At 39.6% G+C, this 288,358-nt stretch overlaps 2 pseudogenes; both read right to left on the bottom strand.

The window, feature by feature from the left end:
• Positions 1 to 16,051: 16,051 nt before the first annotated feature.
• On the bottom strand, positions 16,052 to 17,310 carry LOC149144825 (glycylpeptide N-tetradecanoyltransferase 1 pseudogene; annotated as a pseudogene).
• Positions 17,311 to 60,163: 42,853 nt separating this feature from the next.
• LOC149144826 (glycylpeptide N-tetradecanoyltransferase 1 pseudogene) lies at positions 60,164 to 61,918 on the bottom strand (annotated as a pseudogene).
• Positions 61,919 to 288,358: the final 226,440 nt, after the last annotated feature.

Consider the following 288,358-nt stretch of genomic DNA (forward strand, 5'->3'; position numbering starts at 1 on the left):
GGTGAACTTCCCAGATGTGGGCTTGATATCCTCCAACTCCCATCCCAACATGAGGTCTTCAACCCATTCTCTGGTTGGATCCCTGACCGGGGAGCCTCCCTTTTTCTCATTTACAGCAAGAGTGACATTCATATCACCAGCTATGATAATGTTTTCAGGATTGTGCAGCGGATGGTAGGACAAAATCGAGTCCCAACAGTATTTTTTCTCAGAAGGAAGAACAAGAGCATATATATTGAACATACTTACTTGTTGGCCGGAGTATTTATGGAGGAGCTTCGTGAGAAGCCAATGGAAGGAGCTATCTTTTTGAATCAGGTCATAGATAGAGCTATCCCAGAAGGTAGCGATTCCACCAGAGGCACCTCTTGCACTGACAGCACATCCAATACCTTTATGCCAGAAGGTTTTGCTAGCATGGAGGAGGGAAGTTTCCTCCAACTTTTTCTCTTGGATGAGGAGGATTTCAGGCGAATACATTCTCACTATATCTTTCAGGGCATCTTCTTTTAGCTTGCTTCCTAATCCTCTGCAATTCCAGGAGACGTACTTCATTATTTATTGGCTTGGGAGATTGTGGCTCCTTTTGGAGCCTAGCCATGCTTGCGACCTGACCTAGTATTCATCATTCCCTTGAGAGTTTTTTGAGAGCCTTGGAGAACATCCAGATAGGTTTTCTCCTCTCTCTGTTTCTTCTTGGATTTTCGACCCCTGGCTGATTTGATAGGGGTGACTTGTGAGCTCTCTGATTCATAGGTTCTTCCTTCTGAGCCTTCATCAGATTCGGAGGCCAAGCTTATATGTTATTCTTTATCTATATTTCCTTCATTGCCTCCTGAGGCTGGGGGGGTGATTATTTCAGTACCAGTTTCTTTTACTTCCTTCATCAAGTCTTCAGGTTCTTCTTGAGCCCCGATGGTTTCTGCGTTCCCACCTGAGGAGGATCCAACTTTTGGGTCTTCATTGGCCTTCGGATTGGTCTGAGGCTTCCCCAGTGTTCCAGAATTTTTCTTCTCTGTTGGTCTAGGGATAGCCTTGCCTCTTTTGATTTCTTTCCATCCTTCCTCGTCCCCCTTGGTCCTGGCCGGGGATTTGGGGCAATTCCGTTGGAAGTGTCCGTGTTCATGACACGTTCTGCATTTGAAAGGTAGTTTCTCGTAGTCCAACTTTTGATAGTGATGCCATTCTCCCACTGTAAGTTTAATCGCTTCGGGGAGACCAGCCTCTAAGTCAACTTCCACACAGATTCTTGCACAGGTGTATTGGCCTTTATTGTCTGCTTTGTCGATGAATCTGCCCGGACCGTTCTCAATCCTTTGCAATGATTGATAGCTCCAGCAGTGGATCGGAAGGTTAGGGAACCAAACCCAGACTGGTACTTCCTTAGGAACATCCACTGAGGGATCAAAGTCTGGGGTCCATTTATTGAGATACAGACCCTGATTTCCCATGAAATACGGTCCATTTCTGAAAACCAGATCTCGGTCTTCTTTGGTGGTGAACTCGAAAATGAAGAAACCTCTACCAACCGCATAACAGATCACACTGTTTTTCAGCTGAGGCCTCCAGTTGCGTTGAATCCAATCATCCGTGGTTTTTGTAGATGGCCAACACCCCATAAATTGCCCGACTAGTCCTCTATCAGCTAGGGCAAGGGCAATTTTGATCGGCTGATCTTCTTGCAGGGCTATCTCAGGAACTTCCTCAAGTTTTTTAATGAATTTTGGAACCTCAGGGGCAGGACGTTTCTTCCCTTTTTGTGATAATAAGCGATGGAAGGTTTCTTCAGACGAAAGCGGAGGGGTGGGAGAGGTTTCCCCACCCCCGGGTTCACCCATGGCTGCAGCAATGGAACGAAGCAAGGGAGAAACTCAATCCATTCCCACAACACCCCTGCAAATCCAAGAAACCAAATCCCAAGGCCAAAACGCAGCGCAGATGAACTCTTTTCGCCCAGCCAGGGAGGCGCAGCGCAGCAATGAAGAGATCTGATCACGGGAAGGGGGCAGCAAAGCCCACCCAGACGCCCAGAGGGCTGAGGCCGCCGTCACACACTCTGGAAACCTAGCAGAGCGTAACAGGCAGTGCACGATTTTTCTGATACTTTTTCAAATGTTATTTCTTATCTTAGTAGAAGTCTAATATTTTAATAAAATATAAAATGTCAATAAAAAACATATTTATATTTAAAATATATTTTATTATATATATCTATATATATATTTTTTTATTTGCTAAGTTGTGTAAGTTTTTAGATGTTGTTTGAAAAATTATCACTCAGGGGTATTTAAGCTATCAGGTGGGCCACATCAGCTTTTAACATGACTGAATTTTTGCCCATAGATTTTCCAACTTGTAACCTTCACATCATGGAGTTCCTTAACATACACCCATCACTTTTTATTCTAAAGCCCATGAACATATACCATATACACTTAAATTATATAAATTCATACATTTATAAATAATTATAATAAAAACATAATATTTCAATAAAAATTAAATATATAAAAAGAATATATATATTAAAAAAAAATTAATTGTTCAATTTTTGTTTTATTATATATATACTTGTCATTTATTATTTATTATATTATAAATAGTTAAATTATATATACTTGTTATTTGTTATTTTTTATATTGTACCTGGTTAAATTATATATACTTATTATTTTTTATTTTTTATATTATATATAATTAAATGGTATATATTATAATTTTCAAATATTTTTATGTGTAAAATTTAACATATAATTTTATTTTGTGAATTTTAATCGGCAAATTTTTTGTCATATTTTAAGGCTGTCAAACTAGATTATGATGATGATGATGATGATGGTTAACGTCCACTAAAGACCAAATTGGTCTATCGGACCTACAATTTTCTTAATTTTTACTTGTCTGGCTCCTCGTCCTTCTTGGCGAGATTGGTGTTGTAGCTTTCTTTCTTTTCTCTACGGTCTTCCAACTTCCTTTGTCTTGTATCTCCTTCATCTCTTCTGGTTCTTGGGACATTGGTGTCTTAGCTTCGCGATCTATAGTCGGAGAAGTTTGGTTTAGGAGATCTGTTTTGCTGTTAAATGAAGATTTATTTTCTGCGGTATTCAAATCCTCATAACTGTTGATTTGTTGGGGCGGGCTTTCTCCTTGCTTGCTTTGAGAGTTGTTTCCTTCTTCCTTGATTTCTTGTGACTCAGAGTTTTCTCTAGAATATTCTTCTTTGATGACAGTGTAGTGTTCTTTTTGTGCTCCTTCCCACCATGTAGATCTGTGGTGGTTTTTTCTAGCAAAATTTTTCCAGAGGCTTTTGGGCAATTTTTGGCTAGATGCCCCGTCTCAAAGCACGATCGACATCTGAAGAGGACACTTTCATAATCAAGCTTCTGGTTCCACACATAGTCTTTACTTGTTAGGTTTATTTCAGCTGGGAATCCGACGCTGAAATCCATTTCCACACAGATGCGTGCATAGGTGGTTCTGGCATATTCCTCTGTTTCTGGGCACCTGCAGTAAAATTTCCCAATTGCATTTCCGATGGCTTTTAGCGAGGAGAGATTCCAGAGATGCAAGGGTAGGCTTGGCAATCTCACCCAAACTGGTGCTGAGGTTATCACTGCTGTAGAGGGATCGAATGATGGGTTCCATGGCTTCATGAATAGGCCTGATTTTTCCCAAAACCAAGGGCCGGAATCTAGAATACATTGTCTGCTTTCAGGATTTTCAAAATCTACTATAAAGAAACCTCTAGCACAGGGGTAGATATTAATTTCATCAGAAATGATAGGCTTCCATACCTCCGAGATCCAATTGTGGAGTGCTATCAGCCGCGGCCAAAAACCATTGAACCGGCAAATTAGGGCACTTTCGGAGAACTTCAAAGCTTCATCGAGTGAGTCCTGGACCACTTGGATAGTGGGAGCTGAGGCTTCACTCACGATATGGGCAGGAGATTGCCCTCCAGAGGCGGATGAGCCACCAGTTATTTTTGCGAAGCTCGGAGCCATAGTTTACGCAGATCTGCACCAGATCGAGAGCTAAACCGCGGATCTGAAGATACTAGACCTGCGAGACCTGCGAGATCTGCGAGATTATAACTGATTATTTAGACCTGCGAGACCTGCGAGATCTTCTAAACTGCGAGATCTGCGAGAATACTAGACCCACTTGAACCGAAGAACCGCAGAGAACCGCTATCAAAACATATCAATCGTGTTATAATGGACCGCAGACGATCACCGAAGAACCGCAGAGATCCGCAGACGATCACCGAAGAACCCCAGCGAAGAACCCCAGTGTGGAAGGGAACCGCAGCGAAGAACCGCAGCGAAGAACCGCAGACGATCACCGAAGAATACAATAGCTCATAGCGAAGAACCGCAGCGAAGAACTGCAGCGAAGAACCCCACTGTGGAAGGGAACCGCAACGAAGAACCGGTTACCCAAGACCTTGATCGGAGCCGCGAATGACCTTGATCGGAGCCGCAGAAGACCTTGAAGAGACTTAAATTATAATAATATATTATATTTTTAATTTATTATTATTATTATTATTTAATATTATTATGATTATTTAATATTTTTTAATTTATATTATTATGTTTATAGACAAAATTGAACACTGCGAAGATGTTATTTATTTTTTGAACACTTACATAGGTTTTTGAGGGATTTGGAATGTAAAATGGAAAAATAGAACATCTTGGGATATCCTTTATGGTGAAAAAAAAAAACCAAACTATAAAATTTTAGAATGCAAAACTTAAAAAGAAAAAACAAAAAACAAAACCTTGAAAAAGTTGTAGTCCCAAAATTAATATTTCATGCAAAACATCTGTTCCTCCTTCTCCCCAAAATATTTCATGCAAAACATCACAGACCAATACTCCAGTTATATTTAAGATAATGTTATCTCTTTTAGTTTTCAAATATCACTATCTTCTATAACGAGAGTGCTTTTCTAGATCCAATCTCGGCTCCTAATGAGAGACCAGCAAGACTATTCATATAATGTAAATCCCAATTTTCGTTTGAACGAAACATAGTTAAACTTTTATATATACAATATTTATTAAAATTTTATTTATAATAATATTTAAATTTGAAAAATAACAGATTTTTGTTATTAAATGGAAATTCTTATTATTACTTAACTAAAATTTCATTTCTTAAAAAAATATTATCAAATTATATTGTATCGAAATTTTAAATAGCGACGACACAATACAATTTTAACCCATATAGAGATTCAAAGTTTATGATTATTCTCTTAGACTAATATGATATTTAATAAAATTTGGAAAAAAATCATAAAGGCTTTGTGGCGGTAGCCAATTGAATTGAATTTATATATAAATACTTATTACCTAAAGAATAAGGATTTAATTTCTATAGAATATTTTAAAATATTTTTAATATTAGTTAAGAATTAAAAGTTGAAATTTATTTCTAGAACAATTATATTTTTTTGTTATTTTAATTAAATTGATTAATTAAAAATTATGTCATATGAACAAGTGTGATAAGAAATTAGCTATGGTATTTTGGGCATGAAGTATTGATAAGCTATGGAATTGGTCCATCATATTATAACAAAGTGCATTTACAAATTAAGAATCGTTATCACAAAATTGGGTGAATCTACATGATTATGAATTTGGCTACATGTTTTTCTAAATATATACATGTCTAGCTTATATATTTTCTTTTTATTATTAATAATAGCAATAATAACTTAAAATTAAGTTATAATTTAGTTAATTTTTATGATTTTTTTTAATTTTAACAAGATGAAATGTATTATAGAGTAAGTATTTGACTATCATGAAATTGATACTTATTGGTGTTTACTAGATATTTAATTTTCATAGTTGCGCTGGCTTTATGTTTAGTTTTAAAATTTAAAATAAACTTATAGCATCAAGAGGACGAAAACCCTAGGGTTGAGCTATGCCATAACAACCAACTCAACCTTCAACTTAGTGAGGACACTAAATCTGTTTTAGCCCACACCTTAATTTGATGGATTTAGGATCATAAATACAACATTTTTGTCAAAGGCTAATAGACCCTCATCCGTTTGGAGTGAAACATGGAGTGAGAAGTAACAACAAGGTTTTGGCGATTGCGTTAACCAAGGATATTTTGTTTAATCAAGATGCATGTGCATCAGTATAGGGGGCATTGATAAATTTGTAGATGTTGTAAAGGAGCCGTCTATGGTTCAATTAGGGGATAACCTACATGATCTCATCAATGAGGAAAGATTGCTTACAGAGAAGGATTTGAAGGAACCTACCCTACCACAAGATCTTGTAAATCAGGGTGATTTCTTATATCACAGGGTTCTTCCTACATCCAAGATAAGGTCATTGACTCAATTCCTATGAACTTTACTATCTTTGTGAGACCAATCTCAATGGGTTCCTTCGGTATGTAGGTCAAAGTCACAAATTTGGTCTCTTCACTCACTACTAGAATTCTGGGTTGAATGGGAATCCCCTTTGGCCATATTAATCTCCTACACGGAGGTAGGTAGCTTAAAGATCTAAATTTCCTCAATGAGTATGGCCAAGGATACCTCAATTTATCTAGTCTCATGATTAAGAGGTGGAGCTAAAGGCTAGGGTGCTTCCTCTTCATACCAATCCAAATCCTTTAAAGATTCCTAAAGCCAAGTGTTTCACCTTTGAATTCCAAAGATATCTTAGGGCTAACATTTGCTATGGATCACATCGTAGATTTTCCATCTCTTGAAGTGGATAATCTCGTCGCCAACTTTACTTCTGCATATTTTGAATGGAAAGTGATTATTAACCATTTCAATGGATTTTTGTCATTGAAATTTGTTCTTTAGGAATGGGTGCATCAAAATTGGTCCCCAAATATGAAGTTCATTTTTTTTAAAGGATTCTTTACAGTACTCTTCAAAAATTTAGAGGATTGACTCAAGGTTTTTAATCAAGGACATTGGTTATGGGGTCATTATGGACTCTCATTTCAACATGGCTTCCTTATTTTAACCTCTTTCCATGTCAACTTTGGGCACTCTAGTATGGGCAAGGATTCCTAACATGTCCATTCATTTGATACAATTAGACATCTTAGTTGATGTGGGAAATTTAGTAGGTCGCTTCATTATAATAGACACTAAAATGCCTGTTAATGGAATTGTCACATTTGTAAACTTCAACAAAGGGCTTCCTGATAAAATTATTCTCAAGTGGAGTAACAAGGCTTATTCACATTCGATGGACTATGAAAATGAATTTCCAATGCTAGAGTTTTCAACATCCTGGTCAACTATAGAATGCCTTCCCTTTTTCCCAAGGGCCCTATCCCCACCCAAATGCTAAAAAGAAAATTGTGAATAGTAAGATCTGAAGGTGTAGGAATTTACGAGGTAAGTTCCTCAGACAGAACACCAAAGGACACCGCTCACAAACAGATCATAGATCAATACACCAGTATTATTGACGTGGTTAAAACCCTCAAAGAGGGAAACAGTCCATAGTCTAAGCCAATGCGGGGACTTCAGGCAATTTATTAGTAAAATAATGGAAATTTACATAAGCTTCTCTCATGAACGGTTACCCTACAAATGACCCTCCATGCTATTTAAATAGAGATCATGGACCAATCGGGTGTTAAGCCACGAATCAAGTGTCAGAAATATTGAGGAGAGAATGAACCATCGGATCACTACTTATCGTGTCCGTCGGATTGTAAGTTACAAAAGCACATAGTAAATAAACAAACTTTACCTAACTCTACACTAGACCAAGTTATACTTAACTATTTCCTACGTGTCAGAATATCCTAACATCCTCCCTTAAGAACAACTTGGGATAGGATTGAAGGATGTACAAATATGACATAATAGGAGAAGGAAGGAGGCATTAGAGCCTATCCCACCTTAGTGACAACTTCCTGAACTCCAACTATAAATCGAAGTTTAGTAAACTTTGCCTCTGTGAGAGCCTTTGTAAATATGTCTGTAACTTGATCATCTGTTGAACAATATTGCACTTCAAGAACATGGTCGTGAATGAGCTTTCTGATGAAGTGCATGTGTAGTTCAATGTGTTTTCTATGCTGATGTTGGACTGGATCTTTGCATAGTTGAATGACACTTTGATTATCACACCATAGTGTAGTCGGATGCTGCTGCTGAAAGCCAAACTCTGACAGGATCTGACAAAGCCACATGGCTTCCTCACTAGCTTCTACAACACCACGATACTCTGCTTCTGATGAAGAAAGAGAAATGGCACTTTGTTTCTTGCAAGCCCATGTAATGGGTCCTGAACCAAGAGTGAACACATAACCTACAGTAGACTTCTGATCATCAGGGTCACCAGCCCAATCAGAATCAGTGAAACCAACCAATAGAGGAGATGCTTTTGCACTGTAATGAATCCCAAATTGAACTGTACCTCGAACATAACAAAATATTATTTTAGCTTCTTTCTAATGATTTTCATGTGGGTTTTGCATAAACCTAGCAATAAGGGCAACAAGAAAGGAAAGGTCAGGATGAGTATGGGTCAGATACAAAAGTTTTCCTACAAGTTGACGGTAAAAGGTAGCATCAACTTCAGGGGAAGTACAAGTGACTGAAAGTTTGGCTCCAGACTGAAAGGGAGAAGGGGTTGGCTTACATTCTTCCATGTGAAAATGGCGTAGAAGATCACATGCATACTTGGACTAGGAAAGGGAAATACCTTCCTTGGATTGCAAGACTTGAAGACGAAGAAAATAATGCAAGTGTCCTAAGTCTGTCATTTCGAACTTCTTTTTAAGGTTAGACTTCACATGGTTTATAAGGTTGGGATCACTACCAGTAATGATAAGATCATCAACAAGAACAAGAATGATAAGAGACTTGCCCACTTTCTTGGTGTAGATAGTATTGTCAGAATGACACCTAGAAAAGCTAGTTTCTAAAAGAAAGCTATCCATTTTGGCATTCCAAGCCCGAGGAGCTTGCTTGAGACCATAAACGGATTTCTTAAGCCGACATACAAGGCTGGAGTTTGTTTTTATAAAGCCAGTAGGTTGTTCCATATAGATTTCTTCATGCAAGTCCCCATTCATGAAGGTAGATTTAACATCCATCTGATGGACTTACCATTTGAAAGAGGCGACAAGGGAAAGAACAAGGCGGATAGAGTTCATTTTGGCAACAGGGGAGAAGGTTTCAGTATAGTCAATTCCTTAAACTTGTGAAAAAACCTTAGCAAGAAGACGAGCTTTATGTTTATCAACTTTTCCATCTGGTCCATACTTGGTTCTATAAACCCATTTGCATCTGACAAGTTTTCGTCCCTTTGGTAGAGGAACAAGATCCCATGTATCATTTGCCAATAATGAACGATATTCTTCATTCATAGCTGCGTCCCAATCTAGATGGCCTGAAGCTTCTCCAAAGGTGTCAAGATCATAATTCAATGAAGCTTGAGCCAGTAAAGAAGAAGCCCTATTGAACTGAGAACGTGTACATCGCTGATCTGTACAATCACTGACAAGAGCGCTTGTTGCATTCCGAGTAGCACGGACCCATTTTGGAAGTTGAGGAGCTGAAGGAGGATCCTGAGAAGGTGGGGGAGGATTGTCATCCTCATTTTCATCATTTGAAGAAGAAAAATTTTCAAAAGTAGAAGATATAGAGAGAGGTGGCACATCCCCCGAACTAGGCTCGTAGGCCGATAGATTTTCAGCAAACTTTACATCTCTTCTAATGATAACATTTTTGGACTTAAGTGGAATAAGTCTATATCCTTTGAAATCTTCAGAATATCCAACAAAAATACATTTTTCACTCTTAGGTTCTAAAGCTTTATGTTTCTCATCTAGAATATGGGCCCATGCTTCACTTCCAAAAACACAAAAGTGACTTACATCTGGTTTAATTGAGCTCCATGCTTCTTTTGGAGTGATATTCTTTAAAACCTTAGTAGGAGTGCGATTTATTATGTATTTTGCACAGTTAATTGCTTCTGCCCAAAAATTAAGACTGAGTCCTTTAGATTGAAACATACAATTAGCCATTTCCTTTAAGGTGCGATTCTTTCCTTCAGCTACACCATTTTGTTGTGGAGTATATGGAACAGTATGTTGCATTTGAATTCCATTCTAAGTGCAAAATTTGATGAATTTGTTGTTAACATATTCTCTGCCATTATCAGATCTTAGCTTAAGAATTTGATGTCCAGATTGCTTTTCAACAAATGCCTTAAAGGCCAAGAACATGTTAAATACTTAACTCTTGAGTTTTAAGAAGCATACCCAAGTTCGTTTGGAGAAATCATCAATGAAAGTTAAAAAATACTTGTAGCCAGAGAATGAAACAACTGGAAGTGGACCACATAAATCACTAAAAAGGGGCTGAGGCATGCCAAGAGGCACGTTTTTCAAAACTATCCTAATGATATTTTCCGAGTACAGATCCGAAACAAACACCATCTCTGCAAGATACCATTGGAAGACCTATCACCATATTTTCTTTACATAGATTCTGAAGGGAGCGATAGTTTAAGTGACCAAATCACTCATGCCAAAGTTTGCTCACTTCATCATTATGAGCAACAAATACCGAGGGAAGACTTGATGACCCAAAGTTCTTAAGCTTATACAACCTTGTAGAATCATCAACAATGCCAGTAGCTGAAATCTGTCTAGGATCTCTTAGGTCCTTAATTACAACATCATGAGGTGAAAATTCAACGATTTTATCTTCACTTGAATGAGTTATCTAATATACAGATAGAAGGTTGTAGGATAAGATTGGAACACATAATACATCATTGAATTGACCATTGTCTATATGAACAGTTCCAATCCCTGCAACACTAAGAGATCTATCATCACCAACATATATATTTTTGGTGTTACAATCATTTAAAGAAGAAAACATGGATTTGTTTTTGGCCATGTGATAAGAAGCTCCAAAATCAATGAGTCACCCATGAGAATTAGAAGAAGAAGATACATTTAGTGCATATCCAGACTAAGATGTTTGACAACCACATGCAGAAAGTGTTATTCCTGAAGATGAAGATGAAGTTGAAGAGTGCTCCAAACGGATGTTATGCTTCTTCTTTGCTGCTTCCAAGGCTTCCATCTTCTTAAAGCATTTGGATTCTAAGTGGCCATCTTGATTACAAAAGTGGCAATGTCTATCAGTCTTCTTCCCTTTGTTTTTATTTTCCTTATCATTTTGTTGAAATGATTTTTCATTTTGAGGTTGAAATTGCTTAGGACCCTTGTTTGGTTTAGGACCATTCCTTTTAGGATACAACTTCTTAGGATTCTTTGAATTTGGTTGTTGTTGGGCGGCTAAGGCTTTCTTAGAAGAGTTTCCAAGATTAAGAAGACCAAGGTGTAAGAGTTTTTCTTGTTCTCTTACTAAAGAATCACAAAAGGAATCAAAGGAAGGGGACTTGTAATCTTGTCCTTGAGAAATGAAGGCTTCTCTTGTAGAATGGAAGGTGGAAACAAACACAGAGTAGGCTGGTCCCAACTTAGTAAGAATGGAATAGATAAGGTTACCATCTTCTTTCTTAACCTTAACACCTTCCAAGAGAAGTCTAAGGGTCTTGAACTTGGACAAAAAATCTTCAATGGAAGAAAAATTATTGGGGTCCAATGTAAGCAACTCATTTTCGACTTGATGGGCTCTAAGTTCATTTTTAATTCCAAAAACTTTAATGATCTATTTCATTGCTTCATTAGGAGTATCAAGTTTTGCGATATGGAATCTAAGGTCCAGAGAAATAGACATCCATATCAACCCACATGCTTGATCTTGCCTATTTTCCCATTTGGCTGCCTTATCTTCATCTTTCGGTTTGGTTTCTTGGCCTCAGGCTATTCTGTAAAGAGCTTTACTTCTAAGTAATTCCATAATGTAGGACAACCATTGGAAGTAGTTGGTGCTGTCAAGAATAACTTGGCATGTAATTTCCACTTTAACAGAAACTGAAGCTATAGATGCTGAAAATAAGTGTTCCAATGGAAAGATCTCGAAAAAATAGGCTGATTAAAAAAAGGGCTCTAAAAATGGCTTCCGAATGAAGAAGTTATGGCTTTTTGAAGAAAAGTTGTTGAAGATGCCGACGAAGTTCAGGAATGTGTGGAAATGAATGATAATGTTATATTTAAAAAAAATACACCCCCTTTCCAAACTTATCCTAATTAGCTCAAAAAAAAGAAAGACTTGAACTCAAGACCTCTATTCTCATAAAGTAGCTTTGGACCAAGTGAGCTAGATTAAAAGGTTAGTAATTTTTGGAAAAGAGGAAGGGGGGGTTTGTTTGTTTGTTTTGTTTTGTTTTGTTTTTTTCACTAAAGCTTTGGGGCATGTGCTTACTTGAGAAAGCTCTTTTTTGCCTACAAAACATAAAACACAAAACCCAACAAGGACATACAAAAAAAATAAACCTTACAGCTTGAAGTTAGCTTTAGCCAGAAACTAAATATTTTCCTCAATGTTTATGATTTTCTGAGATCACACTAAGGCACGGTGGAAAAGAGCATGCACATGAGAAAAATCCTTCCTTTCTATTTCTAATTTGCCCAGATTGCACAGAATCGCGGGGAAAAGAGCACACACAGGAATGAAAGGTATAGATCTGGTAATGAAAAAACAAGGAGCTAAATAAATCGAAATAAACAGAGAGAAAATAACTAAAAACTGCAAATAAAAACTGTATACCTCCAGATCTTAAAAATGACGTAGCTAGGGCTACCAGAAACCTTTTCGCGTGAAACGAAAGGGGTTCCTCACTGGAACAGATGCTCCTAACACGATAGAGTAGTCCTCTCGGCCCAAAAGTAGTCAGAAACAGTAGATCTAGGAAACGAGAGTCAGATGTTGTTCTACCGGCTTCAGATTTGGATCACCAACGGATGTGGCCCTCAACTTGGCTCTGATACCATGTAGGAATTTACAGGGTAATTTCCTCAGATATAACACCAAAGGACACCGCTCACAAATAGATCATAGATCAATACACCAATATTATGGATGCGGTTAAAACCCTCAAAGAGGGAAACAGTCCATGGCCTGAGCCAACGCGACCACTTCAGGCAATTTATTAGTAAAAGAATGGAAATTTACATAAGCTTCTCTCATGAATGGTTACCCTAAAAATGACCCTCCATGCTCTTTAAATGGAGATCAGGGACCAATCAGGTGTTAAGCCATGGATCAAGTGTCGGTAATACCGAGGAGAGAGTGAACCGTCGGATCACTACATATCGTGTCCGCCGAATTGTAAGTTACAAAAGTACATATTAAAGAAACACACTTTACCTAACTCTAAACTAGACCAAGTTATACTTAACTATTTCCTATGTGTTGGAATATCCTAACAAAAGGACACAAAAGGATCTTAGACTACTTTAGCTCAAAAGGAGGATAGCATTCAACAACAAAATACATCTACCACCAAATATAATCTTTCAAACTCAACTCAACCACATGTATGTCAGAATCCAAGACAATACTGAGAGGGAGGTGAATCAATATTTTGAGAAATTTAAAACTTTCTTTCACAAGTAAAGACTCCTAGGACACCAATAAACAATTTAGCAATCATTCGTATATGCATCATGAAAATCAACTCAACAATCACATATTTGACAAACATTATTCGAATATTTCTTCAATTACTTTAAAAAAGGAAAGCTTTTAGTTGTTGTTACAAAGTTCTCTGGATGCAACTAGAAGGAAGGTACTACCCCCTAATTTATTAGTTACTACTAAAAGGAGAAACTAGCCCTAGTTTATCAGCTATCACTGGAAGGAGCTACAACCACTAATTTATCTATTGCTACTAAAAGGAGCTCCAACCCCAAGTTGTTTACCAATCAATGCTGGAAGGAGCTACAACCCCTAATCTACAAGCTACCACTTGCTTGAACTCCATGATTCATCTTTCATTCTATTTTCAAACTCAAATCATGAAGGTCACTTACTTTCATAAAACAAATAAATTTCTCCTAAATCACATACCCCAAACACCATAAAATCACCTTCAATAATATTTGGTCATTGAATAGTTTTCCATAGACATAACAACAACAACAACATTAAGAACCTTCTTGCAAATTCAATTATTATTATATAGAGTAAGGACTGATATTCTTAGATCTAAACACTTTAGTTATCTTTAGTTCTTTTTAATGCATAACTCCATATTTTTTCTTATGTCCCACTTTTGTCAAGCCTTCTAGATGTGTTCAATTAGTCTTCAAACTACAAGCCTCTTTCTCTATGTGAAACTATCACTTAAACTGCCAATTTTATAATTATGAAAAATATCATATTTTAACAGTGATTTTATAAATTTCCCTAACTACCAAATTTGGCCAAACTACCATATAAATTGCTAAATATTTCCATGCCCCTAAATATACTACCAACTCAAAAATGCGCTTTAACTGGGCTTGCCAATTTACTGCTATAACGCTACATATAGCTCAAACTACAAAATATATAGTTGTCGACTTGTCCATATGTTTGAACTTATGCTCAAAGGAACTTTGTTCAAGCCCCAAGGCCTAACAAAAAGATCACACATATAACCAAAACTGGGCCCCTTTTTGCTATAACCCCAAGGGATTAGCCATCATTCATCAACCTTCCCTTCTCGTGGTCACAATGTGAAAAATAAACCAAGTCCTAGAGATTTTCTTTAGCCCCCAAATTTTATTTTCCTAGGAATAAACAATGGCATGCATTTTTTTTCCTCCAAGGTCAATCCTCTAGGCATACATGTCCTGGTGGGACCACTTGTCATGTTTTAGGGTGATGTGTTAGCACGTGAAGCTTCCATTCCTTTCCAATTGTCACCAAGTTGTCCCAGATCCTCATCATCCCAGAGAAAACACATGCAGACATTTAGAAACCCACGGGGTTCCAAGATTTCTGGGGTACGGGATGACATTTCCTTGTGGGACCTCATGCTTAATGACTTGTGTGCCTCCAATTCTTCCCCATGGATTTACTTGACAGCTTTACTCACCAACTCAAGGCCATCGTGTCGACATTATCTTCCTAGGTGCTTCACCATATGAAACATCCAAATATTATTGGGTCATTCTTTTGGGATGATCTGTTTTCCATGGAAATGCCACTTGTACTCCTCTTCCACATGTTACTCACTAACTGTTGCCACATGTCATATATTTTTGGCCAACTTAGGTACATGCCAAATATGCATGTCACATGTCACATTCGTATTGGTGCCACATCATGCTGATGTCTTGTTGACGTCATCATGCCATCATGTCTCCACATCACCTTTGTTATCCAATGACAATGCTCCATGTGGAGGAGGGTACATGTCATCGTACAATGGTGAGGGTACCAACCCTTTTGATTTGCACTTTATTTTATTCTTTCAGGGTGTAACATCCCCTGGTAAACCTCAAGTAAAAATACATAGGATTATAATTTTTTAACTGAATTTAGTAGCATGTAATGCTCCTAATGACTTATTCCATATTCCTTAACTAACCATTAGATAAAATAATTTTCATTAGACAAAGTAACTGTATAATTGGAATAGCAAGTCACATAAAGAAAAAACCACACCTTCTTTTAAAATTTTATAACATACACCACACCTTTTAACCTAAAGAAGACAAATACTTATTATAATGGTTTTCAACAAAAAGTTAAAAATATCACTGGAAGTAATTTATCTACTAAAAAATTGATTACAACAACAAAACTAAAATGACAGAACATGGTTAAAAGGGAATCTAGAAATATGGTAGGGTGGTTGACCGATTTCGAATTTTCCATACAATGAAATTACTTGTATACGAGCCCGTGCTGTGTGTATATTCAAAAATATATGAAATAGATACTAAAATATACGTAACTGGGTCAATATGACAGTGGATGACTATAGAAAGTGAAAATCATTATCAAACTTGGAGACAACTATAAATTCAACAAATAAACAAGATCTATAAGTACATCAAAATTATGCTATTTCCTTGACGTGCAACTATTTGCATCCAAGATCAACAAAGCACGTCACTATAAAAGAATCAATCCTAATTGAGAGGATTTAAGTGCACTCTTAATGTGATAATTGTAGAGATAATAATGAAGTTGTCCATTTCCAGGCCCAAACTTCAAGTCCTTTAAAAATGACTCATTCTACATGTTTTCTAGAGCATTAAACACATCATAATTTTTCTTCTTTGCTACAATGAGAATGTCATTCATCAGTTGTAGCAGAGGTGTCCTAGTTGACACGTTATAATAGGAGTAAGTAGCATTCAACATAGAGTAATTCGAATTTCCAAGAATAGAGGAGGGACGAGTGTAGAAACTATAGAATTTTGTAATCTCATGAGTCTTAGGGTTTTCAACCACATAGCTATCAATCACATCTTTAGTAGGAACCAACCAATGCTCCACATCATCTTCATTGAAATCTAGAACGACAACAAACTTGGACAAGTAACTTTGTAGAATACTTGTGACTATAGGGACATCATGCCTTTCCCTTACCGCGAAACCAGGAGTCACAATAGTCTCAGGCAAGCACTGTAATTTGATAGACCTACTCATAGTCATTCGAGCTCTAATCTTAGAGAATCCAATATTGATGAGCTTCTTAGGATTAAAGGACCTGTGCCAAAATTGGCAAGTGGCAAATAGAGTGGGGAGGAAAACCTCTGCAGTGTAGGTAGCTTGCCATATGTTCTCCAAATTCACTCTCATGGTAACCTCATTGATTAGAATAGGGGCAAGACTCTTCGACCAAAGATTCTTGTGGACACATAGAAAATCAATCTCTACCATCAGGACAAATCGATATGGAACCCTAATCTTCACATGGATCCCTGTGATGAAAGCCACCAGCTTGCTAGTGCTCTTAACCCGAACACTAATATGCCAATTCTTGACACTAAGAACTCCTTAGAGTAATCAAATCTAAACATCTTCTCATCATACTCCACATAGTTATTAGTAGGGAGGTTGTAAATCTTTGTAGAGGTCTCGTCCTTGTTGGTATCACAAGTACACCACTCATACTTTCTTGGTATATTATAAGGCTCCCACCTAACCTTAGACAAGGCAGTGGTATCCTCGATTGGGCCTTCAGGAAAATCGTGATTCGAGATGTCCTTGAATTGGCCTACTGGTTGTGTCTCCCAAAATGTGTGTTTTGTCCCCAAAGAAAGAACATTTTGTGCCTTCCTGCTAATATTTTCAATGGACTCATTAATCTCAATGGGAAAATTATCATTTGGGCTCTCCCCAGGAGAATATTTTCTCCATAGCATATCGATTAGTGACCCAAGAACTATTCAAATGGTTATTGAAAATAGAGAAAAAAATACCGATGTCATCACGCAAACATGAAAACATATATGAATTTATTACTGTCATAAGAGAACCCATCAATCAATTTTTTTTAAAAGCATAAGGATCCAATCAATAAAACCACACAAAAATGAAAATGGCAATCCAACAACAAAAATGTGAATAAAATCATCAAGCTATAGGATTTTTAGTGCTCGTTTTCGATGTTTCCCTTGGCTCGAGTTTGTGCCACTGAATTGTCTCCAACTGCTAATCCAAATCAGATCTTAGACACTCTCTAAGTTTTCATGAACTCTGTAAAATTCATGCCAAAGTTTCAAAGTCTTATTAAGATCGAGCTTATCAGAGATATCCTCTTAACAGCTGCAATTGGTGATCAACACGGAGCAACGAGGACCCTCGGTCAAGTGCGCAGACCATTGGCCCATGGTAACGCGCGTTGTCACGAATTAGCAGAATGAGAGGCCATTTCAAGAAATGCAGGCAGTTTCTAACAAGTCGCTAATCGCATGTTGCCAGGCAAACCCCTCAAAGAAGGAAAAGCCCCTAGCGCCCAGACCCGAAAAGTTATAAAATGTAATGGGTATAACGCCGATTCCATCAGAGGCGGGGTCCCACAAAGATCGAAAAAATATCGGAAGGGCTTCAAGTGGTAAGCAGTTTCAACCGAGTCCTGCCCGATGCCACACAATGGGTGCTACACGTCCGTCAAAAGAGAGAGAAAACTATTCACATCGGACGGGTAAACGTCATGTTACTTACCCACCTGATATGAATGATGACCATAGGATCTGGAGGCTCTAGATCGACGGCAGAGATGCAATCTGATGGATGACCAGATTCGATGGGGTAAATAGGCAAAGTTGTATAAGATTTGAAGTCCGACGTGGACGATGCATTGGCAGAAGGTCGTGTTCACGTGCATTCTTGGAGTTAACGATAAAAATGGTCGTTTCAAAGACGTCCAAGAGAACTGACACTCAGTTCATTATGAAATAGGTGGCCACCTCCCTGTGAGGCATTATACAGTGATGATGACGCAGAACAGAGGAATTCAAATGGACAGAGGCAAGGGAACCAGAAAGCCAGGAAGCGGAAACGAACAGTTAGAAATCAAATTGGCTTTAAAGCCACAAACTGACAAAGAAAGAAGCAAGAAGTTAGCAAGTAAGTTAGAAGCAGAAAGCTGAGAGCAGAGAACAGAGAGAAGAAATCGAGCTGACCTGCAGAAGCAAAAGGCAACATCAAGATAGAGACAGAGAGAGTCTGAGAGTCTGTGTACTCCAGAGAAGGCTTGAGAGGTTCAAGTGAACTCCTCTGTAAATACCTGTCATGTATTGAGTCTCAGATTGGACTCATACCATTGTGACCCATAGGAGGTCAAGAATCAGTAAAGAGAGTCTGTGTACTCCAGAGACTTCAGGAATCCAAGTACAGTCTTGTTGATTTCTATCTGTTGAGTGAAACTCAAATTGAGCTCACTGTTGTAAAAAATCTGCTTTGAAAACATAATAGAGAGGCCACCACTGAAGGCTGGACCAGGAGACGTAGCCCAAGAGTATTGGGTGAACTCCTTATTAAACTTGTTGTATTTATGTTTTTTGCCTATTGTGTTCTCTCTAACTGCAGTGTCTGTGTATTTCGCAATCTTATTGATCCGTTGCATAAAGTAACATAGGCACATCCATGCACATGAGTTTATAATACCTTATTGTTTGTCTTCGATAAATTTCATATCAAGTGGTATCAGAGCTCTAGGTTGTTAAGGTTAGACAAGCTTGTGCTAGATTTTGTTGTTGAATGCTAACTAAGACAAAGCTCAAATTAGGAGAAGGAGAATTGGTTGAAGCTAACCCAAAAATTGGAAGAGTCTACCCTAGGAGGAAAATGACCAAAGAAAGTCCCTTGGAATCAGACTCCCAGTTCATGGATAGTTTCATGACCATGAGAGCCATGGCGGAGGAAATGTATAGATAATTTAAGAAAGGTAGAGATGAAGATTCATTAAACTCCAAACAAGATAAAGGAGTAGAAGAATCTCTCCTCCATGACCATTCTAAAGGAAAAGGGAAAGAAGAAAAGTTTCCCACACCTCCTAATAGCCCTAAAAATAAAAAGAAAACATCGTTGATTAAATTAGATGTTAAATTTTTGATTTTCCAATATATGATGGAGAGATGAATACAGAGAAGCTGGATAATTGGATTAGATAGATTGATGTGTATTGTAGGGTGCCGAGCATTGATTCAGACAAAATTAAGATTCAGCTGGCCAGCCTATGCCTTGGAGGCACTGCCTTGGTATGGTGGGAAGGCAGGACACAAGCTGACATGAAGAAGCATGGTAAAATTCTTTCTGTCTGGAGTGAATTTGTTTTCACATTTAAAAGGAAATTTTATCCACTAGATTATATGCAGCAAGCCATGATGAGTTGGCAAACTCTTCGCCAATTAAAAGGGAAAAGTGTACAAGGCTACACTCAAGAATTTAGAAAAAGAGCTTTGATTCTAGGAATTTCTTTAGAGTCACCTGAAACTATGTTGAAGTATATAGGTGGTCTACACAACTATTTAAAACACACCATTCTCATGTTTAATCCCACTAGTATAGATGAGGTATCTGTTCAGGCTACACATCTAGAGGCTAGAAGCAAGAATATGAACCCAGAAGTTGGGGGATCATCAAAACCCACTGCAAGCAAGAATAAGGAAAAGAGAAAACAGAAATGGAAAGAGAGGAAGACAAATACTATAAAAAAGACCAAATCTTCATGCACTCACTGTAAGAAGGATGGGCATGATGATAAACACTGCTGGATTCTGTATCCGGAGATGAGACCCAAGAAGTTCGATGGAAAAAGAAGAAGACTGCTGCAGCTATTCAAAAGGATTTGGGGTCAGACTCAGGAGATGAAACAAAAATCGCAGCCATAGGTATAAAAGGTAAAAATTTTGAAGCATCTACTAGTAATTCTGCACAATCTACTGATAATGAAGAAAAAGAGAGGAAAAGACATGAGATTTTTCATATTCGAGTTATTTCCAAGCATCAAAAGATTGGTATTTTGTTTGATAGTGGCTCACAAATGAATTTAATCTCTAAAGAAATTGTAAAGAAGCTGGGATTATTAACCACACCTCATAACAAACCATATCCATTAGGTTGGTTATGTGATAAAGCAAAGCTACAAGTGACTAGGCAATGTAAACTTAAGTTTTCTTTTGGGTCAGCATTTGTAGATGGGGTTGAGTTAGATATAGTTCCTTTGGATATATGTGGAATTGTTTTAGGAAGTCCTTACTTGTATGATAGGAAAGCTATTTTCTATAGAGTTGAAAAAAAGTATCAACTCATTAAAGATGGAATCGAATATATTGTACGAGCTCATAAACTCAAGAATAATTATACTCTCATAAACTCAGCACTGATGAAAAGAATTATAAATTCATGCAAACAATTTTTACTTATGGTTGTAAAGGAAAAGAAACCTGATAAAACCATTATATTTGAGGGTTGTAATGCTAAACAACAAGCTGATTTAGAAAAAGTTGTTTCAAAATATGATATACTATTTCAAGAACCTAAAAGTCTGCCACCCCAAAAGGAAATACTGCATGATATTAATTTGCAATAAGATGCTCCATTGCCTAACATCAGAATGTACAGGTTGTCCGCTTTAGAGAATGTGGAAATCAAGAAGCAGGTATAGGAGCTACTCGAGAAAGGGTTCATAAGACCTAGCACATCACCATGTGGTTATCCAATTTTCTTGGTGAGAAAGAAAGATGGCTCATGGAGAATGTGCATTGATTACCGAGCACTGAATAAGATAATGATAAAAAATCGTTATCCCCTCCCTCACATAGATGATCTATTAGATCAATTAAAATAAGTTTTTTTACTTTTCGAAGTTGGACTTGCATAGTGGCTACCATCAGGTCAAAGTTGCAGAGCAAGATGCATGGAAGATTGCTTTCAAAACAAAGCAAGGATTGTATGAGTGGTTAGTTATGCCTTTTGGCTTAATTGATGCTCCTGCTACTTTCATGAGAGTAATGAATGATGTACTTAGGCCCTTTATTGATGATTTTGTGATTGTATATTTAGATGACATTCTTATATTTAGTAAAACATGGGAAGAACATTTGAAGCATGTCAAGCAGACTTTATATGTTTTGAAAAGAGAAAATCTCTATGTTAATCTCTCAAAATGTGAATTTGGAAAAACATCTTTGAATTATTTGGGTCATATTGTAGGGGGTGGTGAATTGAAGGTAGATCCATCTAAGGTTGCAGTCATTGTAAACTAGCATAAACCCAAATCTGCTACAGAGGTTAGAAGCTTCTTAGGAGCAGCACAGTATTGGAGAAAGTTTATTGCTAACTTTTCCTTGATTGCAGCTCCCTTACATGCTTTAACAGGAGTGAACAAGGTGTTTCAGTGGGGAGGAAAACAGAAGAAAGCCTTCGACACCTTAAAATAAAAGATTAGTACAACACCAGTATTAGCATTGCCTGATCTTCAAAGATCATTTGAGATCAAAACAGATGCCCGTGACTATGCCATGGGAGTAGTGTTGATGCAACACGGTAAACCCATATGTTATCATTCTGAGACATTTAATTCTGTAGTAGTTAATTATCCCACATATGATAAGGAATTGTATGCATTCGTACAGAGTGTGAAAAAGTGGAAGCATTATTTAATGGGCAAAGACAGTTATACATATTGATCATCAACCACTTCAATATTTACACTCCCAAACTAAGTTGCAGCAATCAAGACACTATAGGTGGATGGGTTTTCTACAACAGTTTCATCTTGTCATTAGATATAAAAAGGGCATACACAATAAAGTTGTAGATATGTTGTCAAGACCAATCATAAATGCATCTACTATACTTAAGCATAATTCAGTATTGCATGAAAGCCACATTGAACAGTATGCTCAAGATATAGATTTTAAAGATGTATATGCAACTTTAAGTCACGGCAAACAAGTATAAGAATTGGATTTTCATGTTAAGGACCAACTCTTGTATCATTTTGGAAAGTAATGCATTCCACAAACTGAAAGAGTAAATATAATTCGAGAAGCACACACCTCTCTAATATCAGGTCACTTTAGTGTAAGTAAAATAGTTGTACAGCTGCAAAGATTTTGTTATTAGCCAAAAATGAATGAGACAGTTTCTAGATATGTAAGAGGGTGTACTATGTGTGCTAAAAGCAAGCCCAATAATAGAAAACTAGGCTTGTACACTCCACTACCAGTTCCTTCTCATCCTTGGGAAGGTGTTTCCATGGACTTTGTTGGGAGATTGCCTAAATCTAGAAAAGGTCATGACTATTTATATGTTATTGTGGATAGGTTCGGCAAAATGTGTATTTTAGTACCTTGTAACAAATAGATTACAGCTAAACAAACAAAAAATTTGTTCTTTCATCATGTATGGGTTCATTTGGGATTACCCACTTCCATTGTATATGATCAAGATTCCCGATTTGTTGGGAAGTTTTGGTCAAGTTTGTGGGAATTTATGGACACCAGACTGAAGAAGAGCACAACCTTTCATCCACAAACAGATGGCCAAACAGAAGTGGTAAATAGGATAGTGATCCAGTTGCTCAGAGGCTATTGCAGCAAGAATCCCAAGCTTTGGGATGAACATTTATGTTATGTGCAACATGCTTACAACCGTGCTAAACATTCTTCTACATAGAGATCTCCTTTCGAGACCTATTTTGGTTTCACACCAAGGTCTCCCTTGGATTTTGTCTTTGGTAAAGACATAGCGGTTGATGGACATAGTGATGTGGACAAGGCAACCAAGTTCATTGAACAAATCCAAGAGATTCACTAGGCAGTACAGGAACAACTGGAAAAGAGCCAAGCCAAGTACAAGGCAAGGCATGACAAGCATCGGATTGAGCATAGTTTCCAAGTTGGTGATCAAGTCTGGCTGTATATCAGCAAGGACAGAATGCAAGGTGAAGGTAAGAAGTTGAAGCCAATAAGGTATGGACCTTTCAGGATACTTGAGAAAATTGGTGAGAATGCTTTTCGCCTTGATTTTCTAGCTTACATGCACATCTATTCGACAGTTAATGCAGAAATCTTGAGACTATTTGAACCTTCATTGATTGAAGATCCCAAAGAGTAGAGTCAATTGCCTTCTATTGATGATTTGTTGCCTGAATATCTCAATGAATTGTAGGAAGATACAGTCCTGGATAGGAAGGTAAGAACAATGCGTAGAGGGGATGTTGAGTACCTCAGGATTGGGCTCAAAGGTTCAAAACCAAGAAATGCAAGATGGATAGAAATTAGGCAAGCAAGGAATTTATACCCTCACTTGATTGATGCTTAAAACCCAACTTTTGGTGGTCCAAAAATATTTTTCAGTGAGAAGGCCGTGATTCGAATTGGATCCTAGAACACTCTCTAAGTTTTCATGAAATCTGTAAAATTCATGCCAAATTTTCAAAGTCTTATTAAGATAGAGCTTATTAGAGATATCCTCGTAACAGCTACAATTGGTGATCAGCGCAGAGCAAAGAGGACCCTCGGTCAAGCGCACAGCCTGTCGGCCCATGGTAATGCACGCTGTCACGAATTAGCAGAATAGGAGGTCATTTCAAGAAACGGGGGCAGTTTCTAATATGCGATTAGCGACAAGTCGCTAATCACATATCGCCAGGGAAACCCCTCAAAGAAGGAAAGGCGCTGAGCACCCGGACCCGAAAAGTTATAAAATGTAACAGATAGCGTGTCATTTCCGTTAGAGGCAGGGTCCCATAAAAACTGGCAGAATATTGGAAGGGCTTCGAGCGGTAAGTAGTTTCAACTGAGTCCCACCCGATGCCACACAATGGGTGCCACGCGTCCGACAAAAGAGAGAGAAAACCGCTCACATCGGATGGGTAAACGTCATGTTACTTACCCACCTGATATGAACGATGACCATAGGATCTGGAGGCTCTAGATCAACGACGGAGACGCAACCCGATGGATGACCGGATTCGACGGGGTAAACAGGCAGAGTTGTATAAGATTTGAAGTTCGACGTGGATGATGCATTGGCAGAAGGTTGTGCTCGTGGGCATTCTTGGAGTTAACGGTAAAAACGGTCGTTTCAAAGACGTCCAAGAGAAATGACACTTAGTTCATTACGAAATAGGTGACCACCTCCCTCTGAGGCATTATATAGTGATGATGACACACAGCAAAGGAATTCAAACGGACAGAGGCAAGGGAACCAGAAAGCCGGGAAGCGAAAACGAATAGTCAGAAAGCAGATTGGCTTTAAAGCCACAAATTGACAGAAAACAAAGCAAGTAGTTAGCAAGTAAGTTAGAAGTAGAAAGCTGAGAGCAGAGAATAGAGACAAGAAATCGAGCTGACCTGCCGAAGCAAAAGGCAGCATCAAGACAGAGACAGAGAGAGTTTGAGAGTTTGTGTACTCCACAAAAGGCTTGAGAGATTCAAGTGAACTCCTATGTAAATTCCTGTCATGTATTAAGTCTTAGATTGGGCTCATACCATTGTGACCCATAGGAGGTCGAGAATCAGTAAAGAGAGTCTATGTACTCCAGAGACTTCAGGAATACAAGTACAGTCTTGCTAATTTCTATCTGTTGAGTGAAACTCAAATTGAGCTCACTGTTGTAAAGCTTTGCTTTGAAAACATAATAGAGAGGCCACCAAAGGCTGGACCGGGAGACGTAGCCCAGGAGTAATGGGTGAACTCCTTATTAAACTTGTTGTGTTTATGTGTTTTTCCTATTGTGTTTTCTATAACTACTTCAGTTTCTATGTATTTGCAATCTTATTGATCCGTTGCATAAAGTAACATAGGCACATCCATGCACATGAGTCAGTAATACCTTATTGTTTGTCTTCAATCAATTTCGGATAAACTGCCCTACCAAAGCGAGGCCAACGAGTCTAGCTAATAGAAGCCGACCCATAAATAATGGCTCTATGCATTGATTTTCATGACAAATAAAAGTGATCTATTCCTTTCCTATTGTATGAAAACTAGAAGAATGTTCACATGATCTGTACGCAACAAATGAATGTTACAGTGAGAGTGTGCCAACCCCTTCAAAATGTAAAGGGTCAAAGGCATTCTCCCCTCTCTATGAAGAATTGAAATGAGTCTTGTGATCCTCACATTCTAAATGCCTAGAGAACTACCTTTGCATGGGCATCCATGGAATATAATGATTTTTTTTCAATTGAATAAATATTAGACATAGTTTAACTCTAGATTTATTAAACTTTGAGAGTGATCAATTCTCACAAGGTGAAAATCTGTTTTTTGAATACAAAATTCAAGAAAATATTTGCACCTTGAGAGATTTGAGCCCTCTTGACATATTATAGACCCAAATTTATGATGAATCTAGGTTGATTGATTGAAATTCAAAGAGGTTCCTAATAAGAAAAATAAAGCAACAATATAATTGTAAAGGCTAAAATCTACTAGCTTTTAAGAAAATAAAAAAAAATCAAGTTGTTTTCATTTCCATTTTATTATCTTTATATTCACAATTTTAATATGTTAATTTTTTATTTATATGCCACACACTTAAACCATATAAATTTGTATATTTGTAAACAATTATACCAGAATAGAAGTGCAATATTTTAATAAAATATAAAAGTTAAACATATGTATATTAAAAAATATTTTATGTTTTAATTTTTGTTATATATATATATATATATATATATATGTGCAACTTAAGCGACTTGCTAATGGGAGGTCATGGGACAATTCTCCTAGGTGCTTTTGGGGTTCTTGACAAGGTGGAGCAATCATCGATGTACCATATAATCTTTAAATTTTATTTTCATTTATTATTTTTGAATATATATGTGCCTATGAGAGAGTTAACTTTTATTTATATCTTACACATTTGAAATATATAAATTTATATATTTATAACATATATAAAAATTGAATATATAAAAAAAACCTATATAAATAAATAAATGCTTTAATAATTATTTTTAATATTATTTTAAAATTTTCTTTATATCATACCCACTTAAATTATATAATTTTATTATTATTAGTATTATAAATAATCATAGTAGAAGAAAAATATTTCACTAAAATATAAAAGTTATATATATATATATATATATAGTTTTATTTTAAGTGAGTAAAGAAAAATTGTATTAATATAAAAAGTTTTAAATTGATAGCATATCATGGTCATCTGATAGAACCAGCTTAAAGATGATCATAGATAGAACAAGCCTAAGGATGGCTATGAAATAAAGTACAAAACACATATAGAAAGCGAAGAAACAAAAATATTGGAATCACATAGCTTGGGGCTGATCACCAGTGCCTCCTTTCTCTCCATTCTTCTTTACTACGTCGGTTCAACCTTCTGGAGGTGTGGATACCAAAGCTACCTTAAGATTGTTCTGACAATCTAAGGAGGCATCCTTGTCAGAGTCTTAGGAGGCTAACTCATGGGCACACTTCATGGAACCCATTGGAGCATTATTACTGAGTTCTTCTCTTCTGGTTGAAAAAACTTGGATCTCTTTACTTCCTTCCCAAGGCTTTTGAAGATTTGAGTTATGGGCCTCATCCGATGGGAGCATGTCATGACTAGACTCATCATCTTCCTGGTTCGAGGAAGAAGAATCCTCCTCTTCTCGAGGAGGCGGGATGCATGGCTTCCATGATTTAGATATGGGATTCCATTTCACTAGTTTTTTAGAACAATTTTTTTGAAGATAACTTGTTTGATGGAAAATTCGACACTGAAAATAAGTGTTCTGGTAGTTCAACTGTTGGGTCCAGTCAAAATCACCTATTTTAAATTAATTTTACTAGGCAAGCCTTTGCTGATGTCGAGTTCTACAAAAATCATTCCATAGGTGAAGACTCCACACTGGCCTCGTGAGGGGTTTGCTATCAAAAAATGACCCAAGGTGTTTCCAATATCCATAAACACTAAATAATGCCATAGATTGGCCATCAAATTCAGGAACCTAACCCAAATGGGTATCTTTTTTATCACAACTATGGATGGGTCAAAATATGGGAACCAAGGGTCCAGGAAGAGCCCATATTTTCCCATAAACCAGGGCCCCTTAGAAAGATCATTATGATAATCTGCATCATTATAAAAAATGAAGATGAAGAAACCCTTAGAATAGAATAGGACCTTGCATGCCTTGGTTCAAGTTGAATGGATCCATTTGTAAAATGGTGTTAGACTCAACCTTCTCACCAGTGGCTTCCCCAACATCGATCTTCTTTTGAATCCCAGGAAACACATAGGATAAGGCGTTGCATCTTCCAGGGTTTTAAGAAAGGGCTCTTGCTCAACATATGTAGCTTCTCCATCAGAGGGTTCTTGTTTAGTGGTCGCAGCTTTACCGTTACAAGGCTCTTTCTCAACAATCGTGGCTTCTCCATTGTAAACACCATTCCCATTCATGAGTAAACCCTTGTGTTTGGATTCATTAACTTCTTTTGTTGTGGTTCCTTCCTTTGTGTAGTATGGGGTCCCACGTTTGACGAAACTAATATTAATATTTCCAATAGCGGGAACATATTCGCGCTAATTTTTTACTTTGACGAGAGCCCATCCCTCAATTGCAGTGGGCTCCTTTGTTAAAACAAGGATGGAATGTTCTAGGAAACCATATTTGGTAATAAGTATATTCTTCATCGGTGTCATGTTGCAACCCCTGTTGTAATGCCCACAGGTTGTTGCAATGGTCGAGCAACACGGGCACGTCCACCAGGTGTGCCTAAATGATGAAACGAACAAGTGAGCAAGGGCAAGACACGGGCGCAGGCGAAGAGCTGAGGGCGACTCGACAAGTTGGCGGTGCGAGGTGTGGACGACGAGTTGGCGAGAAAACTTATAGTGGGTGAGTGGTCCCACAAGGGTGCATCCCACCCACGAGCTAACTTAACAACATGGGCGAGCCGACATATTAATAGGTGAACCGATGCGAGTTTACAGTTTTGGTGGGTTGGCCAAATGCCCCCACACATCAGGAAAGACTATAAGAACTCGACGGATAGTTGGAGAGTGGAAAAAGGCAACAAGTACAAGCTCCGCACATGATATAGCTCTGTGGTGGACAAGAGTGAGGGTGGTGGATGAGCCTGCATGACGGGTAGACTAAATGTTGAACGGGCAGACAAACAATGTGCAGGGCGACAAGGGTGTGTGCACCTGCCGGGTGAGGTCGCAGTTATAAGAGGTCGTTCGAAGTCATGGTAGGGCGTTCGGGCGCACGCTGAGTGAACTGTAGTGTGAGGTCATGACAGGGCGTGGGCACCTAACATTTGGTGGATCGTTTGAAGTCACGGTAGGGCATTCGGGTGCACGCCGGTTGAGCTGTCATGTGAGGTCAAGGCAGGGCGTGGGCGCCCAACGTTCGAAAGGTTATTCGAAGGCACGGCAGGGCGACTCATGGAATGAGCACCCACCGAACGAAGTTTGACACGGTGAAGTGTTGCGATGGGTGAGGCTGCACGACGAGTCATGCAGGTCTGAACGAAGGCAGCGTTCAAGGTGTAAACAAAGGCATTCGACTGAACGGTGAAAACCTGTATAACGCCGGTTGAAGGCTTTCCTCCCGGTGAATGTAAAAACATATTTTATAATAAAAATCTCACTTGCATATGTTTTACATGTCTTCTGCTAGTGAATGTTATTTAATGTATTCCACACATTAAATGTTTAATTATGGTTAACGAAGTGAATGTTAGGTGTAGTTTGGGAAACATGTTAATGAATGAAAAATTTAAGTGTTTGGCCGATGCCGCATGAAAACCAATTTACGAAAAAAGAATTTGGGGCATGACAAGTGGTATCAGAGCTAATTGCAGAGACTAGGAATTTGGTCTATCCTCTTTTTCCACCACATCTTAGCATCCTTCGTCAAGAATTGAGCAGCTACTTTCACTTTGTTTTCCTCATCGGATAATCCCAAGCGTTCCAAGTACTGTTCCATATCCCATAAAAAGTTTCCAAGAGTTTTCACACTCCTGGTTCCATCATAAGAATACAGATCTTTGACTTTGGCATGAGCCACACCTCCACCTGAGTTGTGTCTCACAGCCTTCTTCAAAACCACAATCTCATCCAGAGCTTGCCACAATTTCAAGATTTCAGCCAAACCTTGATCTCTTGCTTCTCCAATCTTCCTGACTTCTTCTTTCACTTGTGTATACTCATATTCTATATACTCGTATCGGCTCTTAAGGTCTTCAAGTTCTTCCTTCACTTTTGCGTAGCCTTCATGTTCGACCTTCATTGAAGTTATGTCAGAACCCAAATCCTCTATTCGTTCCAATACCCGTTTAAGAAAAGATTCTCCCGCATTATGACTAGATTCACATGTCACAATCTGAGGTTCATCCACCATCTCTGCCATTTGCCTTCTTTGCGATCTTGTGTAGACCATAAACTTTCAATCTGAATCACCTTTTAGATTCCTTCGTGAGCCTGGTTCGACTAAATCAACCTATGATACCACTTGTCACGTTAGTGCAGTGGGATCAGCTCCTCGTCACGATTCTTTGAATCAAGATCTGATACCACTTTTCATGCCCCTACACTGGCATACTCTTCCAGCTGCACCCTTTTCTTTTTAACAATACTAACGGTCATGGACTACACCTACTTTCGATAGTCAGTTTATTTTCCAATTTCACCAAGTACATTCATTCATTATAACACAACAGAAACTTTCTTTAAACATTAATAGCCTTGAATCAACATTAACATAAAATGTAAAACAATATAAAGGGAGGGGCAACTCCCTACAATGAGCTTGCCCAATATAATATATCAAGTTACAATCTCTAGGTAAACCCGAGAATTTACACTTAGAATATTTCTTCTCTTCGGCACCTCGTTCAGCTTGTCTCGTCGAGTTGGGCGCGTCCAACTGGCCGCCTGAACGACTCGTCGACCAGCTCATCGTTTGCCCACACGTTGATCCGAACGCGTTCAACTATTCACCAACCAACATTCACACATCTCATTCACCCATCACCTTCGCACGCCCTCGGGCAACTCCTACGTTTCCACCAAACGCTCCGTTCAACTGGGTGCCCTCATACGCCCTACCATTTCACTCGTCGTACATTTCTACTTGAACGCTTCGTTCATCCAGATGCCCTGCCATGCCCTTCGTTCAACTGTCGTTCACCAGGATGCCCTTCCGCGTCCTCGCCCGACGTTCGACTAGATGCCCTGCCGCACCCTCGCCCAACATTCAACCCGTTGTTCACTCGGATTCCCTGTTGTTTCGTCGCTTGACGTTCGCCTAGACACCCTACCGCACCCTCACCTAAATTTCAACTGACCGTTTAGCTAGATGCCCTGCCACGCCCTCCGTTCGACTCATCGTTCACCTGGACACCCTGTCGTGCCCTCACTTGACGTTCGACCGAATGCCTTGCCGCGTCCTCACCCGACGTTCCACCGAATGCCCTACCACACCCTTGCTCGACGTTCGACCGAATGCCCTGCCATGCCCTTGGCTCGTTCAGCAACTCGTGTTCGTGTGCACCCACCCACGCCCTCGACCTGTGCCTTGGCTCACACTTCTCGTTTCGGCGTGAGTGCTTCAGCCCTCGACCACCTGCACTACGCCTTTGTGTTTCAGAAATCCTTTGCACTTCACCTTCGCCTCACACCTTGGATGCTTTTACTGTGTGGTTGTTTGATGATGCCTTGGCCAAATGCTAAGCTCACCCATATATATGGCTCACCCTCCATGAACTGTCACGTCCTCATGCCCGGCTGACCCACCATACTTCGCCATTTTAATTATTTCAACACGTCAACTCGCCCTTCAGCCGACCCAATGCTCAACCATTGTTCCCGTTCATTTGGTTGGATTTGCTTGTCTGTCGGCCCACTGGGACTGCACCTCGGCCTATAACCAAATGACCCAACACTTAATCACATTTCATGTTTTTCCTCCACTGCATTGTTGCTCCCTTGGCTCGTCGCCCTCGCATGCCCTCGCCGTGTTGCCTGCAGCTCATGGGCATTACATACTCCCCCACTTGAAACCATTGTCGTCCTCGATAATATTCCATCCCAACAACCATCCGTCACCAAGATATCATCCACACAACTGTGTATATGGGTAGTCTAGATGTCCACTACTCAACCTGCTCTCATGCCATAGATATGCCACTATGCTGCAAAGAATCATGTGCTGATACCCCTCATGTCGGTGATTAGTTGGGTAGCTAATCCAACCATGCATTTCCTCCACAATAACTCATTCCCCACATCATCATGACTATCCACTGCATGCTATCTGTTAGCCTATGTCATCTCACCCCTAGATGCCTGCTCAAAGTGTTTGGAGACTCACTGCCATGAGTAGCTAACAATGAGCCTCATGCTCTATGATAGTATAAGATGATGAGGAGGGAGTCAATCCTGAAGGCTCTCCCTCACATATCAACTCAATCCACCTATCCAGATCCTCCACTTCCATTCTTTGCAAGTATGCCTCCCGGTCTTCCACTTGAACATTTGGCCTCACATACACTTTGTCATCGTCATCCTCCACTACCTCTAGCCTCCTAGATAGATCCAGGATGCTATCCGACAATGCCCTGATAACCTATGACTGCTCCATAAGTTTTGTCTCTGCAACCAGGGAAAATTTTAAGAACCCCCCCTAAATTTATAAATATAATAAATGGGCGAATCTCCATGGTATATAGGAAAAATGGAAGGTGATTTTATCAATAATATAATATTTATATATAATTTTTTGGCGAATCTCTCACCAGGCATGGCGAATATTTTACTCAATTATAAAATCTTGTAAGATCTTGGCGAGTCTTTCACTAAATAATAAAACTTTGTAAAGTCCTAGTGAATCTTAGCATAGGCTACATGCTAGTTTAATTCCCCCATTTAAATAGGCTACATTCCAGGTGAATACCATGGGTCAATACCATGTGCCATTTTGGTGAATACCATGGGTCAATACCATGTGCCATCTTTATTTTTATTAATTCGGTTAATAATGGTTTTTTGCATGGTATTAATAACAATCTAGTCCATGGTATTTGTCCCATAGTATTTTGGCCATAGGTTTCACCTAAATATAACCCATTTTTTGAGTGTTCGTAAATATAAGGTGACTTATGGAGTAAATATAAAAAAATATTTTATTTGTTTACCATACCTCTATTTTTATTAATTTACCATACCTCTTTTACAAATATGGTATTTGGCCAATAGGATTCACTTAAATAAAACCTCTTTCTTGAGCCTTCATAAATAGAACGAGGGTTATGGACTAAATATAAAAAGAGGTTTTATTTATTTACGATACGTCTAGTTTATTTATATTTTTATTTATTTACCATACCTTTTGAGTAAGTATAAAAAGACGTTTTATTTATTTACCATACCTCCACTTTACTTATATTTTTATTTGTTTACACCCTTACATGTATATAAGGTGACTTATGGAGTAAATATAAAAAATGTTTTATTTATTTACCATACCTCTCATTTATTTATATTTTTATTAATTTACCATATCTCTTTTATAAATATGGTATTTGACCCATAGGATTCACTTAAATAAAACCTATTCTTGAAAATGGGCGAATGGATTCACTTAAATAAAACCTATTCTTGAAAATGGGCGAATAGAAGGTTGTAAGTCCTAATTTCAAGGGCTAAATTTACCTTTTTTACCCTCTCCCTTAAAATAAGGTGGGCTATTTGAGGTGATTTGTAAAAATGTACTATGATACAAAATATTCGCCCACTAAAAATTTAAAACCCCTTAATTTCGCCAAAGGGCGAACATTCGCCCCTAAAATTATCCTTGTCTGAAACAGACAAACAATTATAGATCTCTTCACATTTCTTTCCATCCTCCATACTCATTGTTGTCAGCTTACGCTCAGCCTTAGTTACTCCCACGGTCGGTACACCAATGGGTACATCCTCTCGTCCGTCGTAAATGTACAGTTTCCTCATATGGGGAACATTCATCACATCAAATTCCTTCATGAATTATATACCCAGTACAACTTCATAGTCATCTATCCACACCACAGTGAAATTGACTTTCCCTGTCCATTCACCAAGTGTCACATCCACCTTTTTAGCTACACCAATCATAGAATCTGGAGGAGAATTCATTGTCTTCATTTGTGCTTGCACCGGTACAAAATTCAGCCCAATCCTTCTCACAATATCCTCACTCATAAAGTTGTGAGTTTCTCCACTATCTACCATAGTAAGCACATCCACACTCCCAACTTTCATTTCAACATACTCCAATCTATTCCTCTCAGGATCTCTCCTAGAGACTGCTTCCATGGCCACTGCAGCTCCCAATATCTGCATAACCCCTACGAAAGTTTCTTCTTTCTTCGCATTGGACTATGTCATGGCAGCCACCTTTGGTCTAGAAGGATAATTCTTCACTATGTGTGGTTCCGCACATATCCAACACTTCAAGGGTTTCTTCGTCTTCGACTTGTCATTCGATCTCGAAGTCTCCTCTTTCGTAGTCTTCTCTTTTGGTTTGTCATACTTCTTCTTCTTCTCATCAGAACCTTCATCAAAGTGTTCTACCAAACGATCCATAGTAGCAAAAGCCTCCTCAAGTGTCTTAATTTTTTGTCTCTTCACTTCATTCCACGCCCAAGGTTTCAGACCTATGATAAAGTTGAATACCTTGTCCCTTTCTGCCATGTCTAGAAGTTCCAAAACTGCACTTGTGAACTCTCGCTGGTATGCCTGCAAAATTCCCATTTTCTTTATGTACTTTATCTTCATCATTGCATCCCATGTTTTGTCTTGTGGACTGAAGTGGGTTTGCAAATCCTTCTTCATTTCATCGCACGAAGTTATGTCCCCAGCATTGCCATTGGCAATTTGGTCTGTCCTTCTTCGCCACCACATATTAGCATCCTTCGTCAAGAATTGAGTAGCTACTTTCACTTTGTTTTCCCAATCAGATAATCCCAGGCACTCCAAGTACTATTCCATATCCCATAGAAAGTTGCCAAGAGTTTTCACACTCCTGGTTCCATCATAAGAATCTGGCTCTTTGACTTTGACATGAGCCACACCTCCACCTGAGTTGTGTCTCACAACCTTCTTCAAAACTACGATCTCATCCAGAGCTTCGTCAAGAGCTTGCCGCATTTTCAAGATTTCAGCCAAACCTTGATCTCTTGCTTCACCAATCTTCCTGACTTCTTCTTTCATTTCTGTATACTCATATTCCGTATACTCGTATCATCTCTTAAGGTCTTCAAGTTCTTCCTTCACTTTTACACAGCCTTCATGTTGGGCTTTCATCGAAGTTATGTTAGAACCCAATTCCTCCATTCGTTCCAATACCCTCTTCAGAAAAGCTTCTCCCTCATTATGACTAGATTCACCTGTCACAATCTGAGGTTCCTTTGCCATCTCTGCCATCTGCCTTCTTTGCAATCTTGCGTAGACCATAAACTGTCAATTTGAATCACCTTTCAGATTCCTTTCATGAGCCTGGTTCGACTGAATCAACCTTTGGTACCACTTGTCACATTAGTGCAGTGGGATCATCTCTTCATCACGATTCTCTGAATCAAGCTCTGATAGCACTTGTCACACCCCTACACTGGCGGTACTCTTTCAACCGCACTATAGGAGGTGCGGCACCATCGACCACTTTCTTTTCACCTATACTTGCAATCATGGACTATGCATACTTTCTATACTTAGTTAATTTTTCACTTTTACCAAGTACATTCCTTCATTATAACATAGCGGAAAACTTCTTTAAAAATTCATAACCATGAATCAACATTAACATGAAATGCACAACGGTATAAAGGGAGGGGCAACTCCCTGCAATGAGCTTGCCCAATATAATATATCAAGTTAAAATATCTAGGTAAACCCCAGAATTTACACTTATAATATTTCTTCCCTTCGTCACCTCGTTTAGCTTGGCTTGTTGAGTCGGGTGCGTCCACTTGACCACCTGAACGACTCGTCGACCATCTCATCATTTTCCCGCACGTTCACCTGAACGCGTTCAACTGTTCACCAACTAGCATTCACACATCTCATTCACCCGATGCCTTCGCATGCCCTCGGGAAACTCCTATGTTTCCACCGAACGCTCCGTTCAACCGGGTGCCCTCACACACCCTACCATTTCACCCGTCGCACGTTTCTACCTGAACGCTTCGTTCACCCAGACGCCTTGCTGCGCCCTCCGTTCAACCGTCGTTCACCCGGACACCCTGCCACGCCCTCGCCCAATGTTCGATCAGACACCCTATCGTGCCCTCACCCAATGTTCAACCCATCATTCACCTAAACGCCCTACCACATCCTTGCTCAACAATTGCCCGGATGCCCTGCCACATCCTGACCCGACATTCAACCGACCATTCAGCCGCACCATTCATTCGACTCGTCGTTCACCTGGATGCCCTGCCGCGCCCTTGCCTGACGTTCGACCAAATGCCTTTCCGCACCCTCGGCTCGTTTAGCAACTCGTGTCCGTATGCATCCACCCACGCCCTCGACCTACGCCTTGGCTCGCACTTCCTGTTTCGGTGTGAGTGCTTCGGCCCTCGATTTCCTACACTACGCCTTTGCATTTCAGAACTCCTTCGCACTTCACCTTCACCTCACGCCTTGGATGCTTTGACTGTGTGTTGATTTGATGATGGAATGACTCCCAATGCCATCCCACTTATACACATGCACTGCCATGGAGTGGCACATCGGCTCGCCAAACCGACCTCCCGTTCAGCTCTTCATTTCAACATTTTAACATGTCAGCTCACCCCTCTGCCGACCCATCGTTCAACTGTCATGCCCATTCGCTTGGTTGGCTTTTCCCGCCTGTCAGCCCACCAGGACCGCACATCAGCCTATAAACCAAACGATTGCAAAGACTAGGAAAGTATGCAGTCTGAAGTTATGGAGAAATCATGGATTCATAGTCTGGGTTTTGTAGACTTGGTGGTTCATGGCAAGACCATTCAGGCACTAGTGGACATGGGGGTCACACATAACTTCATGATGACACAGTTAGAAAGAGAGGTTTGACTGAAGATTTTCCCATCAAATGTGGAAGTCAAGGCAGTGAACTCAAGAGCTAAAGTGGCGGGTTTGGCACACGAAGTGCCTGTGCAGATTAAAGATTGGCAAGGTCAGTTGGACTTCATGGAGATGGAGATGAACGATTTTGATATGATATTGGGGTAGGATTTATTGAAGGTAAATAAGGAAATTATTGTCCCCTTCTGTGATGAGGTTATGCTGATTGGAAAATCATAGACTTGGACTTTGCCTACTCATAACCAAAGGAAGGAAGTCAAGGTGCAACATGTTTCTGCACTAAGTTTGGAGAAGGCTATGCGAGAGTTAGACGTGGAGACATATGTGGTTGTGATAAGAGAAGTCGAAGGCGATGATGGAGTGGGGACACTTGTTCTAGCTGAGAATTCCAAGGTGCTGGGTAAGTATGCACATCTGATGCCCAATGAGCTACCAAAGAAGCTTCCACTAAGCCGTGCAGTGGAACATAGCATTGAGCTTGAGCTAGGGAAACAACCTCCGGCTAAAGCTCCTTATCGATTGTTAGGACCTGAGTTGGAGGAGTTGAAATGACAGTTAAAGGAGTTAACTGATGTAGGTTTCATCAGACATTCAAGGTCTCCCTATGGAGCTCCAATATTGTTCCAGCAAAAGAAAGATACGAATGAGCTACGGATGTGTTGTGATTATTGTGCTCTCAACAAGTAGATGATAAAGAATAGGTATCCTTTTCCATTAGCTGCAGATTGCTTCTATAATCTTGTGAAATATTGAGTGTTTTCCAAACTAGACTTGAGGCATGGGTATTATCAGGTGCAGATAGCGGAAGGGGATGAGAGGAAGACCTCGATAGTAACAAGGTATGGAAGCTTTGAATTCCTTGTTATGCCATTCAGGTTGTGCAATGCTCCTGCTACATTTTTCGCTTTGATGAATGATGTCTACGTCCATAATTGGATTCATTCATAATAGTATACTTGGATGATATCGTGGTGTATAGTGATAACATGGAGGATCATAAGAATCACTTGGCACTAGTGTTTGAGGCGGTGAAGAAGAGTTAACTGTACTTGAAAAAGTCTAAGTGTGTGTTTGCTCAGACCGAGATTCTATTCCTTGGACACATTGTGGGGAAAGGGTACATATGCATGGAGCCGAACATGGTGAAGACGATCGAGGATTGGGTTGAACCAAAGAATGTCCATGATTTGAGGATGTTTTTGGGCATGAACAACTACCAACAGTAGTTTGTAGAGGGGTACTCCAAGGTGACATCATCACTGATAGACCTACTGAAGAAAGACAAGAGATGGAGTTGGGCGGACAAATGTCAAAGAGGCATTTGATGGTTTGAAGAAGAGGATGGTTACAAAACCAATACTGAAGTTTCCGGACTTCGAGCGACCATTTGAGGTACACACAGATGCTTCATATTTTTCCATAGGAAGGGTTCTTATGCAGGATGGGCATCTAGTGGCGTACGAGTGTTGGAAGTTGTGGGATAGAGAATGGAGGTATCTGATCCATGAGATAGAGATGATTGTGATCATTCACTGTTTACAAGTATGGAGGCATTACTTGATTTGGAAGCCTTTTGTTTTCAAGACTGACAATGTTGCAGCAAGTTATTTTGCATCACAACCAAAGCTGTCAGCGAAGCAAGCTTGTTGGCAGGACTTCTTGGCAGAATTTGACATGACTATTGCGTACAAGCTGGGTAGACTCAATGTGGTGGCACAGGCCCTTAGTAGGAAGGGACAACTAGTAGCAGTGGAGGGGGAAGAAGACTGAGAAGCACGAAGTCGGAGTTGAGTACAGATGTTAGAAGAGATGCAGAATAAGCTCAAGGAAAGCATTAGACTGATACTAAGGCACATAATATAGTGAAGAAGATAAAGGAGGGGAAGACATGAAAGTTCTTTCTCCGAGATGGATTCTTGTTGTTTGGAAACTGAATCTAGGTTCCAAAGTCATCTGGTCTTGGGAGGCACCTTTTGAAGGAATGCCACGATTCTCCGTGGGCTGGCCACCCAGGGCAGCATCGTTCTTTGGCATTATTGGAGAGAGCGTTCTTTTGGGAGAAGATGAGAGAGGATGTGGAGGAGTATGTACATACGTGCATCATTTTTCAACAGGACAAATCGAATACTCAGAGGCAAGGAGGTTTGTTGTAGACTTTACCGATTCCTGAGAGACCATGGATGAGTGTCTCGATGGTCTTCATCACTCAGTTACCGTAGGTACAGGGGTATAACGGGATCATGGTCGTGGTTGATCATTTTTCCAAGTATGTTGTCTTTGTTCCAACAAAGATACCTTATGGAGCCGAGAGGACTGCAAAGTTGTTCTTCAAGAACATAGTAAAGTATTGGGGAATGGAGTTGAGTATTGTATCGGACTGAGATCCGTGATTTACAAGAAAATTTTGGACCACATTGTTCAAGCTAGTCGGGACAGATTTGTTGATGAGTTCGAGTTACCATCCACAGATAGATGGGCACACTAAGAGGATCAACACATTGCTGGAGGATGACTTGAGAAATTATGTGACGGCTGATCAAAAGAATTGGCCTGAACTCTTGGATGTAGCTCAGTTAAGTTACAACATACAAAAGAGTTCTACTACATGGTACAATCCATTTGAGTTGGTGAATGGATAGATGCCAGTCACACCGCATACCATAGTGACATGAGGCTTGTTGAGGAGTCTTGATGCGAAGAAGTTCATTAAGGCTTGGGATGAGACCTTGGAGTTAGCATGGGTGCACTTGCACGAAGCTGCAAGGATAATGAAGAAATGGGCAGATAAGGACAGAAGGGATGCACACTTCAGTGTGGAAGACATGGTGTTCCTCAGGATTACTAAAGATCAGTTTCATCCACCTAAGGGGATTGCGATATCGTTGAAAAGGAAATATGAGGGACCATTATGGGTGAAGAAGCGAGTGCTGGAGGTTGCCTATGAGTTGGAGCTTCCACACCATATGCATATGAAGCATCCAGTTTTACATATCAGTAATTTGAAGAAATGCAGACTTGATGTAGAACATCCAGAGAGAGTGGAACCACCGAGGGGACCAGCCATGATTGTTGATAGGCCAAACCTTATGATGGAGAAGATTTTGAATATTCGGACAATAGAAATTGGGAGTCACATGAGAAAGCAATTTCTTGTCAGATGGAAGGATGCACTGGAGGAGGATAGCTAGGAAACAGAGGACTCACTTTGGAGATGGAAGAGAAAGATTGCGAAGTACGACAGGAAGCTACAGAGGATAGCCGGATTACCGAGGATGGCAATGACCTTAGGTGGGGGAGAATGTAACACCTGCAGGTTGTTGTGACGGTCGGGTGACACGTATGCGCCTACCAGCCATGCCTAAATGATGAAATGAACGAGCAAGTGAGGGCAAGACACGGGTGCAGGTGACGAACTGAGGGCGACTCGACAAGTTGGCGGAGTGAGGTGTGGACGATGAGATGGCAAGAAAACTTATAGTGGGTGAGCGGTCCCGCGAGGGCGTGCCCCACCCATGAACCGACTTAACAACATGGGCGAGCCGACATGTTAATAGGCGAACCGATGCGAGATTATTATTTTGGTGGGTCAGCCTAACGCCCCCACACATCGGGCAAGACTATAAGAACTCGACAGACAGTTGGAGAGGGGAAAAAGGCAACAAGTGCGAGCTCTGCACATTATATAGCTCTGCGGTGGACAAGAGTTAGAGTGGTAGATGAGCCCGCATGACGGGCAGACTAAACGTTGAACGGGCAGACAAGCAGTGGGCAAGGTGATACGGGAGTGTGAACCTGCCGGGTGAGGTCGTGGTTATGAGAGGCTGTTCGGAGTTGCGGTGGGGCAATTGGGCGCATGTTGGGTGAACTGTTGTGTGAGGTTGTGGTAGTACGTTGGCGCCCAACATTCGGTGGATCATTTAAAGTCATGGTAGGGTGTTCGGGTGCACGCCGGTTGAGCTGTCGTGTGAGTTTGTGGCAGGGTGTGGGCGCCCAATGTTCGAAGGGTCGTTTGAAGGCACGACAAGGTGACTCGTGGAATGAGCGCCTTCTGAACGAAGTTTGACACGGTGAAGTGTTGCGACGGGTGAGGCTGCATGGTGAGTCATGCAGGCCTGAATGAAGGCAGCGTTCAAGGTGTAAACAAAGGCATTCAGTTGAATGGTGAAAACCTTTATAACGCCAGTTGAAGGTTTTCCTCCCGGTGAATGTAAAAAAGATTTTATAATAAAAATCTTACTTGCATATGTTTTAAGTGTCTTCTGTTGGTGAATGTTATTTAACACATTCTACACATTAAATGTTTATTTATGGTTAACAAAGTGAATGTTAGGCGTAGTTCGGGCAACATGTTAATGAATGAAAAAGTAAAGTGTTTGGCCGATGCCGCATGAAAGCCAATTTATGAAAAAAGAATTGGGGGCGTGACACCTGTGCTCTTATTGCTTCCTTTTGTAACAAACCCCACACAAAACTATCCTCTGTTGGGGGTTGACAATTGTTATGGGGAAGAATATGGGATTTCCCATGTCCCACCACATTCTTTAATGCATGTATCAAGTGGGAAGGTTTCAAACCGTTGATCCCGCTACCATTAAAAGCTTAGAAATGAAAATTGTAGATTTCACATCTGATGGCCGCCTTCTCCAGTATTTGGAGATATAGAGGCGTTTGGAATTTAGGGTAATTCACGACCTTCACCATCAAATCCTTCAATGAAGCAATTGTTATTTGTATCGTCGAGCGAAGAGAAAAGGAAAAATATAAAAATGATGGTCACAAAGAGGAGTTTTTAGTTGGAAAATGGGTTTTTATGCTATTCACATTATATTTAAAAATATATACAACAATTCTTATCATTATATATAAAAGTGTTATCATTATATAGGAAAGAGGTACAAAAGGAAAAATCTAAAAACGCTCGTCACAAAGAGGAGTTTTTACCTAGAAAAGGGGTTTTTACGCTAGTCATTTTATATATAAAAATATATACAACAATTCTTATCATTATATATAAAATAGTTACACACATATATTAATTTTCATTTTTTTTTAGTATGTCTAATTTAATATAGAATTTTATTTTCAAAAATTTAATTATCAAATTTTTGTCAATAATTAAATTTGTCAAACTCGAACATGAACATCAACCAACTGACTTATATTATAATAATATTATTACATCTTTCATTGCTTCCTATTTCTAGTTTCCCTTTTTTATTATTTAATGTTATTGTGATTATTATATATCTTTGACTTCAGTGATATTATTATGATGATGGAAAGGCATGTGCACTACGAAGATGTTATTCATTTTTTGGACCTCTTAATTTTCAATAATAGGGTTTTCATGTCACTCTTTAAAATAAAACATCTATAAACTAATCACCTTGCAATGACAAGATAGATTGAAGCTTTTATTACCTTCCAATATAAGCCAACATAATAACAAAAAGTGAGCATAAGCTATCCATCACCAAGCTTGCACAAGTGGCATTACTTAGGCCTAGCTAACTCCTTCGAAACATGAAGTTCTTGATAAAAAATTCGTTCATAATGATATATAAACTCTCACTTTTAAATAGCAATTAAACCTCTATATTTCTTTGTGTTAGTGTCGGTCTTGAGCCCTCCATCAGTGATCAATAACTCTTTGCATATGCATTTATAGGTGTCTCATCAGTGTCAGTTTTGCATCCCGCTAGGCATGCCATAACATTGAATGGAGGAGCTGGTCTTTGTTCCCTTCTTGGCTTTGCTGGATCAGGTCATACAACAATGTAATTGAGTCAGGCTTATTCTTGTTTTTGTCTTGAGGTCCCATGGTCTTAGGTCTAGGGTTTTGAGTCAAAATCATTTCAAGGTCATGAGTCATGGTCAGTAGGTGCCCAGCAAGCCGGAAGGAGTCTTGTACATACGTTTCATTATCATTTTCTTCAGCTATAGCTCATTTTATGCCTTGGGTTTAAAAACCCTGTTTTTAAGTCCAAGGCCATGTGGAAATTTGAAAAAATAAAGAAATTCTCAAAAATTTGTAAAATTGCCGGCAATAACCCTGGTTCCTTCGCTACAGTTCATCAGGCGGTCAAACTGCAAAAAGAATGGAGTCAAACGCATCAAGAGAGCTCATTTCAGGACAAAAAGACTCTAAACAGTGTTAAAAAAAAGCAAAGCAAGTTGGAAACATTAGAAAGTGGGTTCTAAAGTTAAATTTTTTTTTTTTAAGTGACCCTATAAAAAGCTAATTTCCCTCTCAAATCACTCTTATTATGCAAATGAAAGTCAAAATTTCGTGCTAGAGGCAAAGGAGGCAATTCGTGGCAATTTTCTGCAAGTTCCAGCACTTGGAGTGGTGCGCGACCATTCTGAGGAGGTGCACGACCATCTGGGTGCGCGCGACCAGTTACAGCCCAACGCACAGTGTTAAAAATACACTGGCGCGACCAGTTACAGGGGCGCGACCAGTCTGAAGGTGCGCGCGACCAGAACTTCTGTCTGCCCAGAAACTCACCCAAACTCCCGAATTTCACCAAATTTTGCTCGTGGGTTTGAAGGTATGCCTCCATCACATCGTTTTGAAAAGTGTCATGATTTCAAAGGTGGATTATGGTCATAAAATTCATGCAAGAAGTCAATGTAAGAATAGGTTAAATTGGCTTGAGGTTTTTGCAAGCATATGCTTTGGTAGTTTTGTTTGTTATTCAAGGTGTTTTATTCCTTATTCCCTTCCATTCATTTTCCCATGATTAATCACAGGTGTTAAAATGTCATTATCATTAATCTCATTTGCAAACAATACTCAAACCCTACCCCCAATCTTATACAAATCCTACCCCTAAATCATTTGCAAACCCTAGTCCTTTCAAACCCTATAAACCCTACCTTTTCCCCATGTATAATGATCAAACCCTAAGCATTAGTAACACAGCAAAATGCCTATGTAAATGTACAGCAAAAGAATGAAAAGAAGCATTATAAAAAACAAATAAAAAAAAAAGTGATGACAAGGCATGCACTCAAAAAATTGTAAAAACAGTGAAATTTTCCATTTTGCATAGCCTTAGAAAAATAAAGGAAAATGTCATCTTGTGTATATGTCAAAGACTTCAAAGCTCAAATAAGGTCATGACAAAATTTCATTTGCATAGTCATCAAAGAAATCAGACTTGCTGTGGTTAGGGTTTGCAGTAACATGGTATCTTTTTCCCCTCCTCAAAACTCTGTTTTTTCCCCTACCTAATTCCCTATGTAAACCTTAATTCAGTTGCTTGTCCCTTCAGTTAAACTCCCTAGGCAATTGAATATCCCTCCCTATGATCAAATCACACAGTGAAACCTTAATTACTCATGGCAAATCAAAAAATAAGGCTGCCTCTGTTTTAAATGAATTGTTGTTACAAAAATTGATTGGCAGCAGACTTTGTTGAGGGTTCCGTTGTCCCCCTAAACCTAGTCCCTAATATCCTCTATTTTCCCTCATTCCCAAGATACAATCCCCTCTCCCTTCCACTGTAAAATGATCAACAACCCATTCCCTTCCTCTTACAATCAGAAACCCTAAATCCCTGTTTCCCAAAGCATCAAATGGTCATTTTGAAATTATGAAAAACAGAGTATGCTCCTCAATGACATTCAAAACAAATTGAAATGAGCTGCCTGTTACTTGTACATAGATGATGCTGCCTTATCCCCCTATGCTTATGACATCCTCCCCTCCATCATGATGATTTTTATTGTCCTTTCCCTTGGTGCTAAAAAATCACAGTTTCCCTAAATAAGGTATTAATTTGCAAATGTTGAAAGATGGAATGACATGTTTAGCATTATGTGATGTTTTCCTTCAGAATTCCCTGTTTATGTATATATTTTTCCCTTTCCTACATGTAAATTCCCTCCCCTAACATATCCCTCATGATGTTTCCCCTTGAAAACAGCATACTTCACAGCATTTTGCAGGCAGGGCAGCGGTCAATTTGACTTGTTTTTTCCACCTTGCTCAATAACACCATGTCAACCACTGAGACTAATGAGCAAGGTGATGACCGATCATCATCTTCTGAGATTCATACACAGCAGAGGCCTCGTAGGGGAGGCAAGGGTGGTCACCACAAGAGGGAGGAGCCTATATCATTGACAGAGTTGCAGGCTTGCCCGTTGGCACTATCTTGCTTTCAGCATATGGCTTGTTTTCAGTTTTGTGAGAGGCTGTCACACATCCAGCATCACAGGGACTTGGCCCGGTTGTTTGTCCTCCATCTCCATGACAGGCAGGTCACCCTTGCAGGGGTGAATTTTGTATTTTCTCCAGAGGCTATCACAGATGCTACCGGGATACCCAATGTGGGTGAGGTATGGCCAAGGCGCAAGTGGCTGGACCTGGTATACTATGAGCCATATGTTAGGCCTGCCTATGTGCATCACTTGTCAAGGAACTTTCCTATCAAGTTCCTCCGAGCAGAGTATATAGACACCATGAGACTCATTATGCACTACTTCACATGCGAGGGGAGATTCTCACGAGTATTTTCTTGTCATATCCGCATGATGATGCACTTCACCAGAGTGAGGATGATGAACATCTCGGCATACTTATTTCACGACATTCAGAGGATGGCCACTACCTTTCGGAGACAGACCCCAGTACAACAGCTTCGGAGCCTATGCCATCATGGTCTTATTCAGCTAGTAGTTTCCCATCAGCTGAGCGAGCAGGGCATCCCTTGGGCGGATTTCATCTCCCGAGATGTTTTCACACAGCCACATTCAGGGCCGGAGGCAGTTCATGAGGAGGGAGGGCCATCACATCAGCCTGAGATCAGCATTCCTAGACATATGGCTTTTTCTCCTCGGATCACATATCAGAGAGGTCACAGGACCTTATTTGCAGCAGCCCGACGAGTACTTTCTCCACAGCCAGTGGAAGGGGTCTCGTCTTCATCATCAGAGCAGCGAGTGTTATCTCCACACCAGGTGGAAGGGGCCTCGCTTTCTTCATCGGCACAGGCAGTACGAGAGGGCAAGCAGCCCATGGTTGAGGATGAGGCAGTTGGCGAGGCACATGATGATTTCACTGGTCGTGATGCTCATTCTCCTTCCTCTTCAGATTTCTATGAGCTCATTAGGCAGAGAGAGGAAGAGAACCTTGTGTTGCAGCGGAAGCTTGAGATGGCTCAGTGGACTATCACTTATTTAGAGCAGCGAAACAAACAACTGGAGACCGAGAAGGAGTTGGATGAGTTATGGAGGATTCGATTCGACCGAGTCATCAACTGCAGGAGGCCTGGGGACCCACTGCCCAAGGATAGAGAGTTATTGCTCATCCGAGCAAATTGGCGCTTGGAGGGACTGTTAGACAAGGCAAACCGTGACAAAGAGCTGCTCCAGAACATGAAGACACACTACTGGGCAAGATTACATGTTTGCAAGGCGAGAATGAAAATTCTCCAAAGAAAGCTATCGGAGGCCCGGAAGAGGAGGAAAAGGACAAATCCACTCCGTATCTTGGCTGAAGCCTCCCTCACTCATCATGGTACTGATCAGCCTTGATCCAGCACCAAAATGTGAAAATTTTGAAGATTTTTGAGCATTTTGAAAATTTTTGGTAAAATTACAGGTTTTTCCCAAGAACTGGTCTCACCCCGGGTGAGACCAGTTTGAAGGGCTGCTCGGAATTTTGCAAACTTGGCATTTTTGGAAAGGGCATTCAAAAAGAAAAATTACCAATACTTGGGAGAAGCCTGATTTTGAGTTTTGAGCCTCCAAAAGCTCAAAATACACCTAAAAAATGACTTTCTGCCCACTTTTTGAGTTGCAGAAAGTGACCTTGGGAGAAATGGTTTTTGAGGGGTCAAATCAACACCAAATGCAGAACTTCCACTTGGGATGGAAAGTAGACAGGCCAAGCTTTCCAATGAGCCATCTTGCACCTGATTTGGACCAGTGGAACCCACTCAAAAACAGCTGTAAAGGGGTGCGACCAGAACTTCCAGATTTGCCAGAATTGCCATTTTCGGTCAAAAAACACTGTTTTGACTATGGTTGACCATTTTTACTTGTAGATGATGGATGAATGTAATATTTTCATGGCACTTTGATAGGCTTTATCTTTCTTTACTCTTCTAGAAGCTTCTTTGATTTAAATAGTTAATATTTAATGCATGGATAGGCTTCCTAACTTTTAGAGGCAAGTTGTTGTGCTGGCCTATTATCTAGTGACTGATTTAGAATTAGTTGTAACAGCTCCTAGGAAGCTGAGCTCGACCCCTAGAGGTGGGGGAAGAGGTTTTACCTTCTATATTATGCCTTCTCTTTCTCATTTTTATGGTTGGACTCTTGTGTAAGGAAGCTTTATTGTATATTGTGCATCTATTTCTGCAATTGAAGGCAAGGAAAGCCAGGGTTTTACAGACATCTTTGAGGATTCTTGTGGATCTGATTGTTGATGGTGTGTTCTCTACATGTTCTTGTAAGTTTGTTTATGTGTTTCACATCTCTCTTATGCTTCTAAATTGGACAGATGAAGTGGTAAAGTTTGAATTCATGTTTTGACATGCTCAGCTTTTTAGTTTGTTCAATTTTAATGTTTTCTACTGTCTAGAGAGGATTCGAATTGTGTATTTGCCCTCTTTAGCTTCTCCTCTATCATCTCTGATCATCCATCTCAGATTAAGGCATCAGCACTCATTCCTACCTTGCCCCTTAGATCCCCCTGTGAAAACTGTGCTCAATCCCCGCACCTTGAATTGCACTTCCACCAATTGCCACCAAAAACCCCAAAAATCATTAAATCAACCCCCTTATCAATTTACTAGCCTAAAATATTTATTATTAATTGGTCAGCCTAATCATATTGAAAGATCTATCGAATCTGACCCGAGAGAGCCTTCTCATACCTCGTAGGGCTAGCTACGAGGTGAAATGGTTTGATGTAGCCTTGAGAGTTTGTCTATCTCAGCCTAGGTGAATTCCAAGTGCTAACATATTGGCGACCATACTGGGGAAGAACATCTAAATCTTTGCTCATTGAGTGTGTTGTTTCATAAGTCTTAGACGGAGCCTGAAGTTACGCCAGAAGCCTTCGAAAATGCTCTTGTTTTACATCAGCGTTAGTAGATAAACGCTGCTTCAGTCTATCTCCGTGGGATTTGTGAACATAGCGCTTCAGTGACATCTTTATCCCAGTATCATTATGGACTCTAAGCTTCAGATGATAAGCTAAGAGTTTCCATTTGGCTGAGTGTTTTTTTTTTTTTTCCTTTCCTCGTTTATTTGTATTTACAAGCTGGCTTCTGATTCAAAATTGATTGTTAGATCTAACTCATCGCCTGCTGTAATTAAATATTTTGAAGATCTTGATTTCGACGAGGATTTTGAATTGTCATTGTTTAAATCTAAATCTGAAAGTGCACTCGATACTTTGGTTCTTGATCCTGACTTTGCAGCTGTGATTGACCTCGAAAGGCATAACAAAGTGGTTGAATCTTATATTTTGCGGCATCTTCAAAGTAGTATACATGCTTCAACTCTTGTTGATTTTATTGAAAACATATCTGATCATATTGGGTCTACTATTGATCAAGCTGAAAATCTTCAAACTTCCCTCACGGCTCATCGAGCTTCTTTCCCTCCTTTCATCTCTATTTCACCTATTTCACCTATAGTTACACTTCCCGATACCCCTGTTGGTTCACCTCCATCTACACCTCAAACTCCATCATCACCTTTATCTCCACCAACATCCCTTCCCCTTATCACAACCCCTGTTATTATACTTCCACCTCCTCCTCCTCATACTCCTTCTACTCCTCCACCTCCCCCGCCTAGAGTCATGGCTGCCCGATTTGCTCCCCTTGTTCTCCCTGCAAACCTTCATGACATGCCAGCTGACTACCAGAGCAAGATACCAATGTTTGATGGCACTCCACAGAGTGTCCCAGCTCAGCAGCATGTTGACCGGATGACTACCTTTTTTGATCTGTATGAATTGGATGAGGAAGATGTTACCATGAGGTTGTTCGTTCAGACTTTTGGAGGAGAGGTCCGGAAATGGTTCAGAGGGTTGAGAGCAAATAGTATTGTCTCTTTGGAAGCACTTCAAACACAATTCTTGGACAGATGGGAAATCAGAAAGGATCCGCTGCAAATCAATGCCGAATATAACAACCTTAAGAGAAATCCGGGTGAGTCCGTTCAAGACTACATCATAAGATTTAATGCAGTGTATAATGCTATACCAGATGATCTTAAGCCATCTCGAAAATCTGCCTTGCTGAAGTTCCCGGATGGTTTCGATCCGGAAATGGCCTACTCGCTACGGGACCGAGATCCTCCTTCTTTGGAGGAAATGCAAAAAATTGCGGTAAGTGTAGAGGCTAATCTGAATGATAAACGGGCAAGAATGAAAGCGGAAAAGAAGGTCACCATCAAGGAGGATATTCCATCTGCTTCTCAAGTTCTTCGGAAAGTTGAAGATATTTCAAAGGCACTCCAAAATCTCAGTCTTGGCAAACCGGAACCGCAAGTTCGAAATCCGAACTTTAGAGGCCAACAACAGCAGCCCCAATATAGGATAAAACAGCGGGAGCCACGAGGACAAGAGGCGGCAGTACAGCAACCGATCCAACCCCCATTTCAGCAAAACTATGTCACTCAAGAATCTGAAGATGAGGGTGAAGGTCCCGGTGAAGAAAATCATTTTTTCACTCCCGATGATATGCCCACTTTCATCACGGAAGAAGATGAGCTGGTAAGTAATGCTTATGCACCTCAAGATGAGCATTACATTCTATCTAATGATGTGGCACTTCAAGATGAGTCTGAGGAATATCAAAGAGGTTATCTACATGCCTTATCAGCTCAACAAGGCAAAGAGAGACAGCTGAGAAACCGAACAGTACCTATACATCCACTTCAAAAGAAGGCAGAAAATGCGGCAAAGAATGGTGCTGCTGTTCCGCAAAGAAAAGGTAAAGAAATCATGGATTCTTCATCAGCCCCAACAGCTCCAGCAAACAAGATGGATCAGCCATCAAATGTACCTAAAGATAGAGCAGAAAAAAGAGATAATCCGGCCAAAGAAAGTGAAAGAAGTCAAGCGTTCAGCATTGAGAATGAAGTCTCAAAATTGAAATTGTCCATTCCACTTACTGAAGTCATGAAGAACACTACTTACAGAGCACAAATTTCTAAGATGTTCAATACTGATCCAATGTTAGATGCGGTTAATGTGGAGGATGATCAGCCGGAATTGATCTTTGGGCCAGCTCTCAATGGTGAGTCACCGGAAAGCGATGTCCCGCCATTCTATATCAGCTTGAGAATTCATGATTATGTGCTTCATAATGCTATGTTCGATTCGGGAGCATCACACAATTTAATGCCCAAGGCAATAATGGAGAAGTTGGGACTTGATATAACTCGTAACTACCATGATCTATACTCATTTGATTCCAGCCGAGTTAGATGCATCGGTCTGATTAAAGATTTAGTTGTTAGCTTGGATCAAATTCCCGCAAAGAATCTCTTGATGGATGTGGTAGTAGCGGACATTCCGCCAAGGTTTGGCATGCTTCTTTCAAGGTCATGGGGATCAAAACTCAAAGGCACTTTACAGCTGGACTTTTCATATGCCACTATTCCGGTGTTTGGACAAATGAGGAAAGTCTATCGAGAGCAAAAGATGAAGTATATGATTACAAGCAAGGAAAAACCGGTAAATCATCCTGTAAACTATGTACAGACAGATCTAGAGTCCTATGTTTTATTTGCTGATAGTTTTAATGAAGTAAATAGTCAATTAGTTCAGATAGAAGATATCCCAGGCATTGCTGAAGATGTTAGAGAAGTATTGAGAACGGAAAGCAAAGAAAAGGCTGCTGTCATAAAGTCAATTGCTGAGATAAATGGACAGCAAGTCATGACTGAAACAACATCACAAGTACAGCCCTTGGATGATGATGAAGATGGTCTTTGGACCATGGATTTTGACGGGGCAGTGGGCAGCGATGGAGCAGGCATTGGCGTATGGATCCGCAGCCCATTTTCAGTCTCTAAACAAGTTCCAAGTAAGGTACAAGTTTGCTCTTATAAATTGGCTTTTGATTGTTCAAATAATGAAGCTGAATATGAGGCCCTTATAGCTGGTTTGAAAATCCTCCGGAAATTAAAAGCAAAAAAGATAGCAATTTATGGCGACTCCGAGTTAGTGATCAAACAAGTAAAGGGGGAATTTCAAGCTAAACATCCTCGTATGCGGGCTTATCGCAATGCTGTTTTGGATATTTTGAAGCGGTTTTCAGAGCACACTTTGACATGCATACCACGGATACAAAATGGAGTTGCCGATGCTTTGGCTAAGGCAGCAAGCAATTTAAAGATACCAATGAATTCGAGTAACAAGTTTGAAATCTATGTAAAACACCGCCCCACAATCCCGGACAACCAAAGGAATTGGCAAGTCTTTCAGGATGATGAGGAAATCAAAGACTTCTTGCATGGAGAAGGTAAGTTTGAAGAAATCTCAATTGACATGGAGCCTGAAGGAATAAATCAAATGGATGTTTTGCAGCTGAAAGACAATCATATTCCAAAGGGGCTGATTCCTTTAGAAGAGCTTTTTGATCAAGACGATGTGGCTCGCAAGCCAACTTTGATGCCAACCGAAGAAGGTGTGGAAGATGTCAACCTTGGGACAGTGGAACATCCAAAGATGGTGAAATTATCGAAGGCCCTGCCACCCAAGGTAAAGAATCAATACATTAGATTGCTGTCATCATTTACTAATGTATTCGCTTGGGATTATTCAGATCTAAAGACTTATGATACAAGCATAATCCAACACACTATTCCAATCAAACAAAATCAGAAACCTTTTCGGCAGAAGTTGCGGAGGATCAATCCCAAGTTGCTGCCCTTGATTGAAAAAGAGGTAAATAGACTTTATCAATCCGGAATTATAGTTCCCGTTCGCTTTTCAGATTGGATTTCTAATCTAGTGCCAGTAAGGAAGAAAACCGGTGAGATTCGGTTATGCATAGATTTTAGAAATTTGAACAAGGTATCTCTCAAAGATAACTATCCGCTGCCAAAGATGGATCACATATTGCAGCGAGTAGTAGGTGCCTCCAAGATGTCATTGTTGGATGGATACTCCGGCTACAATCAGATCCTAGTCCATGAGGATGACCGTGATAAGACAGCCTTCACTACACCTTGGGGAACATTTCATTATGCTAAAATGCCTTTTGGTTTAAAGAATGCAGGTGCAACATTTCAGCGAGCTATGGACATGGCTTTTGCAAATGAAAAGGACATATTTTTAGTTGTTTATCTTGATGACTTAACGGTATTTTCTAAATCCGATGAGGAGCATCTTTTTCATTTGACGAAAGTTTTTCAAAAATGCAGAAAATATGGCATCTCTTTAAATCCAAAAAAGAGTCTCTTCGCCATGAGTGAAGGTAAATTGTTGGGACATATCATTTCCAAAGATGGTATACGTATTGATCCCGCAAGAGTGGAGGCAATTCAGCAGTTAGAACAGCCCCGAAATAAGAAGGAGATACAATCTTTTAACGGTAAATTGAATTTTCTGCGTCGCTTCATTCCTAATCCTGCAGAGCACTTAAGAGAAATGACCAACATGCTTCGGAAAGACAGCGAGATCAAATGGACTGAGGAGGCAGTCAAATCCTTCAATTTAATCAAGGTAATCTTGTCTTCAGCCCCGACCTTAATCAGCCCTGATTATACTCAGGATTTCATATTGTTTTCTTTCGCTTCCGAGCATACACTAGCAGCAGTTTTGATGCAAAAAAGAGAGGGTGTTGAAAGGCCAATTGCATTTTTCAGCCGGATCATTAGAGATGGGGCATTAAAATATAACATCATTGAGAAACAAGCGCTGGCCCTGATTAAGGCATTGAAAGATTTCCGGGTTTATATTCTTCATTCTCATGTCTTAGCTTATGTTCCTAGTGCAGCGGTAAAGGATGTCTTGGTACAAACAGAGCCGGAAGGTAGGAGAGGCAAGTGGATTGCTGCTCTCTTGGAGTATGATGTTGAAATCAAGCCAACCAAGCTGGTTAAAGGACAAGGACTTGCTAAACTAATGGCTGAAACAAACCTACATGCGCTTGACATCAACTTGATTGCAGCCTTGTCCGATGGTGAAGGAGAAAATTCAGCGGTTCAGGTATCAGACATTTTCATTAATTCTCCTTGGTATGCTGATATAGTGTATGTACTTCAGAATGTGTTCGCGCCTCCTGGAATGTCAAAGAACAAAGCAAGGACTTTGAAATTGAAGGCCGCTAAGTTTTGCATCATGAAATCAGCATTGTATTGGAAAGATCCCGGAGGCATCCTACTGAATTGTTTGGTTGAAGAAGAAGCGAAAGCAACGGTAGAAGACTTCCATAAAGGTGATTGTGGAGGTCATTTATTTTGGAAAACTACAGCCAACAAGATTTTGAGAGCTGGTTTCTATTGGCCATCCCTTTTTTCTGATGTATACAAAGCGGTGAAGAGCTGCCATGAGTGCCAAATATTTCAAGGGAAACAAAGATTGCAGCCATTGCCACTCAAGCCGGTGGAAATTAGTGCACCTTTTCAGCAGTGGGGCCTTGATTTCATTGGTGAAATACACCCAGCTTCATCCGGGCAGCATAGATGGATTTTGACTGCTACCGACTACTTCACCAAGTGGATAGAAGCAATTCCTACTCGGCAGGCCACAGACTCGGTAATTATCTCCTTTCTTGAAACTAATATCTTGTCCCGTTTTGGCTGTCCATTCAAATTGATCACGGATAATGCAGCTGCTTTCAAGTCAAATAAGATGGTGGATTTTTGTTATAAGTACAATATCAGTTTGGGTCACTCCACCGCTTATCATCCGCAAGGTAATGGGCTGGCCGAATCATCAAATAAATCACTAGTAAACATTATCAAAAAGATGCTGGAGATCAACAAGAAAAGTTGGCACAAGAAGTTGGTCAATGCACTGTGGGCTGATCGGGTGAGCCAAAAGAGATCAATAGGAATGTCGCCATTTGAGATTGTTTATGGGGTTGATGCAGTTTTTCCTACATCACTTAGTGTACCGGTCGCAAAGTTAATCCAAGAAACGGGAGAAGACATGGATCCAATGCAACGGAGAATCAGTCAAATGGTCCACCTACAGCAGACAAGGGAAGAAGTCCTCCAAAACTCTTTGAAGCTGCAAGAACGTATCAAGAAGATTTATGATAAGAAGGCAAAATCAGAAAATTTTCAGCTAGAAGATGTTGTTTTGAGATGGGATGCTCGAAACGAGGACAAAGGTAAACACGGTAAGTTTGATAATCTGTGGAAAGGTCCTTTTAAGATTGCTGCATATCGTGGTCCTAATGCTTTCCTTCTTAAGGAGTTGAATGGCGATGAATGTCCCGGTGGGTCGGTGAATGGCCGGCTTCTCAAGAGATATCATGTTTGAACAATGCTGCTCTAAATCATCTTCATTGTACATATCATTTTACTTTACTACAGCAAGCGTGAACTGATCTTTCATTCTTGGTTTGGGGCCCGAAGTGAAGGCTATAATTCCAAGCATGAAGATTGGTTGGTGTGGGATTTCAGTTTGTTTATTTTCTGCAAAAAGTCAGTTTGTTTGAGTCATAGTCCTTTCAAAGTTTTCAGTTTATAGTCAAGTCAAATAAAGTCTTTTTGAGTTGGTTATTTTTTCTATTAGTTGACTCCATTGCCCAATGAATAAAGCACTGGTCTGCTCTCCCAAGAGGTCTGAGGTTCTTGGCACCTCCAAGGAGCTACCATCCCCATTGGAGCCAATGTTAGTGTCGGTCTTGAGCCCTCCATCAGTGATCAATAACTCTTTGCATATGCATTTATAGGTGTCTCATCAGTGTCAGTTTTGCATCCCGCTAGGCATGCCATAACACTGAATGGAGGAGCTGGTCTTTGTTCCCTTCTTGGCTTTGCTGGATCAGGTCATACAACAATGTAATTGAGTCAGGCTTGTTCTTGTTTTTGTCTTGAGGTCCCATGGTCTTAGGTCTAGGGTTTTGAGTCAAAATCATTTCAAGGTCATGAGTCATGGTCAGTAGGTGCCCAGCAAGCCGGAAGGAGTCTTGTACATACGTTTCATTATCATTTTCTTCAGCTATAGCTCATTTTATGCCTTGGGTTTAAAAACCCTGTTTTTAAGTCCAAGGCCATGTGGAAATTTGAAAAAATAAAGAAATTCTCAAAAATTTGTAAAATTGCCGGCAATAACCCTGGTTCCTTCGCTACAGTTCATCAGGCGGTCAAACTGCAAAAAGAATGGAGTCAAACGCATCAAGAGAGCTCATTTCAGGACAAAAAGACTCTAAACAGTGTTAAAAAAAAGCAAAGCAAGTTGGAAACATTAGAAAGTGGGTTCTAAAGTTAAATTTTTTTTTTTAAGTGACCCTATAAAAAGCTAATTTCCCTCTCAAATCACTCTTATTATGCAAATGAAAGTCAAAATTTCGTGCTAGAGGCAAAGGAGGCAATTCGTGGCAATTTTCTGCAAGTTCCAGCACTTGGAGTGGTGCGCGACCATTCTGAGGAGGTGCGCGACCATCTGGGTGCGCGCGACCAGTTACAGCCCAACGCACAGTGTTAAAAATACACTGGCGCGACCAGTTACAGGGGCGCGACCAGTCTGAAGGTGCGCGCGACCAGAACTTCTGTCTGCCCAGAAACTCACCCAAACTCCCGAATTTCACCAAATTTTGCTCGTGGGTTTGAAGGTATGCCTCCATCACATCGTTTTGAAATGTGTCATGATTTCAAAGGTGGATTATGGTCATAAAATTCATGCAAGAAGTCAATGTAAGAATAGGTTAAATTGGCTTGAGGTTTTTGCAAGCATATGCTTTGGTAGTTTTGTTTGTTATTCAAGGTGTTTTATTCCTTATTCCCTTCCATTCATTTTCCCATGATTAATCACAGGTGTTAAAATGTCATTATCATTAATCTCATTTGCAAACAATACTCAAACCCTACCCCCAATCTTATACAAATCCTACCCCTAAATCATTTGCAAACCCTAGTCCTTTCAAACCCTATAAACCCTACCTTTTCCCCATGTATAATGATCAAACCCTAAGCACTAGTAACACAGCAAAATGCCTATGTAAATGTACAGCAAAAGAATGAAAAGAAACATTATAAAAAACAAATAAAAAAAAAAGTGATGACAAGGCATGCACTCAAAAAATTGTAAAAACAGTGAAATTTGCCATTTTGCATAGCCTTAGAAAAATAAAGGAAAATGTCATCTTGTGTATATGTCAAAGACTTCAAAGCTCAAATAAGGTCATGACAAAATTTCATTTGCATAGTCATCAAAGAAATCAGACTTGCTGTGGTTAGGGTTTGCAGTAACATGGTATCTTTTTCCCCTCCTCAAAACTCTGTTTTTTCCCCTACCTAATTCCCTATGTAAACCTTAATTCAATTGCTTGTCCCTTCAGTTAAACTCCCTAGGCAATTGAATATCCCTCCCTATGATCAAATCACACAGTGAAACCTTAATTACTCATGGCAAATCAAAAAATAAGGCTGCCTCTGTTTTAAATGAATTGCTGTTACAAAAATTGATTGGCAGCAGACTTTGTTGAGGGTTCCGTTGTCCCCCTAAACCTAGTCCCTAATATCCTCTATTTTCCCTCATTCCCAAGATACAATCCCCTCTCCCTTCCACTGTAAAATGATCACAACAACCCCTTCCCTTCCTCTTACAATCAGAAACCCTAAATCCCTGTTTCCCAAAGCATCAAATGGTCATTTTGAAATTATGAAAAACAGAGTATGCTCCTCAATGACATTCAAAACAAATTGAAATGAGCTGCCTGTTACTTGTACATAGATGATGCTGCCTTATCCCCCTATGCTTATGACATCCTCCCCTCCATCATGATGATTTTTATTGTCCTTTCCCTTGGTGCTAAAAAATCACAGTTTCCCTAAATAAGGTATTAATTTGCAAATGTTGAAAGATGGAATGACATGTTTAGCATTATGTGATGTTTTCCTTCAGAATTCCCTGTTTATGTATATATTTTTCCCTTTCCTACATGTAAATTCCCTCCCCTAACATATCCCTCATGATGTTTCCCCTTGAAAACAACATACTTCACAGCATTTTGCAGGCAGGGCAGCGGTCAATTTGACTTGTTTTTTCCACCTTGCTCAATAACACCATGTCAACCACTGAGACTAATGAGCAAGGTGATGACCGATCATCATCTTCTGAGATTCATACACAGCAGAGGCCTCGTAGGGGAGGCAAGGGTGGTCACCACAAGAGGGAGGAGCCTATATCATTGACAGAGTTGCAGGCTTGCCCGTTGGCACTATCTTGCTTTCAGCATATGGCTTGTTTTCAGTTTTGTGAGAGGCTGTCACACATCCAGCATCACAGGGACTTGGCCCGGTTGTTTGTCCTCCATCTCCATGACAGGCAGGTCACCCTTGCAGGGGTGAATTTTGTATTTTCTCCAGAGGCTATCACAGATGCTACCGGGATACCCAATGTGGGTGAGGTATGGCCAAGGCGCAAGTGGCTGGACCTGGTATACTATGAGCCATATGTTAGGCCTGCCTATGTGCATCACTTGTCAAGGAACTTTCCTATCAAGTTCCTCCGAGCAGAGTATATAGACACCATGAGACTCATTATGCACTACTTCACATGCGAGGGGAGATTCTCACGAGTATTTTCTTGTCATATCCACATGATGATGCACTTCACCAGAGTGAGGATGATGAACATCTCGGCATACTTATTTCACGACATTCAGAGGATGGCCACTACCTTTCGGAGACAGACCCCAGTACAGCAGCTTCGGAGCCTATGCCATCATGGTCTTATTCAGCTAGTAGTTTCCCATCAGCTGAGCCAGCAGGGCATCCCTTGGGCGGATTTCATCTCCCGAGATGTTTTCACACAGCCACATTCAGGGCCGGAGGCAGTTCATGAGGAGGGAGGGCCATCACATCAGCCTGAGATCAGCATTCCTAGACATATGGCTTTTTCTCCTCGGATCACATATCAGAGAGGTCACAGGACCTTATTTGCAGCAGCCCGACGAGTACTTTCTCCACAGCCAGTGGAAGGGGTCTCGTCTTCATCATCAGAGCAGCGAGTGTTATCTCCACACCAGGTGGAAGGGGCCTCGCTTTCTTCATCGGCACAGGCAGTACGAGAGGGCAAGCAGCCCATGGTTGAGGATGAGGCAGTTGGCGAGGCACATGATGATTTCACTGGTCGTGATGCTCATTCTCCTTCCTCTTCAGATTTCTATGAGCTCATTAGGCAGAGAGAGGAAGAGAACCTTGTGTTGCAGCGGAAGCTTGAGATGGCTCAGTGGACTATCACTTATTTAGAGCAGCGAAACAAACAGCTGGAGACCGAGAAGGAGTTGGATGAGTTATGGAGGATTCGATTCGACCGAGTCATCAACCGCAGGAGGCCTGGGGACCCACTGCCCAAGGATAGAGAGTTATTGCTCATCTGAGCAAATTGGCGCTTGGAGGGACTGTTAGACAAGGCAAACCGTGACAAAGAGCTGCTCCGGAACATGAAGACACACTACTGGGCAAGATTACATGTTTGCAAGGCGAGAATGAAAATTCTCCAAAGAAAGCTATCGGAGGCCCGGAAGAGGAGGAAAAGGACAAATCCGCTCCGTATCTTGGCTGAAGCCTCCCTCACTCATCATGGTACTGATCAGCCTTGATCCAGCACCAAAATGTGAAAATTTTGAAGATTTTTGAGCATTTTGAAAATTTTTGGTAAAATTACAGGTTTTTCCCAAGAACTGGTCTCACCCCGGGTGAGACCAGTTTGAAGGGCTGCTCGGAATTTTGCAAACTTGGCATTTTTGGAAAGGGCATTCAAAAAGAAAAATTACCAATACTTGGGAGAAGCCTGATTTTGAGTTTTGAGCCTCCAAAAGCTCAAAATACACCTAAAAAATGACTTTCTGCCCACTTTTTGAGTTGCAGAAAGTGACCTTGGGAGAAATGGTTTTTGAGGGGTCAAATCAACACCAAATTCAGAAATTCCACTTGGGATGGAAAGTAGACAGGCCAAGCTTTCCAATGAGCCATCTTGCACCTGATTTGGACCAGTGGAACCCACTCAAAAACAGCTGTAAAGGGGCGCGACCAGAACTTCCAGGGGCGCGACCAGAACTTCCAGATTTGCCAGAATTGCCATTTTCGGTCAAAAAACACTGTTTTGACTATGGTTGACCATTTTTACTTGTAGATGATGGATGAATGTAATATTTTCATGGCACTTTGATAGGCTTTATCTTTCTTTACTCTTCTAGAAGCTTCTTTGATGTAAATAGTTAATATTTAATGCATGGATAGGCTTCCTAACTTTTAGAGGCAAGTTGTTGTGCTGGCCTATTATCTAGTGACTGATTTAGAATTAGTTGTAACAGCTCCTAGGAAGCTGAGCTCGACCCCTAGAGGTGGGGGAAGAGGTTTGACCTTCTATATTATGCCTTCTCTTTCTCATTTTTATGGTTGGACTCTTGTGTAAGGAAGCTTTATTGTATATTGTGCATCTATTTCTGCAATTGAAGGCAAGGAAAGCCAGGGTTTTACAGACATCTTTGAGGATTCTTGTGGATCTGATTGTTGATGGTGTGTTCTCTACATGTTCTTGTAAGTTTGTTTATGTGTTTCACATCTCTCTTATGCTTCTAAATTGGACAGATGAAGTGGTAAAGTTTGAATTCATGTTTTGACATGCTCAGCTTTTTAGTTTGTTCAATTTTAATGTTTTCTACTGTCTAGAGAGGATTCGAATTGTGTGTTTGCCCTCTTTAGCTTCTCCTCTATCATCTCTGATCATCCATCTCAGATTAAGGCATCAGCACTCATTCCTACCTTGCCCCTTAGATCCCCCTGTGAAAACTGTGCTCAATCCCCGCACCTTGAATTGCACTTCCACCAATTGCCACCAAAAACCCCAAAAATCATTAAATCAACCCCCTTATCAATTTACTAGCCTAAAATCTTTATTATTAATTGGTCAGCCTAATCATATTGAAAGATCTATCGAATCTGACCCGAGAGAGCCTTCTCATACCTCGTAGGGCTAGCTACGAGGTGAAATGGTTTGATGTAGCCTTGAGAGTTTGTCTATCTCAGCCTAGGTGAATTCCAAGCGCTAACACTTTGAACCACAACTTCAAGTCATGTATTCCATCTTCTTTCCTGAGAACTTTATATCCAAATTTTACAGAATACATCCATTTCTTCAAATTTTTAAACCAAAAAGTGAGCATATAAGTTATCCATCACCAAATTTACACAAGTGGCATTCCCTAGGCCTATCTAACTCATTTGAGACACAAAGTCCTTAACACACACTTTGTCCATAATGATATACAAACCCTCACTTTTGAACAATGATTGATTGAACTTCTACATTTCTTTGAACCACAACTTCAACTCATGTATTTCCTCTTCTTTCCTAAGAAATTTATATCCGAATTTTGGAGAATACATCCCTTTCTTAGAATTTCCAAACCAAACAAGTTCATATTTTGTGTCCTTTATTTTGACATGAGTAAGTGACACTTCATTACCTAAAAACACTAATCTATGTGCAAATGGCCATTTCTAACTCCATACACCTATCGCTATAAAATAACCAACCCTAATTGAGATGGTTTAAGGGCATATTTAATGTGATAATTGTAGAGATAATAATGAAGTTGTCAATTCCCAAACCCAAACTTCAAGTCCTTCAAAAATGATTCATTCTACATGATGTCTAGAGCATTAAACACATCATAATTTTTCTTCTTTGCTACAATGAGAACGCTATTCATCAACTGTAGTAGAGGTGTCCAGGTTGACATGTTATAATACAAGTAAACAACCTTAAGCATGAAGTAATTGACATTACCAAGAATAGAGGACGGAAGAGTGTAGAAACTGCAAAATTTTGTAATGCCATGAGTTGAGAGTTTTCAACCACATAACTATAAATCACACCGTCAGTGGGAACCAACCATTTCTCCCCATCATCGTCAATGGAATCCATAATGAAAAAAAACTTGGAAAAGTAATTTTGTAGAAGCCTCATAGCTACCAAATTTGAATATGAATTCGATTCGATATGGAAAAAAAATGATTGTTTAAAATTCAATACGGAAAAAAAATCAGAGTATACATCGTTTTAATACTAGAATTTTTTTATTTTTTCAATATTTAAAAAATATAAATGGACGATTATAATGTTGAAAACCTCACAAGCCCCTTAAAAATTGTTGTCAATGATAAATGTTGAAAATAGAATTATATGTTAAAACAAAGTGCATATTTTTACATTGGAATATAATATTATGAAAAATTATGTATTCATCTGTATATAAAACTATATCATATATTATATGATGCCCAATATAAACCGATATTTGTACAAATTCCACATTGCAACGAGCAATATAGATTCCAAATTACCAACCAAGTTCATGTTTGGAATGTGGTTATATATTAAGTATGTATAAACATTCTCTCAAAATATACATGTGTATCCTTAATTACTCTTACTAATTTACCAAACTAAATTAAAATATATTTTGTAATAATTAATAATAAAGTCTATTAATTTTAATTACTAATTATTTGTTAGTATGATCAGACCATCTTTTATTTTATAACACAAAATATTAATATTACACTTTAATACTTATTCAAATTTCTAGTAAAAAAATATACTAATATTATAACCCATAAATTATTAGTGAATTAATTAACTCATAAATTATTACTGAATTAATTAGCACAATTCTTAAGAAATTTAAAATTTTCTTCCAAAATCTTCATTTTATAAAAATTAAAATAACATTACCACTAACATATACCATCTCATGGATCCAAAACGTTATTTGAAAACGTGGGCCACAAGGAAATATTTATTTTATATGAATCCATGGATATATGTACCGAATTTTGAACTATCGTATTAAACCACGAACCAAATCGAATACCCGAAATTTCGAAATTTTTTGGTAGGTACGACCAAATTTGGTAACTATGCCTATGACTGTAGGGACATCGTGCCTTTCCATTGCCTTAAAACCAGGAGTCACAATGGTCTTTGTCAACTGATGTAATTGGATAGTCTTGCTCATAGTCATCTGAGCTCCAAGCCCGAAGAATCCAACCTCTATAAGCTTCTTAAGATTCAAGGACCTATGCCAAAATTGGAAAGTGGAAAACGAAGTGGGGAGGGAAACCCCTGTAGTGTAAGAAACTTGCCATATGTTCTCCAAATTCACCCTCCTGGTAACCTCCATGATCATAATAAGGGTAAGTCTCTTGGACCGAAGCTTTTTGTGGAAACATAGAGGTATTGTCCTTGTTGATATCACAATTACACCACTCATATTGGCTTCCAGATTATAAGGCTCTTACGTAACCTCAGACAAGGGTGTCAGATCCTTTATTGAATCATCTCCAACTGCCTTACGAAATCCAGGTCATCAATTCTAGCTAAGAGAATCTTCCCTGATAAGAATGTCTTTATGGGTTAAGTTTCATGGCAAACACAAGTTATCTTCGTATCTGATACCTTTCTTTTTTTGTTCAAAAGAAAAAAAACATAACAACCTTCTTTAATAAAAATAGGTGTTAAAAAAACATAACAAAACATACCAGCCTGCCAATTGCATCAAATAAAAAGGCCAAGCATAGAGGAGTACAAAAAGATGCCCTAGAACCAACAAAATGTCTAAAGATATATGGGCAAGGATGATAGAAAAATGACAGGAAACAAATTCCTGAAATAAACATCCCATAGAACATATCCAACAACTAGATATCCACCAAAAAATAACTAAAGAGAAGATCACCATGGAAGCCATACAAAACAAAGCATGGAGATACCATTGTTATATCTCAAAGGAACCTGCTCCATAAACAAATCAATTAACTAGATGTTCAAAAAATATGTAGCCCGGGAAGAGTGAGATGCTCCACTTAGATAAGGCATCAACTTTAGAATTTTTCTCTCTATATACACATTGGAAGGAGATATTAGATATATCAGGAAGTAAAGATCGAGTCATCTCCATCTAGTTGCATAACAACACCATAAGGGAGGGACCTCGAGAATATTTCTCCCCTGTAGCCAGTAAATAATAGATAATGCATCTTCAACAACCAAGATATTGTTAATGTCGAGTCAAAGGGAACATTGCATCGCCCCCCAAAGTGCCACCATTTCAGCCCTGCAATTAGAGCCAAAGCCCCCATACTAAGAGAAGCGGAATGTGAGGGAAGGATTCTATTGAAAATAGCAACAAGAAATGCTAAATATAGAAGTGCTAAAAATAACACTGCCATAAATAGCATTTCAGGATGCATTCCTATTTTAGTTAGTCCCTGAATTAAAATAGAGAAGTAAAATTCGAATTTGTTCTTAGCAGTTGTTTGATTAATAATTAATTAATTCATCTTGAGTTAATTAGTTGGAGAAAATCAAACATGAAGTCTATGTGAAGACATGCAACAATTATCCCTTTGATTGAGGAATTTATCCCTTAGTTAAAGAGATAAGGATGAGTTGTAATTAGTTAGCTCATTTAACTAAGTTAAGTCCAGTTAGATTAGTTCAAATAGTTTGTTGAACTAATTTTGAGTTCAGTTAGTTAATGCATGCATGCATGTAACTGCTACACTTCAGATAACTGAATATTCTCTCATAAATAACTCATGCATGTCAGTTCAGATAGAGACCCAGTTGAGATCAGATGATGGGATAGTGTACTATCAGTTGCAGGAATATTCCATGGAGGATATCTCTTGCATGCAGAAGGAATTCTTTCCTTGGATATTGCGCAGTTACTTATGGGTTTGGTGAGTGTGTGATGAGGCCAATTCACATAGGTGGCAGCATTGACCCCAAGGAAAATTGTGCAAGGAAATAGGAGGCTTGGAGGGCTGAGGGAAGGCATATCCTGTGTCTATTCAGTTTGTGAGTGGTATTGTTCAATTGTAGAGAGAGCATGATAGTTTGTGAGCTGATTCTTTATGTAATGTGAAAATATTTCCACTTGTATGATAATACAAAGATCAGGGTTTTTAGCTGAGGCTTTCCCCAGAGTATTCTTTTGTTTTCATGTGTGATTGATTTCTCATTCTCAGTTATATGGATTCTAATTGATCTCGCTCATATTCGATTAAGCTTCCGCAAGTTTGTTGTAGAAGTAGATCTTGTATTTTTCTTTAGTATATTTCATAATCTGTTGATCTACAGTGGGAATTTCTACATGGTATCAGAGCAAAGGTGATAAAAGTGAAGAACAATATAAAAAGAAGGGAGAAGTTTGAAGTTTGAATTTCTTGATTATAGAAATCGAGTCCTTATCACATCTCAATTTCACCAATGGCGTTCAATGGTTTAAGACTCGAGTATGCCCTTGATGGCAACTCAAATTATATGGCCTGGAAGGATTGCATGGATGCAGTATTAGAGGACAATGGTCTAAAGGACTTCATTAATCAAAGTCCCCAGGCCGGTAGCAGCTAATGCTACAAAATTGGCGTAATGGAAGAAATGTGTGGCTAGAGAAAGGAGAATCCTCCTGGAGGGAGTTCGAGACCACATTGTCTCGAGCCTCCATGGGAAGGAGACACCATTTTTGATGTGGAAAACATTGAAAGATCTATATCAGAACAACAACGATCAGAGGAAGCTGGCACTGAAATACAAGCTTCAAAAAATCAAGTGTGAAAAGGGCGACACGATCTCTACATATTTGAATAAGCTCACCGCCTGTAGGGATGAGCTTGGAAGTGTAGGGATCACAACAATCGATGATGACATGGTGAGTCTTGCACTCCTCGATCTTCCTAAGAGATGGCATAGCTACCAAGACTCGGTAAATGGAAGAGAAAAACTGCCAGATTGGAAACGACTTTCATCGGATTTGATGCAGGAGGAGATAAGAAGAAGCACCAGAGATGGATCCTTGTTATCACCCCAAGAAACTCTCCTAGGTTGTATCTCAGAGATGCTCAGGAACATTACAAACTCAACAAAATGTTGGAGATGAATGAATGGAAGGAATGATGCTTGTCTAAGCCAGATAACCACTTCTACTATGCTTAACTATAGACATGGGTGAACATCCCCAGACTAAAAGGCTTTACACCACCAATTACCCACAATTTGAGGATTAGGTGAACATGGAGAATACTGACCACACCAGCAAATGCACAAGACCATGTGATGGCTGGCTGCAAGCAGTAAGGAGGTCTGCAAATCTATTTCCTAATGCACAGACAGGATGATAGCTCTCTGGCATTAAGTAAACAGAAACCTGCATAACACATTCAATGATACATACTAGACTTCAACATAGAGGTGGGATGACAGCCCCCCTAATGCTAAATATCAGGAGCACATGAACAAATGCATAACAGGCACAACCTAGAACAGAGTAGAAATGGAAAGTGAGAAATTAACAACAAAAGAAGCTTGTATTAGTTGAAAATGAAGACCAAATGCCGCAAGTATAAAGTAGTTACAGTCTCCAGAAGTTGAACCTTACATCAAAACAACAACCATCAACCCTGATACATCTGTGTTCTGGGTATATATAGAGTTTGATTACAAAGATATGTTGTTGTTCTATCCATGGAGGGGTCATAATTGACCACCAACCACCTTAATTCTCTGAAAGAGTCTATGCTACAATCTGCTTGCTTTAATGAACAAAATTGATCTTTTCAGATACTTTGTTGTCTCTCTGGAGTAGGTGGAGTGTAATATGGAAGAAGTTCCATAACTGGTAAATGCTGTGATCTGCTTGAGGCTGGTCCTTTCCTTCTCAGCCATTCTATTTCTTAAATGTAGGTGTTGGAGATGAAATGTGCCGGGTACAGGCAAATCAATTACTTTCATCCTTCGAATGCACGACACAGGTCAAGGAGGCGAAGACTGCAAGGCGGATGCATGAGCAGGCCGAGGGAATAGGTATCAGCTGTTGGATCAATTGGACGGATGACAGAGATCCCTTGGCGGAGGGAATCAGGCGGAAGCGGGAACCGTCGGATGTCGGGCAGACAGATCCGACGGCCATTGGGCGAAAAAGATGCATGGGAGATAATAAGCGGGGATGGGCGAATGGGTGGTAAGCGGTATTGATCACACCACCAATGGAGCTTAGGCGGTAATCATACACAGGTGCGCAATTCCACCCAGACTATGACACGTGGTAGACAGGACGTGACAGAAACCACTTTATCGCAAGTTAACGAGTGGTTAGGTTATGGCAGCGGGGGAAGTGATCACCATATGATCGTGGAAGAAATGATCGGACGATAGAGGAAATTAATGGGCAGATCGTTCATGGAGTGCAGCGGGGATCGTTAGATCAAATTGTGGTGATGGACTATAGGAGCGTGATGTCACATGACTGTGTTTTTACGGGGCTTAGGTTTTGTGCTTAGGGCTTGGAAAAGCAAAGCTTATTTCAGGTTTTGGAGGAAAGAACGTAGGTAGTGGGGTTTATGAGAGTATGAACGGAGTGAAGGAGTAGGAGAAGAATGAATGATGTGAGCTTTCTTTAGGCACAAACAACATGGCCAGGTTATCTTTGACCCTCAAATGCTGAAGTATGTAGCAGAGCTAACACTGGCTCCTTCTGGGGATGAGATCCTCCCCGTGAGGTCTCAAGAACCTGCAGATCAATGCCTTTCCGATGAAAACAAATTAGAAAAATTCCTAGTGTTCCATTGGGCATGGAGTCTAACTAAGACTGATAAACAACATATTTACAACATTAAGGCCAAGAGACCTTAAATAACATAAATTTTCAGAAAATGCCCATTAACTGGACCCTAAAAAACTGCTTCTTCTCCCATACTCTGCTGTATAAAGGTGTTGTTCCCTTGGATCTGTGATATAACAAAAGGCCCTGTCCAAAAAGCATCAAACTTCCCATTCAGTGCATCCCACTTTAGAACCAAGTCTCCCACTTGAAAGTTGTCTGATTTGGCCTTTCTGTCAAAAGATTCCTTGACCTTCTTCTGATGCGCTGCAGACCTTTCAACCAGCTGTTCTCTAATTTGGTGTACCTCTGCTAAATCAGTGATCCTCTTTGCCATATCTTCTTCCTCATTTCATTCTTCTTGAAGGAATTTTGCCACAGGGAGAGTTAACTGAATTGGGAATACAACTTCAGTGCCATATACCAGCTTGAAAGGAGAATTCCCTGTGGATTTCTTGGTGGTTACTCTATCAGCCCATAGTGCATACCTGAGCTTGGAATCCCAATTCTTTTTATTGTCTTCCAGCAGCTTTTTAATTATCCTTATCGGGATTTTGTTGGAAGATTCTGCTAAACCATTGCCTTGAGGATAATATGAGGTGGAATGAACCAGCTTAATGCCCATTGAATCACACATGTCCACCAACTCCTTTGCTCTGAAGGCTGTTGCATTATCTGTGATTATTTTATGTGGACACCCGAATCTGGTGAAGATATCCTCTGTCAAAAACTTCATGACCACATGGTGATCAACCTTTCTAGTAGGGATTGCTTCAATCCACTTGGTGAAATAATCTGTGGCTACTAATATCCACCCATGCTGGCCACTGGAATGTGGATTGATTTCCCGATGAAATCCAAACCCCACTGCTGAAAAGGTACATTAACATGTATTGGTTTCAAGGGGATGGACTTCATTTGCTACTTTCCTTGAAATCTCTGGCACCTGTCACAGGATTTAACAAATGAAAACACATCAGAAAATAAGGTGGGCCAATAGTACCCGGCTCTGAGAATCTTATGGGCAGTGGTTTTCCAATAGTGATGTCCTCCACACATGCTGGAATGAAACTGCTGCATAACCTCAATGGATTGTTCTTTATCCAGACACCTTAAAAGCAATCCAGATGGATCCCTCCAGTAGAGAAGATTTTCATGGATACAATATTTTGCTGCCCTGAGTTTAATAGTTCTGGCTTGACTTTGAGTAAAGCTTGGAGGGATCTTTAGATTCAGCAATAATTTAGCTATTGTAGAGTACCAATCACAGGAATCTAGATTTTCTGCCAATGTCTGATTCTTTTTTGGTTCAGATGTTTCTTCTTCTCCTATTTGACCATTTTCTGCAATTGTGCCCATGAGATTTATATCCAGCATCCTGCAATTTTCTTAAGCTAATAACTTGGCCAGGCCCTGATCTTTGACCAACGTGGTGGGCTTCAATTCTATATTAAATTCAATTAACTTTGCAATCCATTTAGCCCTTTTTCCATCAACATCAGGCTGTGTTAAGACATCTTTTATTGAAGCAGAGGGTACATATGCGATTCTCTTGGAATGCAGAATATAAACTCTGAAAGCTTTCAAAGACTTGACAAGAGCATATGCTTGTTTCTCCATAATATCATACCTCAGCTCAGCATTCCTTAATGTTTTGCTGAAAAGTGCCACTGGATGCTTTGAACCTTCTTCATCTGCTTGCAATAAAACTACTGCCAGGGTATCTTCAGAGGCAAATGAAAATATGTGGAACTCCTTGTTGCAATCCGGACTTATTAAAGTGGGAGCTTCAATAATAGCCTTCTTAATGGACTCAAAGGATTTTCTCGCTGAATCAGTCCACTTAATCTCTGACCCTTTTTTAATGTCTGGCCTTTTTCTCAGCATGGAGGTAATGTGCTTTACCAGCTCTGCAAAATTTGGTATAAACCTCCTCAGAAAATTTATTTTTCCCAAAAAGGACTGGATGTCTTTCTTTGATCTCGGGATAGACAAGGTCTGTATTGCTCTCACTCTTTCTGGATCAATTTTGACACCTGCAGGAGAAACAATATGTCCCAACAACTTTCCCTCTTCCAAAGAAAACTGTGACTTCTTAGGTTTGATTGAAATTCCAAACCTTCTGCACTTCAGGAACACTTTCTTTAAATGCTGCAAATGGTCTTGATGGCTGCTGGAGTATAATGTTATATCATCAAGGTAGATAAGGACAAACTTATCCTTCTCCCCCACAAATGTTATATCCATAGCTCTCTGAAAGGTGGCTCCAGCATTCATCAATCCAAAAGGCATCTTGGAATACATAAAAGTGCCCCAAGGAGTGGTGAATGCAGTCTTCTCTTGGTCATTTGAATGTACAACGATCTGGTTATAGCCTGAAAATCCATCCAGGAAAGACATTACCTTGGCTCTTGAGACCTTCTGTAGCAAACGCTCCAGGGTAATTGTCTTTTTTAGAGCATTTGTTTAAGTTTCTAAAATCAACACAGAGTCTGATTTCTCCACTTTTCTTCCTCACTACCACTAAGTTGGCTACCAATTTGGAATATCTGAGAGGGACTATGATTTTGGTAGCCAGTAACTTTATTTCCTTTTCAATCAAAGGAAGGAGAAAAGGATTTATTGGTCTCAAATTCTTTTTGAAAGGGGTGGTGTCTTTCTCTAAAGGGATTTTATGCTGGATAATATTTTGGTCACATGTTTTCAGGTCACTATATTCGCAGGCAAAGACATCAGCAAATTGCTTCATTAAATTGCAGTATTCTGAACTTTGGTCAGCAGATAGATGTGTAGACAAATTTATGTATCTTGGCTGACCTAGACTTCCTATATTATGATTAGAGTCTACAGAATGGTATTCTTTTTGGGCAACCTTATAAGGTAGATCGTTTTGGTCAAACAACTTTTCTAATGAACTAGCCCCTTCAATATATGATTGCTGGGCAGTTGGACAATGCTATCTTTACCAATTCTGTTTCTAAGCTAGGATTGTGGATTTTCTTCCAAGGCTTCATTTTCTTGGTCAATTTGTATTTCAGAAAATTCATCAATGACTTGCAGGAATCGGTTCACTTCATCATCATCTTCAAAAACTTTCCAATGGTGGACACTATCAGGCAAGGATGGTCTGTATTTCATTTGGACTTCATAAACTAGTCTGGGAGGCATGGGGGGGATAAACATGCTAGTAGACATAGCAAGGGAATCAGCAAGCTGATTTTCGGCTCTAGGGATGTACGAGATACAAAAATTATCATCGTCTCCAAACAAATGTATGCTTCTGATTCCTCTGTCTTTAGCTGCATTAAGGCCCAATATCAGAGCCTCATACTCTACTATATTGTTGGTGACTTGAAAAGCCAGCTTAAAAGACAGATGTGTGATTTCTTTCTCTGGAGATACTATCACCACCCCTGCTCCTGCAGTCTCCTTGGAACATGCTCCATCAAAGAACATCTCCCAAACCTGACCTCCTTGCTCTTCCTTGGCCTGAACTATTGGTTTCTTAAGCTGCATTGAGGCCTTCTGAGATTCTTCCATTTGGAGAATACATGCTCAAAAATCAGTGTCCATAGCATATATGGGATGATTGGACAGATTCTTCTTGTAACTGATGATGTATGCCAGTTGTGCTTCTCTGTACAATCTCCTGCTTTCTCCTCCAAAAACTGGGATAGTGGCATAAGATAGACCATTTTGTAATGTCCCACCTAGTCTCTTAATCCATCCTCTGGACAACAACATGCCAAACTTGGGAGGGACATCTGCTACCACAATATCCAACATCATACTCTTCATGGGCAGCTGAGTTAGGGTAATAGCTAAATCTTTGATCAACCCTAGACATTTCACCTTTCTTGAATCAAATGAGAATAAATCATGATATGGTCTAGTGATGTCAAGGCCTAATTCTTCCATGACAACTTTAGGCATCAAATTGTGGCTAGCCCCGGTATCTAGCAGGTAATTGTGGAGGATTTTGTTATGGATGGTCAAGGAGACATAAAATGATGGAGAATTATCATTAGCAGGTTCAATCATTGGACTTAGCACAATTGCAGGCCTATCATCTTGCAAATTGACAGAGTCAGTGGAGGTTTGTGTGGTTTTCAGCTCAAGAGCTTCAAGGATAGGCTTTCTAAAGACTTCACTTCTTACAAGTTCTAACAGAGGTATAGATATTTTCAGCTTTTGGACTTCTGACTCAAAGCTAAGAGGAAGGTAACTCTTCAGAACCTCTTACCTTTTGAACTGGTGCTTTGAGGATGACTGGATCAGCTGCTGGTCTGTTTGGACAACAGCTCTTTGGGCAGGATTCTCCTTGACATTGCTTGCTTGTGACCTCATATTGTGTCTTTGTTGTTCACCAGTCTGCAGAACAGCCTCTCTATCCCATTCTTGACTAGTTTGGTCCTGAAGCAATGATTCTTCATATGCAGCCAATGTAAAAAAGGCAGCACTGCCTTTATCTTCCATGCAATGAATTTCATCCTCTTCTTCAAGCTGTTCCTCCTCCATGACTACATTTTGGAAAGGAACCTTAACTCTTTGTTCTTAATTTTTCTCTTTACTGCTTTGAAGGACTTGTAATTGTTCATTTGCTCTTCTGAATGGATTTGGATTTCTTGGAGCAAATGCATTTGGGAGCTTTGTCTTTCCTGAGTTCTATTCAACCTTCAGCTTAGCTATCTCAGTAGCCAATAACTCTAGCATTCTAGTCATTTTATCTAATTTATGCTTTGAAGATGAAGCAAAGGAAGAAGAAGCCTCACTTCTCTGCCTTCTTCTATCAGCATGACTCCTGAGCTTTTCTGCAGCCATAATATTAGACTCTACTTCTAGTGCTGCATCCTACATGTCATCCAGAGTAGCACATATTCTTTCTCTCAACAATAAATAGAAATCAGAGTCAAAGGCAAGTTTGGCAGAGGTGGGGGTAGGCTTTACTTCAGCTGGTATCTTACTATACATACGATTGAATCTTTTATTAAAATCAGGCAGTGATTCCCCCTTCTCCCTCTTCAAGTTACCAAACTCAGTATGGTAATACAATAAGTCTTTTTTATCTCCCCAGTGCTTCAAGAATGTTTCATCTAAGGCTTCAATATCAACAATAGATCCAGGGGGCAATTCTCTGAACCACTTTCTAGCCTCTCCATCAAGGCTCTGGACAAAAACTCTCATCCACACATCATTTTCACTGATGTCTAAGTTATCAGCATAACTATAAAAAGACTCAAGGTGTTCTTCAGCTGTTACTCCCTCTGTACCAGTGAACTTAGGCATGTATTTCTGATATTCTCCCGTAGGCATGGGATTCAAAGGAACAGGCAAGACCAAAGGTCCATATCTAGTAGCAATAATTCTTTATATCTTTGTGGGTGCTTGCTGTCCTGCCATGACTGGGGTAGGTGAAAGGATACTGGTAGATTGAGCAGTGTGGAAAAATGAAATGGATGACAGAGACAAAGGGATGTTATGGACTGTATGGGAAGCTTTCTTTGGACTGATATTCAGAGGGGAACTCAATGGACAAGCAGCTTTATGAATCTCTGCAGGTGTTTCTTCACTAGTAATACTAGGCTCTATATCTTCAAATTTTTTATTCTCAAATAAAAAATCCTCATGCAGAGACAAATAGGATTTCTTGGGCTTACCTGATCCTAATGCTCCTTTCTGTGATGTTTTCTTTGGGTTAACAATCTTCTCAGGGTCAAGCACTGGAACAGCTGGTGATTTATGAGGATTTCTTCAAGTATGTCTCACAAACTAAGCCAGGACTATAATGTGGAGTCGCCAAAGGTTGGTCTTCCTCTAGTGGAGTCGCCAGATAGATGATTACAAGCAGAAATGTGTCTAGACCTTCTCTATCATCAAAATCTGGAATTGTGTCGTTCTCCCAGGGAAGCTGAGCTTCAATCTCCTCTCCCCCGCAACGGTGCCAATTAATGTTGTCACCCCAAGAAACTCTCCTAGGTTTTATCTCGGAGATGCTCGAGAACATTACAAACTCAACAAAATGTTGGAGATGAATGAACTGAAGGAATGATGCTTTTCCAAGCCAAGTAACCACTTCTACTATGCTTAACTCCAGACATGGGGGAACACCCCGAGACTATAAGGCTTTAGACCACCAATTACTCATAGTTTTAGGATTAGGTGAACATGGAGAATACTGACCACACCAGTAGATGCACAAGACCATGTGATGGCTGGCTGCAACCAGTAAGGAGGTCTGCAAATCTATTTCCTAATGCACAGACAGGATGACAGCTCTCTGGAATTAAGTAAACAGAAACCTGTATAGCACATTCAATGATACATACTAGACTTCAACACAGAGGTGGGATGATAGCCCCCCTAATGCTAAATATCAGGAGCACATGAAGAAATGCATAACAGGCACAACCTAGAATAGAGTAGAAATGGAAAGTGAGCAATTAATATCAAAAGAAGCTTGTATTAGCTAAAAATGAAGACCAGACGTTGCAAGTATCAAAGTATTTACAATCTCCAGAAGTTGAACCTTACATCAAAAAAGCAACCATCAACCATGATTACATTTGTGTTCTGGGTATATATAGAGTTTGATTACAAAGATATGTTGTTGTTCTATGCGTGGAGGGGTCATAATTGACCACAAACCACCTTAATTCTCTGAGAGTCTCTGCTACAATCTGCTTGCTTTAATGAACAAAATTGATCTTTTCAAATACTCAGCTATCCCTCTAGAGCAGGTGGAGTGTAATATGGAAGAAGTTCCATAACTGGTAAATGTTGTGATCTGCTCGAGGCTGGTCCTTTCCTTCTCGGCCATTCTATTTCTTAAATGCAGTTGTTGGAGATGAAATGTGCCGGGTACGGGCGAATTAGTTACTTTCATCCTTCGGATGCACGGCACAGGTCAAGGATGCGAAGACTGCAAGGCGGACACATGAGCAGGCCGGGGAATAGGTATCAGTCATTGGATCTATTGGATAGATGGCAGAGATCCCTTGGCAGAGGGAATTGGGTGGAAGCAGGAACAGACAGGCATGAACCGTCAGATCTCAGGCGGACACATCTGACAGCCATCGGGTGGAAAAGATGCACGGGAGATAATGAGCAGGGATGGGCAGTAAGCGGTATTGATCGCACCACCAATGGAGCTTAGGCGGTAATCGTATATTGGCAAGCGATTCCACCCAGACTATGACCCATGGCAGACAGGACGTGACAGAAACCACTTTATCATGAGTTAACGAGTGGTTAGGTTATGGCAGTGGGGGAAGTGATTGCCGTCCGATCGCGGCGAAAATGTTCAGACGGTGGAGGAAATAAATGGGCGGATCTTTCATGGAGTGCAATGGGGACCGTTAGATCAAGTTGTGGTGATGGACTATAGGAGCGCGAGGTCACATGATTGTGGGTTTACCAGGCTTAGGTTTTGCGCTCAGGGCTTGTAAAAGCAAGGCTTATTTCGGGTTTTGGAGGAAAGAACGTAGGTAGTGGGGTTTATGAGAGTATGAACGGAGTGAAGGAGCAGGAGAAGAATGACTGATGCGAGCCTTCTTTAGGCACAAAAAACATGGCCAGGTTATCTTTGACCCTAAAATGCTGAAGTATGTAGCAGAGCTAACAATCCTCATCAAAGCAAGATGATGAGGAAAATCTAGCTTTAGCAAGTAAGGGGAGGAAAGGGAAAGGGAAGGCATCCCATCCCAAATCCAGTTCTTCCCATGGTGGGAAGAAGTTTGAAAAATCGAAAGTGTGATGCTTTCATTGTCATGAAGTGGGCCATTATTCTATGAATGTCCAGAAAAGAAATCCAAGAAGGGATCCTCGAAGGGATCTGATGGTGAGGCATTGGCCTCATAGTTTGAGTTGGATTTCTCTCTTATCGCATGCATGGTTTCATCCATGGTGGGATGTGTGTGGTACCTGGATAGTGGAGCATCATTCCGCATGTCAGGTGACAAGAATCTTTTCAGTACCTTAGAGGAGAAGGATCTCCAGATGCGGATCGAGATGGGAAATGATGGAAAGTATTGTGTTTCATGTGAAGGTATGATTGTGTTTCAGAGGGAGCATGGAGCTCCTCTCATCATGACTGATGTAAAGTATGTACTAGGTCTGAAGAAGAATCTTGTGTCCATTGCTATTCAAGAAGATAAAGGCTATGATGTAGTCTTTAGTAAAGGAAAGGTATTCCTGAGGCATATCGGCACTGGACAGACCAAGCGAATTGGGATTCGAGTAAAGAATCTCTACAAGCTGGAGGTAGACAACTGTGCTGCATTGAGTTCCAAAGCTGAGATGGTGCAGAGCCAAGATGTTGGCAAGCTATGGCATAGAAGATTGGGCCACTTGCACCATGGAGCCCTGAAGATCATGCAACAGATTTCTACCAGACTTCCCAAGGGAAAACTGGAGCAGATGGATACATGCAAAGGTTGTACCTTGGGTAAGTATGAGAAATCTTCCTTTTCGGATTGAGACAGTAGAGCTGTAGCAATCCTGGAGTGAGTTCACACAGATGTTTGTGGACCATTCTCTACAGCCTCCACTGCTAAGCAAAGGTACTATGTTATTTTTATTGATGATTTTTCTTGTAGATTCTGGATCTACTTTATGCAAAAGAAGGATCAGACCTTCTTGAGGTTTTTTGAGTTTAAAGCCTTGGTAGAGAAAGAATCTGGAAAGAAAATAAAAGCCTTGCGTAGCGACAATGGTGGAGAGTATGTCTCCCAATAGTTAAGGAATTTTGTGTTGCATAAGGAATTAAACGGGAGTTGACAGTACCCCATAACCCACAGCAGAATGGGGTGGTCGAAAGGAAGAATAGATCAATTGTGGGAGTAGCTCGAGTGATGTTGCATGACCAAAGCCTACCACTGATTTTTGGGCTGAGGCATGCAATACAATAGTATATTTGGAGAACAGAAGCCCGCACCATATAATGGGAATGAAGACACCTATGGAGGCATTTTTTGGGAAGCGACCAAATGTGAGTCACTTCCGAATCTTTGGATCATCGCTTTATTGCCATGTGACCAAAGATGCTTGGAGGAAGCTAGATCCAAAAACTGAGTTGGGAATACCTCTGGGGTACACTGATACACCCCACAACTATCGGGTGTACCTGCCTACCAGTCAAAGGATAGTGGTACGCAAAGATGTGAAGTTCAATGAGAAGAAAGCCATGCGAGTATCACTTGAGAGGGAGCTCAAGTTGCATGCAGAGGAGGAACTTTCAGTTCCTAAGGAGGAGGAGCCTCAGATTTATGTGGAGTAGCAGCATGCAGAGGCTCCAGGAGTGGAGAAATCCACTCATGCTGAGACTTCCAGAGATGGGCGGAAATGTTAAAGGGAAGTTAACAGGTTGATCCAGTAGGAGGATGTGGGACAACCATCTTCTTAGCGCAGACAGAGGAGGTCACTCGAGCGGTACACTGGTTACATGGCCCTGGTTGGGGAGTGTGTTGAGGTCGAACCTTCTTCATTCGAAGAGGTAGTGCAACAACCAGTTTGGGTTGATGCAATGGTAGAGGAGTACGACTCTATCATTTGAAACAGTGTGTGGGATGTTGTCCCAAGACCTTAGGAAAAGTCAGTGGTGAGTTCCAGATGGCTTTACAAAGCAGGTAGTTGATGGCAGCATTGAGAAACATAAGGCAAGTTTTGTTTCCCGTGGTTTCTCACAGGTCAAGGGGATCAACTACGATGAGACCTTTGCTCTTGTAGTAAGGTACTCATCTATCAGATCGATGTTGGCACTATTAGCTCAAATGGGTTGGAAGATCCATCACATGGATGTGAAGACAACATTCCTCAATGGGAAGATTGAGGAAGAGGTGTACATTGAGTAGCTAGAAGGTTTCGAAACCTTCGCTTGTGAGTCGCAAGCGTGTCGACTCAAGAGGGATTTGTATGGGCTTAAACAAGCACCCTGTGCTTGGTACACCAGGATCGATAGCTATTTCACTGGGTTGGGCTTCACCAAGAGTGAAGCAGATGTGAACCTTTACCACATCATGGTAGAAGGTAAGCCATTGATCATTGTTCTTTATGTCAATGATCTGATTGTGATAGGTGATGATCAGCTGATCTAGTCTTGCAAGGGGGACCTTGAAAGAGAGTTCGAAATGAAAGACATGGGTCTTATGCACTACTTTATAGGCATGGAGGTGTGGCAGAAAGATGGGGAAGTATTTGTGTCTCAAGGAAAGTATGCCAATGAGATACTCAGGCGCTTTCAGATGAAGTGCAAGCCCATGCAGACTCCTCTAGCTGGGAACTAGAGGAAGGAGGATGCTACTGTAGGTGAGGTAGTAGCTGCTACTGCTTATCGACAACTTGTGGGTTCACTTATGTATCTAGTGAACACACGACCAGACTTATGCTTTGCAGTGAACCAGCTGAGTCAAGCTATGGTTCAGCCTACCATGTTGTTTTGGAAGGCAGCAAAGCATGTGCTGAGATACCTCTGAGGCACATCTCAGTTTGGGTTGTGGTACAGACGGACAGAGGGAGTGAAGCTTCAGGGCTTCACAGATGCGGATTGGGCAGGGAGTCCATCAGACCGGAAGAGAAATTCTGGAGGAATCTTCAACCTTGTGTCAGCTGTAGTTTCTTGGTACAATAGGAAATAGAGGTTAGTTGCACTTAGTTCAACAGAGGCTGAATACATGGCTGCTAGTCAGGCTGCATTCGAGGCCATTTGGATGCGTAAGATTCTAGTGGGATTATTTGGTCAGAGGATGGATCCAATTTTGATCTACTGCAATAATCAGAGTTGTATCAAACTCTATGAGAATCCAGTTTTTCATGACAGGTCCAAGCACATTGATATCCGGTATCACAATCTTCGAGACTGTGTGGTCAAGAGGATCATGTTGTTGCTGTATGTTTTGATCTAGGAATAGGATGTAGATATTTTGACTAAGGCATTGTCAAAATGCAAGTTTGAGTTCCACAGAAACAGGATTAGGGTTATTGATAGTCCCTTTCTTATTGAGAGGGAGTGTTGAAAATAGCAACAAGAAATGCTAAATATAGAAGTGCTAAAAATAGCACTGCCATAAATAGCATTTCGGGATACCTTCCTATTTTAGTTAGTCCCTGAATTAAAATAGAGATGTAAAATTCGAATTTGTTCTTAGCAGTTGTTTTATTGATAATTAATTAATTCATCTTGAGTTAATTAGTTGGATAAAATCAAACATGAATTCCGTGTGAAGACATGTAGCAATTATCCCTTTGATTGAGGAATTTATCCCTTAGTTAAAGAGATAAGAATGAGTTTTAATTTGAGTTGTAATTAGTTAGCTCAGTTAACTGAGTTAAGTCCAGTTAGATTAGTTCAAATAGTTTGTTGAACTAATTGTGAGTTCAGTTAGTTAATGCATGCATGCATGTAACTACTGCACTTCAGATAACTAAATATTCTCTCATAAATAACTCATGCATGTCAGTTTAGACAGAGACCCAGTTGATATCAGATGATGGGACAATGTACTATCAGTTGTAAGAATATTGCATGGAGGATATCTCTTGCATGCAGAAGGAATTCTTTCCTTGGATATTGTGCAGTTACTTTTAGGTTTGGTGAGTGTGTGATGAGGCCAATTCACACAGGTGGCAGCATTGGACCCGAATGAAAACTGTGCAAGGAAATATGAGGCTTGGAGGGCTGAGGGAAGGCATATCTTGTGTCTATTTAGTCTGCGAGTGGTATTGTTTGATTGCAGAGAGAGCATGATATCTTGTGAGTTGATTCTTTGTGTAATCTGAACATATTTCCACTTGTATGATAATACAGAGATCATGGTTTTTAGCTGAGGCTTTCCCCAGAGTATTCTTCTGTGTTCATGTGTGATTGATTTCTCATTCTCAGTTATACGTGTTCTAATTGATCTTGCTCATATTCGATTAAGCTTCCGCAAGTTTGTTGTAGAAGTAGATCTTGTATTTTTCTTTAGTATATTGCATAATCTGTTGATCTACAGTGGGAATTTCTACAGGTTCGTTGCTTATTGACTGCAAAGTTGAAAAATATTCACGATATCCATACGTAAAAAATGAATGTTGGTGAGTGCATGCCAGTTGCTTCAAAAAATAAACGGTCAAGGGAATTCTCCCCTCTTTGAGAAGGATTGACATGAGGCCTGTGATCCTCACATTCTAAATGTGAAGAGAAAAACATTTGCATGGGCCATCCATGGAAGATAATCACTTTTTTAAATGTTTATTTGTTTGTTTGATTTTTTTTTAAAGTTGGTGTGGGATGAAGGTAGAAAATGGCTCACATTATATTTTTATTTCATATTTATTTTTAATTGATTAAATACTAGATATTTCTTAATTTTAGATTTATTAAGCTTGTAGAGGGATCAAATTCTGAATGTGCAATCTTCTTTTTCGAGTGAAAAACTTGAGAAAAGATTTGCATCTTAAGATATTTGATCCTTCTTAACACTTGATAGATTCAGAGTTAAAGATGAATCTAAACTGATTGAATTATTAATAAACAATTGTAACACCCTCATCCCACATCACTTAAGTAATCGGCCAACCGGGGTAAACATGTGACGAGAGGCCACTACGATACAGTTCGACCTCCTAAGTCATGTTAAGGAAGTGGAACTAATGAAAACACATCATACATACCTTCCACATAAACATTAGGATCCTCAAGAACCATCCCAACCCTTTTTCCAACCATCCCCTGAGTCCCAATGATATTTTGGACCACTTGTCCCCTGTATGCTCCCATGTTATAGGCCTACCTATGTCCAGGAGGCCCTGGGTTCTCTCATGACAAGGCATGCTAGCGTTCAGGGACTATTTTTCTTAGTGTTGTGCCAGTGTCCCTGGGATTTGAGCCACTTTTTCAAGCCCAGAGCCCAGGTCACTGCCCAGAATTGAATGACACCTTTATAATAGTAAGATAATAGGGAGATGATAGTACAAATGCAGGTACTTGAATAATACCTTGATTGGAACCCTACTAGCCATGCCAGGAATTTCGTCAAACATACCACAAAAATGTAATCCTTAGGTGTTAATAACATATCTGAGCATAGGGGTCTCATACTTAGCTGAGAATTGCTAAGAGATATTGATGCCTCAACACATTAGCTGTCATTTATTCCATTAGGTCATAGATACATTGTTCATTCATTTACAAGTAAAAACATGATGAGATCCATACATAACTACTGTCATAAAACATATACATAACCAAAATAATAGCAACATAAATACCAAGGAAATCATAGCCATATAACCCACATATAAACCAGCATAATACTCATAGAAATACAAGGAGAAATAACCTCATATTGATGATGCATAATCCAAACCCAGGATGGGAATTCCACGTTCCACCTGACCATAGAATGGTTGAGCCAAATTTCTCTTCAGCCATTCAACCCCATGCCATATTCCAAGCATGAATGTGGGATCTAATATAACTAATCAATCCATAAAGATCCATGGCTTCTAGAGGCCAACCACCTCAACCCATCAAACAATTATTCCACCTCATGGTTGGACATCACAAAACCATAATCAGATTGGTCTCTATCCAAGCCTTCTAGGGCTCCAGAGTGTTCGTTCCAACTAGGGCTCTAGGACTAGTAACTCAACCCACAACTTATACCGGGCTCCAGAGCGTTTGTCCAACCAAGGCTCCAGGATTAGTAACTCAACCCACCAAAGGCTCGAGAGTGTTTGTCTAACCAAGACTCTAGGACTAATAACTCAACCCTAGATGATACTGGGCTCCAGAGCTTTTGTCCAACCACGGCTCCAGGAACTAGTAACTCAGCCTAAGCTAAGTGTAGAAATTCCCACTGTAGATCAACATATTATGCAATATACTAAAGCAAAATACAAGATCTAGTTCTACAACAAACTTGTGGAAGCTTAATTGAATATGGGCAAGATCAATTAGAACACATATAACTGAGAATAAGAAATCAATCACACATGAACAAAAAAGAATAACCCAGGGAAAGCATCAGCCTAAAACCCCAATCTCTGTATTATCATACAAAGCCTTAGCTCAGAAGCTATCCAGCTCTCAGTACAATCTCTCTGCTGCTCATAGACAGTCAAATGCTTCTCACAAACCTTCTCCTCTGCCCTCCAAGCCTCCTATTTCCTTGGGAAGTTTTCCTTGGGGTCCAGTGCTGCCACCTATGTGAATTGGTCTCTTCACACACTCACTAACCTTTGATCTAACTACGCAATCCTGAAGGAGATAATTCCTTCTGCATGGATGAGTTTCTTATATAGGAAAAATCCTCCAACTGATAGCACACTATCCCTTCCTCTAATCTCAACTGGGTCTTTGTCTGAACTGACATGCATGAGTTATTTATGAGAGAATATTCAGTTATCTGAAGTGCAACAGTTACATGCATGCATGCATTAACTAACTGAACTCAAAATTAATTCCACAAACTATTGGAACTAATCTAACTGGACTTAACTCAGTTAACTAAGCTAACTAATTACAACTCAATATTACAACTCATCCTTATCTCTTTAACTGATGGATAAATTCCTCAATCAATGGGAAAACTGTTGCATGTCCCCACATAGACTTCATGTTTGATTTTCTACAACTAATTAGCTCAAGATGAATTAATTAATTATTTTACAAACAACTGCTAAGATCAAATTCGAATTTTACTTCTCAATTTTAGTTCAGGGACTAACTAAAATTGGAATCTAACTCGAAATGCTATTTATAGCAATGCTATTTTTAGCACTTCCATTTTTCATTCCTTGTTGCTATTTTCAACACTGGTACCTGAATTGCTATTTATAGTAGTGCTATTTTTAGCATTTATTGTTTCTATTTTCAACACTCCCTCTCAACAAGAAAGGCATTCAACTCGAACCTAATCTTGAACCTTTGGAATGTTCTGCATGCAACACTTCTCCCAAGTGTTGTTGCTCCAACAACTCTAGAAACAAAAAATCTCCCAACTAACCTCCCTGTTGAGCTAGAAACATCCTCTAATGTTGAAGCTTCCTCTACCACTGACAAGTGCTCCCTATGTGACCTCTGAGTTGTTGTAACACTCCATGCATCTCGCACTATTGCACACCTCTCTGTGCCATCCTGCACTGGTGCAACACTCCTGCACCTCTCACATTGTTGCAGCCTGCTAGCTCTGCACTGTCATGGGATTCCTGCACTGTAGCTCTCTCTGCCACTCCATCTGCATCTGCCTCTACCCACTTAGCTAGTCCTACTACTCCTCTTTGGGGCTCTCGTAGCAAGGTCTAATCAAAGAGGTTGGGTACCTCAATGATCCTGCCCCTATTCCAGCCTACTTGAGACTGTCACTCCACATCGCCCCACCTCCTACCTAGAGGTATGGATGCATGTGATCCCTCTGCCCACTTGGCTCAAAATTTCTCCCTAGTGGAGGTCTCTACATGAGTGTATGCCTCCACTTTGTCTCCTCTTAGCTTCCCTAGTTGTGGCTGCTCCACAACCTCCTAAAGTTGCTTCACCAATCGTGGCTCATCCACAATCGTCTAAGACTTCTCTTCTGGCTACATGTTGATAGGTAATGTACTCTCCCTCTCAACCACCAAGTCTCCATCAGTTGCCTTGCTCCTCAGGGCTTGGCATGCATCTTGAACCTCAAGAGCATATAGGTTCTTGACTCGTGAACCGATCGTGACGTGTCGAAGGAAAAACTTTCCCTTATTGAAGTCTACACCATAGCCTTTGTCTTCCAGCATTATGATCAACACCAAATTTTTCCCTAGTCCTGGTACATACTTGACATCGATCAAGGTAATGCGAGCTCCATTCTCCCTCTAAAAAATAACTGTGCCTACACCTGATACACTATACTTTTCATCATTACCCATCTCTATGAGTATCTGGAGATATTTCTCCTCCAAGGTATTGAACAAATTCTTATCGTCGGTCATGTGGAATGAAGATCCAATATCAAAAAACCAACCACTTCCCACCATGGATGAAACCATGCATGCGAAGAGGGTGAAATCCAACTCGAACTGTCAGGCCAATGCCTCACCTTCAAATCCTTCCTTGGATCCCATCTTGGATTTCTTCAATGGACAATTTGTTGCAAAATGGCCCACCTCATGACAATGAAGGCATCACAATTTTGATTTGTCAAACTTCTTCCCACCATGGGAAGAACTTGATTTGGGATGAAAATCCTTCTCCTTCCCTTTCTTTTCCTTACTCGCTAAGGCACAATTTTCTTCATCCTCCTTGGATGAAGAACAATCTTTGGTGCTTCTCCTTATCTCCTCCTGCATCAGATCCAACCAAAGTCGTTCCCAATCTAGTAGTTTCTCTCTTCCATTTACCGAGTCTTGCTAGCTATGCTAGCTCTTAGGAAGATTGAGGAGAGCAAGACTCACCATGTCATCATCGGCTGTCATGATCCCTACACTTCCAAGCTCATCCTTGCAAGTGGTGAGCTTGTTCAGATATGTAGAGATCGTGTCACCCTTTTCACACTTGATTTTCTGAAGCTTGTCTTTCAGCGCCAGCTTCCTCTGATCGTTGTTGTTCTGGTATAGATCTTTCAATGTTTTCCACATTGAAAATGGTGTCTCCTTCCCATGGATACTCGAGACAATGTGGTCTCGAACTCCCTCCAGGAGGATTGTCCTCGCTCTAGCCACACATTTTTTCCATTCCACCAATTCTGTAGAATTAGCTGTTGCTGGCTCGGGGACTTCTTGATTAATGAATTCCTTTAGACCGTTGTCCTCTAATACTACTTCCATGCGATCCTTCCAGGCTATATAATTCGAGCTGCCATCAAGGGCATACTCGAATGCCATTGGGGAAATTTGAGATGTGATAAGAATTCAAATTCTATAATCAGGAACTTCAACCTTCGAACTTATCCCTTATTTGTATATTGGTCTTCACTTTTATCACCTTTGCTCTAATACCATGTAGAAATTCCCACTGTAGATCAACAAATTATGCAATATACTAAATCAAAATACAAGATCTACTTCTACAAAAAACTTGCGGAAGCTTAATCAAATATGAGCAAGATCAATTAGAACACATATAACTGAGAATCATAAATCAATCACACATGCACATAGAAGAATAACCTGAGGAAATCCTCATCCTAAAACCCCAATCTCTGTATTATTATACAAGTGGAAATATGTCTGGATTACACAAAGCCTTAGCTCGGAAGCTATCCAGCTCTCAATACAATCCCTTTGCTGCTCATAGACAGTGAAAGGCTTCTCACAAACCTTCTCCTCTACCCTCCAAGCCTCCTATTTCCTTGCGTAGTTTTCCTTGGGGTCTAGTGCCTCCACTTGTGTGAATTGGCCCCTTCACACATTCACTAACCTCTGATGTAACTACGCAATCCTGAAGGAGATAATTCCTTCTACATGGATGAGTTTCCTATATAGGAAAAATCCTACAACTGATAGTACACTGTCCCTTCCTCTAATCTCAACTGGGTCTCTATCTGAACTGACATGCATGAGTTATTTACGAGAGAATATTCAGTTATCTAAAGTGCAGCAGTTACATGCATGCATGCATTAACTAACTGAACTCATAATTAATTCCACAAACTGTTGGAACTAATCTAATTGGACTTAACTTAGTTAACTGAGCTAACTAATTACAACTCAATATTACAACTCATCCTTATCTCTTTAACTGATGGATAAATTCCTCAATCAATGAGATAATTATTGCATGTCCCCACATAGACTTCATGTTTGACTTTCTACAACTAATTAACTCAAGATGCATTAATAAATTATTTTACAAACAACTGTTAAGATCAAATTCGACTTTTACTTCTCAATTTTAGTTCAAGGACTAACTAAAATTGGAATCTAACCCAAAATGCTATTTATAGCAATGTTATTTTTAGCAATGTTATTTTTAGCACTTCCATTTTTCATTTGTTGTTGCTATGTCCAACACTGGTACCCAAACAGTTATTTTTATCATTTCTTGTTGCTATTTTCAACAGTAACGAAACATGAGAACCAAACCAAAATAAAACAAGGAAATAAATCCACAATCACCATGGTTATCCAAGAAATGGAAAGGTTATCAAATCCACTGTCCATACCGCCCATCCTCCATGCCAGTGACAAATCATGACCAACAAACCATATGCATATGCTATGCATGCCACAACTAGTGAGGAAAACATACATGAAACCTAGTAACTACAAGGAAAACCTATTGTAGTTATTGATCATGATTTCCTCTTGCACTTTCATGTTCTTACTTTGCCTTCTTGCTCCAAAAATCTAAGTATGCCACACTCTCCAAGAATGCTTCGAGAAAATCTAAGTGTCCAAGAATGAGAGAGAGAAAGAGAGAATAATGAGAGAGCTCCAAAACTAAACTGACAAGAGTCTATGTACTAATCCTCAGAAGCCTTTTTATGATTGGGGCCACTATTTTCTTCATTTTCCATTATTTTCCTTCATTTTCATCCTCACATGCAACTTGTGACCTTTCACCTTTGTTTTCTCCTAATTTCCATTATTTTCATAAATAAATGTACAAAAAATATCATTTTTCCTTTCCAAATCCTTAGCCATTAATAACCAAATGAACACCCACTCTAGGATGTCTTTCCAAACATTGAACTTGGAATAAGTGTGCCATCAACCGTGTTATTATTTTGTCTTTATTAACTTTTATTACATGGAATTTTCACTAAGGTTGTTACAGAACCCTCCCCCTTGGGGGAACACCATCCTCGATGTTCAACAACACCTATAACCACAAGACTGCTATAATAAAATATACTATTGATGGAGATTTATAACTTAGCTCGATGCAATATTTACAATGATCAACCTGCTGAGAAGCAAACCAACATGAAAACACAACAAACATAACATCATAACGGCATGACACCTATACCTCTTTTTGGAGCTTTATAACATATCTCGTGGCATTATTTACATCCATATACATAGGTACATATACCAAACATCACCAAAACATGTACTAAAACATATACCAAGACATATACCAAAACACCATACCAAAACTGCTTTGCCTCAACCAGAAAACAATGAAGGATACATAGCCCGCATTTGATCCGACATCTCCCATGTAGCTTCATCGATCCCAAAGTGCTTCCATTGCACCTTAACCTACTCAATTGCTTGGTTCCCAAGCATGAGCACCTTTTTCTGCAATATACATTGAAGCTCTGACTGGAATTCTCCATTTGGTTCCACCTGCAATATAGACCAGTCAATCACATGATCAACATATTTAACATACTTCTTACACAATGACACATGGAAAGCATCATGGAATTTCATTGTCGGAGGTAGTGCAAGTCGATAGGCTACTTGCTCAATCTTCTCAATGATACTGAAGGGTACACAAAACTGTGGTACTAGTTAGTACATGATCCAATCTGTAAGGATCTCTTCTTCAGTTTGATGTGCAAGTACACCTATTCCTGAACTTGGAACTCCTTGAACAACCTGTTATGATCTGCATAAATATTTTTTCTATCTTGTGCTACCTTCAAATTCTTCTTGATTACCTGCATTTCCTATTCCATGTCTACCAACATGTCCATTCCAATCAACACTTTGTTAATCGTTTCACTTCAACTGATGAGAGTATTTCAACTCTACCCATACAATGCCTCAAGTGGACTCATCTTTAAAGATTCATGAGACCCATTGTTTTAAACAAACTCTACTAGTAGAAGATACTCTTCCCACTTTCACTGCTGATGCATCACATACATCCTCAACATGTCCTCTAGTATCCTGTTGACCCTCTCTGTCTATCCATTGGTCTGTGGATGATAAGTTGTACTGAAGTCCAACTTTGTGCCCAAGATGGAAAATAAATCCTTCAAAACCTTCGAAGTGAACTTCACATCTCTTCCTGACACAATCTTCTTCAAAACACCATGCAATCTGACCACATCTATGATGAATACCTCTGCTACATTGCTAGTTGAGAATGTAGATTTCACTGGAATGAAGTGTGCAACCTTTTTCAACATGTCCACAACAACCATGATGGAATCATGTTGTCTCACTGTCCTCAGAAAACCTATGATGAATTCCATGGAAGTGACTTCCCATTTCCACTCTAGAATCACAATCGGCTATAATAGTCCACCTAGATGCTTACATTCTACCTTGACATGTTGACAATCAAAACACCTAGCCACATACTCTGCTACATCCTTCTTTAGATTCGACCAATAATAAAATTTCTTCACTGTTGTCAGTGTCTTCTGATAAATTAGATGAAATGAATAAGGTTCCGCATGAAACTCCCTCAATATTACCTTCTTGAGCTCACTACTATCTAGCACATATATCCTATCTCTGAATCTAACCAATCTGTCTGTTGTAAGGCCATAGTCCACATCCTGTGCAACTACACCTATACTTGTACATGTCCCACTACCTATACCTATACCTGTACCAGTACTTGTACCTGTTCTCTGCTGCAACATGTGCATAATCTCCATATACCTAACATCCTGTTTACCTACCTACAAGATCATATCGTATAAGTCTATCCCATAAGAGATCTTAGATTCTAAGTGATTTACCTGTATCCGCCTGCTGAGAGCACCTACCACCCTATTCTCTTTACCTTTGATATATTTGATCTTGAAATCAAACTCACTGATCATGGCCAACCACCAATCCTGCTTACCATTTAGGTTTGGTTGGTCAAATAGATACTATAACCCATTGTGATGACTTAAAAACACAAATCTCCTGCCCAGAAGGTAGTGTCTCCACATCTTCAGTGCTTGTATGATCACTGCCAACTCAATATCATGTGTGAGATAGTTCTTCTTGTGCTCATTTAGTTTTCGTGACTCATAACATACCACCTGTCCATCTTGCATTAGGGATCCACCAAGTCCTCTCTTGTAAGCATTTTTACATACTACAAACTCCTTATTCGAATCTACAATATTTAACACTGGTGCATCTGTCAACAACTACTTAAGCTTCTAAAAACTAGCCTCACAGTCCTCTATCCATTCAAACTTCTTACCTTTCTTATGCAATGATGTAATAGGATAAGCGATCTGTGATAAGTTCCTAATGAACCTCCTATAATAACTTTCCAATCCCATGAAGGACCTCACCTCATCTACATTCCTAAAAGCTACCCACTCCATGATGGCCCTTATCATTTTTGGATGTATTGCAATGCCCTCCTTGGAGACAACATGCCCCAATTAATGTACCTCAATCTAAAAGAAACTACACTTGCTGATATTGGCATACAATTGATGCTCTCTTAACAATCTCAACACTGCTGCTAAATTCTTGGCATGCTCTTCCTCATTATTATAATATACCAATATGTCATCAATGAACACAATAACAAACTTATCCAAGTAGGTACATAACACACTATTCATCAAGCACATAAATGTAGATAGATCATTAGTCAAAATGAATGGAACTACAACAAACTCATAATGCCCATACCTGGTTCGGAAAGTTGTCTTGTAAATGTCCTCCTCTTTGATGCCCACCCAGTGATATCTAGATCTTAAATATATATTTGAGAATGCTGCTCCTCCCTTCAACTGATTGAATAAGTCATCAATCCTCGCTAATAGATACCTGTTCTTGATGGTCACTTTGATATATTGTTTGCAGTTAATGCAAAATCTGAGAGTACCATCTTTCTTCTTCACAAATAACATTGGTGTGCCCCAAGGTGATACACTTGGTCTAATGCATCCCTTGTCCAACATTTCCTTCAACAGTAGCTCCAACTCTACCAACTCAAGTGTGCTCATCATGTAAGGTGATTTTGATGTTGGAGATTCCCCTAGCACCAACTCAATAGAAAAGTATACCTCCCTGTGAGGTGGAAACTATGTAATGTCCTTACAAAATACATCTTGAAACTACAGTAGAAATGGGTACCTTTTCAAAACATTTTCATCCTCAACTTCCTTACCTTTTTCACTAGAAATTTTCACTACAAATAACACACACCCTTTCCTACAACTATTTTTTTCCTGCATAGTCGTCACCATCCTAATTGATGTGGCTTTCTTCTTTCCCTGTAAGATGCTTTGTTCCCCATTTTCATCGAAGCACTCAATGGCATTATCATAACAATCCACCTTGGTTCTTTGAAGGTACAACTAATTGATGCCCAACAACATACTATATGATCCCAATGATAATACATTCAAATGTGTTGTGATAGGCATACCATTCAAATTAAATGCACAAGCTCTCACCCAATGATGAAATCGGTTCTTTGTACATGTGGCCAAATGTACTAACCAAGATTATGCATGCAATTCCTTAATCAAACCACACTTGTCCACCAAGTCAGGAATAACATAGTTATAATTAGATCTAGGGTCAATCAAAATAGAAATAACTTGATCACAAATCTTATCATCCATCTCGATTATAGATGCATGATGGTCTGCCTATTTTTTACCCAATGCTGCATAAATATAAGGAACGCTCTGAACAACATCCCCAACAATGTGTGCATCTTGTGCACTATATATCTAAGGTCTACCACCTCGATACTGTGGACAATATCTCCTATGATGATCCCCTCCACAAGTCCAACACCACACGAGCTCATTTTTTTCTCCTCAGATCGATGTCCCGGTCCTCAGTCAGATGCATTGAACCTCTTAGGTGGTGCAACATTTTATTTACTACCTGAATCCCGTGCTCTTATTCGCTTCTTGTCCCATTTTCCCTTGTTCTTTACATTACATTTCCAGTCTGTCTTAGTCTTAGACTTGCACTTTGATTGTTCGTAGCAATTCTTTATCTTTTAGATGGCATCCTCCAATGATATAGGCTCATCAAACTCAATCCTATCATTGAATTCCATTGGTAACCCACTAGTGAATCTCTGAATCTTAGCCTAATCCTCCTTGAGGTAAGCCACATACCTTAGTAGCTCCAATAACTTTCTAGTGTACTCATCATTTGTTATCGATCCCATATTTATCTCATAGAATTATTTTTCCCCGTGTTAGCAATTCTCAGTGTCCCAAGGCTGAGAAAGGAAGCCAAGGAGGTAACCTCAGACCAAATTTGGACTTGGCAGCTAGCCCTACCAAATCATACATGTCTCTCTCTATATCAATCTCATAACCAATGGAGGTGACTAGAGGATATGTGGATTTTAAGCTAGGTATTTAGCACAGAAGGGTTTGATTTAGGGTTTGTTGGACAAAAGCACTAGGTCTGAGAACTAGGTAAAGTATCCCAAATTATAAGTTGCAGACATAAGATGGGGCGAGGTAGATACAATCAGTGGCACAAATAAAATTTTCATTGTAGTATGGTGAGGGGAAAATAAGAAGAAAAATTAGCATATAAGTATGAATTCATTCGCTTAGAATAAGAAACACTTATGTGAAAACCTCAAACAAAACAGAGCATATTGATCATGAAATCTGCTTTAAAACTTAAGAGATAATCACCATAAAAATATAGATGGATGATAGAAATACTTAATCATCAAATGCATAACGAAAACTAAAAAAACGCAGTGCCACAAACCACATCACAAGAATCCCATGAAAATAGCGCAACTTCATATATTTCTGAAAATTTGTCTAGTACACTAGTCCAAGAGATGAGTTTGAAGAATCCAACCCTGTCTATGAGTTCATTCTGACTACATATAGATGAGAAACAAAATTCCCCCTCTCAGGGGTCAAATACTCCTTCCTAGGAACTGATTTCCTACTCCTACCTAATCCCTGTCACATTATAAGTAGTTAGAAACAACTTGCCTATTTTACATTAACTTATTTGAGTTTGGCTGGAAAGAATTTAATTACAAAATATCCACTCTAACCATCATTATAACATTCAATTACATCAGGTGAAAACATTTAGAAACTAATTACATCGAACAAAGTTGACTTTTGACCATCAAAACTGAGAAACAAGCTTCCTCCACAGAAGCGTAGTGAAAATTGTAGAAGCACAGCGTGTAGGCACATAAGCACAACAAAAGTTTGAAGTAGATTGAATGACTTTGGTGCATATTTAAGCCAAACCAAAGATTGGTAATGGTAGCTAGGGATGTCCTCTATATCACTGAAGCTTGAAATTAGAAAAAACACTTCTCCAAGACCACTTAAAACTCATTTTACCACAACTACTCCAAAAGCACAGCGTGTGACCAAAAATAGTGGCAAGAAGGTGAAATTTTAGTGGTTTTTGACCTTTTCCTATAAATCCATGAGCTGACAAGATACCAAAATTAGAATTCTAAGATGTACTACCCATAAGATACTTGTACATGTTTTGCATTTTTCATTTTGAGGTCCAGGGAAAAAGCGCGACGTGGCCACGCTACGTTTCTGCAGGATGCCTTTTGCCAGTGCATACAAAAACTCAAAAATTTTCAAAACTTTACCAATTTTTGTCTCCTTTCCCATTTTCTGACATGTATTCAAACAACTAAGGAGGAATCAGCCAAGAGATCAATATTATCCCTCTTCTTAAGCTTCTTTATGGTCTTCTTAAGTTTATTCTTCATGTTCTTAACCCTAATCTTGCACACCATGTTTCTTATGTAATAGTGCCTTGCCATATGCCTCTGCAGGGCAGTGTTTCTGTTTACCTTCCTCACAAGCTTCTCCAAGTGCACACCCACTCTATCAAACCAATAATCCTTGTTCTCTTCAATTTCAGATGGTATGGAGTCATCAAAGGTTTTTAGGGTTTGAGGAGGAGAGGGATGTTCTTCTTGTTTCCCCTTCATAGCCATGCTCTAGTTGTAGGTCTCCTTAGTTGTGCCTATGTGTCTTCATCCTATTTTTCTACATCCATGACTACCTTACCTTTGTCCTTAGCTACCTTGCTAGATGATGGAGGTTATTCATGTGATTTACCTTGCTGCATTATGCTTAGCTTCAATTTCCTATTCTCTTGTTTCAAGAGAGCCACCATGAAATTGGCTTTAGAAGGGTCATCCTATAACTCTTTGATTTGTGCCTACTGCTCCTTGATAATGTCTACAATTGACTTATCTCCATGGTCAAGTATTTCTTCTTCATGAGGCATCTCTTCATCATTATTCTGCAGGGGTGACTCATTTCCATGCCTAGGTGATTTCTCCATAGCTTCTCCCTGAACTTCTTCAACTGTAGCTTCCTTAGGCAGTCTTCTAGCTTGTGACCTAGTCAGAGGTTTAGGTGTAGGCATGTCTTTAGCTATCTCAGGGGAAAAAACAATCTTTTCCCCTTTTTGTAGGTTTGAGAAACCTCTGCCCTAGGCTGTCTTTTGGTCACTGAAGGTATGCTAGATGGCTCAGCTCTTTGTGGCCCAGATGATGTAGGAGTGTTGATGCTTTTGGACTGAGGAGACATAGGCAAAAGAGTTGTTGCCTCCAAAAATGCCTCCCAAGACATATTAACCTGTGTGAGATGATGAAGAACTATGACTTTGACCAAGGCATGATGGAATAAGCTAACTGAATGGTCTCTCCCTTTAGTATACACTTTCTCAGTCATCTTTGCAAGACTTCTGAACAAGTAATTGGGTAGGTTTAGTTGTTTGATGGATGTGAAGTGCATCAAAAACCTGATATGATACTGATACGACTTGTTGAGCCTGCCTTCACAAGTGAAATATTTCATAATCATCTTCATCAAAGGAGTATACTTATCTAGAAAATGCCCGCTAGAAAGATATGAGACGGGGGTTCCTTATATTATGGTTTTAGGAACACTTTGTAGTTTTCAATGTCCAAATCCATTCCCTTGAACCAAATTTCTCCTTGATTGGGGATACTGGTGGCTGAAGCTATAACCTCTATTGAGACTTGGAAGTCCATCCTTGCTATGGTGGTATTTTTCTTCTTGAAATTGACAAAAAATAGATTAGTCATCTCACAATGGTAGCCCACCTCCTGTACTTTCTCACAAAACCCTAGGCAACCTGCTTGTTTAAATGACCACTTGATGAAATTTGAAGCATGATCTCTTACATATAAGTCAGATCATATATCGAGACCTGACCCCCTTTTTTGTATTTCTTCTTTTCACTAGTTATGCTGTTGGTTTTGGTTGATTGAAAATCTTAGTTTGGGAGGAGAAAGGGTAGGGGTCTAGGGTTGCAAAACAGGGGAAAAGGAGCAACTAGTTTAGGGAGGGAAATGGAGGGGATAGGGATTAACAAAAATTGTAGCAAAAATTTAGGAGGTAGGGGTAGATGTTAGCGACACAAGGGTAGTGAAATTTCTTAGAATGCGTGAGGGAAAGAGGGGAAAAAATGGAAAACATAGGGAAAACCGATAAATGCAGTAGAAACGCAATGTGGGTTTGGTTTTTTGGGAAAAAGTGGTGATATGGGGAAAACGGATATGGGAAATGGTTGGGGAGGGTCTATCAAGTGTATACAAGGGTGTTTAAGAAGAAAACATAGGGATTTTCTCCTTGGAAGAAAGAAAAAACCATGAAATATTAAAAACACGGCATAAAACCCTAAGAGAGGGATTTCATCATTTTTGAAGGAAATTACTGCATGAGAGGGCTGATGAATGCTTCATTTACTTATTTAGGAGTTTTAAAAACTTCTTGAATGATGAATAACCTGTTTCTTAACCGCTTTGACCTTCAAACTCAAAAACATAGTGAATGTCCATAAGCGTAGTGTTCAGGTAGTAGAGACGCAATGATCTAATGGGCAAGGTGTTTTGATGATGAAGATCATTGCTTTAATGATTGAGATGAGGAAAAATGGTGGAGAAGAGATATTGGAGGATGAAATTAATTTTTTAAATGCTTGGATGATCTTTTAATAACTTGAAACTCGATTTTTTGCTTTGGTGGTGGTGTGAAATCGCATGTACTTTTGAGAAATGACATGATGAGGTGATTGTATTGCAACATAATTTTTTCACAAGGAAATGGTACCTTGATTCTTTTTGTCCCTAAGTTTCTAAGTCCCATGATGGTGACCCAAATGATGAACATGACTCTCTTTTTTCTTTTAATGACTGATATAAGGATGAAAATCAAAGGTAAATCCTAGACCATGACCTATACGATGATACATTAACTCTTTTGATGACCTAGCACACCTAAATGATGATTGACCATTATGAGTGATGATAAGTTTGAGAAAGTGAAGGGAGTAGAAATGACTTAGACAAAAACCAATGACCATTTGACAACCAAGAGGTATCAAGCTTTATTTGAAAATTTATTTGAAAATATAACAATTTGACCTAATGACCCTATCAATCACATGGAAAGAGTACATTTGATCTCTGGAACTCATGGAAACTAACACCCTGTCATCAAAGTATCTCTCTGACAGACACTTATTCTTGAATAGCCTCTCGAACTCACTCCAAATCAAGTTATCCTCATGTATACTTTTGACATTCTTCACATCTTCCCACCAAATGTCTTCTTTACCTTTGAGACTGAATGTAGTCACTTTGGATTTCATGTTCTTTGAATAGTCATGCAACTTGAATATCTTCCTCATACCAAGAAACCATGCCTCTATGTCCCATGTTTTCTTAATCTTTGCATCAAATGTTGGTGACTTTGCTTTCTTAAACTCATCTAGAAAGTATCCCCTATCACTCCTCCTGTACAGATGATAACGATATCGATCATCATACCTATCAAAAACCAAACTAAAATGGTACATGTGTCTATAACCTCTCCTATCTAGAGTGTCAAACTATCTATAATTTCTCATTGTGTCATCTCTATCCAAACTTTGACCACCATGCGACTCACTACCATATGCCCCATTAGATTTTTCCTCCTACTCATGGTTGATATGAAGTGGTCCTTGTCGCTGCAAATCTGACAAACTTTGAAGTATCATTGCATTTACCACTACTAGATTTTCCTGTCCCTGTATGATTCTATAATTATATGCCTTAAAACTCATTATTTCTTCCTTTAATCTTATTAGGGTATCTGCCAAATCAGAAGAATTCCCAACACCATACTGCTCATATAATTCAAAGGGAGAGTATTTGTAGTCTACCATCTTGCTAACCATCTTTGATATTCTTCCTGTAAGGTATATCATGTCATCTAAACCAAACCATAATAAACCAACATACCTTAGTATATCTTCAAGGAGGATACCTTGTCTCCAAGATCAACAAATCAGCATGATGCATGTATAACATAATCATGACAACATATAGAACATAGCAGATAATCATATAACCATGCAACCATCATTCTAGCCAGGGTCCAGTCATCAATGCATGACCTTATCAACAATGCATAGGATGACCCCATGCATGACAACCACGATTACATCACTATACATGACCACATGAAAACATTGCATGCATAAGAAATGTGTAATCCAAAACACACACGCATAAACACATATAATCAACCAAAAACAACAATACTTGTAACCAAGCCTACAAGAATTATACATGTAACCAAGCATACAAGAATGATACATGTAAGAGACATATAATGACATGTAACTAGTCATACACTCATGATGATGCATCCCACAACAACACCATAACCTTCCACATGGTGACATCACTACAACCATGATCAACACCATGCAAATGCAACAATCACATGGAATAAAAGCATAAGATACACACATGCAACTGACATGAATGCATGAACAACACATACAACCCATCCACTCTGAGGGGTGAACAATGCTCTCATACCACTTTGTAACACCCTCCTACAACTCTACCCAAGTAATTGGCCAACTGGGTAAACATGCAACAAGAGGCCACTATGATATGATTCAATCTCCTAAGTCATGTTAAGGAAGTGGAACCGACAGAAACACACCATATAGACCTTCAACATCAGCATTAGGACCCTCAGGAACCATCCCAAACTTTTTTCCAGCCAGCCCCTATGTCCCATTGAGATTTTGGACCACTTGACCCCTGGACACTCCCATGTTATAGGCCTGCTAGCATCCAGGAGGCTCTAGGCACTCTCATGACATGGCATGCCAACATCCATGGAATATTTTTCTTACTAGCATCCCTAGGATTTGATCCACTTTTTCAGGCCCATAGTCAAGGTCATTGCCCACAATTAAATGACACCTTTAGAACAGTACGAGAACAGGTAAATGATAGTACAAATGTAGTTAATTGAAAAATACCTCGACTGGACTCCTACTAGCCATGACATGCATTTCGTCAAACATATCACGAATATGTAATATACAAGTGTAAATAACAGATCTGAGCATAGGGGTATCATACTTAGTTGAGAATTTCTAAGAGGCATTGATGCCTCAACACATTAACAACCATTTCATCCATTAGGTCATAAATACATTGTTCATTCATTTACAGGTAAAAAGATGATGAGAGCCATACATAGCTCATTTCATAAAACATATACATAACAACATAATAGAAACATAAATACCAAGGAAATCACAGCCATATAACCCACATATAAACCAATATAATACTCATAGAAATACAAGGATAAATAAACTCATATTGATGATGCAAAATCTAAACCCGAGATGGGAATTCCACATTCCACCCGACTGTAAAATGGCTGAGCCAAATCTATATTCAACCATTCACCCCTATGCCATATTCCAAGCATGAATGTGGCTTGTGATAAAACACATCAATCCAGAAACACACAAGGCTTCTAGAGGCCAACCACCTATACCCATCAAACAGTGATTTCAACTCATGGTTGGACATAAAAAAACCATCATCTCATTGGTCTCTATCCAATGCTTCTAGGGCTCCAAATCATTTGTTCCAACCAAGGCTCCAGGACTAGTAAATCAACCCACAGCTTATACCGGGCTCAGATAATTTCTCCAACCAAGGCTACAGGACTAGTAACTCAACCCATCAAGGGCTCAAGATTGTTTTTCCAATCAAGGCTCTAGGACTAGTAACTCAACCCAAGCTGATACAAGGCTCTGGAGTGTCTGTCCAACCAAGTCTCTAGGAACTAGTAACTCAACCCAAGCTAAGGAAACATGAGAACCAACCCAAAACAAAACAAGGAAATAAATCCACAATCACCATGGCTATCCAGGAAATGGAAAGGCTAGGAAAATCCACTGTCAATCCCGACCATCCTCCATGTCAATGATAGATCATGACCAAAAAACCACATGCATATGCCATGCATGCAAAAACTAGTGAGGAAAACATACATGTAACTTGGTACCTGCAAGCAAAACCCGTTGTAGTTATTGATCCTGATGCCCTCATGCGCTTTCCTTCTCTTCATTTTCCTTCTTGCTCAAAAAATCCAAGTATGCCACACTCTCCAAGAGTGCTCCAAGAAACTCTAAGTATCCAAGAATGAGAGAGAGAGAGAATAATGAGAGAGCTCCAAAACTAAACTAACAAAATTCTGTGTACTGATCCTCAGAAGCCTTTTTATGAATGAGGCCTCTATTTTCTTTATTTTCCATTATTTTCCTTCATTTTCCTCCTCACATGCAACCTGTGACTTTTCACCTCCCTTTTCTACTAATTTCCATTATTTTCATAAATAAATGTGCCAAAATGCCATTTTGCCTTTCCAAAGCCTTAGCCATTTCCTTTGCCAATTTCCTTAGCCATTAATAACCAAATGAACACCCACACTAGGATGTCTTTCCCAACATTCAACATGGAATAAGTGTCCCATCAACCATGGTTATTATTTTGCCTTTATTAACTTTTATTACATGGAATTTTCACCAAGGTTGTTACAATAATATTTGTTTGAATAGAATTTAATTTTTATTTTTGTTATATGTAATTTGATTAAGTAATTTTTTTTACATAACATAACATGATCTTACAAAATACGTGGAAAAAATGCTTCCATGCTAAGTTTAAAATTAGTTTGGGATTTTGATGAGAGAATATCTCAACCTCCTTATACATGTTTGAAACCTATTGGATCTCAATCCAACTATATATATGTATCATATTTGTGAATGAATTAAGATTTTTTTCTTTTTTGTGAATGAATTAAGAAATTAATTTTCTCTGTTGGTATCAGAACCCTTTCGAGCCTTACTCCTAGAAGGGGGGCCTTAAGGATATATAGGTGTAATAGTTTTCGCAATGTGCTTCTGTCCATCATAAAAGAGTTTTTTTATTTTTTCGGTGTGTCACATACCTAGACTTCAACCAATTTTTTTGTATATAGGTGTAATAGTTTTCGCAATGTGCTTCTGTCCATCCATAAAAGAGTTTTTTTATTTTTTCGGTGTGTCACATACCTAGACTTCAACCAATTTTTTTGTATACCATTTCTTCATAAATAATGGGTTGATCTATAGATGTTGACATAAATATTTGGGTTTTTATTTTATTTTTCCACTTATGGTTTACACACCTAATGTTGTTATGAACATTATCTCATCTAATAGTCACCTACCTCCATCTCTCCTAAGACTTCTTCTATACTAATGGAATTAACCACAAAACAGGGTTGGTTTCAACCAATTTTTTTGTATACCATTTCTTCATAAATAATGGGTTGATCTATAAATGTTGACATAAATATTTGGGTTTTTATTTTATTTTTCCACTTATGGTTTACACACCTAATGTTGTTATCTCATCTAATAGTCACCTACCTCCATCTCTCCTAAGACTTCTTCTATACTAAGACTTCTTCTATACTAATGGAATTAACCAATCGACTACCTCCATCTCTCCTAAGACTTCTTCTATACTAAGACTTCTTCTATACTAATGGAATTAACCAATTAACCACAAAACAGGGTTGGTATTATTCCCCTTTAGGCACACAATAGTCGCCTACCTCCATCTCTCCTAAGACTTCTTCTATACTAATGGAATTAACCACAAAACAGGGTTGGTATTATTCCCCTTTAGGCACACAAAAGATAGTATATGGTCTATATAGTATTTTACCTTAAGGTGCATAGATGATATATATGGCCTCTATATGGTTTCCATAACTTAGCACATATGTAACCCATGGCTTTGCGTTTGTAACATATGTATCAGGAGCATATTTATTGTTACTTTATATTATATGGTTCTTATTGTCAATGGTATTCATGTGGGATTAAAGGGATACGATGGGTAAGAAACCATGGAAATGCGTGAGGCAAACTAATAGTGGCCACGTACCCACGGCCCATGTGACTGTCAAAAACTTCCTCATCTAAATGGTGGAGATTTGATCTGCAAATCCGAGGATTGAGATGCATTCACCGAAACCCTAAACCTAATAAATTGAATTGGTCTCCATTTAATTTGAGTTTTCTCTATTGTTGGATTGTGTCATGCTTGCAGAGCACCTCCATGGGAGGTGTTTGTTTTTTGGAATTTGTGTCTTGTTACATATTTTTAGGCAATTACATTCTCCCCGTTGCTCCATGATTTGTTCCAAACAAACACTAGTAAGAATTACATACCTTTCTTCTTTGTTTTCACTTCAGTAGCTCGAGAAACTCTATTTTTTATTTTATTTTTATATTGACTATTTTTTTCTGTATTCATTCTAGGGTTTCCCTGAAGCCTATAGTGCTAAGGTGAGTTTACCTTCAGTTTATGGTTATCCCCGCAACTTCCATAATAAGTTATTCCACGATGGTTCCTACAGGTAAGTGTATTATTTTTTAATGGGATTTATTGCTTGTACTTTGACTTTGTGTTAGTAATTTCACTTATGGGGTGCTTGACACTCCCTACTCCACTTATTGCATTTACGTAAGATATCTATACCTACCATGCAGGGTTTGGGTAGGATTCTCCTAGAGTAGTCTTCACTCTGACAAGGCACACGTAAACTTCTCTTGAGAGCTTCATTCCATTTTCCAAAAGGGTTTTGAGGGCTTCATTTGTTTTTCCAAAATGTTTATGGCTTGACGAGATTCAACCCACACCTTCTCGGTTAGTCTCAAGAGAGGGATTGAGCCATTGAAGTGTTCATTCTCTTATTATATTTTTCCTTTCATTGTCTTTTATGAGTTACCATGTATTCGTATGATGTGTATACATATATGAATACTGTTACTGCACTAATAATGGTTATACTAAAATGCATAGGGGAAAAATTTTGGTGTTGTCTCCACAATAGGTATACATTGTCCCTCTATGGTGATTTCTAGAATTTATTTGATTAAACTATCCTAAAGTATACTCGACTCACTCCTATGAACATAATTACATGTATGTATGAAGTTAGTGTCAACTTAGATTCAAATGACAGAGGACGCGCCTCCCACCTTTGATTTCTGCTCACTATTCTATGGATCGATTTCCATCACATTTAATCCTTGACTTCTTGTTATTAAACTCAAGGTATAGAGGGATTTGTTTACAATTTTCTTCCTAATTGTTTGGTATAGAGTGATTGGTACGAGTTCCTATTTACGAGGGCAATTTATTTTGGGAAATTCTCATGCTTTTTGCGTAGAGTTTAGCAGTATGACCTATGGCCTATTATGTATATGAATTCTAGGGATAATTAATGTTAAAATTTGTATGATTTTTGTGGCATGACACTTGTACTCCTTGTTTGATATGGTAAATCCAATATAATCTACATTGGAAGCCTTCAAGGGTTTGCAACTTGGGATTTTAGATCCTTTTGAGATGAATTTATGTTATTATGTTGAACCATGTAGATTGTGTGTTCATTTTTTTCTTTTTTTGAATAAGAAAACAAAATGATAGTTTTTCCAGTGAATGAATTTCGCTTTCACTATAAAGTACTCTCTTGGTAAATTTATAGCATAATGTAAGCATATTTTTTCGCTGCTTACTTTTAGTTTTGAACTATCGCATCTAAGTTGGAATTTTCACAATGTGGCCTGTAATTTGTACAAGTGCAATTCTAAAAGTTTTATTTCTAGATTTAAAAGTTGTTACAATATTTATACAGGTGAATAATTGTGTCATGGTTTTCTTACTGTATTTTTTGTGGGATGATTCACATGTCTGCAAATTGTTTTGGTGGAGACCTGTCATTTAAATACGACTTGTGGAGACTCCAAGTGTTTGGCTCCTCGAGTATGGAAAGGGTTCAATAAACCTTAACCTTCTGAGTATTAACTATATCCTTCAATTTTCATAATCATTTAAGGTTTAGTTAATTGATACTAGGTGTGTGGTATTCACTTAGTTTCCTAATTTTTTTATTTTTTTACTTTTATTATTTTTTTTATTTTATTATTATTATTATTATTATTTTTATTTTTTTTTGAAATCTATATGGTCACAATATTTCCTTGAGCTCTGCGAATGTTAGACTACCTGACTATGATTCCTTACATGAGAAATAATAACTACTTGGTATGTACTTTGTCATTAATATTACTACAGGAACTTGTTAATTCCTTTCGAAAAACATATCACTAAATAGAAGTACATTCCTTTTCAAAACTTGTCAATTTCTCTTCAAATTCAGGGAAATCTATGTATCTCTCCCCTTATTAAAACCAACAACATGTTGGACCTAATCAATAATAAAGAGTATTTGGGATTCTAATATGGAATTAGAAGAACTCAACCCCTTACACTATAATCATTCTCCTACCATAATTTATTTGTGAGTACTTCTACACTTTCTAGGTTGCAGGTTATTTGTGTTAGAGTTAGCCAATTTAAGAAAATTAAATGAACACATTATAATCACATCTTTCAAGAAATCTAAATATTGACACAAATTTTTTCCTCCTCATTACCTTAAAGAAAACAAATCTATTTTTTTTTTTTTGTTCAAATAACTTTTCTACATATCTAGAACAATATAAATATTTATGTCCTTCATCATGCATTTTCTTCACCTAAGGATTTCTAGCAAATCCATAATACTTCAAAATCCGTCTAAATGCCTACACGACAATAATCTCATTTACTTCTATTATACATACAAACATGCAACACACATAGAGAAAAGTTAGTTCAACCTCTTTTAGAACTAGTGAAACAACATAATAATTTTCTATCATCCAAAAATGAATAGAATTATGATATTATAGCTTAAAATGCATTTTAATCAAGAAAACGTAACCATAATCCTAACCGAAAATTGATGCTTCAAAATCACTCAGGAATGAGCATGTTCCTCCAAACCACAAGCTAAATACACTAGTTACCTCAAGCTAATATATGTTTGCCAATGGAACAAAAAACCTCTTTGATTCTCGAATGATACATTTTATAAGTTTTTCCTTTCCCAATATATTTTAGTAGCGTCTAGCTTTTTGGTTCTACCAACCCACTTGCCTAGGCCTTTTTTTTTAACTTTTTCGAAAAAGGTTCTTTTCCTTATTCCTTAAAGCCTGCATTTTTCTCCCACAGTGCTATGTTTCACCCAAACTTAGTATCTTTCTCCAACTAAGTGATTTAATAGATATTTCTCTCCAATCATATTAAATACTTTATATCTCATTGTTACAGGGAAAAGTGTCTATGCAGAACTGCTAATCCCACTAAGGTGTGGTAGCTACCTTAGAAACACACAAAGTAAAACTACTTTCATTTTCCTTTATGAAAGATAGATGAGAGAAGAACAAAGGAGACCAACCTTTGTCTTGTGCTTGGTTCCTTGCTCGATTCCTCTCTCTTTTGATAGTCCTTTGCTACTTGCTTCCTTGTATACCCAGCTTTACAGAGTACCTGTAGAATCAAAGCAGCATAACACTATATGAGAACATGGATCTATTATCATAAACAATCTAGGATCAGATATAAATTTACCATACAAATGCACAAAACATAGATTACACGAGTATGGAGGAAAACTTGAATAGCTTTATTGATAATCAAGAAAGAGCCAAGAGAGTTACAACCAGTCGTTCTGACCCAGCATCATCCTCTCAGCAAGTAAGCCCTTCTTCACCTCATGCAAAGCTTAGATCACCCAACACTATGATGTTGCCTCAAGAAACCAACAACAATTCCTTACAAGATGCAAAATTCCAGCCTCTGGATCTCTGGGATGAGGGATCCATATATAGATATCTATAAGGGAGATGAGTCAGCTTGTGATTTGATTAGTGTCTTCCCTCTTATAATTCTTGCTTCCACTTGGAGATTGATGATCTCTTACTCATCCTTGGTCGAATTAAGAAAGGCAAGTGTCACAGGAGAAGTTTCTGGAAGATTCCATGCTTCTCCACCTCGTGGATTGACACTGCCATTTGTCTCTTCTCGCCCATCGCACCCCATAGAAGGGATTTTTGAAATGAAACGCACCCACTGAGTGTACTTAGGTGAGATGCAACACACTTTGCTTATGGAGCAGGTGAAATGATCCTGTTTTGACTAGTTTTGAGTAGTTTTTCATGGAGAACTTCTGGGAAAAGCTGTAATCAGTTGACCTTGTTCCTTTAGGGGTTGGAATAACACTTTTAGGGACTTAGGAGCCCTTGTTTTATGGAAATTTTATGCTTGGGGTTGCAGTGCCCAAAAATTTCTATAATAGTTGCCCCCTAAAGCATGAGGTCGTTAATCTTTTTGATGTCGGGTGAAATGCTTTATCATGAGGATCTGAAGTTCTTTCAAGCTAGAAGGAGACCTGTAATAAGATACAATACAATACATTATCTTCATAATATTTTCATGATCTAGCTGAGGCGGGCATTCCCATGCTCAGCTTTATAAATTCATTTTCATGTACATAGGATAGAAAATCGTCTGAGTGTAGACTGATGATTCTGGTAGAGCCATCATCCCTTTGATTGGATGATTATCTCTGCAGCAATGATGTACATTTGATGTCTTTATTTTCCCGAATATATATCGCAGCCTGGATGGATGAAACTAGATCCGGGGTCTTCAATCTCGTTCGATCTTCACTCAAAGTACAAGTCAATCCATGTGAGAGATGTTCTGGAGTCGAACATGGAAAGACATCGCCTGATTACCAGCCAATGATGTAAGTTGTTAACAGGCGTGAGAGGAATCATCGATAATGATAATGACCCTCAAGGTACTACAGTACAATTCACGCGGTGTGAATAAGGGACTTGGTGTCGAACACCACGCAAAATCTTTCGGTCGAAGGTCATTGATGTAAACATGTCGCCGGAAGTGAGAAACTTGCCATTGAGGAATGCAAGCTTCAAAGTACTGAAAGGAGTGTTCCTAGATCGACTTCTTGGATAATGAGCTGATATTGACAAGAAGAGATCCATCATAGGAGGGCCTTAATGAATCCCACATCAATGACACGAAATGGAGAAAATGATTTTAATGGAGGTGAAAACGGCCTGGTGATATAAGGTTCAGGGTGGCGGTCATGAAAGAATGGAGTGTAAATGTATTGTATTAGTGGGTGAGACACAGGTGAATTCTCTGAGTGACTTCTCTTGAACATACCAGCGACACTGATATGATGGACTGGTAGCATTAACCCCAAATGTGGATGGTGTGATGTGACCATGGCGATGTGACCGGTGAATGAAACAACCCAACCCGACTTGGATGCGGAGTGAAAGTGTCATGTTCAAGAGCGACTTGCTACCAACAAGTTTCTTCAAGTTTTCTTCCCAATTTTTCCCTATTCATTGCTGACCAGTACCTCTTTATTTTTGTCAAGCTTGAGGAGGATAACATATGCTTGTTCTATAATTTTCCCTTCGGGCAAACCCATCGCTATGTTTTAACGAGCCTAGCGATAGTGAAACTCGTTCTTGTTTGCTATGGACAAGTTTGTCGCTATTAGGTTTTAACGAGTTTAACGACAAAGATAACTCGGTCCTTTTCAATTTTAGAGAGTCTGAAAAGGGACGTAAAGGAAACTCCAAAAATTCATCTAATCCAAAAATTACCGATTTTTCAAGTGCTCGATCTTTTTGTGTAATAATCCCTCTAAGTTCGGAAAAGGCTATGGCTAAAACAAGTTAGCAAAGGAGACTCGTCTTTGAATTTGGGTAGCAGCTGATTCCAGGTAAGGTTTGGAATTTTCCAATCATGGAAGTGTTACAAGGATGGCTAGCAGGATCATTCTTCGCAGCTGTTCCTCAAAAGGGGTAAACAATCAAATGGAGGTGAATGATTGGCCAATACAGAGTGGAGGTGATTATGGGAACACGACCAAGGCTTTAAAGGCTGAAGTATTACATTCACGATGGTTGTTTACCGGGAATTGGTTCATTTTTTATTGAGCTTAAATGCTGGGGGAAACATTTTCTCATTGCTTATGTTTATTTTTTAACGAGCATGAAGTCCGCGTTAAAACTGCTCGAAGTAACGGTCTTTTCTTGACTTTACCATAAATAGCTTTGTTCCTTCAAATATTGTACTGCATGCTCAATTGATTCATCAAACTAGTTAGAAATGAACGATATACGTTTGAAAAATGAGTTAAGACACTAATGCAGTACGCCTTGGAATGTCTCGAACCGAAGGTGTTCAACTGGTGTGACGTAGTACTCCTTGTGATGAAAGAACAGTTGACCAAGGTGAAGAGCGGGAGATTGAAGAACTTTGGATATGGTTCTATCTTGACCGCCTTCACCTTGGAAAAGATACCACTGATGCAGCCGCAATATATTGCACTCAGTTTACCTCCACCGACTGAACCACGTATGCAGAGATGGGTCGACCATATGTCTAGGCATGCTGGTCAGTATTAGCTTTCCTTTTTTGATACCTTCTTCGGGTGGTTTGATCGTCAGGAGATTGTTTATTCCAAGTATCCATATGCTAGTATGGACTTCCGGGGTGACCCAGATTTGGTACTGCCGGCTGGCGAACAGTAGGGCACCATTGGTAAATTCTTTGAGCATATTCCTGTTTATCGTTTTTCTTTTATAATGTCCTTGTGCTTTACTCTGTCAAGACTAATCAAAACTCATGTGCTCATGCAGATGTCGGTCCCGTCCGGCTAGTAGTACGTCTGAGAGTGCCAGCTTTCGTTCCTACAGGAGAGGTTGTGGGAAGGGCTATCCTTCGCGACCTTGATGTGGCTGAGACCCTTTCAACATTACAGGAGTAGGTCGAGGGCCTCACTCTCGGTATTCCAGATGTGAGGACTGACGAGCTGCCTTTGAGGTTGCAGCGACATACTACTGGCGTGCCAAGTTGATGGACTAGGCTTTTACGCATGATTGCACAGGCGGTGACTTGTTATCACCAGCATCATTAGACTAGGGTACCCCCTAGCATTTTTAGTTTTGGTTCATTTGACCAATTTTGTCTTGGTTACAGAACATTATGTGTAAACCATAAACAGTTATATAAATATTTTTGATTTTCGGAGTTTTATTTTGGTCAAGTTACATGATCGTGATGCAAATATTGATGAGATGCTTCTTTTTATAAATGTTGCAAATGTCTATCTAACACATAATTTGCCAATGAGTCAGTTAATGTGTTTAAGGTTCTAGAAATATGCTGGTATTGAATAAAATCAAATTGCCTTTCCAAAATCTTGACCCTTAGGAACATGCGATAGATAGCTGGATTTCGGACGGAGTAGATACCAGTGAGTTGTAGTATGACGAGCTGTGAGTCTAGCCTGACGACTAGTCGACCAATGCCATGTGTGATGGCATCAGAGAGAAGTTCTATCAACGTGCTAAATTCAGTGAGTTATTCGTTGATCGACCAATACATACCCCTCTGAAACTTACTAACTCGCCGCTTGGGTCAAAAATGGCCCAGGTCGCAGAAGAAGGTTCCGCGAACTACGACTTGCTCCATCGGCATATCCAACAAAAGATTCCAATAGGTTCGACATCTGCGAAAAATGTAAAAAGCGGATTTTACTTGACCAAAACAAATACTTTAGCGAAAACAAAAATGTAACAAAAGCATATAGGTTACCACACTGAATTACACATAGTAACGCTTAAGGTACAACCCATTTCGAGGTTGTGCCAGTGGAATTCCGTCATAATCCATTAACTTGTAGGCTCCTTTTGCTAACACTTTCTTAAAAATATAGGGGCCCATCCATAAAGACTTGAATTTACCTGGCCCCAATTTATCGTATTGTTGGTCATAAAGAAAGAACAAGTCACCTTCTGAGAAGACACGGGGTTTGACATTCTTGTCGAATTGCGCCTTGACTCATTTCTTATGGGCTTCGTTAGCCAAAGCGGCATCACGACGGGTTTCATCCAATTGGATTAGTTCCAAGAAACGAGCCTCCTCTTCTGAAGTTCCGGGGAGAAGGTCGATTGCGAGTTTGAGGGATGAGATTTCACACTGGATTGGTAAGATTGCTTCTAGGCCATACACCAGTTGGAACAATGTAAACCCGGTTGCATTTCTTACCGATGTTCGGTACGCCCACAAGGATGAGTACAGGATCAGGTGCCAACTCCTTTTTTGAACTCCAATCATCCTTTGCAGCATGCGCTTCAGGACCTTGTTGATTGCTTCAACTTGTCCGTTGGCTTGCGGGTAATATGGAGTAGAGCTGTCATGCGACAATCCTAATTTGGCACCTAATTCAACCATCATGTGATTGCGAAAATGTGATCCATGATCTGTGACTATAGCCTGCGGGACGCCGAATCTGGCGACTACATGATTGAAAAAGAAAAGGGTAGTTGTTTCACCTGTGTTGTCTAATGTAGGCATCGCCTAGGCCCATTTGGTAAAATAGTCAACTGAGACTATGAAATCGATGCCCCACTTGGCGAATGGCCCAACAACAACTATTGGCTGCAGAGGTGCGGGTGGTCTTCTGGTTTTGCTATCGAAAATTTGACAGGCATGGCAACTTCTGACTGCAGTTATCCAATATTTGAACATTGTTGGCCAAAAGTACCCTGCTCGTAAATTTTTTTGCGTCGTAGCGTAACCGAATTGATGCCCCCCACACGCGCCTGAATGGCAATCATTTAGGACTTTTTCGGCCTCCTCATGGGTGAGGCACCTCCGTAGAACTGTATCGATACCATGATGGTAAAGTGTATCACCGACGATCATGTAGTCTTTTGATTGGTATCAAATACGTTTTTGTTCAGAGCGGGAGGTATTAGATCTATATTTTTGGGTTTGGAGATAAATGATTATATCCCCATACCACGGATTGCTTGAAGATATCAGAAACAAAGTTCCATCCACGATCGTTTCTTCGGATGTTTCATCGTTGGACGACGATGGGAGATCGCATAATAATTCTGCGAAAACCAGGGCTTTCTTTGACTTGGATTTTACAAATTCTAGATCAAACTCTTGTAGAATTGCTATCCATTTTGAATATTTTCCCCCTAGCAACTGTCGCGACAATATATAAGTCATGGGGTTGCAATCTGACAGAATGGTAGTTTTTCGAAAGAGGACATAGTGTTGAAATCTCTGTATCGCTTGAACAGCTGCGAGTGCTAGCTTTTCAACATAAGAATATTTTCTTTCTGTATCATTTAAGTTCTTACTCAAATAATATATAGGATGTTCAATTCCATTGTCTTCTTGAACTAAAACCATTTCGATGGTTGTATCCACTGCAGCCAGATACATGTTAAAGTCTTTTTGATAATTGGGAGCGTACATTAATGATGCTTTCATTAGGGATTCTTTTAAAGCATCAAAGGAAGCTTGTGCAACCTGATCCCAGACAAAGGGCACTTCTTTTTTCAATAGACGAGTATAACCTTTAGCAAGTTCGGCGTAATTTGGAATGAACCTCCTTAGAAAGTTTGCTTTCCCTTGGAGTTTCTGAATCTGAAGCAAATTCGAAGGTGGAGGCAGATTTATGATTGCCTGAACCTTACATGGGTCGAGACGAATCCCATCTTTCGAGACTACAAAGCCAAGTAAACGACCATAACTGACACAGAAAACACATTTTTGTGGATTGAGTCGTATCTTGTAGTGTCGGCAACGTAGAAATATCGCTCTTAAATGCTGCGGATGGTCAATCCGCTTTTGCGAATGAGCTGGAAGGTCGTCAAGATATGGTTGAATGATGTTTTTGATGTCATGGAAGGCATAATTCATTTCCCTCTGAAATGTTGCCCCTGCGTTCTTTAAACCAAAGGGTAATTTTCGATATGCGAATGTGCCCCATGGACAAATAGATGCAGTCTTTGACTGGTCCTGTGGGCGGATATTTATTTGATTATACCCGGAGAATCCATCCATAAATCAAAATATTTCACATTCAGCGCACTCATCAATTATCTGGTCAATGAAGGGTGTAGGGTAGTTGTCTTTTGGACAATCTTGATTTACATCCCTATAATCGACGCACACTTTAATCGTTCCTTGTTTTTTCATAACAGGAACAATGTTCGATACCCAATCGGTTAGAGGAATCGGGTAAATGAAACTAGCATGGAGAAGTTTTTCAACTTCTGCCTTGATGGCAATGACTTTCTTGGGGTGCACCTGCCGTAGCCGTTGTTGTACTGGTTTGACATCTGGATACATCTTGATTTCGTGTTCAACGATACTTGAGTCAATGCCTGGCATTTCATTATATGACCAAGCAAAGACATCTCTGAATTCGCGAAAAAGAGCGTTATATATTTCCAGTTCTGAAGGAGAACAACATTTTCCAACATAAATATTCTCTACAACATCTGTTTTGGTCGAGATATTTATGGCGATAGTCTCTTCAATGTTGGACAAGTTACGCTCGGAATCCACTGTGTTTACAGTATTTCATAGGAAATCAAAAACTGAAGGATGATGAAGGTTGTCAGGGATATCTTCTTCACAATCCGGAAGAAGGGAACGATGGTGGTAATCTTCCCAAGGTGCCCCTTCAATTACCATTGATTGAAAAATTCCTTCGTTGATGTAATGCACTTGCGACCAAGGATCTGAAGGGGTGCCATATTCCTTAGACCTATCTATCCAAACGCTTGATGAGCGTTGCTTTGGGTTTGCCTCCCATGCTAGGAACATTGATTGCTACAATATTTCCATTCGGCTCGGAGGCAATACCTGTGTATGATCCATGTTTATATCGTTTTCTGAGATCTTTTCAATCGAAGATATCATATTGTAGTTTCCTACCGATGCTACTTCCGCCAGATTTATTGGAGGTGGAAGGGCAAAAGTTCCCATTAATATAGGGTCTTTTAGTAGGCCTACTCCAATATTTTGAAGCGAATGGGAGCTTCCATGGATCATTGGAATGCTTCCCGTAACTTGAGAACTATTGGGGAGGAAGTTTTGTTGATTGACGATTGTCATCCCTCCTTGAAAGGGAAATGCAACCTTTCTGAAATAGGTCGACACAACAGCAGCCATAGCATATATCCATGGTCTTCCCAATAGGATGTTGTAATCAAGGTTTCCGTCGATTACTTCGACATCTATTTCTACCGTTTTCCCTCCTAGTTCAACCTGCAAGTTACTTAGAATACCATATGGGGTATATGTTCGTCCGTCAAATGCTTTTAATGTCGCCAAAGATCGCGACAAGGTCAGAGATCCTAAATTTTTCCAGCAACTCATCGACATAATACATGTAGGTGCCCCCTCATCAATAATTGTTCGATAAACAATTTTGTTGAGGGCTTTCACTTGAATGAGGAAAGCTAGTTGAGCTGGTAACTGAGGATCGTATCCTTTGTGATTAAAGGACACAAGATTGGAATCCTTTGGGTCTATCCCACCGATGGCTAATAATAAAGCCTGTTTTTGGGATGGGCAATTTTGCAATACTTCAAGTGTCCACATAGCAGATGGCGATTGGGCCAGATCTTCCACTATATTATATTGCTGTGCTGCTCTAGCATGAGGATTAAATGTCGACTTGTGTAATACTCCCTTCGGCGGTTTTATTGTCAACTCAGGAATGATGGGCGGCACAACTTCTGTTGAAGTTGTTGTTGAACTACTAGGTTGATCTTTATCCTTGTTGTTAGACATCTGTGGATTCCCGTAATCTTTGTTCCTTGTCGATATCAAAGCATCATTTTTTTGTTTGGAAACCGACAACATCAGCACTTGAGACGGGGAAGCATTTCCACTGTCAACCAGATTTGTTCCTGGATTTGGAAACGGATCAGTTAATACTGCCGAGTTTTTTGAATTCTTGAAGAATTTTCTAAGCTCAGCTCTGTGTGGACAATCTACTGTCCAATGATCCTCATTGCATATAAAGCATGGACGACTTGGTTTCCTATTTTCAGAAGGGTTTGTAGAAGATTTTTCAGGTGATGATTCCTCTTGTTTCTTTTTCTTCCCTTTGGTTTTCTTCTTGCCTCCTGGTTGCTTGGTTTCTTTGCCTTTATTTGTCGAGATGGCATTTACTTCCGAGGCAAGAAGTTCTTCTTTTGCATTTTGACTGGAAATCTTACAGGCCTTTTTAGATGTAGCCTTTGTCGATTTTGTGTCTGTTGCGCCAATCACGCCATCGCCGACATGAGAGTCATTGTTTGATCTAGGAGGAGGAGGGACCGAGAATTCCAGTCTAGGAGCGTCAGGTATTTTATCATAGAGCGTACCAGACTGAGTGTAAATCAAGTCTAAATATTGTGCACGAGCGATAACCTGCTCTTTGGTGACGACTCCCCCTTTTGCCACATCTTCCATGATGGAAGGAAATAATGACTTAATAAACCATTCAGCTAAAAGCTGATCAGGAACATACGTTTTTACCATTCTACGACGACGTTGCCACTCATGTATATGATCAGATATGTGAGTGGACGTTGTTTGCTTGAAATTGGTAAGAAGTTCTGTTCCCATTTCGTACCTTATCGGTAACTGAAAATGGGCTAAAAAGGTTGTGGCTAGGGTACTGAAGTTTTCAAACGAAGCTCTGGGCAATTCGATATACCATTTTGCTGTCGGACCAGTTAACATCCTCTGAAAAAGGTGAAGTCTAATTGAATCATCATTTAGGGTGTTTGATGAACACCACAGATGAAAGGTCATCACATGATGCGACAGATATTTGCCCGGATTTCCATTAAATTTAGGAATATCTGATGGAAGTTTATGCGGAATCGCTGGCCACCAAGGGGCGTAAGCGATTGGATCATTTGTTAACCGATTTAAATCAGGTAACTCTAAAGTTGCCACGAAGGGTAACTGTTGATTCAAGTTAGGTGAAGCATACCCAGGATAAGATGGAATCGCCTGAGCAGTTGGTCTTTGCATACCAGCATAATGCATTTGATGCTGGTAACTTTGGTAAGGTTGGTGGGCATAACCATTGTAGAATGGTTGATTTTGACTGTTTTGAATATACGGCTGTCCACTATTTGCAAAGATTCGTTGCTTAGATCCTTGGTATACTTGTTGAAATTGCGGTTGTTGGTATTGCACCAGCCATGGTTGTGAAACCATGTGCTGTTGCCCGATACTAACTGTTTGACAAAGATGAGGTGTAATTGTACCCATTTGAACCTGTGTTATTCCACCAGTCGGCAATTGTGGTTGAGTCGCAGGGTCAAGAGGCTGTTGCATTACAACATGAGAAACCTAAGGTTGGCATACAACAAGCAGCGCTTGTACTTGCGACACCGTCACAATAGCTGGCGTAGATGGTATATTTGACATAGGTAAACATTGTTGCATCTAATATACAACTCTTGGTTGTTGAGGTAGTATCGGTACCCAACCGCTAGATGTAATTCCAGCATAACCTGAATTTTGTTGTGAACTCCTGTATGGCTGTCCTCCTGGAGGGGACAATGAAAGGGTATATTTCCCCCCCTACGGCGGTAATCCGGTACTTAAGGAATAGTTTGCCCTTGAGGATCGGACTACCGAAATTGACATCCCAAAGGATCAATTTGTTGAGACTCAACATAAGAGTTTTCGGATACTATTCCAGATGAACAAACAGGAACAGACCATACTGTTGAAATAGCCCCTGAGTGGGCTCCTTCTAGCGATTGAGAGCTAGTTGGGACATATGGTATACCGGCGAACATTTTTGGAGTGATAGCTGGAAGTTATGCCGTCGCTGTGTCGGACGACACAGTCCTAGATGTTAACGGTTGTTCAGACATTTCTAGTCTATCCAAAAGATTACCTAGTGATTCTACAGGAGATTCCGTTGGCGGTAGACTAATTTATGATGAAGAAGGATACAGAGTGATCCCGACTCCAAATTGCGATGGAGTACTAGATGGAGGATCCTCCACAATCTCTTCTATAGAAATCAGACCAGGTGGAAGAGGTAGACTGTCAGGTCCGTAAAATATTTCTGGTGCCGAAGAAGGTATGCAATCTGTAGCGATAGATGTTTGGGGAAAAACACTCTCCGAACCGGTTGTAGATGAAAATGGTTCAGTAACACAAGTGTTTACCCTCAGACTAGGATCAGTATTATTGTCCTTTGGTGGCTGCTGAACTTCTTCTGTAAAGGCAGGGATATCAGAAATGTTTGGAGTAACCATAGTCTCTGATGTTGTTGGAACACTTGTTCTAACTTTACCAGGAGATTTGGAACCGGTTAAACGAGTTCGCTTTGTCCGTAATAGTTTTGATTCCGGAGACAAAGACGGTTGACTCGTAAGTCTCTGCAAACGACGGGGTTTCAATTGACTTTCTTCCACGATTGCGGATTACTTGATCAACTAAAAATAAGGAGAAGTATGTTTCCGAATTAGATGAATTTTAGACGCTTTGACACAACTTGTTTTTTCAATTTTAAAGAGTCGAGAAAAAACAAAAGATGACTCTAGTCGCCTTCGATTTTTAATGAGCTTGAAGTGAGAAGTGCACAGATGGACCTTTTCCGTTAAGGAGTCTGAAAAGGAATGAAAGGGATTTCTCTGGAAATCTAGGCAGAGGGATCACCAAACCAATCGCAAAACTGCAGAATACTTTTTACGGTACGACAGTCAATCTTCCCGAATGATGTGTTCAGTGCATTGCGATCGATAGGGCGGCAGACACGGCTTCCTATGGATAAAGGATTAAGCCTATTGTGGTCTCCCAAAATATACTCGATGGTACGTGGGAGCACAAGTCCGTACTGGCACTTATCATCTCAAAAGTGGAGGAATCACCCAACCAACAATGAGAACAATAGTTACCAGGATTTACGATGCCGAATACGTCTCTAGCCTAGACTTCTAGATGTTGTGTGTTAGGTTCCAAAGTGTTGTTAGATTCATTAAATTTATTTTATAGTTGATCTTGCTTAAGAAATTTTCCTTTCAGGTTCACCATGTGATGTAGATGTACAATTCCTAAAATGCAATCTAAGATGATAAATAGTCTTTTTATCTTCTTTGTGCAATGAAAATCCTAGCTACTAAGGAAAGAGAGACAATATTCTTTCACAAAGAGCATAGAGCACACACTATATGCACTGTCCTAAATCAAACCAATCAAACAGTCTAAATGCAAATGCACATGCATGTATTTGTTTTCAGCATTCTTAATATGTGAATGATAAAAAGAAAGCTAATGCGCAAACCTGAATTACTTTTCAAAGCGACAATTACTAACAAGTTTCCTTTCAAAATCAAAATGAAGACAATGACAACACTTTGCGATTTGGAAATGAAGACTTGCTTTCGACACTATAAAAACTACTAATTCAGATCAAATACAATAGTAACAGGGTAATCGACTATCAAGAGCAATCAGACTCTCTTCTATGACTGAAAAAGACACTTGCGACACTTTCAAATCAAGAAACGACAGTACAATTACGTTACTTTTTTACAAAAGAGAACTGAAAATGACTCAACAAATACACAAAAACATTTATATTTCTTTGCACAATGGAGGCAGAATATCAGCAAGGAAAGGGGTTTCAAACAGAGGTGTACTGACTACAGGCAGCAAAATTCTTGAATAGATCTGAAAAGAGTGAATAGAAACCAAAGTTCAGGAACAATGCCTAGTCTGATCAGCGCACCTGTAACATAGTGAATCTGAAATGCAGCGCACCTACTACACTCAGGAAGTGCACTGAATTTGAGATTCACAGAAAAAAGAGTGCGCTGGGCCAGGGACAAGACTTTGCTTGGGTTCCGGGTCACCATTTGCAGTTCAGTTCAATGATTTTTGCCGAGAAAGTGGTAATCAGTAAATCAACAACAGGGGTAGATCTAAGGAGTTTACTAGAGCCACCACAAGGGCAATTAGAGAGTTTGTAAATCAGTTGTTTAATTCATAAAAAAAACTCGGAGATTGACTGAAGCAACATTTATCTACTTTGAATTTGCATAGCAAATGCAGTTCGAAAGCTACCTGGATCAACTTCAGGCTCCGTCTGTAAGTCTATAAAGTAAACAAATGTAGATAAACAAACAACCTAGTCGCTCCCCAGTGGTGTCGCCATTTTGTTACAGGGAAAAGTGTCTATGCAGAACTGCTAATCCCACTAAGGTGTGGTAGCTACCTTAGAAACAAACAAAGTAAAACTACTCTCGTTTTCCTTTATGAAAGATAGATGAGAGAAGAATAACGAAGACCAAACTCTGTCTTGCGCTTGGTTCCTTGCTCGATTCCTCTCTCTTCTGATAGTCCTTTGCTACTTGCTTCCTTGTATACCCAGCTTTACAGAGTACCTGTAGAATCAAAGCAGCATAACACTATACGAGAACATGGATCTATTATCATAAACAATCTAGGATCATATATAAATTGACCATACAAATGCACAAAACATAGATTACACAAGAGTATGGAGGAAAACTTGAATAGCTTTATTGATAATCAAGAAAGAGCCAAGAGAGTTACAACCAGTCATTCTGACCTAGCATCATCCTCTCAGCAAGTAAGCCCTTCTTCACCTCATGCAAAGCTTATATCACCCAACACTATGATGTTGCCTCAAGAAACCAACAACAATTCCTTACAAGATGCAAAATTCCAGCCTCTGGATCTCTGGGATGAGGGATCCATATATAGATATCTGTAAGGGAGATGAGTTAGCTTGTGATTTGATTAGTGTCTTCCCTCTGATAGTTCTTGCTTCCACTTGGAGATTGATGATCTCTTACTCATCCTTGGTCAAATTCAGAAAGGCAAGTGTCACAGGAGAAGTTTCTGGAAGATTCCATGCTTCTCCACCTCACGGATTGACACTGCCATTTGTCTCTTCTCACCCATCACACCCCATAGAAGGGCTTTTTGAAATGAAACGCACCCACTGAGTGTACTTAGGTGAGATGCAACGCACTTTGCCTATGGAGCAGGTGAAATGATCCTGTTTTGACCAGTTCTGAGTAGTTTTACATGGAGAACTTCTGGGAGAAGCTGTAATTAGTTGACCCTGTTCCTTTAGGGGTTGGAACAACACTTTTAGGGACTTAGGAGCTCTTGGTTTATGGAAATTTTATGCTTGGGGTTGCAGTGCCCAAAAATGTCTATAACACTCATCCTCAGGATTTTTAGGAGATATTTAGGGGAAATTTAATCTAGAATTTAAACATCATTAGTTGTTTCCAACATGAAAAGAACCTTCTAACTCTTGTGCTTATTTCATGAGTAATTTCCAACATTGTTATCTATTAATAATAATTTATTATTTACACCATAATAATTTTATTGATCACATCATTTCACAAGTCTAACATGGATTCTCTAGCCATCCAATCTAAAAATAGTCCATGTTGAAAAATAGTCAATCATTACCATATAAAGCGGAGGGGTATTACATCTCCCCCTTGCTCCATTGACAAATGACAACAAGAAATTCTAGTTTAATTTGTCCTTGAATTAAATTGAGAATTAAAATCGAAATATATTCTCATAGAAACTTGTAAAAAGTTAATTAAGTTTAATTAACTTAATTATCTTAGGAATTTCTAGTTGGAAGTATTTTTGAAGTCATGTATATGTTCTCCCTATATTATAGGGGTCCAGGATGAGTTAATTATGAGTTGTAATTAGATAATTAAGGGAAAAGTTCCCCTAGGGTCTTGGGCTGATACCCTAGTAAACTGAAAGTTGTCTATACAGAGAAACACACATTCCATACAATCATAACGCTAATATAAGCAAACTCTACGATAAGGAGCGTACCTGAGGTCCTACGTTTGAGAAGGTCCTTCCAGGGTCCAAACCCTTCTTGGAGTTCCTTTGCTCCTTTGACCTCCAAAAAAATCAATTCAAGAAAGTACAACAGTATATGGACTAAACATTATAAAGAAACCATCTTCAAATTATAAAGAAAGGTAGTTAGTTATGCAATCAAACAACCATTCACATATGACTTCTAACATGAATATCATAAACATGAAGAAGATTTATATCAGGAACAAAGACATGTGTTTCTTTTATTATAGACAAATAAATTACAGAAAGGAACAATTTCACCTGAGTCATCCTTTCGCAGGCTCCAAGTGGAACCATCCTCTGGATTCGTCCAGTCTCAAGCCTTTAACAAACTCCTTCCATGACTTACTCCATGATATCACAAGTAGTAAATGGACATCATCACACAAGGAAACAAGGGTTTCCTATAAAAATGGGGGAAGTGTAGGAGGCACAAGGATCTTCAGACCTGGTCAAGGGAATCTTAACATAATAACCTTTCTCTCTCTTCTCTCCTCCCTTAGGCCTTCCCATTGAATCCTTTTTATACTTCTCCCAAAGTAGTTTTTTAGTTGGGAATTCATTGGGAATAGTTGGGCCATGGGCACTAACAGGTGATCAGCAGGTAAAACCCGCGATCTCCGCCCGAAATTAAGGAGATTTAATTTTTTTAAGTGTTTTAAGACATATACGTGGGTTGGGTGTACATAGACCCGCGTATACACGTGTTTAGCTCAGGGTAATGTCGTGTATAGGGAATAAAACACTGTTTTTTAGATTTTGGACCAGGTCTGGAAGGAGGGGTTGCCCTAGGCCATGAGTGGAGCATCACAAACCATAAGAGTGAGATTTGGAGCTATAACAGATGCCCCCTAATATATGAGGTCAGAAGGGGTACATGATGGCCGAAATGTATTAAGCAAGTACATGGAAAGGAAATCTGCCAAAAACTGAGAGGGACTTCACCAGAGTTCAGCCTGCCAAGCCACAAAAGGAGATCATAAAGAAACACTATCTGAGGCAGGTATACCCATGCTCAGAAAAAGTAAAGCATGTCCGCATATCAAGTACAAGTGGATCCACTAAGTATACAAGTATAAAGAACTGGAAAAACATAATGGATCATCTGATCATGATCGATCAAGTACATGTTTGAATATCACATATAAGAATGTCAATGATGCTGAAGGATGAATCGGATCACTGATATTGAAAAACTGATCACAAAAGGTACCAACTGAACATGATGGAATAGGATGGTACTACACTGCAAACTTAGGTGCCAGCATATAGAATGTCGCCATGACTGACTGCAACATATAAGGTGGAATGGCATCAACTAGCAGCAACAGGAGCAACTGTCAAGTGAACCAATGAATGCTGATAATACCTGAGGTCTTCACTAACTACTGTGGTACATTTCTACACCATGGGAATAAATGATCTGAAGTCGACCATGTGAGAAATTGTTTGATTACTGGTCATTGATGTATACCGTTAACAAAAGCGAGACTACTCACCGATAATGATAATGAGCGTCAAGGTACCCAGTACAATCTAACAAGTGTGAATAGATGAGCTAGAGTCGAACACCTGTAAGAATCTATCGATCAGGAGACAATGATGGTTTCCCACTGTTGATAGCAAAGAATCTGCCACTAATGACTGCAAACACCAAGGTACTGCCAAATGGAATCTAGATCTTTGCCCCAGAGCAATGAGTCGGAGTCAATAGGGAAAGATCTGCTAGAAGGAAGGCATTAAGGCATCCTTCATCAATCTAGTGCGAGTGTAACCTGTAGGCCAATAATGTGGAAGGAATCGGATGAAAGAGATGTAGTAACCCAACCGAAGTGCGTTTCCGGCGTACACAAGATGTGGCTAGCACATGACAGAAACCCTCTGAACCAACCAATAATGGAAGCTGACACAGAGGCGAGGTATCCACCAATAGGGTCAAATGGAAACCAAGGTATTGCACGAATCTCAATGTGTGATAATGTAAGATGATTTCGAACACAAGGGAAACCACTCAGTCAAAGACCCATGATACTGATCAATGCTGAGCACAAGGTGACCTATCAATAATGAAAATAGGGCCAGGGTGCAGCTCTAGGCCTGTCCTCAGAGCAAGATGTCATCGTTGATAAGGACAAGACCCGCTAGCAAGAAGTCAATGGAGACCTTCTCAAACCGGCACGAGTAAAGAACCAATGTAATTTATGTGATGATAGACATGATACTGACAACCAGGGATGGCCGACTGAAAAATGAGTCAAGAGACACCGCAGAGAGGCCGACTCAGGCTAACTTCCCTTGAACAAAAGCATGACTCAATGTGACTATGTGGCAACATATGATGACTCTGTATAAGTTTGTCATGTAGGAGGCATGAACGAACCCTCCATATGATTGGAAGAGATAACCAATCAGGGGAGAACTGACTCAATAACAAGGTTAAGGCGTACCTAAGTCAAACTAAATCCCGCCCAAACGGAGGAGACTTTGCTTTGAGTGCTTTGTTCAAGGGCGACACGACTGAATCTAGCTGCCAACAATAAATGGAAATATTGTCCCGTTCCCGCTCTTTTTTTGGAATAAATAATTTTTTGTCTTTTTCTGTTAAGCTGGAAAAAGAATAAAAGAATGCTATGGTACAGTGGAAAGAACGAGTGTCGGTGAAGCAGATGATCTAGTTCCTGGGATTGGAACGTTCCTATGCTGAATGCAGGGAGGTGAAAATTGGTCAATGACATCAAAGGTGTGTTCCTTCCATGGGTCAAGGTGTGTCAAGCTGCATAAGTCAAAGGTATGCAAGGTTGATTTTGCAGTCATCATGGTCAAAAGTTGGCTTAAACACGAGTCCAAGTGAAGCCGGCTCTAGACCAAAAGGTGCAAGTAGTCAACATGCAATGCAGTAGTACAACTCAACACAAAGGAGCCTCTAGGGTATAAGGCCAGAACGAAGCGAAGAAGAAAAGAGGAATGAGGCTTCATCGCATAAGTCATGGCAGGGCTAAAGATGACTCTCGAGCCTAGGGACGAAAAATCAACATGAGTGCCAAGTGACAACAAGGTACTAACTAGGCCACCCATGATAAGGTAGGCTCTACCACACAAGTCATGATACTTCTAAGCAATGAGAAGGTTCTGCACCATAAATTGGTGGGGTCGATCCTAAGGCCAAATGGGAAAGGAAACTGATAAGTGCACAATGCAGGCGGAAAAACCTAACCTATAGGCTAGTTTCGAGAACCAATACCTGTCAGAATGGACCAACCATAAACTTACAAAGGAGAAATCTTCCAAGTTCTGTAAACATAAATAGGAACACTAGACAAGAAGTTAATACATCCCACATATAAACTTCATATAACATCTTGTGTTATAGAATACAAAACTTGAAAATGCGTACCTTATATATACAATATGGTACAGGGAACCATGCAACCTTGTGGCTTACGTATAATAGCTCTTTTGGAAAAACCCCTTGTAGGGATCAGACCAAGGACTCCTTTGGTAGTCAAGACTCATGGCTTCAAAGAGTTCCTCCTGTGAAGGCAAAACAAGTTCTAAGAAATCATTAGAACTACAAGGATTAAAAGAGGGAATTAAGGGGTCCCATGTCCCTATAGAAAGAATCTCTCGGTCAACTGCCGGGACCAAGTGCCAAGAAGGAGAATAATAGGTCAAAGGATCCTCCTTAGAAGTGATTGAACACTGAGGATTCAATGCCACATAATTGACCCATGGCGGGGTAGAGTCTATTTGAACACTTGGAATAAACCAAGGGGTATTCTGCAGTAAATTCGAATTAGGGTGGTAATTATTAGATGCAAGCTGATCTTTAGTGACATTATTCCCGTTATGAGGAAATCACATTACTAGAAAGAGTGAAGATACCACAACATTCATAGCATAGAAATAATCATGACCAAGTAGCATATTAAATTCTAAAGGGCTATCAACCACCATCCTATCAATTAAGACAGTCTTCCCACCTAAAGTGATAGGAAATTGAGGAAGAACACCCACAGATTCACCAGGTCTTCTATCATAGGCTAACAACTGACTCTGAGCTGTCAACAACTTTTAGGAACCCAAAGCTTTATAAGTCAAAGAGGATATAATACTTGTGGAGGATCCTTCATCCACCATACATCGATAAACATTTGTGGAATTAACTCTGACCTTTATTTGGAAAGGTGCAGCGGAAGGAAGACGAGGCTCAACAAGACTATCCAAATCAAAGGAAACACTCTTAGAACTTGGAGGGGAAACATTTGAAGAAACCGGGATGCCCCCTATACCAGACGACTCTCTACTAGAGATCAAACAAACTCTTTTTTTAGGCACTTCACCCCCCAAAAGAGGAGTGCAATCGGCCAACAATTGCACTGGCTCTACCACATTATCAACCAATGGATGATGGGATTGATGAGAAACCATATTAGATTTAGAAGTAGAAGTACTTTCAGACTCGGACCATATCCTTTGAACCTCTGGAATACCAGGGCATAAATGAGTAAGATGGTCTCCCTTGCATATCTTACATGGGAACTTAGGTTTAAAACTTCTACGTCCAGGTTTCTTATCAACCTTCATTCCACCAACATGACTAGCAGTGGTTTGTGGAGAGTCCTGAACATGACTTGCAGAGGTCGGTGACTCTTTGCTAGTATGACTTGCAGTGACTAGACTCATGCCCCCAGCATGACTTGCAGTGGGTGAAGACTCATCTCCAACATGACTGGCAGAGGTTGAGGATGAAGTGTTAGTGTGACTTGTAGTGACTAGACTTGTTCCCCCAGCATGACTTGCAGCGGCTAAAGACTCATCTCCAACATGACTGGTAGAGGTTGAGGATGGAGTGCTAGTGTGACTTGCAGTGACTAGACTTGTGCCCTAGGCATGACTTGCAGTGGCTGAAGACTCATCGCCAACATGACTGGCAAAGGTTGAGGATGAAGGGATAGAATTATTCTTCTTCTTTGACTTCCTCTTTCTCCTTTTTTTAGATTTCTTGTTACAAGAAGGAGGAGAAGAAGGAATCCCAGATTTCTCTTTGAAAGAAGATGAACAATTAGCACCCATGTGATGCCCTTGAAATAAAGCATTCAACTGAGAAGCTTCAAGAGCATTTGGAATATTCGGAGTGGACTACAGCCAAATGGGTAGTCCAACATTAAACCCAGGAATATTCAAAGTGGCCATCAAGGGAGTACCAACATTTCCAAAGAAAGTGTTGGCCAGATAAGTCGTTCTTGCGGGCAAGACCGGCCTACCTAGTATCTAATGATATCTAGCAACAAGCAAACCAAACAAATTCTATCTTTCTCTAAATATGCAATTTATAAATAAAGGCAAATAGATGTTTTAGTCCTACCTCGGGTCCAATGCTAGTTTGTGGAAAAAATGCTCCGTTGATCCAAATGAGCTCCCTTGTAAAGGATCTGCAAACACAAACAAGAACACACCTTAAATAGCACCTGAAAAACCAATATAATAAAGCATATTTATCATGATGATCAAGGAATTCATGAAATAAATCATATAAGACAATTTATTGAGAAAAATGAATCTGATTGTATTAACTTTAATCAAAGAAGAACTTTACAACCTTGGTGCCTTGATGCTATACAAGCTCCTCCCAGGGTCCAGCAAGAATCTCCTCTACTTTGACAAGTTTCACTCTCTTCCCAAAGAAGCCAAAAGGTATGTAATCTCTCCTCTCAAGCTTAACTAGGAAGTCTCAATTCCAACAACATTTACCCTCAAAAATGTTTAGCTTCTAACCTCTCTAGCAACCAGCCCAATGCCTTAATTTATAGTGCAATGGAGGGAAGTTACTAGGTCCACCTTCAAAGGGATAAAGCCCTCCAATGGGATAAGCTCCTCTCATCAAGGGATTAGCTCCTTTAGTTATGGGATGCATGAACCACCTTGGAGAGAACCATCCATGTCAAGATTCCTTCTAGAAGCATCCAGAATTAACCCAAAGTGAGTTTTTAAGAATAAATTTGCGCCTTTTTGACTTTCACAGGGGTCCGCACCCACTCCTTTAGAGACAGAGCGGGCAGGTCCGCAGGTAACATGACCAAGGGGTGTGGGACTGCAGGTAATAGTAAGAGAAAGTGCATATCTAGAGCTTTATTGATTTTCAAGGACTTTCTCTCATTTTTAAAGCTTGACATGAAGAGCTGAGGTCTGAGACTTGCAATGGAGGATAGTATGAGTGGTGATAGACTCACACTGACTGCAAATAGTCATGGTGACAATATTTTGTGTAACAGATTTCCCCCTAAAGTGCGAAGTCTGTAGTAGATGAGGATTTCATTTATCATCTAAGAAAAGTGAAGTACTTTATCATTTCGAGGATCATCCTGTGGAGAGCCTGATTGGAACCTGTAAAAACATTCAATACAATATATATATATATATATATATATATATATATATATATGAGATCATATCATCGCTGAGGTAGGCATTCCCATACTCAGATCATAACTGACTAGAAAACTAACTAAACTGCTCTAATATAGGAATGATCTTGTAATACATCACAAGTATAGACACATGTAGACACAGTATGGGCACATCCATCTGTTTATGAATAGTCCACCGTATAATGAATACAAAATTCCTCGCATCCTGGATGGTGGAAACTAGATCCAGGGTCTTGATTTTCACTTCTCGAAATAGTACGATTCTATCCATGTGAATGAATGTGTCAAAGTCAAACATGGTAGAAACCACTTGATTACCAGTCAATGATGTAAACTATTAACAAGCGTGAGAGAAACCACCATTAATGTCAATGGCTCTCAAAGTACTCAGTACAATCCATGAAATGTGAATAGATGTGTTGATGTTGAACATGTCATGGAATCCTTTGATCGAAGGTCAATGATGCAACCTATCGTCGAAGGCGAGAAACCTGCCATTGAGACATGCAGATCCCAAGGTATTGACGATTTAGATCATCTTTCTAGATAATGAGCTGAGGTCGATAGAAAGCGATCCGTCGTAGGGAAGCCCACAACACGAAATCATAGATCAAGTTTGAAGAAATATAGTTGCAAGGACTGACTCAGGGATGGTCAAGATGGGTGACATATATTTTGCAGATGAATGATTTATTTACAGTGACCTCTTGAACACATAACGACACAGCAGATGGTTTGGTGACAATTGACCCAAAGTTAATACCCAGAAACTGGCTGAAGACTTTCAATATGGTTTGATCAACTGTTAGGCAAAGGATTTCCCAACCCAAGTGAATAAAAAGTGTCATGTTCAAGAGTGGTTAAATTTTTTTCTGAGACACAAAGTATGACAAACAGGTTCATTTTTCTCTCTTTTCCCCCACCATTTCTCGCAAGTACCTTTTAATTTTTGACAAGCTTGAGGAGGATAACATTTGCTTGATTATAAGCTCATCCTTCGGCTGAGTCCAACTTAGTTTAAATTCGAGCCCTAAGAAGGAGTGGTCCGTTCTTGTTTGTAATTGAACAGGTCATTTGCTGTTAAATTTTAACGATTCCAGTATAGGAGAAACTCGGCGTTTTTCAATTTCAGGGAGTCTGAAAAAACTTAAGAAAACTCCATGGTTGTCCTTTTTTGTAAATTTGTGTCTCCCAAGCCCGAAAAGGTATAAAATAATACTTGAGAGAACTGCTTGATCATTATGAACAAGGAGTAATTTTCATAATTAGTGTCTCTGATCCAAAAAAGTAAAAAAGCGATCAATGACACGTCGTTTTATAACCAATATTGAATTTGAAACGACAAAAATCCGGCAATCTTTTCATGTTTTTACGGTCAGAAAAGGGCTGTAAGTGGACCGTCTTTTTAATTGCATTTTAACGAGCTTAAAAAGAAAAACTCGGAAATATTTTCATATTTTAGGAATCAGAAAAGAGCTTAAAGGTGACTCTAATGTTTTTTGTCAAAAATGACCAATTTTGCCTGAAAAATCCGTTATCCTGCAGAAAAACTCAAACATTACTCATACCTGTTTAAAATAGATAAAAATGCTTCAAAAGTTACCTCTTTAAAGTGAAAAATAAACAAATTAAAAATTCATTTATTCAAAAAAGCTTATAAAAAGGGCTTTTGTAAATTCATTTTTACCGTTTGACTTCAGAGTGAGAAAAGAGAGCTTTTGGTAAGAAACTTCCCGTGAAGATTGTGGAAAATCCATCCGTTGGAATCGAACATCGTCACCTCCAGGTAATCCACATCATCTTACTCTTTCATTTTGTCCATTTTAAATTTGTTTTTAGGATTTTATTTTCATTTTTTGGAAATTTTTAGGTTAAAAACCCGCGCGCGGGGGTCCGCAAGCACAGGATAGGAAACCTGCAGACCCTGAATTTTTCGTAAAAGGAAAAAAGTCAGGGGCCCACACCTGCCATTAAGGCAGAGTGTAGACCTATGCACTGTCTCTAACATAGAGGGTGCGGTCCCTGCAGAATAGGTTTTCAAACTTAAATTTTTCAAATTTTTCCCAAAAACTTTGATTTTAAATATTCTAATCCGCCTTTTTATTGAATGTAGGGTATACATCATGTTTGACTGGTAGGAACAGGAGCACGAGGATGTGGATCTCGCCACGATTAATCATCAACCTTTCATTGATGCATTGAAGGCATGCGGTTTATTCAAATTCTGGGCCATACCTGGCATGAGGGCCCAGGTGGACTTTTTGTAGTGGCTGGTAGACAAGTGGAATGTACAGGACCAGTGTTTCTTTATTGGTGGCCACCAACTCGAAATGGAGCTGGAAGACATTTAATTTTTGACTGGTTTTCCTAAGAGAGGTGAACATTCGACTCTATTTGGGACTATGCCAGGTGGCCAGTCTATCGATAGCCTCCGGCCAGAGTTTTGTAATGACCAAACTAGAGACAAAGGGATTGATATCAAAACCATCTCCTGTTCTGAATTCAAAGTGATTGCATTTACTGTTACTAGGCTCTGCGGAAGCGCAACACTACATGTGGCCATTGGATCCCAAATGCGGATTGCAGTAGACTGCTTTCGAGGCACCATCTTCAACTGGTGCGAGGCTGTGTTGGCTAATGTAAAAGGCCAACTGACTAGGGCAAAGAACGGATAACTGAAGAACTTTGGATATGGTGCTTTAGTTGTGAGCTTTGGTCTAGAGAGGGTCCCAATGTTGGTCCCATAGCATCTTTCTGTTGGAGCTAGACTTCCCCGAGAGCCCAAACTGATGCGTTGGGTTGCAGTTATGGCCCGTCATCTTGAGGAGGGAACAGAAGTCGTTCGATTTCCTCCTGAGTATTTTCATTGGTTGGAGAACCAAGTTTTTGCTATTCAAGATTTTCCTTATGCTAGGATGGATTATAGTGGTGACCCAGACATGGCTCTTCCACCAGGAGAGCAATGGGATGACTCAGGTAAAATCATTTTCAACATTTTCTAATTTAATTTTTTTTTTAACTGTCCCAAAATTGATAGTAAAAAGTTTCAAATGCAGATGTAGGTCCACGGTGACTAGCCACTCTCTAGCCCTATGAGAGGAAACAACCAACTGTAGTAGCACCAACCCCATAGGACAAATCTATAGAGACCCTAGCTGAATTAGAAAATCATCTAGAGCGTTTGAAAACAGACATTCCAGAGACTAGCATAGATGACATTCCTCTTAGGCTACAATTGTTATAGACATTTTTGTGCCTTACAGCATGAAGCATGAAATGTCCATAATCTAAGGGATCCAAAGTCCCTAAACATGTTGTTCCTACCCCTAGAGGAACAAGGTCAGCAAACCACAGCACTGAATAAAAGTTCTCCACCTGAAAACACTCAAAAACAAGCCAATTCTGGATCATGTCAACTGCTCCACTGAGCATCTGCGCTGAATGTCAACTGCTCCACTGTCTACCTGCGTTGAATGTCAACTGCAAAGAAGGCTACCTGCGCTGGGCGAGTTTGGACATGTGGCACAGTCATTCCTCAAGGTGTCAATGCCTAGGAAGCTTCCAAAATGACACTTGGATCAGGGAATTCGACTGGTGATGAGTAAGAGGTTCTAGATCTCCAAGTGGAAGCAAGAACCTCCAAGTGGACTCAAGAACTGAAGAATAACTGAAGTGAGAGAGGACACTAGTCAGCTTCATGCCAGCCTCAAGCTGACTCATCCTTTCTCCAAAACTCCTATATATAGATCTCTCTCATGAGGTCTAGGGGGGCTGGAATCTTGTGAATGTAAAGAATTGCTGTTGGTTTGAGTTTAGAACTATTGGGTGATTTGCTTTGAAGGAGGTGAAGAGGAGATTTCTTTCTGCTGGGAAGGTGATGCTGGATTGGGCCTCTTATGGTTGTATCACTTCCTGAACCTTACTTCTTCCATTAATAAAGCATTTGAGGTTCTTCTATATGCATGTGTCTCAATGGTGTGTTGTTATACTTGTATATTTGATTTATTCTAATCCTTGAATCAATTATGAATGTATGCTTCTTGTAGTTTCCCTCTCTTGCCATTTTGCAGGATCTTGGTGTAGCTGGGCCAGTGAAAGAGCAAGGAGCTGGGGGCAAGCAGCAAGGAGAGAAGATTGGATCAACCATTAGCGAAAGACATCGGTTAGTGGATCTCTTTCTCCCCTCTTTTACATCTCATAAAGAAGTAATCTCAGATAGCTTTGCTTTGATTGTTGCTAAGGAACTATCACCCTTAGAGTGGGATAGGGTCATTCCGTATTGGATACTTTTCCCAACAACAAATTGGCGACTCCGCTGGGGATCGTATCTTGTTGGTTGTTCGTGTTTTTGCTATTCATTTCCTAAACACAGGGAGTACCGAATCGAACTGCATTTGGATCTTTCAAATGCAAAGTAGAGGGCAGCTACTCTAGCTCAGTTTCTGGGCATGTTTATGATTTGAAGAGCTGATCCACAAGGACTCTGAACAGCTCTTAGTGATAGCTTTTCATCCTCCTTTGTCATCCTTTAGTGTGTACTTGATTGGTAGCTTTGATTTGGCCAAAAACTGTTGATTTTTGAGCAATCTGTAACCCAGAAACCAAGAGAAACGAGAGTTTCTCTCTTCATTGCAGGCACTGTGAAGGCAGTCTGCATTTCATCGCAGGTCCCGAAGGGGCTACCTGCGCTGAATGTCAAACTGACAGTGTTCTACCTGCGCTGAACTAGTGTGGCCTTGTGCAACTGGGGTTCTCTGCTTTCTGTTGCCCTGTTTTCATCCCTGTTTTTTGCAGCCTGTTACCAGTCAATGTACCTATCTGAAACCACCTTTCTTTGCCACTATTCCGCCTCGGTTTTATAAAGAAACTGTATCTGTTCTTTGTGTATTTCTTACATCATTTGCAGTTTTCCATAACGAAAAGTGAACTAGTCTTGCTGTGACCTCTTAGATCTAGACCTGTGATAAGTGTCGTTCTGATCTTAAGAGTTAGTTTGTTTGCTGTTCATAGCTGATTGAGCTTTTGCTTTCGTCATATGGTTTGAATTTATGTATTTCTAGTGTTGAAACAAGTAAATCTTAAGGTGTCTTTTGATTTTGGACAAAAAGCTTGTTTGTCTTCACTTGAAATTGAATTCAAAGTTATACAACAGCTTTCTTTTTGTAGTACACCAACATTAAGAAAAAGAAAAGAAATACCTGCATTGTGCATGTGCATTTTGACAGCTTGCATGTTGATTTAGGGAAAAGTGCATTAGTGTGTGCTCTATGATCTGTGTGAAAAGATGATGTCTTTCTTTTCCCTCAGTAGTTAAGATTTTCATAAGTTGAAAAGATTGAAAAAGCTTGCTTCTCATCTTTAGACTGCATTTAGGAGTTGTACCATACATCTCGTGGTGATCCATAAAGGCAAACTGCTAAACAAGATCAACCTAAAATAAATTGAATTTACATAACAACGCTTTGAAACATAACGCAAACACATAGAGGTCTAAGCTAGAGACGTGTTCCGGCGTCGCTAAACGTGATATCTTAGCGTTGAGTGGTTGGGTGATTCCTCCACGGTGAAGCGATAAGTATCAATACGGACTTGTGCTCCCACGTACCGTCGCGTATATATTGGGAGACCCCTATAGGAACAAAGCCTTTATCCATAGGAAGCTGTGTCGGCCGCCCTACTGATCGCAATGCAGTGAACACAGCATTCACGAAGATCGACCACCCGTACCGTAAAACGTATTCTGTGGTTTTGCGAAAAGTTTGGCACACCCTCTGCCTAGATCTCCAGATCAGTTTCTTTTGGCCTTTTTCAAACTCTATAACTGAAAAATTCCATCCGAGCATTTGTCACTTCGGGCTCGTTAAAACATCGAAGGAGACTAGAGTCATCTTTAGCTTTTTCTCGACTCTTAAAAAGTGAAAAAGCAAGTTGTGTCTAAAGCGTCGTTATAAAATTTATTTTAAACGGAACATAATCACCTCCTATTTCTGCGTTGATCTGTAGGTTGAGAACATGGAACGCACCAACCAAGGAATTCCCCATGATGGAAATCCTAGTCCTTTCTCCTCTTGGGGAGAAGTTGGTGCGCCCCACATGGCCACATTGTCGCTTCCAGGACTGACAATTGGCCTGCCAATATGGCTATTCTCAACCAATGTAGTTCAGAACACCATGGTTCCTGAACAGTCGAGTCAACAGTTAGATCAGTCTAGAGCTGCCCACCAGCCTTCTACTTCCTATAACTCTTCCTCCAATCCTTCATCTTCGCAAGGTAGAGCCGGCAAAAGCCAAGCTCCCATGGAGAAGAAGGAGAAGAAGAAGAGAGAGAAGAAGAAGAAGGAGCCTAAGGCGACTGGGGGCAAGCAAAAGACATCTGACAAAAATCCACACACAGCACAGACCGGGCCTAAATCGCCATGTGTCATATGTAGAGGAGACCACTTCCATAGAGATTGTCCCTGTATTTCCCGGATACTAAGGGACTGGTCCCCTCGTTTGCACAGTTCGGGAGCATCAACCTCTGATAGCCATGTTGAGTGCTTACCGTCAACCAGCGAAAGTGAAGGTTCAAGACAATGAGGGGGATCAAGATCCCCCTGCAGACTATGTGAAGGCGATCACGCCATCCACCGTTGTCCCTTCTTAGACGAAGCGAAGAGAGTTTTGGAAGATCGTCCGGTTTCACTGTTGAGACTTCCTCCTGGATACAAAAAACTCGTGCCAAGTCCTTCGTTGGTTGAGAATACAGCTGGCCCACTCAAGTGGTCAGTTGAAGCGTCAGTCATTGAAAATGAACCTAATGAATCCAGACCAGACGAAAGTCCAAAGGTCGAAACGCAGTTGACCCGGTTCTCCCTTCAGAAGCTTCATCTTCAAATGACACCGTCACTGAAGATTCATCTTCAAATGACACCCTCACTGAAGAGAATAAGGATGACACCATCCAGATTCTTTTCATCAACACAGACTCTGACGAGCGTCAGGGCAATGCGCCCATTCCTTTATCGCAGGAAGGAACATCGTCAGGGTCATATCCGGCCGTGTATTCGGTCCCACCACCAAGCAACCTAGTTGTGTCCTTTGATTGGAACCAACTAGGCAGACCCCGGTTGCCAGCCAGTATACCATTCAGAATCATAGTCCAAATATACAGAATGGTAATGGCTAGCACTATCATTGATGAAGGGGCATCTGTGAGTATCCTTTCCTCTGTTGCTTGGAAAGCACTGGGTTCCCCGGCGCTTTTGCCTGAGATAAGAAATCTCTCGGGTTTCGATAAAGGAACCAGTCGACCATTAGGGATCCTCCCCAATGTGCCCATTACATTGAAAGGGAAGGCCGTTCAAATGAACGTGATGGTCGTTCAAGGACCCTTGGATTATAACCTACTCCTTGGATGAGACTATATATATTGCATGGGAGCAATAGTCTCCTCACTCTTTAGAGTAATGTGTTTTCCACACGAAGGAAGAATGGTCAAGCTCGTAGACCAACTTTCATTTCTGGGATCACACATCGCAAATAGTCACATACCAACCCTGAATGGTCTATTCAATCAAGAAATGTCTCCACCCCCAGTCCTTCTTCCCGATGAATGTGAGTGATTCGGAAAGATGGGACTGGAACCCAGGGGGCATGCATCCTGGTCTGCGTTGGGCAGAGAAAACCCTGGGTATAAGGTAGAATTTCCGCGAGAGAATATGACTAGTCCGTACCCCGTCCGTGGATGGAAGAGGGGTTGTTCTAGAATAGGATTCTTTTGTCAAAGTTACGTGTCTGGCACCAGTCATTCACCCTTGTCTATTTCGGTAGACATTGCCGAGGAAATGTTTTGTTTGAAAGATTAACGAGACAATCTTTGGGTAACCAGAAAGAGGTAAGCCTCCCTCAATAACACAAATGTTTTGTCTTTGAGTAGTGTTCTTCTCTTGTCGCAAGTAGCTGTTCTCTTGCGATCTTGCGAAAAATCTGTTGAAAGTTGGGCTGACGAGAAGACAAGTATCGTATACACCCATTAAAATTAACGAGAAGACAAGTATCGTTAAAATTGGACTAGCAAGACGACAAGTAGCTGTGAACACCCAAAGAAAAGCAGAGGTGGGAAGGAGGAGGGGCAGCCTTGAAATTGTATTTTATACCTGGGGGCATGCAACCCTTTTGGAGTGCAAGCAAAGAGCAGTTATTTATCTGTTTTTTGGATTAGCCGTTTCCGAACTTGCATAAAGAAAGGAGTGGAGCAAAGCTTAGTGAGATGAAGCTCCATAAAAAATAGAATCTTGAGGGGACATTTCTTATCTTATGACTGGTAATATCGAGCAGTTTTAGCATAAAGTTCATGCTCGTTAAAAAATAAACGCAAGATCCGAGCAGTTTTAACGCGGTCTTCATGCTCGTTAAAAAATAAATATAAGCAGTGAACAATGTTTCCTCCAGAGTTTAAGCTCATTTTTAAATAAAAAATGAACCTATCCCGGTAAATAACCACTGTGATCGTAAATTTATCAGCCATAAAAGCCTTGGTCGTGTTTGCACCTGCCACCTCCACCTTCATTTGGCCGATCGTTCACCTCCATATGATTGTTTACCCATTTTGAGGAACAGCTGCAAAGAGTGATTTCACCTAGCCATCCTTGTGACACTGCCGTGATTGGAAAATTCCAACCTGTACCTGGAATCAGTTGCTATCCCTGTTTATCACTCGTTCCTCAAAAGACGAGTCTTCTTTAAGCTCTTTTCAACTGACTCGTAAAATATGAAAAGATTGCCGAGTTTTGGCCTTCCAGCTCGTTAAAAGGACCGGAAGAGCTATCCCTCCTCTAGATTTTAATCTTTTTGGACCTGAGGGATTATTGCACAAAAAGGTCGAGCGCTTGTTTTATTCGGCTCGTTAAAGTTATCGAAAACTCATCCCTTCTGTATTGTTTTATACTTTTTCGGACTTAAGGGATTAGATGACGAAAAAGGGACCTTTGGAGTTAACTTTATGTACCTTTTCAGACTCTCTAAAAATGAAAAGGACCGAGTTTCCCTTGTCGTTAGACTCGTTAAAATGATTAAATAGCGACAAACTTGTCTTTAGACGAGAACGAGTTTCCCTATCGCTAGGCTCGTTAAAACATAGCGATGGGCTTGCCCGAAGGGCAGGTTATAGAACAAGCATATGTTATCCTCCTCAAGCTTGACAAAAATAAAGAGGTACTGGTCAGAAATGACTGGGGAAAAATTGGGAGAACCTCAAAGCTTTAATGGTAGCAAGTCGCTCTTGAACATGACACTTTTCCTCCGTACCATATCGGGTTGGGTTGTTTCATTCACCGGTCTCATCACCATGGTCTCGCCAAACCATCCACATTTGGGGTAATGCTACCGATCCATCGCATCAGTGTCGTTATATGTTCAAGAGATGTTGTTCAGAAAGAGTCAACCGTGTCCCATCCACTACCATACATCATCTTTCATCTGTTCATGACCGCCACCCTGAATCATATTTCACAGATTGTTTTCATCTCCATTAAAATCATTAGCTCCGTTTCGAGTCACTGATGTGGGATTCATTAAGGCCCTCCTTTGACGGATCGCTCCTTGTCGACATCAGCTCATTATCCAAGGAGTTGATCTAGGAACAACCCCCTCAGTACTTTGAAGCTTGCATGCCTCAATGGCAAGTTTCTCACTTCCGGCGACAGGTATACATCAATGACCTTCGACCGAAAGATTTTTCGTGGTGTTCGACACCAAGTCCTTTATTCACACCACGTGAATTGTACTGCAGTACCTTGAGGGTCATTATCATTATCGGTGATTCCTCTCGCGCTTGTTAACGATTTACATCATTGACCGGTAATCAAGTGATGTCTTTCCATGTTCGACTTCAGCGCAATTCTCACATGGATCGACTTGTACTTAGAGTGAAGATCGAACGAGTTTTGAAGACCCCGGATCTAGTTTCATCCATCCGGGCTGCGATATATATTCAGGAAATATAAAGACATTTGACATGTACATCATTACATCATTGCAGCAGATGATCATCCTACTCAAAGGATGATAATTTTCACCAAAATTATCAGTCTACCATCAGACGATCGTCTGTTCTATGTACCAAAATGAATTTATAAAGCTGAGCATGGGAATGCCCGCCTCAGCTAGATCATGAAAGCAGTATGAAAAATAATGTATTGTATTGTATCTTATTACCGGTCACCTCTCAGCGATTGAATGAACTTCGGATCCTCCTGATAAAGCATTTCACCCGATAAACGACCTCATACTTTAGGGGGCAACTGTTATAGACATTTTTGTGCCTTACAGCATGAAGCATGAAATGTCCATAATCTAAGGGATCCAAAGTCCCTAAACATGTTATTCCTACCCCTAGAGGAACAAGGTCAGCAAACCACAGCACTGAATAAAAGTTCTCCACCTGAAAACACTAAAAAACAAGCCAATTCTGGATCATGTCAACTGCTCCACTGAGCATCTGCACTAAATGTCAACTGCTCCACTGTCTACCTGCGTTGAATGTCAACTACAAAGAAGGCTACCTGCGCTGGGCGAGTTTGGACATGTGGCACAGTCATTCCTCAAGGTGTCAATGCCCAGGAAGCTTCCAAAATGACACTTGGATCAGGGAATTCGACTGGTGATGAGTAAGAGGTTCTAGATCTCCAAGTGGAAGCAAGAACCTCCAAGTGGACTCAAGAACTGAAGAATAACTGAAGTGAGAGAGGACACTAGTCAGCTTCATGCCAGCCTCAAGCTGACTCATCCTTTCTCCAAAACTCCTTTATATAGATCTCTCTCATGAGGTCTAGGGGGGTTGGAATCTTGTGAATGTAAAGAATTGTTGTTGGTTTGAGTTTAGAACTATTGGGTGATTTGCTTTGAAGGAGGTGAAGAGGAGATTTCTTTCTGCTGGGAAGGTGATGCTGGATTGGGCCTCTTATGGTTGTATCACTTCCTGAACCTTACTTCTTCCATTAATAAAGCATTTGAGGTTCTTCTATATGCATGTGTCTCAATGGTGTGTTGTTATACTTGTATATTTGATTTATTCTAATCCTTGAATCAATTATGAATGTATGCTTCTTGTAGTTTCCCTCTCTTGCCATTTTGTAGGATCTTGGTGTAGCTGGGCTAGTGAAAGAGCAAGGAGCTGGGGGCAAGCAGCAAGGAGAGAATATTGGATCAACCATTAGCGAAAGACATCGGTTAGTGGATCTCTTTCTCCCCTCTTTTACATCTCATAAAGAAGTAATCTCAGATAGCTTTGCTTTGATTGTTGCTAAGGAACTATCACCCTTAGAGTGGGATAGGGTCATTCCGTATTGGATACTTTTCCCAACAACAACAATGCTATGTGATTGGAGTCCCAAGACCTTTCAGGAGGTTCCTTTGTAGGGTGGCCCATACAGTGGTTTCTTATTGTGATCATCAGCAGTGATAGGATGATCGCCTGTTGTAGACTCATATGACATTTTTGCTTTTTGTACTATCATTTTTGCCGATCATAAGGTGTTTTTCAACCTATGATCGAAGACGATGTATATTTGACACACTTCTATGCTATGCTATATCACTATTACCGGCTTATCTTGTAAAACATGTTATGGAACGTTTTTAAATTTATTGGTATGATTATTACAAATGTCTACTTAACATTCGAGAAGCAATTGCACCTGCTAATGCATTTAAATATCTTGGAATATGCTGATATTCAATATAGTCAAATTCACGTTCCAAGAGACGAACTCTCAAAAATAATCTCAATAACATTGGATTTCTAATGGCATACACTCTATTAAGCCGTAACACAACGAGTTCAGAATCTAACCTCACAATCAAACTCCGAATCCCAAATGAGATGGATTCAGATAATAACTCAATCACTGCACTATACTCTACAATGTTGTTTTTTGTTTGACCGAGGCTTACCCCATGCATAGATACCAACATATCAGATGGCGAATAGATAACCCAAGATGCGGAAGAAATGTTCCGTGTGTTACGATAAGCACCATCAGCAAAACCGATTTATGTTTGGAGAGACGTCGACATCTGCAATATCAAGAGAAAAATCAAGATAAGCAGGAATAATGACAAAAACACTTTCTAAGCGAAGCGCACTTTTTAATCTAAAACACACCAGCTAGAAAGAAAAATAACCTAACTAAAAATCTCCACACCCAAATTTAAGCATACTATCTCTTCAGGTAAAGACCATTTCTGGGCTTACCTAAAGAGACTCTGTCAAAGTCTATCAATTCATAGGCCCCTTTTGCCAGCTTTCGCTTAACAACATAAGGACCATGCCACATGGGTACGAATTTTCCAGCGCCTAATTTATCATGTGCTTGATCATACAGTAAGACTAGGCCTCCTTTCGAAAAATTATGAGGTGTAACATTTCGATCATACTGAGCTTTAATACGTTTGGCATGAGCTTCAATTGCTAGTGCAGCATCACGTCGATTCTCATCTAGCTGAGCCAAGTACAACAAACATTTTTCTTTTTCGGAAGTGGCTGGAAGTAATTCTATGCCCATTTGCAATGATGGGATTTCACATTTAATGGGTAACACAGCTTCCAAACCGTAAATTAGTTAGAAAGGAGTGAAATCGGTTGATGTTTTTACTGAGGTTTGATATGCCCAAAGCGTTGAAAATAGAATGTTATGCCAATTCAACCTATGAATCCTAATGATTCGTCGGATCATGATGACTAGAACTTTGTTGATGGCTTCAACCAGACCATTAGCCTGTGGATAATATGGAGTTGAACTATTGTGATGCAGGCCAAGTTGGTCTGTAAGTTCAGTCATCATAATATTTCGAAAATGACGCCCATGATCAGTGATAATCGCTTGTGGAACACCAAACCTAGCAATTATATGATTGAACTCGAAAATCACAGCAGTTTTGTCGTCTGCCTCAAATGTAGGCATCGCCTCGGCCCACTTGGTAAAATAATCTACCGCAAGGATTATATATGCATGCCCTCCAGGTGAGTGAGGGTTACATGTAATAAAATCGATACCCCATTTCGCAAAAGGACCAACGACAATTATAGGGTGGAGAGGAGCAGGTGGAGTGCGCATATTTCGATAAAAATTTGGCAGTTGTGGCATTTTCTGACCGCGTTAATACAATCTTTAAACAAAGACGGCCAGAAATAGCCAGCGCGCAATGTCTTTTGGGCTATGGCAAACCCAGACATATGACCACCACACCCTCCAGAGTGACAATCATTTAGAACCCTCTCAGCTTCCTCATGAATTAAACAATGTTGGAAAACAGAGTCCGCCCCACAACGATAAAGTGTATCTCCAATAATTTTGAATTGTTGGGACTGAAATCGTATTTTTCGACGCTTTGATCTTGAAATTTCAGGCCGAAAGGATTGGGTTTGGAGATAAACTATGATATCCCCATACCATGGATCTAAAGTGCTGATTAGAAACAAGGATTCGTCCACAATGGGCTCCTCTGCCACAGTGTCAGTGTCAGCACGCGGGAAATCACACATCAACTCCGCAAAAACTAAAGATTTATTTGACTTAGACTTTTCAAATTCCAAGTCAAACTCCTACAGGATCAAAATCCATTTGGAGTACTTTCCCCCTAGCAATTGTTTGGTCAAAATATAGATCATAGGGCTGCAATCGGAAATTACTGTAGTTTCGCGTAGTAAAATGTAATGACGAAAACGTTGGACAGCTTGAACAACTGCCAAGGCCAATTTCTCCACATGTGAATATTTTAGCTCAGTTGGATTCAAAGTGCGACTAAGGTAGTATACCACATGTTCACTACCGAATTCATCTTCCTGATCTAGCACCATTCCGATGGTGGAATGCGAGGTGGCGAGATATAAGAAGTAGTCCTGGTTGTAGTTGGGAGGATGCAATAACGGTGCATGGGTCAACGCATGTTTTAGTGCATCAAAAGATTTGTCAGCTATCTCATCCCAAAAGAATGGAGTATTCTGTTTCAACAACCTGGTAAAACCCTTTGTGATCTTGGCGTAGTTAGGAATGAATAAATGTAAAAAGTTTGCTTTCCCTTGCAAACTTTGGAGTTGGCAAAGGAGGAGGCAATTTGACAATAGCTTCAACCTTCAAGGGATCGACGCAAATGACGGCTTTCGAAACAACAAACCCCAGTAACCGACCTGTTTCTATACAGAAAACAAACTTGTTTGGATTCAACCTAATTCGATAATTCCTACACCTCATAATGATTGCTCGTAAATGGATGAGATGATCGGCTCGATGTAATGAATGAGCAGGTAAATCATCGAGATAGGGTTGCACAATGTGCTTGATGTCATGAAACGCGTAAGACATGGCCCTTTGAAAAGTTGCACTGGCGTTCTTGAGCCCAAAAGGTAATTTTCAATAAGCAAATGTCCCCCATGGACAAATGAAAGTCGTTTTTGGTTGATCAAAAGGTAGAATATTTATTTGATTGTATCCGGAAAAACCATCCATGAAGGAGAATATTTCACTACTGGCACAATCATCGATGATTTGATCGATATAGGGAGTTGGGTAATTGTCTTTTGGACAGGTTCAATTAATATCCCTATAATCGATACATATTCTTATTGTTCCTTTCTTTTTGTTAACAGGAACAATATTTAATACCCAATCCGTTAAGGGAATTGGATAAATGAAACCTGATTTAAGTAATTTTTCAACTTCTGCTTTAATAGCAGCAACTTTTCGCGAGTGGATCTGATGCAAACATTTCCAGATAGGTTTACCACCCGGGTAAGTTTTGATTTCAAGAACAACAATTACTGGGTCAATTCCTGGCATTTCCTCATATGACCAGGCAAACACGTTGCGGAATTCTTGAAATAGGGCCTTATATGTTTGAATTTCCTCTTCCATACAAGAGGCACCTATATGAATGTTTTCAACAATTCCAGGCTTAACCGAAATGTCAATAGGAATAGTTCGAGAAATATTTCCCAAATTTAACTCAGAATCATGATTTTTCATTGGATTCTAAGGTTCCTTGACATTATCAGTCGTAAAAATAGATGAAAAATCATTTTCAAAGCGATCAATCTCAGGTAAAAACGAAGATCTATGATGAAGATATTCCCATGGTAAATCATCAACACACAGGATTTCACGAATTTGCTCATCAGTGTGAACAAGTTTGGAAAAAGTTCTTGAAACTGAGTTTGATGTTGAAAGTGATTATTCATGGACCACATTCATTAAGTCAATTTCAGTTGAAGAAGGGTTGGAAAACGACTGTACGGCCTGATACGCAATTTCATATGGACTCAAAGGCATAGCATCACCAAATGAATTTATCTCAGATTCGAAAGGTACGATCCAAGGATCATCATAAACAATAGTGTCTGATGAAATCATATGAATGGTTGCAGTAGAAGGCGATACGTTGGGAGGAGGAAAGGAAAAAGTTCCTAGTAAACCAGAATCTTTAACTAGTCCTACTCCAACATCCTTTTAAGGGATAGTTGTTTTGCTGACATACTGGATACTTTCAGAAGAGGCTGGGTCAGATGAAAAGTAAGTTAGATGGTCTATAGTTACGATCTTTCCATTATGAGGGAACTTTATAAGCCGAAAGACCGATGAAACAACATCTGTCATAGCGTAAGACCAACTACGACCCAAGAGAAGGTTGTAATCTAGAGGGGCATCAACCACCTCCACATCTAGATTAATAGTTTTGCCTTCAACCCCTATAGATAAATCCTATAGAATGCCAAAAGGATGGAACCCACGACCATCAAAGGGATTTAGAATCATTGGGGATTGATTAAGTGTAGGAGAACCAAGCGATCTCCAACATTGAATCGACATAATACACGTTGATGCTCCCTCATCAATCACAGTCCTATAGCAAGGTATGTTTTTGACTAACACTAGAATCTGGAAAGCCATTTGATGAGGTAAGTGAGGTGTACTATTTTCTAGATTGAAAATTATAAGGTTCGAGTCCTGAATGTCAACAGCTCCTCTAGCCAACAATAGCAATTTATGCTGTGCTGGACATGATTGAAGCACCTCCAAAGCCGACATTACTGAAGGTGAAATAGCCAAATCTTCAACAATGTTATAGCTCTGAGCAGCACTCGCATGTGGATTGAAAGTTGACTTTCGAAGTATAACCTTGGTGGGCGGTTTGATTACTAAGTCTGGGTTAGGTTTCTCAATCTATAGTGGATCGGAACCGGGAGTTGAAGTTGATGGGTTCGAATTAGAAGATTCTACTTCCTTACCATCAACAGGACTTTTACTTCCATAATCTTGCAATCGTGTCGCAATCCTAACATGGGACATCATCATTATGGGTTCTTCAGAGGCATTTGAGGAAGAACCTATCATCTTACTGTCTTGGCTAGGAAAAGGATCCTTTAAAACAACAGGCGTTTGGGAACCTTTGACGATTTTCGCAACCTCAACGCGATGAGGGCAGCCTCTTGTAAAATGCTCTTCGTCACAAATGAGACAAGGATAATGAGGTTTACATTTCTCATCAGTAGATTCTGTTTTTTCTGTTTTCTCTTTCGAATTTTTATTTGTTTTATTTTTCTTCTTCCCTTTCTTTTTACTGCAGGATTATGATTTGGCTGTAGATGACTATACAACATGAATATCGGTAGAAATTTCCGCGGAAGAATCTCCTGTTGGGGAATCTGGTAAAGTTATGATAGGAGAAGAATTCTTGGAAGATTTCTTCTTACTTTTGGTATTAACCGTACCAATCATACCATCAGCGGCATGAGACCCTGAAGGAGTTGCAGTTATTTGATTTTGTTTAGGAAGGTCGGGGATTTTCTCGTGTAACATACCTGACTGCGTATAAACTAGGTCAAGGTACTGAGCTTGAGCAATTACTTGCTCTTCAGTAACGACTCCTGCCTTAGCTACATCCTCAGTGATTTTCGGTAATAAAGATTTGACAAACCATTCTGCTAATATTTGATCCGAGATAAAAACTTTCACTAAACGCCATCGACGCCTCCATTCATGAATGTGATCTGAAGTGTAAGTGGACGTTGACTATTTTAATGAAGTTAATAATTCCGTGCCATTGTCATATCTGACTGGCAATTGAAAATGAGTTAAAAACGAAGTCGCTAACTGACTAAAATTATAAAAATTGGCTCGCGGTAACTCAATGTACCACTTGGCCGCAAGACCAATTAGAGTGCATTGAAAAAGCCTTAAACGGATTGAATCATCTGAAATGGAGTTAGATGCACACCAGAGGTGATAAGTCATCACATGGTTCGACGAATCCTCTCTTGATTTTCCTTCAAACTTAGGCATATCACTAGGCAGCTTATTCGGCATTGGCGGTCAAAACGGAAGATAATTAATTGGATCGTTCGTAAGGCGCGACAAATTAGGCAAGTTGAAAATTTCAATGAACAGTAACTGACGATTAGGGTCCCTGAAACCCTGGGTCATGAGACCAGCCCCAGGAGGAGGATATCCAGGATAACTAGGAATTGGAATTGCATTTGGGATATTATATCCTCCTGGAAAACTAGGATTAACTGGACCATACTGGAGTTGTTGAGGTTGTTGATAAGTATATCCAAGGTACGGTTGATACTGATAGACTGGGTTCTGCACAACAAGACCGAATTGGTACTGTCCCTGGTACGGTTGATAAGTGAATTGAGGTTGACTTGTGACAACCATACTTGGACCAGGTTGTCCTACAGGCATTTGAACCGAAGTCTGAATTGTGGGTCTAGACTGAGGTAAATATGCTTGAGGAGTTGATACAGGAACAGTAGAAACTAGAGTTGTCGATACTCCAGAAGTAGGTGGGGTAGAAGGAACAAATGTTGCAACAGTCATTTGAGGCGGAGTTCGAGGTGAACTAGGCCCAGGCTGAGAAACTACAGAAGGTGCAGAAGTTTGAATAGTAGGCTGGAATGGTTGCTGGGTTGAACCAGAAACCAAGGGTTGTCGAGATTCAGATGACAACTACACATTCGGTTGCAAGATCTGTTGTGATTGAGATGGATCCCACACTAAGTTCATTCCGGGGCACGGACCCATAGCAGGTTGAGCATATTGAGGACCATAACCGGGTTGAGGGTAGGGTTGATAATTCAAAGGTACATTTCCAGCTCCTTGGATAAAGGACTGACCGGAAGGTGGTTGGAAACCTTGGGTTGGGTACTGACCTTGATGTTGATAACCTTGAGGCATGTACTGATACTGGGGTTGACATTGAGGTAGATGCTGAGTCTAGGGTTGACCTTGAGGAGTGTACTATCCCGTAGGTATGTACTGTCCTTGAGGTTGCCCCCCAGGCGGTAACTGAGTACCTTGAGGTTGCCCCCCAGGCGATAATTGAGGACCTTGAGGCTGCCCCCCAGGAGGTAACTGGCCACCTTGAGGTTGCGGATTTGGAATGGTACCTGACATCATAAGAAAATCTTCTACAGTCAACGGCTTAGTTCCGTTATTACCAGTTAATAACCCTTGTTCGAAAGGTTGAGGAGATGCTCCCGAAAAAATACCAGTAAGAGACTGATACGTAGAGGGAACAGAAGGAATGCCATATAAAAAGGTTTCTGGAGATTGAGAAAACATGGAAGACTGTCTCGACATATTCAAAGGAAGATAATAACCCCTAGGTGTTGGGTGGAAAGGAATGCGAGGTGGTGAAAAACTTAGTCCCGGGTTTTCCAAAAAATTGGTCAATGAAAGATACCAAGCGTCCCTCCTAGGTGGACTATAAAATATTGATTCACGCTCCCTAAGTTCTATAGCTGGTTGATTTTCAAGGATAGGTATACCTTCTTCCGGAGTAACAAGTTCTTCAATAGCAATAAGTCCAGAAGGAAGATTTTGGGTAATGACTCTTTCTACCCTGGGTGAACTAGGACCACTGGAAGTTGGAGAGACAAATCCTGATGTTGGAGTAGCAGCAGGTTCAGTTTCAGGTTCAGATATTTCAGGTTCCTCGGCCAATTCACTAGTAGAAGAAAAACTACTAGTAACTTCAGAAAAAGAAATAGGTTCTAAAATATACTCTGGTGCTTGAACTTGGTAATCAGGATGTTCAACCAAAGAAGACTCTTCTTCTTCAGGTGACCCAACTCTATTGTCACTAGGAGTTACAAGGGCTCGTAGCCCTTCAAGCTGGCTCGGTGAAAACTCAGGAGGTTGGCCCCGAAGTCTACGGGACTTCCTCGGTAATTCAGCCATGATTAAATATTTTACCTACTTCACACGCAAACAAAGAAAATTCTCAATGAAAACCACCTAAAGTCTCTAAAGAACCAAAAAAAATTTGAATCACACGCCTAAAGAATCTAGGAGGTCAAACCACACACAAACAGTGACTTTCCGTACCAAAAACACTAGTGGGTGATGAAATCCAATGTCGCGGAATTGAATACAGAAATGGCGGTTGGCACAGTTACCCCGGCAACCTGCTTAATGAATAGACTGGCACAAGTTTCTCCACTAAATCGTCTCGAGTGAAGAAAACCCCCCAGAAAATCCAAGTGAGTCTAGCCGACGTCTGCTCCACGTACAGTGGGATCTTCCCTCCACCGTCACCTTAGGAAAGAATCCAATAGAATATGATCACTAAGGTTACCAATGGAAAAAAATATACTTGGGGGAACAGTCGATGATCCGATACACACGCAAGGGCAGAGTAGCAAGCTCAATCCCCTTGAAATCTCCTTGACATAATCCAAGGTTTACCAACAAGTGACCCCAAGCTCCTCGACAATGGTTAATTCGAGGTTTACGTTTTTAATACGTGTATATCTAGTATCGTTCCCAATGAGGAAGGATTGATTACCCCACTGGTTCGGACACGATCTCGTGCTTGAATCCTTTAAGAGGAGCTTCCTAGAGCATAGATGTAACAATTGGAATTTATCTCCTACCGCAAGATACAACTACTTGTTTGTTTTACTATCTTGGAGAGTTAATTACTCCCTACTCCAAGATACTAGCCTAAGCTATGTTGGTGATAAAGAGCCCTAGAAATAAAACTATTACTAGATAGATTTTACTTTAAGCATTATTTTTATTGGTTTTTTCTTAAGTCAAAAGGTACGGAGATGAAACTTTATGGTGTGAAGACTGGACTCCAAATCACTAAAAATGCACTTAAGATGAAAAACAATCCTTTTTCTTCAATGAATTTCTAGCTAAAGAAAGAGTTAAGAATGCAAATGCTTGTAAAAACAAATCTTTCCTTGACAAACAAATCAAAAGAAGTTGCTTTTTGTCTTTTCCAATGAACTAAAAAACGAGACAACTAGTTATGCTCACAAAAATTTCCCTTTCTTTTCAAACACTCAAATACTACTAAAACAAACTTTTCAAAAGAGATTTTTTTTTAAATTTTATAAAACACTCAAAACTATTGAAAAATCTAATCTTGATATCTATAAATTCTAAAAAACTAATTGAAGTAAAAGCTTACAAGATTCCTTTTGAAGGATGTTTTACTTAGTTATGAGCAAACTAAGGACTAATTTGTCCAGAATCACAAATTAATCAAAAAACAACCAGCTTTTGTTTTCTTTTCTAAAAATGAAATCCAAAACTTTCAACACAAGTTCTTTCGAAGTTTCGCAAAGAGAAAAACAAGATGGATTCCTCAACAAAGGCAGATTTTAGAAAATGGTCAGACTCATAAGAAGGCCAGCAAAAACCAGGGTGATCTGAGGTTTCTAAGGCTTCTAAGCTCTGAGTTACTACAAAGACCAAACGAAAATCAAGCCTAGCACACAAACTTCTAGGAATTTCACCTAAAACATAAATGCCAATGGAATTAACCTACAAAAAGTTTCTGACAAGTCACGTGCAGATCTGGGCAGAGGCTAAAAACACATAAACAAATCCTAAGTTGACTGAATGAGAAAATTTCAAGTTTTTCAAAATTTTGACAGGGTCTGCAGGCCCCCAGTATACCTAGGTGCTATACCGCTCTATGCGTATAGCAAAAGTGCAGGGATGTCCACACTGTGTTACAAGCAGAGCGTGCGGTCCTCTTCCAAAAGCACGAAAAACAAAAAATAATCCAAGATCTATTGAACCTACCCAATCCCACAAAACAGGAAAAAAACAGAAACAGAGAAACAATTTCTCAAGTCAAAGTAAAAGCAAAGGAAAAAATCAAAAATTCAATTCCCCAGAAGAGTCGCCATTTTGTCAGCCGGATAAGTCGTTCTTGCGGGCAAGGCCGACCTCCCTAGTATCTAATGATATCTAGCGACAAGCAAACCAAACAAATTCTATCTTTCTCTAAATATGCAATTTATAAATAAAGGCAAATAAATGTTTTAGGCCTACCTCGGGTCCAGTGCTATTTTGTGGAAGCCATGCTCCATTGATCCAAATGAGCTCCCTTGTAAAGAATCTAGAAACACAAACAAGCACACACATTAAATAACACCTGAAAAGCCAATATAATAAAGCATATTTATCATGATGATCAAGGAATTCATGAAATAAATCATATAAGAAAATTTATTGAGAAAAATGAATCTAATTGTATTAACTTTAATCAAAGAAGAACTTTACAACCTTGGTGCCTTGATGCTGTACAAGCTCCTCCCAGGGTCCAGTAATAATCTCCTCTACTTTGACAAGTTTCACTCTCTTCCCAAAGAAGCCAGAAGGTATGTAATCTCTCCTCTCAAGCTTAACTAGGAAGTCTCAATTCCAACAACATTTACCCTAAAAAATGTTTAGCTTCTAACCTCTCTAGCAACCAGCCCAATGCCTTAATTTATAGTGCAATGGAGGGAAGTTACTAGGTCCAACTTCAAAGGGATAAAGCCCTACTTCAATGGGATAAGCTCCTCTCATCAAGGGATTAGCTCCTTTAGTTATGGGATGCATGAACCACCTAGGAGAGAACCATCCATGTCAATATTCCTTCTAGAAGCATCCAGAATTAACCCAAAGTGAGTTTTTAAGAATAAACTTGCGCCTTTTTGACTTTCACAGGGGTCCGCACCCACTCCTTTAGAGATAGAGCGGGCAGGTACGCAGGTAACATGACCAAGGGGTGTGGGACTGCAGGTAATAGTAAGAGAAAGTGCATAACTAGAGCTTTATTGATTTTCAAGGACTTTCTCTCATTTTTAAAGCTTGACATGAAGAGATGAGGTCTAAGACTTGCAAAGGAGGACAATATGAGTGGTGATAGACTCACACTGACTGCAAATAGTCATGGTAACAATATTTTGTGTAACAGAAAGGAAAAGCACAAGGATATCCTTTTGGAAGGGTAACTTGGTTGGCTTCCATAGGAATATTAGCCATATCAAACTAATCCGTAGAGCCTTCCCTTACGGGAATGTAGAAATAACTTTTCAAGGAATATGGATAAGCAATCAAAACATTTGCCCTTGAGGAGGAAACTCCACAACTTCTGAAAGAACGACCCAAAAGCCTTTCAAGATTGGTAGAGTGGCAAGCCAGTCACTCAAAACACAAAGTCCAAAGTGACTAGACAAAAATATCTAAAGCCAACTATATACAAGGAGCAAAGAGCACTCACTAAAAAGTCCCTAAAAGAAGTCGGCCAGTCAAACAACTTCCAAGTATTTCAGCTCCAGATGATTAGGACCGGACACCAAAATACAAGAAAGTGGAGTAAGGGGCCTTCCGAAGATAGTCTGGGATAATGACGGCCCAGTCCTATCAGTGAAGGTAATAGAGGAAGTTACGCTGACCTCCTAACAACAGCCTGCACTGGTGCAAGCCCCCAAGCTTCGCAAGGGTTCCCTCCGGTAGTACTATTGAGAGTGATGCAATGTCGACCTCTGGTGCCACAGGATTCCCCTCTGCAGCCACTTGTGTAGATCCCTAGGAGTAGCAACTATGGATACCAACTCGTTGCAGAAGCTAGGCGGAACAATTGTGAGGTAAGATTGGACAAGTAGGAGAGGGGATATCTCTCTTCCTTGTCTTTAAAAACCCTCGTGCTTAACTCCTAGATCGGAGCTTTCCTGGTCTTCCTAACGCTATTGGATTTTCACTCACTATTCAGACTCCTATGTTTGACAATTTAAATGGCCTTGGAGAGTTATCTCTCCACTCGCCTAATCCAAGGCCCTAAAATCCTAGAACTTGTTGGTGTATCTAACTTGATAATAAAAAAGTTTAAGTGAATTTTAATTAGCGCTTGATTTTAAAATATGTTGTTCTTTAAGTCACGGGATAAGCGGAAGTGAAACTAGTGGTGTTTTGACGCAAAAGAAATTAATAAAAACCAAACTACATGCAAATGCACTTGTTTTCATTTTTCGAAGAAAAGAAATTTCTACAGGGTTCAGAGGAACTTCAAGAAAAACAAATTTTCTTTTCTTTTCTTTTACTCACGCTTCACACTCACAAAAGTTAACAAAGCTTATGGATTCCTAAAAAGATGTGCAAATCTATCCTAATGCAACAAGTACATGCTGATGCAAGACTCAAAACTACTCTTAAATCAAGAAATGAAAGTTTCTTGCTTATCCATTTTTATTTTGCCACTTAAAATGTTTAGATGGAATATGAGATGCTACCATTCATTTCGTCTAAACACTAAAAACAAGTTTCAAGACAAAAAAAAATGCACTTTCATTCACTAAAAGGAAACCAAATCAAAAGAAAGTTCAAGAAAGCAAAACCAAGTTTTTCAAAAAGTTTTCTTCAAAAGCAAAAACAAAAATGTCTTTTCAAAAATTCTCTCAACAATACTGAAACTTTATGATTGAAGAATAGGCAACAAACACTTTTGCAAGTTGACAACACACAATGGATGAAAACTCAACAAAAATAAATGTGTTTAAAGATGCTATTAACAATCAAAAGTAGCAATGGAAGCTTTGGCAACAAAGACCCAAAAGATCAAAAAGACAATTTTCAAGAAAGTGTTAATCAACAACTTTCATGAAACAAGAAAAGTAGATGGTCGCAAAAAGCAGTTTTGTCAAGCAAACAAAAAGGTCACCAAAAACAATATTTAACACAAATATTGAGATCAATCTTCCTGCCCTGATGAATCAGAGCAGCCATGATTCCCAGCAAGAAATCTTGCATGCTTAAGCAAAAGACGATGACACTTGCAAAAACAAAAACAAGACCAACACTTCTCACAATCAGAGAGAATTTGAAATCAGATACTTGTTGTAAAACTAACAATTGACACTGGAAAGTGATTGTTCAGGACTGAATCAAACCAGCAGCCAGACCTTCAGAGACAAAAAGATTTAAAAAATCTTGAAAATTGCAAGATATACGCGACTGCACTTATGTACAGATTGCTTGTATACATGACTGCGCCTAAGGAAACCTACGTATACGCGGGTTAACTTAAGGAAACATGCGTATATACGTCTCTGTAAACAAGAAAAACAACGTATATAAAATATTTCAAGAAAAAATAAAAAACAGTCTGAAGAAACTGACCAAACTTTGAATGCAGGTTCCTACAGGAACAGACTACACAGCAACATCAAGCAAATAGACAGCTGAGCCCTGATTGGCTTGAACACACCCAAACTAGGAACAAAAATGGTGTTGTCCCCAGCAGAGTCGCCAATTCTGTTAAGGGAAAAGTTCCCCTAGGGTCTTGGGTTGATACCGTAGTAGACTGAAAGTTGTCTATACAGAGAAACACACATTCCATACAACCATAATGCTAATATAATCAAACTCTACGATAAGGGGCGTACGTGAGGTCCTACATTTGAGAAGGTCCTTCCAGGGTCCAAACCCTTCTTGGAGTTCCTTTGCTCCTTTGACCTACAAAACAATCAATTCAAGAAATTACATCAATATATGGACTAAACATTATAAAGAAACCATCTTCATATTATAAAGAAAGGTAGTTAGTTATGCAATTAAACAACCATTCACATATGAATTCTAACATGAATATCATAAACATGAAGAAGATTTATATCAGGAACAAAGACATGTGTTTCTTTTATTATAGACAAATAAAGTACATAAAGGAACAATTTCACCTGAGTCATCCTTTCCCAGGCTCCAAGTGGAACTGTCCTCCAGATTCGTCCAGTCTCAAGCCTTTAATGAATTCCTTCCATGACTTACTCCATGATATCACAAGTAGTAAATCGACATCATCACACAAGGAAACAAGGGTTTCCTGTAAAAATGGGGGAAGTGCAGGAGGCACAAGGATCTTTAGACCTGGTCAGGGAAATCTCAGCATAATAACCTTTCTCTCTCTTCTCTCCTCCCTTAGGCCTTCCCATTGAAGCCTTTTTATACTTCTCCCAAAGTAGTTTTTTAGTTGGGAATTCGTTGGGAACAGTTGGGCCACAGGTACTAATAGGTGATCAGCAGGTAAAACCCGCAATCTTCGCCTGAAATTAAGGAGATTTAGTTTTTTTTAAGTGTCTTAAGACATATACGCGGGTTGGGTGTACACAGACCCGCGTATACACGTGTTTAGCTCAGGGAAATGTCATGTATAGGGAATAAAACACTGCTTTTTAGATTTTGGACCAGGTCTGGAAGGAGGGGTTGCCCTAGGCCATGAGTGGAGCATCAAAAACCATAAGAGTGAGATTTGGAGCTATAGCAATAACTAAGTTTACTGAGTTAAGTTAAGTTAAATTAGTTCCAAACTATTTGAGGAACTAATAGTGAGTTAATAGTTAGTTGGTACACTAATGCATTAAATAGTTCTACTCCAGTTAACTAAAGATTCCCTTAGCAGAAACTCATGCATGTCGATTATGAGAAAGAACTAGTTGAGATTAGAGTGGAGGGACATTGTACTATCAGTTGTATGATTTACGAGTTGTATAGATCATGAATGCAATCAAGAACTAAACCTTGAAGGGATTGCACAGTTTTGGATGCATTGGTTTCCCATTACTATGGGCTAATCAACCATAGGAATTGTGCAACGAAATAGGGGCTTGGAGAGCTAGAGAATTGGCTAAGTGTTGTCCAAGAGTTTGCTTGTGAGTTGGAGATTGATCTTACTGAGTGATGGGATGGTTCTTGTGAGAACAAGCATTGTATTATAATCATGGATTTTTGATATATGAAATATAGATAGTGGGGTTTTGAGTTGTGGTTGTTCCTAGATATTTATTGTGTTATGTGTATTTGATTATCTTCCTCTTGTCGATTATTGTTTTCATCAATCTATTGGCCTGCACTGAATGAAAGTAGAAGTAGATTCTTGTCCTGTTCTTTAGTACATTGCATGAGATTGTGAATCTATGGGATTTTCTACATGGTATCGGAGCTGAGAATAGTATACTAGAGGATATTTCAAAGTTTTGAGTACAGGGTTACAGGTGAAATTCGAATTTGCAATACATATTTTAGGATCGATAGATGGATTTCTATGGTTTGCAGCTCGAGTATGCCTTAGAAGGTAGCTCGAATTTTATAGCTTGAAGGCATAGAATCGAGGTTGTGATAGAATATAATGGCTTGAAGGAATTAAAATATCAAGAAGTATGTAAGCCAGCAACATCAGATGCACAAAATTTGGCTGAATGGAAGAAGTGTGTGGTGAAGGCAAGGCGAATAATCATTGATGGAGTTCGATACTACATTGTCTCAAGTCTCCATGGTAAGGAAACTTTGTATGCTATGTGGAAAACATTGATGGACATGTATCAAAACTGTAGTGACCAACGGAATTGGAACTAGAGGAAAAATTTCAAAAAATAAAATGGAGAAAGGCGAGACTATTTCCAAATACTTGACCAAGTTCACCCAATGTCGTGATGAACTTGGAAGTGTTGGAATTACGGTTGTCGAGGAGGATAGATGAGTCTTGATATTTTAGGACTCCCAAAGATTTGGAATAGTTATCCGGGCTCTATCAATGGTTGGGAGAAGCTTCCAGATTGGGAACGACTGTGGATGAACTTGATGTGGGAAGAGATCAGGAGGAACATTGGGGATGGCTCTTCATCAAAGACTGATGATGAAGAGAACTGTGCCTTAGCGATTAAGGCGAAGAAAGGGAAAGGGAAATATTCCCATTCCAAATTAGATTCTTATCATGGAGGTAAGAAGAAATACATGATGAAGTTAAGTACTTTCATTGTCATGAGTTGGGCCATTTTTCTACAAATTGTTCACTCAAGAAGTCCTCAGGAGGAGCGAAAGGTGATACGAATTGGAATTTTCCCTCATTTCATGCATGGTTTCATGAATGATGGGAAGCATATGGTACTTAGACAGTGGAGCTTCATTCCACATGACTAGTGACAAAGAGTTATTCAGTTCCCTGGAGGAGAAAGATCTCTAGATGCATATCGAGATGGGTGACAACAGGAAGTATAGTGTTACTGGATTGGGCATGATTACTTTTCAGAGGGAGCATGGGGCTCCACTCACCTTGAAGAATGTTATGTATGTTCTTAGGCTGAAGAATAACTTGGTATCTGTTGCCATGCTTGAGGATAGAGGCCATGATGTGATCTTCTCGAGAGGAAAGGCGTTCCTTCGACACATAGCCACGAGTCAAGTAAAGAAGATAGGGATTCGGGTGAAGAATCTCTATAAGTTGGAGGTAAAGGGGTGTGTTTCTTTGATCTCAAAAGCAGAAACGGTGCAGATATGAGACATTGGTGAGTTGTGGAATAGGCGATTGGGCCACTTGTATCATGGGGCTTTGAAGATATTGCAACAGATATCTACTGTTCTTCCCAAAGGTACGCTTAAGCAAGTTGATACATGCAAGGGGTGTACTTTGGGAAAATACACAAAGTCTTCCTTTCACGAGAGAGATAATCGAGTAGAAGCTATTCAAAAGAGAGTCCATTTAGATGTGTGTGGACCATTCTCAACAACATCCATAGCCAAACACGGGTATTATGTTATATTTTTTTATGACTATTCTTGTAAATGCTGGATATTTTTCATGCAGAAAAAGGATCAAACTTTCACAAAGTTTTGTGAGTTTAAAGCATTGGTGGAGAAAGAGTCGGGAAAGAAGGTTAAAGCTCTATGGATTGATAGCGATGTTGAGTATGTCTCAAATGAATTTCATAACTTCTATGTAGCGAAAGGGATTAAATGGGAGTTGACGACACCCCATAACCCTCAGTAGAATGGGGTGGCCGAGAGGAAGAACAGAAGAATTGTAGGGGAAGTGAGGGAAATGTTGCATGATCAGGGCCTACCACTACACTTGTGGGTCGAGGCATGAAACATAGTTTTTTATGTTCAGAACTGTAGCCCAAATCAGACACTTGAGATGAAAACACCAGAGTAGGCTTATTCCGGTAAGAGGCCAGATGTTGGTCAGTTCAAGATTTTCGGGTCATCAGTATATTTCCATGTGACCAAAGATACAGGGAAGAAGCTTAAGCTGACAACATAGTTGGGTATATTTGTGGGGTACACTGATACACCTCACAACTATCGGGTGTACATTCCAACCAGTAGGATGCCAGTGTTTTGCAGGGATGTCAAATTTGATGAGGAGAAGGTCATGCAAGTTTCCCTTGAGAGGGAGCTTGAGCTACATGTAGATGAGGATCTTTTAGATCCTAAGGTTGAGGAGCCTCAGATTGATGTGGAGAAGCCACATGCATAGGATCCAAGAGTGGAGACATCCACTTAGGTAGAGTCTTCCAAAGAGGGAAGAAAGAGCACTAGAGAGGTTGACATATTTTTGGATGATGCACAGGAGAATGTGGGAGCACTCACTTTTTAGTGCAGGAAGAGTAGCTCACCTGAGAGGTACATTGGATACATGGCTCTTATGGGTGAATGTGTTGTGGCAGAGCCATATTCCTTTAAGGAAGCAATGCAGCAACTAGTGTGGGTTGATGCCATGGTGGAGGAGCATGACTCCATAGTTTGTAACAGTATTTGGGATTTGGCCTTGAGACTAGAGGACAAGTCAATGGTGATCTCTTGTTGGATTTACAAGGTAAAGCAAGCTGCAGATGGTAGTGTGGAGAAGCATAAGGCTAGATTTGTGGCCCATGCCTTTTCACAGGTAGAGGGGATTGACTATGATGAGACATTTTCTCCTATTGCAAGGTACTCATCAATCAGATCTATATTTTCACTATCAACACAAATGGGTTGGACAATCCATTAGATGGATGTGAACACAACCTTCCTTAATGGCATGATTGAGGAAGAGGTGCACATAGAGTAGCCTGAAGGTTTTGAAACCTTTGACCGTGAGTCACATGTGTGTCGGCTCAAGAGAGCATTGTATGGGTTGAAGCAAGTACCCCGTGCTTGGTACACCTTGATAGATAGCTACTTCATCGGTTTTAGCTTCACGAAGAGTGAAGCGGATGTGAACCTGTAACACATAGTGGTGGAAGGTAAAGTGTTTATCATTGTACTTTATTTTGATGATATCATACTGATAGGTGATGATCAGTGAATCAAATATTGCAAGGAGGACCTTGCAAGAGAGTTTGAGATGAAGGACATGGGGCTCATGCATTAATTTCTTGGCATGGAGGTATGGTAGGGAGATGGGGAGTTATTTGTGTCTTAGGGCAATGGGGGATTCTGCATGGAGAGAAGCAAACCTATGGAGACTCCTCTAGTAGGTAACTGGAGGAAGGAGGATGGTACTTTAGGGGAAGTAGTGGAAGCTACTATTTATAGGCAGGTTGTGGGTTCACTCATGTACTTGTGAACACATGACCAGATATGTGTTATGCTGTTAACCAACTTAGTCAAGCGATGGTTAAGCCTACCAAGTTGTATTGGAAGGCAACAATGCATGTGTTGAGATACCTCAGGGGAACTTCTCAATATAGATTATGGTATAGACGGGTAGAGGGAGTGAAGCTCCAAGGCTTCACTGATGCATATTGGGTAGGGAGTCCATATGATAGGAAAAGCACATCATGAGGGATATTTAGTATTGGGTCACCGATAATTTCTTTGTATAATAGGAAAATGAGATCAGTTGCACTCAGTTCAACAGAGGCAGAGTACATGGCTGCGAGTCAGACAACATGTGAGGCCATATGGGTGAGGAAGATACTGGTTGGTTTGTTTGGTCAGCAGATGGATCTAACTTTTATTTAGTATGATAATTAGAGTTGTATCAAACTCTTTGAAAATCTAGTTTTTCATGATCGATCCAAGCATATTGATATCCGATATCATCATCTCAAAGATTGTGTATTGAGGCAGATTATTTTGTTAGAGTACATTCCCACGGAGGAGAAAGATGCTGACGTTTTGACAAAGGCATTGTGAAGATGTAAATTCAAGTTTCACAGAGACAGGATCGGAGTAGATAATAATCCCTTTCTTGTTGAGAGGGAGTGTTGATAAATGTCAACAAGAAATTCCAGTTTAATTTGTCCTTGAATTAAACTGAGAATTAAAATTGAATTCTATTCTTATAAAAACTTGTAAATAGTTAATTAAGTTTAATTAACTTACTTAGATTAGGATTTTCGAGTTTGAAGTCTTTCTGAAGTCATGTATATGTTCTCCCTATATTATAGGGGTCCAGGATGATTTAATTATGATTTGTAATTAGATAACTCAATTTACTGAGTTAAGTTTAGTTAAATTAGTTCCAAACTGTTTGAGGAACTAATAGTGAGTTAACAATGAGTTGGTGCACTAATGTATTATCTAGTGCTACTCCAGTTAACTGAAGATTCCCTGATCAGAAACTCATGCATGTCGATTTTGAGAAAGACCCAATTGAGATTAGAGTGCATGGATAGTGTACTATCAGTTGTATGATTTACCGAGTTGTATAGATCATGCATACAATCAGGAACTGAAACTTGAAGGGATTGCACAATTTTTGATGCATTGGTTTCCCACTAATATGGGCTAATCAACCATAGGAATTGAAAAAGGAAATAGGGGCTTGGATAGCTGGAGAAATGGCTAAGTGTTGGCCAAGAGTTTTCTTGTGAGTTGGAGATTGATTTTATTGAGCATTGGGATTGTTCTTGTGAGAACAAGCATTATATTGTCATCTTATATTTCTGATACATGCAATATAGATAGTGGGGTTTTGAGTTGTGGCTTTCCCCGAATATTTATTGTGTTATGTGTATTTGATTATCTTGTCGATTATTGTTTTCATCAATCTATTGGCTTTAGCTGAATGAAAGTAGAAGTAGATTCTTGTCCTACGCTTTAGTACATTGCATGATCTTGTGAATCTATAGGATTTTCTACACCCCCATTTATTCAACACTCACCTCAGTATTTGATGCCTAATTTCCTTCCTTCTAGAAAAATGTTGGAAAATCCTCCCGTATTTTTTTCTCCATCTCCCTGGTGGTCTCCTTAGGTGTAAAGTGCTTCTACTGCACTTTAGCTTGAGTGATGGCTCGATCTTGGAGCAAGATGTCTCTCTAATCTAATATGCGAAGTGGTTTTTCTAGGAAATCTACTTCTTGTTCCAGATGTATCAAGTTCCAATAAATTATGTGAAAATTATCATGGACATATTTTTTTTTAAAAGATACATGAAAAACATTGTGTACTTTATATGGATGGGCAATGGAAGCTGATACACTATTCAATATTGGTTCAACCCTGTCCAAAATTTCAAAAGGCCCACAAAACCATGGTGCTAATTTGGCATAGGTTCCCATCCTTACGATGCTTTTCCTTGGTTTAACCCTTATGCAAACATGTTCTCTGACCTTAAATTCCTTATGCGTTATCCTTTGATCAACATAAAATTTATGCCTATCCTGTGCATTTTTTGTGTTCTTTCTGATTTTTCACATTACTTGTTCCATTTCTTGTAATGCATTTGGTCCCAAGATAAGCTTGTCTTCCGGCCGACTTGAACTAAATACTCATTTTATATGGCACTTTAGACACTGGGGTTTCTCCTGGTACTAGATCAATGGAGAAATCTATGTCTCTACGAGGAGGTAGATCGATAATATCTTTTGGAAAAACATCCTTAAAATCCCTAATAATTGGAAATTCATATATATATTTTTTCTATTTATAGCTCATTTTCTTCAACATGCACCGCAAATAACTAACACCCTTTACTAGCATTATTTTTTAGTTGTAATGCTGATATATGTCTAATTTAAATTGGTTTTGGTATGCCTTTTATTAACTGTGTTTTTCCCTCATGATTTACATAACTCACAGTTTTCTCTAAATAGTTATTACCGCTCCATGTTTTTCTAGTCAATTCATACCTATTAACCCATCATATCACCCTAATGGAAGTACATTTAAATTTACTTCAGTGAGATAGGTATTTAAATATGTGGGACACTGTTTTACATGGCTAGGTACCTTCCTTTTCGTGTTGGTTGCTAGTTATACTAGCCATGCATTTTTTATTTTTTTAGTTTTTTAGCTTAGAATTTTCGACGATTTGAGTACTAATATAACTAAGGCTAGCCCTTAGGTCATTTAGGAAAGATACAGAATGGTTCAAAATAGTACTTTCGATGTCGATCACAGTGGATCAGTGCTTTGCTTTTATATCCTCCAGTGTTGCACTTATCTTTGGGATGTTTGTCACAATATCATTTACTATCATTGTTTCATGTATTATCTGTATGTTTTGAATAGAACTGGGGTTATGCGGAAAATCCCTCGACAAATGAGGTTCCCCATCCCCTCAACACTTCAAATGTTCTCTCTATTTGACCCCAGTTTGAGATTGTGCCTGCTGAGTTGAATTCCCTTTGATGAATTTCTTTCGCTGGTGATCTCTTCCAAAGTTTTTTAAATATATAAGCTTTTGTTTTCTTGTACCCACTAAATATTTATTTTAGTCCTTACCTAGCCAAGGTTTTTAGGCTTCTCCCCTGTCTTTAAATTGTTAATAACATAATATTTATTTTCTCTGTAACACCCTCCTCCAACATATACCTAAGAACTGACCAATTAGGGTAAACACGTGATGCGAAGTTACTATGACATGACTCAACTCCCTATGTGTTGGTTAAGGAAGTGGAACTGGTGGAACACATCACAAACCTTCCACACCAGCAACATAACTCCTAGGGGCCATCCCAACCATGTAGATAACTAGTCCCTGAGACCAACTGAAGCTTTAGTGCATCAAACCCCTTGACACTCCCTTGATATGGACAAACATGCATCTAGGAGGCTCCATATGCTCCCACATCATGGGTATGCATGCACATGGGGACTTTTCTCCTCAAACTTGTGCTCATGACTTGAATATTTGTGTTACTTTTTTAGGCCCAGAGCCCAAGTCACTGCCCAAAACTATATTAGAGGCTCAGAAATGAATTTACACAAATAACCAATGATACATCTACAAAAAAATTGACAAGGACTAGACTGGAGCCCTACTAGCCATGACAGGGATTTCGCCAAATGTGTTGCAAACATAAAATGTACATGTATTAATAGTATAACTGAGCATAAGGGTCTCATACTTATTTGAGAATCACTGAGAAACATTAACTCCTCAACACATTAGCTGCAATTTCATCTGTTAGGTCAGAGATACATTGTTCATTCATTTTCAATTAAAAACATGATGAGATCCATACATATGCACTATCATAATACATGTTCATAACCAACATAATAACAATAGTGTTATGGGGTAAAATGCATAGTGTATGGAGAATGAAGATACCCTCAAATTTCTTCCTGGGACCTTCGACAGACTGTAAGATTATTTGCAACCGTCACAAAGTTACATGCATGTTCATAAACAATAACTAACTATCAAAGCATGAGAAGGAGATTACCTCAAGCCTCTGTGTAGATTTGCTGGAGAGCACAATGCAACAAGGTGGATGTCCCCTGAGCCGGCTCTAGATCAAGTCCTGCACATAGAAGAGACAAGCATAATCACAATATACAACTCTGATAAATAATACATGAATACATAAAAGAACATCTAGTTACATATAACTAACCTAATCATGCTACAAGGTATTGGACAAACAATTGAATGAATGATAGTACCAACACCACGGAGTAGACAATACAACTGCAGTTCGATATTAATATTAAAAGAGTGATTACAACCATCTGTTGCATCGGCCTTCCTTTGCCCCTCCAGCTTCTTCTCTCTCTCTCCCTTCTTGCCAACTTCTTATGATATGAGACAATGCTCAACAGTCAAGTATGCTATCCTTTCAAATGCTTTGACCCCTTTCACCATAGCCTTAAATTTTCTTATGTAGCAATTGAGTTAGGGTTGCCAAGCTCCTCCTTGAGTTCCCTAGGGAAAAAGCAATGAACTTTCCATGCTTTTCAGCTCTTTCCCATTTTCCCCCTTTTTTTGGATTAGAAATCCTCCAAGTAGGTCGATTTTGGATGTTTCCTTGCTTTTCTTGAGTAATTTTAGGAACAAATATCTAGATATTTATGAGTCAATTTGTTCCTTTGACCCTTAGAACTTCACCAAGTTTCACTAATGTTGTCCCCTTACTAGAAACTTGAGTTAGTAGGGTCACTAACGCACCCTTAGGCTTGCAAACAAGCTTTATAAAGTAGGTTGTTACTGCACAACTAGCATTAGTGTTGAAACCAGACCTGTGATTGTGATCTTTGCTTCAACCATCATGTCTTTCCCCTCTGAGTTGATGAGGAGGTCAATTTGTTGTATAAAAGATGCCCCATAAAGTATGAGATCAGAGGCTATGACAATGGCCGAAATAATTTACTTTAACTGTAATTTTCCTTCAAAAAGAGAGAGGATCGAAGCTTCGGGCGGTAAGGGAAACCTGATACAACAAATATATATAAAACTACTAAAATCATGTCCTAAGTCAGGCATTCCCATGCTCAGTAGTTATGTCAGAGTGATTTTTCTCCAAAGAGATATGATGATACTGGCCGCCGATAAGCTTAATGCGGATCCGGTGTCATAATAGAATCATCCCGATAAGCTGTCTCCAAAAGACAATATCCGCAACTTGGGAGAGGAAACAAGGCTAAATGATGCAAGCCTCTACCCAAGGTCTTGATTTCCGCTTCACCGAACAACATAGATCGATACATGTGAATATATGTGTTGACGTCGAACATGTATGAAATCATCTGATTACCAGTCAATAATGGAGACCATTAACAGATGTGAGGAAGGCCACTGATAATGGTGATGGTCTCCAAGATGCACAGTACAATCTAACGAGTGTGAAAGATGACTTTGTCGTCGAACACCCGTAGAATCACTTAACTAGGAGCCAATAATGATAACCCCTGATCAAACACAAGGAAAATTGCCACTAATGTCTGCAAGTACCAAGGAATTGAATGTGTTTCTGGGTTGTCTTCCTAGATAGAGTGTTAAAGTCGATAGGAAGAGACCTCTCAAAAGGTAGGCAATAATGTGTCCTACATCAATTGGCACGAAATGGGACAAGAATGATTTTTTTTTTTTATGAATCTTTTGAGCATTTGGCTCTAAAAAACAGAGGGCGTGATGAAAGGATATGCTTGAAGGGTTGATGGAGGAAACAAAAAGTTAACCCTTGAAAAATAGAAGGCACGACAATGGTTTTACCAGACAGCACTAGACTCATGAACACCAAAGAGTGTTAGGATACATAGATTCAAGAACATTAGGGTATATAGGATAAACTCATAGGATGGTAGGGTTCATATTGAGAGGCCATCACAAAGAAGGTTTATTTGAGGGAGTGCCATGTTCAAGGGAACGACTACTGCCAAACCGCGCTTTCTAATACAAAATGCAGTTGCATTGTCCACTTTCCCCATCTGATTAGTTTAATGAGTCCAGATGGGTAAACTCATCAATATTTTCATATTTAAAGAGTCTGAAAAGGACCGCAAAAAAACGACTCTCTGCCTTACCTGATTAATTTAATGGGTCTAGACAGGCAAACTCATCGATCTTTTAATTTTTAAAGAGTCTGAAAAGGATCACAAAAAGAGCGACTCTATATCTTGTTTGTGTAATTTAAAGAGTCCAAACGAGACAACTCAGTGGTCTTTTCATATTTAGAGAGTCTGAAAAGATCGTAAAGTGCAACTCCATGGTAGTCCCCTTGTCATAGTTCTTAACCGAGTGCGACAAAAGGTTAATAGTATACCTCGATTAGTTACGTTTCCATTAGTTAATCTATTGAATCCAGATAAAGAGAAACCTATGTTCAATAGATGTCAACCTCATTTTGTTACAAGTATGAGGAGACAAACTAAACTCGTTTTTTGTTGTGAATTTTTAATGAGTCACGTGATGACAAACTCAATGCCTTCATCAAATTTTAATGAGTCAAATGAAGAAAATTCAAGGTATCTTTTTTAGTATAGTGAGCGAGGAAAAAGAGATCAAATAACTTATCATTCCTCCTTCGTAGATTTAATGGGCCCGAAGGAGAGGAAAAACTTGGGGATTTTTCGATTTTGAGAGCAAGAAATGGTCCCAAAACGAAAGTGCTCTTGTTGCTACCGTATATTTTTAATGAGCCCGGTAACAAAAACTTGGGATTTTTCAGTTTAACGAGCGAGAAAAGTACCTAAAAGAATGCTCGGGCCATCTTTATAAATTTTTAACGAGCCTAAAGAAAAAACTTGGGATTTTTTTAGTTTAATGAGCGAGAAAAAAGTGCCTAAAAAGAATGCTCTAATGGTCTTTTTCAGTTTAATGAGCTAGAAAATGATAAAAAAGGAGTTGCTTAGACCATCGTCGTATATGTTTAACAAGCGCAACGATGAAAAATTCGGAGATGTTTCTATTTTTTAGAGAGCAATAAAATATCCCAAAAAGTGCTCTAATGAGAATTGCATGCAACTTTTACTTCTTTTCATTCCTGAAGGTACTTTCATCAAGAAGCAGTAAAAAAGTATAAAAAGGCAGAAATTCCTACCATATGGGTTCATGCATGATAAAAAATCATGGAGAATGGACTATTTTGTCTTTAATGATTTCAAAAAATCATGTCTGCAAAATATATATAAGGAAATGTTTTGAGCTTTCACATTCAACATTTTCACTATTTGAGATATGTGAGAGCATTTTGGAGCTAAAGAGGAGAAGATTTTCCGCGAACCATTGTAGGAGATCCGGGCGACCATTTGACATGCCATTAGTCCTAGGTAAAGGCTAAAATGTCGCTCTATTCATTGCTTAACCTTTCTTGACAGTTTCAGGGGTGGAATTTTACAGATCTGAGGTGCCCTAAAGCCTTGTTTGCACAATAATGCCCTCTAGGTGGCCTATAGGGAGCATTAAACACTTTGTATGAGCCACTAGAGGGCGTTAATCCTCCCTGTGTATCACTAGGGAGGGCGTTAGAGCTAAAGGGTGTAGTTAGAAACCTCATGCAAGGATTCTTGAAGCTATTTTTCCCCATTTTGACTGTTTTTAGGGCTATTTTATGCAGGTTTCAGGCCATAATGACTCACCTATGGAGAGAAAGGGCCCATGATAGCTAGGAATTGCTAATGCGAAATGATCCAGCATGCATACTTACATTGCACCACTGCGGTTTACTGAAGTATGCAAAGTTAGAGCTGATGAAAGGGCAAGAGGATTTATTGAGATGGATTATCTAGCGTTGGAATGAAGACGAGCAAGTGTTCAGGATTGGAGACCAAGAGCTGGCTATTGACCATGATGACATATATTTTTTGACTAGTTTTTCATGTCATGGGGCATAGGCAAAACTCATCGGTGGTAGGTCAGATTGTTATAGACATTTTTGTGCCCTACATCATTGAGCATGAAATGTCCATAATCTAAGGGATCCAAAGTCCCTAAACATGTTGTTCCTACCCCTAGAGGAACAAGGCTAACAAACCACAACAATTCACAGAAGTTCTCCACCAGAAACTGCTAAAAAACAAGTCAATTCAGGATCATTTCAGTGGCTACACTAGCTGTTTGCGCTGAATGTCAAAGCCAACACTGGCTACCTGCGTTGAATGTCAAATGGAACACTGGCTACCTGCGCTGAATGAGAGTGGACAAGTGGCAAGCTCATTTCTCAAGGTGTCAAAACCTAGGAAGCTTCCAAAATGACACTTGCCTCAGGGAATTCGACTGGTGATGAGTAAGAGGTTCCAAATCTCCAAGTGGAAGCAAGAACCTCCAAGTGGACTCAAGAACTGACAGAGGGAGAGGACACTAGTCAGATCTCAAGCTGACTCATCCTCTCTCCAAACATCTATATATGGATCTCTCCTCCATGAGATCTAGGGGCTGGAATTTTGTTATTGCAAAGAATTGTTGTTGGTTTGAGATTGGAATCATTGGGTGCTTAATGCTTTAAAGGGGGTGAAGATAGGAATTCCATTTGCTGGGAAGGAGATGCTGGATTGGAGCCTTCTGGGTTGTATCTCTTCCTGAACCTTGTTATTCATTAATAAAGCTATCTTGGTTTCTCCTATATGCTGATGTATTTTTGATGTATGAATGCATTAGTATGTTTAGTTTATTTCTAATCCTAAACTAGTTATGATTGTGAATATCTATTTTTGTGTAGTGTTCTTCTCTTGTCGCAAGTAGCTGTTCTCTTGACTCAAGTAGTTGTTCTCTTGTGATCTTGCAGGAACCCATTGAAGTTGGACAAGCAAGAAGGCAAGTAGCTGTGAACTCCCAAAGAGAAGAGAGACCGGATCGAGGGACAAACGGAAGACACCGGTAAGTCCATTTATCTCTCTTCTTTCACATTTCATAAAGGAAGAAATCAGAATAGCTGTACTCGTTTGTTGCTAAGGCACTGTCACACCTTAGGTGGATATGATCATCCTGCATAGGCATTTTTCCCCACAACAAATTGGCGACTCCGCTGGGGAGATTTGTTTAGTCATTTTATTTGTGTTTCTATCATTGTTTGTTTCATAGACTTGACAGCAACAATCGAACTGCATCTGCTATTCCCGGATGCAAAGTAGACAGTTGCTGCTTTGATCCAATCACTGGACTTGTCTATGATCTGAACAATGGACTCACAAATGATTTAATGATCCTTTGTGATAGATCTTAGTACCCCCTCAAAGCATCCCTTTGATTGTACCTTGCTTGTTGTTTTTATTTGGCATGAAACAGTGAATTAAATAGCAATCTATGACCGAGAACCTGTGAGAAACGAGAGTTTTTCCTTCAGCGCAGACCCAGTGAAGGGATTCTGCATTTCAACGCAGTTCCCGTGAAGGCTACCTGCGTTGAATGTCAAAACCCCTGTGTTTAGGTTGCGCTGTACCAGTTTGGCCTTGTGAAGCTGGGGTTCTCTGCTCTGTTTTGCCCTGTTTTGATCTCTGATTTTTGCAGCCTGTAACCAGCATAGGTACCAGTCTGATAACTCCTTTTCTCTGCTTAGATTTCGCCTCCTTTTGTACAAAAATACTGTGAGTGTTTTTATGTGTTTTTGCGTCATTTGCAGTTTTCCTTTGCATGAGTGAAATAATCATCCTGTAGCCTTTGATTCAGATCTGTTGGTTGTGATCTTAGGAGAGAGTTCATTGGCTGTTTGCAGATTGATTATACATTTGCTTTTGCTTATTGGTTTGAGTTTGTCTCTTTTAAGTGTCAAGACAAGTCTTCATTTCGAAAATCGTTAAGTGTTGTAATCTCTTCTATCTTCTCTGATTTCGAAAAAGTAAACTTGTTTGTATTGATCATTTAAAAGCAAATTCAAAGTTGTACAAAAAGCTTTCTTTGTAGGCATCAATACTAAGAAAGCGTAAAACAAACACCTGCATTGTGCATTTGCATTTTGATAGTTTGCATGATTGATTTAGGAAAAGTGCATTAGAGTGTGCTGATTGCTCTTTGAGAAAAGATGGTGTCTTTCTTTTCCCTTAGTAGCTAGGATTTTCAAAGTTGAAAAGATATAAAGCTTGCATATCATCTTTAGACTGCATTTAGGAATTGTATCATACATCTCGTGGTGAACCTTGAAAGGCAAACTTCTAAAAAGATCAACCTAAAATAAATTGAATGAACTTAACAACGCTTTGCAACATAATGCACAACATAGAGGTCTAGGCTAGAGACGTGTTCCGGCGTCGTTAAGCCTGGTGACTGTCGATCTCGTGGATGGTGGGTGATTCCTCCTGAGGGACGATAGCACCAATACGGATTGTGCTCCCACGTACCATCGCGTATATATTGGAAGACCCCTATAGGCATAAAACCTTTATCCTTAGGAAGCCGTGTTGGCCGCCCTACTGATCACAATGCATTGAACACAACATTCAGGAAGATCGACCGCCCGTACCCTAAAAAGTATTCTGCGGTTTTGCGAAAAGTTTGGCACACCCTCTACCTAGAACTCCAGAGCAGTTCGTTTTGGCCTTTTTCAGACTCTATAACAGAAAAAGTCCATCCGAGCATTTGTCACTTCGGGCTCGTTAAAACATCGAAGGAGACTAGAGTCATCTTTAGCTTTTTCTCGACTCTTTAAAACTGAAAAAGCAAGTTGTGTCTAAGCGTCGTTAAAAATTTATTTTAAACGGAACAATCACCCTTTATTCCTGCGTTGATCTTTAGGTTGAAAAAATGGAGCACACCAACCAAGGAATTCCCCTTGGTGGAAATCCTAGTCCCTTCTCCTCTTGGGGAGATGTTGGTGCGCCTCATATGGCCACATTGTCGCTTCCAGGACTGACAATTGGCCTGTCGGTCTGGCTCTTTTCAACCAATGTCGTTCAAACCACCACTATTCCTGAACAGTCGAGTCAATAGTTAGACCAGACCAGAGTTACCCACCAGCCTTCTACTTCATCTTCCTCTCCTCCTTCCTCTTCACTTGACGGAACTGGTAAAACAAAAAACCAAGTTCCTAAGGAGAAGAAGGAAAAGAAGAAGAAATAGAAGAAGAAGAAGGAGCCAAAAGTGACTGGGGGCAAACAAGTGTCGTCTGACAAAAATCCACACACAACACTGACTAGGCCTAAATCGCCATGTGTCATATGCAAGGGAGACCACTTCCACAGAGATTGTCCCTGCATCCCTCGGATACTAAGGGACTGGTCTCCCCGTTTGCACAATTCGGTAGCGTCGCCTCTGATAGCCATGTTGACTGCTCACCGTCAACTAGTGAAAGTGAAGCCACAGGACAGAGAGGGAAAGCTAGATTTCCCTGCAAACTGTGTGAAGGCGATCACGCCATCCACCGTTGTCCCTTCTTAGACGAGGCTAAAAGAGTTTTGGAAGATTGCCCGGTTTTACCAGTGCAACTTCCTCCTGGATATCAAAATCTCCTGGCAAGTCCTTCACTAGTTGAGAACCTGGCTGGCCCGCCCAGGTGGTCAGCCGAAGCACCTATCATTGAAGATGAACCGTTTGGATCCATGCCTGATGAAAGTCAAAAGGTTGAGGCGGCAGTTGACCCGGTTTTGCCTTCAGAGGCTCTATCTTCGAATGATACCATCACGGAGGAGAATAAAGACGACACCGTCCAAATTCTCTTCATCAACACAGACTCCGACGAACACGGGGGCAATGCACCCATTCCTTTATCGCAGGAAGGAAGTTCGTCAGAGCGATATCCGGCCGTCTATTCAGTCCCACCACCAAGCAACCTAGTTGTCTCATTCGACTGGAACCAACTAGGCAGACCCCGGTTGCCAGCAAGCATACCATTCAGAATTATCGTTCAAATATACAGAAGGGTAATGGCTGGCACTATCATTGATGAGGGGGCATCTGTGAGTATCCTTTCCTCTATTGCTTGGAAAGCGCTTGGTTCGCCAGCGCTTTTACCTAAAATGAGAAATCTATCAGGGTTTGATAAAGGAACCAGTCGACCTTTAGGGATCCTCCCCAATGTGCCCATAACATTGAAAGGGAAGACCGTTCAAATGAACGTGATGGTCGTTCAAGGACCCTTGGATTATAACCTACTCCTTGGACGAGACTATATATATTGCATGGGAGCTATTGTATCCTCACTCTTTAGAGTAATGTGTTTTCCGCATGAAGGAAGAATGGTCAAGCTCGTGGACCAACTTTCATTTCCCGGATCACGCATCGCAAATAGTCATGTACCATCCCTAAATGGTCTATTCACGCAAGAAGTGTCTCAACCCACGGTCCGTCCTCCTGATGAGTGCGAGTAATCCGGGAGGATATGACTGGAACCCAGGGGGCATGCATCCTGGTCTGCTTCGGCAGGGAAACTTTGGGTATAGAGTAGGTTTCCGCGGGAGAATATGACTAGTCTGTACCCCGTCCGTAGAGGAAGAGGGGTTATTCTAGAATAAGATTCTTTTGTCAAAGTTATGTGAGTTGGCGGGCATCGTCACTCACCTCTGTCTATTTCGGTAGACATTGCCGAGGAAGTGTTTTGTTTGAAAGATTAACGAGACAATCTTTGGGTAACCTGAAAGAGGTAAGCCTCTCTCTTTAAAACAATTTGTTTTGAAGAAAAAGAAGTAGAGGTAACCTTGAAATCGTACTTTATACCTGGGGGCATGCAAACCTTTTGGAGTGCAAGCAAAGAGCGGTTATTTACCTGTTTTTTGGGTTAGCCGTTTCCTAACTTGCATAAAAGAAAGGATGCGGGGCAAAGCTTTGTGAGATGAAGCTCCATAAAGAATAGAATCTCAATGAGACACTCTTATCTTATGACTGGGTATTCGAGCAGTTTTAGCACACAGTTCATGCTCGTTAAAAAATAAACGCAAGATCCGAGCAGTTTTAACACGTAATTCATGCTCGTTAAAAAATAAACGTAAAATAGGACAAATGTTTCCACCCGCGTTTAAGCTCGTTAAAAATGAACTATCCCGGTAAATAACCACTGTGAATATAATATCATCAGCCATTAAAGCCTTGGTCGTGTTTGCACCGTCACCTCCACTTTTCATTTGGCCGATCGTTCACCTCCATATGATTGTTTACCCATTTTGAGGAACAGCTGCGAAGAGTGATTTCACCTAGCCATCCTTGTGACACTGCCGTGATTGGAAAATTCCAACCTGTACCTGGAATCAGCTGCTAACCCTGTTTATCACTCGTTCCTCAAAAGACAAGTCTTCTTTAAGCTCTTTTCATCTGACTCGTAAAATATGAAAAGATTGCCGAGTTTTGGCCTTCCAGCTCGTTAAAGCGACCAGAAGAGATATCCCTCCTCTAGATTTTAATATTTTTGGACCGGAGGGATCATTGCACAAAAAGATCGAGCGCTTGTTTTGTTCGGCTCGTTAAAACTATCGAAAAATCATCCCTTCTGTATTGTTTTATACTTTTTCGGACTTAAGGGATTAGATGATGAAAAAGGAATTTCGGAGTTAACTTTATGTATCTTTTCAGACTCTCTAAAAATGAAAAGAACCGAGTTATGCTTGTCGTTAGGCTCGTTAAAATCATTTAATAGCGACAAACTTGTCTTTAGACGAGAACGAGTTTCACTATCGCTAGGCTCGTTAAAACATAGCGATGGGCTTGCCCGAAGGGCAGGTTATAGAACAAGCATATGTTATCCTCCTCAAGCTTGACAAAAATAAAGAGGTACTGGTCAGCAATGACTGGGGAAAAATTGGGAGAAACTAAAGAAAACTTTGATGGTAGCAAGTCACTCTTGAACATGACACTTTTCCTCCGTACCACAATCAGGTTGGGTTGTTTCATTCACCGGTCACATCCATGGTCTTGCCATACCATCCATATTTGGGGTAATGCTACCGATCCATCGTATCAGTGTTGCCATATGTTCAAGAGAAATCGTTCAGAAAAGTCAACCGTGTCCCATCCACTGCCATACATTATCCTTCATCCTTTCATGACCGCCACCCTGAATCATATGTCACAGATCATTTTCACCTCCATTAAAATCATTAGCTCCGTTCCGTGTCGCTGATGTGGGATTCATTAAGGCCCTCCTGTGACGGATCGCTTCTTGTCGACATCAGCTCATTATCCAAGAAGTTGATCTAGGAACAACCCCTTCAGTACTTTGAAGCTTGCATGCCTCAATGGCAAGTTTCTCACTTCCGGCGACAGGTATACATCAATGACCTTCGACCGAAAGATTTTGCGTGGTGTTCGACGCCAAGTCCTTTATTCACACCACGTGAATTGTACTGCAGCAACTTGAGGGTCATTATCATTATCGGTGATTCCTCTCGTGCTTGTTAACGGTTTACATCATTGACCGGTAATCAAGCGATGTCTTTCCGTGTTCAACTTCAGAACATTTCTCACATGGATCGACTTGTACTTAGAGTGAAGATCGAACGAGTTTGAAGACCCCGGATCTAGTTTCATCCATCCGGGCTGCGATATATATTCAGGAAAGATAAAGACATTGACATGTACATCATTGCAGCAGATAATCATCCTACTCAAAGGATGATAATTTCATCAAAATTATCAGTTTACCATCAGACGATTGTCTGTTCTTTGTACAGAAAAATGAATTTATAAAGCTGAGCATGGGAATGCCCGCCTCAGCTAGATCATGAAAGCAGTATGAAAAATAATGTATTGTATTGTATTGTATTGTATTGTATTACAGGTCTCCTCCCAGCATTGGATGAACTTCGGATCCCCCTGATAAAGCATTTCACCCGATAAACAACCTCATACTTTAGGGGACAACTGTTATAGGCATTTTTGTGCCTTACAACATTGAGCATGAAATGTCCATAATCTAAGGGATCCAAAGTCCCTAAACATGTTGTTCCTACCCCTAGAGGAACAAGGCTAACAAACCACAACAATTCACAGAAGTTCTCCACCAGAAACTGCTCAAAAACAAGTCAATTCAGGATCATTTCAGTGGCTACACTAGCTGTTTGCACTGAATGTCAAAGCCAACACTGGCTACCTGCGTTGAATGTCAAATGGAACACTGGCTACCTGCGCTGAACGAGAGTGGACAAGTGGCAAGCTCATTTCTCAAGGTGTCAAAACCCAGGAAGCTTCCAAAATGACACTTGCCTCAGGGAATTCGACTGGTGATGAGTAAGAGGTTCCAAATCTCCAAGTGGAAGCAAGAACCTCCAAGTGGACTCAAGAACTGACAGAGGGAGAGGACACTAGTCAGATCTCAAGCTGACTCATCCTCTCTCCAAACATCTATATATGGATCTCTGCCTCCATGAGATCTAGGGGCTAGATTGGAATTTTGTTATTGCAAAGAATTGTTGTTAGGTTTGAGATTGGAAATCATTGGGTGCTTAATGCTTTAAAGGGGGTGAAGATAGGAATTCCATTTGCTGGGAAGGAGATGCTAGATTGGAGCCTTCTGGGTTTTATCTCTCCTGAACCTTGTTATTCATCAATAAAGCAATCTTGGTTTCTCCTATATGCTGATGGTATTTTTGATGTATGAATGCATTAGTATGTTTAGTTTATTTCTAATCCTAAACTAGTTATGAATGTGAATATCTGTCTTTGTGTAGTGTTCTTCTCTTGTCCAAGTAGCTGTTCTCTTGTCGCAATATGTTTTTGTAAAACTCTCTTGCATGCATGCTTCTATAAAGAATGAGACAGATGCCAATATAATACATAGTTAGCTAATGAATTAGCAACCGTATTTAATTCTCGAGGAACGTGTTCATATGTGATTATTTCAAAACGTTTCAGGAGATGTACCCTTAGATAATGACGCAACAAGGTTGGATTACAAATGTGATAATGATTTGTCAAATAACGACTCTGGGAGTCTAACCTGACCACCAGAAGATGTCCCTTAATGACGCTTCTATGAGAAGACCGACATGTACTTGGCAATATTGTTGGTGGCGGTACCAAGAAAGGACAAACGGGTGTATAGATGATCCAAGACTAATGCGGTAAGCGTATCCACGTATCTAACGAAGACATTGCATTGCGAGAAGAATGCACAAGTACTCCAATAACTATCAAAGCAATCCAATCACACCAAAAAGGGAAGCAAAACTTATGAATACATAAAATTACAAAGCACATGCCTAGTGTAATACTAGGCATAATATAGATATGTCTGGGCTCAGTCTTGCAGCATATCACACCTTGTGGATAGGATTCCTCATGTTTTTCCCCAACACAGCTTTCCACGATCTAGTTAGAGCTGCATGGGTTCAACAACTATTTGCAATGAACGGTTTTGACATTTGATGGGTTTTGAGTAAAGCTAGACATGCGTGGCAATAGAGATTTATGCTGGGCATATCCTCATGATGCCAACTGAATACATCGCGAAATTCCAGCTTGCAATTTCCTCAAGATTGCAATTGGCTCCAATCTAAATGTCTTCCACGGTGCCTGTCTTGACAAAAATATCGATGAGCAATGTTGTGGAAAGATTGCTCATGTTTCCTTCCACCTCCAAAGTTTGGAAGATCATATAGGGTGAGGAAATGATTTCTGGAATGTCAGGGGATAGGATTTCAAGAGGCATCATGTCCAAATTAGATATCGAAACATGATGGTGCCACTTCTCCCAAGGTCGATCTCCTAAACTTACGATTTCTCAAATAGCTTCATCCATAGGTAGGACTTGATTGATTAGATCGAAAGGAGGAGCGTTTATGGGAGGGAAAGTGGTACCATTAGCTGCAAACAATGTGACTGGAGATGCAGATATAGATTGAATGGCTTGGTAGGCCAGTTCAGCTGGTGACAGTGGCATTTAGTCTCCATATGTGTCAAGGTCTAAAAGGAGCTGGTAGGATCCATGGATCGGTCTGTTCATGGGGAATAGAGAAAAGCATGTTGACCGTCTGTGGAACATTGGGTGGCTGAAGAGGAAAACAACGCATGAGGGAAGAAGCCTTCAATAGACCGGTACCGAGACTGATGTAAGAGTCAGGCACACCACCTATTAGGGGTACGAAGCTACTTGGTAATGGTGAATAATCAGGGGTGCAGAAAGACAAATGATCTACTGTAACTACCTTTCCATCCAATGGAAATAGGATGATGCGAAATACAGTAGATACTATGGCCATCATGGCGTATGTCCAACTATAACCCAGCAAGAGATTATAGTCGAGTTTTTTGTCTACGACTTCTATGTCCACTGTTACCTTTTTCCCATACAAAGTGATGGGGTAGCTAGCCAGGTAACCTTTTGGGATAAAGGTGTGGCCGTCAAAAGATTTAAGGGAATTCGATGGTGGGGATAGGGTTGGAGAACGTCGGGCGAGCTAGCATGAAGCTGACATGACACAGGTAGAAGCACCTTCGTTAATGGTAGTTCTGTGTATACTTTTACCTTTCGAAATAATTTTCTCTTGAAATGAAAGCTGGTGAGAAAGGGGAGGTTTACACTTTTCCATGTCAAAAATTGCAAGCATGGAATCCTGTGGGCCGATACCACCAATATCCAAAAGCAAAGCTTTCCATTGTGTTGGGCATGTTTCTAATACTTTGAGCACCGACATAGCCGATGGCGCTTGTGCCAAGTCTTCTACAATGCTGTAGTTTTTGGCGGCACATGAAGATGTATTGTGCGTTGTGCGTCGAAGTGCCCCTTTGGGGGGGCGAATTACAAGGTCTGCAACTGGCCTTTCGATATGCAAATCGTTGGGCGGCAGTGCGTTTGGACTTGAGGAAGGTTCCTCTGCATGAGCAATAGGAGCTCCATAATATTTGGCTTGTGTTTGTAGATCTAACGTTTCAAATGTTTAAATGGCAGAAGATCCTTCATCAGCTGAAGGATGCTGCAAACCATCGTTACCCCCTTGCGAGGGTTGTGGTTGGTTTGCAATAAGGTTTTTCTGTTGCTAAGAGGGAAAAGGATTTTTGAGGAAAACGGAGGTCTGACCAGTATCCTTTTTAGCAATGTATTTTGTGCATTCCTAAAGACGCAAACAACAATAGGTCATGTGGTCTTTAGCACAGATTTTGTAGGGAAATCTAGTGGGTTTATCCATTTCAATGTAAGTAGGTACAATAGCCTTCTATTTTGGGTTTGGCTACTTTGTTGACTGGTCCTCAGAAGGAGTGGTCTTTTGCACATACTACATAGAGTTTATTGTAGTGGTAGGAAGAGCATTCGGTTTGGTAGAGGGGCCCACTGTCATCTGGGAAACGTGACCACTGAGTTGTTTTACAACGGCCCCAGAGATTGCACTGATAATCCCGTCAGCGTGCGCTCTAGGGTGCTGAGTAGCAGAGACATTGGAGTTGTGAGGGGCATTGGGGATTACGTTGTAAAGAGTGCCAGACTACGAATATATCAGATCCAAGTGCTGGGCACAATGTATGGATTGGTCTTCTGTGACCGCACCACCTAAAGCAACATATTTATCGATTTGCAGTAGTAAGGACTTGCAGAACCAATCTGATAAGAAACAGTCTGGGAGGGGAGCTTTGACTAACCTCCACCCATGTCTCCATTCATGTATATGATCGTAGATGTGGGTGGAGGTATCCTAACGTAATGAAGTGAGGAGCTCTATCCTAGTCTCATAGTTGATGGGTAGCTGAAAGTGCTTTAGGAATTCCATCACTAAAGCGTCGAAGGAGTTTACTGACGCACATGGTAACTCAATGTGTTATTTAGCTGCGTTTCCAGTGAGGGTATGGTGAAAAAGACGTAAATGGACGCTATCATCAACCATAGAGTTTGAAACACACCAAATATTGTAGGTGCTGATATGGGTGCCCCGATCCTCCCCTTGATTACCATTGAACTTGGGGATTTCTGTTGATATCTTATGCAGGATTGGTAGCCATTGTAAGTTGTGATAGATGGGGTCATTTGTAAGTTTGTATAATTCGAGTATATCCAACGTTGCCAAGAAAGGTAGATTTTGTCGTGCCCCCGACTCGGACCAAGGCGATGGCATCTGACTTGGGGAGCCTTGAGCTCTGCCCATCATTTGACTCCCAATATTATACATGGGTTGCATGGTGTAGCAGTTGCTTTGAGGTATGGTGTTGTAGAGTGGATTTCCATGAGGATTTTGATACTAGGGTATAGAATTGCCCCCAGGATAAGAGGTGCCCCCTTGACTCATTTGAATTTGTGAGTAGAGTGCCCCCATGGATTGGTTGGGACCTCCTAGAGGATTCTCGCCCATCACAGAACTAACCATTTTTCCTTGATTGACATAAGGAATGCTCATGTCAATTAGAAACTGATCATTCATGAATGAGAATGGAGGGGGAATTGTTACATTCCCTATCGGCATGTTCCTATTGGGAATGCCCCCAGATATTTGAATCTTTGGAATCAAACTGTACAATGGTGGTCGACCATATTGTTGGTGGATGGGAACCGCACCTATATTTCTATATTGAGCGTTATAGGGAGAGCTATATGGAGCACTTGTCGAAGGTATGCAATTTGACACTATAGGGATGGAACCTGGCATTGGCTAGGTTCCACTTGTAGAGGGTGTTATGTGAGTGGTTATACCTGGGACAAATGGGATAGCAGGGTTCGCCATTATTGGTGTTGTGGTGACTGTCGACTAGGGAAGTAGGGGAGGACCAAAAGTGTCCCTAAAGTCCCACGACCTATTAGTCATCGACAAGATAGATGGAAATGTTCCAACTACCGAAGCAGGAAGTACAAGTACTGTGGGATCAAAGATTGGGTCCGACGGATTCGTAAGCGGAGGGTTGAAGGGAGGAAGGAATCCTTCGGTAAAGAAATTACCCGATAAACTTGAATCATTAGTTGTCCAAACAGATTCTGAGTGAGATCTGGAGACTGATTCCCCGAAGATGGGGAATCCGGTTCATTGGAGCTTGGCAGATCTTCCACAATGAGTGGAGCAAGTCCTAGCAATCATCTAGATTGACAACGAGGGCCGGATGTAGCCACGGTGACTGTTAATTTTTATCAATAAATTTTATCATGATATTTGTTAAATTCTCAAAATGATAACACTTGGGTGCCTGAAAAATATAAAAGATATGATAAATTGATCAATAAGCAAATAGAGGGAAATTACCTTGTCTGATAAGAACTGTTGAGTCCCAAACTTGCATCTTCCCTATACACATTTTTAGCCTTCTTTTCCAGTTACTTGACCCACCAAGCTGTCAAATCATTGCATATTAGTTTAAAAAGAGCTTATAAAATGGTTTCCTAACTATGTCTGTGACTGCTGTTTGATCTAGATTTTTGTTCAATCAGCTGCAGAAACTTGTCACTTTCCACAGCTGGCTCAAGTTTCCGCAGCCATTTTGTTGAAGGCTATGTTACAGGTGTCCACTGGAGAATCTGGCCACATGGGCAAGCTGCAAATGATGTGTACATGGAGTGTGTTCCCTTGGTTCAGCCGAATCACTCACAAACAGCCATGGTCAAGGGCAGTCAAAGCAGTGGTCAACCTAAGAGTTTTGCGGTGGCACGACTCTATTTTTTACCACGTGAAGACCTACGTGGCAAATTCCTTAATCTCCGGAGGTGTGCTAACACCTGTGGACCGCTCCGTGAACCAAATTGAACAACCACCACTCCTTAGATTTAAATGTCACGGCTACCATACTGCTAGATCTCAGGACGTGATTATTCACATGTCTGTTTGGCAACACAGAATTTAGGAATTAGTTGTAGCATTCTCAGTTATAAATAACGCGTTATCATACGCTTGATAGTTAGCTTTTATATGTAATATTGACTGTTTTACAAGCCCACTGTGTCGCGCTCTATCTTCATGTTTTGATTGCATTCTAATATATGAGAAGACAATGTTCTTAAGATTCAGTTTGTGATTGATTATTCATTGGCCGAGGTTGTAGAGGGCCCATGTACACCAAGGCTCTGTAACTACTGTATAGTTTCTTGCTTTCTTTCATTATGTTACTGCTTCCATAATCGTTTGCTTGTATATATTACACTGTTCTGATATTTATGTTAACTATTGTCCATATTTTCTTTTATGCTTTCTCATGATTGTTAACTGATAAGTGTTTTTCTTTTAGGTTCTTGTAGACAGCCGGGGCAATTTACATAGTTTTTAATGACTAATGACATGAAATCATCTTGTCCTTCTGCTGATTTATTTTCTAATTTTTATTTCCAGCATTGTCATTTATTTCAGTTCTATTTTGCTCATTTACTTTCATGCAATTTAGATATCATATTACTCCATTTTGTTTATGATTACCTCCTATAGCCAGAGCGACTCAAATAGTGAGGAATCAGAATATGAGTTGATGTAGTATGATTTAGTTTACTTTTTTGCAAGTTAGTGATTAGATTACTCATGTCATTTTCAGGGATTGAAGTATGAATGCATAGTTTAATCTTAGTTTCATTTTATGCAATTTCATTTCATGCAATTTGTTTATGATTACCTCCTATAGCCAGAGCGAGTCAAATGGTGAGAGGTCAGAATATGAGTTGAAGTATTATGATTTAGTTTACTTTGCTTACAGTCTTTGAATTGCTTTGAGTTCAGTTTTTTTTCTTTTTATACAGCAGCAAGGATACTGGGCTTCATTGTCACTAGCTCACTGTTTTGGTACATTTTTATTTTCTCTTAGGAATTGATTTCATCACAGCAAGTTTTGAAACCTTTTTGAGAACTTTAAAGTTTGGAAAATCATTGTAGAAGTCACCATTGCCATCCACACTTGACCTTCAATTCTGCCATCTCACATTAGAGAATCAATAGAAGATAAACCCAAAAACAAACCAAAAACTCAAAAACGACAAAGAAATAAGAAATCGGTTATCTTGCATATACAGTGCACTTCACTTCAGCAGTTTACAACTCTCGGATTGACATTTTAAATAGCAATTTAGGACACACTAAATTGACCAAAAATTTTGGCGTTGTTGCCGGGGAAGTGAAACTAGGTAGCCAATTTCTTAAAAAAAAAAGCAAGAAAATTTCAAGGAAGGTAAAAATTGGTAACTTCTCAAAGTATGCTCTCCTCTTGCACCTAGTGTGATCTGGAGGATCAGAAAAGAGAGTTATTGGTTTAATAATTTCTTGAGCATGCTCTCTTCTTGCACCTAGAGTGACCTGGAAGATCAAAAAGAGAATTATTAGCCCGACTTGAAGAAAAAATAAAAAAAATGACATGCATAGAGCAAGATATTCTAGGGGAAGGTTTTTAGCTAGGGCCAAGAGTTTGATTTTTACAACTCCATCTACTTCAAGGAATAGACAAGAAACACCTCCATCATCACCAACTCACACTCCTAGCCTTAGGATTCCTGGAATTCAAGAGGAAATAGCTGAATTAGGAGACTCTCCCACACTATCCACCGAATTTGAGTTAGGAAAAGACCCTTTCTTTACTTCTACAGGAAAACACATTGTAATTGAGGAAGTAGAATCACCTGAAGAAGAAGGAGAAATTCCTCCTCATTTTCCATTAGTAGAAGAACCAGAGGATTCTGAAGTCTCTGAAGAAACTATCATGGCAGAGGAAGTAGTAAACGGGTTTGGAGGAGGTAGAGGTAGAGGTAGAGGAGGAGGAGGAAACAATGGAGGAGGTAGAGGTAACAATGGAGGAAATAGGGATGGAGATAACTCATTTGGATTTCCCATAGTTAATGAGGAATCTCGAACAAAAATGAAAAACATCTCACCTTCTGTCCTCCCAAACTTTCATGGGTTGCGAAGTGAGGATCCTGAAACATTTCTATTTGAGTTTGAAGTTGTGCGTCGAACTTATGATTAATGGAAGACTCTCAAAAACTCGAATTGTTTCCTTCAATATTGAAGGGAGCTACTTTAAAATGGTTCATGGGATTAGTCACTCAATCCATTAGGACTTGGAATGATATGAAACAAACATTTTTGGATAGATACCTGGACTATTGTATGCCCACCAATCACAAGGATGAAGTATTCAAAATGGTGCAAAAAGAAGATGAAAACTTGGAGGATTTACTTGAAAGATTTAAATACAATCTGAAAAGAGAAAAAATGAATAACTTAGATGAGGAAACCTTGAAAGCCCTTCTATTAAAAGCCATTAGAGATGAATGGACAGATATTTTGAACATGATCGGAAAAGGAGATATATCTCAACTTCCACTTCATGATATAGCAGAGCTATGTGTTCATCTCTCAAGGGGAAAATCTAAAACTGGGAAAGGGCCTAGAGATCCTTCTCTTATTAGAGAAAACAAATCTGCAACTGGATCAATAAGTAGGGCTGAGATTGGCAACATGCTTGATGAGTTCAAAACTGACATTTTAGGAGGTCTTAGTGAGCAACTAGACACCCTCAAGATACAAAACAAGCAGAAAGCAGAAGCTGAAGCTTTGGCCATCTTCTGTCCGAAATGTAGAAAGAAACATGCTCTAAGGGAATGTCCCTTGGATGCAAAAGTTGTAGAAACATGTGTGATTTGTTCAGAAAACCATGGGACCGAGGATTATCCTTCAATTCCTGGGCTCAAAGCTGTCTTTCAAGAAGATCCAAATTCAATTGAGTCTCTGTGTTTTGTTTCAAGGAGACCTTGGCAGGGTCAACAAACTCAAGAGTTTAACAACCCTATGAAATTTCAACCCCCACCAAATTGGAATCCTTGGCAACAACCTTGGTCCCAACCTCAAAATCCATTTCAATCATGGGTACAAAGTATGCAAAATCCTTATGGGAGATTTTCTCAATTTTATCAATATCCTCCATCTTTTCAAAACCAAAAAGCTCCACAACTTCCAAATCAAAATCCACAACTTTCATTACCATTTCCACAACAACAACAACCTTCTCAACAAAATCCAAATTACCAACTCTTGCTTCCATTCCAACAGAAGATAAGTCAACTACCTTCCCAGCCATTTCCAAATCCCAAAAATAAAAACCCTCAAAATGCTTACATGGTAGAAGGACAACAATTTCCTACCTATATGATTGTTCCTCTCAATGACGTACAACTCAGATCTAGTAGAGTTCTATACAAGCCTTCTATAGATGCTCAAAAGCAAATCATTTCTGAGGAAGATTCTCTTGAAGCCAATAAAGGTTCTGAAGCACCTCTTCAAAACCTAAGCACTCAAAAAGAAAAAGAAAAAGAGTCAACCCCCACAACTCCTATAGTTGAGCAACTTGCATCTTCATCTACACCTCCTTTTCCTGAAAGATTAGAAATTGACAAAGGGGTGGAAAAACAAATCTTGTTGCCTGATTATGATTTTCTAGATGAATTAATGAATGTCTGTATCAAGATTCCCTTGTTACAAGCCATTAGAGAGATTCCTATTCTAGCAAAAACAATAAAGGAGTTGAGTCTCAAAAGACCAGGAAGGAAACCAAGAGATACAAGAAGAATCCACCTCATAGGAAAAATTGCAGATATCATGATGGGAAAAATTACCATGCAGAAGTATGTAGATCTCGGTAGTCCAATTGTCAAAACACATATCAATGGGATAGAAATTCCAAATACTTTGATTGATTTAGGGGCTGCTATCAACATTATGAGTAGACAAACTATGGAACAGCTAAAACTTCCTAATCTTCTTTTTACACCTACTTTACTGCAACTTGCAGATCGATCAATTATCAAACCAGATGGTGTATTAGAAGACATTAAGATCTCCTTAGATTCTTGGGAATATACAGTAGATTTCATGATTTTAACTCCCAAGAGTAATCTAGGGGGGCACCCACTCATCTTAGGAAGACCTTGGCTAACCACAGCTGATGATTTTATCAGTTGTAGATATGGGGATATGTATATTTCTGATGGTAATTCGACAAAGAAATTAAATTTGTATCCTCCAGCAAAAGCAATTACAGAAGTAGGAGATAATGAATGGGTTGATGATGAGGACACTATACAACCTTTATTTACCATTTCTGAAACCAGTGAAGATAGTCAAATTCTGAACACATTAGAAAACTTCGAAACATCTTCAGAATATGACCACACACAATTTTAGTTAGATTGTGACATTGAGTATCTATCATCTAGATAAATGTCTCTTTACTCTATGGAAGAGTTTGGTAGTTCTACCATTGAGATCTTTCCAGGTAAAACATTGAATATCAACAAAAACTTGGAAAAATCACAACAGGGAGAGCTAACCAAAATCTTGCAAAAACATTCCACTGCATTTGCATGGGAGTATATTGATATGAAAGGTATTGACCCTAAGACTTGCATTCATCACATCTACATTGAGGAAAACAGTAGACCAATCAGACAAAGTATTCTGCGGTTTTGCGAAAAGTTTGGCACACCCTCTACCTAGAACTCCAGAGCAGTTCCTTTTGGCCTTTTTCAGACTCTATAACAGAAAAAGTCCATCCGAGCATTTGTCACTTCGGGCTCATTAAAACATCGAAGGAGACTAGAGTCATCTTTAGCTTTTTCTCGACTCTTTAAAACTGAAAAAGCAAGTTGTGTCTAAGCGTCGTTAAAAATTTATTTTAAACGGAACAATCACCCTTTATTCCTGCGTTGATCTTTAGGTTGAAAAAATGGAGCACACCAACCAAGGAATTCCCCTTGGTGGAAATCCTAGTCCCTTCTCCTCTTGGGGAGATGTTGGTGCGCCTCATATGGCCACATTGTCGCTTCCAGGACTGACAATTGGCCTGCCAGTCTGGCTCTTTTCAACCAATGTCGTTCAAACCACCACTATTCCTGAACAGTCGAGTCAATAGTTAGACCAGACCAGAGTTACCCACCAGCCTTCTACTTCATCTTCCTCTCCTCCTTCCTCTTCACTTGACGGAACTGGTAAAACAAAAAACCAAGTTCCTAAGGAGAAGAAGGAAAAGAAGAAGAAATAGAAGAAGAAGAAGGAGCCAAAAGTGACTGGGGGCAAACAAGTGTCGTCTGACAAAAATCCACACACAACACTGACTAGGCCTAAATCGCCATGTGTCATATGCAAGGGAGACCACTTCCACAGAGATTGTCCCTGCATCCCTTGGATACTAAGGGACTGGTCTCCCCGTTTGCACAATTCGGTAGCGTCGCCTCTGATAGCCATGTTGACTGCTCACCGTCAACTAGTGAAAGTGAAACCAGAGGACAGAGAGGGAAAGCTAGATTTCCCTGCAAACTGTGTGAAGGCGATCACGCCATCCACCGTTGTCCCTTCTTAGACGAGGCTAAAAGAGTTTTCTAAGATTGCCCGGTTTTACCAGTGCAACTTCCTCCTGGATATCAAAATCTCCTGGCAAGTCCTTCACTAGTTGAGAACCTGGCTGGCCCGCCCAGGTGGTCAGCCGAAGCACCTATCATTGAAGATGAACCGTTTGGATCCATGCCTGATGAAAGTCAAAAGGTTGAGATGGCAGTTGACCCGGTTTTTCCTTCAGAGGCTCTATCTTCGAATGATACCATCACGGAGGAGAATAAAGACGACACCGTCCAAATTCTCTTCATCAACACAGACTTAGACGAACACGGGGGCAATGCACCCATTCCTTTATCGCAGGAAGGAAGTTCTTCAGAGCGATATCCGGCCGTCTATTCAGTCCCACCACCAAGCAACCTAGTTGTCTCATTTGACTGGAACCAACTAGGCAGACCCCGGTTGCCAGCAAGCATACCATTCAGAATTATCGTTCAAATATACAGAAGGGTAATGGCTGGCACTATCATTGATGAGGGGGCATCTGTGAGTATCCTTTCCTCTATTGCTTGGAAAGCACTTGGTTCGCCAGCGCTTTTACCTAAAATGAGAAATCTATCAGGGTTTGATAAAGGAACCAGTCGACCTTTAGGGATCCTCCCCAATGTGCCCATAACATTGAAAGGGAAGACCGTTCAAATGAACGTGATGGTCGTTCAAGGACCCTTGGATTATAACCTACTCCTTGGACGAGACTATATATATTGCATGGGAGCTATTGTATCCTCACTCTTTAGAGTAATGTGTTTTCCGCATGAAGGAAGAATGGTCAAGCTCGTGGACCAACTTTCATTTCCCGGATCACGCATCGCAAATAGTCATGTACCATCCCTAAATGGTCTATTCACGCAAGAAGTTTCTCAACCCATGGTCCGTCCTCCTGATGAGTGCGAGTAATCCTGGAGGATATGACTGGAACCCAGGGGGCATGCATCCTGGTCTGCTTCGGCAGGGAAACTTTGGGTATAGAGTAGGTTTCCGCGGGAGAATATGACTAGTCTGTACCCCGTCCGTAGAGGAAGAGGGGTTATTTTAGAATAAGATTCTTTTGTCAAAGTTATGTGAGTTGGCGGGCATCGTCACTCACCTCTGTCTATTTCGGTAGACATTGCCGAGGAAGTGTTTTGTTTGAAAGATTAACGAGACAATTTTTGGGTAACCTAAAAGAGGTAAGCCTCTCCCTTTAAAACAATTTGTTTTGAAGAAAAAGAAGTAGAGGTAACCTTGAAATCGTACTTTATACCTGGGGGCATGCAAACCTTTTGGAGTGCAAGCAAAGAGCGGTTATTTACTTGTTTTTTGGGTTAGCCGTTTCCTAACTTGCATAAAAGAAAGGATGCGGGGCAAAGCTTTGTGAGATGAAGCTCCATAAAGAATAGAATCTCAATGAGACACTCTTATCTTATGACTGGGTATTCGAGCAGTTTTAGCACACAGTTCATGCTCGTTAAAAAATAAACGCAAGATCTGAGCAGTTTTAACACGTAATTCATGCTCGTTAAAAAATAAACGTAAAATAGGACAAATGTTTCCACCCGCGTTTAAGCTCGTTAAAAATGAACTATCCCGGTAAATAACCACTGTGAATATAATATCATCAGCCATTAAAGCCTTGGTCGTGTTTGCACCGTCACCTCCACTTTTCATTTGGCCGATCGTTCACCTCCATATGATTGTTTACCCATTTTGAGGAACAGCTGCGAAGAGTGATTTCACCTAGCCATCCTTGTGACACTGCCGTGATTGGAAAATTCCAACCTGTACCTGGAATCAGCTGCTAACCCTGTTTATCACTCGTTCCTCAAAAGACAAGTCTTCTTTAAGCTCTTTTCATCTGACTCGTAAAATATGAAAAGATTGCCGAGTTTTGGCCTTCCAGCTCGTTAAAGCGACCAGAAGAGATATCCCTCCTCTAGATTTTAATCTTTTTGGACCGGAGGGATCATTGCACAAAAAGATCGAGCGCTTGTTTTGTTCGGCTCGTTAAAACTATCGAAAACTCATCCCTTTTGTATTGTTTTATACTTTTTCGGACTTAAGGGATTAGATGATGAAAAAGGAATTTCGGAGTTAACTTTATGTATCTTTTCAGACTCTCTAAAAATGAAAAGAACCGAGTTATGCTTGTCGTTAGGCTCGTTAAAATCATTTAATAGCGACAAACTTGTCTTTAGACGAGAACGAGTTTCACTATCGCTAGGCTCGTTAAAACATAGCGATGGGCTTGCCCGAAGGGCAGGTTATAGAACAAGCATATGTTATCCTCCTCAAGCTTGACAAAAATAAAGAGGTACTGGTCAGCAATGACTGGGGAAAAATTGGGAGAAACTAAAGAAAACTTTGATGGTAGCAAGTCACTCTTGAACATGACACTTTTCCTCCGTACCACAATCAGGTTGGGTTGTTTCATTCACCGGTCACATCCATGGTCTTGCCATACCATCCATATTTGGGGTAATGCTACCGATCCATCGTATCAGTGTTGCCATATGTTCAAGAGAAATCGTTCAGAAAAGTCAACCGTGTCCCATCCACTGCCATACATTATCCTTCATCCTTTCATGACCGCCACCCTGAATCATATGTCACAGATCGTTTTCACCTCCATTAAAATCATTAGCTCCGTTCCGTGTCGCTGATGTGGGATTCATTAAGGCCCTCCTGTGACGGATCGCTTCTTGTCGACATCAGCTCATTATCCAAGAAGTTGATCTAGGAACAACCCCTTCAGTACTTTGAAGCTTGCATGCCTCAATGGCAAGTTTCTCACTTCCGGCGACAGGTATACATCAATGACCTTCGACCGAAAGATTTTGCGTGGTGTTCGACGCCAAGTCCTTTATTCACACCACGTGAATTGTACTGCAGCGACTTGAGGGTCATTATCATTATCGGTGATTCCTCTCGTGCTTGTTAACGGTTTACATCATTGACCGGTAATCAAGCGATGTCTTTCCGTGTTCAACTTCAGAACATTTCTCACATGGATCGACTTGTACTTAGAGTGAAGATCGAACGAGTTTGAAGACCCCGGATCTAGTTTCATCCATTCGGGCTGCGATATATATTCAGGAAAGATAAAGACATTGACATGTACATCATTGCAGCAGATAATCATCCTACTCAAAGGATGATAATTTCATCAAAATTATCAGTTTACCATCAGACGATTGTCTGTTCTTTGTACAGAAAAATGAATTTATAAAGCTGAGCATGGGAATGCCCGCCTCAGCTAGATCATGAAAGCAGTATGAAAAATAATGTATTGTATTGTATTGTATTACAGGTCTCCTCCCAGCATTGGATGAACTTCGGATCCCCCTGATAAAGCATTTCACCCGATAAACAACCTCATACTTTAGGGGACAACTGTTATAGGCATTTTTGTGCCTTACAACATTGAGCATGAAATGTCCATAATCTAAGGGATCCAAAGTCCCTAAACATGTTGTTCCTACCCCTAGAGGAACAAGGCTAACAAACCACAACAATTCACAGAAGTTCTCCACCAGAAACTGCTCAAAAACAAGTCAATTCAGGATCATTTCAGTGGCTACACTAGCTGTTTGCACTGAATGTCAAAGCCAACACTGGCTACCTGCGTTGAATGTCAAATGGAACACTGGCTACCTGCGCTGAACGAGAGTGGACAAGTGGCAAGCTCATTTCTCAAGGTGTCAAAACCCAGGAAGCTTCCAAAATGACACTTGCCTCAGGAATTCGACTGGTGATGAGTAAGAGGTTCCAAATCTCCAAGTGGAAGCAAGAACCTCCAAGTGGACTCAAGAACTGACAGAGGGAGAGGACACTAGTCAGATCTCAAGCTGACTCATCCTCTCTCCAAACATCTATATATGGATCTCTCCTCCATGAGATCTAGGGGCTGGAATTTTGTTATTGCAAAGAATTGTTGTTGGTTTGAGATTGGAATCATTGGGTGCTTAATGCTTTAAAGGGGGTGAAGATAGGAATTCCATTTGCTGGGAAGGAGATGCTAGATTGGAGCCTTCTGGGTTTTATCTCTTCCTGAACCTTGTTATTCATCAATAAAGCTATATTGGTTTCTCCTATATGCTGATGTATTTTTGATGTATGAATGCATTAGTATGTTTAGTTTATTTCTAATCCTAAACTAGTTATGAATGTGAATATCTGTCTTTGTGTAGTGTTCTTCTCTTGTCGCAAGTACCTGTTCTCTTGTCGCAAGTAGCTGTTCTCTTGTGATCTTGCAGGAACTCGTTGAAGCTGGACAAGCAAGAAGGCAAGTAGCTGTGAACTCCCAAAGAGAAGAGAGACCGGATCGAGGGACAAACGGAAGACACCGGTAAGTCCATTTATCTCTCTTCTTTCACATTTCATAAAGGAAGAAATCAGAATAGCTGTACTCGTTTGTTGCTAAGGAACTATCACACCTTAGGTGGATAGGATCGTCCTGCATAGGCATTTTTCCCCACAACACAGATCCACGATCTACCTTAGAGCTGGTGCAATCCTACTTCATCCTGAGAGTGGACTAGTCAGCAATAGAGTCCCCATAGAGAGGACAAGTTCCAGGTCTATGAGGGCAGTTTTATGGTTGATTGTGTAGTTGGCGGGGTCAAAAAGTCCCCACGTTGCGACAAAGGCCCAACTTTTGCTTGCATTTGACTGTGTCCAACCACAAATGTTCAACTAGTGTGAAGCAATGCCTCGCCATCTGAAGGCAGAATTAACAGCATGCAAGACTAGTACCCAACACAGTTTTGGGTATGGTACTATCATAGTCTCATTCTTCCTTGAGAGGGTACCCGTTATGCGCCCAAGGATGAGCTTAGGTCCCCTTGATTTGAGGGAGCCAAGGCAGGGTCAGTGGTCATCACTCAATCCTCGCAAAGGAGGAGGACCGATTCGGCATTTCTTCAATGAAGATTTATTCCAGTGGCTTTCTGGCCAAATTGTGATAATTGATGACTATGCTTATGAGGGCATGGACTTTATCGGCGACCTAGACTTGACACTACCACCTGGGACCAACTGGGGTCCTCAAGGTGAGAATGATTTTTAATGGTACTTTAAGTATTTTTTAGTTTTTGAATGTTTATGTAATGTTTTTATAGGCGAAATAAGTACTGACATGAAACTTTATGCTTAACACAGATGTGGGGCCATTACGACCTGCAGGCGAACCTCACCATATGCGACGAGGAGGCCAACTACCTACTGGAGGGGGAAATGCCAACAGTCTCCATGAGGTTCTGAGAAACCTGGAGGGTTTGACCATGGGTGTCCCCCCTCTTCCTATGAGGGAGATTCCCGCTCATATGCAACAACACACAGTCAATGTACCTGAGTGGTTTCTTATTCCTCTTCAGAGGGTAGCTAGAGCAGCTTTATCATTTCAGAAGCAATAGGCTCTTTTTAGCAGGTGTTTTGGTGTAGCCAAATGGGTGTTTGTAGCTGGGCTTAGTAGCCATTTTGTACTTAAAACATCCAAGTTTTGGAATATTTTGATGTAAAAGACTGGATTTTGATATATATATATATATATATATATATAAACATTTTGGTATTTTGATGGTGCAAATGTTTTAAAATGTTTTTGTAAAACTCAGTAAAGTTTTTACTTTGCATGCATGCTTCTATAAAGAATGAGACAGATGCCAATATAATACATAGTTAGCTAATGAATTAGCAACCGTATTTAATTCTCGAGGAACGTGTTCATATGTGATTATTTCAAATCGACGTTTCAGGAGATGTACCCTTAGATAATGACGCAACAAGGTTGGATTACAAATGTGATAATGATTTGTCAATTGCATAACGACTAGCTGGGAGTCTAACCTGACCACCAGATTGGAGATGTCCCTTAATGACGCTTCTATGAGAAGTGAAATAACGGACATGTACTTGGCAATATTGTTGGTGGCGGTACCAAGAAAGACTCCCCCGGAGCAAAATAGTTCCGACTCGGGTGTATAGATGATCCAAGCAGCTAATGCAATGTGCCGTGTGTGACAACTGGCACTATCCGCGTATCCTACGTATGCTAAGGGTAACGAAGACATCTGCATTGCGAGAAGAATGCATGAGACAAGTACTCCAATAACTATCAAAGCAATCCAATCACACCAAAAAGGGAAGCAAAACTTATGAATACATAAAATTACAAAGCACATGCCTAGTGTAATACTAGGCATAATACTTTTTCAGATAGCGCCCATGTCTGGGCTCCGCAAGTGGGACTCCTCCCTAGTCTTGCAGTTCATATGCCCCTTGTGAGAGGAACTTCTTGAAAATATAGGGACTTAGCCATAAGGGTTGAAATATGCTTGCCCCCAAGAGATCATGTTTCTAATTGTAGAGCAAAACAAGGTTTCCCTCTTGGTCGAAACGAAGCTTAACCTTTTTGTCATATTGGGATTTTACCTGATGCTTGTGAGCTTTGAGTGCCAATGTGGCATCTCGATGGGTTCTGTCCAGCTGTTTAAGGTATAGTAAGCATTCTTCTTCAGCAGTAGTGTTGGGCATGGGTTCAACAACTATTTGCAATGAACGGTTTTGACATTTGATGGGTTTTGCATCATTGTAAAGCTAGTTCTCATGCGTGGCAATAGACGGATTTATGCTGGGCATATCCTCATGATGCCAACTGAATACATCGCGAAATTCCTTAAATAAGTAGGTGGAGCTTGCAATTTCCTCAAGATTGCAATTGGCTCCAATCTAAATGTCTTCCACGGTGCCTGTCTTGACAAAAATATCGATGAGCAATGTTGTGGAAAGATTGCTCATGTTTCCTTCCACCTCCAAAGTTTGGAAGATCATATAGGGTGAGGAAATGATTTCTGGAATGTCAGGGGATAGGATTTCAAGAGGCATCATGTCCAAATTAGATATCGAAACATGATGGTGCCACTTCTCCCAAGGTCGATCTCCTAAACTTACGATTTCTCAAATAGCTTCATCCATAGGTAGGACTTGATTGATTAGATCGAAAGGAGGAGCGTTTATGGGAGGGAAAGTGGTACCATTAGCTGTAAACAATGTGACTGGAGATGCAGATATAGATTGAATGGCTTGGTAGGCCAGTTCAGCTGGTGACAGTGGCATTTAGTCTCCATATGTGTCAAGGTCTAAAAGGAGCTGGTAGGATCCATGGATCGGTCTGTTCATGGGGAATAGAGAAAAGCATGTTGACCGTCTGTGGAACATTGGGTGGCTGAAGAGGAAAACAACGCATGAGGGAAGAAGCCTTCAATAGACCGGTACCGAGACTGATGTAAGAGTCAGGCACACCACCTATTAGGGGTACGAAGCTACTTGGTAATGGTGAATAATCAGGGGTGCAGAAAGACAATTGATCTACTGTAACTACCTTTCCATCCAATGGAAATAGGATGATGCGAAAGACAGTAGATACTATGGCCATCATGGCATATGTCCAACTATAACCCAGCAAGAGATTATAGTCGAGTTTTTTGTCTACGACTTCTATGTCCACTGTTACCGTTTTCCCATACAAAGTGATGGGGTAGCTAGCCAGGTAACCTTTTGGGATAAAGGTGTGGCCGTCAAAAGATTTAAGGGAGTTCGATGGTGGGGATAGGGTTGGAGAACCTAGGGCGAGCTAGCATGAAGCTGACATGACACAGGTAGAAGCACCTTCGTTAATGATAGTTCTGTGTATACTTTTACCTTTCGAAGTAATTTTCACTTGAAATGAAAGCTGGTGAGAAAGGGGAGGTTTACACTTTTCCATGTCAAAAATTGCAAGCATGGAATCCTGTGGGTCGATACCACCAATAGCCAAAAGCAAAGCTTTCCATTGTGTTGGGCATGTTTGTAATACTTTGAGCACCGACATAGCCGATGGCGCTTGTGCCAAGTCTTCTACAATGCTGTAGTTTTTGGCGGCACATGCAGATGTATTGTGCGTTGTGCGTCGAAGTGCCCCTTTGGGGGGGCGAATTACAAGGTCTGCAACTGGCCTTTCGATATGCAAATCGTTGGGCGGCAGTGGGTTTGGACTTGAGGAAGGTTCCTCTGCATGAGCAATAGGAGCTCCATAATATTTGGCTTGTGTTTGTAGATCTAACGTTTCAAATGTTTAAATGGTAGAAGATCCTTCATCAGCTGAAGGATGCTGCAAACCATCGTTGCCCCCTTGCGAGGGTTGTGGTTGGTTTGCAATAAGGTTTTTCTGTTGCTAAGAGGGAAAAGGATTTTTGAGGAAAATGGAGGTCTGACCAGTATCCTTTTTAGCAATGTATTTTGTGCATTCCTAAAGACGCAAACAACAATAGGTCATGTGGTCTTTAGCACAGATTTTGTAGGGAAATCTAGTGGGTTTATCCATTTCAATGTAAGTAGGTACAATAGCCTTCTATTTTGGGTTTGGCTACTTTGTTGACTGCTCCTCAGAAGGAGTGGTCTTTTGCACATACTACATAGAGTTTATTGTAGTGGTAGGAAGAGCATTCGGTTTGGTAGAGGGGCCCACTGTCATCTGGGAAACGTGACCACTGAGTTGTTTTACAACGGCCCCAGAGATTGCACTGATAATCCCGTCAGCGTGCGCTCTAGGGTGCTGAGTAGCAGAGACATTGGAGTTGTGAGGGGCATTGGGGATTACGTTGTAAAGAGTGCCAGACTACGAATATATCAGATCCAAGTGCTGGGCACAATGTATGGATTGGTCTTCTGTGACCGCACCACCTAAAGCAACATATTTATCGATTTGCAGTAGTAAGGACTTGCAGAACCAATCTGATAAGAGACAGTCTGGGAGGGGAGCTTTGACTAACCTCCACCCATGTCTCCATTCATGTATATGATCGTAGATGTGGGTGGAGGTATCCTGACGTAATGAAGTGAGGAGCTCTATCCTAGTCTCATAGTTGATGGGTAGCTGAAAGTGCTTTAGGAATTCCATCACTAAAGCGTCGAAGGAGTTTACTGACGCACATGGTAACTCAATGTGCTATTTAGCTGCGTTTCCAGTGAGGGTATGGTGAAAAAGACGTAAATGGACGCTATCATCAACCATAGAGTTTGAAACACACCAAATATTGTAGGTGCTGATATGGGTGCCCCGATCCTCCCCTTGATTACCATTGAACTTGGGGATTTCTGTTGATATCTTATGCAGGATTGGTAGCCATTGTAAATTGTGATAGATGGGGTCATTTGTAAGTTTGTATAATTCGGGTATATCCAACGTTGCCAAGAAAGGTAGATTTTGTCGTGCCCCCGACTCGGACCAAGGCGATGACATCTGACTTGGGGAGCCTTGAGCTCTGCCCATCATTTGACTCCCAATATTATACATGGGTTGCATGGTGTAGCAGTTGCTTTGAGGTATGGTGTTGTAGAGTGGATTTCCATGAGGATTTTGATACTAGGGTATAGAATTGCCCCCAGGATAAGAGGTGCCCCCTTGACTCATTTGAATTTGTGAGTAGAGTGCCCCCATGGATTGGTTGGGACCTCCTAGAGGATTCTCGCCCATCACAGAACTAACCATTTGTCCTTGATTGACATAAGGAATGCTCATGTCAATTAGAAACTTATCATTCATGAATGAGAATGGAGGGGGAATTGTTACATTCCCTATCGGCATGTTCCTATTGGGAATGCCCCCAGATATTTGAATCTTTGGAATCAAACTGTACAATGGTGGTCGACCATATTGTTGGTGGATGGGAACCGCACCTATATTTCTATATTGAGCGTTATAGGGAGAGCTATATGGAGCACTTGTCGAAGGTATGCAATTTGACACTATAGGGATGGAACCTGGCATTGGCTAGGTTCCACTTGTAGAGGGTGTTATGTGAGTGGTTATACCTGGGACAAATGGGATAGCAGGGTTCGCCATTATTGGTGTTGTGGTGACTGTCGACTAGGGAAGTAGGGGAGGACCAAAAGTGTCCCTAAAGTCCCACGACCTATTAGTCATCGACAAGATAGATGGAAATGTTCCAACTACCGAAGCAGGAAGTACAAGTACTGTGGGATCAAAGATTGGGTCCGACGGATTCGTAAGCGGAGGGTTGAAGGGAGGAAGGAATCCTTCGGTAAAGAAATTACCCGATAAACTTGAATCATTAGTTGTCCAAACAGATTCTGAGTGAGATCTGGAGACTGATTCCCCGAAGATGGGGAATCCGGTTCATTGGAGCTTGGCAGATCTTCCACAATGAGTGGAGCAAGTCCTAGCAATCATCTAGATTGACAACGAGGGCCGGATGTAGCCACGGTGACTGTTAATTTTTATCAATAAATTTTATCATGATATTTGTTAAATTCTCAAAATGATAACACTCGGGTGCCTGAAAAATATAAAAGATATGATAAATTGATCAATAAGCAAATAGAGGGAAATTACCTTGTCTGATAAGAACTGTTGAGTCCCAAACTTGCATCTTCCCTATACACATTTTTAGCCTTCTTTTCCAGTTACTTGACCCACCAAGCTGTCAAATCATTGCATATTAGTTTAAAAAGAGCTTATAAAATGGTTTCCTAACTATGTCTGTGACTGCTGTTTGATCTAGATTTTTGTTCAATCAGCTGCAGAAACTTGTCACTTTCCACAGCTGGCTCAAGTTTCCGCAGCCATTTTGTTGAAGGCTATGTTACAGGTGTCCACTGGAGAATCTGGCCACATGGGCAAGCTGCAAAAGATGTGTACATGGAGTGTGTTCCCTTGGTTCAGCCGAATCACTCACAAACAACCATGGTCAAGGGCAGTCAAAGCAGTGGTCAACCTAAGAGTTTTGCGGTGGCACGACTCTGTTTTTTACCACGTGAAGACCTGCGTGGCAAATTCCTTAATCTCCGGAGGTGTGCTAACACCCGTGGACCGCTCCGTGAACCAAATTGAACAACCACCACTCCTTAGATTTAAATGTCACGGCTACCATACTGCTAGATCTCAGGACGTGGTTATTCACGTGTCTGTTTGGCAACACAGAATTTAGGAATTAGTTGTAGCATTCTCAGTTATAAATAACGCGTTATCATACGCTTGATAGTTAGCTTTTATATGTAATATTGACTGTTTTACAAGCCCACTGTGCCGCGCTCTATCTTCATGTTTTGATTGCATTCTAATATATGAGAAGACAATGTTCTTAAGATTCAGTTTGTGATTGATTATTCATTGGCCGAGGTTGTAGAGGGCCCATGTACACCAAGGCTCTGTAACTACTGTATAGTTTCTTGCTTTCTTTCATTATGTTACTGCTTCCATAATCGTTTGCTTGTATATATTACACTGTTCTGATATTTATGTTAACTGTTGTCCATATTTTCTTTTATGCTTTCTCATGATTGTTAACTGATAAGTGTTTTTCTTTTAGGTTCTTGTAGACAGCCGGGGCAATTTACATAGTTTTTAATGACTAATGACATGAAATCATCTTGTCCTTCTGCTGATTTATTTTCTAATTTTTAATTCCAGCATTGTCATTTATTTGAGTTCTATTTTGCTCATTTACTTTCATGCAATTTAGATATCATATTACTCCATTTTGTTTATGATTACCTCCTATAGCCAGAGCGACTCAAATAGTGAGGAATCAGAATATGAGTTGATGTAGTATGATTTAGTTTACTTTTTTGCAAGTTAGTGATTAGATTACTCATGTCATTTTCAGGGATTGAAGTATGAATGCATAGTTTAATCTTAGTTTCATTTTATGCAATTTCATTTCATGCAATTTGTTTATGATTACCTCCTATAGCCAGAGCGAGTCAAATGGTGAGGGGTCAGAATATGAGTTGAAGTATTATGATTTAGTTTACTTTTCTTACAGTCTTTGAATTGCTTTGAGTTCAGTTTTTTTTCTTTTTATACAGCAGCAAGGATGCTGGGCTTCATTGTCACTAGCTCACTGTTTTGGTACATTTTTATTTTCTCTTAGGAATTGATTTCATCACAGCAAGTTTTGAAACCTTTTTGAGAACTTTAAAGTTTGGAAAATCATTGTAGAAGTCACCATTGCCATCCACACTTGACCTTCAATTCTGCCATCTCACATTAGAGAATCAACAGAAGATAAACCCAAAAACAAACCAAAAACTCAAAAACGACAAAGAAATAAGAAATCGGTTATCTTGCATATACAGTGCACTTCACTTCAGCTGTTTACAACTCTCGGATTGACATTTTAAATAGCAATTTAGGACACACTAAATTGACCAAAAATTTTGGCGTTGTTGCCGGGGAAGTGAAACTAGGTAGCCAATTTCTTAAAAAAAAAAGCAAGAAAATTTCAAGGAAGGTAAAAATTGGTAACTTCTCAAAGTATGCTCTCCTCTTGCACCTAGTGTGATCTGGAGGATCAGAAAAGAGAGTTATTGGTTTAATAATTTCTTGAGCATGCTCTCTTCTTGCACCTAGAGTGACCTAGAAGATCAAAAAGAGAATTATTAGCCCGACTTGAAGAAAAAATAAAAAAAATGACATGCATAGAGCAAGATATTCTAGGGGAAGGTTTTTAGCTAGGGCCAAGAGTTTGATTTTTACAACTCCATCTACTTCAAGGAATAGACAAGAAACACCTCCATCATCACCAACTCACACTCCTAGCCTTAGGATTCCTAGAATTCAAGAGGAAATAGCTGAATTAGGAGACTCTCCCACACTATCCACCGAATTTGAGTTAGGAAAAGACCCTTTCTTTACTTCTACAGGAAAACACATTGTAATTGAGGAAGTAGAATCACCTGAAGAAGAAGGAGAAATTCCTCCTCATTTTCCATTAGTAGAAGAACCAGAGGATTCTGAAGTCTCTGAAGAAACTATCATGGCAGAGGAAGTAGTAAACGGGTTTGGAAGAGGTAGAGGTAGAGGTAGAGGAGGAGGAGGAAACAATGGAGGAGGTAGAGGTAACAATGGAGGAAATAGGGATGGAGATAACTCATTTGGATTTCCCATAGTTAATGAGGAATCTCGAACAAAAATGAAAAACATATCACCTTCTGTCCTCCCAAACTTTCATGGGTTGCGAAGTGAGGATCCTGAAACATTTCTATTTGAGTTTGAAGTTGTGCGTCGAACTTATGATTAATGGAAGACTCTCAAAAACTCGAATTGTTTCCTTCAATATTGAAGGGAGCTACTTTAAAATGGTTCATGGGATTAGTCACTCAATCCATTAGGACTTGGAATGATATGAAACAAACATTTTTGGATAGATACCTGGACTATTGTATGCCCACCAATCACAAGGATGAAGTATTCAAAATGGTGCAAAAAGAAGATGAAAACTTGGAGGATTTACTTGAAAGATTTAAATACAATCTGAAAAGAGAAAAAATGAATAACTTAGATGAGGAAACCTTGAAAGCCCTTCTATTAAAAGCCATTAGAGATGAATGGACAGATATTTTGAACATGATGGGAAAAGGAGATATATCTCAACTTCCACTTCATGATATAGCAGAGCTATGTGTTCATCTCTCAAGGGGAAAATCTAAAACTGGGAAAGGGCCTAGAGATCCTTCTCTTATTAGAGAAAACAAATCTGCAACTGGATCAATAAGTAGGGCTGAGATTGGCAACATGCTTGATGAGTTCAAAACTGACATTTTAGGAGGTCTTAGTGAGCAACTAGACACTCTCAAGATACAAAACAAGCAGAAAGCAGAAGCTGAAGCTTTGGCCATCTTTTGTCCGAAATGTAGAAAGAAACATGCTCTAAGGGAATGTCCCTTGGATGCAAAAGTTGTAGAAACATGTGTGATTTGTTCAGAAAACCATGGGACCGAGGATTATCCTTCAATTCCTGGGCTCAAAGCTGTCTTTCAAGAAGATCCAAATTCAATTGAGTCTCTGTGTTTTGTTTCAAGGAGACCTTGGCAGGGGCAACAAAATCAAGAGTTTAACAACCCTATGAAATTTCAACCCCCACCAAATTGGAATCCTTGGCAACAACCTTGGTCCCAACCTCAAAATCCATTTCAATCATGGGTACAAGGTATGCAAAATCCTTATGGGAGATTTGCACAATTTTATCAATATCCTCCATCTTTTCAAAACCAAAAAGCTCCACAACTTCCAAATCAAAATCCACAACTTTCATTACCATTTCCACAACAACAACAACCTTCTCAACAAAATCCAAATTACCAACTCTTGCTTCCATTCCAACAGAAGATAAGTCAACTACCTTCCCAGCCATTGCCAAATCCCAATAATAAAAACCCTCAAAATGCTTACATGGTAGAAGGACAACAATTTCCTACCTATATGATTGTTCCTCTCAATGACGTACAACTCAGATCTAGTAGAGTTCTATACAAGCCTTCTATAGATGCTCAAAAGCAAATCATTTCTGAGGAAGATTCTCTTGAAGCCAATAAAGGTTCTGAAGCACATCTTCAAAACCTAAGCACTCAAAAAGAAAAAGAAAAAGAGTCAACCCCCACAACTCCTATAGTTGAGCAACTTGCATCTTCATCTACACCTCCTTTTCCTGAAAGATTAGAAATTGACAAAGGGGTGGAAAAACAAATCTTGTTGCCTGATTATGATTTTCTAGATGAATTAATGAATGTCTGTATCAAGATTCCCTTGTTACAAGCCATTAGAGAGATTCCTATTCTAGCAAAAACAATAAAGGAGTTGAGTCTCAAAAGACCAGGAAGGAAACCAAGAGATACAAGAAGAATCCACCTCATAGGAAAAATTGCAGATATCATGATGGGAAAAATTACCATGCAGAAGTATGTAGATCTCGGTAGTCCAATTGTCAAAACACATATCAATGGGATAGAAATTCCAAATACTTTGATTGATTTAGGGGCTGCTATCAACATTATGAGTAGACAAACTATGGAACAGCTAAAACTTCCTAATCTTCTTTTTACACCTACTTTACTGCAACTTGCAGATCGATCAATTATCAAACCAGATGGTGTATTAGAAGACATTAAGATCTCCTTAGATTCTTGGGAATATACAGTAGATTTCATGATTTTAACTCCCAAGAGTAATCTAGGGGGGCACCCACTCATCTTAGGAAGACCTTGGCTAACCACAGCTGATGATTTTATCAGTTGTAGATATGGGGATATGTATATTTCTGATGGTAATTCGACAAAGAAATTAAATTTGTATCCTCCAGCAAAAGCAATTACAGAAGTAGGAGATAATGAATGGGTTGATGATGAGGACACTATACAACCTGTATTTACCATTTCTGAAACCAGTGAAGATAGTCAAATTCTGAACACATTAGAAAACTTCGAAACATCTTCAGAATATGACCACACACAATTTTAGTTAGATTGTGACATTGAGTATCTATCATCTAGATAAATGTCTCTTTACTCTATGGAAGAGTTTGGTAGTTCTACCATTGAGATCTTTCCAGGTAAAACATTGAATATCAACAAAAACTTGGAAAAATCACAACAGGGAGAGCTAACCAAAATCTTGCAAAAACATTCCACTGCATTTGCATGGGAGTATATTGATATGAAAGGTATTGACCCTAAGACTTGCATTCATCACATCTACATTGAGGAAAACAGTAGACCAATCAGACAAAGTATTCTGCGGTTTTGCGAAAAGTTTGGCACACCCTCTACCTAGAACTCCAGAGCAGTTCCTTTTGGCCTTTTTCAGACTCTATAACAGAAAAAGTCCATCCGAGCATTTGTCACTTCGGGCTCGTTAAAACATCGAAGGAGACTAGAGTCATCTTTAGCTTTTTCTCGACTCTTTAAAACTGAAAAAGCAAGTTGTGTCTAAGCGTCGTTAAAAATTTATTTTAAACGGAACAATCACCCTTTATTCCTGCGTTGATCTTTAGGTTGAAAAAATGGAGCACACCAACCAAGGAATTCCCCTTGGTGGAAATCCTAGTCCCTTCTCCTCTTGGGGAGATGTTGGTGCGCCTCATATGGCCACATTGTCGCTTCCAGGACTGACAATTGGCCTGTCAGTCTGGCTCTTTTCAACCAATGTCGTTCAAACCACCACTATTCCTGAACAGTCGAGTCAATAGTTAGACCAGACCAGAGTTACCCACCAGCCTTCTACTTCATCTTCCTCTCCTCCTTCCTCTTCACTTGACGGAACTGGTAAAACAAAAAACCAAGTTCCTAAGGAGAAGAAGGAAAAGAAGAAGAAATAGAAGAAGAAGAAGGAGCCAAAAGTGACTGGGGGCAAACAAGTGTCGTCTGACAAAAATCCACACACAACACTGACTAGGCCTAAATCGCCATGTGTCATATGCAAGGGAGACCACTTCCACAGAGATTGTCCCTGCATCCCTCGGATACTAAGGGACTGGTCTCCCCGTTTGCACAATCCGGTAGCGTCGCCTCTGATAGCCATGTTGACTGCTCACCGTCAACTAGTGAAAGTGAAGCCACAGGACAGAGAGGGAAAGCTAGATTTCCCTGCAAACTATGTGAAGGCGATCACGCCATCCACCGTTGTCCCTTCTTAGACGAGGCTAAAAGAGTTTTGGAAGATTGCCCGATTTTACCAGTGCAACTTCCTCCTGGATATCAAAATCTCCTGGCAAGTCCTTCACTAGTTGAGAACCTGGCTGGCCCGCCCAGGTGGTCAGCCGAAGCACCTATCATTGAAGATGAACCGTTTGGATCCATGCCTGATGAAAGTCAAAAGGTTGAGACGGCAGTTGACCCGGTTTTTCCTTCAGAGGCTCTATCTTCGAATGATACCACCACGGAGGAGAATAAAGACGACACCGTCCAAATTCTCTTCATCAACACAGACTCCGACGAACACGGGGGCAATGCACCCATTCCTTTATCGCAGGAAGGAAGTTCGTCAGAGCGATATCCGTCCGTCTATTCAGTCCCACCACCAAGCAACCTAGTTGTCTCATTCGACTGGAACCAACTAGGCAGACCCCGGTTGCCAGCAAGCATACCATTCAGAATTATCGTTCAAATATACAGAAGGGTAATGGCTGGCACTATCATTGATGAGGGGGCATCTGTGAGTATCCTTTCCTCTATTGCTTGGAAAGCGCTTGGTTCGCCAGCGCTTTTACCTAAAATGAGAAATCTATTAGGGTTTGATAAAGGAACCAGTCGACCTTTAGGGATCCTCCCCAATGTGCCCATAACATTGAAAGGGAAGACCGTTCAAATGAACGTGATGGTCGTTCAAGGACCCTTGGATTATAACCTACTCCTTGGACGAGACTATATATATTGCATGGGAGCTATTGTATCCTCACTCTTTAGAGTAATGTGTTTTCCGCATGAAGGAAGAATGGTCAAGCTCGTGGACCAACTTTCATTTCCCGGATCACGCATCGCAAATAGTCATGTACCATCCCTAAATGGTCTATTCACGCAAGAAGTGTCTCAACCCACGGTCCGTCCTCCTGATGAGTGCGAGTAATCCGGGAGGATATGACTGGAACCCAGGGGGCATGCATCCTGGTCTGCTTCGGCAGGGAAACTTTGGGTATAGAGTAGGTTTCCGCGGGAGAATATGACTAGTCTGTACCCCATCCGTAGAGGAAGAGGGGTTATTTTAGAATAAGATTCTTTTGTCAAAGTTATGTGAGTTGGCGGGCATCGTCACTCACCTCTGTCTATTTCGGTAGACATTGCCGAGGAAGTGTTTTGTTTGAAAGATTAACGAGACAATTTTTGGGTAACCTAAAAGAGGTAAGCCTCTCCCTTTAAAACAATTTGTTTTGAAGAAAAAGAAGTAGAGGTAACCTTGAAATCGTACTTTATACCTGGGGGCATGCAAACCTTTTGGAGTGCAAGCAAAGAGCGGTTATTTACCTGTTTTTTGGGTTAGCCGTTTCCTAACTTGCATAAAAGAAAGGATGCGGGGCAAAGCTTTGTGAGATGAAGCTCCATAAAGAATAGAATCTCAATGAGACACTCTTATCTTATGACTGGGTATTCGAGCAGTTTTAGCACACAGTTCATGCTCGTTAAAAAATAAACGCAAGATCCGAGCAGTTTTAACACGTAATTCATGCTCGTTAAAAAATAAACGTAAAATAGGACAAATGTTTCCACCCGCGTTTAAGCTCGTTAAAAATGAACTATCCCAGTAAATAACCACTGTGAATATAATATCATCAGCCATTAAAGCCTTGGTCGTGTTTGCACCGTCACCTCCACTTTTCATTTGGCCGATCGTTCACCTCCATATGATTGTTTACCCATTTTGAGGAACAGCTGCGAAGAGTGATTTCACCTAGCCATCCTTGTGACACTGCCGTGATTGGAAAATTCCAACCTGTACCTGGAATCAGCTGCTAACCCTGTTTATCACTCGTTCCTCAAAAGACAAGTCTTCTTTAAGCTCTTTTCATCTGACTCGTAAAATATGAAAAGATTGCCGAGTTTTGGCCTTCCAGCTCGTTAAAGCGACCAGAAGAGATATCCCTCCTCTAGATTTTAATCTTTTTGGACCGGAGGGATCATTGCACAAAAAGATCGAGCGCTTGTTTTGTTCGGCTCGTTAAAACTATCGAAAACTCATCCCTTCTGTATTGTTTTATACTTTTTCGGACTTAAGGGATTAGATGATGAAAAAGGAATTTCGGAGTTAACTTTATGTATCTTTTCAGACTCTCTAAAAATGAAAAGAACCGAGTTATGCTTGTCGTTAGGCTCGTTAAAATCATTTAATAGCGACAAACTTGTCTTTAGACGAGAACGAGTTTCACTATCGCTAGGCTCGTTAAAACATAGCCATGGGCTTGCCCGAAGGGCAGGTTATAGAACAAGCATATGTTATCCTCCTCAAGCTTGACAAAAATAAAGAGGTACTGGTCAGCAATGGCTGGGGAAAAATTGGGAGAAACTAAAGAAAACTTTGATGGTAGCAAGTCACTCTTGAACATGACACTTTTCCTCCGTACCACAATCAGGTTGGGTTGTTTCATTCACCGGTCACATCCATGGTCTTGCCATACCATCCATATTTGGGGTAATGCTACCGATCCATCGTATCAGTGTTGCCATATGTTCAAGAGAAATCGTTCAGAAAAGTCAACCATGTCCCATCCACTGCCATACATTATCCTTCATCCTTTCATGACCGCCACCCTGAATCATATGTCACAGATCGTTTTCACCTCCATTAAAATCATTAGCTCCGTTCCGTGTCGCTGATGTGGGATTCATTAAGGCCCTCCTGTGACGGATCGCTTCTTGTCGACATCAGCTCATTATCCAAGAAGTTGATCTAGGAACAACCCCTTCAGTACTTTGAAGCTTGCATGCCTCAATGGCAAGTTTCTCACTTCCGGCGACAGGTATACATCAATGACCTTCGACCGAAAGATTTTGCGTGGTGTTCGACGCCAAGTCCTTTATTCACACCACGTGAATTGTACTGCATCAACTTGAGGGTCATTATCATTATCGGTGATTCCTCTCGTGCTTGTTAACGGTTTACATCATTGACCGGTAATCAAGCGATGTCTTTCCGTGTTCAACTTCAGAACATTTCTCACATGGATCAACTTGTACTTAGAGTGAAGATCGAACGAGTTTGAAGACCCCGGATCTAGTTTCATCCATCCGGGCTGCGATATATATTCAGGAAAGATAAAGACATTGACATGTACATCATTGCAGCAGATAATCATCCTACTCAAAGGATGATAATTTCATCAAAATTATCAGTTTACCATCAGACGATTGTCTATTCTTTGTACAGAAAAATGAATTTATAAAGCTGAGCATGGGAATGCCCGCCTCAGCTAGATCATGAAAGCAGTATGAAAAATAATGTATTGTATTGTATTGTATTGTATTGTATTACAGGTCTCCTCCCAGCATTGGATGAACTTCGGATCCCCCTGATAAAGCATTTCACCCGATAAACAACCTCATACTTTAGGGGACAACTGTTATAGGCATTTTTGTGCCTTACAACATTGAGCATGAAATGTCCATAATCTAAGGGATCCAAAGTCCCTAAACATGTTGTTCCTACCCCTAGAGGAACAAGGCTAACAAACCACAGCAATTCACAGAAGTTCTCCACCAGAAACTGCTCAAAAACAAGTCAATTCAGGATCATTTCAGTGGCTACACTAGCTGTTTGCACTGAATGTCAAAGCCAACACTGGCTACCTGCGTTGAATGTCAAATGGAACACTGGCTACCTGCGCCGAACGAGAGTGGACAAGTGGCAAGCTCATTTCTCAAGGTGTCAAAACCCAGGAAGCTTCCAAAATGACACTTGCCTCAGGGAATTTGACTGGTGATGAGTAAGAGGTTCCAAATCTCCAAGTGGAAGCAAGAACCTCCAAGTGGACTCAAGAACTGACAGAGGGAGAGGACACTAGTCAGATCTCAAGCTGACTCATCCTCTCTCCAAACATCTATATATGGATCTCTCCTCCATGAGATCTAGGGGCTGGAATTTTGTTATTGCAAAGAATTGTTGTTGGTTTGAGATTGGAATCATTGGGTGCTTAATGCTTTAAAGGGGGTGAAGATAGGAATTCCATTTGCTGGGAAGGAGATGCTAGATTGGAGCCTTCTGGGTTTTATCTCTTCCTAAACCTTGTTATTCATCAATAAAGATATCTTGGTTTCTCCTATATGCTGATGTATTTTTGATGTATGAATGCATTAGTATGTTTAGTTTATTTCTAATCCTAAACTAGTTATGAATGTGAATATCTGTCTTTGTGTAGTGTTCTTCTCTTGTCGCAAGTATCTGTTCTCTTGTCGCAAGTAGCTGTTCTCTTGTGATCTTGCAGGAACCCGTTGAAGCTGGACAAGCAAGAAGGCAAGTAGCTGTGAACTCCCAAAGAGAAGAGAGACCGGATCGAGGGACAAACGGAAGACACCGGTAAGTCCATTTATCTCTCTTCTTTCACATTTCATAAAGGAAGAAATCAGAATAGCTGTACTCGTTTGTTGCTAAGGAACTATCACACCTTAGGTGGATAGGATCGTCCTGCATAGGCATTTTTCCCCACAACACAGATCCACGATCTACCTTAGAGCTGGTGCAATCCTACTTCATCCCTGAGAGTGGACTAGTCAGCAATAGAGTCCCCATAGAGAGGACAAGTTCCAGGTCTATGAGGGCAGTTTTATGGTTGATTGTGTAGTTGGCGGGGTCAAAAAGTCCCCACGTTGCGACAAAGGCCCAACTTTTGCTTGCATTTGACTGTGTCCAACCACAAATGTTCAACTAGTGTGAAGCAATGCCTCGCCATCTGAAGGCAGAATTAACAACATGCAAGACTAGTACCCAACACAGTTTTGGGTATGGTACTATCATAGTCTCATTCTTCCTTGAGAGGGTACCCGTTATGCGCCCAAGGATGAGCTTAGGTCCCCTTGATTTGAGGGAGCCAAGGCAGGGTCAGTGGTCATCACTCAATCCTCGCAAAGGAGGAGGACCGATTCGGCATTTCTTCAATGAAGATTTATTCCAGTGGCTTTCTGGCCAAATTGTGATAATTGATGACTATGCTTATGAGGGCATGGACTTTATCGGCGACCTAGACTTGACACTACCACCTGGGACCAACTGGGGTCCTCAAGGTGAGAATGATTTTTAATGGTACTTTAAGTATTTTTTAGTTTTTGAATGTTTATGTAATGTTTTTATAGGCGAAATAAGTACTGACATGAAACTTTATGCTTAACACAGATGTGGGGCCATTACGACCTGCAGGCGAACCTCACCATATGCAACGAGGAGGCCAACTACCTGCTGGAGGGGGAAATGCCAACAGTCTCCATGAGGTTCTGAGAAACCTGGAGGGTTTGACCATGGGTGTCCCCCCTCTTCCTATGAGGGAGATTCCCGCTCATATGCAACAACACACAGTCAATGTACCTGAGTGGTTTCTTATTCCTCTTCAGAGGGTAGCTAGAGCAGCTTTATCATTTCAGAAGCAATAGGCTCTTTTTAGCAGGTGTTTTGGTGTAGCCAAATGGGTGTTTGTAGCTGGGCTTAGTAGCCATTTTGTACTTAAAACATCCAAGTTTTGGAATATTTTGATGTAAAAGACTGGATTTTGATATATATATATATATATATATATATATATATAAACATTTTGGTATTTTGATGGTGCAAATGTTTTAAAATGTTTTTGTAAAACTCAGTAAAGTTTTTACTTTGCATGCATGCTTCTATAAAGAATGAGACAGATGCCAATATAATACATAGTTAGCTAATGAATTAGCAACCGTATTTAATTCTCGAGGAACGTGTTCATATGTGATTATTTCAAATCGACGTTCCAGGAGTCGTACCCTTAGATAATGACGCAACAAGGTTGGATTACAAATGTGATAATGATTTGTCAATTGCATAACGACTAGCTGGGAGTCTAACCTGACCACCAGATTGGAGATGTCCCTTAATGACGCTTCTATGAGAAGTGAAATAACGGACATGTACTTGGCAATATTGTTGGTGGCGGTACCAAGAAAGACTCCCCGGAGCAAAATAGTTCCGACTCGGGTGTATAGATGACCCAAGCAGCTGATGCAATGTGCCGTGTGTGACAACTGGCACCATCCGCGTATCCTACGTATGCTAAGGGTAACGAAGACATCTGCATTGCGAGAAGAATGCATGAGACAAGTACTCCAATAACTATCAAAGCAATCCAATCACACCAAAAAGGGAAGCAAAACTTATGAATACATAAAATTACAAAGCACATGCCTAGTGTAATACTAGGCATAATACTTTTTCAGATAGCGCCCATGTCTGGGCTCCGCAAGCGGGATTCCTCCCTAGTCTTGCAGTTCATATGCCCCTTGTGAGAGGAACTTCTTGAAAATATAGGGACTTAGCCATAAGGGTTGAAATATGCTTGCCCCCAAGAGATCATGTTTCTAATCGTAGAGCAAAACAAGGTTTCCCTCTTGGTCGGAACGAAGCTTAACCTTTTTGTCATATTGGGATTTTACCTGATGCTTGTGAGCTTTGAGTGCCAATGTGGCATCTCGATGGGTTCTGTCCAGTTGTTTAAGGTATAGTAAGCATTCTTCTTCAGCAGTAGTGTTGGGCATGGGTTCAACAACTATTTGCAATGAACGGTTTTGACATTTGATGGGTTTTGCATCATTGTAAAGCTAGTTCTCATGCGTGGCAATAGACGGATTTATGCTGGGCATATCCTCATGATGCCAACTGAATACATCGCGAAATTCCTTAAATAAGTAGGTGGAGCTTCCAATTTCCTCAAGATTGCAATTGGCTCCAATCTAAATGTCTTCCACGGTGCCTGTCTTGACAAAAATATCGATGAGCAATGTTGTGGAAAGATTGCTCATGTTTCCTTCCACCTCCAAAGTTTGGAAGATCATATAGGGTGAGGAAATGATTTCTGGAATGTCAGGGGATAGGATTTCAAGAGGCATCATGTCCAAATTAGATATCGAAACATGATGATGCCACTTCTCCCAAGGTCGATCTCCTAAACTTACGATTTCTCAAATAGCTTCATCCATAGGTAGGACTTGATTGATTAGATCGAAAGGAGGAGCGTTTATGGGAGGGAAAGTGGTACCATTAGCTGTAAACAATGTGACTGGAGATGGAGATATAGATTGAATGGCTTGGTAGGCCAGTTCAGCTGGTGACAGTGGCATTTAGTCTCCATATGTGTCAAGGTCTAAAAGGAGCTGGTAGGATCCATGGATCGGTTTGTTCATGGGGAATAGAGAAAAGCATGTTGACTGTCTGTGGAACATTGGGTGGCTGAAGAGGAAAACAACGCATGAGGGAAGAAGCCTTCAATAGACCGGTACCGAGACTGATGTAAGAGTCAGGCACACCACCTATTAGGGGTACGAAGCTACTTGGTAATGGTGAATAATCAGGGGTGTAGAAAGACAAATGATCTACTGTAACTACCTTTCCATCCAATGGAAATAGGATGATGCGAAATACAGTAGATACTATGACCATCATGGCGTATGTCCAACTATAACCCAGCAAGAGATTATAGTCGAGTTTTTTGTCTACGACTTCTATGTCCACTGTTACCTTTTTCCCATACAAAGTGATGGGGTAGCTAGCCAGGTAACCTTTTGGGATAAAGGTGTGGCCGTCAAAAGATTTAAGGGAATTCGATGGTGGGGATAGGGTTGGAGAACGTCGGGCAAGCTAGCATGAAGCTGACATGACACAGGTAGAAGCACCTTCATTAATGGTAGTTCTGTGTATACTTTTACCTTTCGAAATAATTTTCTCTTGAAATGAAAGCTGGTGAGAAAGGGGAGGTTTACACTTTTCCATGTCAAAAATTGCAAGCATGGAATCCTGTGGGCCGATACCACCAATATCCAAAAGCAAAGCTTTCCATTGTGTTGGGCATGTTTCTAATACTTTGAGCACCGACATAGCCGATGGCGCTTGTGCCAAGTCTTCTACAATGCTGTAGTTTTTGGCGGCACATGAAGATGTATTGTGCGTTGTGCGTCGAAGTGCCCCTTTGGGGGGGCGAATTACAAGGTTTGCAACTGGCCTTTCGATATGCAAATCGTTGGGCGGCAGTGGGTTTGGACTTGAGGATGGTTCCTCTGCATGAGCAATAGGAGCTCCATAATATTTGGCTTGTGTTTGTAGATCTAACGTTTCAAATGTTTAAATGGTAGAAGATCCTTCATCAGCTGAAGGATGCTGCAAACCATCGTTGCCCCCTTGCGAGGGTTGTGGTTGGTTTGCAATAAGGTTTTTCTGTTGCTAAGAGGGAAAAGGATTTTTGAGGAAAACGGAGGTCTGACCAGTATCCTTTTTAGCAATGTATTTTGTGCATTCCTAAAGACGCAAACAACAATAGGTCATGTGGTCTTTAGCACAGATTTTGTAGGGAAATCTAGTGGGTTTATCCATTTCAATGTAAGTAGGTACAATAGCCTTCTATTTTGGGTTTGGCTACTTTGTTGACTGCTCCTCAGAAGGAGTGGTCTTTTGCACATACTACATAGAGTTTATTGTAGTGGTAGGAAGAGCATTCGGTTTAGTAGAGGGGCCCACTGTCATCTGGGAAACGTGACCACTGAGTTGTTTTACAACGGCCCTAGAGATTGCACTGATAATCCCGTCAGCGTGCGCTCTAGGGTACTGAGTAGCAGAGACATTGGAGTTGTGAGGGGCATTGGGGATTACATTGTAAAGAGTGCCAGACTACGAATATATCAGATCCAAGTGCTGGGCACAATGTATGGATTGGTCTTCTGTGACCGCACCACCTAAAGCAACATATTTATCGATTTGCAGTAGTAAGGACTTGCAGAACCAATCCGATAAGAGACAGTCTGGGAGGGGAGCTTTGACTAACCTCCACCCATGTCTCCATTCATGTATATGATCGTAGATGTGGGTGGAGGTATCCTGACGTAATGAAGTGAGGAGCTCTATCCTAGTCTCATAGTTGATGGGTAGCTGAAAGTGCTTTAGGAATTCCATCACTAAAGCGTCGAAGGAGTTTACTGACGCACATGGTAACTCAATGTGCTATTTAGCTGCGTTTCCAGTGAGGGTATGGTGAAAAAGACGTAAATGGACGCTATCATCAACCATAGAGTTTGAAACACACCAAATATTGTAGGTGCTGATATGGGTGCCCCGATCCTCCCCTTGATTACCATTGAACTTGGGGATTTCTGTTGATATCTTATGCAGGATTGGTAGCCATTGTAAGTTGTGATAGATGGGGTCATTTGTAAGTTTGTATAATTCGGGTATATCCAACGTTGCCAAGAAAGGTAGATTTTGTCGTGCCCCCGACTCGGACCAAGGCGATGACATCTGACTTGGGGAGCCTTGAGCTCTGCCCATCATTTGACTCCCAATATTATACATGGGTTGCATGGTGTAGCAGTTGCTTTGAGGTATGGTGTTTTAGAGTGGATTTCCATGAGGATTTTGATACTAGGGTATAGAATTGCCCCCAGGATAAGAGGTGCCCCCTTGACTCATTTGAATTTGTGAGTAGAGTACCCCCATGGATTGGTTGGGACCTCCTAGAGGATTCTCGCCCATCACAGAACTAACCATTTGTCCTTGATTGACATAAGGAATGCTCATGTCAATTAGAAACTGATCATTCATGAATGAGAATGGAGGGGAATTGTTACATTCCCTATCGGCATGTTCCTATTGGGAATGCCCCCAGATATTTGAATCTTTGGAATCAAACTGTACAATGGTGGTCGACCATATTGTTGGTGGATGGGAACCGCACCTATATTTCTATATTGAGCGTTATAGGGAGAGCTATATGGAGCACTTGTCGAAGGTATGCAATTTGACACTATAGGGATGGAACCTGGCATTGGCTAGGTTCCACTTGTAGAGGGTGTTATGTGAGTGGTTATACCTGGGACAAATGGGATAGCAGGGTTCGCCATTATTGGTGTTGTGGTGACTATCGACTAGGGAAGTAGGGGAGGACCAAAAGTGTCCCTAAAGTCCCACGACCTATTAGTCATCGACAAGATAGATGGAAATGTTCCAACTACCGAAGCAGGAAGTACAAGTACTGTGGGATCAAAGATTGGGTCCGACGGATTCGTAAGCGGAGGGTTGAAGGGAGGAAGGAATCCTTCGGTAAAGAAATTACCCGATAAACTTGAATCATTAGTTGTCCAAACAGATTCTGAGTGAGATCTGGAGACTGATTCCCCGAAGATGGGGAATCCGGTTCATTGGAGCTTGCAGATCTTCCACAATGAGTGGAGCAAGTCCTAGCAATCATCTAGATTGACAACGAGGGCCGGATGTAGCCACGATGACTGTTAATTTTTATCAATAAATTTTATCATGATATTTGTTAAATTCTCAAAATGATAACACTCGGGTGCTTGAAAAATATAAAAGATATGATAAATTGATCAATAAGCAAATAGAGGGAAATTACCTTGTCTGATAAGAACTGTTGAGTCCCAAACTTGCATCTTCCCTATACACATTTTTAGCCTTCTTTTCCAGTTACTTGACCCACCAAGCTGTCAAATCATTGCATATTAGTTTAAAAAGAGCTTATAAAATGGTTTCCTAACTATGTCTGTGACTGCTGTTTGATCTAGATTTTTGTTCAATCAGCTGCAGAAACTTGTCACTTTCCACAGCTGGCTCAAGTTTCCGCAGCCATTTTGTTGAAGGCCATGTTACAGGTGTCCACTGGAGAATCTGGCCACATGGGCAAGCTGCAAATGATGTGTACATGGAGTGTGTTCCCTTGGTTCAGCCGAATCACTCACAAACATCCATGGTCAAGGGCAGTCAAAGCAGTGGTCAACCTAAGAGTTTTGCGGTGGCACGACTCTGTTTTTTACCACGTGAAGACCTGCGTGGCAAATTCCTTAATCTCCGGAGGTGTGCTAACACCTGTGGACCGCTCCGTGAACCAAATTGAACAACCACCACTCCTTAGATTTAAATGTCACGGCTACCATACTGCTAGATCTCAGGACGTGGTTATTCACGTGTCTGTTTGGCAACACAGAATTTAGGAATTAGTTGTAGCATTCTCAGTTATAAATAACGCGTTATCATACGCTTGATAGTTAGCTTTTATATGTAATATTGACTGTTTTACAAGCCCACTGTGCCGCGCTCTATCTTCATGTTTTGATTGCATTCTAATATATGAGAAGACAATGTTCTTAAGATTCAGTTTGTGATTGATTATTCATTGGCCGAGGTTGTAGAGGGCCCATGTACACCAAGGCTCTGTAACTACTGTATAGTTTCTTGCTTTCTTTCATTATGTTACTGCTTCCATAATCATTTGCTTGTATATATTACACTGTTCTGATATTTATGTTAACTGTTGTCCATATTTTCTTTTATGCTTTCTCATGATTGTTAACTGATAAGTGTTTTTCTTTTAGGTTCTTGTAGACAGCCGGGGCAATTTACATAGTTTTTAATGACTAATGACATGAAATCATCTTGTCCTTCTGCTGATTTATTTTCTAATTTTTAATTCCAGCATTGTCATTTATTTCAGTTCTATTTTGCTCATTTACTTTCATGCAATTTAGATATCATATTACTCCATTTTGTTTATGATTACCTCCTATAGCCAGAGCGACTCAAATAGTGAGGAATCAAAATATGAGTTGATGTAGTATGATTTAGTTTACTTTTTTGCAAGTTAGTGATTAGATTACTCATGTCATTTTCAGGGATTGAAGTATGAATGCATAGTTTAATCTTAGTTTCATTTTATGCAATTTCATTTCATGCAATTTGTTTATGATTACCTCCTATAGCCAGAGCGAGTCAAATGGTGAGGGGTCAGAATATGAGTTGAGGTATTATGATTTAGTTTACTTTGCTTACAGTCTTTGAATTGCTTTGAGTTCAGTTTTTTTTCTTTTTATACAGCAGCAAGGATACTGGGCTTCATTGTCACTAGCTCACTGTTTTGGTACATTTTTCTTTTCTCTTAGGAATTGATTTCATCACAGCAAGTTTTGAAACCTTTTTGAGAACTTTAAAGTTTGGAAAATCATTGTAGAAGTCACCATTGCCATCCACACTTGACCTTCAATTCTGCCATCTCACATTAGAGAATCAACAGAAGATAAACCCAAAAACAAACCAAAAACTCAAAAACGACAAAGAAATAAGAAATCGGTTATCTTGCATATACAGTGCACTTCACTTCAGCAGTTTACAACTCTCGGATTGACATTTTAAATAGCAATTTAGGACACACTAAATTGACCAAAAATTTTGGCGTTGTTGCCGGGGAAGTGAAACTAGGTAGCCAATTTCTTAAAAAAAAAAGCAAGAAAATTTCAAGGAAGGTAAAAATTGGTAACTTCTCAAAGTATGCTCTCCTCTTGCACCTAGTGTGATCTGGAGGATCAGAAAAGAGAGTTATTGGTTTAATAATTTCTTGAGCATGCTCTCTTCTTGCACCTAGAGTGACCTAGAAGATCAAAAAGAGAATTATTAGCCCGACTTGAAGAAAAAATTAAAAAAATGACATGCATAGAGCAAGATATTCTAGGGGAAGGTTTTTAGCTAGGGCCAAGAGTTTGATTTTTACAACTCCATCTACTTCAAGGAATAGACAAGAAACACCTCCATCATCACCAACTCACACTCCTAGCCTTAGGATTCCTGGAATTCAAGAGGAAATAGATGAATTAGGAGACTCTCCCACACTATCCACCGAATTTGAGTTAGGAAAAGACCCTTTCTTTACTTCTACAGGAAAACACATTGTAATTGAGGAAGTAGAATCACCTGAAGAAGAAGGAGAAATTCCTCCTCATTTTCCATTAGTAGAAGAACCAGAGGATTCTGAAGTCTCTGAAGAAACTATCATGGCAGAGGAAGTAGTAAACGGGTTTGGAGGAGGTAGAGGTAGAGGTAGAGGAGGAGGAGGAAACAATGGAGGAGGTAGAGGTAACAATGGAGGAAATAGGGATGGAGATAACTCATTTGGATTTCCCATAGTTAATGAGGAATCTCGAACAAAAATGAAAAACATCTCACCTTCTGTCCTCCCAAACTTTCATGGGTTGCGAAGTGAGGATCCTGAAACATTTCTATTTGAGTTTGAAGTTGTGCGTCGAACTTATGATTAATGGAAGACTCTCAAAAACTCGAATTGTTTCCTTCAATATTGAAGGGAGCTACTTTAAAATGGTTCATGGGATTAGTCACTCAATCCATTAGGACTTGGAATGATATGAAACAAACATTTTTGGATAGATACCTGGACTATTGTATGCCCACCAATCACAAGGATGAAGTATTCAAAATGGTGCAAAAAGAAGATGAAAACTTGGAGGATTTACTTGAAAGATTTAAATACAATCTGAAAAGAGAAAAAATGAATAACTTAGATGAGGAAACCTTGAAAGCCCTTCTATTAAAAGCCATTAGAGATGAATGGATAGATATTTTGAACATGATGGGAAAAGGAGATATATCTCAACTTCCACTTCATGATATAGCAGAACTATGTGTTCATCTCTCAAGGGGAAAATCTAAAACTGGGAAAGGGCCTAGAGATCCTTCTCTTATTAGAGAAAACAAATCTGCAACTGGATCAATAAGTAGGGCTGAGATTGGCAACATGCTTGATGAGTTCAAAACTGACATTTTAGGAGGTCTTAGTGAGCAACTAGACACCCTCAAGATACAAAACAAGCAGAAAGCAGAAGCTGAAGCTTTGGCCATCTTTTGTCCGAAATGTAGAAAGAAACATGCTCTAAGGGAATGTCCCTTGGATGCAAAAGTTGTAGAAACATGTGCGATTTGTTCAGAAAACCATGGGACCGAGGATTATCCTTCAATTCCTGGGCTCAAAGCTGTCTTTCAAGAAGATCCAAATTCAATTGAGTCTCTGTGTTTTGTTTCAAGGAGACCTTGGCAGGGGCAACAAAATCAAGAGTTTAACAACCCTATGAAATTTCAACCCCCACCAAATTGGAATCCTTGGCAACAACCTTGGTCCCAACCTCAAAATCACTTTCAATCATGGGTACAAGGTATGCAAAATCCTTATGGGAGATTTGCTCAATTTTATCAATATCCTCCATCTTTTCAAAACCAAAAAGCTCCACAACTTCCAAATCAAAATCCACAACTTTCATTACCATTTCCACAACAACAACAACCTTTTCAACAAAATCCAAATTACCAACTCTTGCTTCCATTCCAACAGAAGATAAGTCAACTACCTTCCCAGCCATTGCCAAATCCCAATAATAAAAACCCTCAAAATGCTTACATGGTAGAAGGACAATAATTTCCTACCTATATGATTGTTCCTCTCAATGACGTACAACTCAGATCTAGTAGAGTTCTATACAAGCCTTCTATAGATGCTCAAAAGCAAATCATTTCTGAGGAAGATTCTCTTGAAGCCAATAAAGGTTCTGAAGCACCTCTTCAAAACCCAAGCACTCAAAAAGAAAAAGAAAAAGAGTCAACCCCCACAACTCCTATAGTTGAGCAACTTGCATCTTCATCTACACCTCCTTTTCCTGAAAGATTAGAAATTGACAAAGGGGTGGAAAAACAAATCTTGTTGCCTGATTATGATTTTCTAGATGAATTAATGAATGTCTGTATCAAGATTCCCTTGTTACAGGCCATTAGAGAGATTCCTATTCTAGCAAAAACAATAAAGGAGTTGAGTCTCAAAAGACCAGGAAGGAAACCAAGAGATACAAGAAGAATCCACCTCATAGGAAAAATTGTAGATATCATGATGGGAAAAATTACCATGCAGAAGTATGTAGATCTCGGTAGTCCAATTGTCAAAACACATATCAATGGGATAGAAATTCCAAATACTTTGATTGATTTAGGGGCTGCTATCAACATTATGAGTAGACAAACTATGGAACAACTAAAACTTCCTAATCTTCTTTTTACACCTACTTTACTGCAACTTGCAGATCGATCAATTATCAAACCAGATGGTGTATTAGAAGACATTAAGATCTCCTTAGATTCTTGGGAATATACAGTAGATTTCATGATTTTAACTCCCAAGAGTAATCTAGGGGGGCACCCACTCATCTTAGGAAGACCTTGGCTAACCACAGCTGATGATTTTATCAGTTGTAGATATGGGGATATGTATATTTCTGATGGTAATTCGACAAAGAAATTAAATTTGTATCCTCCAGCAAAAGCAATTACAGAAGTAGGAGATAATGAATGGGTTGATGATGAGGACACTATACAACCTGTATTTACCATTTCTGAAACCAGTGAAGATAGTCAAATTCTGAACACATTAGAAAACTTCGAAACATCTTCAGAATATGATCACACACAATTTTAGTTAGATTGTGACATTGAGTATCTATCATCTAGATAAATGTCTCTTTACTCTATGGAAGAGTTTGGTAGTTCTACCATTGAGATCTTTCCAGGTAAAACATTGAATATCAACAAAAACTTGGAAAAATCACAACAGGGAGAGCTAACCAAAATCTTGCAAAAACATTCCACTGCATTTGCATGGGAGTATATTGATATGAAAGGTATTGACCCTAAGACTTGCATTCATCACATCTACATTGAGGAAAACAGTAGACCAATCAGACAACCTCAGAGAAGGATGAATCCAAACCTTAGGGAGATAGTGAAAGAAGAGCTCCAAAAACTACTCAATGTAAATTTCATTTATCCAATTTCAGATAGCCGATGGGTTTCTCCTTTGGTTATAATACCTAAAAAGAATGGTAAATGGAGGGTATGCATTGATTATAGGGAATTGAACAAAGGAACTTTGAAGGATCACTTTCCTTTGCCCTTTATCGATCAGGTATTAGATACTCTAGCAGGCAAAAAGTACTTTTCATTTTTGGATGGTTTTAGCGGCTATAATCAGATTCAGGTAGCACCTGAAGATCAAGATAAGACCACATTTACCTGTCCATGGGGAACTTTTGCCTACCGAGTGCTTCCTTTTGGATTATGTAATGCACCCGCAACATTTCAAAGGGTAGTACTAGGAATCTTTTCTGATCTAATCCATGATTGTGTAGAGGTTTATATGGATGATTTTACAGTTTATGGTGATTCATTTGAAGAGGCATTAGAGAACTTGGAAAAAGTCCTTATAAGATGTAAAGAAACAAACCTTTCATTGAGTCATGAAAAATTATTTATGATGTTTACTGAAGGTATTGTTTTGGGACATCATATTTCAGGGGATGGGATTAAATTTGATAGATCAAAAGTTGAAGTCATCTCCAAGTTGCCTATTCCAAATTGTCAAAAAGATGTTAGAAGTTTTCTGGGATTTATTGGGTACTATAGAAGATTTATAGAAAACTTTACCAAAATAGCATCTCCCCTCTTCAAACTACTTACAAAAGACTGTGAATTCAAATGGGATCCTGATTGTCAATCAGCATTTGAAACTTTGAAACAAGAATATCTGAAGCACCCATTTTGAGAGGACCAAATTGGAAACTTCCTTTCCATATTTCTACAGATTCTTCAGATACAGCTCTAGGAGCTGTGTTGGTTCAAAAGGATTCAGTTCCTTATGCCATTTACTATACCAGTAAAAATTTGACTCCTACTGAGTTGAACTATACTATGACTGAAAAGGAGTTCATAGCTGTTGTTCATGCAATCAATAAGTTTAGACATTATATAACAGGTTATGAAACTTTTGTCCATACTGATCATTCTAAAATTAGATATCTAATGAACAAACTTGTTACTAATGGTAGAGTTACAAGATGGCTCTTAATTTTACAAGAATTCAATATTACTGTGTTGGATAGACTAGGGAAACAAAATACAGTAGCTGATTTCTTGTCTAGGATCCAAAATACTAACGAAGATTCTCCTGTAGAGGATAAGTTTCCAGATGAATATTTATTTGCAGTAACTACTAAGAATCCTTGGTATGCAGATATTGCTAACTATTTGGTTACAGGGAAGCTACCTCCACATTTATTTCCTAGTGAAAGAAGAATAATTATTCAGGAGAGTTCAAATTATTCATGGATTTCTAACGAATTGTTTAAAACATGGCTAGATTGTGTGATCAGAAGATGTGTTTGGGAAGATGAAATGCCTGACATCCTCAAGGCATGTCATGATGAACCATGCGGTGGACACTTTGTTGACAAAAGGACGGCCTATAAAATCCTTTCTTTAGGATATTATTGGCCTTCCCTCCTCAAAGATACAAAACAATATGTCAGAAGGTGTGACAGCTTCCAAAGTGTAGGGAAACCGACTCTTTCAAATGAAATGCTATTACAACCACAGGTACTCATCGAACCTTTGAAAAATGGGCTTTAGATTTCATTGGACCCATTAATCCACCATCTAAACAGAAGAAGTATATATTGATATGCACTGATTATGTCACTAAATGGGTAGAATCCAAAGCATTACTTTCTGCTACTGAAAATTCAGTCGTTAATTTTCTTTATGAGGATATTTTTAATTGTTTTGGTGTCCCAAGAGAAATTGTGACAGATCAGGGAAGCCAATTTACATCCAACATGATGGAGAAGCTTATGGAAGAATACAAAATCAAGCACAGAAAATCTACTCCTTACCATCCACAAGCAAATGGTCAAGTGGAGTCTACAAACAAGGTTATTGAAAGCATCATCACCAAAAATGTTCATCTACACAGAAGAGATTGGGCAGAAAGGCTTCCTGAAGCCTTGTGGGCCTACAGAACTACATTGAGGAATCCAATAGGACATTCTCCCTATGAACTCGTTTATGGGAAAGAAGTCCTGCTCCCCATTGAGTTTCAAGTCAAAACTTTCAAGATGGCAGTTTAGTTGGGGATGGATCTATCAGAAGCTCAAAAGCACAGAATGGGGCAGTTGCATGAGCTAGATGAGATCAAACAAGAAACAATCTTAAGAACTGATCTAGTTCAATATCAAAGAGCTAAGTGGCGTGACAGATACATCAAAGAGAAAAAGTTTCAAGAGGGAGATTGGGCACTACTGTTTGATTCCAAGTTTAAAGACTTAAAAGGTAAAGTTTAGACCCATTGACTTGGGCCATATGAGATTGACAAAGTCTTTAGCAATGGAATGGTAAGAATCGAGACCATTGATGAATTTCAAACTCCTCTTATTGTGAATGGCCACAGATTAAAAATTTATCATAAGCCACTCTCAAAAGAAGAATTTGTCAAAATTTTCCAAGAGAATTCTGCAATAAGGCTGGTGAAGAAGAATCATTCTTCCCCACCAGCCTAGCCTTTGTTCTTAAAAAAATAAAAAAATAAAAAAAAATAAAAAAATGTATAAGCCTAAAAACCAATCATTGATTGGCGGTCTTATACAGAAAATGTAGATTGAAAATCAGGGACACCTGACACTCTATATTTTCCAAAAAAAAAAAACCCTCCTTCTTTCTCATTTTCACTCCACTTCATTTGCCATCCCACTCCATCTCCATTTCATTTTCATTTCACTTCACTCCACTTCAACTCACTCCATCTCATGCATTTCATTCCATTTCATCAATAAATGTCTCTTTTAGGACCATTTCCACTCAGTTAGTTATTATCTAACTATCTTTGTTCAACCAAGTGGGTGCTGTATCAGTTTCCACAGCCAAAAGCAGTTTCCGTAGCCACTACTCTGTTTTTCAAATTTACAGTCAAAATGTTAGTGCAATAATCATAAAGATGCAGGTGTGACTGAGCATATGCTATGAAGACATGGAGCATCTCTAGACATCAATAAAGAGCAGTTGATTAAAGGCTAATGGACAACAAATGACAAGGGTTCCAAAGGTATGAGCAAAAATTTCTTTCAAATAGCAATTAAAGGCACAATTTTGCATAGTTGTCAAACCATAAAAGCTCTACTATGTGCAATGACTATCATGATAACTCCATTACCCATTACCATCCCACGACATTATTCCCTAAACCATGAATTTACTCCTTAACGGTCTCATGATTGATTTTCGGATTTAACTCATAGTCGATTGCACTTTCATACTCCACTTGTAATCATGAGATGTGACCTATTCCATTACGGCTCCTCTCCACCACATTTTTCGCAGCCATTCATTAAAAATGTAACATTTCGCACACAGCCGTTCAATTCAAAATCCTGACTTCACTCCATTTCCTTACCATTCCGTTAAGACCATCTTCTTCACATACATCTACACTTCATTTTGTGAACTCACCTCGGCACTGCTCATCCTCTGTTTCCGCTTGCAGTTTCGGAACACTCCCCTTACCTGTTATCCTCCAATTGCAGCCACTGTATTTTTGCCATAAACCCTGCAACCGAGCCACCTTACCTCTGCTAAACCCTCACACGCAATTGAATTTTCAGTTGAATTTCAAAACAGAGGAAAGGATGGGACGATTACTAAGGGCAGAACCGGAAGGACCTAAATATTTAGAAGGTTACCGCCAAGTAAAAGATTTGTTGAGGAAAGAAAAATGGCTATGCTTCATTCAAAAATTTAAGGGCCATAACAAGGAGGTAATGAAAGACTTTGCACGGTCTTTCGACGGCCAGATGGTGGAAATTGGAGACTTAAAGCTCACGGTCACTGAAGCCTTAGTGGCACTTGCCACAGACTTGCCCCAGGAAGGTGAGCATTGGTTTAAAAACAAAAGTGTGGATGAGCAGGCATGGAGAATCATGTTACGTAACCTAGGTATGGACGTTACTGTATTTACAAAAGGAATTCTTGTTCATGCATTGAAAGAAGAATGGGCCAGCTTACTGTTAATCATCCAAAAGTTTATCACTTGCGAAGGACGCTTTGGAGCAATGTACATGTATCATGCTAGGTTATTGATGAACTTCTTAGAGAGTCAAACTCTTAATCTGCCTTATTTCTTATTGTTGAGTTTGAAAAAGATGAGTACCATAGTCCAAAAGAACATAGGAAATATAGAACCTCACTTATATCATCATGGACTTGTAAGGATTCTCATTGAAGACCAACTGAAGAAAAACAAAGATACCTGGGAATGGTTCTTAGTAAGAAATTACTTTCAAGAGCCATCTGAGGCACCTGAAAGCAGTACACCTAAGACACCAAGAAAGAGTAGGAGAAAAGAAAAGAGTGCCATAATCCAAGACTCTCCTATTACCAAAACTCAAGAAGTTGGTCAAAAAGAAAAGGAGAAAGGAACTAAGGACAAAAAACAAAGGAAACTGAAAGGAAAAAGGAACATAGAAGAAGTCTACCAATCACCAGAGCCATTTATAGAGGAAGGCTATCAAACATTGTCTAAGAGACTAGTGCATCTTCAAAAACAAGCTGCTACAACAAAGAAGAAGGAAAAAGGAAAACAGAGCATAGAAGAAGGGAGTACTAGCCCACAGTATTTAAGAAGAAGCACCAGGCTTAAAGGAAGGGAGAGGAAAACACAAGTAAAAGGACCCCGCTTCATCGACTTGGGTGGGGAAACACCCGAGAAACCTCCAGCTGGTCGTAGTCCACCTCGTCCTCAGCCAAGTATTGAAACTAGTCCTCCACATGTCGATGAAAGCCCTTCTCGGCTAGAGCTAGAAAGCAGTCCTCCTCCTCAACAAGACTTTGAAGTCAGTCCAAGAAAAGCACCCGAAATAGATCCAAGTCAACAGGAGGTGTATGATTACCTCAAATCTTTAGAAAAAACAGCTGCAGGCCTGAGTACATCAACCACTCTGCCCCACATGACACAAGATGCACAAGTCCAATCCTTAAAGAAAGAAGTGTTTGAATTAGAGGTTCTAAACAGGCATATAAAGCAAGAAAATGAAGCACTTAAGGAGCAGACCAAAGTGGAAAAAAATATTCATGATAATACTATGCTTCATTGGGACTATGGCAAAAGAAGAACAAGAAACTAAAGAAAAAGTGAAGAAAGTTGAGCAGGGACTTGATCAATCTCAAATTCAGATGTTTAATAAGGAAACCCAGGATGGTGGTAGCACCAAGAAAGAAGAGAAGAGGACTGTATGTACTAGTGTACTAGCAGAGGCTTCAAGACATATGGATTAGAGGGGAATGACTAAAATTTTGGTTGCATGAGGACATGCAACACCTTCACAGTGGGGGTATGTTGAGTCCCAAACTTGCATCTTCCCTATACACCGTTTTAGCCTTCTTTTCCAGTTACTTGACCCACCAAGCTGTCAAATCATTGCATATTAGTTTAAAAAGAGCTTATAAAATGGTTTCCTAACTATGTCTTGTGACTGCTATTTGATCTAAATTTTTGTTCAATCAGCTGCGGAAACTTGTCACTTTCCGCAGCTAGCTCAAGTTTCCGCAGCCATTTTGTTGAAGTCTATGTTACAGGTGTCTACTGGAGAATCTGGCCATATGGGAAAGCTGCAAATGATGTGTACATGGAGCGTGTCCCCTTGGTTCAGCCGAATCACTCACAAACAGCCATGGTCAAGGGCAGTCAAAGCAGTGGTCAACCTAAGAGTTTTGCAGTGGCACGACTCTGTTTTTCACCACGTGAAGACCTACGTGGCAAATTCCTTAATCTCCGGAGGTGTGCTAACACCTGTGGACCGCTCTGTGAACCAAATCAAACAGCACCACTCCTTAGATTTAATTTTCATGGCTACCATACTGTTAGATCTCAGGACGTGGTTATTCACGTGTCTGTTTGGCAGCGCAGAATTTAGGAATTAGTTGTAGCATTCTCAGTTATAAATAACGCGTTATCATACGCTTGATAGTTAGCTTTTATATGTAATCTTGACTGTTTTACGAGCCCACTGTGCCGTGCTCTATCTTCATGTTTTGACTGCATTCTAATATATGAGAAGACAGTGTTCTTAAAGTTCAGTTTGTGATTGATTGTTCATTGCCCGAGGTCGCAGAGGGCCCTTGTACACCAAGGCTCTGTAACTACTGTATAGTTTCTTGCTTTCTTTCGTTATGTTACTGCTTCCATAATCGTTTGCTTGTATATATTACACTGTTTTGATATTCATGTTAACTGTTGTCCATATTTTCTTTTATGCTTTCTCATGATTGTTAACTGATCAGTGTTTTTCTTTCAGGTTCTTGTAGACAGCTGAGGCAATTTACATAGTTTTTAATGACTAATGACATGAAATCATCTTGTCCTTCTGCTGATTTATTTTCTGAGTTTTAATTCCAGCATTGTAATTTCTTTCAGTTCTGTTTTGCTCATTTACTTTCATGCAATTTAGATATCATATTACTCCATTTTGTTTATGATTACCTCCTATAGCCAGAGCGACTCAAATAGTGAGGAATCAGAATATGAGTTGATGTAGTATGATTTAGTTTACTTTTCTGCAAGTTAGTGATTAGATTACTCATGTCATTTTTAGGGATTGAAGTATGAATGCGTAGTTTAATCTTAGTTTCATTTTATGCAATTTAGATATCAGATTACTCAATTTGTTTATGATTACCTCCTATAGCCAGAGCGAGTCGAATGGTGAGGGGTCAGAATATGAGTTGAAGTAGTATGATTTAGTTTGCTTTGCTTACAGTCTTTGAATTGCTTTGAGTTCAATTTTTTTTCTTTTTATACATCAGCATGGATACTGGGCTTCATTGTCACTAGCTCACTATTTTGGTACATTTTTATTTTCTCTTAGGAATTGATTTCATCACATCAAGTTTTCAAACCTTTTTGACAACTTTAAAGTTTGGAAAATCATTGTAGAAGTCACCATTTCCATCCATACTTGAATTTCAATTCTGCCATCTCACATTAGGGAATCAACAGAAGATAAACCCAAAAACAAACCAAAAACTCAAAAACGACAGAGAAATAAGAAATCAATTATCTTGCATATACAGTGCACTTCACTTCAACAGTTTACGACTCTCAGATTGAAATTTTAAATAGAAATTTAGGACACACTAAATTGACCAAATAGGCACCGATCACCAGAGGTGAAACCCAGTATCTCAATGAATAACAGAGAAGGATGGCCAGATGTACAGTTATGGTTACTCTAGAGCTTCGCCTAAACCTTAGATTGAGGGGCTCAGTACTCTTGTGAAGACGAGCACCCTCTCAAAAACTGAAGACAGAGTAGATCCATCTATGTTAGGTACCATGACAACCCGTCCCATTCACCTTGTGTAAGTCCCTAAAAGTTTGGCCACTAAAGATACCTCAGATCACAGACACCACCAGGGGGGACATAGTTGTAGATAGCACGCTATGTGGGCAGGATACTTGAGTCCTTGACTCAGCTCCGAAATCCTTGAAGGGATCCCCAATACATAGAATACCAAAAGGAGTTGTAAGAGAAGGTAAGCTACCTTCACTTACAGTTCGATGTTGTCTCGTATTTTGCTCCGCTTTTACTGGAGTGGTCCCGATATTATGAGTGAAGAAGTAATTTTTCTCTCTTTTAATGACACTAGTTTGGTTTTCGACCTTGTGCAGTTTACTCACATGCCTATCCCAATATCCTATCCTGCACTAATATTTGTTTGCTCAATAAAGAGTTACTGATTTATTTTAGGTAAATTTTATGTGTACTTGATTATTTTCTTTGGTAGGGGAGTTGACGTATGAAATGTCATGAGACTCTTGACTCAATAAATCATGCACAAAAGAATGCTTTAAAAAAATTTCAATTCGATGAAAAAAAGATGTATTCTATAGGTGAGAGTTTTTCACATATTCATATTCTTTCCATGCATCTTAGTCATTTAACACATGCATAACCAAAAGACTTCTTTCCAATGTTTCTTAACAACTACTTGAAACTAACATAGAGCAGCTTTTAACTAGCTAAACAAAAGGATGAATAAAAAATTTTGGTCTTTCTTTCGTAAAAAATGCTTTTAAGAAAGAAAAAAAAAACTTATTTCCCCCATAAAATCTTTTTAGGACACCTATTTTTCTAGCAAAATGTAGCAACAGATCTTCTTTCAGTCCACAAGAAGTCTTCCCATCCATTTTGGCTTTCAGACACAACTGGAAATCAAGTTTTTGGGAGACTAATGCTCTGTGGAAGAATCCATAGAGAGTTAATAGGTCCACTAACGCTCCTTGTAAGAAAACACAGTGCTTTAGAAAGCTCTGTGTAGTTTGCTAACCTGCGTTAGTGTGCGAAATCAATCAAAAATAGGGCTTTCTAGATCATATTAAGAGATGAATACATGTAGGAAAGATGCATCAAGATATTTGGTGGGTTAGAAAGGGATTGCAAAAGTATAGGGAGCTATTAGAAGGAGGAGAAAACCAAGAACTATTTGGGAAAACTTGGAACCAAATGTATAGTCCCCAATGGAGTCGCCAATTCTGCTATGGGGTAAAATGCACAGTGTATGGAGAATGAAGATAACTTTAAAGGTCTTCTCGGTACCTTCGACAGACTGTAAGATTATCTGCAACCGTCACAAAGTTACATGCATGTTCATAAACAATAACTAACTATCAAAGCATGAGAAGGAGATTACCTCAATCCTCCGTGTAGATTTGATGGAGAACACAATGCAGCTAGGTGGAAGTCCCCTAATTCGGCTCCAGATCAAGTCCTGCACATAGAAGAGACAAAGATAATCACCACATACAACTCTGATAACTAATACATGAATACATAAAAGAACATCTAGTTACATATAACTAAGCTACTCATGCTACAAGGTATTGGACAAACAACTGAATGAATGATAGTACCAACACCACGGAGTAGACAGTACAATTGCAGTTCTATATTAATATTGGAAGAGTGATTAAAACTATCTGTTGCATCAGCCTTCCTTTGCCCCTCTAGCTTCTCTCTCTCTCTCTCCCTTCTTGCCAACTTCTTATGATATGTGACAATGCTCAACAGTAAAGTATGCTATCCTTTCAAATGCTCTGACCCCTTTCATCATAGCCCTAACTTTTCTTATGTAGCAATTGAGTTAGGGTTGCCAAGCTCCTCCTTGAGTTCCCTAGGGAAAAAGCAATGAACTTTACATGCTTTTCAGCTCTTTCCCATTATCCCCCTTCTTTCGGATTAGAAATCCTCCAAATAGGTCGATTTTGGATGTTTCCTTGCTTTTCTTGAGTAATTTTAGGAAAAAATATCTAGATATTTATGATTCAATTCATTCCTTTTACCCTTAGAACTTCACCAAGTTTCACTAACACTGTCACCATACTAGCAACTTGAGTTAAGAGGGTCACTAACGCACCCTTAGGCTTGCAAAAAATATTTATAAAGCAGGTTGTTAGTGCACAACCAGTGTTAGTGTGGAAATCGGGCCTTTGATTGTGGTATTTGCTTCAGCCATCATGTCTTTCCCCTCTGAGTTGATGAGGAGGTCAATTTGTTGTATAAAAAATAGAAATACCAACGACACAAAAACCATATAATACACATATAAACCAATACAATACTCATGAAATAACAAGGAGAAATAACCTCATGTTAATGATGCAAAGGCCAACTAGCTTCGGGACTTCCATGAACCACCTGCCCATGGACATGGCTGAGCCAAATATCTCTTCAGCCAGTCACCCCCGTGCCATATTCCAAGCATGAATGTGGGATCTCATTAAACACATCAATAAAAAGGATCCAAGGCTTCTAGAGGCCAATCCACCTCAACCCATCAAACAATGATTCCACCTCACAGTCGGACATCACAAACCATCACCAAATTGGTCTCTACCCAAGCCTTCCAGGTCTCCAGAGTGTTTATTCCAATAAGGGCTCCATGACTAGTAACTCAACCCACGATTGTCACCGGGCTCCAGATCATTTATCCAAACAAGGCTCCAGGACTAGTAACTCAACTCACCAAGGGCTCTAGAGCATTTTTCCAACTAAGGCTCCATGACTAGTAACTCAACCCAAGTTGTTATAGGGCTCTAGAGCATTTTTCCAACCAAAGCTCCAGGAACTAGTAACTCAACCCAGGCTAAACGAAACATGAAAACCAACCAGGAGAACAAAGAAATGAAATCACAACGCCATGGTTATCCAATAAATGCCAAGGCTAGGAAAATCCACAGTCAATCTAGGAAATTCTCCATGCCAATGATAGATCTGTTGGGTATACGACCAAAATCCCACATTGACTAGAGGTGGGGAGGATCATGGATATATAAGGATGGACAAATATCTCCATTGGTATGAGGCCTTTTGGGGTAAGTCCAAAAGCAAATCCATGAGGGCTTAGGCCCAAAGTGGACAATATCATACCATTGTGGAGATATGTGGTGTCCAGAGTCCTTACAAGTGGTATCAGAGCCATGCCCCGAAGTTAGCTAAGTGGATGAATCCTCGGAATACCGAACGAAGGTGGTGGGCCCCGGTAATATCACGATGGGATCCGTGGATGAGCTCGGTTAGATAGGCGGTGTGCTCCGGATTCTTCATGGACGTGTTCTGGTCCCAACACGGTGAAGAGGAGTTGACCTGGGATAGAGCAAGCTCTCGAGGCAGGTGGTGCTCCATGTAAGGCGTGTGCTTCCAACGCATTGGAGCGGAGAATCCTGGTTGGTAGAGAGTGGACGGATGGATAATCGTTTGAGGGGAGGCTTGATGGTCCTTTGTTCGAGGGGAGGATTGTTGGGTATACGACCAAAATCCCACATTGACTAGAGGTGGGGAGGATCATGGATATATAAGGATGGACAAATATCTCCATTAGTATGAGGCCTTTTGGGGTAAGTCCAAAAGAAAATCCATGAGGGCTTAGGCCCAAAGTGGACAATATCATACCATTGTGGAGATATGTGGTGTCCAGAGTCCTTACAAGATCATGACCAATATACCACATGCATATACCATGCATGCCAAAACTAGTGAGGAAAACATACATGCAACTCGGTACTTGTAAGAAAAACACATTGTAGCTACTGATCCCAATGTCCTATTATGATTTCTTTTTCTTCCTTTGCTTTATTTCTCCAAAAATCCAAGTATACCACACTCTCTAAGGGTGCTCCAAGAAAACTCTAAGTGTCCAAGAGTATGAAAGAGAGAATAGAGAGTGCTCCACCAAAATCTGTCCAGAAAAGCTTAACAACTGATCTTCAAAATCCTTTTTATCAACGAGGCCTCCATTTTTTTCAATTTCCATTATTTTCCTTCAATTTCCTCCTCACATGCAATTTGTGAACATTCACCTTCCTTTTCTCTTAATTTCCTTTATTTTAATAAATAAAATGCTAATAAATGCCTCATGCCTTTCCAAACCCTTTCATTTTCCTTTGCCAATTTCCTTAGCCACAATAAACCGAAGTGACACCCCACTAGGATGATTTTGCCCACCATTCATCTTGGAATACGTGTCCCATGACCATGGTCTTATATTTTTATATTTACATGGATTTTTAACGATGGTTGTTACAAAATCCTCCCCCTTGGGGGAACCCTGTCCTCAGTGCTCAATGACACCTATAAACAACAAGACTACTAAAAACAAAACATACTTCCCATGGAGCTTTATAACATATCCAGTTGCAGTATTTATAATGACCATCTTCTAAAACATGAAAAGCATATTGTTTACTGGAGCTTTATAACATAACTCATTACGATATTTACAATAACAACCAAATGTACACACATACACATTTGCTTCACCCAATAAATAATTATACTATCTATGGATCTTTATAAATCCAACTCAATACAATATTTGCAATGATACACACATATACACATATGCACATTTACTCAACCAGCAAATAAAAGGATACGATGCCTACATCTGTAGCAAGGGAATCCATAGGCTCACATTGCCACCCCCAAAGTAATACTAGGATTCACCTCCTTCTTAGGAAGTCCAGAATCTACTGCAAGGTAAAATCTACATACATTGTCCAATGCTATAATCCTACGCCACTTGTCTTCTTAGTGAACAGTTTCTGGTTCATTGTTCCGGGGAACACTCCCAATGTGCATTTGATTCCATCTGGAAATGCTAATGACCAAAAAACATATATCCTCAGCCTTCCATTCTTTGCTGCACAGTACCTCAGGAAATTTGGTCACCCCCTTTTGTGCAGTCACACACCTTCGAAGTTCTATTGGCACCCCCATCTCGGGCAGTCCATCCCTTAACAAGGTATCCTTGCATCGAAAGGTCCAAAAACCAAGGCATATCCCTGCCTTAAAACCATCATACCGGTCATGGAAATTAATGGACACTATTGAGTACCAGTGTCCCACAATGGCCCTGCTCTTGACATGATTTACTAGCATACTCCTACCTGTTCTAATTCCTTTTGTTGTTGTTGCTAATTCTTGCAGCCAGTTTCGACCACCCAACCGATCATTTCATGCTTTCATTTATCAAGCACATAATTTCCATTAGATTCAAAATAAATTGAAATAAATTCAAATCATACCTCATTGGTGGCTCATAAACAAGGTACACTTGCAATTTTATTCGCTTCCTATCACAACAAGTCAAACTAGAATCTTTGACCAAATCATCATGTATAAACATATCACATAGGTTAGCTCAAAACACAGCCACTATAGATCAAAATCATGAATCACATGTAACCATCATAAAATAGAATAATAGATCACATCTAATCATCATAGGCCAAATCCATAAATCACATGCATAATAAAATTGAAGTAAAATACTGATACTTATCCTTTAATCAATCCTTATCTTCTACCTTTGTCATTATTCCGTATGTACATCAGATCGATTTCCACACCCGACAAACAAAACTTACCTTCTCCTCAACCATGTGCACATACACATAGTGTGCATCACACACATACAATCACGCACAACATAAAACATATTGAAATACATGCACCTACACTTGACATACCACACATACATCTACACCCAATGTACAACACAACACAATAACTACTCCTACATCTGGTTCACACTACAACACAATACGTACACCTACACCCAACATACAACACAACAAAAAAAAGGACACATACATAGAGTACAACACAATGAATACACATGTCATGATACCATGACTACACAATGCACATATAGTACTGCATGCCCACAACACAACATGTACGACAAGCACACAATACCACATGTAAACCAGTGCTATATGTACAATAGGTACGCAGTACCACCTGTACACAAAACCACTTGCACAATGTGTAAACAACACCACATGTACATGGCACCATCTACACAATGCCACATTTATAGTGCACCACCTGTACAACATGTACACAACACCAAATGTGCACAACATGTACATGACACCACATGTACACAAGACTACATGCATTACATGTACACAATACCACTTGCACACAACACCACATGTACAACATGTACACAAAACCATATGCACATAGCACCACATGTACAATCATGCACACAACACCATCTATATATAGCACCACATGTACAACATGCACACAACACCATATGTACATAGCATTGCATATAGAAAATTTACATAGAACCATATGTACACAAGATTGCATATCCAACATGTGCACAACACCATATGCACACATCACCACATATCCATCCTACACACAATACAATATGTACACAACGCTGCATATCCAACATGTACATAGCACCATCTATACCCAACACTACATATGAAATATGCACACACAACACCATATATACAAAAAAATCTCAACACCATAGGTACAATCACTAAATATACAATATACACAACATATACATAATAGTATCACTACACAGCCAAAACCACACTATCTCTACCAAGCAACCTTACTATCAGTGTCTCTCTACCATCCATGCTTATCTTAGCATGTCACGAATCACACTGTTTTCATTCCGTTGATGTATCTCCCAACATAGCATGTCCATAACATAAACATAGAGGTAGTATAATCACATGATATCAATTCATATCCACATGACAGTGACCTCAGAGATTTGTCAGGTCACTCTTCCCACTTTATTCCTCGTGAACCAGGAATCTCTTCATGCCATTCACCTGCATAAGCAATAATTCCTCCACAAAAAGATTCTTGATGACCATATCAGACTCATGGTATGCATGCATACATATATATGTATAATATATACATATAAAAATCAACATAAAACAATCATGATCCTGTCAGACAATGACATACATACTTACATGTATATATAGATAGACATCAACATAATCATGGTCACAACATAATTACCAAATACCATACAGTTAAGGTTAAGAGAACTCCCTTTATTCATGCACAACATGCACAACATTGAGGACAACCGTTCCCAACATAGCTAAGGCATATGATGCCTCAGATCCATTTACTTCACCTTTCCAGTTACCTTTCTCATGATTGTCCTGCCATTGTCCATTTACCACAATGGACCCAACCAGTGCACCTAACTGTCATATTCTCACCTTCAACTTCCCTTACTCATTCATCGAGCTTCATCTAGGTCTTACATTACCTGCTAGGTTTCATTCAACTCTCCTTGAGCTCCATTAACTTTCCTCTTTCCCAACCAATTCCCAAGACCCTCATGACATAAAGGCAAGAAAAGGCACAAACAAGAAGAAAACCATGAAAACTAATAACAATATGGCACTGCAAACAAAGTGGTATGGCCATACACTAGACATAAAAAAATTTGCAAATCAAGTGCAAAAAAAGCTCAAATAATCAAAATCAAAAGACTCTCAACAGACACCATGAATTAATCTTGATGGTTCCCACTGCTTCCAAAGAAAACCTCAACCTGAGCCTTCTTCCTAATTTCACGGCAATCTCTTTACCATTCAATCCCCTACATCATATTTCCATAAATGCATAACTTCCAGTGCATAAATAAAAATAAAAATGCACCAGTTACCTTACCTTGTTGTGCCAAGCATGTTTCTTACAATTGAATGTATCCACACCATCTCTCAAGGGACTCCAATCCTTTGACGAATCTAACCATAACTAGAACCAAATGTTATACCTGTCAAATACATATTTATGAATATAACACATATCCTCATAATGTTAGACAAATTCAATGTTAAGAATACTTCTTGTATGCAAAGAACTCATTCATTTGGAATTGCGGTTTCCAAACATAGCCAATGGAAATTTTCACCCAATTCCTTTCTTTTACCTTTTCCTTGCTGCATTTGAGTCTTACTATATACTGTCACATCACCCAACTGTTAGTTATATAAACACATCAACTATTACCTTTTCAAGCTAATAACAAGCATGTTTCCCTATAACTATTCACACATGTTAGTCACATGTTCCACAAATTAGGGCATCATGTCTATGAATTTGAAATCAACCTTTACCAAGTCTAACAACCATATCATACTCAAAAATCATCTCAAATTCACCAATCATAATACACAATGCTACAACTATCACCTACTTACACTCAAGTACCTACCAACTGTCTCAACACATATAGGTTAGTACAACCATCTTAAAACAAGATCATTTCTTCATGCAATGTTATAGACACATACTCATATCATGCAATTAATCAAACATTCAAACAAACTATAAATGTACCATGTTAGATAATTCAACTAGATGATATAATCAAAAGTCAAACACCAAATAGATGACATAATCAAACAATCAAGCACCAAGTATACGACATAAGCAAAATCAGACCTTGATGTATCTCAGGGGAGGCTATCTTGTATGCACAATCAATCTAGATTATCACAATATAACTTCACAACATATCAAATCAAACATGAATAAGGTCATCATGTCCATAACAATAACTAGCTAACATGTTCACATCATAAACTCATAAACAATTGTCATTCATTCCTAACAATCACATATTCATAGTCAATCTATATTAGTACAACACCATATCACAAATATGTTGGTTCATGCCTAAATATCGTAACCATAACCATCAACATAGGCCAATCCAGGTTAAACAATACACATAACATCAAGAACAGGAATGCAATAACCCTAATCATCGAGTTACTAGCATATAACAACAACAAGTTATATACCATGCTCATCAACAACATATAACCTAATCATCAAGATAACTATCATATATCAACAACAATTTAACCTATAACATACTCATAAACAACATATAACATAATCATCAAGTTATCTAACATAAAACAACAATAGAAATTCATACAACCACATGTTACTATCATTCATGACTATCCGACAGACGTGCATATGACTCCACTAATCAACTAGAATCTATCATGTATGTAACCATAACATCAATATAATGAAAGGAATACGCATAACCATAATTCATATAACAATCCTTAACCTACATACCTTCATTCCCAACATACAAACCTGTATGACGACATGCTCTTGCCTTGAGGTCCAATGTTGTAACTTCACTTTGATGATTTGCATATCCTTATCTATCTCAGCCAACATATTAGCATCATAACATACCAATAGTATCATGATGACCTAATTGCGTACAATGACCTCACGATGCATTTCTAACTTGCTATACATGCATAACCATAACCATGACAATGCATGCATAACAACATACATACATTGACATGCATAAAAAATGCATATACATCTGACATGCATTTGACATGACTAATGCATCCCAACAAAAACATCATCAACCCCTACATGGAAACACAACTGTAATAATCACCATTACCATGCATACATAACAAGAGCATATACAACCTACATGCATGGATGACAAACACATTTCACCCATTCAGTCCAAGTGTTGAACCATGCTCTGATACCACCCTGTAAAAGCCTCCTTCCATGTCCACCTAAGTAACTGGCTAATAAGGGTAAACAAGTGACAAGAAGTTAGTATGATATGATTCGAATCCCTATGTGCCAGTTAAGGAAGTGGAACCGACAGAACACATCACATAGACCTTCCAAATCAGCAACATAACTCCTAGGAGCCATCCCAACCACTCAGGTAACCATCCCATGAGACCAACTGAGGTTTTAGGGCATCAAACCCCTAAACGCTCCGTTGATGTGGATAAGAATGTGTCCCGGAGGCTCTAGATGCTTCCACAACATGGGTATGCATGCATATGCATACTTTTCTCCTTAGACCTCTGCCTACAACTATGGGATTTGTGCCACCTTTTCAGACCCAAAGCCTAGGTCACTACCCATAAATCAATGACAGGCTTAGAAATGAATTTACACAACATAAAAATGATACATTTGCAAAAAATTTGACAATGACTATACTAGACCCCTACTAGCCATGATAGGAATTTCGTCAAACATGTTGCAAACATAAAAGCTACAGGTCTTAATAGTAGAAATGAGCATATGGGTCTCATAGTTATCTAAGAATCAATAAGAAGCATTGATGCCTCAATACATTAGCTACAATTTCATATATTAGGCCATAGATACATTATTCATTCATTTACAAGTAAAAACATGATGATAGCCATACATAGCCACTTCCATAATACTTGTTCATAACCAACATAATAACAATATAAATACCAAGGAGACAACATCCATATAATCCACATATAAACTAGTACAATAATAATGAAATAACAAGGATAAATAACCTCATATTAATGATGCAAAGGCCAACTAGGTTCGAGACTTCCACGAACCACCCAACCATAGACATGGCTAAGCCAAATATGTCTTCACCTAGTCACCGGTGTGCCATATTCCAATCATGAATTTGGAATATCATAAAACACATCAATTAAAACCATCAAAGACTTCCAAATTCCAAACCACCTCACCCATCAAACATTGATTCCACTTCACGGTTAGAGATCACAAACCATCACCAGATTGGTCTCTATCCAAGCCTTCAAGGGATCTAGAGAGCTTGTTCCAACCAAGGTTCCACGTGATATGAACTTAAACAAGAACATAAAAACTTAAAAATATAATCATAAACACAGAGATGCAACAAAAAAACACTTAATTTCATTAATAGAAAAATATTGAATTGTGCTTACAAACAAAATGGAAATAAGATAGCTCGGACGATGGTAGCTTATCTGCGAGAAGAGATGTGGCAGCTACATGCCTCTGAATTTTCTTACAATGAGGCTCAAGGGCCTATTTATTATTGCAAAACATGAGAAAACCCTAAGCAACCAAAACCCTAACCCCAAGAGATGTAACACCAAGAGTTTGTGGGCCCCATTGGGGTTAGTTGGGCAACCAACTTTTCGAGGTCGTAACTTGGTCATATTATCTCCATTTGGAGTGTAGGATACCTTGTTGGAAAGGTCTCTTTGAGTAGTACATTTTTTTCCACATGCCATTTCCTGTGGCTATGGGCTTGCCACAGACCCAAAAAAATGTCGTTTAGGGGGTCAAAACTGCTCTGGAAGTTGAGGACCCAAAAAACTGCTAAAAATAGTAAATGCTGAAATGAACAAGGAAATAGATGAAACTGATTGGGGGGTCTAGGAGGAATAGGTGAGTGGTGATCAATATCCACCTGGATCATTCCTCCCCCCTTAGGAATTAATGGTCCCCATTGTGTGCAAAGCCTCCATGAGGTGAGGAAATTTCTGTTGAACCTAGTCCTTGGTGAGCCACTTGCCCTGGTGAAGGAGTTAGCTTTCTTTGAAAACTCGATATAATTGTATCCTCTATTAGCGAGTGTTCTTGATTTGTGTTTCCATGATCTGATTAGTTGTGACATGTTCCTTGCAGTCTGAGTTGAGCTCTGTTGGTGTGTGTTGTTCTACAATTTCAGGTGTGTCCAACAATGGTGGAAAGTATGGTCGAAGGCGATCTACATTGAACACTAGGTGTAGACCAAGGAACGGTGGGATGTTGAGATTGAAGGAATTGTCATCGATGACCTTGGTGATCATTTATGGCCGATATCAGAGTGGGCAAAGCTTGTGGTGGGGTCCAGCAAGGCGCTTCTTTTGCAAATGTAGCCAAAATTTGTCGCCTACCTATAATGTGTGCGACAATCGATGCTGATCGTGGCGCTGCTTGTACTTAGCATTGGCTCTATCCAATATATCATGGACCTGTTGGTAGATGTGTTGAATGTGCTCAATGAAGTTGTTAGCCCTTTCAGCTTCAAACTGAACGTGAGCCAAATCTACTTGAGTGGTTACAAATGGTATGGCCACATCAATGGGGCATAATGGCTTAAATCCTAGCCCTACCTGAAAGGGTTTGTGCCTGTTGAGCTATGGAGAGCTCTGTTGTAGCTGTGTTGGACATAGGGGATACTTTCATCCCACGTGCATGGATTCTTTGAGTTGTACATGCACATAATGTGTATGATCATCCTATTGAAAACCTCTGTTTGGACATCAGTTTGGGGATGGAAAGTCGTGGACTTAGTAAGTTTTGTATCCAGCATCAACTTGAGACTTGACCAAAATTCACTCAGGAATCTACTGTCCCAATTTGAGACAATGGACTGTGGGATCCCAAAGTGTACCCACAATCGATCAGAGAAGAGCTTAGCAGTGGCCTTTGCTATGATACTCTTCTTGCAGGATTCCATGATTGCCAACTTAGATAATCTCTTGAAAACCATGAAAATGCAATCATTGTCATGATTATTATAAGGAAGGAACGAAATGTAATCCATGGATACATATTCCCAAGGTTGTCTAGGAGTAGGTAGAGGAGTGCACAAGCCTTGCTTCTTGATGGTTGGTTTGGAAATGGAGTATGTGGTGTAATATCTAATGTACTTCCCAATATCCTAATGAAGTTTCGGCCAATAAAAATACTTCTGCAATACCACCACTATTTTCTCTACTTTGAAATGTACAGTAACCTGACTATAGTGCACCTCTCGAATCATCTTGGAATGCTCACTTGAAGGAACACAAATGTGTCCCAAGTGGCATAACAGTGCATCCTGAAGGTGAAAATTAGGAACTTTCTTCCCTTCCAGGAGTGTCTAGTATATGCTGATGAATTTTGGATCACTCTCGTAAATATGTGGCCACCCCGATGTCTCATGCCCACAGCAGTCGAGCACAGTGATCAGCGCCATGAATGATGGCCAACTGAGGCAATCAGTGGCGTTATTTCTACTGCCATTCTTATACTTAATGTTCAAATGGAATTGTTGTAGATAGGTGGACCATTTTTTATGGCAATCATTTTGCAACTTCCCTTGTGTCTATATGAATTGTAGAGGTCATCGGTCTGTGTGGATGAATTTTTCATTCCCCAGAATGTAATGCTTCCATTAACGATAGGCTTGCAAAATGGAATACATTTCTTTGTCGTAATTAGGATACTTTCAGACTGCACTTGAAAGTGTCTCACTGTGGTAAGTGACTAGATGACCATGCTGAGTAACATCTGTATCAATCTCAAATGGTTGTTGCAGGTCTGGTAATGTGAGCAATGTTGCAAAACATAGGCGATTCTTCAACTCAAAGAATAGTTTTTGTTGGGTTTCTGAAAAAAAAAAAAACTTTTCTTTCTCTCCACCCTTCGTGACTTGACTTAAAGGCCAAGTGATATGAGAGAACCCCAACTTGAACCTACGATAGAAATTGGCAAGACCCAAAAATTTGCAGAGCTCTATTAGAGTGGTTGGGGCTGGCCAATCCTGAATGATATGTATCTTAGATGGGTCCACATGTACACCCTACTCATCAATGATGTATCCCAGATATTGAACCTAGGTCATGCCAAAGGTGCATTTCTCCAAGTTAGCACACAACTTGTGTTGTCACAAGGTTTGAAGGACCTGTCAAATATGGTGGAGGTGCTCTTCCCATATCTAGCTGAAGATCAAGATTTCATCTAAATACACCACCATGAATGCACTGGTGAAGGGTCGCAAGATGTCCTCCATCCGTCTCATGAAGGTTTCAAGGGCGTTTGTTAATCCGAATGACATGACCAACCATTTGAAAAGACCCTCCTTGGATTTGAAGGCAGTCTTCCACACATTGGAGGGTTTGATAGGCACCTGGTGATAACTTGACTTCCACTCAATCTTGCTGAAATATTTTCCCCCTTTTAACTTATCCAAAAGGTCATCAATCCATGGGATTGGGTACTTATTCCAGATAGTGATCTTGTTCGGTGCTCGATAGTTAATACAGAGCCTCCAGGTCCCATCCTTCTTTTGTACCAATAAATTGGGACCAATAAATTGGGCTACCACAAGGTGATGAGCTTGGCCTGATGTGCCCTTTCTGTAATAGTTCTTGAATTTTCCTCTTGATCTCATTGTTCTCTAGAAAAGAGCATCGATAGATCGATCCATTGGGCAGCGGCGCACCTGGGGTCAGATCGATGGAGTGCTTGACCTAACAGTTTCGAGGTACCCTTGTGGGTGAGGAAAAAAATCCCTTTATTCTTCCACAACCTTGTCTATTTGTTGTTGCTATGCAGAAGAACCCTACTTGGAAGCCATGGACACAACATTCTTCTTTCCCTAGGGGCGAATCATAAGGAAAACAAATTTCCTGGTCTGGGCAATGATCTTACTACATTGCTTTGTAGTAATCAAAGAGTAGGTGGGGGTACCTCTAGTATCCTATACAACTTATTAGCCAAAGTAATAATCACAGAGCAAGGTCTAGAGTCATATACACCATCTTGCTTCCATAAGTATGGTTGTCCTAAAAATACATCGCAACCTTAAATAGGAGAAATGTCCCATAGTACCACATTTTTGAAGGGTTTGATGTTGTAGGGAAGGTAGCATTATTGGTTGACACGAAGATATCGTCCTTGGTGAAGCCACCCGATAGTGTTCAGCTGTGGATATGTTGTAGTTTTTAGGCCTAGCCGCTTCATGACCTCTACTAAAATGTGGTTCTTTTGGCTCTTGTTGTTAACAATGAACTGCAATGAAGAACCATTAACCCAAATATGTGAGTGGAAGATACGTTCCCCCTCCTCTGGATCTTCAGGCTCAACCTTCTAGATCTTGGTGGTGGCCACGGTGGTACTGGGCTCTACATCAATGATTTGCTTCCCTTTGTCAGTTCCCTTATCGGGTTCTGAGTCAGAGTCGGAACCTGAGCTTGATTCAGAAGCCTTCATCTTGGCCACCGATTTATGCTTGGCCAAAACCTCACTTGTATTGTGAGTGGAGATCTTATGTAACTCACACCATTTTCCCATGTCCTTCATTGTCTTTGTGGTGTTGTTCTTTTCTTGCGACTTCGGAGGGATGTCCCCGGTAGCCCCGCCTTGGCTTGGTCCTTTTTTCTGTGGTTTGGGGGCACCTTTTCCTTGCTTTGGATTTGTTGTCAATGTTAATCCTCTTTGCAGATAGAGATGATCCCTCTAGCCCAATGTGTGGGTCTAGCAACTTGAGAGGACAATCAACTAGACATCTTCTTAGATTATGATTGAAAAATAGAACAAGAGAGGAGGCGTATCTTACTTTGATGCTAATCTGATTCCCTTTGTTGAAATCCTCAAAGTGCTTGTGGCAAGGTCTTGTTATTGCTTCTTTAATCGCTTATGTACCTACACAAACAACCAAGAGACCACAAAGCATACCAAAACCAATAGAAAATCCAATAATAATCTATTTAGCTGATCAGGGAATGCTAAACAAATACATACATGAACATATATATTGGGAAGATGAACCAACAATTGTATTATTATTTAAATAATGAAGGGGAAACTTACAACCATAGCCTTGATGTGAAAGGCTCTCCTTGAGTGGTAATCCAAGTCCAAGCCAAGAAACTCTCCAACACTCCTCTAAGTCTAATGAATGGCCTCTAGCATAAGCTCACCATAAGGGTGCAAATGGACATTGATCAACCATTTTGGAAAGGTAGAGGGGAAATTTTTAGGCTAGGAGAGGACGTTGGACCTCCTCCAAAGATAGGATTAGTCCCACATATTAAGGAGGTAGATCATAGGGATGAGACCAAGAGGTCAAATTAGGAGGATTCGACCTCATCTATGTGAAACCACCTCCAGCTAGCTACTCTGGAAGCTTCTAGATCACAAAGCTTCTCATCCTCTTGGGAATACTTCCTTTTTGAGACCATCATGAGTATGAGAGAGAAAAAAGTGATGCCATTGTTGGATTAACAAGGTGCAAAAGGCGATCATCGCAGTTTTAGCTTCATAAGGGCAATGATTCTAATTTTAGGGTTTCATGAGCTATTTCTTCAGGGAAAGCTCTAGATATTTTTCAGGAAAAGTTAAAGGAGGGATCTGAGCTATATACATTGATGAGTATACTGTATAATGATCATGTTTTTGGCAATTCAGGGTATGTCATAGGGAAGTATAGGAGGCGTGACAAAATACTGTGTAACAGATGCGCCCTAAATCATGAAGGCATAACGAGGAGTGATGGTTGAAATGATTTACAAGCTTTGGCAAGGATGAGGACGCACACTCTCAGGAGACCTGCAAATCAAGGATGCATATACATATACATATCTGAGATTAAGACATGAATCAACATCATGGACACAACCATATGGATGATGAAGACTATATAAAGAGATCCATGGTATGGGCGCAACCATCTAGATAACAAGGATCAACATAAGTATTAAGTCTCACGGTATGGTCACAGCCATCCGTATAGTAGAAACATTTGTACAATCATGAATAACATAAAACTCCATGTAGCTTGAGCCATAATAGACAAGACTCAAGGTCTTGTGCTCCATCCTGACTTGATCAATGTACAAATCCCAACATGCGAATAAATGTGTTGAAGTTGAACATGCTAGAAAACCATTTGATTATGAGCCAATGATGTGGACCATTAACATGTATGAGAGAAACCATCAATAATGAAAATGGTCCTCAAGGTATAATAGTACAATTAGTGAATGTGATAATGAAGTTGAGTTCGAGTACTCGTGGAATCACCTAATCGAAGGCCAATGATGAAGACCTACCGTCAGATGCAAAGAACTAACCATTAAGGCATGCCAGCTCTAAGGTACTGAAAGGGAGTTCCTAAGTCATATTCCTAGATAATGAACTGAAGTCGACAGGAAGTTACCGGTCGAAGGAGGAAAATGATGAATCCCTCATCATCGACATGAAACAAGGAATAAAGTGGAATAATACTTAGGACTGTAGAAACGACTCAAACAATGTATAGGTAAATAACTGCAGATCAGACTTCTCTTGAACATATTGGCAACACGACTTCGAAGTGTGGCAGCATCTGACTCATCATGGGACAAAAGCTCATGATGACATTGTGGAATAGTCAAATGAGAGGCAAGATGGATTACCCACACCCGAGAGAACAAGTGACTAGGTGAGGATATCCCAAACGTGACACAAGAGCAGAAAAGTGTCATGTTCAAGAGCGACATGCTACCTACACAAATAATGTCTCATATTCATTTGCCCCACTATTTCTAGTGAGTGCCCCAATTATTTTTATCTCAAGAATGAATGGGATAGCATATGCTTGTTATGTAAGTTCATTCTTCAAATGAATCCATCCTAGTAAGTTTTGCAAGCCCTAGGAAGGAGAAGCTCGATCTCATTTTGGTGACAAGCCTTCCATCGTAAAAATATTAACGAGTTTGACAGCAGAATAACTCGACATTTTTTTCATGTTTTGAGAGTTTGAGAAGAAATGAAAAAGAAAACTCCATCATGTCCTTTTTCGTAATTTGTCCCTTGAACCCACAAAGGTAGAAAACAATATTTTAGGGATCCTCTTGACCATGTTGACCAATGTGTACCTTTTTCGTAAATAGTTAGTTTCAGCCTGAAAAAGGGGTAAATGTATATTGAGGTGACATCAATTCATTTACTTTAACATGTTTGCAACAACAAGTACTCAACAATATTTTCAATTTTTGAGAGTCAAAAAAGAGTTGAAAGATGACTCCAGGGGGGTTCCTTTTTCGTTTATTTACATAGCCCGAAAAAGAGATAAAATAAAACTCTGAAAATTGGTCAATAATGATCCACGTTTGCACCGAAGGCACCTGTAACTACACATGGAACACAACCATCACTGATACCAAGAAAATATTAAAATATTACAAAAATATTTGACAAAATGACTTTCAAAACTTATAAATAGGCAAAATTAATTTCATTTTTTACCATTTTACCAAACTGAGCTCTGAAAGTGATTTTGTGCCCTAATTTCCTTGATTTTGCAGTGGCTGATGCGAGAGAACAGGGACACCATTTTACAAACCGTTTGCGATAGGTAAGAGCCTCATCCTTGCTCTTGAATTTCATTACCTTTTTATTCAATTTTAATGGTGGATTTCAAGTTTAAAAAGAGGATTTTTAAAATTTAGTTCGTTGGCAACCATAGTGGGTATGGTCATCGGACTCACGATGGTCATGCTAGAGCCCAAAATCTTACGTGATGCCATTGCATTGTTTTGAAAAACAGGTGCGATGGCACCGTGAGCGACTTTTAGAAATTAAAAACTCATTTTTAAAGCAAAAAAGGTTGATTTTATCCATGGAAAAAGCACTAAAAGGTGTTTATATGTTGTTTGTAGGAGAAATATGGTTGTGGAATGGAAAGAATGAAGCCATGAGGCTGAGGATCACCAAGAATATCAAGGTTCAGCATGTATAAATCCTTTGAGGGATTGTGGCCTACTGAAATTCTTCCGAACCACAGGGAGGGCACAGATGGAGTTATTTCCTTATCTGATCAGCTATTGGGATGTAGATCATGAGATCTTCATCATCAAAGGGCAGGAGTTGGAACTAGAAGAAATAGAAATTTACTTCATCATGGGATTGTCCCGTCGAGGGGAAGCCATTCAACTATTTGGATCCCGCCAAGGAGGTGAAAGTACCAGGAGTCTAGGCCATAGGTCTTGGTTCCGAGATAATGAATAGAGGCAAGGTGAAAATCGCAACTATCTCTAATAACCTTGTTCTGAGAACAATATTGTTCACCATGTTGCGAGTATCTAGCACGCAAGCTCCTCACGAGGCTTCCAAGTCTTAGTTCCAGTACAATATTTCTCGTTTCACTCCGAGCATTTTTAGTTGGTGTGGAGGTCCTTTGGCACACATGAAGCGCCAACTTACCAAGGGAAAGCGCAAACACCTGAAGTAGTTCGTGTTTGGTTCCATACTAGTGACCTTATTTTTGGAGAGAATACCACTCTTCTTGTAGTAGTCGGTAGAAGTACTACCTCCTGCCCCCCAAGATCTGAGGCTCGTGAGATGGAGCCAGCTCATGCCTCGAGGAGGAACGAGCCAACATATGCACTACCCTCCATAGTTCTTTGCATGGCTTGAACACCAATTACTTATGGTGGATGACTATGCTTATGCTAGCATAGATTTCAGAGGGGATCCAAATCTACCTCTACTAGCAGGTGAGCAATGGATCGACGTAGGTAAAAACTTGTTTTTTGGATTTTTTCAAGTTTTTATAATTTTTATGAGAATGTAATGTAAGACTCAATTTATGACAAATGTGCAGATGTGGGACCAGAAAGACCACTAGGGATGTCGCCAATTACACGGCAAGCTGCCCATTCGATAGTGGCTACATACTACGAAGAAGGGGCTGACCCCTTAGCAGAGATGGAGCGCAACATGGAGGCAATCACCCGAGGGGTTCCAGACTATGCCACCATCAACAATGTTCAACTACGCTAGTAGAGACATACAGTTAGAGTCTCTCTGAGATTGCATTGGCTATTAGACTGAGTGATCAGAGCACTTGCATGCCACCATTAGCATCACGTGGTTTGATAGCTCTTTTATCTTTTACACATTTTGTAGGCTTTGAAAGCCAAGTGTCTCAAAACACTCTATTTTTTGACATTTTGATGTAAACACTCCGACATATGCGATATATATATATATATATATATATATATATATATATATATATATATATATATATATATATATATATATATATATATATATATATATATACACATGTTTTATTTCTACTTTTGTGTTCATAACATGATTCAGTGTTACAAATGACACAAATGTTTATCAAGAACAAAATTTTCTAATGCATCAGTCAATGTATTTAAATTATGTGGAATATGTTGATAAGTAATGTAATCAAAATTTCTTTCCAGAAATCTAACACTTAGATACATATGCAATATTTGTGGATTTCTTACTGAATAATGATTGTTCAATTGTAATACAATGAGTTGCGAATCCAACTTAACAACTAAATCCCTAATGCCAAGAGCAACTACTTTTGACAAGAGTTCAATAACTGCACTATACTCAGCGATATTATTGGTTGTTTGGCCAAGGAAGATACCTTGTAATTTTATCAGCTAGCCATTAGGGTCATAGAGTACCCATGCTGTGGAAGAGAGGTTTCGTGTGTTATGACAAGCACCATCAACAAAACCAATGTAATGACTTGATGGCATCTACAAACTGAGTGGAACACAGGGTAAGTAGAAAAGCATATGTCTGCAAATCAAACAAACACACCAAAAATGAAAACGCACACTAATTAATTAACACACTAATATGCAAAAGTTATCATACGAATTTCACGCATAATACTTTTCAAGATACAACCCATTATGGGGTTGCATCAATGCATTTACCTCATAATCATATAGCTCATAGGCACCATTTTGTCAGACACACTTGACAATGTAGGGCCTATGCCACATAGGTTCGAACTTGCTTGCCCCTAACTTATCATTGGATTGATCATAAAGAAGGACCAAGTCGCCTTTAGCAAAAGTGCGAGGATAAACGGTTTGGTCAAAATGAGCTTTGACTCATTTCTTTTGAGCTTCAATAATCATTGCAGTGATGCGACAAGTCTTGTCGATTCTCTCAAGATATAGTAGCCGCTTCTCTTCAGGCGAGGTATATCGAAGAAATTCTATATCTAGCTTAAGTGAAGGGATTTCGCATTCGATTGGAAGAGTTTCCTATAAACCGTACACCAGCTGGAATGGAGTGAATCCAGTGGCTGTCTTAGTAGAGGTTCGGTAAGCCCAAGGAGTTGAAAAGAGCATTAAATGCCAATCTTTTCTGTGCTTCCCAGTGGTGCACTAAAGTATAGTAATCAAAACCTTATTGACTGCTTCAACTTGGACATTGGCTTGTGGATAATATGGAGTCAAGCTATCATGTCGAAGGCCCAATTGAGCAGTTAACTCCACCATCATGCGTTGATGAAAATGTGATCCATGGTCAGTCATGATAGCTTGAGGGACACTGAAACGTGAGATAACATGGTTGAAACGGAACTGCACGACAGTAATACCATTGGCATTCACTAGTACAAAATGAGAGATTAGTGACTACGTGACTAAAAAAGTTAGTCACCACAATTATTTCAAGTGAACTACTACTAGATTTGAGTAATTTTGAGTGACCGAACTAAAAGTGACTAACTTAAACGACTAATTTAGTCTAAGGAGCAAATATATGACTAGAATTAAGTGACTCAACTAAAAGTGACTAACTTAAATGACTAATTTAGTCTAGGACTAAAATATATGACTAGAGAATAAGTGACCAAATTAAAAATGATTAGCATAAATTAAAAATGTTTAACGGTTTACTTGTAAGGACACATTATCATATTTATACTTGTTCATGTTGGATTTGACATATTGAGGTAACATATCTATCACATAGCAAACACTCTTAAGCTTCACATGAGTACATGAATGCATGAAACACCTTGATATTTAAGCTCTTTAATAATTGTGAAAAGGGTTTACAAATTTGCATCATGGTCAAATTTTGTTCTTGATACATTTATTTCTTACATTTTTTTAACACGATTGAAATTTTAACCACACCCATACACAAATCAATGCATGGGAACATCAAATGACTTGGTTCATAAGGATAAAAATTCACTATATTTAAGATTATCTTGACGGTTTACTTGATTTTCTTTTTATAGATGTATGATCAGTTTCTAATTTGAAATGCCACATCTTAACACACATTAACAAGATTGCGATCGAAGCCCAATAGTGCCAATATTGGTGCACTCTACACACAATTTAGACAAAGAACACAATTCTTAAATATTTGATGTTGACATGATATGGAATTTCTTATTGTTCAGGGGTTCTTTAAAACTTACATTGATCTCTAGCCTTAATGGAAGTTTATTCTAAATACATAGTGGTTAATGTGTTCACACGCTAATGGTATTTCTCATGGTTCATTAGTTGTAATTACACACTTTGGAATGTTACAAATATATCATGTGGGTCACAATTCTACATTTACAAACTACCCAACTATAAATGGTGATAAATTGATGATAAATGGATGAAATTTGAATGTTACAAATGTGTAAGTGGTCCACATTCAACTTTGTTGTCTTCATTGTCCTTAGTAACAACAAAAAGTTTGAATATTTCCTTTATTTATCATTGCAAACACATAACTCTTTGACATCTCAAATATAGTTAATACTATTGGTGTATGATCTCTTAATTATGGAATGGTCTCTTGATTATGATAACAAACTCTCAATCTCCAATGCTAATGAATATGACAAATGAATGATCTAATGCCTTACTTGTATAGACACAATTTATGATTCATTTTCTATTTTTATTGTGCCATTGTATATATGCTTCACTAGCATCTCATGTTATATGGTTAATTGAGCAAGTTTTATTTTTCATTTTTCAAAGATAATTTTGTTGCATTAATAAGCATAGTTTTTTAATTAAAATCATTCAAAATTTGTTCATAATTCATGGTTTTTTTTACCATTTACTCACTTATCCCTAATCTTTTACTTTGAGAGTGAGTAGTGTCAAATCACTAGTCTTTGTTAAGGAAGTTTCCTTCATTACTCAATGACCTAGCTTAGCTTGATCCTCATGGATTACCCCCTTAGACAAGGATATCCTTCAGTGTCGTCTAAAGAGTGAGAGAAAGCCACCAATGTGACATTGAGTGGCTTGCTTGAGAGTTGTCTTTTAGGCATTCTAGGTGGGGTTAAGACTGTTTTTTTTTTTCTATGAGAGTGTTTGAGTGACGACACAATTTAGAAAATGCTTACGAGAAAATTAGTTTACCTTATTGCCATCACCTAAACTACCTCCAATAAAATAATGAGATTTTAATAACATCTAATTTTGATAAATAATTAATTCAATAAAATTAAAAAAAATAAGATTATTATTATTGTTGTTATTTTTTGAATATGGAAAAATAGACAACTATAGCGAGGTTGTACTTACGTGACATTGATCGATTCTATCCACTACCACAATCACCTCCAAGTATACCCACATTACCTCACACATGGAACACTAAGATAATCTAAGTTTAAACCAAATAAAATATAAAAAATGTCTTAACAATCCATTCCATCATCAACTAATCCACACCATGGAGAAAATTAAAACTAAATTTCAATATTAGAAAATATAGCCATTCTATTTTATTTGAAAATCAATTTTAACACAATCACCTTCAAGTATACCCACATTACCGCACACTTGGTAAACTAAGCTAATCTAAGTTTAAACCAATAACATTATAAAAAATGCCTTAACAACCCATTGCATTATCAACTAATCCACACCATGGAGCAAATTAAAACTAACTTTTAATATTAAAAATTATAGGCATTTTATTTTACTTGAAAATCAATTTTAACACAATCACCTCCAAGTATACCCACATTACCTCACACGTGGTACACTAAGCTAATCTAAGTTTAAACCAATAACATTATAAAAATTATCTTAACAACCCATTTCATCATCAACTAATCCACACCATGGAGCAAATTAAAACTAACTTTTAATATTAAAAAATATAGCAATTTTATTTTGTTTGAAAACTAATTTTAACACAATCACCTCCAAGTATACCCACATTACCTCACACACGTGGTACACTAAGCTAATCTAAGTTTAAACCAATAACATTATAAAAAATGCCTTAAAAACCCATTCCATCATCAACTAATCCACATCATGGAGCAAATTAAAACTAACCTTTAATATTAAAAAATATAACCATTTTATTTTATTTGAAAATCAATTTTAATATTTGATTTTAGGACTTGGTAAAATAAAATTTAATGTGAAAAGTGTAAGAAAATAAAATTTAGTGCGTGAAATGCTATGAAAATAATTTATTATAATCCACTAGCCTATTTTAAACTATTTAGGCTCGTGTGCCCAAATCGGCTCAAATAATTTTTTTTTGCAAGTGAAAGGAGTATAAATAAATATTTCACTAAATTGTTATAACAAATCGGATGCTACATGTAAAAATTGGCATTTCTATTATGGAAAGCAAAGAACATGGGCTTATATGAAACAAATAAAGGCTTCAAATTGGCTTTATTGCAGCACATGCATGGTAAATCAATAAGCTTCTCTAATTTACATAATTATGCCAACTATCTTCTCACGCTTGCCCGGATCTAGATCTAAATTGTTGAGATTTCACTCTTTGTTTTTTATTTTTAGAAATTCAATTTTCTTGCTTTATTTTTGAGTTCTTCCTCTACTCTTATTTTCTCATCGAAATTTTTTTTGTTGTTGAGAAGGTTTTGTAGCCATGGTATAACTGTGTGGACTGGAATTTAATCGATCACGAAGGAAAAAAATGATTAAAATGTAGAGGTGGTAAATTTGGGGTTTAGGGTGCTGTGGTGGTAAACCCTTAGGGTTATAGATCGTAGATTCTTTTGTGATAATTGGCATTGTTTTACAACTTGGCATTGTTTCTGGGATGGTAGCATTGATCTAGATCTCACTAGATTTTCGGTGGATCTACTCTGCATTGTCCTGTGCCATTTTTTTTAAGTTGTGCCACCATAATGGCGCCTACTCCTCCCAACATAGCGTAGGGAAGCAACCTCTTTTCTACTGGTTGGGTGCAGTTATTGCCCAATCTTATTGGGAGGGGGTTGTTGCCTAGTGGGGGAAGACGATGCCTAGCAGCGGAGGAAGATTGATGAAAATGTGAGGCTTGAAATTATTAATCATAGATCTCTGCGACATCCTAACATAGTTAGCTTCAAGGAGGTATTACTGACTCCCACCCATCTAGCTATACTCATGGAATATGCAACAGGTGGGAACTATTTGATCACATTTGCCAGGAGGGACGTTTCAACGAGGATGAGGTTTATTTCTCTCTCTCTCTCTCTCTGTATACATAAAATCCCTAGGCAATAAGGAGTATGTTGAACATTAATGTGGAGAATGAGGAAGGTGGAGAAAGTGCAGTTCTAGCTTAGCTTGGACCTTCAAATCATAAGCTAGGGTTTAATATTTTGTGAGTAAGTCTCGATTCCACTCATTTTTCTAAAACACCATTTTGTTTCAATCCACTTTATATGCATTTCTTTAATAAATTCCGTTTTTTCTCCTTACATGGCTTCAATCCACTTTATATGCATTTCTTTAATATAACTATTTTTTTCTCCTTACATGATGTGAAGTTCGAGCATTTTTACAAATTATGAGCTTGTTTACACCTCAGATCTCGGATACATATAGATCTAAGCATTTCTTCGGTGTAATTTATTTCTGAATATTATTTTTCATTTGATAAATCTTTTATATAGTGCTTTTGCAAATAAAATGTCCAACATCAAAAATGTTTTAGCCATCTAGAGCCAGTTATCCACATATCGATAGGAATCTAGGATTAAACATATATATGCATTTCTTTAATAAAACTATTTTTTTCTCCTTACATGATTTGAAGTTCAAGCATTTTTACAAATTACGAGCTTGTATACACCTCAGATCTAGGATACATATGGATCTAAGCATTTCTTCGGTATAATTTATCTCTGAATATTATTTTTCATTTGATAAATATTATATATAGTGTTTTTGCAAATAAAATGTCCAACATCAAAAATGTTTTAGCCATCTAGAGTGCACCCTAGCCTTTCGAACTTATGAATCTCCCCAGATTGTGATTTTCAAAGAAGCTAGTTTTTATTATTTTAATAGTGTTTCCCCATTATCAGTTCTTATTCAAAATCTCTCGAACTTTCGAATCTCCCCAGACCATGCTTTTCAAAGAAACTAAAAGCCTTCCGCATTATGAGTTCTTATTGAGAATTTGAGTGGTCATTTTATTTTTATCCCAAACTCCTGGACATTTGGATTTATGTAGGTTGGTAATTTTATTTTATCCCGAACTCGTACATTTGGGTATTCTTTGAGTCCTCATTTTATTTTTATCCCGATTTCCTACACATTTGAACTTACATAGATTGGCCATTTTATTTTTATCCCAAACTCCCAGAGATTTGGACTTACGTAGATTATGGATTTTAATGAACTTGTTTTTTTTGTTTTTAATTTTTTTTGATATTTTACTAAAGTTCCACTTAGACTCCCAAACACCCATAACACCTCAATTTCAATAAAGATTAAGAACATCTATGGGTAATGTATAAAGTTTTGTGTAAAAGAATAATGTATTTATGTAAACCTTTTAAATTTAAATATGTATTATTTATACTTGTTACTATTTATCCACTTATTATTATTATTATTTTTTCTAAGTAAAACTAATATATTAATAAAAACATAATGTACATAGAGGCACCGACCTCTGTGGTACTAAGTCATCCATATGACAATTTTAAATAGCAAGTCTTGACATCGCGATTGCCCCAGTTGGGGAAACCAGTCTGATAACGAGATAAAAATAGGTTCATTTTACCCACGCAGGGGCTACAGTTCCAGAATTCAAAATTTTCTACCAAAATTAACACTTTGTAAAGACTGCAAAATTCAGAAAGACTGCCACTATTTCCCACTGTATAGTTCAAAATTAACCACAGTAAAACAACCTAAGAAACCAAAACTCAAAACCCGAGCTGGATGCATGACCCAAAATTGACCATAGTAAAACGAAAATAAAAAAAAATGAACTCAGAACCTGACACATGACTTGGCATGCAGCTGCAAGGTGTCTTAGGTTGGTGGCTTCTCTTCCTCGATTGGACACCAACCATATTCTTCTGAACCAGTTTCCGCTGATTGCCCACCACCTGGAGTGTCCTGTGTGTTAGAAAATTATATATTACGGAGCAATGGAACACATAAAATATTGCAGAAATATAAACACAGAAAACGCACAAAACAAGAGAGACACAGATATACGTGGTTCACCCAGTTTGGGCTACGTCCACCCCGAACAGCCAGTCCTTCCTTTCTATTATCCAGCAAAATGAAGAGATACAACCTACAGCAAAACCGCTGTAATATCCTCTGTTTTCTCTCACAGTCTCACCTCTATGTTTCTCGCTCACCGAATACACATCTATATCTCACAGCCTCAAATACAATGCCCTCATATAAAGAGAGGGGTTGCCTTCTAGGGCAAAAAACCCTAAACTAAACATAAGTTCTACCGTCAGATCATCCGCCTAATGAATGGCCCAGATTGACTAGAAATTACTATACTTTTACAAGGCAATTTTACAGTTGTTTTTAGCTTCGGGGGCCCTGGACCCCCCACAGCAGCGATTATTTTATGGGCGGCGTTGCCGCCCCATTTTGAACTGGGGTCCAATATTCCGGTACTATAGAAGATAATCAAGCTCCACACCCAACAATCTCCCACTTGGAGACTGATTGTAGCAACTCCACCGCTGCTCCATTTGCTGGACAATGACTCCTCTTTGGACCTGGCTGTTTCTCATCTTCATCGTCATCCTTGAAGACCAAATGAAACTGAGCATATTCTCAGTTTCTCCCTGGTTACAACTTTTGTTAGCATATCTGCAGGGTTCTGGCTAGTGTGTATCTTTTCCAGCTTCAACTCTCCATCTTCCAACACTGATCGTATGAAATGGTACTTGAGTTGTATGTGTTTTGTCCTAGAATGAAATGCTGAGTTCTTTGCAAGATGAATGGCACTTTGACTATCACTGTATAACGTGCCCATATCATGCTCCTTACCCAATTCACCCATAAACCTTTGTAACCAAATCATTTCTTTACTAGCCTCTGTAGCAGCAACATACTCTGCTTTTGTTGTTGAAAGTGCAACAACACTTTGGATTTTTGAAACCCAACTGGCAGTTGTTCCTCCGACAGTAAATACATATCATGTAGTGCTCCTCCTATTATCTCTATCACCTGCCATATCTGCATCAACATATCCTTGTAGGGATATGTTTGAACCACCAAAGCATAATGCCTGATTTGTGGTACCTCTCAAATATCTGAGAATCCATTTCACTGCCATCCAATGTTCCTTTCCTGGATTGTTCATGTACCTGCTTACAACTCCCACTGCATGTGCAATATCAGACCTTGTGCAGACCATTGCATACATTAAACTTCCAACTGCTGATGCATATGGAACTTTAGACATATAATCCATGTCTTCTTGGGTCTTTGGGCACATTTCTTTGCTAAGTTTGAAATGGCTAGCAAAAGGTGTACTAACTGGTTTTGCATTTTGCATGTTAAATCTTTTCAACACCTTTTGTATGTACTCATTCTGAGACAATGTTAATTTTCTATTTTTCCTGTCTCTAGTTATTCTCATACCAAGGATTTGTTTTGCAGCACCCAAATCCTTCATTGCAAATGAATTTGCCAATTTTCTTTTGAGCACATTTATTTCCTGCATGTTAGATCCTGCAACAAGCATGTCATCTACATACAATAACAATATAATATAGCTGCCATCATTTTTCTTTTTCAGATAAACACAATGATCAGAGTGACATCTAGTATAACCTTGTTCAGACATAAACTTGTCAAATTTTAGATACCACTACCTTGGAGCCTGTTTTAAACCATACAAGCTCTTCTTCAACCTGCACACAAGTTTCTCCTTCCCTTTCACCTCATATCCTTGTGGTTGCTGCATATATATCTCTTCCTCCAAATCCCCATGGAGAAAGGTTGTCTTTACATCTAACTGCTCAAGATGCAAATCTTCAGCTGCTACAAGACTTAAAATAGTTCTGATTGAAGTCATTTTAACAACAGGAGAAAATATTTCATCAAAATCAATACCTTTCTTCTGTTCAAACCCCTTCACCACAAGTCTAGCTTTGTACCTTTGCTTTCCTCCATCTTCTTCCTTCAGCCTGTAAACTCATTTATTCTTCAATGTAGTTTTTCCTGCAGGCAACCTGACTAAATCCCAAGTCTGGTTATGCATTAAGGAGTCCATCTCTTCTTCCATGGCTACCTCCCACTTCTTCTTGCTTTCAACCTGCATTGCTTCTTCATAACATTCGGGTTCACCGGAATCAGTCAGCAATAAATAATATAATGAAGGAGAGTATCGTTCAGGGGGTCTACTTATCCTGGTAGATCTTCTAACACCACTTTCAGGTGTTTTGGGTGCCTGTTGTTGTTGTGGTGGTTGCTGTTGTTGTGGTTGTTGATTATTATTATTTTCAGGCACCTTTACTTTTTCATTAATTTCATCAAGAACTGCGTATTCCTTGTTTTCTTTTTCTTGTTTCTTTTCCTGCAACTGATTCTTATACAAGACCTTTTCATTGAATATTACATCTCTGCTCCTAATGATTTTGTGATTTTCATAATCATATAAGCGATAACCAAAATCATTAACACCATATCCAATAAAGGTACATTTCTTTGACTTTGCCTCAAGCTTTGTTCTATTTTCTTTATCAATATGGACAAAGGCCTCACAACCAAAAGGTTTTAAAATAGAGTAGTTTACATTTTTCCCTGTCCATGCTTCCTCTGGAACACCACCATCCAAGGAACTTGAAGGTCCTCTGTTTATTAAATAAACAGCAGTATCTACAGCATCTGCCCAAAACTGTAAAGGCAATCCTGCATGCAATCTCATGCACCTTGCACGCTCCATGATTGTTCTGTTCATCCTTTCTGACACACCATTTTCTTGTGGTGTTCTTGGAACTGTCTTCTCTCTGCGAATTCCATGCTCTGAACAGTACCTATCAAACTCTTTGCCGCAATATTCACCTCCATTGTCTGATCTAAGACACTTCAATTTCTTTCCTGTCTCAATCTCAACCAAAGCTTTCCATTTCTTGAAAGTATCAAATACATCAGATTTATTCTTAATACAATAAATCCAAGTTTTTCTAGTTGCATCATCAATAAAAGTAACATAATAACGAGAGCCACCGAGAGATGATACCTGAGCAGGTCCCCATACGTCTGTATGCACAAGCTCTATTTTTTCGTTCTTCTTTTCTTTCCCAACTCTGAGAAATCTGACTCTCTTCTGTTTTCCATAAATTCAGTTCTCACAGAAATCCAAATCAACATTCTTCAAACCTGGCAACAAATTCCTTGAGTGAAGAATCTTCATCCCTTTTTAACTCATGTGTCTGAGCCTATGATGCCATAATGATGCATCTGCTCCTCTGGAAGTTAAAGCATTAACAGAGTTAGAAATACCATTGCATAAATACAATGTACCAAACTTTTCACCTTTTGCTATTACCAGGGCTCCTTTAGTGACCTTCCAAGCTTTATCTGTGAAAGTTATCACACAACCTTCACTACCTAACTGCCCTGTTGAAATCAGATTTTTCTTTAGATCTGGAACATGCCTTACCTCCTTTAGTAGCCATTGGTTTCCATTCTGCTATTTTACAAGAACCTTACCCATTCCAACGATTTTACAGGGTTTATCATCACCTAGACGAACTTGTCCAAAATCTCCTTGAACATAGTCATGAAAGTATTTCTTATCAGGTGTGGCATGGAATGAAGCCCCTGAATCTACCACCCAGGAATCAGTAATATTTTCGAAAGAAAGAATCAAAGCATCTTGTAACACCTCACCTGTCACATTTGCTTCATGATTGTTTTCTTGTTGTGCATCTCCTTCTTTTCCCTTCCGAGATCTACAGTCTTTCTTTAGGTGTCCTTTCTTTCCACATTTCCAGCACACTATCCCCGATCTCGACTTGGATCTGCCTTTCCTTGATTTACTGCGATATCCTGAGCTCTTTCCTCTTTCCATTTTTCTTCCTCTAGACTCTGCACTCAAAGCATTTCCCGATGTCTCACCGGAGCTTTTCCGTCGCATTTCCTCGCTAAGGATAGCACCGACAACATCATCAAACTTTAAAGTACTAGATCCAGAAACAGAGTTAATGATGGCCATTACCAAACCATTCCAGCTTTCTGGTAACGAGCATAAGAATAACAGAGCTCTAATTTCATCATCAAAGTTTACCCCTACAGAACTTAACTGACTTGTAACTGTATTAAAATCATTTAAATGGTCTGCAACAGATCCACCTTCCGACATCTTCATTTAAATAACCGTTTCATAAGAAATACCTTGTTCGAGGCTGAGGATTTTTCATATAGTTTCAACAACACCTCCATCAAACCTGGTGTCGTGGTTTCCTTCGAAATGTTGAAAGTGACTGACGCAGCAAGGCACAACCGTATTGTTCCGAGTGCCTTTCTATCGAGAAGGTTCCATTCTTCATCTTTCATACCCGTCGGCATCTTTGTTTTTCCGCCCAATGGTAGGTATAGATCTTTCTGATACAGATAATCTTCCATCTGCATCTTCCACAGCGAAAAGTTTTGGCTGTTAAATTTCTCAACCCTAAACTTACCATCTTCTGCCATTGCTCCCACTCGAACCAGGAACCCTTCTTTCCTGCGAGTTTATCAGCCAAATAAACCTTCGGCTCTGATACCATTTGTTAGAAAATTATATATTACGGAGCAATGGAACATATGTAATATTGCAGAAATATAAACACAGAAAACGCACAAAACAAGAGAGACACAGATATACGTGGTTCACCCAGTTTGGGCTACGTCCACCCCGAACAGCCAGTCCTTCCTTTCTATTATCCAGTAAAATGAAGAGATACAACCTACAGCAAAACTGCTGTAATATCCTCTGTTTTCTCTCACAGTCTCACCTCTATGTTTCTCGCTCACCGAATACACATCTATATCTCACAGCCTCAAATACAATGCCCTCATATAAAGAGAGGGGTTGCCTTCTAGGGCAAAAAACCCTAAACTAAACATAAGTTCTACCGTCAGATCATCTGCCTAATGAACAGCCTAGATTGACTAGAAATTACTATACTTTTACAAGGCAATTTTACACCTGTTTTTAGCTTTGGGGGCCCTGGACCCCCCACGGCAGCGATTATTTTACGGGCGGCATTGCTGCCCCATTTTGAACTGGGGTCCAATATGCCGGTACTATAGAAGATAATCAGGCTCCACACCCAACACTGTGGCTCACAGTCCTCCACCTGCATTCCTTTATCTTTGCGGGTGGCATTGCCTCCCAGTGTCTACTATCGGCTGCTAGATAGATGGTCCATGTCTCTTGGCGGGTGTCTGGAGCTCGGCTCCCCCTGAAAGTTGATGAGCGATGGAGGAGCCTGGTTCATTTCTATTCTGAGATCTAGTTCTATGCATGAGCCAGTTACTTCTCTGAAGTCCACTGTGATGGTGGCAATGATGACCGGCCTATCCATGGAGCAGAGAAACCGTTATTGAGTTTGCTGGGAATAAGCAGTGGAATTGGTGTGCTAGGCGACACTACCTGAACGCTGAACCTCATGGGTGCCCATACTACCTCGGCCACTGCGAGTATTCAGATACCTACCAAGGAAGCGGGAAGAGGAAGGGTTTGGGGGAGGGGAGGCAGAAGGGGAAGTGAAGTCAGAAGGGGGCAAAGACGAGGGGCTAGTGGCACCACCTCGACTACCACCTCGCCTGCACCTCATTCAATGGCGTTGGCGCATGATTCTCTGACTAGAAAGTTGCAACGAGCGTTGAGTCTCAGGGGCAGGAGGCGGGGCAAGAACTGTGGAGGGGATATTGAGAGGATCAGGGAATTCAAATCTGGGCCGGAGAAAGGGGCCTAGACCTCAAAATGTAGGTTGCAGAGAAAGGATTGAGAGAAATAATGACCATTGCCTAGGTCGACGTAGCAGAGGAGTCTGCAGTGTCTTCTTGTAGCGGTGTGAAGTCTCGGCTCTGCTGTAGAGGGGTGGCAAGAGCAACTCAGAGGCCGAATGGATAATTGCAGGGGGCTTTGCTCCATATTTCTATATTTGCAGGCAATTTCTCGGTTCTCACAACGAGTTGATGGTGCCAGGCGAGGAGCAGTGACCTACCTTAAATTCCCACAAGGGAAGGCGCAGGTTGCCATATGGTTCAGCCACCTGCTTTTCTGGTGGCCAATTTGCATTAATTTCTCATCTAACACCCGCATCCGGGGCATTATTATTTATTTATTACTATTACTATTTAGTTACTATTTATTACGTATTATTATTATATACTTTTTAAGTATTATTATTTATCGTGCCGAGAAGCGCTCTACAACCCAGTATTGTTGGGGGGAAAAGTATCTAATGCAGAATGCCTCTATCCCACTCTGAAGGTGATAGTACTCCAGCAACAACTGAATGCAAAGCTATTCAAAGTTTCTTCTTTATGAGATGAGAGAGGGAAGAAAAGGATGATCTACTAACCGTTATCTTGCGCTAATAGTCGATCCAGTCTTCACTCCTTGCCGCTTGCTCCTAGCTCCTCGCCCTTTCACCGGCCCAGCTACACACGGATCCTGTAAAAGCACAAGAAAAGGAAACTACAAGAAGCATACATCCATAATCGATGATAGGATTAGCATAAATCAAATATACAAGCATCTACTCATCATAAAGACACATGCATATAGAAGAACCTCAAATACTTTATTGATAATAGAAGTAAAGTTCTGAGAGAGTTACAACCACAATGGGCCCAATCCAGCAACACCTCCCAGCTGAAAGAAATCTCCTCTTCACCTCCTTCAAGAAAAACACCCAATAGCTCTATACACAAACCAACAGCACTTCCTTACTTGCACAAAATTCCAGCCTCTTCAGACCTCATGAGAGAGCTCTATATATAGGGTTTTGGAGAAAGGATGAGTCATCTTGAGACTGGACTGAAGCTGACTTGTGTCCTCTCCCACTTTAGTTAATCTTCAGTTCTTGAGTCCACTTGGAGAATCTTGCTTCCACTTGGAGATCAAGACCCTCTTACTCATCACTAGGCGAATTCCTTGACCCAAGTGTCAGTTTGGAAGCTTCCTGGGCAGTTGACACCTTGCAGAATGACTGTGCCACTTGGCCAATCTCGCCCAGCGCAGGTAGCCTTCATTAGTTTTGACCTTCAGCGCAGGTACAAGGAGGAGCAGTTGAAATTCAGCGCAGATGCTCAGTGGAGCAGCTGACATGATCCAGAAATAGCCTGTTTTTGAGTGTTTTTGGGTGGAGAACTGATTCTCAGTGCTGTGGTTTGTAGACCTTGTTCCTCTAAGGGTAAGAACAACATGTTTAGGGACTTTGGATCCCTCAGATTATTGACATTTCATGCTCCATGCTGTTAGGCACAAAAATGTCTATAACAGTTGCCCCCTAAAGTATGAGGTCGTTTATCGGGTGAAATGCTTTATTAGGAGGATCCGAAGTTCATTCAATCGATGAGAGGTGCCCTGCAATAAAATACAATACAATACATTATTTTTCATTCTGCTTTCATGATCTAGCTGAGGCGGACATTCCCATGCTCAGCTTTATAAATTCATTTTGGTACATATAACAGACGACCGTCTGATGACAGACTGATAATTCTCTGCTGAAATTATCATCCTTTGAGTAGGTTGATCATCTGCTGCAATAATGTACATATCAAATGTCTTTATATTTCCTGAATATATATCGCAGCCCGGATGGATGAAACTAGATCCGGGGTCTTCAATCTCGTTCGATCTTCACTCTAAGTACAAGTTGATCCATGTGAGAATTGCGCTGAAGTCGAACATGGAAAGACATCGCTTGATTACCGGTCAATAATGTAAACCGTTAACAAGCGCGAGAGGAATCACCAATAATGACAATGACCCTCAAGGTACTACAGTACAATTCACGTGGTGTGAATAAAGGACTTGGCGTCGAACACCACGCAAAATCTTCTGGTCGAAGGTCCTTGATGTATACCTGTCGCCGGAAGTGAGAAACTTGCCATTGAGGCATGCAAGCTTCAAAGTACTGGGGGGGTGTTCCTAGATCAACTTCTTGGATAATGAGCTGAAGTCGACAAGAAGCGATCCGTCAAAGGAGGGCCTTAATGAATCCCACATCAGTGACACGGAACGGAGCTAATGACTTTAGTGGAGGTGAAAACAAACTGTGAGATGTGATTCAGGGTGGCGATCATGGGTGGATGAAGGATAATGTATGGCAGTGGATGGGACACGGTTGACTCTTTCTGAACACATCTCTTGAACATATAACGACACTAATGTGACGGATCGGTAGCATTACCCCAAATACGGATGGTTTGGCGAGGACCATGGTGATGAGACCGGTGAATGAAACAACCCAACCCAATGTGGTACGGAGGACAAAGTGTCATGTTCAAGAGCGACTTGCTACCATCAAAGCTTTGAGGTTCTCCCAATTTTTCCCCAGTCATTTCTGACCAGTACCTCTTTATTTTTGTCAAGCTTGAGGAGGATAACATATGCTTGTTCTATAACCTGCCCTTCGGGCAAGCCCATCGCTATGTTTTAACGAGCCTAGCGATAGGGAAACTCGTTCTCGTCTAAAGACAAGTTTGTCGCTATTTAATCATTTTAACGAGTCTAGCGACAAAGACAACTCGGTCCTTTTCATTTTTAGAGAGTCTGAAAAGGTACAGAAAGTTAACTCCAAAATTCCTTTTTCGTCATCTAATCCCTTAAGTCCGAAAAAGTATAAAACAATACAGAAGGGATGAGTTTTCGATTACTTTAACGAGCCAAATAAAACAAGCGCTCGACCTTTTCGTGCAATAATCCCTCAAGTCCAAAAAGATTAAAATCTAGAGGAGGGATAGCTCTTTCGGTCCTTTTAACGAGCTGGAAGGCCAAAACTCGGCAAACTTTTCATATTTTACGAGTCAGATGAAAAGAGCTCAAAGAAAACTCGTCTTTTGAGGAACGAGTGATAAACAGGATAGCAGCAGATTCCAGGTGCAGGTTGGAATTTTCCAATCACGGCAGTGTCACAAGGATGGCTAAGTGGGATCACTCTTCGCAGCTGTTCCTCAAAATGGGTAAACAATCATATGGAGGTGAACGATAGGCCAAATGGAATGGAGGTGGTGGGTGCAAACACGACCAAGGCTTTTATGGCTAATAAATTTACGATCACAATGGTTATTACCGGAATAGGTTCTTTTTTTAGATAAAAATGAGCTTAAACTCTGGAGGAAACATTGCTCACTTCTTTTATTTATTTTTTAACGAGCATGAAGACCGCGTTAAAACTGCTCGGATCTTGCGTTTATTTTTTAACGAGCATGAACTTTATGCTAAAACTGCTCGAATCTTGCGTTTATTTTTTAACGAGCATGAACTTTATGCTAAAACTGCTCGAATTGTGGTCAAATTTTTTATTTTTTACCATTACTAGCTTTTCTCTTTTCAAATGTAGTACTGTATTTTTCAATTGCTGCAACAAACTATGTTAGAAATGGATAATATTTGCATGAAAATGAGATTATAACCCTAATATTTCACTTTGTACTATGTAAAAAGCCATTAAAAGGTGTTTTTACCTCTCATTTACCATTTCATTTGCATTTGGTTTGTTGGAGCTCTGGAGGTGCCTCTTCCCCCTTGATTTTCATCAACTGATTCCGGGAGATTCTGCGGACGATTTTCGGCGCCGTCTGGACCAGGTAGGAGCTGAACCCTATCTCTTTCTTTTCATGGTTTCCTTTTCCTGTTTTTTGCCTGTTTTCCAGTCTTTCTGAGCCCCTGGGGTTTTGCCAGGGCGCCCTAGGATCAGCGCAGGTTTCCCTTTCGAAACCTGCGCTGAAGGTCAAGCTGCCTTAAGGCAGCCTGACCCTCAGCGCAAGTGGGAGACTTCCTGCCTGCGCTGAGCTCAAAAGGACTGAGTTTTGAGGTTATTTTTGATGATTTTTTTCGCCAGTTTTTCATCAAAACAGGAACTCATTCTCTCTCTTGTTTGCTTTGCAGGGTGACTTGAGCAAAATGTCCCTTACATGGCGAGAACGAGAACATGAAGAGGAGGACATGATTGCCCTCCATGACCCGGTCACGGTGAACGCGCTGCGGAACTGTGGCCTGCTGAAGTTCTTCCGGATCTCTAGTATGAGAGCACAGATTTCTTTACTGCAGTATATGCTTGATGCTTGGGATCCTGTTAACGAAGTATTCCAGATTAGGGGGAAGACCATCCCCTTGACCATAGAGGACATATACTTCTTGACTGGGTTGTCAAGACGTGGTGCCTTCGTTTCCTTATCAGGTACGGCCCGAGGGACTGATTCCACCAGAGATTATGTCCGCCAGTATTGCAGGGAAGGTTCTCAGCCGAGCAGAGACAGCAAAATTGTTATCCGTGAGATTACTGATCGGGCTCTCAGGTCCATTCTGTTTACTATTGGTAGGATGGCTGGTAGCGCAGCTTTACATGTTGCCAACAGGTCCTATATGCAGCACGCCTTGGAGTGTCTCTAACCGAAAGTATTCAATTGGTGTGATGCAGTACTTGTTCAGATGAAAAGTCAATTGACCAAGATAAAGGACGGGAAGCTGAAGAACTTTGGATTTGGTTCTATTCTGACTGCCTTTGCCTTGGAGAAAATCCCACTGATGCAGCCTCAGTACATCATACTTGACTTGCCCTCTCCGACCGAGCCACGCATGCAGAGGTGGGTTGACCACATGTCTAGGCATGCAGGTCAACCTCAGATTACTTTCACTGAGGCCTTCTTTAGGTGGTTCGAGCGCCAGGAGATGGCGTTTTCTGAGTATCCATATGTGGGTATGGATTTCCGAGGTGATCCGGATTTGGTTCTACCGGATGGCGAGCAGTGGGGTGCTATTGGTAAACTCTTTGACCACATTACTGTTTATTGTTCTTGTTCATAACGTTGCTGTGCTTTATTCTATCAAGACTTTTAATTATACTCTTGGGTGCATGCAGATATTGGTCCTGTTCGTTCAGCAGTTCGTCCGAGATCGCCAGCTGCTGCCCCAGTAGGGGAGCCTACTAAGAGAGTTGTTATCCGCGATCTTGACGACACTGAGACCCTTACAGCTGTGCAGGAGCAGGTTGAGAGCCTTACTCGTGGCCTTCCGGATGTACAGATCGACGAGTTACCTTTACAGATGCAGCGTCACACCATTGGTGTGCCTAGACGATGGACTCGCCTCTTGCGCATGATTGCACAGGCCGTGACGTACTATCATGAGCACCACTAGGCTAGGTGCCCCCTAGCATCTCTTTGAGTTTTTAGGTCATATGACCAATTTTGACTTGGTTACAGAACATTATGTATGAACTTATATAAACGGATTATATATTTTGATTTTCGGATTTTATTCTGGTTGATTTACGTGATCCATATGTACAATCTTTGATGATGTGTCCTTTTTATAAATGTTGCAAATGTCTATCTAACACATAGTTTGCTAATGAGTCAGTTAATGTGTTTAAATTTCTTGAAATATGTTGATATTGAATTGAATCAAATCGCCTTTCCAAGATCTTAACCCTTAGGAACATGCGATAAATAGCTGGATTGCGAACAGAATATATACCATTGAGTTGTAGTATGACGAGCTGTGAGTCTAGCCTGACAATTAGTCGGCGTATGCCACGTGTGATGGCATCAGAGAGTATTTCTATCAACACGCTATACTCAGCGATGTTGTTCGTTGATTGCCCAATACATACACCTCTGAAACTTACTAACTCGCCGCTTGGATCAAAAATGGCCCAGGCTGCGGAGGACAGGTTCCGCGAACTATGACTCGCTCCGTCGGCATATCCAACACATGTCTCCATAAGGTTTGACATCTGCCATCAATGAAAAAGGTGGATCACTCGACCAGAACAAATGTTTAAGCGAAAACAAAATACAACAAAAGCATACAGGTTACTATTTAAGCATAGTAACGCTTGAGATACAACCCGTTGCGGGGCTGCGCCAGTGGAATTCCATCGTAATCCATTAACTCGTAGGCTCAGTTTGCTAACACCCTTTTAACAATATAGGGGCCCATCCATAAGGACTTGAATTTACCTGCTCCTAATTTATCGGATTCTTGGTCATAAAGCAAGACCAAATCACCTTCTGAGAAGACACGGGGTTTGACATTTTTGTCGAACTGAGCCTTGACTCGTTTCTTATGGACCTCGTTAGCCAAAGCGGCATCACGACGGGTTTCATCCAATTTGATTAATTCCAAGAAACGAGCCTCTTCCTCTGAAGTTCCGGGGAGGAGGTCGATCGCGAGTTTAAGTGACGAAATTTCGCACTGGATTGGCAAGACTGCTTCCAGGCCATACACCAATTGAAAAGGCGTGAACCCGGTTGTGTTCTTTACCGAGGTTCGGTAAGCCCACAAAGCTGAGTACAGGATTAGGTGCCATCTTCTTTTATGAACCCCAATCATCCTTTGCAAGATACGCTTCAGGACCTTGTTGATTGCTTCAACTTGTCTGTTGGCTTGAGGATAATATGGGGTAGAGCTGTCGTGAGATAGCCCTAGCTTGGCAGCTAATTCGACCATCATGTGATTGCGAAAATGTGATCCATGATCTGTAACTATAGCTTGTGGTACGCCGAACCTGGCGACTACATGATTAAAAAATAAAAGGGCAGCTGTTTCACCAGTGTTATCCAATGTAGGCATCGCCTCGGCCCATTTGGTAAAATAGTCGACAACGACTATTATATACCCATGCCCCCCGGTCGAGGTGGGGTTACATTGCATGAAATCGATGCCCCACTTGGCGAAGGGCCCAACAGCAACACCTCCCAGCTGAAAGAAATCTCCTCTTCACCTCCTTCAAGCAAAACACCCAATAGCTCTATACACAAACCAACATCACTTCCTTACTTGCACAAAATTCCAGCCTCTTCAGACCTCATGAGAGAGCTCTATATATAGGGTTTTGGAGAAAGGATGAGTCATCTTGAGACTGGCCTGAAGCTGACTTGTGTCCTCTCCCACTTTAGTTAATCTTCAGTTCTTGAGTCCACTTGGAGAATCTTGCTTCCACTTGGAGATCAAGACCCTCTTACTCATCACTAGGCGAATTCCTTGACCCAAGTGTCAGTTTGGAAGCTTCCTGGGCAGTTGACACCTTGCAGAATGACTGTGCCACTTGGCCAATCTCGCCCAGCGCAGGTAGCCTTCATTAGTTTTGACCTTCAGCGTAGGTACAAGGAGGAGCAGTTGACATTCAGCGCAGATGCTCAGTGGAGCAGCTGACATGATCCAGAAATAGCCTGTTTTTGAGTGTTTTTGGGTGGAGAACTGATTCTCAGTGCTGTGGTTTGCAGACCTTGTTCCTCTAAGGGTAAGAACAACATGTTTAGGGACTTTGGATCCCTCAGATTATTGACATTTCATGCTCCATGCTGTTAGGCACAAAAATGTCTATAACAAGTATGGGTAGATCTCACATAAAAATGTAAATGTAAATGTAAAGTAGACATTTAACATTTTTAATCTAATGTCGGTCCTATTTAGAAATCAATCTAATTATTATTATATATAAACACAATATAAATTTAAAATATAAAGAGGTTTATGAACACTCAAAAAATAGGTACGGTAAAAAAATAAAGATATAAATAAAGTGGACGTATGGTAAATAAATAAAACCTCTTTTTATACTTACTCCAAAGGTATGGTAAATAAATACAAATATAAATAAATTAGAGGTATGGTAAATAAATAAAACTTTTTTTTTTATATTTAGTACATAAACCTCTTTATATTATGAAGGCTCAAGTGAAGCTTATGGGCCAAATACTATTGGGCCAAATACCATATTTATAAAAGAGCTATGGTAAATTAATAAAAATATAAATAAACTAGAGGTATGGTAAATAAATAAAACATTTTTTGTGTGGTTATGTCTTCCGGATTCATCACATTTTACTGTTTGTGTATTGATGTTTTGAACCATCCTCCTTGGTTCATCATCAGGATTAGATATGTGAAGAAGTCATAGAATGATGTGTAATAAATAAAGGATATGGTAGGGATGGTAGTGTAAAGAGCCGACATGTTTGATAATGGTGTGGTTTTAATTAATTTATAATTAATTTAATTTAATTTTAATTTTAATTAATTTATTATTTTTTAATTTAATTTAATTTTAATTTATTTTTATTTTTAATTTTAATTTGATAGTTTATTTTTTTAATTTTTTTTTTAACTATTAAATTACTACTTGAATTTTAATAATGTATTTTTCTTAAACCTTGATTAATAGTTTTTAGAATTTAATGTTTTAATGTTGATATTAAATCTATATTAATTAGTATTTATTAAGATATTCTAAGTTCATAAGTTTTAGATTAATTGATAATTAATTAAGATATTTTAATGAAGTTCATAAGTTCTAGATGCTAGATTAATGTTCTGTATTGAATAATACTAGAGTTAGGTTAACTAATGGATTAAATGAAATTAAATGAGTTTAATCTTACTAAAGTTTTTAAGGAGTGAAAGAGGAGGACCAAGAGGCAATGGGGTTGGGATTGTTTAGGAGATGGTAGAACCCCTTGTTAGCGTGGGAATCCAATTATCACTTCCAACCATCATCACGGTTTAGGTTATTGGGGTGTTTCCCTATTTCGATAGCTTCTCTAAATTTTCTATGGTGGTACTGCTCAATTTTGGCCACAACACAGGAGTTTTCAATGCAAATGTGATGATTGGTTTTACTAGAGTGCTCAGCCAAACATTTTTTTATATTTACTCCATAATTCACTTTATATTTACAAACACTCAAAAAAGAGGTTTTATTTAGGTGAAGCCTATGGGCCAAATACCATGGGCCAAATTATTATTAATAACATGCAAGAAAAATATTATTAACCCTAATATTAATATTAATAAAAACAAAGATGGCATATGGTATTGACCCAAGGTATTTGGGTGGAATGTAGCCTATTTAAAGGGGAATTAGTGGAATGTATCCTATTTACAAGCAGAATTAAACCAGCACAGATCCATCTTTACTCTGGATCTACTAAGCATATAGAGGGAAAAATTTATTTGATCCCTCTCGGGGCTTAGTAGATCCAGAGAGTAAAGACGTATATATGTTGGTTTACTTATTACTATTTATGTTTACTTCTTTTATATCTTTAAATTTTAAAAAATGTGGTATAAATTACATATTTATTTATTTTTTATTTTAAAATTTTAAAATATGTTGTATAAATTACATACTTTACATTGATTACATCTTCAAATATTTATGCATGCTTCATAAAATTGTATCTTTCAATTAGATTATTGTTGTCATTTAAAGCCATAATATACATGCCCTCATTTGAGGCTAATGATGGATGATTGTAATGACAACTTTGAAGGTTATGATTTTAATTTATAATTGGTTCATTATATAAGGAGAATTATTTTTGTGATGGAAAATGTGAGGCTAATCATATTGATTATAGTCCATGATATTAGGATCTTAAATTAGAAATTTACAGGATATGATGAGCAATTCCTTAAAATTCATTATGCAAGATGGACCTTACTATTTGACTATAGGAGTTATGGTTAAATTTTGATATCTATTTGACTTTATGACATCAAGTTGTCTATGATGATCAATGCAGGAAACGTGTACCAAGAATGAGAACGAGAAATTCCAGTTACCTAGAACATTGTCCTAGGCAAACAATGTTAGCCAAGAATTTGAAATCTCAATGTCATTGCAACGTTCGTTGGTTTGACCATGAATATCAAGTTACATGACTTCTTGCAGAAGCTCTATTCTCACTATGCTTAAGCTCTGGGATTGAGGGTCATGTCTAGTAAGAGGGTAGCAAATGTGTCAGATTTCATGGAATAAGGAAATGCATGTACCAATGAGGAGCATATGTTGATACATGACATCCTTTCGACTATTGTGGCCAAAGAAAATTCTATGGTAGGAAACAATGCTCCATTATTCTTTTTTATCATCTCCTTCTGAGTTAGCATGCTTTTATCGTACCATTTCATTATGCATATGCCGTGTAAAGATCAAGTTGAGTTAATTTTACATTTGATTTCCAATATATTCAACAACTGCAAATATTTGTTTTCCCTGTGTAGGTTGGATGATGGGACAACACACTCAGAAATAGGGATAATGTAAAAGCAACACTCCCAAGAGCAAGAGTCTGAAAATAACATTTTCTTATTCTAATTCAGTTGCTAGAACTACAGGTTACTTTTTTACTCGATATTTCGAATGCATGCTGAAAGGGTATGTGAGAAAGAAGTATGGCAATCTTCAAAATGTTCTTAAATCATGCTTGGGTTGGTATTTGGTCCTCCTTTAAGTTCTTAAAAAAAATCTTCTTATTGGTAACATGTTTGTTCAATGGTATTAGTGTCCATATGCATTTCACTCCTAATTTCTCAGTATGTTTATTGAAACTATATATGGTTTTCCATTTAAAAAGTGTAATATGTTATTGAACTTTACTAAATACAAGTGGCATATTGCAGATAGTCCTAAAAGGAGTATACAAAATTCTTCTAAGCTTTGATACACATACTCAGAGATTTTGTGCCACTAAGGAATTTTTTTGTAAGTTGTTTTAGATCAATGCTATTCTTGTTTCAATTATTTTTTAAGTGACAAAATTAAAAATGATTAGAGCATAGGTTGTCCATCGATGTTTTTAATGTCGTGATTCTTTCACATCATGGTTATTTTGGGCAAGAAAATGTTTTAGGAATGTGTGACAATACATCAACTGATAGGTAAACAATTTTTTCATTATTGTAATGCCCATTCCATGATATTCTCTCTTTATTGTTTGATTACATATTAAGTGTCACTTTTGATTTTTCTTTGTATATTAACTATGAAATTGAAAATACTTGGTATCATATCCATTTAAACAATAACCAAAGCTTGAAGATGAAACTAGTATTACACGATATTGATTGAAATTCTGTTAATTGTTTTGTGTTGAACTATTTTCATGACTATTAGAAAAATTTACTTTCATGTTGTTATTTTATCACATGTTGTTTATATACTTGACCAAGTTCATCCGTTAGAGAATGATATGTTGTTGCAAATAAAACAACAAGGATTAGACATTACACCTCATATTACTTGTTTCCAAAAGTTATTTATAGCTTGAGATTTTTAGAATGTAACTTAGTTAGCATGATTGTGCCTAAGCTTTCCCTGAAGGTTGAATTCTAAGTTACTAAGGTGCTATTTTCTATGGTGAACTTTTACTTTCTTTGTTTATATAGGTCATCTAACCACATAGTGTCCACTATCGCTCAACGAAAGAAATCTTGTTCGAACTTGCTTTTGTGGGGGAAAATGACTTTAAAAATTGTTGATGTTGAGGTATATGTCATATAAATCCTTTATACTCTACTTCAGTTTATATTCCAGTGTTCATCATATTTCATGTATTACACTTTGCACTGTATCTTATTTATTTTTTAGAAAAGAAACTTAGTATTGATGGTCAGCCCAGGATTTGAAGAAAGAGGAAAACAATAACACTTGGGCGAAAAATGAAAAAAGAGACAGAAGAGAACCAGTCTAGTGATACCCTTAAAGCCAATATCCCACATAAGACACACACATAGAGATTGATGGTAAATTCTACAGAGTTGGTGAATTCACTTGCAATTCTTTGTCAACATAATGAAAATGTTTTGTAGTGATGAAACAACATTTCGTGTGTAAACTGTAGTCTAGCCAATATTAAGTTGTAAACTCATTTTGTAATACTTGACATTTCACATAATATAATTTATGTGGTTGAAATTATTTATAGTTGCACTTGATATTGTTTAGTATTGTAATTAACATATGTAACTTTTCATTTTCATATTAGATGAGCCAGTGCAGATTGTATAACATATTTTCAATTTAGTCGCAAAATCATTGTAAGTAATTTGTTTTGATTAATAATGAGCACATAAAATCAATCGAAAACTACTAAATTAGTAGTTTATATTGATTAGTTAGGAACACAAACTAAATGAATATACAACTACATTAGTCATTTACAATAATTATTAATGAAAATAAATGAAATGAATATAAACTACTAAATTATTCATTTATATAATGAATATGAAATCACTGAAAAAAATAAATGACTATTGCAAATGATAAATTTGTGATTACAAATGACAACTAAATTTTGCATATATACGAATATTAGTAGCTAATTTACAGTATCTTATAACACGACAAAAAATTATTCATATTTCTTTGGTCATTAATTAGTTTCAAACAATGACTAAAATTTGCATACATATGACTATTAGTAGCTAATTTACAGTATCTTATAACACGACCAACATTTTTTTCATATTTATTTGGTTATTAATTGGGTTTTTCAGGTGAGCATATAGTAATATATTTTGTTGTATATTTGGTCATTAATTGTGGAAATTAATGACTAAATTAATGACCAAATTTATGACTAAATATACTACTAGACAATGAAATTGAGACAACCAATTAATGACTAAGCTAAAAATGACTAAAACTTGGTCGCGTTATAAAACACTGTAAATTAGCTACTACTAGTCACCCACTGAAAAATGGTCATTTATATGCAAATTTTAGTCATTTTTTTAATAACTAATTAGCCATTTTGTACTAGTGATTGTATGTAGGCATCGCCTCGGCCCATTTCGTAAAATAGTCGACGGGGACGATGATATAACCATGCCCCTCGGGTGAGTGAGGGTTACATGTCATGAAATCAATGCCCCATTTGGAAAATGGGACAATAGTGATTACTGGGTGTAGGGGTGCAGGAGGGGCGTGCTGTTTGTGGTTGAAAATATGGCATTCATGGCATTTTTGGATAGCTAGAATGCAATCTTTAAAGATAGAAGGCTAGAAATAACCGATGCAAACTTCTGAGTAGTGGCATATCCAAACATATGACCACCACAGGCACCAGAGTGGAAATTATTTAGGGCCCGCTCCAAGGGTGAGACATCTGCGGAGGACAAAGTCCACACCAACCCAATACAAGGTATCATCGAGGATCCAATAGGGTTGGGACTGATGCCGGATCCGACGTTGGTCTGATTGAGACATCTCAGATCGAAAGGTATGGGTTTGGAGATAAACAATAATGTCTCCATACCAAGGGTCAAGAGTGCTGATAAAAAACAGTGTTTCATCGGGTATCTGCTTAGTAAAATTGGCTGGGGTGCTGGCAGATGGAAGAGCATAGATTAACTCGACAAAGGTGAGTGATTTCTTTGATTTGGCAATAGTGAACTCAAAATCAAACTCCTGTAGGATGACAATCCATTTGGAGTATTCCCCCCCAGTAACTAATGAGTCAGTATATAAGTCATGGGGTTACAATAAGAAATTATAGTGGTTTTCCTTAAAATGATATAGTGGCGAAACCTTTGGACGACATGAACTGCTGCCAAAGCAAGCTTCTTGACATGATCATAATGGGACTTAGTATCAAGAATATTCTAGCTCAGATAATAAAACACGTGTTTGTTGCCATCATCGTCATCCTAAACTAACACCATAGTAATAACATTATTATTTGCAACAAAATATAGGAAATAGTCGCGGTGATAATTGGGGGGATTGAGTAAAGGAGCACTAATCAGGGATTTATTTAAAGCATCGAAGGATTCTTGATAAACTTAATCCCAGATATAAGGGATCCCCTTCTTAAGTAAGTGAGTATATCCTTTGTCAAGTTCAGCATAATTCGGGATAAATCGACAGAGAAAATTAGCTTTTCCTTCAATCTCTGTAATTGCAGTAGTGATGATGGAGGGGGTAGATTGACTATGGCCTCAACTTTCAAAGGATCAATCCTGATCCCTCCACGAAACACGACAAAACCTAAGATATGGTTGGAATCGACACAAAACACACATTTGTGTGGATTGAGACGGATATTATAATGTCGACATCATAAAAAGATAGCTCTTAAGTGATCTGGATGGTCAGGATGTTTAGCTGAATGAGCAGGAAAATCATCAAGGTATGGTTTAAAAATATGTCAAATGTCATGGAATGCATATGAAATTACTTGTTAAAAAGTGGCACCAACATTATTCAAACCAAAAGGAAGATTTTTGTAAGAGAAGGTACCCCAAGGAAAAATAAAGGTTGTTTTATGTTGATCGACAGGTGAAACATTAATCTCGTTATAGCTAGAAAAGCCATCCATGAAAGAAAAAATCTCACTCCCTGTGCATTCGTCGATGATCTGGTCAATGAAGGGAGTAGGATAATTGTATTTTGGACACACGCGATTGATATCGCGGTAATCAACACAAACACGTATTGTGCCCTACTTTTTAGCAACATGGACGATATCGGATACCCAATCCGTCAATGGAATAGGATAAATGAAACCTACTTTCAAAAACTTCTCTACCTTTGCTTTGATAACATTAGCCTTTCGAGGGTGCACAGGGTGAAGCGATTGTCGAATAGGCTTAGCAACAGGATATGTCAGGATCTCATGCCCCACTATGGCTGGATTAATACCAGGCATCACCTCGTATGACCAAGTGAAAACATCTCAGAATTCTTTAAAAAGCTGAGTATAGATCTTGATCTCATCTGGGGATCAAGAAACCCCAACATGGATGTTATCAACAATTCCCGGTTTAGCGGAAATGTCAATAGGCATCGTAACAGTGATGTTTCCCATATTACCCTCCGATAAAATTTCATGTACCCAAACAAGCATTCCAAATGGAGGTGTAAAAGGATGAGAAATAGACACTTCAGGACAAGAAGGCATCTCATCGAGGCGAGGGAGAAAGGAAAAATGATTATGTAGACCGTTCCATGGAACTTCTCCTAGAGACATGACCTCCACAATACTCTCGTCAGTGGGGAATATCTCATTCAAGGGATCTGGAGAATCCCAGGAACCAAGCCAAGGGGATGGCACATAAGTGTCCTGTAGGTTTTAACCTCGTATAGATATTACCTACATACGAATTCTAAAACACAGAAAATAAATAATGCGAGATCAGAACACATAAAACACATATACACAGAGATTTCCCCTGGATCCCAAAACCAAGACTACCAGCTTAATTTTTCATTATGTTCCTTTCAATGTTATAATACATATTTATACATGCCGAAGCATCCAATACCATGGACCAAAAACCATCACGTCCAAAAAACATGTGCGAAAATCATGCAAAAAACCATAGGTGGGTCCGCCCAACCTAACATAGGGTCCAAAACCAAAATTTTCTGGGGCGCTACCTCGGACCCCATAAACTGGGGTTACGGGTGCCCCTCAAACCCACTGTTAACTACGTGGAAAGAATATAACACAACCCAACAAACCCAACATTTTCCCACTTCTTGTTTTCTTTCCACAGGGGGCCACAAAAGAGCTTAGTCATTTTTCCATCCCTGAAATGCCCATTGTCTCTCTACACCAAGAGAACTTCTCAGAGCTCACAAATTTTGTCAATGCATCTACAACATTCTTCAAAGTGTCCACCTTTACCAGCAACACCTTTTTTTCTTCTATCATATCCCTCACAAAGTGATACTGAACATCAATGTTCTTTGTCTTTGAATGATATGCGGGGTTCTTTGCCAAGAAAATTGCACTTTGGCTGTCACAGTATATCCTTATAGCTTCTTATACTAACCCCATACTTGAGCACAATATCTGCAACCAAACTGCTTCCTTGCTTGCATGAGTGGCTGCCATGTATTCTGCCTTTGTAGTTGACAAATGCCACTATAGATTGTTTCTTACTCATCCAACTGACTGCACCTCCAAATAGGTTAAACACATACTCACTTATAGATCTTCTCTGATCCAAATCTCCAGCCCAGTCTACATGAACAAAGCCATAAATATCCAACACTCTGTACAATCCTGGTCTTCCTTGGTAGCACAAACCATTATCACTAGTGCCATGCAAATACCTGAAAACCCGCTTCACTACTGTCCAGTACTCCTTCCCTGGTTTTGACATAAACCTGCTCAATACTCCCACTGCATGTGCAATGTCTGGTCTAGTACAGACCATTGCATACATTAGGCTACCGACTGCACTTGCATATGGAACACGAGACATGTCCTCTTCCTCTTCTTGTGTCTTGGGACATTGTTTAGCAGATAACCTCACACCTACAGGAATAGGAACCTTCATCGATTTACTATCTTGCATATTAAAACTCTGCAATATTGTCTCGACATACTTCCTCTGGTTTAACCAGAGCTTCCTCTTTGCCTGATCTCTTTTAATTTCCATGCCCAAAATATAGTTTGCAGCACCAAGATCTGTCATGTCGAATTTGGTGGAGAATTGGGTCTTCAAATCCTGGATAACTTCTTTGTCATTTCCAACCAACAACATATCATCCACATACAAGACCAGATAAATAACACGGTCACCAATTAATTTAAAATACACACAGTGATCTGCTTTGCTTCTGGTGAAGCCAAGTCCCCATATAAATGTATCAAATTTCTGATACCACATCCTTGGTGACTGTTTTAACCCATATAGAGACTTCTTTAACTTACATACCAGTTCTTTCTTACCCTTCACCACAAAGCCTTCAGGTTGCTTCATGTAGATCTCCTCTTCCAGATCCTCATGAAGAAATGTTGTCTTCACATCCATCTATTCTACCTCAAAATCAAAAGCAGAAGTAACAAATAAAAGTAATCTAATAGAAGTTACCTTGGAAACAGGAGAAAAAATATCACCAAAATCAATTCCCAACACCTGGGAATAACCTTTTTCTACCAACCGAGCTTTGTATTTCTCCACTTTTCCTTCTGCATTTGTCTTATTTTTGAACACCCATTTACTGCCAATGGGTTTCCTTCCAGCCAGCAACTCCACCAGATCCCAAGCCTCATTTTTGTGCAAAGATGCCATTTCATCAACCATGGTCTCTTTCCATAGTTTTCCATCCTCTGAATCCACTGCTTCCTTCACAGTTATGGGATCATCATCAGTAACAAACAAAGCAAAATTTGAACAAAAAGAAGATGGACTATACCTTTCTGGTTGCCTTCTTTCTCGAACTAATCTTCTCAAAGCCGGAGTTTGTGGCTCTTCATCTTTTGATTCCTCCTTTGTTGTAGAGTCTGATTCTTCCTCCTTTAGCTCAAACTCTATCTTCTCAGGTTCCTTTGGTTGGACTTCATGTTTAATAACATCTTTGACCTCTCTAAACACCACATCTCGGCTGTACATAACCTTCCTTGTTACTGGGTTCCAAAGCTTATAACCCTTTAAACCATCCTTATACCCAATAAAGATGCACTTTTCAGATTTACTATCCAACTTTGTTCTTTTCTCCTTTGGAACATGTACATATGCATCACATCCAAATACCCTCAGATGTGAAAGAGAGGTTTCTTACTAGTCCATGCCTCTTGTGGAGTCTTATCCTCCAACACTGATGAAGGTGACCTGTTGACCAGGTAACATGCAGTATCCACCGCCTCTGCCCAGAATTCTTGTCCTAACCCAGCACCACTGAGCATGCTTCTTGCCCTTTCCATCAACGTCTTGTTCATTATTTCTACAACTCCATTTTGCTGAGGTGTATATGGAGTAGTCTTCTACCGTGCTATACCACACTTCTTGCAGAATTCTTCAAATTCCTTACCACAAAACTCTCCACCATTATCTGTCCTCAACACCTTTATTTTCTTCTCTGTCTAGTTTTCCACTAGAGCCTTAAATTCTTTAAACCTATCAAAGACTTTAGATTTATTCTTAAGGAAATATATCCATGTATTCCTTAAGAAGTCATCTATAAATGATACATAGTACATAGACTTACCCAGTGATGGAACCTTCACAGGTCCAAACACATCACTGTGCACAAGCTCTAATATCTGTTTCGTCCTCTTACCACCAGAGGGGAAACTCACGCAATTCTGCTTCCCGTATACACAATTTTCACATAAATCAAAATCCAGAGAGATATTACTCATACCTTTTACCATAACTTTACCATGAAGTATTCGAAGGCCCTTCTCTCTAATAAGTCCAAGATTTTGATGCCACAACTTGGTCTTTTCTCTAGAGACCACTAGATTTTCTACTCCACTTTCAGGAACCATGGAACTATTGTACCCATCAACAACAGTGCTACCTTGCAGCTTGTACAAAGTTCCAATCCAAACTCCCGGCATCAATAATAGTACTCCCCGAACCATCTTGCAGGTATCCTTCTCGAACATTGTTTTTACACATGCATCATCCAACTTACTAACAGAAATCATATTTCTGGATAATGCAGGAATATGCAGAACACCCAGAAGTGTTCTAACCCTTCCACCTTGCAGCTTCAACTTTAATTTTCCACGACCAATGATTCTAGCCTTCCTGTCATCCCCCAAGAAGACATCACCACATCATATTTCTCATACTCACAGAACCACTCTCTATGGGGAGTGAATTGAAAGGATGCACCTGAGTCAATCAACCATGCCTCATGATCTACATGTGTACTTGAAGAAGCCAAGTACACATCCCCACATTCATCTAAGGTGGTTTTCACCTCTACAGAAGGAGCCTCATCAAATCCCCTTCCTTTGTCAGGAGCTTTAGATTTACAGTGCCTTTTGAAGTGGCCTTCCTTTCTGCATTTCCAGCACACCACCTTTACAGGTTTTCCTGGAGATTTAGATCTCCCACTCGATGACTTATTTTTGTTTCTGTTCTAGGACCATCCTCATACAGACAAGGCATCATTATATTGGTTCTCCATATTTTTCCATCTCATCTCCTCCGCCAGCAAGGCTGAGACTATTTCATCAAACTGCAAGGCAGTTGCATTGCTACCTATTGCAATAACCAGACTATCCCACGAATCTGGTAGAGAACACAACAAACTGATGCACTTATCTTCATCTGAAATTTTAATATCAATAGATGCTAATTGACTTACCAAAGTATTAAATGCGTTCAGATGCTCTGTCACCAAGTCTCCATCTTTCATCCTCATGTTATACAACTTTTTCCGCAGGAACAATTTATTCACCAGAGACTTAGATTGGTACAAAGTCCCTAACTTGTCCCACAAAGCCTTTGTTGTAGCTTCCCCTAATACATTCAACAATACTAAATCTAAGACACACAATTGTACTGTGCTCTTTGCCTTCCGATCTAACTTCTTCCATTCTTCATCGAACACTCTCGTTGGTTTAGTACCAGGATCTACCGTGATCCACTGATCTTTATCCACCAACAGATCCTCCATCTTGGGTTTCCACAACTCAAAACTCTCACCATTAAATTTCTCGATCTCTATCTTTCCATTGCTCACCATCTTCTTTCACCACCAGAATCGATCTCGCAGATCTCCCACTGAACAGGGTCTACCACAGGCCCGAGAAAAACCCCTCAGCAACAAAGGCATCCCCTTGAAGCCAAATCTACTCTGATACCAAATGTAGGTTTTAACCCCGTACAAAGATTACCTGCATACGAATTCTAAAACACAAAAAATAAATAATGTGAGAGCAGAACACATAAAACACATATACATAGAGATTTTCCCCTGGATCCCAAAACCGGGACTACCAGCTTGATTTTTCATTATGTTCCTTTCAATGTTATAATACATATTTATACATGCTGAAGTATCCAATACCATGGACCGAAAATCATCGCGTCCAAAAAACATGTGAGAAAATCATGCACAAAACCATAGGTGCGTCCACCCAACTTAACATAGGGTCCAAAACCAAAATTTTCTGGGGTGCTGCCCCAGACCCCATAAAGTGGGGTTACGGGTGCCCCTCAAACCCCGTGTTAACTACGTGGAAAGAATATAACACAACCCAACAAACCCAACATGTCCAGGTCTACACTGAATACAACATAACTTTCTGAAGTGGCCATCGAAGCTAAAACAATTTCCTGATAATTTATCTCCAATGGAATTAAAGGCATAGTGGTGCTAAAAGAATCAATTTGATCTTCAGAAGGGATAATCCAAGGATCTGTGGAATCCGAGATCATATTTACTGAATGAACATGTGGAGGTGGGAGAGTAAAGGTACCCATTAAAGTGGAGTCTTTGAAAAGACTGACACCCACGCTCTCGTAAGGAATCTTAGTATTTCCCACATAAGGAACATTACCGCTGGATGAACCAGAAGAAAAGAAAGAAAGTTGATCAACCGTGATGATTTTTCCTTCATGAGGAAAACGAAGTACGTAGAACAAAGAAGACACTACACAAAACATGGCGTGAGTCCAACTTTGCCCGAGAAGAAGGTTGTAGTTGAGATTGGCATCTACAACTTCTACTTCTAATTCAATAGTATTTCCTTCCAACGTAATCGGTAAGTTTGTGAGAATACTGTAAGGTCGCGAACCTCTACCATCAAAGGCTTCCAAGGTGTTTGGAGATTCGTTAAGAGGAGGAGAGCCAATGGATTTCCAACACAAAACTGACATGATGTAGGTCGAAGCACCTTCATTAATAACCATTTGATGAATTGTCTTTCCTTTGATAAGGACCTAGATCAAAAAAGAGATCTGATGAGGTAGATGAGGTACATGATTCTTTAGATTGAAAGTAATCAGACTCAAACCATAAGGATCGATAACACCTATAACAGAAAATAGTGATTTTCATTGTGTTGGATAGGATTGAAGAACCTCCAAGGCAAACATTGCCGAAGGTGCTTGAGCTAAATCTTCAACAATATTGTATTGTTGTGCAACTCTGGCATTCAGATTGTAAGATGATTTTTGAAGAACACCTTTAGGGGGTGGTCGGATGACAGACTCACCATTAGGGTGCTTGATATGGAGCGAACCAAATGGAGTAGAAGTAGAAGGAGCATCATGGGCTTATTTATCTATAGTATGTTTATATGTAGCTTGATAGTCCTTGGTTTGAGTAGCGATCTAGATAGGTGATGAAACTTGCATCATGAACAACTGAAAACCTGAGGAAGCAGAAGATTGAGGTTGGTATACCAGTTGGGTCTATTGTTACAGAAAAGGTTCTTCTAAGACAACCGGGGTCCCTTTTAGCAAGCAAATAACTTCAGATCATCGGGACAATCTTTAGTGTAATGATCCTCCTCACAGATGAGGCAAGGATACTTTAGATTTCTTCGAGAAGTGTCATCAACAAAAGATTTAGGAGGGTCTTATTTTGGGGTAGCGACTTTGGCCTTACCTTTGCCTTTCTTTCTAACTTTTGAGGATTTATTTGCTGTGGTAGATTGGACAACATGTACCTCAGAGGTTTTATCAGGACTGGATGAATTTTTAGAGGGATTATTGGAACTAGTGTTCGAGACAATTTTCTGCTTCGAAGAAGATTTTGCAGGAGTTTGAGACACAAAACCAATCACATCATCAACAGGTGGTGTATTTGAAGACTTCGATGCTATTAGATCTGATGATGGTCTCAGAGCATTGGGTAACATCTCATACAATGTGTTGGATTGCAAATAGATGAGGTCTAAATAATGAGCATAGGCGATAGCTTGTTCTTCAATAACACATCCACCCATGGCTATGTCCTTACTAATCTTTCTGACGAATGATTTTGTGAACCATTCTGTCAACAACTGATCAACAATTTCAAACTTGATGAGGTGACGCCTACATCTCCATTCATGGATATGATCAGAGATGTGGGTCGCGGTGTCTTGCTTTAGTGACATAAGCAGATGGGTGCCAGTTTCATAGCGAACCGATAGCTGGAAATGAGTATGAAAAGCCATAGCAAGAGAGTTGAAGTCATTGTAGGTACCTTGAGGCAATTCTATGTACCACTTGGCGGAAACACCTATGAGAGTTATTTGAAAGAGTCGAAGATAGATAGAATCATCAATGTACAAATTGTAGGAACACCAGAGGTGATATTTCATCACATGGGCTTGCGGATCCTCCTTTTCTTTTCCCTCAAATTTGGGGAAATCGCTCCAAATCTTTGATGGAACTGGAGGCCAGTATGGCAAATGAAGAATGGGACCATTCATGAGCCTGGAAACATCGGAGAGTTCCAACGTAGCTAAGAAAGGTAACTGCATGTTAAATGGCATATAGGGCCTTTGAGGAGACCTAAACTGCGGAGTCCATCGTTGATGGTAGGGGTTTTTCCCCCATAGTGGCAGATTTTATCCATATTGAATCTGATTTTGTCCCCACTGAGGGTTACCTTGCCCATAAGGAGGATTATGTCCTGGGTAGGTTTGGAACTGCCCGCCCATAGGTCACTGATGAACATTGTATGCAACATATGGGTTATAAGGCTGTTGAACCTGCTGTCCCTGGATGTAAGGATTTTGAACCTACTGATGTAGGGGATGACCCTGATATTGCAAAGGCTGACCTTTGTGGATGCGCATATAAGACTTGTTGCTGCCAAGGTTGACCTTTTTTTGCAAAGGTTGGCTTTGTTGCTATAAAGGTTAGCCCTACGGTTGCAAAGGTTGGCCTTGTGAGGACAAAGGTTAGGAGGACTGCTGAAAAAAATGTGTTTGCAGTTGAAAATTTTACCTTGATTATTGCAAAAGTTGCACTTGCAGTTGTATTAGTTGTCCTTGTGGTTGCAATGATTGCCCTTGCTGTTGCAAAGATTCCCCTTATTGTTGTGAAAGTTTCCCTTACTACTGCGAAGGTTTTCCTTGTTGTTGCAAGGGTATCTGTACAGTTCCTGGGGTGATACACTGAGGGTATTGATAGTTCTTGAATTCAATCTAGCTATATCCATCAGGCACAGTGGATTGGCTAGCATGAACATAAGGCTCAACTTGAGGCATGTAAGGTGAATTTACCATAGCTTGTGAACCATATGGGACATAAGCCAGTTGGAATGGGACCTGAGCCATATATGGCCGCTGGTATTAGACATTACCTGACCTGGATGGAATAACAAGGTTAGGAATAATTCCATAAAAGGGTTGATTCATTCCAACCATGTGAGGTTTTAATCCACTCACACTGGCTTCACCAAACATCATGGGGATATTCAGATCTTTCCATCTAGGCGGTGGCACAATCTGTCCACTCACTCGTGGGGTAGAATAACTTATTGAGACCTAACCTGAGACTATCAGTTGAACCAGAAGAGTTGGCTGAAACGATAAGACAGGTTGAGATGGAATGGTACGTTGAATTGGAACTGAAGTGACTACAGTTTGTACAATTGGTCAATAGGTTGTGTTTTGAATGAATGGACTTGATGTAGTTATAGTGCCGAAAGACCAAATGGGGTTTTTGATACAATGACGAGGCATTGGGAGTGCCTGAAACCAACTGAGCTAGAAAGGTATAACCATGCAGAAATATGGGCTAACTATACTCAGGGTAAGAGAGAGACGAGACTCTTCCTGTAAAAGGGAAACCTTTAGGAGGGAATGCATATCCCTGCTCATCATCTACGTGAGGAGTGTGTGTAGTGGAAACTTCCGAATAACCTAGAGATGAGACTGGGATCTTGCCTTCTAACCGCATCGATGGAAACAACTAGCAAAGAGGAATCAGATATGTTCGAGGAGATAAATCCAAAGGAATACCAGGTCGATCATACAGACTGTACAGATGCTGTGGAGACATAACAACAGGATCGAACAATGGGTTTGATGGATAAAGAACCAGTCTTGGCAGACTTTCTAGAGTCTGCAAACTCTCGAGTGTCTGGATGGGATTATTAGAGGAATTTCGATCAGATTATTGTGGTGAATAAGAATCTAATGGGAGCGTATGAGAAGACAAAGGTTAGATGCTAAGAACAATTCCAAGTTCAACTCCTTGATCCTCAAGCGACTGAGGAAGTTTCAGATGAACTCCTTCAGAGGACCCTTCAGTATCAGACAATGAAGGGGAACTATGATATGGACTCAGTCGTTCAGCCATGATGGCTTCCCCTCAATGGAAAAATTGAAGGAAACAAATTGATTAAGGCTTTAACAATCTTGAAATTAACAAGGAATTACTCAATTTGGTCAAAGAAGAAACTTCTTGGGATGTCATGTTTATCGTGGATAGTTATATTTTAGAAAAAAAAAGAATGCCTTTTCATCTTTTAAGGGTCAAGAAAAGGGCGAAAAGGTGACTCTAGTCACTTTCAATAGTTTTGCGAGAGTGAAAGGAGAAGTTGCTCAATGGTCTCTTCAAATTTAAAGAGTTAGAAAAGATCAAATGACTTCTCTGGTGAATCTAGGTAAAAGGAGTACCAAGTAACCCTGAACTCCAATATACACCTCAGCCAATGAATTGACCAAGGACTTGACGTACGTGCAGGCAATCTCCCCGAATGTTGTTTTTGGTGTATCACGTTTACAAGGCAGTAGACTTGGCTTCCTATGGATAAATGATTTCAACCTATAGGGTTCTCCCTTTATATTTACGACGGTATGGGGAACACAAGTCCATGCTAGCATTGTCTAATGTCGAAGCTAACGACAACTGCTAAGTTTTAAAGATGTCGGAACACGTCTCTAACCTAGAAAAATAGATATGACCGTTAATGTTTCAAATGCTCCTTAGGTTAATTGATATATTTTAAAGTTGATCTTGTAATTATGTCTCAATTTCAAGGCCTTAACGACATTGTTTCTCCCTAAAATGCAAACTAGATGATGAAATGAAATATTTCAATTCAATGAATGCTAGCTATGTAGGGAAGAAAATAACTTAAATCACGAATCAAACCAAATGAAATATTCATCTATGACCATATTCACATGAAAAATGAAAAATATGAAATCTAATACTTGATATGATAAGAAAATGCAATGCCAAATCCTAAAGCAAAATATCTAAGATATAATGATGATTTTTCTTTTCTCTTTTCAAGATGCAACAAACATAATGTAGTGCAAAGGGAAAGAGAATGTAGGCAAACCAAGAAGTATGAAAATCACTTTCACATCAATGATTCGAATGCAACGCACAATGTTCGAAAAACTAAGAAAAGAATTGCATTTTCACTTTCAGTTTGGAACATAAACAACTTCAAAGCAAACACTTCCTTTTGATCTAATGAGATGACTAAATTGTAATCTATCATTCATCCAATGAAGCTTAAGAAACTTTCACTATATCCTCTAATGAAAACAACTTAAGTTGGAAGAACCAAAAGTAATTTGCAATCACGTCAGAACACACAAAGATTTTTGAACACAAGAAAACAATTTGTGAGCAGAAGAGTGATGAGTGTACTAAGGTTGACCTAGAAGACCTAGAACCCTAAAGGTCTAATCAAACTTAAAAAACACTCAAGCCAAGTCAAAATGCAGTTTCAAGTAGACAATGAGAGAGCCAATGAACAAACACCTTGGTAAATCACAAGGAGAAGACAACTAAAACTAAAAACCACAGAGAAAACCCTAGATTTCTAAGTTTTTTACAATCATCACACTTGTCAACAATAAAGTAGTGATCATCACTACTGTAACTTAAAAACTGCCATATCATCACGACTCTCAGGCTCATATCTGCGTGGTAGAGGAAAAGGGAAAATAAATCTAAAATTTTCAAAAACAGCTCAAGCTAACAATCTTCAGACATCTACCAAGTAATGAAACTGACTGCAAGCAAGCATTGAAGTCTAAAAATCAATGGTTTACCAAACTCATCAAAAGACACGGTGAAGGAGATGAAGGAAAAGGTCATAGGCTCCCTAGTATAGTCGCCATTTTGTTGTCAAGGTTAATCCTGATTCCTCTCTGCAGACGGAGACATCCCTCTAGTCCAATGAGTGGGTCTAACAACTTGAGAGAACAATAGAATAAGCGAAGAATAAGCGAATAAGAGAAGAGGCCTACCTTTATCTAATGCTAATATGATTCCCTCTGTTGAAATCCTCAAACTGCTTGTGTCAAGGTCTTCTTTTTTCTTCTTTCAGTGCTTATGTACTGGCACAAACAACCAAGAGATGACAAAGCATACCAAAACCAATAGCAAATCCAAAAATAATCTATTTAGCTGATCAATGAATGCCAAACAAATACATACATGAACATATATATTGGGAAGATGAACCAATAGTTGTATTATTATTTAAAGAATGAAGGGGAAGCTTACAACTATAGCCTTGATGTTGAACAACTCTCCTTGAGTGGTAATCAAAGTCCAATCCAAGAAACTCTCCAACACTCCTCTAAGTCTAATGAATGGTCTCTAGCATAAGCTCAACATAAGGGTGCAAATGGACATTGATCAACCATTTGGGAAAGGTAGAGGGGAAATTTATAGGCTGGGAGAGGGAGCTAGACCTCCTCCAAAGATAGGATTAGGACCACATCTTAAGGAGGTAGCTCATAGGGATGAGACCAAGAGGTCAAATTAGGAGGATTTGACCTCATCTATACAAAACCACCTCTAGCTCGGCACTCTGGAAGCTTCTAGATCACGAAGCTTCTCATCCTCTCTGGGAAAACTTCCTTTTTGAGACCATCACTAGTATGAGAGAGAACATAGCAATTCCATCGCTGACTTAAAAAGGTGCAACAGGTGATCATCACAGTTTTGAGCTTCATAAGGGCGATGATTCTCATTTTAGGGTTCATGAGCTATTTCCTCAGGGAAAGCTCTAGATATTTTCAAGGCAAAGTTAAAGGAGGGATCTGAGCTGTATACATTGATGAGTATACTATATAATGATCATGTTTCAGGCATGTTATGAAACCAGCTCAAGAAAAGATAGATCAACGCCTTAGAATTCAGCCTCTTCGAGGGGGCAACCTCCTTTACATTACATAAATGAACAATTCTTGGATTATACAAATGACAAAACCTCCTTTCTATATATAGGAGTCTAGGGAGTCACAATATAATCCAACCGACCTAACAATAATAATATAAAGCCACAAAAATAACAATAGAGGGATTCTATGGGGCACAGAAATAACGATATGGGGGTAATAGGGGCACAACAATATAAATAAGGGGTATAACTACAATAGTAATGGGGTAATCACTAGTATTATAGGGACCCAACATGCCCCTCTCCTTCAAAAAGTGTTGTCCTCAACGCTTGAGTAGTTCTGGATACTTCTGCATAAAATTCTCATCCTCCCATGTGGAATCTTCAGCGGATAAGTTCTTCCACTTGATAAGATACTCTGAAATTGATCGATTTCGTAGCTGTCGAGTTCTTGTTTCTGTGACTGCTTCCGGTTCCAATATAATTTTTCCTTCCTCGTCAAGTTCTGGCAATATTTTTTGAATTGGGAGCTTGTCACCTATAACCTTCTTTAAACATGAAACATGGAAAACTGGGTGCAATCGAGAAGCTGCAGGAAGCTCCAATTTGTATGCCATAGTACCAATCTTTTGCAACACCTTGTACGGACCATAATACTTTGGTGATAATTTATTATCCTTCTTAGCTTGCTTTAGGGACATTTGCTTATATGGTTGTATCCGTAGGAATACCCAATCACCTACATCAAAACTTCTTTCACTGCGATGTTGATCTGCCTGTTGTTTCATTCTATTTTGTGCCAACACGAGGTTATCCTTTAAGAGTTGGAGGACTTGTTGTTGATGTCCGATGTGATGTTCCACTGCCTGAACCTTAGAATTTTCTCTTAAATATGATGTGATGAATGGTGGTTGATACCCATAAAGTGCCATAAATGGGGTCATTTTTGTTGCTGTATGGAAGGAAGTGTTATACCACCATTCAGCCAGAGGCAACCATTTGACCCATTGTGTCTGTTTATCAGATACAAAGCAACGAAGATATCCTTCCAAACATTTGTTTACTATCTCAGTTTTCCCATCAGATTGAGGATGATAAGATGAGCTATGAGCTAACTGAGTACCAAGACAAGAAAATAATTTTGTCCAAAAATCTCCAGTGAAAATGGGATCTCTGTCACTTACAATAATCTTTGGGTTTCCATGTAGCTTTTGAACTATTTCCATAAATGCAGTAGAAACTGTACTAGCTTTAAGTGGATGTGATAATGCACAAAAGTGTGCATACTTGGTAATTCTGTCAACTACCACCATGATGACACTCTTTCCCTCAGACTTGGGTAAACCTGTGATAAAATCCATTGAAACCTCCTCCCAATGTTGGCTTGGAATGGATAAAGGTTGTAATAGACCCGGTGTCTTAATTGTTTCAACTTTATTTTGTTGGCAAACCAAACATTCCGCCACAAACTTTTGAATATCTGATTTAAGGCCATCCCAAAAAAATTCCTTCTTAACCCTGTGGTAAGTTTTTAAAAATCCTGAGTGCCCTCCTAAGGGAGAAGTGTGCAATTCCATAAGAATCTTTTGTTTTAGCTGGGAATTCTTACAGAGGTATAAGCGATCTTTGTACCATAACGAATCATTTTGCCAGCTAAATGTATCAGAAGTACTGGAATCTTGTTGTAGCTTTCGAATAAGTGCCCACACTTCTTCATCATTCTTCCATTCCTCCCTTGCTTCGTTTATCCAATCTGGTTGGATAATAGAAATGGCACACAACAATGCTTCCACATCCTCATCCTTTCTTGAGAGTGCATCTGCCACCACATTTTGCTTCCCTTTTTTGTAGATGATTTCAAAGTCATAACCCAACATCTTTGTGACCCACTTTTGTTGCTCTTCAGAGGATAATATTTGTTCTAAAAAGTATTTAAGGCTATCATGATCCGTTTTTACCTTGAAGTGTCTTCTGATTAGGTAGGGTCGCCATTTCTTAAGTGCATGGAGTATTGCCAACATTTCCTTCTCATAAATAGCTTTTCTTAAAAACTTTCCCTTGATTGGACGACTTTCAAAAGCAATGGGTCTTTCATCTTGCATTAGAACAGCACCAATTCCATTTCCTGAAGCATCACATTCCACAATAAAGGTTTTTGTGAAGTCCGGTGTAGCTAAGACCGGTGCTTGGCACATTGCCTCTTTAAGATGTTCAAAGGCCTTTGTTGCTTCCAGAGTCCATGAAAATGAATCTTTCTTCAATAATGTTGTTAGAGGTGCTGCTATTCTCCCATAATTCTTAACAAACTTGCGATAATACCCTGTCAACCAAAGAAATCCTCGCAGATGCTTTATGGATGTGGGGATTTTCCATTCCTTAATGGCTTTAATTTTGCTAGGGTCTACCTTAACTCCATGAGATACAATATGACCCAAATATTCCACCTCCTGGACTCCAAAGAAACATTTGGATCTTTTTGCATATAATTATTTCTCCTCCAATAGTTGTAGCACCCTGTCAACATGTTCAACATGATCCTTCCAAGACTTGCTGTAGATTAGTATGTAATCAAAAAATACTAACACAAATTTTCTAAGGAATGGTTTGAAAATTGAATTCATTAAACCTTGAAATGTTGAAGGTGCATTGGTAAGGCCAAAAGGCATGACCAAAAATTCATAATGACCCTCATGAGTTCTAAATGTCGTTTTCGGAATGTCTTCAACCTTCATTCTGATTTGATGATATCCTGAACGAAGATCCAACTTGGTGAAGTAAATTGATCCATGCAATTCATCGAGTAATTCATCAATAACAAGAATGGGGAACTTATCTTTAATAGTGAGCTTGTTGAGCTCCCTATAATCCGGACACATGCGCCATGATCCATCCTTCTTGTGCACCAATACTACTGGAGCTGAGAAAGAACTTTGACTCAGTTGAATTATACCAGCCTCTAGCATTTCTACAACCATACGTTCAATTTCACTTTTTTGGACATAGGGATATCTGTACGGCCTGATGTTTGGAGGAACACTTCCTGGAATCAGATGAATAGCATGATCATGATCACGCATAGGTGGGAGACCCTTGGGAGTCTCAAATACCTTGGAATGATTGTCCAAGACTTTTTGGAGATCTGGAGAAATAGATGATTCCAATGTGGAAACATCTAGCGAGCATAATTGTGAAATTACACCTTTTTGCTCCTTTTTTAGAATCTTTGTCATACCATGAGAGCTGATTATCTTTCCTGGTTTCCCTGCAATACCCCTTAATTCAACTTCCTTTCCTTCTATAGAAAATTTGATGAAAAGTTCTTGAAAATTAAAAGCTATTGTACCCAAGGATTGTAGCCATTGGACTCCTAGTACAACATCCACACCTCCCATTGGAATGGAAAGCATTGGGCTAGTCAATACATATTCTCCCATGGATAGCTTGATATTATGGCACTTTCCAGAGCAATTTATTGTTCCTCCATTTGCAATCATTACTTGACACTTTGGCGCTGGATATAGGAAGCAATTCAATTCTTTTGCTACCCTACAATGAATAAAATTGTGGGTGCTTCCTGAATCAATCAACACTATTACCTTTTTCTTCTTGATTTGTCCTTCTATCTTGATGGTTTGAGGATTGGTAATTCCCGCCAATGCATTACAAGATATGGTCGGATTTATTTGTTCTTCATATAGGCTTTGTTCCTGAAGTATATCTTCTTCTTTTGACCTTTCTTGCTCCTTTTCTTCTTCCTCTTCACAATCTATGTAGAATAATTTCTTCTCAGCACACTTATGACCTTTAGTGTATTTGCTATCACAACTGTAACAAAGCCCTTTTGCTATTTTTTCTTCCAATTGTTGTGGTGTAAACCTTATAGGTTGTGGAAGACTAGGGGCAACAACACTTCCGTCTTTATAGTTGTGAGTGGTATGCTTCCTGGTTGCCATAATTTTGCTTTCCATTTTTCTTGCTAACCTGAACGCCTTCTATAATGAATCAGGTTCGTTGGATATTATCCTTTAAAGACCTTATGAACACATCAATCCTATGCTCCTCTGGAATATATTTTACCCTTATGTTCAATTTTTGGAACTCCTCAATGTGCTCCATTACTGAACCCTTTTGTTTGAGACTTATCAATTGGCTAAAAAAAGTGTTGCTTTTTGTATCTTCATAATGTGCTATCAATTCTTCCGTAAAAATTGCCCAAGTGATAAATTGTTTACAAGAGCAAAGCCATTGATACCATACAAACTGATTTGGTTCCAAATATACAGTTTCCATACGTACCTTTTGTGCGTTTTGCACATTATTGAGATCGAAGAATTGCTCCATCTGTAATATCCATGTGGCGAGATCCTTGCCATCAAACTTCCTCATATCGATTTTTGGAATATGGTGATTCTTCGATCCAACATTAGCGTCTATGGAATCATGATTAACATTTCTTTTGTTCTCATCATGAGTTTCCTTTACTACCTTTTCACCATTAGTGACCCTTTCTTGTAGCAACTTCTTCAATTCTTCCATGTCTGTCTTCATATCTATCTTCAAATCTGCCATGTCTCTCTTCAAATCTATCTTCGAATCATCCATCTTAGCTTCCATGCCCTTTATCTTAGATTCCACGCCATTTATCTTAGATTCCACGCCACTTATCTTGGCTTCTGTTAGCTTTTGTGAGCGTGACATTTGTTGCACTTGTTCTTGTAATTTTGATATATCATGTAGCATTTCTTCCTCTTCTTCATGGGTCATGCTAGAGCTTTCAGGTTCCTTACTAGGTGTTTGCATTTTCTTTCCTCGGGGCATCAGTTACTGATAATAATGATTTACTATGCCCTTTGAATTTCGTTAAACCAAGCTTACACAAAAAAAAAAAAAACTACACACCTTTTTTCACTTTATAGAAGCCTTATATTGAATCTGATGTATCTCTGTAATTTTGGATCATCCAATTCTAAAATTTCTACCTGTAGTATCCTTCTGAGTCCTCTTTCCAATGCCACAAGTCTGAGCCAAATTGGATTCTCCAAGGAAGAGTTATGTGAAATCTCCCACAGTGACCTGTTTTTAGATTGGCTCAGTAGAGCGAACTTGTACTACGTGCCACGAGTCACTGTTTCAACCTTTGAATCTGAAACACACGCACATGACACTACAGTCATCCTCTTTCTGTACCTTCTTACGAAATTTCAATCCGATCCCCAGAGAGCAAGTTATGACGATTTTCCCCAGGTCACCTGTTTTGAGTGTAATTCAGGAGTCTGCAAAAAGACCAACTTCCTCAGATCATATCTCCGTAAATATCGCGTGAAAAGCTCTGAAATTTGGACCCAAGGTTTAGCGCGATTTCTTCTCAAATGGGTTTTTTTTTGCGACTTCTGAAACATCACAGAAAAAAAGTTATAGTGAAAATTCTACGATGACCTGTTTGGAGCAGCGAAACCCTAGAATCCAAAGCTCTGATACCAAATGTTATGAAACCAGCTCAAGAAAAGATAGAAAAGATAGATCAACGCCTTAGAATTCAGCCTCTTCGAGGGGGAAACCTCCTTTACATTACATAAATGAAAAATTCTTGGATTATACAAATGACAAAACCTCCTTTCTATATATAGGAGTCTAGGGAGTCACAATATAATCCAGCCGACCTAACAATAATAATATAAAGCCACAAAAATAACAATAGAGGGATTCTATGGGGCACAGAAATAACAATATGGGGGTAATAGGGGAACAACAATATAAATAAGGGGTATAACTACAATAGTAATGGGGTAATCACTAGTATTATAGGGACCCAACAAGGCACTTCAGGGTATGTCACAGGGAAGTGTAGGAGGTGTGACAAAATACTGTGTAACAGGATTTGTAGATCCAAAGTCATGCTTCTTCTATTTTAACTTCTGCTCAATATTGACAGTGTACCGATACGTCGTGACCAGTGAGGAAATGTGAAAGAACTCCATCTCATCCTGGATGTACTTGTGTAGACAACCGAGGTACTTAAGCAACAAATGACGCTCAATATCCTTGATACCTAGCTTCGTGCGAAGGGTATCGAAAATATCTGTGAACTCTCGCACATCTTGGTCCCTTCCCTCACGTAGCATGGTCCAGTTTATTTATTTGTCTTCATAGATCTCGACAAGGTAATATTGTTCCTTGATGGCATCTCGAAAATAATTCCAAGTGGGTACAGATGAAAAAAACGAGGGTTCACTCTCATCCTCTTGTTCACAGTAGGCTTCCCACCAGTCCTTGAAGTGTGGGGCAACTTTGAGAAATGTAAAAGTAATATTTTCCAAATTAGAAAAGTCATGAACTAAAAAATATCATTCCAATAGATTTAACCATTTATCTATGATGTCTGCATCTATCAGCCCTTAAAATATGGAAATATTGAAGTTAACTTGTACCTTAAAAGGAGTGGCACCTCCAAAGTGGCTTCTGGATGAAGATGCATCACCTATGGGTAACCGTCGAAGGATCTGAGAAAATTTATCCATCATCGCGTCCCTTTGTCACTCGAGGGCTTCCTCGAGCAACATTTTAAAAGGATCTCCTTCCCCCTCATCTTTCTTTTCTTCCACCATTGGAGTTCGTTGGGTTTTATGAGGTTGATCTTGCAATGGTTCAAGTAGATCAAGCCCTAACTCCTTATACCCTAACCTTGTTGGGGACATGCAAAGAAAAACACAGAAAGAGAAGACTGCTCTGATACCACTAATCTGAGATTAAACAAGAACACAAAAACTTACAAATATAATCATAAACACAGAGGTGCAGTAGAAAAACACTTCATTTCATTAATAGAAACATATTGAACTATACTTACAAACATAATGGAAATAAGATGGCTCGGGCGATGGTATCTTATCTCTAAGAAGAGATGTGGTAGCTAAATGCCTCTGAACTGTGTTACAATGAGTCTCAAGGGCCTATTTATTATTGAAAAACATGAGAAAACCCTAAACAACTAAAACCCTAACCCCAGGAGATGTAACACCAAGAGTTTGTGGGCTCCGTTGGGATTAGTTGGGCAATCAACTTCCTAGGGTTGTAACTTGGTCATATTATCTCTGTTTGGTGTGTACGATTCCTTTTCGAAAGGTCTCACCAGGTGCTATAGGATTCACTACAGGCCCATGCCTATGGTTAGGGGCCTACCACAAACCCCAAAAAAATGTTGTTTAGGGGGTCAAAACTGCTCTGGAAGTTCAAGACCCAAAAACTGCTAAAAATAGTAAATGTTGAAATGAACAAGGAAATAAATGAAACTGACTAGGGGGTCTATGTGGAATAGGCAGGTGGCCACTAATATCCACCTAGATCACCAGGACTAGTAACTCAACCCACAATTGTCAGCAAGCTCCAAAGTGTTTGTCCAACCAAGGCTCCAGGACTAGTAACTCAACCCAAGTTGTTACAGGGCTCCAAAGCGTTTGTCCAACCAAGGCTCCAGGAACTAGTAACTCAACCCAAGCTAAAGGAAACATGAGAAATAGCTAGAAAAACAAAGGAATGAACCCACAACACAATGGCTATCCAGGAAATGGCAAGGCTACGAAAATCCACTCTCAATCTAGGAAATCCTCCATGCCAATGATAGATCATGACCAATAATCCACATGCATATACCATGCATGCCCAAACTAGTGAGGAAATCACACATGCAACTTGGCACCTGTAAGAAAAAACCATTGTAGTTGTTGATCCTGATGCCCTCTTGCATGTTCTTGCTCTTCCTTTTCCTTCTTGCTCCAAAAATCGAAGTATGCACACTCTCCAAGAGTGCTCCAAGAAAAATCTAAGTGTCCAAGAGTATGAGAGGGAGAGAATAGAGAGAGATCCACCAAAGCTTGTCCAAAAAAGCTTGCCAACTGATCCTTAGAAGGCTTTTTATCAATGAGGCCTCTATTTTCTTCAATTTCCATTAGTTTCCTTCAATTTCCTTCTCACATGAAATATGTGACCTTTCACCTTCCTTTTATCCTAATTTCCTTTATTTTCATAAATAAAATGCCAATAAATGCCTCATTCCTTTGCCTTTGCTAATTTCCTTACCCATAATAAACCGAAGTGACACCCTAGTATGATTGTTTTTCCCACCATCTAGCTTGGAATATGTGTCCTATGAACATGGTCTTATATTTTTATATTTACATGGATTTTTAATGAGGGTTGTTACATTCTCACTATTTTGTCCATTGTTTTATGATTTTCAAACTCAATCCTTTGTTTATAAGAATCCGGTAAGCAGTTTAAAAATGTTTACACTTTAGCCCTCTCTTCCTTAGTGTAGGGAACACAACACAACAAATTGGTTAATTTAGCCAAAAACTCATCCATAGTTAACTGTCCCATCCTTAACTCATGGAATTCCTTTTCTCGATCATCATAATATTGTTCACTTAAATATCTAGACTTAAATTATTTTTGAAACTCTTCCCAAGAAATGATATTTTCTTCTAATGAGTTTCTTGCTTGAGGGGGCCTGATCTAGGTTCAGCGTTAGTTAGCCAAACAACTCCATACAATATTGGCCCTTTCGACATTAGCCCACGAAGTGCGGACTGAAGTCTCATCCGAAGCAGTATGGGGGGTTGTTGAAACCAAGTTTCTGCACCCTTGAGATGGTTGTGATGTCATTTTATTCCGGCTATACCTGCCTTCACGCAGGTTGCTTAGCCCTCTATTCCACCCTTTAGTACCTTCGTGAAAGGGTATAATTGGCTTTCGCGCAGCCCTAATATGCAGCTTAGGGACTTTCATGCCACTGAGGCAGTGAAATGCGATATCTCCCAAACTAGGCTAAGTGTCTTACTTATCTTATTAATCAATCTTAGTTACCTTCTTGTAAACAAATGTTCTTACTTACGTTTAATTAACCAATACAGTTACATGTATTCATGCATCATATAAGCATTATAAGTGAAATTCATACCCAACATAAAAAGATGCATAAACAAGAAATAAACACGCAGAAATCATAGAATCCTTCTCTTTATTGATAATTCCAGACAATTACAGACTCGACCCACCCTGCGCACTCAGCTGTGGACTTCTAGGCCTATGTGCACTCAACTACAGAGCCTCTACCTATGCTACGACCCAAACTTAGACTTCTTCTCTAAAGCTATAACTCAATCCTTTCTTATTGATTTTCTTTTAACTACTTAGAGCTTAGCTCTATTTATACAATCCCATGGTCCGTGAAACATGGGTAGATCTTTTATAGCCGACATTACATTTCCAAAATAAGGACGGAAAACCCCATGACTCTTTAACATCTACACACTTTGCGACCCCAAAATGCAGAGTCTTTACACTTGGATTACAAAATTTGAACAAAATATGGGTTTTTAGCCCAAACTTGCCCTTGGGGAATCCCGCCCAACAGGCCCCCAACATAAACATCATGACTCACCCTCAAGTCACTCTGCAGGCTCGAAGATATTAGTGTGAAGACCTCCCATCTCTGTTTGGATCACCGCAACTTCGACATCGCACTAAGCGGCCTCCTACTGGACTTCTTCCACTCATTGTTTGGTGACTTTCGCTGAGCTGCTACCCTAAATCTTATGTTGAGTTGCCTGCAGTGTCGTGGGATTTCCTTCAATGGAAGTTGTGATTGTATAAGCCTCGTCCATCCATGGTTGTAGGCACACTTTTAGGACTGCTTCTTTGTGTTGAGTGGCATCCACCTGTTCCTTAAGCTCCTTTGCCTCCTACATCCATGCAAATGTCTATGTAAGGGAGACCATCTACCTAGTCCCTTTGACCTCATCATATTTTTGTTGTAGCTAGTGCATCTCTATCTCCAGGTGCTCTACATTTGGGCCCTCCTGTAGAGTGGTTAGGACCTCGAATGCCTATTCAAAAAGTTGCGTGCAGTCTGCTACTACACTGTCAACCATCGTTGTCATTGTTGTAACCGCGGTGCTACATTGTTCCCTGAATTCCGGTGGAGTTGAAGGTTGAGCCCTCAATTGCAATTCTGTGATATGTAGGTTTAGCTCCAGGTGAAACCTTGTAGAATTTTCACAGTAGATCACCTGATATATGCAATGTCCTAAAGCATAATACCAGATCTACTTCTACCATAAACTTTATGGAAGCTTAAACAAATATGAGCATCATCAAGCATGAACAGATATAACTGAGAATGAGAAGTAATCAACCATAACACAGAAGATATATCACTGGGGAAAGCACCAGCCTAAAACCCCAACTTTGTATTATCATACAAGTGGAAATCTTGTTCAAGTTACAAAAAGAATCAGTACTCAAGCTACCCTGCTCTCTCTGTACTCAAACAATACTACTCACAGACTCAGTATACATAGAATATATCTTCCTCAAACCCTTTAAGCCTCCTATTTCCTTGCGTAGTTTTGATTGGGGTCCAATGATATCACATGTGTGAATTGGCCTCATCACACTCACTATAACCTCAGGTCCAACTGCACAATCCATAAGGAATAATATTCCTTCTGCATGCAAGGAATATTCACCAAGGAATATCCTAGCAACTGATAGTACATTGTCCCTCCATGTGATCTCAACTGGATCTTTGACTGAACTGACATGCATGAGTTATCCATGAGTGAATACTCAGTTATCTAAAATACAATAGTTACATGCATGCAAGCATTATCTAACTGGAATTGACTAAGTTAAACTAAGCAACTGATTACAACTCAATATTACAACTCATCCTTATCTCTTTAACTGATGGATAAATTCCTCAATCAAAGGAGAAACTGTTGCATGTCCTCACATAGACTTCAAGTTTGACTTTCCTTAACTAATTAACTCAAGATGAATTAATTAATTAATTTTCAAACTGTTGTTGATATCAAATTCGAATTTTACTTCCTATGTTTAGTCCAGGGACTCACTAAAATA

The sequence above is a fragment of the Pinus tabuliformis genome, chromosome X (assembly GCF_031772625.1).
Source record: "Pinus tabuliformis cultivar Carrire ecotype Pingquan chromosome X, CPIR1, whole genome shotgun sequence".
Lineage (NCBI taxonomy): Eukaryota > Viridiplantae > Streptophyta > Pinopsida > Pinales > Pinaceae > Pinus > Pinus tabuliformis.